Source organism: Chelmon rostratus, chromosome 16 (assembly GCF_017976325.1).
Source record: "Chelmon rostratus isolate fCheRos1 chromosome 16, fCheRos1.pri, whole genome shotgun sequence".
Taxonomy (NCBI): domain Eukaryota; kingdom Metazoa; phylum Chordata; class Actinopteri; order Chaetodontiformes; family Chaetodontidae; genus Chelmon; species Chelmon rostratus.
In genome coordinates, this window is record NC_055673.1 from 9,983,389 (window position 1) to 10,268,191 (window position 284,803).

Consider the following 284,803-nt stretch of genomic DNA (forward strand, 5'->3'; position numbering starts at 1 on the left):
TAATGAGCCTCTCAGTTGTTCCTGCCAGGGTCTAGTTAATTTAATCCAATGGATTTTACTAAATTTCAGAGTTTTATCGGGCTCTCCTCTTCTTTAAGGTGTCAAGTTAAAGACCAAAAAGTTAAAAGTGGCTAAAAGTTAAAAGTCTGTGGGTGGCCGATGTCCACTCAAATGTGAAATGAAGCCCACACACAGTGCTGAGGGTAAAATAAGAGAACGATTTATTACTTTGTTCTGTTCTACAAAACTTTATTACAACATAAAGCTGAAGAACAAAACTGTGTCTGCTGGAAATAAAAGGTTTCCCTCAGAAAAATGCGGACAGCAATCACAAGTGTGAAAACTAATATATGTACAGTATTCACTGACTATTTGTTAAGATTGACTTTGTGCTTTGGAGACATTAAGATTCTTTGAAAAAGTTTTCTCTACTCCTACATCACACAAACAACAAAAAAATCTCTGTTGGATACAAAGGTCTTGAAGATATTAGCACCATTTTATGAAAAAATAACCACAAAGAGAACAGTTCTTAACTGTAATGCAGATCTGTAGCTGAAGAGGTAATTTAGAGTTCACACATTTACTTTATTTCTAAGGACTCATCAGCTAATCACTTTAACTTTTTTCACTCTGCTTGTCACTACATTAAACTCTTAAAATCTCACGGCCGAAGTACAGTGGAAAATATTGTCTGTGCTACTTGGCTGAGGGGAAAACCTTGTGTCTCTATGCCTCTGTGGTTCATTTTGTCCTGTTTGTTCATTGGTAAAAAGCATTTAATTCTTGTCATCTTCTCAAGTTACAACAGCAGAATGTAGAAAAAGGAAGACAAAGAAAGCATGGCTGAGTTTTAAAACTTGATGTCCCAGTACTGCGGTGTCTCTTTAGTGGCTTCAAACTCGTCTTCAATGGCGGCAAAGTTGCTGTTGGTCAGTGACGTCACTTCAGGGTGCTGGGTTGGACCTCCGGCCTCTGAAAGGTCAACGTTAGAGAATAACACCCCTGTCATTCTCTTTCTTTTTGTCAATTAACCCCATGAAAAGAGCAAAACCATAAATGAGCTTCCCATGGTCACTGCATCAGTCAAATCTGACAGGAAGAAGACTGTACTACAAGAATTTCATGAATGTTTTTAAGAAATAAAGCTTCATTTATGAGGGTTTTGATAATCTCTTATCTTACCAGGGATGCACAGGATCTGGGGCCTCTCCCACCTGCCTCCAGACAGACACCTGACCAGAGGATTTAGTCTCTGCTGGAAACCCTGAGCACAGTGATAACGCACCACTGCATTGGTCTCGTATCTCTGTCGAGCTTTTCCAAATATGGAGGCATTTCGGACCTTGGGCGGTGGACCACAGGAGGCTGTCGGAGGAGTGAAGACAAACAGTCACATGAGGGAGTTGAGTGCATTCATGAGGAGCTCTAAATGTCCACTTCCTGTTACTCACAGGTGCCTTTCTTGCAGGTGTATGCAAGGTGATAATTGCAGGGCACGTCACTCCAGCGTCCATCATCATGCCACACCATCACTACACAGTCTTCACCAGATAGAAAGTAGCTGTCTGGCTGTCCTCTGTACCAGTTCTCATACAGCTGTATTCATGGGGAGAAGAGACACAGGTGATTTTTTTTTTAACTATGAGTATTTGAGGAAATAGTAATCATACCATGCAGAATAAACTGTGTCCACATAAGTAGTATTGTTCTTGCCACGTTTCCCTGTTTTTTATGTGGTTGTATCACATAAAGGTAGCACAACTCATCTGGTTTGGATTTAACTATATTTATATAATAATAATATTTTACCTTGTTCGTTTTAATCTATACAAAAACCAAAGCATAAAAACTACAACTACCGCTGGGCGGAGCCAGGCTAGCAATTTCCCCCTGTTTCCAGCCTCTTTGCTAAGCTAAGCTAACAGTCGGCTGGCAGTAGCCTCATGTTTAACCTACAGTCATGGGAGTGGCATCAATCTTCTCAGCTAACTCTCGGCAAGAAAGTAAATAATCCCAAAATGTTTCCTTTAATGTTAGGGGACTAACAAAAGACTCTGGGAACGTATAGAAAACATAATGCAAGTCAAAAATATACAGATGTTTCTCTCCTCTGAAAACCAAAGCTGTGTACATTTGTTTTCTATGAGCTCGGTCACACTTTCCCTCACCAGCGGGTTTCCATCAGACCAGCGGAAGTCATCCTCAATGGTCTTATCATTCAAACCGGTCCACTGGTATTCTTTGTAGTTGCCTGGTGAGGACAGTGAGGCATTATATTCAGTCCTAAAGAGACAAAAAAATCACTCACTCTAAACCAAGACGGACTGAACCTACTGTTGATGTAGCTCTGCTCCTCAGGGGTCATGATGGACACCAGATGAGCTCCCAGCATACGACAGTGCTGCTCTGCGACCTCCCAGCTCAGACGCTGGCCGAAGTGTCGGTAGCAGAAGCCGTGGAACTTATCCCACCCCGGCTCACACTGCTCCACGTCTGAAAACATCACAGAGGAGCACACAGGACCACTAAGAGTCTTTGGATGTCTCGATACATTTTTATGCTAGAGACATAACTGTGTGAATCCCCTTTATTTAGGCCTACTTCTATGAAACAGCTACCAGCTTGTTTGACAGACAGCAATTTCCACTTCAAATAAGACAAGAGAGCTCACCGGTCTGGCAGAAGTCTCCTCCGTATGTTGGCAAACAGAGACATTTAATATGCCCGTCTCGGTCAGTGCAGGTGCCTCCATTGAGACAGGGGTCGCCCACACAGGCATCTGAAACAAAACAGAGGGCCACTTCAGATTATTTTGCAGATGAAGCTACATCAGAGCACAGGCCTCAGTTTGTGTGTTTCATTATTGAAGTATTTCAAGTATAAATATCAGGATAAAAATGGATTTCCTGCATCAAAAAGATTTGTGGGATAAAAATAACAGTTTGAGGATGCACAAATTGCAGTTGTGTGTGTATGCCAGTGAATTATACGCATTTACAGAGGCAGATAAATATGTGCAAAGGTGATGACTGTGGCATACTACAGAGCACATCTTCAGTTTAAAGGACATGTTGAAGCTCCGTGCGAGCCAACAGATGGCAGCAGAGGACAAACTTCAGCGTGTCACATGAGGTCAAACTCCTCAGGTCTGTCTTCTTTGGTGAAACTCGGACACTTCTGAGTTGCTTCCAGACTTTCATTCTTTCTGTCTTCTTCTTGTTACACTATTCACTAATAATATACTTTTCAAATGATGTGTGGCTGGGTCACTCTCCTTCAAAAAGACTGATCTGCTCATCTGAAACACTATAAACTGTATTCTATCCACAGAGTTTCAGTTTGATTTTAATTTGGAGCTCTATACTGAAGTTCACCATAGGACATTACAGTAATGGTATTTTGTTTGTTGGGTTTCATGTGCAAAAACATTACAACAGACCTTTGTTGTGATCTGGTTTGATAACTACCCTCCACCAAAGCATCCTGTCTGTGTAAAGAAGGAAGGAATCATTGACTTCGATCATTAGATATTATTACAGTACGTCAGACATGTTACCAAAGATGCAAGTGCACAATAGTGCATATTGATGAAGACGCTGGCACTCACCCTGTAATTCACACAGGCTACTGCATCACTCAAATAACTCCTGTATATTTGTTTCACACTTGCATCTCTTCCTTCCCTCACAGAGGATTCTCATTCACATTTTTTAAACTAACTTTAAACTTAACTGTATATTGCAGATTTTTGAGGAGTTGTTTTGGTAGAAATTTATGAGAAATCAGCCAGTGAGACAATTAATTGTTGATTTTCCATCACATATTTAGAGTAGATTGAAGGCTCTTGTTGCAGTGACTTTATGCTGTCAAACTCTTGTATGGGTGACAACACTGTACAAGAGATATATCTCTTTGCTGCTGGCTAAGGGTCCCTGTCAAAATGGTAGCCCAGTTGTTTAAAGTCCTGAAGAAAAAGAGCAGTTGGAGTTCCAGTTTAATTTTCTAAATTTGTAAAAGAAGGCAAAATGGAGGCATGTGTGTCCAAACTGAAATTAAACATTTTACAAGTGGATTCGGTTTATTTGCTTCCTTTGACACCCCATAAACAAGAAGTCTGTGGTGTCTGTCATTATGCTGCACACACACACCTCACTTCGCAGAGATTTCTCTGTTGTCAGAGTGTGTGTATGGAAGGTAATAACTGCTTTGCACAAGTCAAATGAGAATCATATGTGCTAAAAGTACAATCATCATTCATTTTGCTACAAAATACACACATGGGACTCATTATAAAAAAAATAAATCTTGTGCTGTGACCCATGTTGGCATCTCCACAAGAATCAAGTTTTTTTTTTCTTTTGTCAAGTTTGCAACAACAAGGACGTCGGTTCAAGTCCCCACACTTCCTGCAAAAAGCCTGTATGATGTCTTGTGTTTGTGTAGTTCTGTTCAGACAACTCATAACAATAAATTGCCTGTAGGTGATAATGTGAAGGCAGTAATTTTAATTACTGAATGAGTGGTGGCTTTCCCACTGTCTCTGTCCAAATTAAGGCTCAGTGGAGGATTGAATGGGAGTGTCAATTATCACCACAAATTTGGTTGTCAAATAAGTTGAGGAGACAGAATGGCCAGTAAAGACAAGTGTGTTTTGTAATGCAGTGCACTGCAGATCATTTGAACGCATGTGTAAATATGAATGGAGCCACATGCAGTGCCTCACCATGCTTCCATAAATATAATTGGCTTGTTTTCTGTTTAAAATATTAACTGTGTAACCACTGTGTTGAAAGGCACTTCCCTGTTGCTGTTTTTCTTCTTTCTTTCTTTTTTTTTTTTTTTACAGTGGCAACAACTTTTAATGATACTCACAATTATGCTAATTGTATAGAAACCAGTTTCTGCAATGAAAACACACAAACAGAAAATGTTTGCATAATAAAACTAAAAATACTCATGTTAAAGCAAAATGAGGTACTTAATCAAAATTATGAGCTAGTGAGTCATCATTTTGAATTTGTTTTAGTTACTTATTCATTTTTGTCATGACTAAGTTTTGTTATTATTGTTAAGTTATGTTTTTTTGTTTTGTTTTGTTTTGTTTTTAACTTTTCTTGGCAGAATTGGGCTTCCATACAATGCACAAGTCTACGCAGATGCCATTTTTAGCAGTCGGACCTAACCGTTGAGGAAACACAATAAAGGCTGAAGGAAAACAGACTTATCAACTGACAGTGAGATGAGAAACAAACAAACAAACAAAAATAGATTAGTGATTTTATCAGTCTTACACCTAATAACACAAAACTGTACACATCTTAGAAGATCATGATTAAACAACAGAACATGACTTGAGTATGAAATCATAATTACCATGAAGAATATCTAAAAATATATTGCTTCATACTACCACTCACAACAAATGGACAGTGAACAATGTTTGTGCTTATAAACATAATGCTTCTGCTACTAGACTGTCTAAAACAGCAATAGAAGTCTAAAAATCTGTGGAAAGAGAACAGTTTTAACACTTGCACCTGACATTAGAGGATCAGATATATAACATTATTGCTGCTGCACTAGATAGAGCAGTTGCACTCAACGTAATCATGGTTACATTCCAGGAAAAGATCAAGTTCCTTTATCAAGTTACTTCCAGATTACTGCAACAGACACTTAGCAAGAAGAGAGTGGTGGTGGAGAGAATAATTTGCACTTGTCCGGTGCAGAGATGTATTATTTGTGAATTAAATCCTCTGATAGTGAGAAAAGGTTTACCAATGCAATAACCATCACTCTTTCAGAAAATCAACCACTAAAACACTCATTCATAAACATACCGGTATATTACAGTACTTCACAGAAGTCAATCTTTGGATGAGGAAGAAAAACATCATGCACAAAAAGACTGGACTGTTGACAAACGTCAAATGGGAGCTGTCCCAGTGTGAGTATCTCGAAGGGGAGGTGGTCACAAGGAGACAAGTGAGGAGCGTTTTAAGGTGAAGCGGGAGGAGTCAGAGGGGTGAGTGGACTGTCTGAGACAAAAGTGAAACAAACGTGGGAAGTCATTTGAAAAGGAGGGGAGGTGTTTTACAGAAAATGGAGTAAAGGCAGGTTGGGGCAGAAGACAGACCAGGGATTTTAGTGCATCATTGCGTCGAGTAGCAAGAGGAGGACGGTTAGACTGATGAGAGTGGCTTTAACATTACCTGAAGCTTTCCCTGTACCGCCTACAGCTGCCCTCTCATTGGGCAAGATAAGCAGGGTGGGCGGCTGGGTGAGACTAAACTCAACATCCACCAGACCTTGATCCACTGGTGGTATGAAGGCTGTCACCTTCTTGGGCTCGGCTGTCTTGTGGAAAACCTTTGGCGCAGAGGTGGTAGGGCTCCAGTTGCGTCTGAACCAGTGGGTGGTGGTGGTGATGGCGGCGGTAGTTGTCTTCATGGTCGCAGCAGTGGGTTTTGTACTCGAGGAGGAATCTGGAGCTGCTGTGGAGGTGATGGAGGAAGTTTTTCTGCTGTACTCTAGATCGTTCAGAGACTCTTGGGGTCCAGTTGTGGTGGTCAGCGGAGCCCAGTTAGATGTTTGTGAATCAAGAGGAGAGACGGTAAAGTCCTCCTCAAAGGTTGGGGCAACATTGGCTTCTTCTTCAATGGTTGGGGCAAGGCTAGCTTGTTCTTTGGGGGCAAGGGTTGGGACAATGTTTGCTTCTTTCTCAAGGGTTGGAACAATGTTTGCTTCTTTCTCAAGGGTTGGGGCAATGTTTGCTTCTTCATCAAAGGTTGGAGTAACATTAGCTTGTTCTTGGAGGGCAAGGGTTGGGGAAACTTTAGTTTCTTTTTCAAAGTATTGGGCAGTATCAGCTTCATCTTCAGAAGCGAGGGTTGGGGCAACATTAACTTCAACAGTTGGGGCAATGCTAGCTTCTTCTTCACGAGCAAGGGTTGGGGTACCATTAACTTCTTCGAGCGTTGGGGCAATGTTAGAGTCCTCTTCAAGGGTTGGAGCAACGTTAACTTCTTCTTCAAGGGTTGGGGCAGCATTAGCTTCTTCCTCAAGAGCAAGGGTGGGGGTGACGCTAACTTCATCCTCCAGTGAAAAAGAAACTTCAGCTTTGTCTTGAAGAGTTGGGGAAACTTTAATTTCTTCTTCAATTGTTGGGGTAACTGCAACTTCCTCTTCAAGAGTTAGGTTAACTTTATTTTCCTCTTCAATGATGTGGCTAACTTTGACATCCTCTTCGATGGTTGGAGCAACTTTAACGTCTTCTCCAAGGGTTTCAGCAGCTGTACCAGGTTCATGTCCACTTGCCTCTTCATACCCAGTGGTTGCAGTGTCCAAATACACTCTGTAACCTGATGTTCGATACCGTGCTGTGGTGGGATCAGTAGGCAACTGAGTGGTGTTCAACCCCTCTGGAGACTCAGTGGTAGCTAATGTTACTCCAGAAACGTGGTCTTCCACAGACTTTGTCGTGTGCAGCTGTCTTTCTTCACTCTCCATGGTGACTGTGTCTTCAATTTCTAAGCTCGTACTCCCCTCCTGTTTAGAAACGGAAGACTCCCACAACTGCGGCGCTGTGGAGAGGATATCCAAGTCCAGTTTGTCCGAGTGCTGTGACGCAGATGAGAGGGTGAGATCGGGGAGTGCAGTCTGAGACTCAGCAGGAGCACTGCTAGCTGAAGCAGAGGGTGATGGGTGAGTGGTGAAGCTGGAAGTGGAAGACTCTGATTTGGAGGTGAAGCCAACTGCTTCGACATCAGGGTCCCTCTCTAGAAAAGAGCAAAAAGTAGTTTTGGAGGTGAAAATACATCTATTAAAGGAACAGTAGGACATTCTGGGAAATACGCTTATTCGCTTCCTTGCTGAGATTTAAATGAGATGATCAACACCACTCTCATATCTGTAAATGTGAAGCTACAAACAGCAGCCGGTTAGCTAATAACACATTATTACACAAGCGCAGGACTTTCACCCTGGAGACTGAGGTTTGTGACCTGTGTGGAGCTTGTTGTTATACTGTTGACTTGTTATTTTTAGACATAGTTCACTTATTATTGTCAGTTTCCAGTTTTCTGTCGCCGTTTGGTTATGTTTCCGTTTGTTTAGGCAACAAAACTACTTGGTCAGGTTTTCATAAGGATGAAACAAACAAGATGTATCTACTTTGTGAGCTTTAGAGTTGCTCGTAGGTGGATTTTGTTTGCTTGAAATAGACAGTTCAGCTGTTTTTCCCTGTTTCTACTTTTGTGGTAAGCTAAGCTAATCAGCAGATGATTGTACCTTAATTTTTACCACACAGACTTGAGAATGGTATCAATCTTCTCATCAACCTCTTTGCAAGAATAAGATTGCTTCTAAAAGTGTCAGATCAAGATATTGATGTCTGTTCTTTTGTAAGACTTAGACATTCAAATTTATGCATGACATACCTTGAGAAATATCCCCAGAGCCGTCCGGAGGCGTCCAGAGGGAGGTTAGCTCCTTGATGGATGATTCCATAGTTTGTGCTGGTTGTGTAATGAGTTCTTCCTCTTTTGAGGCCAGAGTTGGGAGAGACATCTGTACAGGATATTCTCCTGCTGCCTCCTCCAGCTTCACCTGAACCACAGGGTCAAGGGTCATAACGGTCACCTCCCTGAAACTCTCCTCGTGAGTGTGATTGCTGTCTGTCTCGCTGTAATTAGCTTGTGATCTGTCAAAATTCAGGCTGGTCTCTTGTGTTTCTTTGGAATCCATTGGCCTCTCAGATGGGTGTTTATTCTCTTCTGGATTTGTCTCTGTGACTGTCTGGTTATTTGTGTGAGGTTCATATGATGATTGGGGAAACTCTGTGGTGCTTTCAGGCTCTGACCGGTGAAAGGTGGCGTTCAAGATGTGGTGGGAATCTGTCTCATTGTAAACACTGGATGGTAATGATGTGTTTTGTGGGGAATCATAGATTTCTGTAGTGCTGACAGTGCTGTTCATCAATGCTGTTAGATGCTGGGAGTCATAGCTAATTTCTGTAGGGGATGAAGTGTCATCTACTGCCTGGAGGAGGTCCACTGTAGGTGTGGTGTTGAGGGAAGACTCTGTAGTAAGTGTTGGGTGTGTATCAACCAGGGTTTCCTCAGTGGAACGGCTCGAGAGAAGGGGAAAAGATTCAACCACCTGTTGAGCTTTGAGCTCCACCTGTTCTGCATGTTGGTTCAGTTGCAGCTCTTGATCTGTTTCCATAAGAATAACAACATCCCGCCCAATGTCCTCAGGCTCTGTAGCCATGTAGTCCATGGGAGAGTCGGTATGAGTATTTCTATTATCTGTAGAGAACAGACAAGTAATTAAAAATTACACAATATCACAATATCTTATATACTTAATTTTATCCTTACAATCTACATATCTTTTTTACATATATCTGAATGTGCATTTTTTTGTAACATCTGTTGAAAATGTGTTTTAAACATGATGATAAAGAGCACAGTCGAAGCAAGGACTGATTACTGTATGTATCCTGGTCTTTGTCCACATTATTGGTAATAAACAGTTTGCATGCATATCCAAAGTGTCTTGACTTTTATTTCTATTTTATTGCACAAGACCCTACAAAATACTCACCCTTGAAGCAATAAACATCATGAAGGCTGGACGGTTCTGGGAAGCCAGTTTGGTTGATGAAGCGGTAGAGGGTTTTGACGCCTGCCTGAGGCCCGCCGCAGCGCTCTCTAGGGGTTATTATGGGGTAGCGGACACTGCCATCTGACAGCCAGCCAGGGCTGCAACGGTCCAGACCTTCACTCCATGCCAAGTACAGCTGTGCTGTTGTAGCCAGCTGTGCTCCTGCTGCTCTACAGTATGACTGTGCTTCATCAAACGACAATTGCTGTGGGATGGGGTCATGAAACACCTCCCCTATGACATAAAATATTTTCATTAATAATTTAATTCTATCTTATGACCAGTATTCCATTAGTTGAATCATACATTTCTTGTGATAATATGTAGATATAGTCTGAGTGATACACTGGTATGACTGATTTTATTGACTAATTTGATCTGATCAAAGATATTTCAGTATTTGTCATATATGTTGGCTGATAAGAAACAAGACATTGCAGCACAGGAATGCCAGAGAGGTCATTTAGAGAGACTGTTATATAGATGGTCCACTAGAGGGCACCGCATTTCTCAAATTTCTACAATAACTCAATTTAAGGGATCCTAAAGTTTTAAATAAATAATGGCTTATACATTGTTATTGTATTTTTTAAGCTCTCAAATACTGACATCAGAACTGGCCTGAAAAATCTAATATCAGTTGAGCTTTAGGGATAAAAAATAGATATTATAATCCATACCCTCAGTTTCTTCCACATAACAGTAAACATCGAAAAGATCATCTGGATCCATTGTCCCATAGTTTCTCACTCCTGGTTGGCCATCCATGTCTCCATAACAACCTTCACGGGGCACTTGAATCGGGTACCTGCAAGCAAGGAAACAATCCACATTTCTCGAGATTAACTTTGTAAACTTAACTTCAAATTCTAGTGGAGAACCAAACACATGTGGGGCTAAATTTGATAAACATGTGATGTAGAATATTCAAGGCATGAAAATGTTTGAATGCTTCACTGTGAGCACCATGCAGTTTTGATTTAATGTTGGGTGGTGTGATACCTGACTGACTGGTCTGCCAGCCAGCCTGCATCACACTGCTCATAGCCGTCATAATAAGCTGCCAGAAGCTGGTCAGGAGTTGCGATTTGTGCCCCGATGGCTTCACAAGCCCTCTGGGCCTGATGGAAAGAGAATGCATAGCGTCCCAAAGCGTCTCGATAGTGGAATACAACCCCTAAAGACACACGTGCAAATAAACAAACACACATACACACACATTTAATATTCAGATCTTTTACTGGATACTGTTTCAAATAATCCTTTAAATGAGATCATTTGTTCAATTTGTCTCCTCAGTTAGTGGAAGATTTAATTGAGCACGTAGACTTTGCCCATCAAATGAATCTGATATTTTGGAAGAAATATTCATGTATTCATCACCTTTGACCTTGAGTTGTACGAGGTCGCTGGCGTCCTCCAGGCCCTGCTGCACCTCGCAGCGATAGTGACCCGAGTCACTGGAGCGTAAATCTCCCAACCACAGTGACAGATCATCGGGGGAGGAAGTGTAGTTGAGCCAGGCGGCGCGGTCTCTGTATGCTTCGTTCACCTTAACCCTTTCACCACGTGCTACCAGGATCTGCGTCTCCACCCCACGGGACACCACAGTCCACTTGACTCGTGGCGCAACGGGGGAGGAAGAGGAAGAGGTGGGTGCGGAGGACAGAGATACCAGGCAGGGGATGGAAATGGAGCTGCCCAGTGGGGCGAAAACTGGACCTGAGTGGGGGATGTTCACCTGGAGCTGCCGGACGTCATCTGCAGAGGAAAATACGAAAATAAAAGGACACAGAGCGTGAAGAAGAGAGCGCCTCTGTAAAACTGCTGAGAATAGGAAATCAATGCCATTCAAACGCACCTTTGTGTTCTTTGCTTATAACTGAATGTGAATAAATGCTGAAAGTGAGAGATAATGGCAGAATGTAGACGTACCAAATGCAGATGGAGTTTGGGTGGGGAAGGCCAGAGTGAGACGGCAGACTGCAATGAGAAGTGGAAGTATTTGGACATGTCTGGAGATAAAGAGGAAAACATTAAATTAGATAACATGTGACACAAATAAAGATTGATAGACGATTCCTACAGTCAACTTTACCAATTTCCAGCTTCCAATTTCACACATGTTTAACCTTTAATAGGCAGAGCGACTCGGGTGCTGGAAGTCATGTACTGTGTTGGTTCAGCTTGTCAGGAGACATGCTCCATTGACCTCACCAAACTGATTTATTGTAATACACCTGCACACCTTTGTGTTACCTTGGGGGAAGAGACAGACTCAAGGTAGGTCATGTTCTGTTTTTAAGTCATTTATTATGAGCATTTGATATAATACGCTGCTGTTTTGTATATGTAATGCTGTTTAGAGCTGAATTCTACCACTATACATGCTGCAAGAAACAAAGAAAAGCTTTATGTAAGCTTATGCATGCAATAAAAACAAAAAACAGGACTAATAAACACAAAGCATCTGACCGTGCTAGTTGAGCCTGTTGTCATGCTAACAAATGCAAATTATTGGAAACATGAATGTCTGTGCCAAATTTCATGGCAATCTGTCCAATAGTTGTTGAGATTTTTCACTAAAAACCACAAATGTTGACCTCATGGTGGCACTAAAGGAAAGTCAAACAAAAATTCATACTCTGGGGACCAAGAACATCTGCAAAAAAGAAAAAAAAAACATAAATGTTGAGATATTGTGAATATCTGAGTGGTGAAAAATTTAAATAATTATTGTACATGTAATGTACATACTGGGTAAAGACAGAAAATCTGTTTATATTTAGTCTGCTCTCACTTATATGAATGGGGTGGGAAAATGTCATTTATTCTATTGGTATAATTGAAAATGTTCATTGATCAAAAGAAAAAAACAATTTTAAGATGTTAAAAAGGCAACTTTAAAACAGAATAAACTGACACATCTTGCAAATTAATATCAAAAACACCTTTCAGCACAAAAAAAGCAACAAAATTCAACAGACCAGACTAAAGCCTTCAAAATTTATATAACCTCCATAAAGGTATGGTTTACCGCAGGACTGCTGTATTACACTGCATTAGTTATTGTATGTATTGGTAGCTTAGTATATACAGCGTACATTTGGAGAAAAGCATTGTAACCTGCTAATTTTGTTGGAAAGTCCCATCAGTTACTGTAGGACGTATTTCAGTGCTCAACTATGAAGCATAAAAAAGCAACTTCCCTGGTTTTCAAAGGGAAGCTTGGAGCACAGACTCCTGACCACAAGCCATTCATCACCTCCGGGAGCTAATGACACGGCGTCTCAGCCCAGCAGCATCCTGCCAGCTCTCCGTCACCAGTCTGGCCCTGTTATTAACCCAGCAGGCATGGCAGGACGCTCGCAGTGACCTCACACAACCTCCTCAGACGGCCATGATGAAGCTGCAAATGTTCGTTCATTATTAAACAGCAGCGCTCCGGCTCCAAATTACTTTTCAGGGTTGATTGAGTCAAAGGTGCCTTTAGGATTCAGATGTGTGGCACAATCTTAATGCTGATGTTAAAGTGCTTCCTCTTTCTTGGACTTTGCTTACCACCACACTAGTTATAGTATATACAATAACTCTACAACTGCATCTTGACTTGTTCGACCTGAAACAGTGAGATTGCAAGGTTTTACATATAATTTCACAATATGAAATGGACTGACTAGTGCCTATAATCTAAATATAAATTTTCATGGAGATACTTTTAGGCAGTATGGAGCTGAAACGATTAGTCAGTGGATCAATTAGTAGATAGAAAAATATTGACAGCAATTTTTTCTGACCACTTGAAAATTCTTTAAGCAAAAATGCCCAAAATCCACAGGTTCAAACTTTTGAAATATGAATATCCTAGGTTTTTGATGGCAAACTGAATGTTTCTGTATTTTGGACTGTTGTATGGATGAAACAAGTCATACAAAGATGATAACTTGGGCTTTAGGAAATTGTGAGGGGCAGTTTCCACTATTTCATGACATGCATAACCATTTATCAAAAAAATCAGCAGACTAACTAATAACACAGCCCTGTAGGCAGTGGTGGAAGAAGTATAAAGATAATTTCCTTTATTAAAAGAGGAATACCACACTATAAAAGTCTCCCATTATAAGTAACTGCACTGAAAATTTTTACTTTAGTGAAAGTACTACAAAAAGTACTAAAAAATGTTGTAGTATAAGTAGTATATTATAACTCCTTTATGTACGTTTGTTATAAGCCAGTCATGTGTTTGATATGGAAAATCTTAATCTGAAAAGTCAATTGTAGCAACAGCAGTGAAATACATGTAGTAGAGTAAAAAATACTATTTTTTCCTTCTGAAATGTAATGTAAATGTAGAGTAGTACAACTGGAAGCGCCTCAGAATTGTACTTAAGTACAGTCCTGTCACTGCTTAGAGGCAGAAAGAGGGTTTTTTAGGACAGAGAAACTCTTGACTGTCGCAGATGCCACCAAAGCAACAAAATTGTACTGTGTGTGTATGTGTCTGTGTGTTTTTTATATTCATGGGGTCCCAACAGTGGAAGCCCAGTCATGTGTGGGGTCTGACATTGTTGTGGGGACCAAAATGTTAATCATTACATTTCAGGGTGACGATTTGGGTTATCTCTAGATTAAGGAATGACTGTAGTTTAAATGCATATAAGTCTATATAGTGTCCCCACAAGTGATGGAAACAAATGTGTATGTGTGTGCCAGCCTCAGTCATGTCTGTCATGATGAAGCTTTAATCTACAGACTTAAGATGGCAGTATGTGTCACTTCGGCACCATTCAGTCGTGTAAACATCCATCCATCCATTATCTATAACCACTTGTCCTTTGAAGGGTTGCGGCGGACCTGGAGCCGATCCCAGCTGACACTGGGCGGGAGGCGGGGTTCACCCTGAACAGACATACATACAGAATACATGTGCTCAAGATGTTACCGAATCTAGCACACAAAGAGATCTGGAGGTCGGAGCTACAGAAGTGAGCCACAAGTTGAACGAGCATTGATAAAGTCGACTGTCCTGCATCTGTATATCAAACACATCACAGCTGACGGACTTGTGTCAAATTAAATGGGCTTCTTTGACGGCAGGATAATTGTTGTTTGTGTCCTCGCCAGCTGGGTGGACTCCACTGAGCTGGTATCACTATTAGTATTCTTGACAAGAAAACGTCTCACAAAAAGCGAGCAGTGGGCCAGGAGGACAGCTGCACACTGTGCTTTCACTTCATACCGACTCCCTTACAAAAGGCCTCGGGGGAAAATTAAAGGACAGGGCACTGGCACACTTGCTTGCTTTTTCTCTTTCCTTTCGCTTGCTCTTTTTTCAAGGATGGAAAAGGAAGTTTTAAACCACTAAGAATCGCTCTGGAGCAGGCTTGTACAAAAGGGCCGGCCACATTAAGACACTGCACGCTGTCTGAAATGATGGAACTGTTGTGAGAGTGTGCTTATAGATGACTTTTCGCATTTAGATTGATGACAGAGGAGAAAATCCTGGTTGCTGCCGATTAGTTTGTGACTTTTTTAGGCCACATTTCTCTTCGGCCTGACTGCCACCAGGGACTCTGCAGTTCTGCTCTTTAATGATACGAACAATAAAGACAAGTCAAGCTAAAATCAATGGCACCCACTGCATTTACAGGTCTAGAAACTGCAGCCAGTGCATTATCCATAAGCAGAACTAATCCAGCTGCACTGACAGCTAAATCTTGCTCACAACATCTTGTGGGTGGCCTCTGCAGTACTCCGCATCAAGGTCAACTCAGGCAAACACTCTCCACCAACAAGCTGGAAAATGATTGCTGATCCCAGTCTAACCGAGTCCAACATGCAGAGACACTGGTTTGACTGATGTGCAGTGCTGAGCTGGAGCTGGCTTTGGCACCAGTGAGGCTATGATAAAGTAGTCTGCTGCACATCTGAAAACACAGTAAGTGGTTTGTACAAGGTAGAAATCCACACTTGCTAACTAAAATCACTGACGAAGCGTATGGTAGCTTGCTAATATATGACCTTTTTAGAGTGTAGGGTAATGCGGGGATCAGACTCCACAAAAATTGCCCGATTTTGAGACGATTTTGTCGTGGCTGACCAATTACCAGCGTCGCAGCCGATTGTGAAAGACAATCAGGCGTCGATACCCATGTAGCGTGACATGCTACACGACCTGTCGTGGTGTGACACCTGGACGAGAAGACTTGCGTTTTACCAATCAGGTGCTCTCTGTAGAGTGCCGTCAAGTAACCATGGCGAAGAGGAGGAGGGATGCTGAGGTTGCTGCTGTCAGGTGGCACAACAAAAGAAAGGAAAAGTTTGTTAAGCTGTGGCAACAGCACCTATTTGACGTTTCCTCAAGGGAGAACCATGACCGAGTCAAGAAAGACAAACGTTGGTGAGAAATAGCGGAAGCACTTAATCAGCCCGGCGAGTAGCTGGCTGTGCTGCCATAACTATGACCAAATAGCTAACGTTAGGTAAGCATAATCAGATATTTCCCACTCAATCTAAACTACATGAATAAAACTCTAAAACACACATATTCCTCCATGTGTGCACTAATTAAAACAACACAACTAGTACCTACATTTATTACTGTATATTGTTTACCACCCTATAACTGCTACATTGGAAGTTATGCTACAGTTCATGATGCTATAGAGTTACTTCCTGTTTACATACTTTGTTGCATTTGATTGGACAGTGCTCGATGTTTTCCAGCAAACAATTTACACATTACTACTAAAGTCTTTACTAACATTGCTTAAGTTAATTAATCCGATTCAGTAAATAATGGCTTTAAAATTAGCAAGTATTTACTAAGAACTTAACACAGAGACTTAGTGATGGTTTTATGAATCCAGTATTTCTACAGCATCTAAAATTTGGGGCAGTCTTTGCGAGTTTGCAACCAATAGACTGTAAAACTAAGACCAGATCTGAAAAAACAATCTTTGCTGACGACACCAGACTCAACACTCAACACAGAAGCTGCAAAACCTCCAACTGAGTGGAAACTGAAGCCCAGTCTCTGTATAACTGGGAGTGATTCTTCACAGGATGCTGCCTTTTAAGGACGCCAACCTAAACTTCATCTCAGCAAGGTCTGTTAACGTGCAGGCTCCAGATGGTGTGCTGCCACCTCAACAATGTATCTCAGCACCAGCTGTTGTATGCTCCAGAGTCAAGTCAGTTGCCCCTGTTTGACCTAACAAGGACTATTCACTCAACACCACTCCTCTGACTCCCTGCACCATCAAACAGAACACCTCCACAAATCCCAGGAGTTGCATTTTTTCAAAGCACCCCCCACCACCAAAACTACAGCATGCAGATCACCAAAAAAATCCACTGTCTGACTCCCAACAAGATGGCTACTTTGGAAAAGCCACCCACCAGACCATTCACCACCGCATGTGCCTGGGAGGGAGTCAAAGGCCATTTCAAACAAACACCTGATCTCAGACCTGACTCAACAAGTCCCTGGAGCGACCACAGCCCATGCCTGGCAGCCTTTATAGACACTCTTCAAACAGATGAAAAGGGAGCACAAGCTTAAGGACTTTTCATTAACAAAGAAAAAGGTTTGATCTTACATTATTACATCTTGTGTCAACAAGACTGACAGAATGTATTTTCAGAAGTGAACTTAATATTTTTAAGGAAACAAATTACCTAACTCCATCTTTTTTTATGGGATTTTAATATCCACAGCGTACTATGTGTTCATAGCTTCACAAGCTTTTGGTTTATGAATGTCTGTTCTGCTCCAATAAGAAAACAGAAAGGAAACAATCAACCATTTTTCCTAAGGACTAATAAAATGTGTACCTTATTTTGGACACGTCATTTGCATTTGCAGTATTTTATTTTGCAAACATCCTCTCAGACTGTTTTAACATTTTTCTCGTGTTGCCCTGCCTGATATTTTCTAGCCTGGTGGACAGAGTGAGTTCCATTTTGTTTTCACATCATTATTCATCTTGCTCAAGACGTGGGGAACAATGCAGAAGTCTGAAGCCATTTCATCTCAGCTTCAGCCACTCTACCTGCTGCCTCTTCATCACCAGCTCTATTTAAACAGGTTTCCCTGCTCTAACCACTATGCAACATGCAGCACACTATCCCAGCCAACTCATAAAATGCCAGCTGAACTTACTCGATCCAGTGTCAATATTAGGACTAAAGTTAGGACTAAAATGTGGGTTCAATCTGTAGATCTATCTATCTATCTATCTATCTATCTATCTATCTATCTATCTATCTATCTATCTATCTATCTATCTATCTATCTATCTATTTTATTGTTTAATATATTTTATTGCCTTAGTATATTTTCATTCTGGTATATTTTTAATTGCTTTACGAATATTTTTATTGCATGTTTGTTTATTTTATTTTATTGTAGTTATCTTAATTTTATTCTTTCTAATCTTCTTATCTTTCTTATCTGTTCCTAATATGGGGGTTGCAATGAAAATTTAATTGACATGTTCAATGACAATAAAGACTCTTGAATCTTGAATCTTGACTCTTGAATGAATCTATCCATCCATCCATCCATCCATCCATCCATCTATCCATCTATCTATCTATCTATCATGCATCCATTAATGAATTCCACCTGAGCCCTGAGGAGTAGAAAATGAACAGAAGAGGCAAAGTGTGCACTTAAGACAAAAAGGCTGCTTCTTGTGTCTCCTGCAGGGCAAAGGAACAACATTGTATCTTAAATTTAGCTTCCTTTAATGCCAGAAAAAAAATAGCATTTAAATAAAAAAGAAAGAAAAAAAAGTCATCGTTTTTCCATTCAGTTTCATGGAAATCTTCACGCTCACCTGTGTGGAACAAAATCATCACAACGCTCCATAATCAATTAATAATCATGGTGGAAACACATCAACCAGCTACATGCTCTGCCACAACACAGTGGGTGGGTTCATGCTGTGCAAGAAAACCAAAAAGAAAAAAGCACAAAACCTTTTACAAATTAAAAAAAAAAGTTATACTTAACTAAGTGCGTCAGTTCCTCAAAATGACATTTTCTGGAGAGAAAATGAACTAGTGGCCACAATTTCAGGACCTCCTCTGAGGACAGCAACTACTGTAATGCAATTAACTGGCGAAGAGGGTAATTTTCTCAAATGACTCCATAATTTAACATGACATTATAAATTTAAAAGAACTTGGACAAAAACCGCATCAGCTGCGTACCATTGACAGCCCGAAACGCAAAAGAAGAACCTACCGGCTTCTTCCGAGCAGCATTTCAGCTGATGCAGGATGGATCGACTCCGCGGCTGCAGAAAGTATTTTCCGTCAGCTCCTCTCGGCTCGCTGCTGCAGTGCGACTGTCCTGTTCGAGGGGAAAGCGGCTCTGGATGCTCTGCGCAGGTACGAGGGAGCTGGGACCGCCGTCCGACCCACTCCGAGGCTCACAGAGAAAGGAGGGAGTTGAGAGAAAGTGAAGCCAAATATGAAATCCTGAACTGCCCACTTTTTCACCCAACAATCGGGATGGAGATGGCGCATGCCTGTCAAGTGGGATTGGGAGGGATGACATCTAAAATAACCGATGCTATAGGCTATGAAGTGAAGCCTGCACTCAGGAGATGACCTATATGCTTCTTTTTTTATTATTCCTGCAGGGAAACGACAAATGCATTGAGCGTCATTTGGATGAAACAGGGTGAGTTAGTTGAGTCAGCGCAGCAGCAAGACAGAGCGAGCTGCTGATGCTGCTGCTGCAGGTACTGATATTGCAGCACAGTCACCTCCACTGGATGAGGGAGCTGACAGCAACTCCTCCACCACATCATTTAAGTGGACTATTGGTCTCCTCAAATCAACTTCAGGGACTTTGCATGCATCACCACTGGAGCGCTGAGCCGCTTGCAGCATCCTGCAGAGGAACAGTGTGGCAGAGCACAGCTGCAGCTGCTCAGCCATTCACAGCCCCAGTCTGAAGGGTGTGTTTGACACCAGCATTTGATTTGAGACCCATAAAGTCACTGCAGCCTGTCACAGTTAATCAAGTACTCAAATGGAGATAGTTGTACACTTCTTTAATCAAGTATTTCTATTTTATGGCACTTCACACTGCTTCTTCACTACATCTCAGAGGGAAATCTTGAACTTGTTACTCCACTTCATATGTCTGACAGCTGTGCATACCAGTTCCTGATCCTCCTTGTTCAGCGAAAACCACTTATCGCCAAATCTGGTGATTTCAAATTAGAAGTTTTCTGGTAAACAGGAGGATTGAGTGTTCCTTCATGGGATGGGTAAATTCTTCTAAAATTAAATAAACTTGTTTAAAAGCCCTCTTGGATGAGCTGGAGCATTCATCGTCACAAAGCTGAAAACAGGCTGTTTTTCTGAGCTCACGGGAAGTCGACTCTTTATAGAAACGTGGTTCTCTCAGGACAATAATGCTACAAAAATATGATGACCTTATGCAACACGATGCATTGCTGTAGATTAAACTGCCTAACAGTATGTCTACAGCAATAACATGGAACATACACATTGATGCAGCAGTAATATTATATGCAAAACATCATACGTATATAATAGTAAAACACTGACAGGGGCCGTTTTGCTGCTTATGAGCACTTTTTCTTTTATTTTGCTGATAATATTTGCATACTTTTATTTCAGTGTCGTAGTCATTAACTGCAGCTGAGCCAGAAAAAGAAAAAAAAAGGTCACAAAGATATTCATTTACCAGCATGAACGCAACTTCAAAGCAGCATAGAAATAGAAATGGTGCACAGATTATCTTTTCAGCTGTTGTTAATTGCCAGTTTTGACTGTTGGTGAATGAGCAAACAAGCTCACGAAATGCTGCCATCCACGGCCGGATTAACCTCAGAGGCCCTCAGCAAAATGAGCTGTGGCCCCTGCGACCAAACCTCCGCCACTCCTCCAACCCAATTTTTTCCCTGTGCAGTTGCATCCTCTCATCTTCAAGCAAACAAATTGAACACTAGTTAGTAATGTGCACCGTGTAAAAGCTCATCGCTGTTCAAAATGGCTAAAGTTGGATGAAAAGAGTGGTTTCTCAGAGCAGACAAGACTTGATTCTTGTCCATTAGGGGGTAATGATGCTTTTAAGCAGTCTCTCCTGGAGGGAATTAGTGGTGTTGCACTCGTTTGTATACATAAAAAGTGACAGAAGTCGTTGGAAGAATGAAAAAAAGAAAAAAAAATTCAAATCCCGCCTGCTGTCTGGCCTCCACACACCTGGCAAGGTGCTGCAGGAGGTGAGCTGTTCAGACGCCGTACCGACACCCTCACCCTTTCGGTCGGGGCCGTGGAGCAGGTGCCCGCTTCACCCAGTCACACAGAGTGAATGGTGCTTTGTAGTGGTCGTCCTGCAGCTTGGCAGCAGCGGTTGGTGCATCGCGTCTGAGGAATCTGACACCCAGATACCAGCAGGGCTGTCTGGGAAGAAAATGTCAAAGCTCAGAGGGCGGACAAAGACCAGAGGTGTGATTCGGTCCAGCTTCATGTTCCAGGTTTGACGGCCTGTCACGGTGGCCCAGATTGATTTGAGTGCAGTCAGCAGTAATGCTCGCTATAAGACGTCATCCCCTCTGCTGTCATCTGTCTTCAACAGCAGCGCGGTATCATGAAAAGGAAGGCCGTCCTTAAAACTGAAACTTCACTGACAGAGTCAAAAACAGGGGAGGCTTTCTTCAGCAGCCTCCATCAGCACCACTGCGGCTCCTGACATCTGACCTTTGATCCAACTGTACAGTCGGGCAAACAAGAGAATATCCTGGGACCAAAAACTGTGGCTCCTCAAATCTCCACTTATAGCTGGCTCCAAAAGCGAGTCAATCCCCATAGACCCCCACATTAAAATGCCCAACTTTACAGCAGAAAAAACTGCTTTGGTCTCTATAGCTAATATCCTTTTTCATGACAACTGTACAGTGAGTGTGAATCTTTACATAACTCACTTGTTTAAATTATATTAAGGCTTAAAGTCATGTATAATGATATTTGAGTGACAGCTAGCTGCTAGGTTTCAGCAACCAGGCTTCATTCAGCTACCTCAGCTCCATCCACACTCCACCTTTTTGACCATTTTTGGATTAGCCTGGAGTTTGGTGGAGTCAGGCACTGCCAAGATGGCGCTGTCTGCAGAATCCTGTGGGTGACGTCACAGAGACTACGTCTATGGGGAGTTTTATGGATATGGATGCAACAAAGTCATGGTGGTGCAAACATGCGTGTTGCTGCGCTTGTAATTTTTTCTGTGCTGTCAAAGTAATTGTTGTTTGCCCTGATAAAATCAGCAAAGTCACAATTTCTAACAGCAGATTTAGTGGAAGTAAAACCCAGGAAGACATTTCTGGTTTTCACAAAGACAGATCAAAGAAGTTGAGTAAAAGAAGCGAGTAGAAAAAATGCTTGACGCCACGACCTCAGCCTAAACACATTCTTGCTTAGTCTAACGCTTGCAGGGGTTTCTTTGCTACAACTGCACTTGGTCTGAATGACCGGTAGCTAGTGGCTAATGCTAGCAAGCTTTGGATAGACATTTCTGTGTAAATCACATTTCTACGTCAGCTGGCTGTCTGCGGCTCTTCTCTATGTGTGCTTCTATTACACAACATTTTAGATCAGTCAGGTCACCTTCGATAAAAGCAACTGATTGGAGAAAGTTAAGGAAAGGAAAGGAAAGGAAAGGAAAGGAAAGGAAAGGGAATTCAGTGTGTCGTTATCCTGTAATTACCTCTTGTGGCCACACTGGCCACTGCTTTAGCCATAGTTACATAGTTTCACTTTGGGCCAACGTGGAGGAGAAGTCTAAGAAAAAAGATGAAAATCTGCACATGAGAAATTTCACGACAACCGGCGAAACCCCATCCACTGATGAAGATCATGTGATACGGCCGAAAGCGCCACAACAGCTGCTGAATGGACCTCATGGTGAGATAATTTTCTCAAGAGTTCAGTATATCACAGAAGAATAATCAGTGTTATACAGTGACATTTACTCAACACACCTACTTCAGAACAATCCTGAAGTGAACTCCACCAGTATTTCCATTTTATGTTACTTCATGCTTGTACTCCACCGCATTTCTGAGGTTAATATTGTGCCTTTCACTCCACTGAATTCATCTGACATCTTAAATTACCAGCTACTTTTCAAATTAAATCTGTTTGTCATTTATTTTACATACAAAATGTATAATTACTGCATAAAATATGATGCACTGCTACAAATTAAACTTCCCTTCTGTATGTAATTTAGCTTAAATTGGCTCCACCCAAACCAGCTAGTAGAAAAAAATGCATCTATACATCAATAATAAAGATAATATATTATTTTGAAAGGGGTCGTTCCACACAATATTAGTGCATACTTTTACTTTTGCTACTTTACACTCATAAAATATTTTGACCTAAGTCCGATTTTGAATGCATGACTTTTTACTTAAGATAGAGTATTTTTACTTAAGTACAAGATGTAATTACTTTTGTCTTATACCTTACAATACTGTGCTATGCAAAGAGTATTTTTTTTTTCTTCTGTGAACTACATATCTGCAAATGAAGTGAATTAATTAAGTGAACATAAACCCCATAAATCAAGTCTGGACGAGGGGATTTAAGTCCAAAAGGAAAAGTCAGAGCAGTGTTCTAGCTTCCTTTTCGGCTCCTAACCGTAACATATTGAGGTCATATACAAGACTCCACTGAGAGCGACTAAATTAGACCAAACATAGTTAAACATGCATGCAAGCCATGCCTCAGACCTGCATACAAGCTAACGCTACATTTTCCAGCAGCCTTCAAACAACCAGCCTGTAATTAGACACTATCATTATATTGTAGCTGAGCTTAGATCATCAAGTGAGTCAAGAGCAACACTCAGATTTAGATTTAAAGTGTCTTCAGATGTTCTGGGGATGTGCGAGTGATCACGAGTCCCTCTGTTTCTGTAAAGGAGACTATAATGTGACTAGCGGGGGTGAGTTTCTGAAATGTTTATTTCTTTTATAAACAAAATCTGCACAGCAAACTTGCAAGCAGTCCATCATGTGAAGAATGAGATAGCACCCAAGTGACCACAAGCACTCATTTAAGGCATATTAAGCTACATTTAAAGGATGCTACATACTGTAATCTGACTTTTTAGGTTAGCAAGCAACAGCACTTTTGTTAGACTCTGACACGTGCAACCTACACCCCCAGGTGGTATTCATTAGTTTACGTGGCTGAGAAGCAAAATGTGACTCAGCTAAAACAGGGAGCCTGCAGTTTATTTTTATGTATTCTTAATTCTGCTTGAGTCATGTTCAGTGGTTTTATTTAACTGGGTTACCAGAGCTGCTGTCAACTTACCACAGAGCAGAAATTACAAGATGGGCATTCTTAAAACGCATTCAACCCCGCACAGCTTGGGATGGCCGTAAAATGTTGCCTGTGTGAATGGAAAAAAAGGCAGATAAATGAAGCAATACAAAGGTTCCACTTCACCAGCATTACACCTCACCTTGCTGTCATCCCAGACTGAAATACATACAACACTTGTGCAATGACAGGAAAGGCAACCAGCCTTTGAATCATTTTTCCTCCCATAAAAGCAAAACCACAAACCCTGTTTCCGCTGACTGGCTGCTTTTATTCCCTCTTGGATGCAAAGTGGCAAACTGGTTCAGGAGGGACGAGTCTGGGAAAGCTGCTGCGTTCATCCCCTCACCAGCCAAACCAACGACTTGCCATGCTTTCTGCATGATGTTACTGCGCTGACCAGAAATTAGGGTTTAGAGAGCCGCTGTGAAATTTTGACGCAGTTATATTATCTATGACACATCGCTTTTTGTGTCACTGCCTGGCAACAGAGTTAGTTGTTTCTACAGCTGGAGAACTGGCAGCGAGTAAACTTAGTCTTTCGGTAAATCAATACTGGTGGTTAACCAGCGAGGAAAAAAGACTTCATAGGCTTCACAGGCCGCCTCCCTCATATATCACAGATAAATGTACTGTACAGAAGACTGAGCTTCCCTTTGAAAGATATAGATAAAACTGGGTATTCATAGCTACAAAAGGCTATTTAAAGTTCATGCAAAAAACTGAAGCGTTGCTAAAAGTGAAAAACATAATTTAATGAAAGCTGTAGTCAGGATTTTAGAAACACTAAGTCGGGAGTCGGGAACTGTTCACTTACAGTTTCAGTACATTTTATTTCCATACATGAAGATCTCAATGCTGTTTCAAAGCCTTCTCCAAACTCTCAGGATATAATTCTGGTAGAAAAATACTGAACCCATTCATTATATTTCTATATAAGTTAAATTAGTCAGATATATTCTGTAATTAGAGAAAATTGCTTCTCCACAAGTTGTTTGAATCTCCAAACTGCCAGCCTTTTTTCACTCTGACTTGTCACACCAAGTAAAGCTCAGGTGTTAATAAATGAGGGACTGAATTCCATTCATTTTATATTATTCATTGATTTTATCAGCTTCTTATCAGTTTTATGCCATAACAGATAACCAAAAGCATTTTTAACATATCAGTGCTTACTTTGAATAATCTTAAATTTAAGATTAGTTTAAACGTCACAATTCACTTGCGATGTGTATACATGAATTTAATTCTAAAATTATGTAAAAATGACATTATTTACTTAAAAAATAATAAAATAATAATAATTAAAATTAATGGGCTCTATATGTCAATATATGAGATCTGCAGTATGCACCAAGCTAAGTAAGATGTACCTGTAAGTGTAACTGTGTTGAATAAAAGATGGTAATGCTGAGATGAAAAGAAAAAAACACTGCATGCTGCAAAAACTATTAAACTGTCATCTTAAATATGGTGATTTTTCTGTGAACTCTGACAATATGAATGTTTTTCTTGGTTCATTTATATCACACAGATGGACTTACTTGGTCATAAATTCAAGGGTGAGGTCATTATTTGAAACCTGATGCGACCCCCGTCACACATCGCAGGAATAACATGCAGTGCCAGTGTATAAAAAGTCAAGTGAGGTGAGTGAGAACTTTGTTGAAACTATCCAGTCTGTGTAGTCTCCTCCCAAGCCATTACCTTCTCCACACTGTTTCCCCAGACACGCTGGAAAGAGAGACTCATTTGTCTAAAGGCTTTGGAGAGCAGCACGTCTGGGCTTCTGTAAAATAATATGACTATTTTCAGCCTTCAATCCAAACAGGCTGCAACGATTACCATTATTAACCCAGCCAATACCAAGAATAATTTTTCCAATCATGCAGACGCTTCAGTACAGATGAAGCATTCTGCAACACTAAATGTCGAGTGATTTATTATCTCTGGGACAGATGCTGCTGGTTTCTGTGAACTAGCAGCCACTGCTGTTCTCATGTTGGCCCTAATATGAGTTAAGTCATCAGAACTGAAACGCTGCTTTAACGAGTTTCTACCCACTTAAATGTTTCATTTCTGCTCAGTCAGATTATTTTTTTGGCCACTTGTGGGCAGCGCAACAAGCTGTTAACACTGACAGGTTATCGCCTTGAAAAGTGATATAGGAAGCCTGTTATACAGTTGCCTATTCACACATCCAGCAGACACGGAGCAACATTAACAGACATTTGGAGTCGTGTTTGTGGCCACTTTACGTTTCTAAGTGCAATAACAATAAATCACAATAAGAAAAAGAGGTTAAAACACTCTGAACTGAAGTGAACTGCAGATAATAATTCTCTGGGTGTTCGTCACTACAAAGGAGCCCTTTCACATTATATTCAGTCATCTAACCTGACGTTGATATAAAATACTGATGAGAGCAGCTTTAAAGTTTAAGTTCAGTAAATGAAAATGTCTTTGTGGCTCTACAAGAGGCCAAAAGACACTTAATTAAACCAAGAGGCTTGCAGTTTCATATCATAACTCACGGTTTAAGCATTGTCGTCCAATAATATCAAGATGCTCCATAGAAAACACAAAGTTAACCTACAGTAAAATACAAGCCGTGGTTTACATGGGAGATTTATTCACCTTTACAAAGAAAGAAACATAATACAAACTCTGACAGAGAATGACTGAAACTGTACATATTCAGGAGACCTTTACGTTGCAGGTCTGTTTCACCTCATATTTTCACAAAGCCATCATTTCCTTAATCATATGTATGTTGCACCAGTATTTCACAGCCCATTAGCCTTACTCACGTCATCCTCATCCTCAGATCCTCACAGTCTCTTTTTAGCATGTGGTTCTGCTCGACTCCCACAAAAACACGGTGTCTCCTGAGGCCACATGAAAACTGGATAGCACAATGAGGCCTGAGTGTCTCTGATTTCTCTGGTTAGTACCAGTAAGACCTTCGGTGCCTCCTGTTCTCCTGAATACCCATTTTCTCCATGACTTCCTCCTCCAGGGTTTTCAGAGATGGCACATAGGTCTTTTCTAGAGCGTCTTCTGGACTGGTGTCTTTGGGACCATCTGTGAGGGCAGAAATAAAAGCTAGGCTCACGCAAAACTATATACAACTTGAAAAGCATAAGCACAAAAATGCTGGCACGTGTTCTTTTTTTTTTTCCTGTGAGACAATTTAACAATGTCGACAATTTTAACAATGACTATGTAACCGGCAATGGCTTTGTTTGACAGGGAAATATCTGAAGTGTCAACATAAAGGAAAACATTTAACATAAAACAGGAGAGATGTCTTAGGCTGTACAAGCAAACTGTAGGGCTGTTCAGCAGGTCAGTTCAACAGGTTTGTGCCCTTCACATCTCTTTTAGTTTAGAACAAAATGCTTCTTCCACTGTAAAACAATCTAACCAAAACCACTCTGAAACCTATTTTGGACTCCAAGTGTGCAAAGGGTGGAAAAATGAAAGATGTCTAGTCTGAAACTCCTGCAGCCCCAGATAATTTTTGTACATTTTGAAAGAGAACAATTTCTATAAAGACTCCGGTCATGCACAGTGAGTGGGTTTATTTCAGGCCTGCAACAGTCAGAGGACCTGATTTATTGATCGGGATGTTAAGAATTTTAAAATATACAACAAAAAAAATACTTTACCTAATCTTGTTTTAATGCCCAAAACCGGCTAAATTTGTGGAAGTGAGAAAATATGCAGCAATTAAATTCCTACTCAAGCTTTACTTTAATTCTTCAAACAACTATGTCAGCCAGTTTTTGGACTTACAATTGAGTTCAATACCATGAATGACATTTGGAGAAAACACAGTCCAATAGTGTGCACCATTTTCCCTATTTCAGCAATTCATCACATCTCGCCTCTGTCTAAGAGCGTGGCATTTGAAAAACCTATAAACACCTTTGCCTTCAGATGTGGCCGGACGACACGTCGTACAAACAAGTTTGTTTCAAACGTACCACAATTAAGTTGGAGTGTTGCTCAGCACAGGTTAAGGTTTACACTTCTCATGTGTCTGCTAGCTTAGAAAGAAACGTGTTTCTTCCCCCATAAAACAATCAAACTGCATCACTCAGACAGGTATATTTAGGAATTAAGTCTGCACAGGATGGAAAGATAGATGACAGCCAGTTTTCTGTGCTGAATCTGAGCAGCACATGGAATAAACTGGTTACAGAAAAGAATTCACCTCCAGTCAAAACACACACAGACACTCTCACCTTTCCACTGCTCTGGTATGATGCCATCTCGTCGTTCCACAACAGGTTTCGTGATGATTCGGCCCGTCCTGAGAGAAACTCGGACTCTCTCGCCCTCCTCTGTGTATCTCCACTCCACCTCAGTGGGCTTCCTGGAACATCAATATCAGCATACCAAAATTGGTTATGAAACCAAGGATCATTTGCATTTATCTTCAGTGAATAATGCTCAACTATCCTTTTTTAAAATCTGAAGTTAGTTGGATGACTGTTTTTACACACCGTTTTTACTTTGAAGTTTGTGTAAAGGACAATTGGAGGATCAGGAAATGGGGCAGCACAAACTAATTGTACCCCAGACAACAATCATCTATGACCATCTAGAAAAATGCTCTGAACAAATTTTGACTGCTAACCCGTGGTTCAACTTTTGTTAATGTGCTAAGGGGGGTGTGCACATGCATATTAGCCACAATCTTAATCTTGCACTGTAGCCAGGTGCGCTGTACCTGTCTGAGGGGTCAACAAGGGTGACATCACGAAGCAAAAGTGGAGCCTCGCTGGCAATGTAGGTCCCACGGTAATCCTCAGTTTTTCCAACATACCTGTAATGCTGAGACAGAAAACCAATCAAGTATTTGGTGGGCAAATGGCTTTTAATGGTGCATTTTGTCAGCAGTTGCACAATAACCCCAGACACTGGCTCCACCTGGTGGAGCTAAAAAATAAATACATGGTGTTTTACACCACTGGATGTCCTATATAAGCAAAATCTAACATGTCTGTCTAGTTATCTATGAGAGAATATCACTTCCTTACCGTGTTCAGTCCCTCCAGCATAACCCAGTTTCTGTTTCTGATGACTTGGACCACTTTTCCTTGCTTTCCTTTGTCCTTTCCTGCGAGAATCTCAACCTGAGAAACACAGATGCTTTGTCATTTGAATAGATAGATTGATTGATTGATAGATAGATACTTTATTAATCTCCAAAGAGAAATTTACAATGGTCAGCATTCAGAACGACTTGCAATGTGGCTTTAGAGACTTGGGCCTTGAGTTTAGTGAGAGTTACTCACCGTGTCCCCTCTGAACACAGACCAGTCCTCTGCCGCTATCGGCTCCACGAACACCTTCTTCCTCCTCATCCCCGGAGGATTCCGCCTCTTAGCAGCCACCGTCCACGGTCTGCTAGTGCCGTAGCGGTAATTTTTGGGTACAACAACCTTGGCTGCCATCGATAGGACAGTGGTCAGCCTCATTCTGCTGCAGGGACAAAATGAATCAAGGTTTGTAAATAAGCTTAACAGGTACCCAATCTCCCTTGAAAACAGTACTCTGTCTCAACATAAGCTATGCTAACGTTATCTTGAGGAGAAGAAGGATTAACGTTACACCGGGAAAACATGCGCGCTGTCTTTTCAAACATACCAATATCTTAAATAACACCCATGTTTATATTGTTAAATATAAAAGGCGGTGCTATAACAAAAAACGGCTTAGTAAGATAACATTACAAAAAGATCTTACCCTCTGTTGATGTCAATGTCACATGTACTACAGCACGGACAGCAACAGAAGCCTCAGCGGGCAGCGCCTCCTAGTGGAAAGGAGGGTAGAAGCTGGCTGCACGCATGCGCAATGGACACATACATAAATTGGTGGGCCGTAGAGATTTGTGCGCAGGATGCATGCTAACAGACATAAATAAAAGGGAAATTTGAAATTAGATCACATCAAGAGGAAAAGTCTTGAAGATATGGCAGTATTTTACAGTTGTTTAGGCTCAGTTTTCACAAGATTTTATTGTGCAAAACTCTGATTTCGCTAAATTCTTGCCTTTAAAAACACAACACTGTCCTTACATGCCAGTTCCAAACACTGATTTATGTTCAGTACCCACAATACAGCCACCTTACCGTACATAAGCACAAATTCAGTTTCTTATTAGTGAATCAAAGAAGCATGTGTTTACAAGTGTAACATTCAGGTGAGCAGTATTGCAAAATAATTTCCGATTGAATGTCAGCATAATCCAAAACTGATAGGGACGTTGCCTCAAAAACCGCATTTATTCCTATAGAAGAAACCATTTTTATCCTTATATGCTCACCTCTTCAGTCAGATGATATTTAAAAGTCTTGTTCTCATCCATCAAAATTCCGAGGACATGGAGCTAAAAGATCAGCCATCTCATCAAGTCTCATCAGGTCTGTACACACCAACCACAATAGCAGAAACTGAGCCAAAAACATTTTTCTACTGTGATTGCATTAAAACAGTAAAACAAGCTCTTGCATAAGCAGCCACACCTCCAGCTTTTGAATATCTGTCCATTGTCAAACACCAATCATTCCAGGCTCCCTCAGAATCACCTTAGCCAAGTATCAGATAATACCACAGTGTATAGGTGTATAACATTACAGCATATTCAGTTTCAAAAAATCATTCTCACTCTACATCATTTCAAATCCTTCTCAGAAACTGCACATCATTTCTGTTTGTATAATCTGTGATGAACTGACCATGGACCACTTTCTGTTGATGAGCGTTAGTTACTGTTTGACAGTGCAACAGCAATGTGTCATTTGGAGCATTATAGGGACAAAGTGTTGAAGATGTCATAGCATATTTTGAGTGTGAAAATTCAAAAATTTGTTTTATAGCAAACAGTATTTACAAATGTCTTTAAAAAAGAATTCCCATGGTTACTAGATTTTTTGCTGTAAAATTACAGAAAAACCAAAAAGCATCCACACAATTAAACTTCTTTTTTAATAAAATGGGCATCTTTTTTTATCAATAAAATTTGAACAAAAACAGATTTTCATACTCATATGCAATTTAGCTGTGACATCCTGTTTGGATTTAGGATGTTTTTGCTAAGTGGGGAGTGAAACTATTTACAAAACTGTTGTAAATGGTGTTTTTTTCAGCAGAAGCAGAATCGGTGACTTATCACAAGACATACTGTAGTGCTACTGTGACAAGACTGAGAGATTATATATAGAAAATGCATACCTGAAGAGAAAACCTGCAACATGTAAGCAGTCATTAATCTCATGAACCAGATGTACCAGCTGCCACAAGAGAACATTTACAAATGTGCAAAATTTTAAAAGTTGTAGTCCAGCACCTCATGGATATTGTAAAAATGACAAACGAACATGGATTTGAAACATTATGTCTCCGTCCAGACGACGCATTTAAAGAACTCATACTCAACGAAGCCCCATGACAAATTCAAAGCTGTCAGGACATGTTACATAACGCCAAAACTAGTTCAGCTATTGCAGCCTAAAGCTCCAAACTGTGCCGCAAGACTCTCTTGGGAGCAAATTATATGTGACAAATGCGCACACACACACAAAGGTGCCATCGTTAGTTTCATACATTTGTAACAGAGTGAAAAATGAGATGTGAAATGATTTATTAGGTCTGGTAGGTTTGAAAAGAAGCAGTAGACTTTCCCCTGCTTGAAACTTCACTTGCGAGTGAGAGATTGTGCACAACACCTGGTTAAGGAGGTACTGCATGACTCAAGAGGATTATTTAAAAAAGAAAAAAAGAGCAATTGCAGACAATCCTGTTGGTTCAAAAGAACCCAAGACTAAGATCTTTTAGGTTCTTTCCAGACCGAGGAAGTGGATAATCTACAATAAGTAAGTAGGGTTTACTGAATATAAACATGACAGAAACAAGGGTTTTTTGTGTAATCGACATGTTTATTAAATGGACTGGCAACTACAACAGTAACCTAAGCAGCAGATTAAGATGAGTGACAGCTTCCGAAAGTAACAGAGAAAGCTTTGCCAAGAATTACACTTCAATGCCAAACTACTCTTGGATCAGCTCCAGATTTGAGTGGGCAACTTTGACCATTTTATAGACTGAAATCCGTGGTGTGGTGCAGGTGGGTATAGACACAGCAGTCATCACTATTTTCACTTTTAAAAGCTGAGGTTTCTCTTAGGTTCATGATTTGATTAACTGTGGGCTCATGTTGCCAAACACAGGAAAGAACACTGAAGCGATGACAATGACACCCAAGTAACATTGTGAGCAGGTCTAGCATTTGTAAAAAGTCGAACCTTGAAAATCACCTATAGTGGAAAAAAACAACACCACATTTTGAACATGTTGTCCAAACAAATGTTAAAATAAAACACATCTTAAAACATCACAACTTTGTTTCACAGCCAAAATAATAAGACCACTTAAGTAAAACAGACTTGTAATTCCAGTCAAATGGGTTGAGAAAAAAAAAGGTCAGAAACTGAAGTGTTACAGGTAGTTCACGCTGTAGATTCTTCTCATTTCAGTTTTGTGTTGATCATATGTTGGCATTAACAATGTCAGCGATACATTTCAGAGCTGAGTAATAAACATATTTGGTACAACCAATTACTGAATGCAATTCACAATCACATCTCCAGTATCAAGCAATGGCAGCATTAATGTGAGCTAATTAAGAAATGATACTATCATGAAATTGAGAGCTGAGCTGATGGATTTGACAGAGGTTGCCAGATTATATCTCCAGAAAAAAGTGGTGACAATTAACTTCTACACCCTGCCCCCAAACACACCACAGCTCCACCTCGACTTGAAAGCTTCAAGGCCGAGCTCCGACACAAAAACATTCAGGAATGTCTTTCTTCTTTCAATAGTGCACAATCATGAAAAGAAAGCTACAGAGGGGTTTCCAAAGTGACTTGTTTTAATCCTAAAATAGCTCTTCTCAAATGGGCTTTACATATTCAACCTGGAGAATTTTAAGAACATATTTTGGTCACCTGCAATGAAGCATACACGACACCAAAGCAACAAATCCTGTGTTGCATAAAAACGTCATACAGTGAACTAGACAATGGTTAACGGGGTAGGAACTGAAAGTGCAACTCATCATGCTTTACGATGAGGCTGAGAAGCTAGGTGAAACAAATTGAAGTAAAACATTTAATTTATGAACTAAAGCTGAGGGCATGGGTGAAAAATTTGTTCTTATTCCTGTACAATATCTAAGTTTTAAAACCATCAGATGAGAGTATTTATCTTTTTTTGTGATTTAAATGTTCCTTTTTTATTTACTATATATTCAGTGATTCCTTCTACATTGAAAAATGTTTTTGACACCTAGCATTCAGTCTTCATAATTATGTAATTGCACTTAGAAATAAAAAATATATACACACCAAAATTCCATTTATAAACGAGCCTTAAAGTGCTCATTTCAATTGTTTGAAATCAGATTAGCAAACTTTTTGTTTCTGGGATATATGATATCCCAAAAATGGCAAATGAGGATTGGTTTGTCTCTCAATACAAACACTTAGGTTTTTAAAATTCTCCTATTAATTAAACAGCTGAAATCGGGCATCCTGCAGGTAATCATGTTGACGCTTGAATTCCAGAGAAAAGCATCAAAGATTCTTGGTTTTCTTGTGTGAGTTGATGTTAAGCACTGTCTGTCACAGGCTGCAGGCAGAAAAGTGGAGAGCAATTAGATGAATGACCACAGACAATTTCTCTGCAATGCAACATACACATACAATGGTCCTTAAGTATCTCTACGTAACACTACTGCAGAATACTTTACAAATCATATCATTGTGTTTTTGCAGAACCAGAATGGCCCTTTAAGACCATATTAAGTCTTTGTGACCTGATGTTTGCTGGGTCTCACCTTATCTGCTGTTAGTTGGCCTCCTGCCGGAGCGTTTTCCTGGGCCTCTGCTTTTGACTCGCTCTGTGAGGAGGGAGCAGTTGCCTTGGGTCCAGCCACATCATTGAGCTTGGCCTCTGCGTTCGACTTGTTGCCGTCTACTTTAGAGTCACCTTCCGCCTCTGCATCCTTCGGCCGCTTGGGAGATGCCTTTCAAAGGTAGGTTTGACAAGTGTGAGAGAATGCATGACTAGAAACTGCCTATTAAGCTTTTTTCTTTTTTGTTTTGCAGGCTCGATGAGCAATTTTCACCTCCGTGGACTCCTCTGCTTTTCGTTTAGTTCCTCCCCTCTCGTTCTTCTCATCGATGACCAGGGCTCCTTCATCCTCATCACTGCTGCCCTCGGCATCTGCTTTCTCCGAACTACCTGTATCCCCTGCTCCTTCAGACGCATTGTCCTTCTTCGATGACTGTAGGCAGAAATGAAAATATTATTTTAAGACAAGAAAACAAAGTTTGAATGTTCTCTTGTATAACTAAAATAGGTTTCTTGCAATCTTTCAGAATGTGGGATAATATCCAATTAATTTGATGTACTTATGGTAAATGCTCACAAATGAGTGGTGTCAGTTCCTTTGAAACAAGGAATTGTGTTTAAAAAACAGGTTGAAAACTTGAGGGTAAAGTATTAGGTGCAGACATTAATTTCACCAGGTTCAACCAGGTGTTTGTAGAAAGAATGGATTCAAGTTTTTGGGTTTCCACAATGCATAATTAGTCTAAAATCTCACGTGACAAGCTGCGTTGCCTGTGGAAAAGCAGTTCAGCAGCAGAAGCTGAATTAAAAAGACGAGGTTTTCTGCAGCTGCCACTTCTGGCTTCACTTCATTACAGTTATCTCTTACATCTTAATACACCCTTTTTCATATACCTCCGCCAGGAAATCTGTTCGTAACTGTCACATAGCACAAGTATTATGGATTTCTCAAATGACAATAAAACACTATCCTAGAAATACACACACCTCGTAGCCTTCGTGTGTGACAGTGGGGTTGTTCTCGATCTCCCAGAGTCCCTCAGCGAAGCCTTTCCGCTTCTTTGCTTTTCCAAACTTTTCCTTATGTTCATCGTACGGGAACAAATCCTTGGCTGCCAGGAATGCCCTGTGGTGGCCGAACATGAGAGACATTAAAGGAATTCAATGATTTTTCAGAGTAGTTTTGTACATCCATTAACACAATCACATCAATTTAAATTGTTATTGGCTAAGATGGCATTATGCCACACAGGTTGCAGTGTCTATTTTGACATTTGGATAAAAGGCAACACATTCTAGTGATGTAATCATTAGTTAATTATTACTTAAACAGCACAGATTGATCAATGACAATTCTGACAACTCATTGTTCATCAAGGGGATCAAGAATTATTGTTATATATAATTATTGTAATTACATATATTGGAAAAACAACATACTGACAATTTTGCTACTGTTAGAGCTGGAACAACAGCGGGAATATGTGAGTGCACAGTTTGAGTTAAACTTTGATATTTCTTGTGTGTAAACTGAAATATTGGCTTGATAATAGAAAAAATAAAAATAACTAAAACACGATGTGACATGGTGGCCTGAGACAAGAAGTCAAAGGGTCACCCACTGTGGAGTATCATCTGGGGACAATGAGTATTCACTGCAGATTTAATGGGATTTTGGAAATGTAAAAATTAATGGGAATCAGGCCAGTTTGAGAGGACTTGTCTAGGACAAACGTACGGACCAAAGGACAGTGTTATAAAAATGTTCAGGAAAGGTCAAAAGGTCACCAGAATTAATAAAAAATCATCATGAATGAAAACTTCATGACAATCTGTCCAGTAGCCATTAAAACATCTTGTTCGAGACCTTTGCATGTACATTACGTGATTAAACAAAATTACTGCTAATTAAAAAAAAGCTGTTGGCAATAAAAGCACTTTTCTTTGTACAAATGTACAGTTCCCATCAGTAACTGGTATTTCCAAAACTGGCAGAAATTAGTTCACTTAAGACACTTATTTAAACATTCTCAATTTCTCCAAACTTCTGCCATTATTTAGTGCAAAGATTGACAACATTAACACACGTTACTCACGTCTCATGCGTTCCAAAAAAGAACACCTGGTACTTGTTTGAGGGGGACTTAACGGCTCCTTCAGGTAACTCGTCAATCTGTAAATTCAGAAGATACCCTCTTAAGAAAGGATGCTGATGAATCTGAAAATCCATGGAGCTCTAACATTATTTTAATATCTAATATCTAAGTGAAACACATTGTTATGAGTTTATTTATTTATTTTAAAATCAGACCAGGAACATAAATTGGTAGGGATTAAAGTATAATGTGAAGGTTTTCCTAAATATACTCTGATTAATGTATTTTCATTGACTATTGATTATTTTTGAATAAATTAATAAATTTTTTAGTCTATAGACAATACGAAATGCCCGAACAATGTCTCAAGGTAACACTGTCACATTCAGTCAAAAACACAGATATTTCATTTATAATGATGAATTAGAGGACAGCAGCAAATCCTCATGTTTGAGAGGCATGAATAAGAATAGATGTTTTTCCTTGATAAATTATCGAAAATTTTGTCCGTTTTCTGTCAACTGCCTGCTGAATTAACTGCTTCAACAGTAGGGGTCTTAACGCTAAATTACGCTTATAGGACTGGACAGTCATGCAACACAGTTCAGCACTATTCATTGCTAATTGAGAGGTATTTTAAATGTATTGCTCAGCATGATGAGGTACTGCCAGCTACTGTAAAATTCACTTCAATCTGAAGTCCTAATGAGCCCCGAGAACAGAGGTCACTCCACTTTTTGCTTCATTTCTCATGTTTAATATCCTTTCAGTGCACTGTAAGCCTCCACCACTCAGCCAATATTTATTTGTGTTTAATAAAAGAGCACAGCAGGACACCGAAGCACAGGAAAAAGCCATTATGATGGCCGAGCATGGCATCCCTTTTGCCTCTGCCAGACAGGCCTTTTGGTATTCCCAGATAGGGCCACTGTGTCAGGGGATAGGTGGGGCAGGGCCTGTAGCTTGCTGACATGGGGCATGACTGATAAGACTAAGAAAAAGGAGGGAAGAGGCACAGATCAGTACTAACTATTTTGTCAGAATCATAGTTGTTTTACTTAAAGGTACTCTTAATAATACACGGTTGTTGTACGGGTGGAAGCAATATGTTTTACCAATCAACAGCATGTCTGGTTGCTAAATCAAATGCAGAAACACTGGCTCAAACTCTTCTTTTCAACTCTACAGGCCAGTTGTGGTTAGAGGCTACGTGTTGTTTTGTTTCCACATTTTTCCATTTTAGTTTTGGCTCTAGTACAGCCTAAAAAGCCAAACAATTTTGGTCATTTTTATATCATTTTTTCCTATCTTGTACATGCATAATAATGAGGCTGCGTTTCAAACGTAACGTTAATCCAGTTTGACTTAAAAGTTCACATTTTCTCTCATGCTGAATGATTAGGAAACACTGACGGCAATGTGGAACGGGTAGACATTACGTTATGGTCTTATAATACTGTTTTTATTAGCCTGGACCGAATTCTAACGTAATGGAAGTAATTAAATCTTACGAGAAGAATCACTGTTAGCTAACGTTACTTGTTGCAACAAGTGTGGGCGGAGAGGCATGTTTACAAAGCACCAAAGCATATGGCTACACCAGCAGCCATGTGCAGTCTGTAATGCAACAGTTAATAAGGGGGAAAAAAACTTAAAACTTATTCAGCACGTAACTTAGCTAAGTTACAACGTGGCTTAGTGTCTGTCCTCACACAGCCCAACGTTAGCGTTAAGCTAACGTTTGCTACATTACAAACGTGAACGTGGTGAATGACATGACCGTTAATTTGTAGGCGACGTTGTTACCCAACTGCTATTTTTAACGGCTGAGAAAAGATTTATGTTAACATTAGCCTGACGGGCCCCCTGGGAGACGAAAGCGGCACATGACAAGCAGCGTTGGTGGCACAGAGCAGCTAGTAACAACATTCATATTTAACTAGCCGAGCTGGCTACAGAAGGGTCTGTCTACACGATGAATCACTCGAAAGAAATTTACTGTATACAGTTGGCTAGCTGTGTGTGGATACTGGGCTGGGCAAGGTTAGCTAACGCAACCGAGCTAGGCTAACTCATGGTAGCTAACGCTAACTACCGTTAGGCCTCGCAGGTAAACAAGTGATAGGAGCAGACAGCCAAACGGACTGAAATGAATGCCTAACCAAAGACTGGGAACAAGAGATTTAACGTCGGGTGCTTACCCTCGCAGGCCAGTGTGGATACCCCTTCATTTTAGCAAATACAAGATCTCCAGGTGTGTATTCTCTTTGCCTGTTGGACCTCGGCATGTTTCTTGCAGAAATGGCTTTCTATGTCAGATATATGTGTAATTACAACACAGGAGTAGTTTTAATGTGATGCGGTATCCGGATTGGTCAACACCTGCAGCAAACAAGCCAAGCGTCGGTTTGTCATCCAAATTAACCAGGCGCGGAAAACTAAAACGAGGACGCGGCGGGCGACTTTTCTTCGCGGATTCTGTGGACTGTAACCGCGGCCGATGGTAACGACGCCGTCCTGGATTATGTTTAAATAACGTTACGAATGCTGTAACGCTGTAACTAGTTGCTTTAGACGTTATCCCACAAGCCACTGGCACGTCCCCCGGACTGTTTGGGTTTGAAATTGAAACCCGCTTCCCACTTTGCAGACGCGCCCCCAGTAGGCTTCCTGAAGCTGCACAGTGGCGCCCCTGTTGACCAAAGCCTAGTACTGCAGGTATACTCCACGTAAAACTTAACAGCACTAATTTTAGGAAAGCAAGCAATAAATTAATCATTTACTTGGAAATTTTCAGGACAGGTGTTTGGCTCAAATAAAAATTCAGAGTAACAATATATATATATATATAAGGAATTTACCTTTAGTCAGCCACATGACTGCAAGGAGGCCCAGTGCAAAAGGGAGCTGCGTTTCATCCTCTCTGTGCATTATGTACAGTTTTTCAGTGCTGGAATACTACCAGGTCATAGGTAACCTGCGTGGCAATTTGATTAAACACATGAATTTATCAATATGTGGCAAACAAGCACAAAACTGAAATAATAATGGTATTGAAATACTATTTCAACGACCCTCTTCAAGACATCAAGGTGACAAGGTCAGTTATGGGCCACCTTAAGGCCCATATTGTGTCAGTTAATATTGTGTTTTAGTGGTGCATATTTTCAAACGAAATTTCAATACAATTAAGATAATTGTGTAGCTTTTAGTTGTCCACTTTGCCCACTTGGTCATTCACGTTTGTTAAGTAACCAAATATGAATTTTATCTTACAAGTTTTAGAATGGAGAACAGCATCATGTAAAACAACCATAATCTCCCAAAACTGGATAGTAATATTTCAAGGAATGCATGGAAAGTAAGGGTCTTTAAATTTAAGGGGCTTTTCATCTGAGATTCATTTCAAATGTTTCAAAAGATTCCTCTGCACAAGAGCAAGACGGCGCAATCTGTCTGTGGCTAATGCCACAGCACAGGAAGATGCCCATTTGAGTCAAGACTCAGATTAACCAAAAATATGTATACACTTGAATTTAGCTTCTTCATAGACATAGTACAGCTACATTTCAGTCTCTGTGACCGAGGTTGCATAGAACAAGAGACACATCCAACATGTCATCTGATGAAAGTGAGGCACCTTCATCCATTCTCATTTTTCTACCCCACCCATGAAGAAATCTGTAATCTACGGTTTAGAACCACAAACGAATTGTAGAAAGAGACAAATTCTTTCAGCAGTATTATTATCTGACAGTCTCCCAAATACTCCCACACACATCACTCCATTATCAGGTAAGGTTGTCATTACCGCACATCTATCATCTTAAATCCAAATTTTTCTTCATTCCAAATTGGCCAAAAGGATGTGGAAACCCAAAACATTAGTCCATGGGATTATTGGACACCTCAATACAAAACCATGGGCATTAATATTCTGCTTTAACAGGGACAATATTTGGTTGGACCTGGCTGCAGGGTTTGAAATCAGGGCTCGGTCCATTTCTTTATGTACCTCGGTTTGTGTATGGGGGCATTGTCATTTTGAAACAGGAAAAGACCTTACTCAAACTGTTCACACACTTTGTCTAAAGTATTAGTTGTCGATGTAGCTTGATGTATTTTCCTTAATTAGAATTGATGCACTAGCCACAGATGTCCTAATCCACTAGGGGGCCGCAGGGCAAAGATTGTTGGCCCCTATTCAGTCGACACAGTGAACCAGGGGCTTTTTTTTTGGCCTCTGATGCCTAGTCCACACAGAAAATTTTACAAACACTGAGATCAGGAGTTACCCTAACACACCTTAAGAAACCAAAAAATATATATTTTGATCAATGATCAATAATCCTTTCTGTGAATTTTATTTTCTGACATGAAGGTCTCGTCAGACTTCAAAGCCTTTTTCACACAGGCAGGAATAAAATTGTGGGGCACAAATGCTTAAGTTTTTACTCATTTCTGATTTTGCTGGCCTAAAATGAGTCACATTTAAACATATTCAGCCTTAACATACTGGAATCAGCTTATAGTATATGCAAAATGTGGAAGCCTGTAATTGTAGATTGTAAACTCATGTTTGCTGAACCCGAAGATTCAGTGTGAGCTCAGTTCTAAACATCAATGCCTTTCTCTTCTTTTTTTCTGATACTGTACTTGGGTGTCTATACGCTCTACGTCCATTAGGAGCGTGAATGCCCTGAAGTTGTTTGCCACCTAATAACAAACAAGAGAAGAAGAAAGAGCTGCGCAAAAAGCTGCGCAGTTGTCGTATCTTCAATCATGAATGATGGAGGCGAATGTTTTGATGGAGTCTAGAGTCTAAAATAAGGCTCGGCTATTGTATCGTGAAACACAGCTGCGGCATCAACCGGCGTTGTGTTGTGTGCAGTAACAGGCCTGAGACGAGTCTAATTTGACTAAGCGAGAAAGACTCGGTAAGCTAATATCATTTGCTGCGGCGGCCTAGCTAACGTTAGCTAGCGGGTTAAGTTGGGACAGTCCTTCATTTAATGAGCTGACTGCGAGGCCCTCTTTTAACCTGCTTTGTTTTTCACGATACTACAGATTCACCGGCAATTATTTCATTATCTGTGTGGCTATATTGATCCAAGATTATCTTACCTTTAATTGAAGTAAGCTCGTCGGAAAGCGCGAGTACGGCTCCTTGAGACCTAATCAAGAAGTGGTTATCCATGTCCACGAGTTACTGCGGAGTAATCATAATTAATAACATCAGCAAACATGTCTTTAGTGGCCTATGGCAGCAGTGATGACAGTGACTCAGAGGAAGCCCCGACCTCTGCGGCTACGGAGAGCAGAGTCAGCGCAGGGGGGCTCTTCTCAGTCCTGCCCGCTCCTAAAAAGTCAGGATCGGCAGGAGGAAACTATGGACCAAGTAAGGAGACAAAAGCGAACTCTTCAGTGGGCGACCGCACGTCAAACGATGACCTAGATCCTCAGCCATCTAAAGGCGGCTTATTTTCTAGTCTGCCTAAGCCGAAGAAGCGAACAGAACCTGTGAAGATCACTGTACCACAGATCCAGAGACGGGATGTGAGTCGGATCAGCCGTTTGCCTCCACATATTGTAGCTCCTGTGGTATATAATCAGGTTATAATTCATAATCTATGTATTTCTTATCCATAGTCAGACTCTGATGACGACGAACCAGCAAAGAAGAAAGCACAACCTCAGGTAACAATCTCTCACTGTGAGCAACTACATTCACAGTAACCTGAATTGTTCTCACCATAGGCCATTTTATTCAAGACACTCACACCTGTTTTTAGGTGAATTACCATTGAGACAGGACTTGCTCAGCATGGAGACCCAACAGATTACAGACTGCTGCCTCATCTCCCTGATAATACAGGAATAACTCCTCTGTCCTGTGTGACCTTTTCACAGTCACATTATGGAATTGTGTGCATGTGAAAGAAAATTTGTGACAAATAACACTGGTGTTTAACTAGCATCCAGAATGCTTTGCATGTAAACTTGTGGAACCCCTGCCAGCTGAGATTTAACTCTGCCACCTTCATACCTTGTGTCTCCTCTGATGTTCTTCTCAGCATTTCTGTTCTCTCAAAAAGGCTAGAAATTGAAGGAACCAATGGCACAGAATGTATTATTTTATCCCTTTGCTTAAACAGTATCAAACTACAGTGACGTAGCTGCTGTTCCCTTAACTCACTCTGCCCCTTTGCATCGATATCTCTTGCCTCTTCCAGGGTGCAGGTTCAGGCTTGTCTTCCCTTCTACCACAACCCAAAAACCTGACAGTGAAGGAGATCGACAGACCCCTGATTCCTCATGCACTCACCAAGCGGCAAGAACCCAAAGGACCCAAGTCTGGGACTCTGGCTCAGGGTCTGCTCGGTTCCAGCGCATCCCCTTCTGCTATCAAGGCTGCGGCAAAGTCAGCCGCCCTGCAGCTGGCCAGACAAATAGCCACAGACGACCAGGATAACGAGGAGGACATAACCCCTCAGAACTACTTTTCTCTGGGCGAGAGCTCCCAGCCTCTCCCCTCCGTCGTACCAAGCTTCGACCCCGAACCAGGAGCCCCTGCAGAGCTTCTTCCTTTTTCACCTGCAGATGAGCCGGGTCAGTCAGACGCCCCTCTCGACTTTGGAGGGAGCCATGAGGGAGCTGGTGCTTGGGGAGGTCAATATCCTCAGTATCAGCAGCCCGAGGCAGGCCCAGAAGCTTTCCCACCGGTAATAATGACTCACACAGTATCTGAAACCATATGTACATGTTAGACATATGGATAGATTCAGATTACACTGAGTATGTTTAAATTTACTTCAGTAATTTACATGAACTGGTATATGTAACAATAAATTGAGGCCAATCTTGTTCAAAATGCTGTCATGTTGTAAACGCTCGATTGAGTGAGCTCATCAAATCTCAGTGCAATCATGGAAACCTTCAGGAAGCCTCAGTATCATGAATATTTGAGGCATGAATGCACTTGCACATTATCCAGTCAGGCAATACAGATACAGTTAACAGTATAGATGCTAATATGACAAGAAGAAGAAGAAGAATACTTAGACATCCTTAGTAATACAACCACAAATCTACATAGAAGCTACAGAGCCACATCCTGGTCTTAACAGCCTCAGGTCTAGTGTTTGCAGTGGCATCCTTGTCTTGCTATCGAGAAATATTAACCATGCACAATATCCCTTAGTCTCTAGCACACAGAAGGGCTGCTAACATCCCAAGTAAACTAAGTGTGTGAACTATGGCAATTTAGGGAAAACCAGAGGTCTTCCTCAACAAATCAAAAACAACAGACATTAAAAAGATACAAACCAGAAAAAACTGAACATCATTTTAGTGACATCCCAAATATTTTCTCCTTGGACAGGGATACTATAATGAACCATACTACCAGGATCCTAACCCCGGACTGGAAGAGGCTGAAGAGCCTGGCCACTCTGCCATGTTTGATGATGAAGCGGTAAGCAGAGTGCAGCTTCTTCTATCTGTATTGTTTTGCTCTATGACTCCATTCTGAATAAAAAGGTTAATTCTTGATATTTTTCATAGTTGCATCATGCTTTTTACTATTTCATTCCCACAATTTGCATTCAACATAAGCTCCTTATTCAAAAAGTATGAGTCTATGACCTTGAAGCCAGGTTGAAAACGTTGTTTGACTGATGGGAGCATTTTCTTCCTGTATTTCAGTTTATGCGGCTGCAGGGGAAACGGAACAGGGGCAAAGAGGAGGTGAAGTTTCTGGAGATCAAAGGGGACGACCAGCTGAGTGGCAACCAGCAGTGGATGACCAAGAGCATGACGGAAGAGAAGCAGAACCGTCAGTCCTTCAGCAAGGTGACCTGACTCCATCACTGTGGGGTCTTGTATTGGGGGAATTGACAGGGTTGGGTGTAAGGTTGCGATTAGGTGTATGTTCAGGATTTTGCTCAGCTTCTCGAAAGCGGAAGGATGTTTTTGCTATTTTTTGCTCACTGCTGATTGACACTCTGAGACTGAGAAGGCCTAAAGCCCTCCAGCCACAACATGTAAATGTAATATTTCATGGTCTGATTAAACAGGCAGTCTTTCCAACATAAACAGACATGAGCAAGGGAATGGCTTCAGTAATTTGACTCTTGATGTTTCTCCCACACAAAAGATGGGCTTGGTAGTTACAGGGCTGTTATAAAAATTATTTCATGCATGTCAAAAAGCCTAAAAAGTCAGATCACATCCTGATGTGTGAGAGTCGTCGTCAGTTTTGCAAAGAAACAACACATGCATTACATCACATTAAACTTAATGTAATGCCTGCTTTTTCATTCGTGCAGAAAAAAGGAGAACAGCCCACAGGACAACAGCGACGCAAGCATCAGATAACATATCTCATTCACCAGGTGAGTGCCTCCAAAGCACAAATTATAATTATACTAATTAAGCAGTACATTTCATCATCTGCTCATGTCTCTGAGGGCCCTTGGGGGACATCTGTGCAGACGTACATATAGCAGGGCCTTTACAGGATGACACCTAATATTTTCCAACATGGTTTCTCATCTTTATGATCTGTGCAGACATTAACGTGTTGGTACAAAGCCACCCTGTGCCAATGTTCATCTAACGTTATTTATCCAAAAGATTACACAGTTTAATAACCTGGAGTTGTTGGGTTTTCTTCTGCTAAATCTCTGGATCAACAGGGGCTATCTCCCTTAAAGTCAGTGCAGTCCTTCAAACACTACTTTAGAATGATTTTGACACCAAATTAGTGCAGAATTTAAGGAGCAGAGATTCAGATTTCAATCAAAATCATACATGCTGAAACAAAAACAGAAAATACTGAAGCTAAGGCAAGTGTTTCTCGTGCAAGACTAGCATAACAAAGCAAAGTTAATAAACAAAGCTTATTATTCAGTTGGTTTTGATGGTGATAGAAAGCAGGATGGAGGCCAGGGCTTCGAACCTAACATACATGACACACATGGGTTTGAATGCGTTAATGCTCGTAATGAGCAGGTGGCCTAGCTACCATGTGTGACTGGATGAATGCAGCCTTGTGTTGTAAACGGAGGAGGTGTCGGAGAAGAAGAATGGAAGAGACAGTCCATTTACCATTTACCATGTCTGGACACGTTCAGCTCCAGGCTGTTTGTACAGTGCAGACCTCAAGCTTTATACCTATGGTTTATACAGTATACTGCAAGAAAAGTTAATGACAAGCCCACACAAGGCATTCAAACAAGCTAAAAAAAAAAGTACCACCAGATTCCGAGAAAGTTTGGACGCTGTGTTAAAACATAGTTAAAACTGAAAGTGATAACTTGCTAATCCTTTTTGCCATATACTCAATTGAAAGTTCTACCTCATTAACTTCATTGATTTTTGTTTGGATCATTCCACAGGTAAACAGGTTGATTGGTAACAGGTGATAGTATCATGATTTGGTATGAAAGGAGCATCCTGGAAAGGCTCAGTCGTTCACAAGCGAGGATGGAGCGAGGTTCACCACTTTGTGAACATATGATTGTACAAAGGATATGACTGCCTGGGCTCTGGAACGCTTTGTAAAACTGTTGTAAATGATTGCATCTGTTCTTATTTACATTTTACACACAGTCCCAACTTCTTTGGAATCGGGTTGCAAAAATTTGTCTTAACCTTGCTAGCAGTGTCTTGTTTACCTTCCAGAGTAATTGGCTCAGTTCAGTCCTGTTGGATGTTGTCCAATCACACATGTTTTATTTTTACACACCAGGGATGGTATTCAATGTTGAAATTAGCACAGAGGGTGGGGATTTGTTTACTGTTCATTGTTAAGTTGGTTGGTATTCTGAACTCATTTTTGTCCATGTACTCACTCAGGCTTTTAGCCTCTCTAAACTCAGGTTTCCCCCCAGTATCTCTGGTAGTCTGACCTCCATTATTAGACATGCATACTATTATTCTGCAATTTCCCAGCTTGGGATAAATAAAGTATATCTATCTATCTAACTGTTTGGAAAGGTATTATTTGTGTGAGATTTAGTCTTATAAAAGCTTACATGACTTTTCTTGTCCACAGGCAAAGGAACGTGAGTTGGAGCTGAAGAACAACTGGGCAGAAAACAAGCTAACCCGCCGGCAGACCCAGGCCAAATATGGTTTCTAAATGTCGTAGTGTGGACTCTTTGGGGGCATTTGGATACCCTGCATCAGAAAGTAGATTAGAGCTCTCCAGATTTCTTTACTCAAAGACAAAACTTGTGTTGGGGACAAAACTATACACAACTTAATACAGATTTTTTTCCCTCCTGCCCTCCTTCCTGTATTTGTTTTGCACTGTTACTATTCAGTAGTTCCTTTGGTCAACTGTTTTATAAGGTGTCACTGTACCAAAAATCCAGTCATGGTAAATATAGGCGCTATACCTACATAACAGTGTTATAGTGTTCTTAAGGCACCTGCAGCCAGTTGGTGGGAGAGATGATTTAATGTGACCCTGAAGTGGCCATTATAAGTGTTTTCCTTTTGGATGTGTCTGCTTCCTGCTCATACATCGCACTCTGATGTATGACTCCTTTTTTTGTTTGTTTGTATTTTGTGATTGACAGATGATGCTGGTTTGGTTCTCTGGCAGTCATACAAATGTTAGTAAAATGTTGCCGTTGGATAATGAGGAATGAACTGGAGTCATTTGAAAGCTGTGACACTTAACACATTTATATGGAGAATCAACAACTTTGTGATAAAAATAAACATGTTGGGTTACATAGAGTGCGGTTGTTCATAACAACTCATTAAATTAAGGGTGTTGAAGTTTTCCTTGTCTGTGTTGCTATTATTTTATCCCTTATTTTTTAATTTTCTGTTGTGAAAGAGTCTGTTCTCAAGAATTGTGACATAAAGTGCCAGAGAACCAAACACGCGTTTCAGTATCAGCTGGTTCTTCAGGTGCCATCTGGCTAGAGAACCATGTGATTTTCACATGGAACAGGAACTTTACCTCAGTTTAACCTGGCTGCATCCAGCATGCATCTTAAAGATTCTCCTAAATCCCAACTATGTGTCTTTTTACTATCCTGAGTTGATTCCATTGGCAGTGAGGAAACACATTTGGCGTCTTTAAGATGCCTAAAGGGCGAATGCTTTCATGTCAAGTTGATGTTTTATTTTAGGTGGTCGAAAAGAATCAGGAATATCTGCGTACGTGGCTTGTTCGCTGCCAGCGAGCCAGAATGTTTAAAATACACTGAAGACATCTGTTAAGGGAAACTGCTATGAATTGTTCAGTGTGGTGAAACAAAATGCTGCCAGTGTCTCCAGCTTTAGAGAATATTGCAGCTTTATGCTTTTATAACGGCTGTAAAGATTGATCTTGTGTCAGTCTTTCCCAACAAAACAGCCTTTTTAAATGGCTCTACATCAAAGCACTGACATTTATTTACCCTCTTTCTCCTCTTACAAAGCAATGGGAGGTCCACCTTCCAGTATATTTTTGTTTTCCAAGCAGGAAATGGATCATAAACCTGGATTCATGAGCCAGGTTGCTTCTACATGCACTACATTTCATTACACGTGGGATTTTGCAGAGACCTTCATACGTAAACTACGGCAAGGTGTGGTGGGCGGCTCTGTAGTCATCCACCATCACATGCACAACCCAATCTGCCTCAAAACCTAATCTGACTTTTGGCAGAAACATACCAGCAGACCAGAGATATCTTTATATTGCTTCCATACTGTAGAGCTTCTGCCAGCCCAGCACAAGCAGCCGACAGTCTGAATACAGATCCTCACACATATCTTAGTGACAGGAAGTTACGGAGCTTCAACTGATTGAATGTTTCTCGTGTGAGTTCCAGCTCGTTGTTCTTCTTGTACCTTATCTTTGACATCTCTGTTGCAAAGGGTGAGTGGATGAGATAACATTTCTTTAAAATTTACATTCACATTATGCTTGGTTAATTATGCATCTGTGTCTCCGGGGACAAAAACAAGCATGTTTCTTTATAAGATTAAAGCATACACCTGTGTCAGGCACTGATCCTCCACATTCAGTGACAAGCACATCTGACGCCATTGTTAGGAAAGATGTTTTTTTTGTTTACCCTCTACTTTGTTATGCGTGCTTTTCAGTTAAATTTCGTGAATAAATCTTTTGCTTTCTGGCTCTGTACCTTTAAATGCATCTGGGTAGTTTTTTGGTAATGACAGCACAATGATGCAGGTATGGTTACTAAACATACTTTACCCAAATAAAACGTAACGTTCATGTGTAATATTTCCCAACATAAAACTGCATTTCCCTGTAATGTATAACACTTACAGTTTCCTTGAAAGTCTCCCACAGGATCTGTTAAAATTACATTGTGGAAAGTCAACTAGCTGAGAGGCGACCATATGGTTTAACATTCAGCTGTAACATTCATACACATTACTAGATTGTTTTTCAGTGTACATGAGATGGATGCACACGTGAACTGAACCGAAATTAACATTTTAATAATCACACAGACAACTGTTTCCAAGCATGTATAATGTGTATTATAGGTAAACATCCATTTCAGTTCTATGGTCATGATGTCAAGTCCTTCAGTCTTTTTTGGGGCTGTCACTTGGTGGTGCTGTTGTGTCTTGACTCGTCTTTGCACTCCCTGCCGTTTCTTCAGCTTCACTAACTTTACTCATGGAGTCTTTATCAGCTTCCGCTTCCACTGCAGCTTCCTCCACATCAGCAGCTTCTGAAATATCTTCGGCTGCCTGCTGCTGCATTTGTGTTTTCAGCTGCCTCTGATAGCTTGCTGACAGGTCCTCGTACGGCACCACTGACACAGGGACACGAACTGTGCCTATTCCATTAACCTGGTAGATAAAAATATGAAGAATAAGTTGGTCTTTGGTAGAATTCGAGCCTTTAGTGAACTTTTTAATTAATTTTGGGTGTAGGAGACTGATAAGAACAAGAGCTCTTAGTGGAGACATATGAGCAAAAGGCTCAAAGTAATTCTCTTCTGAAAACGTTAGCTTTTTCATATATGTGGCTGCTGGATTAAAAAAAATAAAAGTAAAATGTGTTTTTTTCTTGCACCATATAGCCACATGTAAAAGAAACTTAAACATTTTAAACATTTTTCTAGTTGTTTGGAATCAGTTTCTACAAACTACTTGAGATGCATCAAAAGCACGGAGCTACACTTGCAAATAAAATAAGAAATAATATAACTATGCATGCATGTAATGAATTAAAAAAAGAACATTTCTTACTGTAACTTCACACCAGTAGTCACCCACGTCCTTGACTGACTCAAATGGAACACTCAGTGCATGAGGTGGCACAACAACTCCCAGCTGCGGAAACGTTTTATTTAGGTTGAAACTTTTTTTACTTTTTTTGTTCAGCAGAAGCTTAACTTACTGTTAAATAGGTCATTTCTTAGGGGTTTCAGCAGATAATGTCATGTAGGAGAAAAGAGAAGATGAAGACAAACATACCTTCTTGCGAAACTGTCTGCAGATTACTTCTTTAGTGACCTGGAATTCATCAACTGGCATTTGGTGTATCCTCAACTCGGAGCGTTTAAGGAAATCAATGGTCTGTGGAAAGCACAAGGAAACCTTTGTGACAGCTGTTAGTCTGCTGTTCCTTTCATCTTTTCATCATTGTGGCTCAAGCACAGGACCTACAGCATGTAGTGAAGAAAAATCTGGAAATAAATCCTAAATATCTACAGTTGATGAGAACTCACCATCTGTCCTGTGCGGGTTTGGACTCTTTCCTCCAGCTTCCCCTCACGCAAAACCTGTTGGTAAACAAGGTAACCATGATCAATGGCTACTCGTAGCTATCTGGTATGAGGGGGGGAAATAAATAACAGTATTAAAATGGAATACACACTCGTAACTCCTCAGCAAACATCTGTTTGTTCTCCGGGGAAGGATACACAGCAAGGCCTTGGGGCAGCAGCTTGTTTCTGCCAACGGACTTCTTCACAAACACAGTGTCTCCTCGCCCCCCGAGCTCTGCCAAAACAAACAGTCATTTTTATAACTGCACTATAAATCCTTTTTTTTTTTTTTTTTTTTTACTTCCGGTGACATTGCACAAGTCTTTTTATGTGATCTCTTGAGAGTATTGTCGATACTCACTGGGTACTGTCTGAGTCAGGATGAGCTCCATCTTCTCCTTGGGAAGGTGTTTGGTGTCTTCAACCAGCTTGTAGATTCTGTGTCTCCGAGGGTGAAGCCTCGGCGGACTGCCTACTTTAGATAAGGGCACCTGCCACCAGCGCTCCACCACAACTGTGTTCTGTGGAAACATCAAGCACAAATCTTAACGACTGCTGACCACCGCTGCTTAGTGTACATGTCTTTTATGACAAAACCTCAAGTTGTAGTTTCAAACATGTCCATAGCATTTTTTTTGTTTAAGGGTGTAAAGTGTGGCACAATGAGAGAGAAAAAAAAAACATTTCCAACATCAGCCAAATATCAGCAATGAAACTAGAATATCAATGTTGTTTTTTTGAAGTTAATATAGGGGTATGCTGATAAAAGAGAAAAATAAAAGGATCAATAGATTTGCTGATAAGCAGAAAAACGATCAGTTTAGTAGATTAGTTCATGTTACATTTATTCAAAGCACATATTATTTGGTTACAGGTTGTGGTATTTTAGAAATGTCTCCTGTTTTCTTTCACTTTTAATTGAACATCTTTGGACTGTTGGTCAGACAAAACAACTAACTTAACGACAAAACTTTTGGCTCTGGGAGGAAATGATGGATTTTTTCCCCACAATTGTATTACATTTTATAGAATAAACAATTAATTGTAAAACATGCATACAGTGTATGTGTATATATGCATGTCATTTCTTTCTTGTAAAGTACGTTGAGCTGCAATTCCTGTATAAAAGCTGCCATACAAATAAAGTTTATTATTATCATTATATACATATACATTTATACATACAAACTGCATAGATATTTATATAAATGTATATACACGAACTGACAGTGACATATTTTAATTATTTGTGTTAGTAAGAGCAGACACGAACCTGAGCAGGAGTCAAGAAGAAGCTCCTGACACCAGTCTGGCTGAGCAGATCCTGAAGGACACGGCGGCCGGAGCTCCACATGTTCATTCAACACCGCAGATCACCACCTTCAACAATTTTATTCAACAAATCACTAAAAAGTTCACTGCAGCCTTGGCTTGGGGACCTCCACCATCTATTTAATCCACAACCATAGTAAGCATGTTAGGAACCATAGCAAGCATGTTGGCTAGCGGCTAACTGGCGTTCTGATCATTTTGTGTGACGTAAAAGGACCCGTAGCAGCTCTAATAGTAGTCCTGAAACAAGCCTGAATCAAAAGAAAACGAAAACGTCAACTTTGTTACACAACTAGCCGTGTCTGTTTTTAAGTTCATTTAATATGGATTTCAATATTAAATAAATACATTCTTCTTCTTTTTTGTTTTCTTCATTTGCACCTTCTCATTGCACAAAATTATTAAGGATAAAAACGCAACATACAGTACAGCATAGGATGAGTGTGTGTGTGTATGTGTATGTGTGTGTGGGTGTGTGTGTGTGTGTAATTACTCATGGCTAAATGGCTATGCTATGCTGACCTCAAGAGGTTGACCCCATGGATGTATTATAACCTATATGTATTATCACCTTGCTGTAGTGATGCACAAGTGTACTTCACAGTATGTCTGTACACAGTGACATCACTGTTACGTGTGGTAACTTTTTAAAAACTGTTTATGTGAAAAAAAATCGCCACATTTTATCCTCATTTTGCAGTCAAAGGATAAGACAGTCAAAGGATAAGACAGAGAAAAAAATTAAAGCCATCATATCTTTATTCAAGGCCGTCATCGTCAGGACCATCAAGTTCTTCATCTCATACCATATAGCTATGGGTGATATACTGACAAGATAACCAGACAATCCTCCGATGCTTAATAGTACCCAGGAATCATGCAATCCAATCATGCAAACAACATATCAAACTTTTTATTTCAAACAATATCGAACAATTCATTGTTACATTATCCATCCTATAATATAATATACATCCTAAGAGATACTATCAAGAAAAGTTGGTCCACTGCAGAAACACACACACACAGCAGAGTCGAATATAAAAACACAGTACAATAACAATTCTACATCTCAATACTGAATAAGTATTAGCTGCCACTACATTATCTAACGATTTCTGTTCTCTCAGTTCAAACATGAACTGTTTCAACAGGAAGTTCAGTGACAGTGACAGTGCAGTTGCTTGAAAGTGATATGATGTTTCAGCACATGTTGGATTTGACTAAACTGGCCTGTGGAGGATAATTAATGTTAAATTGCACTGGGCAGAGCTGTCTCAGTGCAGGACCTTGTGTGTTGTAATACAAAACCAATATATCAAAACGTTGCAAAAAAAAAAAACATTACGTAAGTCTCAAGTGAAGTAAGGTACCTTTCTTCAAACGTTTTCAGGAAGATTGCAGAAAGAAAAACCTTGTTGAGAGCTTGTGTGAGAGCTGCTGTTTGAATATTTTTACCTGTAGCTGCCAACAACTTTTATATCTGCTGTTAATGCTGTCACAATACCAGAATGTTAAACTTTGATACTATACTAGCATGAAAAACAATATAATATTAATAGTAATGGGAATTTTCTTCCCCATAGTTTCATCCGTTGAGCTTTGGGTTGAAAATCTGACTGCAGATCTGTTTTTTTATAACTTCAGTGATTTTGATACTACTGAATATATAATTAACAGAGATCAGATTGTTTTATAAATGTGGTATCAATCAAGTAGTGAAGTATCAATGCTTTTGCCAACCTTACCTAGTGTACAACTATAAAAACTACCACAAATAATAAAAATAACCCTGAGTAACAGGAGGAGAATCTGTCAAAATCTGGGTCAAAAGTTTCACTCCTGTCAAAATCACACATCACCAGCAGTGGGTTCCTCGCTTATCGCACCATAGAAAGAATTGCGGCTGGGTATCAATCTGCGTCTTGCAGTTACAGTCTTACAGCAGGTCAGTAGGCCGAAGCAAAAAACGCAGACGAACACCAGACTCAGAGTGACCCACACCAGGGTGGTGACAATGAAGGCAAACTGGTAGGTTGTCCTTTGGCAGTAGCGAGCTACTCCAGGTGTGTAGTTGGGAGGATATACAGGATAAACCCAGGTAGTGCCTATAGGGGAACATTTCAGAACATTTTAGAGTTAAAACTATGCACTAATACTTCATTTAAAGGCCCTGAAAATATATTTTCTCACTCAGCCTTTTGCTACAGAACAGCTAGAGTTGTTTCACGTGAGAGATTTCTGCCTGTGCTGTTTTCACTGGTTTGAAATGGGCGTGACTCGGTGATAAAAAAAACATGATGACACAAACTTCCGTGCACCAGTCAGGATTCAGCAAGATTTGAATCAGGTTGTGATGACAATTGGTGGATCGTTTGGTCACCGTCAACTAAATCTGATCAAACTGCACCCACACAGTCCTGAGTTTTTCAGTTTCAAGCTGTGCAGTGGGTTAGAAGTATAAAGTAGCATGAAAAGTTAAGTATAAGCACCTCAAACTTGTAGATATATACAGTACTTGGGTAAATGTACTTGATTACTTTACACCACTGCCCGATTCCATGCAAGAAGAGTCCAGAGAGATTTCTTTTGCTATAAACACAACATCTCTGACACTTTCTCCCACCTGCAATGAACCAGCTGAGAGTGAAGAGATGTAGAAGGGTGGTGCAGGTCAGGCTCAGGATGGAGATACATCCGTCCTGCCAGATGCTCCTGGTGTAGGTCAGAGACAGAGAGAGGAGGCTGGACGCTCCCAGCACTATCAGGTAGATGGGGATGTTGGGCTGTAATGGACAGTGGCCCAGATTTGTCAACCCTGCGATGCAGGTGACCAGAATTGGAAAATCAATATTAACATGGGAGTATGGGGGAAAAAAGACTCCAAAACATACTGCTTGCAGTGAAAAATCACACAAATAATACACAAAATGTCACAGTTATCCAACAGAAGAAAACCCACCCACACCAATGGCTGCGATCATAACCATCCACCAAATAATATTCACCACAACTACGAGACAGGAAGAGGGAGAGAGTCAGCGATCGTTACAGCAGTAAAATATAAAAAAAGGCAGTCATCAACATGATGGAGGAAAGACTTCTAACCAGTAGTTGAAATCACCACGGCACTCTGAGGCCTGAACTCATCCTGTGGACACGGGTTCATATCTGCAGCAGAGAAAGTCTTGTCAAAAGTGATACACAGACACAAACAGGAAGAGGAGCTGCTGCCGCTGCTGCAGCAGTGTTACACTGTACCTGTCCAGCTCTGAATGGAGACACTTTAAAGCCTTCTTCTTCCACCAGTATTCACTAAGTGAGTGTTGAACCACGCAGGAGTTGGTCCGAGTCACTCCCTAACAAACTTTGCTAACATCCTTTGCTGTTTTGGCAGGATGTTAAGACATATATGCCGTAGCCTTTCAGCAACTGTTTCGCAACACTCTGACGAGGAGGAAATATTCTACAACCCGCTATCTGATATAATCTGCATGAAAAGTGCTTTTCAAGCGACAAACTAGTCACATGTTGTCCTTCTATTTCCCTTGCAAACCACACTTTTCTGACATTTTGTAAACTATTTCCAATTCCTTGGACATAATAGATCTTAATGGGATTGCATGGTGCAGCACAGGGCTCAATGGATGCAGCCCAGCACAGAAAGGCTATGTGCACTACAGATAAGAAAAACTGTACCATCAGCTCTCATCAGTGTGGTAATAAATATACAGGCTGCACTGTCATCACACATTTTCTCAGCTAGTATCATCTGCAAAGCAGGTGGATAGAAAGAACTGAGTGCACCAGCTTACGGATTATTCTTTCTCATTTCAGCACCAAGACTAAAAAACCATAAGTTGAAATACATTTTCTATTTGACTAAATAAAACTAAAAAAAATGTCTCACCACAGATTACATTAACCAGTTTGTTATCTTTAGTTACAATGTGACACTGTTAATAGCTTAGATCTAAACAGTAAAAGCAATGCAATGCAAAGCCAAATCCAGACAAGAAGAGTAATTGATCAATAGCAGTAACTAAGTACATTTACTTAAGTACTGTAAGTACAAATTTGAGGTACTTTACTTGCTTCTTCTTTCTTTTAAAACTTTCTTTCTAAAACAGCATTGTGACAGTTGAAGTGTTTTGAGACACACCTCCATCACCTCACACACCAGCGAGCCAGAACAGGATGATGGTGCCAACACAGCTTCATGGCTCTGCAGCAGCACTGCCACCCTGTGACGACGAACCACGACCGCAAAGCACAATTTTGAGGTACCATTATGTCACTCGAGCATTTGCATTTCATGCTACTTTATACTTTTACCACATTTTGGAGGACAAATGTTATACTTCTTACCCCACTACAGCCACTCATTACTGTGCAGATTCAAATTATTAATATAATATTTAAATCAACTAGTAAATTATCATGTTTTATATGGCCCCACCTTTACCAGCTGCAATGATATTGAACACATTAATGCACAAATCATTATAATCAATTTTATACTATTCTGAAATGGGCCATTCAGCACTTTGACTGTTGGTACTTTAAGTATGTTTCAATACTAATACTTGTCTACTTTTACTGCAGTAAGATTCTGATTCTTCTTCTAGGACTTTGACTTGTAACAGAGTATTTTTACACTGTGGTATTGCTACTTTTACTTACTGTATGTAAAAGACCTGAGTACTTCTCTCACCACTGCTTACATCCGTCCCCATTCAAACACAACTCCAGATTCAAAGAGAAGCGGACTCTGCAAAATCTCTATCAGCAGTTGGCTTGGTGTTCTTGGGTGGAGCAGAACTTTATTGTTATTTATTCAGCTTATTTTGGCTTTGTGACCTGACTGATGATGCATATTCACAAACTGAGTCAAAACAGCAATTGAAATGCACTTTCGCAGTTTCCACAGCAGTTTATTTTCAGTTGTTATTGAAAACAGTCAGTGATTTTCATGTGACGTTTTATTTTGCTGCCACTATCTTTGGTGAGTGACACAATGAGAAGTTTCATCAGAGGTTCATTACAGTAGAGTCGTATGGTTACACTTCACTATTGAATTCGAGCTCTGTTTCTCATTGTGGTGCATTCATTGACCAGTCTGCTGTTCACCCCCTAATGTTTGATTCTCCTCTCCCTCAGTGAAGAAATTACATGTTTCAAACTTGCCTTCCTGGGTACTGGGTTAAAGGCCTGACTTCTCTTTCTGACCTCTCTCAGTTGGAAGTCAATGATCATTTGAATAATTGGAGCAGCAGGGAAGTCCATGCAGATGATTCCAAGGCGCTGGTTCAGGTCCGTCTTGGCCCTCAGGTAGTCGTACAGCTGTGCATTGATGCGCTGAGCGATGACTCTGGGGTACGCAAGCACACCGGCTCCACTGCTGTAGGTGAGGAAAATCTGGGCCTTGTTTCCTGTAGGTGCAGCCTCCAGGTGGTTATAGACGCTCTGCCATTTCTCCTCCACATTCAGAAGTGTGGGTACCTGCAGGGAAAAGCAAATCAGTCAAAAACATTCATTTCAATTCTGAAAATATTTAATGAGTTATTACATTATGTTTTTATGACTTGCTTACAATCCAGTACCCTCAGCCATATGTTTTGTTCCTGTTTGCCAGGTGATTTTAATACCCCTTCAAATGTATGTGTGCTTTTTTTATCCTGACCATTTAACCAAGCTTTAGTTGCGGCCTTTTCTACACTGTTTGCTCAACTCAAATGAAAATAAAACTGCCCCATCAGTTTGTACATGCTGACTGGAGGATGTGATGGTACACCTCAAACTCAACCAGCTAAAGCATACCACTGCTGGTTCAACTGGACTGTTTTATAAGATCTAGCAACCTTTTCTGCATTTTCCCCCTTTGTTGTTGGGTTTGATGTGTGTGTGTGTGTGTGTGTGTTGATTTTTACTGTGAAATTTGTGACATTTTATACCTTCCAGTCATCAGCTATATCCAGGGAACCATAGCGCATTCCCAAGTCTGGCCCAGAAAACTCTTGCAGGACTATGAGTTTCCCTCGGGCCTCTGCCATGGTCGGCACGAGCCGGCTGTGCCACAGCAGGTCCCAGTGAGCATAGCGATGGATGTAGTCTACCACAGCACCGTATATGTTGCCCGTCTCACTGAACTCCTCCTTCAGACGCATCAGCACTGTTTCAGTGGGATACTCTCGGAGGAAGTCAGACACACCCTCCAGCACGTGGCCAAAGTGCGCCCGTTGATACGACACCCCGTGATGGATGGTGAGGTTCCCATTGACGTGACGGACACGGATGTCCAGGAAGCGGACGCCGGCTTGGAGCTGGGAGGCCAGGCTCCAGGTCTGGCACTCAGCGTACACACCGCCGTACACGGCCATGGTGTTGTGCGTCCCAGGCATGGTGACCTCAGACAGCGGCTGATCATCAGGGATGCTGGCCATCCAGGACGGGTTGAGGAACTCTGGGTTGGGTGTGTCGTCATAGTCAGGTCCCTGAATGGCCCCGAGACCCAAACCAATGACTCTAAAAAATAAGTGAGATTTGTCAGAGGCATCGTCTTTGTAGTAAATGCATCTGGTTTTCACAGGAGATTTTTCTTTAGAGAATGTCAGTGGTTGGACTTTTATCCTTAATGATGTGGGAGTTTTAAAGCCCCTTGAGACTGTAACTGCCAATAACGATGATAAAAGTACTGTTTTTTTATATTTTACTTTTGATATATTCCTATATTTTCTATATGTTTGTCCAAGTAAAGATGGAATGTCCAACTTTAAGCAGTTGCATGGTCTGAATTAACAATAGGATATCTTAATCATTACTAACTTCAAATAATAATGTGATATAAAACCGAAAATGGGAATTATGCCTTATTAATCTGAGGAATGCTTTACTGTACTTTATTATTCTGAGTTATTCCTCTGTCATTTTGATCTTGCTTAGTCTGTGTCTTTTAGATGTTTTTGTATGTTTATATATATTTTATATGTATCTATTAATGTATTTCACATGTAGTGTTTAAGCTTAAAGCCTTTCGTGCTAAATTGCCTTTTGGATAAAAAAGTTGCATTCAACTGAAATGGGAATGCAAACAAATACAACATTATTTAGTCTATTAGAATGATAATTTTATCAATATGATGCATTTTCAATTTACTCACCCCACTAGTACCGTCAGGTTAACCAATATCTTCTGCATTTTCATCATGTCTGATCAGCTCTGATGACAGCGTCTATTATCAGCAGAGGAAGAGGCAAAAAACAAAAAAGAACTGAAGACAACATTAAGCTAAATGTAAAGTGAATAACAAACAGGCCAGTAAAATGATCGTTTAATTAGCCAGTGCAGGAACAATATATACTGTACCTGATAATAAACTATCAATAAAGGGGTCAGCAGAACAAAGAGAGCAATAATCAAACATACTTTACATCTGTGCTGGTTGATGATGTGGATCACTCAGAAGATGCAAAAGCCAATTCTACATTTGGATGATATGACTTTCCATCCTCACTCTGCACCTGTTTAGACTGACTGTATAATTCCTTCAAGTATTTTTAAACATTTTGATAATATGGAATATTTTCCCAACTAAGATGTTGATGATGTCCTAAGAAATTATTTCAAAAAGCCAACCTGTTGTAGGGCTACTTCAAATTATGAGAACAAAACAGAATAGATAGTAAAACTACATTTCCTCTCTAATTCTCAACTCTAATTCTCTCCCAGGCTAACATTTATGGGCATATCACTAAAAAAGAAAAAGAAAAACACTTTCTCCTCCCAAAAGTATGTCAACCAATACAAAAATCAAACAAACAGTGGAAACAATTCGATCCTGCTCTGGGCTGAGGTTGACCCCAGCTCACCCCTCTGGGCCATTTCAATGGCAGGCTTAAACCTTTCTAATCCCAGAACTGAACCAAACCATCCACTGCTGCTGTGTCAAACCTGCTGATGTGCTGATGTGCTGCTCTCGTCCGCCCCGGTTCATACCTGAAACCAGAAGGTGTTCGTCCTCAGTCGGCTCCGGGTGACTGTGGACAGAAAGAGGGAGACAGAGAGAGAGAGGAGTGGAGGGGTCAGAGGCAAAATGACAGAGTCACTGAGTCGACCTGGGATGTTATTGTGGGAAATACCATAGAGGAGCAGCTGAGCTCTACGTTACAGAGCAGGGGTGGGAGCAGAGGGGTGTGTTCGTGTGTGTCAGGGGCATTTATTTGATCTCGTCCCTCACTTATTGTGGTTCAGAAACACATGAAAAATCGCAAAATCTGGTCATGGAAGTGGATCAAAAAATCTAATGAGTTTGTGAGGTGAGTGTTGGGCTTCTGGGCGATGTTAAAGTTTTCTTTAGGTCCATCTTGAGGATGTTTGCCTTGTTATAATATGGCCATAGCACCTAACCTTATTTAACAAATCTGTCAAGTGTAACAGGCTAAAACATGTAAAATACATTTAAATCTGGTCGGTAGCATGACTTAATAATCACTCAGAAAGCACTTGTTTTAGTCTATGAACATCAACAGGTGAATGTTTTCCCACAGGGTTTCTTATCAGTGAGTGAAAGCCCCAAAAAGCTCAGAAAAGCTTGGCCTCTCTGTGACAATGTTAAAGTGGTAAGTCTTGACAGACTCAGTTATTTTGGTCATCCAGCAAGGGCATCCTGAATCTGTTGCTTTTCAGACAAAGAACAATAAAGAGAGAGAGGTGTGAAACGAGATCGCAGTGATCAACTTACACTTCAGTTGGACTCAGAAGAAGACACAGCTGCTGTACAGACATGTCTTCTCGCTATCTAGAGGCTGCAAGCTGATCAGTGCGCTCCAGTTTCCCTTCTTTCTCAGGTTAAAATCCTGGAAGTATGGATTGCAACCATGACAGCATAACAGTAGGCCTTATTTCATGACAGTTTTGAAATAAGCTGATGAAACCATGGAGCACCAAATGTTCACTAATTTGTTATATAAACAATAAAATCATAAGTTTTGTATAAGCAGATGAATGATGATGGCAAAAGCAAGGTAACCTCCACATGTGGTGCCAGTGGTAGCTGCTACACTATTCAAAGTTTAATATAGCCTCAAGCTATCGCTAGACCAGGTTCAGACTGCAGCTCCCTCAACTCCTTCCCTCAACATCTACTGGCCTGAAAAAATGAAAAAGAGCTCCTCTACTGTATGAGTGACATCATTACGACAAACATGTTTGAAACTAATTTTTCTGGACAAACATCCCAAAGAAAAATTCATCTCAGCACAGCTCGTCCCGTCAGAGGACGCAGGCTGAAGGGACGTGAGGTCCTCAGCTCTCAGGGGTCAGGGAGTGTGTGTGTGTGTGTGTGTGTATAGTACATGGAAACGTCTGCAGATGTTTTCCAGATTCGTTGCATATCACTATGCGGGAAGTCAAATATTACGAAACACACTTGTCCTTGTCCTGCTGAAAAATATTTGGTTAGCTGTTAATACAGATTATACACCCAGAGTGCAAAGAATAGAAATTCCTGCAGTTTTATCATAATAATCAGGCCAGGTGAATCCAGGTGAATCCAGGTGAACGCTGGAAACCAGTAGTGCTTTCTGTAGCTTATACAATGCAGTGCAATGAAAACATTCAGCATTTTGGTAAAATAAACAGTGAAGTACATGGAAAAATGTGTTTATGTGTGTGCTTAAAGCCAGTGTTACATTATAAAACATGCTGTTGTCAGTGTCTGTATCAACAATAGTGTTAATCAATGTGACATGAATACATTTGATGATCTGTTCATAGAGTCTGGTGAATCTGAAATAAAATGGTATTTAAGGGGCTTGATATGCAGGAAGCTGATGAGGAGGCAGCATGAACTCCTGTGCGTCACAGTGTAATTCTTTACACTACCACCAGATAGCACCAAAGTGATACATTTTCAAATCCTCTACTGGTACAAAATCCATTCAAATTACATAAAGCACTTGAAATTACCTTTGTGTATGAAATGTATTCTGTAAAATTAGCTTACCTTTTCTTGTCAATGCCATAGCCCACAGAGCTGCTACCAACAATGATGATGATGGACAAAATTCCGAAGAAGTGGACCAAGAGTGTCGGGGACATCTAGAAGAAACTGCAGAGCATGGACAGAGAGAGAAAGCCCTGGAGGTTTGATAGAAAATAAAATAGATGTTCACATTGTCAGCATGATTTCTGTAGACTTCGTCTTTCTAAGAACATTTAGTCTGATGGAATTATATTTTATAGTTCTTTTAAAAAATAAGTCTTGTTTCTCTCTTACCCCTGATGGTATATTGCCATTCAGTGGAGCTTTGATTTTATTTGAACTTCTTGTGAACAGCAGTAATTTGTGCTGCAAACAAAAGTCAGCTTTTCTCCACTGTATTTCAAAACTTTGGCAAATAAAACCAAATCCATCTGCTAATCTTGAGACCAACTGACATAAGTGAGAAAATATATCTTGTGTAATTCAGTACAATGACCCTGATCCTCATGCTCTGTGAGTGTAGCTGCTAAAATACTTGTCAATACTTATCAGTCTGGACAAAAAGGATTGATTATTGCCAATATTTATAAGTTCTGTAATTCTAATAACACTCAGTGATACTGCAGTGATGAAACACTGAAAATGATTCTGTTTCCAGATCATAAAGTGTGACAATGTCTTTCACTTCTGTCTACTGGTAACTTCTGTGGTATTTGGTCAGGCATACTGGTTTGGAAGGTGTGCGGACCTGCAATTAAAACAAAAAAAATGAACTCTGTCATTCACACCCTGTGTTGCAGCCTGTGGTCGGAGCTTGCAGCCGCAGTGCATCTGTAAGAACCCCCCTCATCCAATCAGCACAGGGCTCGCATGAGTCACTTCCTCGTGTGTACTTCCATATTTGGCAGGAAGGGGCTGTCCTCATTTGACTAGGGAGGAAAATGGTGGAAAGGAGAGTCAGACGGCTTCAGTAGACAGAAGGATACCAACGCTTTTATCTCTGGTGAGTAAACATCTGTCGTCTCAGTGCTTTGTAATTTGTGATCTGAAGGATGCTTAAACTCTGTGTGATAGCTGAGTCAGCTGGGGCTGATAAAATGCAAATAAAAAATGGTGGAGTCGTGTGTGTGTGTGTGTGGCTGAGAATCAGGAAATGAGAGAAACAGCCTTGAAAACAAATACAGTAACACATCCTGAGTTACAGTTAAAGGTGCCAAATAGCCACTGGATGTTATCTGAAGTGTTAAAGGTGGCATATGGAAGGTCACAGCCTGTAACCATTTGTTTATTTCCAGTTTTTCTTGTGTTGCTACGAAGACACACCCACTGTTGTCCCTGAGTTATTTTTCCAGGAGGACAACATTGACAAGGATGATTAATGCCAAAGCTATGAGAAAGATGTTTTAGTATTGGATTTGGGTCTGTGGTCTGTATATATATATATCTATATATATATATATATATATATATATCTGTAATACTACAGTGCTTTATTAAAAACAGTGTTGGAAAATTACTTCCCGAAACACAATACTTATAATACAATAGCTCATTTTTTAACTAAATGTTTATTCTTGTAATGTTGTGGAAGAAGAAAAACAAGTTTCCTCTTTGGCTGCAACAATTAGTTGATTTACAAAAAAATATTCTGCAAATATTTTGATGATTAATCAATTAATTGTTTGAGTCTTTTTTTTTTTTATAAAAACTGAAATTCCAAAAGTTAACTAATTCCAGCAACTCAGGTGTGAATATTTGTAGTTCTTCTTAGTCTTCTAACATATTTAACTAAATATTTTTGGGTTTCAGACATTTGGTTGGACAAAATGGTCAATTTTAACATGTCAACGTAGGCTTTGGGAAACTGTTTTTTCTTATCAAGAAAATAGTGGTAAGAGTTAAACTACAATTAAAATATTCATTTCTGCCTGTCCTTGTTTCCTCCTCGGCTCACATGGTGAAGCCCTGCAGACAACATGAGCCCTCATTACGACCTGTTGCTAGTAATATTAGAGTGTAAGATGACACCTTCTACAATGTGGCGTATGTGCAGCAGCTGGTGACATGTGTGCTGTAGTACCAGCAACCTGAGAGTTAGCCATGAGCTTAATTTTTAGGGTAATGCAAGAAGAAGCAACACTTGAGACCCTCTTGTGACCAACCCTTTTGTTTAAGCTCTTAGACTGTGGCTAAGCTAACATGGTGCTTTTTTATCTTTAGAGCCACCAGACTCACTGTGTGAAGCTTAAAGTGGCAGAAGAAAAGCAGCGGCGATGGCTGATGCAGAAAAGATCAAGAAAACTGCAGCCAAGGTGCTGTGCTGCGTGGAGAAGGTGTCCTCCTTCGCCTCCTCCATTGACCCCATCTTTGGCATAGTCTCCTCCCTGGTTGGGGTGGCTCGCAAGGGCCTGATTAATGAGGAAGGCCATGCTCTGGACAAGGATTTCCAGGCAATCAACACCAAACTGGAAAGCATCTCCCAAAAGAACCACCAGTGTCTTAAAAAAATCAGAATTGATGAGGTGAATGAAACCTATGGCCGGTACGAGGAGTACATCAAGCACCAGTATGCTGCCTTCAACAGCATGGTGGCACAGGTGAAGAAAGATCCAGACAACACCCAGCGCCATATGGAGACCTTTGAGAGGATTTATGAGAGAGACAAGAGTGATCTGAGCCTGGATGTGTACTACCGTGGTGTGATGGGTACCAATTTGCTGTTTGGAAGAACTCTGCTGAAGGTGTACCTGGACAGCTGCGACGGCAACCGTGAGATCATGGAGCGCCACTGTTCACACATCACCCACCTGTTCCACATGGGCCTCATCGCCCTCATGGCCTACACAGCTGTGACAGAGGATGATGAAGACGAGGTGCGGGACAAGTGGGCCAAGAGGGTGGAGGACATTCAGAAGAAGATGCAGGAGGTGCTCAGCCAGTGCAAAGACAGCTCCTGAACATGGTCCAGCAGAGAGAGGACGTCCTCTGGGTTTGGTGACAAAACTGGGAACAATCTGTACGCTCAGCTGTGGACCAATGAAAAAACACAAATTATGTTCTGATATATATATAGAAATATACATATACATAGACATATACATTGTATAAATAAAGCCAAATTCATGTTTTGTGCACTTGAGCTGTGCTCGATATTCTTATTGCAGCATTTTAGTTATAGCATCAACATTGTGTTATTTTTTGTTGTTTTTCGTTTTGTTCCAAAGAGACCACTATGTGTTTCAGCTGGTTTGTGTTACAGCACATGTCAATATATGCTGAAGGTTCATACAATCTCTTCAATTAAAATGTACAAACTATTAGTTGAACAAGTTGTATATTTGTGAAATCTGTTTCACCGACACTAAGACCAACAATTTATACATTAAAAAGTCATGTTGTGCCAAAGCCGTCTTTAGGAGGCATTGCTATGAATTAAAAATGGATCAATACTTTGTATCTATGTCACACACAAACATATATGAACACACTGCCCTCCGCTAGAAAAAAAACACCAGCTCTTAATACTTGTGCTGAATACACCTAAACCTAAACAAAATAATTCCAGATAAACAGTAAACTTAAACTAACAAAAACTTGACGTCTAACTATTTGAATCCATTCAAATAGTCACATGAACACAAGCAGGAAAGGCAAAGGAAAGAACCACCCCCAGGTGCAATCACTTCTTCTTAATGAGAGACTAAATACATGCTGCCTTCCTCCCTTTGTTCGATCTTTGACTCCAGCTCTGTTGTGTGTGTTCAAGCTTAAACCACACACACATTTTGAACTTCTGCTTCAGTGATAAGTCTCTCAAATACACCCCAGCCTGCCCACCAGCCATTAAGATTCAATTAGTCAACAAAAAGAAGAATGTTCATTACAAAAGAAGAACATTTTGTAGTCATCGATTAATCTTTTCAGTAATTTTTCAGCAAATATTCTCCAGTTCTAGCTTCTCAAATTTAAGGATTATCTTGTTCTCTTTGCTGTTTGTTATAGTAAACTACATTGAGTAAAAACTACAAGTTGTCGTTTTATAAGGGAGTTGTTTCGGAGTAGTAGTGTTAATTCTTGGTTTCAACTTCTCCGCTGGTTTCCCAGTAACTGCTCAGAGCCAAGAAAATAATGTTTATGTTAGTGCATAAGTTCTCTTAAAAAAGCAAATTGTCATTTTTTCCCGTTTATTTCTTGTACAGATAAAAAATAAGATATAATGTGTGTAATAACAACAACAACAACAACAACAACAACAATAATAATAATAATTACTGAGCTTCAAATGTGCTGATGGGCGGATATTGTAACAGCTGTCCACCTGTCTCCCCCATTTTTGGCATTTTTGTGGCATAAATTAGAAGAAAAAAGAAAACAATATTGCCAAAGATCAGTAACTGATAAACTTTGCATATAATGTCTCTGTAATTACCGATATACTATATTGTTGTAGACTTCATTTTAGAAAACAGTTGTTATTTTAACCGAAATTAGCAACTAGTCCAGTCTAACAATGCTGAGACTTGTAGCAGCTAGTAATTTTTTTTATGCTGCTGCAGTGAGTCCCCCTCACCGCCAGAGTCCGCTGTTGTCCAACCGTAGCTGCTGTAATGAAACGTAACGCGACTCCTCTGTTTGTCTCTACAGACCTGTCTTATACGGTCTATGCTTCAGACCTGCCCCAAGTTACAGGCCTGCTAAGTAACTACTTTAGCTTGAATATCTTCGCTGGAAGTTTGCCTGGAGTTGTCTCCTGGCTGTGGACCGTAACATTTAACAAACTGAAAGTCACTGAGAGCTGAGAAAAGCTGCGTTAGGTCCGTTCGAGGAAAAGTCACGTCGGTTGCGGTAAGTTTCAGCTGCCCAAACGAGCGGAAAAGCGGTGATGGGGAGTGTAGCATCCCGGCTACAGCTGCTGATTCGGGTCAAAAAGTTGATCGTATTTTTTGGTAGACCAGAGTAAGTCAGCGCTGCTTAGCTCCAGCAGCACGGGGTGTAGACTATAATATAGTTTATGATATAGTTTCTGTAATAACTGTTTCGATACTAAAGAGTGTTTGGTTTCCGGGGCGGGACCCCTCTGTGATCTCAACAAGTTGATTTCTCTACTGAGAGCTGTTAATGTTTGACAGTTTTATTCGACAGTATTTTGTTTCTTTTCTGTTTTATTGCGTTGATTTGTGTACAACACATGCAGCCAACCTATGTCTTTGAACAGTAGTACAATCCTGAAGCCGTTGTATTTCATCATTATAATATGTTCATAAGGAAGGGTTAAAGATGCTATAAGTCTCCACAATATGATGTTTTATATTCACAGTCGTGAGGCATAACGGTTGTTTTTTGAATGATAAGATAAAAATATATTGTGTTATGCTTGTAAAATAATATAACCATATGTACCACAAACGTAGTGTGGTCTGATTCATTAAACTAATAATAAGTTATTGACCCATCTGAGGTGAGATTTCTATGAGAAATGACCTATTTGGCCACCACTCTGTCTGGTTTAAATCAAGGCTGCCTCTAACAATTCTTTAACCATACTAATTAATGTGATGTGTGTACCTACTATTGTCTCAATTAACAGACAAATATTTCAGTCTACAAAATGTCAAAAAAGCAGCAAAATCCTCCCATTTCAGAAGCTGAAACTAGAGAATGTAAACTTAAACGATAAGTCGGTTATCAAAATAGTTTTAGATAAATTGTGTGCAAAAAAACTAACTGATCAATCTAATTGTATCAAACTATCATCATATGACTAGTATTTTTTTTTTTGTTGGGTACAGTTCGAGTGTTTTTTCTTTAGCCAGAATTTTCCAGCTTTAACCTTGATGTAAACAAGCTGGATGCCTTATCAGTGTTTCTCCTCTGTTTCAGGGATGCCTCTCCACAGCATTTGGCCCACATGCAGAATGTTTTGTCGGGACTGAGAAAAAGTCAGCAGCATGGGCAACGAGGACAGCCTCGAGGATGTGTTTGTCGCTGTCATTCGCCCAAAGAGTCAAGTCAGCCTGAGCTCAAAGGAGTACAGAGCCAAAGCCTATGAGGTAAATGAGTCTGACAATAGGGCAGAAGTTGTGAAAGCACTTCATCTAGTGGGTCGTTTGATGCGGCTGCTAATTACCCCAAAGGATCAAGTGTTTAACTGTGGTGTTTCTATGTGTTGGATTTAGTTTTCCCCATTCTTTCATGGTTTTATGGTTATTGCTTACTTATTATCACTTTATAGTTTTACATGCTTTATGGGTTTTTGCAGTCTATTATGTTGATATGGCAAGAACGTACTGAACCAACAGATCACCTGCTGGTCTCAACAACAGCCAGTGACGTCTAAAGAGATTTAACACTTGACAGCCTTTCAAGTCCAGTTTTTAACTGCATGTTTCCTCTGGTTTCTGTACAGATACTGTTGATTGAGGTGCCTTTGGAGGGGAAGGAAAAGAAAAGAAAGAAAGTTCTCCTGGCGACGAAGATCCAAGCAGGAGGAGACAAATCCAAATCCATATTGGATTACGTTGATGAAACAATCAGACCCATATCCAACAACCAAGGCTTCATAGGTGAGTGTGGGACATTTGTGATATTCACACTCATTATTATTTCTATCTTGTGAATGAATGAGCTCAAGACATCTTCTTTGTTCCACCCTCAAATTTCTGTTGGGGTGTTCCTGAGGTCTCAGATTAGGAATCACTGATCTAAACACAATTTTGGGTTTCAGGAAAGCGTGTGGTGCACATGAAGAAATTCCCCCTTGATGGAGACAATGAAGGGAAAGAGGCCTCACTTTTTGTTGTGCCAGTCAGTGTTAAAGGTGAGCAAAAAAACTAAGAATCCATCGTACTAAATCAATGCTTCAGATATTGTAAAACATAGTTTAAGATGTACATGACATATATTAATAAATCCTTCTGAACAGACAATAGCAAGCCTGTCTACAGCGCTGGGAGCCCCAGCTTCTACTGCTTCCAGGACATCATGCGGGTGTGCAGTGAGACCAGCGTTCACTTCTGCTCCATCACCTCCAAGATGCTTCTGGCCTTAGACAAGTGAGGACTCATTTGAAAACGTGGTCTTCTTGAATGAGGCCTTTGGGGAAAGCGAGCTGTAACTTTGCTCCTTTGACCCCCACAGATGGTTAGCAGAGCAGCACACCGTGCCTCACGCCATCCCCGCGCTGTTCAGACCAGCACCCATGGAGCGGGTGAAGACCAACGTCAGCAACCCGGCCTACAGCAGTGAAGGCAAACTGAGTGACGAGGGTCTGCACATGGGCTACACTGCTCTGGAGATTAAGAGCAAGATGATGTCCCTGGAGAAGGCAGACATGTGCATCCTCAACCCGCTTTATGGTTCTGATCTGCAGTACACCAACCGGGTGAGTCGGCTTTTTACCACCAGGCGATACTTCATAGAAAACTGGGAAAAAACGAGAATGGATGTATTTGTCTAATCTTCCCTCCTACATTCCTGCACACCCTGCCCTTTGTTTGCAGGTGGACAAAGTTATCATCAACCCATACTTTGGGCTAGGAGCGCCCGACTACTCCAAGATCCAGATCCCTAAGAGGGAGAAGTGGCAACACGGTCCGAACTGTGTGACAGAAGACAAGTGAGGGATTATTCTTACACGAACCACATTATTAGTCTTTGAGTCTCGTTTTAATAGCATTTCCTTTGTGTCACAGGCTTGATAACGACCATTTTCCTGACTCCCCTCTCCTCTACTTCTTTTGCTTTCCAACCTATATCATGAAATCTAAAAAGGAAACAATATTTACTATTCTCTGCAGGGAGCGTCAGTGGGTGGACGACTTCCCCCTCCACCGCAGCGCCTGTGAAGGAGACACAGAGCTGCTCTCTAAGCTTCTGGACAGCGGTTTCTCAGTTAAGCAGCTGGACAGCGACCACTGGGCTCCCATTCATTATGCCTGCTGGTGAGTCTGTTGCTCACCTCACAGCCTGAGAACGTATCCAAAGGTTCTTGTTGTCTTGGATTTGGGTTTGTCTTGCTAATGATGAGCTGTTTGGTTCCATCCAGGCATGGTAAGGTCGAGGCAACCAAGCTGTTATTGGAGAAAGGTAATTGTAATCCGAACTTGCTTAACGGCCAGCTCAGCTCTCCTCTGCACTTTGCGGCCAGAGGAGGCCACGCAGAGATCGTGCAACTCTTGCTGCAGCACCCTGAGATCGACCGGGTATGAAACCTGATGTTTTAACATGATATTGGTGTCACTACTGCAGCTACATGCACTATTTTCCATTCAGATACAATGTAGTAACTTTTACATTTGCAAAAGCATCAAAATTAGAGTAAAGCATTGCAGAAGTTAATATAAAACAATCTTCTAATGCAGAGTTAAAGAAAATGTTAGAGGAAAACATTGTGTGATCATGAACTACTTTTTTATCTTATTTGCTAAACTGAATCTAAATGTCCCTTTTTCAGTAATGGACATGCAAAAAACAAACAGGAGGTCTTCTGCCAATGTTGATGCAGTATACATTAATAACACGTTTACAGCTTGCCAATTTTTGTTTATTTTTTCATTGCACTACTCTGGAATGGTGCACATTAATAAATATTGGCCAAGGGGCTAGTTTTCATCTGTAATCCCTGGTCAGGTATGAAATTGGCAGCCTAAAATCAAGTTTGAAATACAAATCATGACGTAAAGCATGTCACTTACAGTAAAAGCAGCACACAGACAGATATATGCAGAACATATACATGGACATCATTTGATGATCATTACTAGACTGTGTGAAACCAGGAAGTTAAAAAGAAATGTTGTAAATTCAACTTGTGTAGTGACTGCTTTAGACAAAGCATTTATGTATTACAATGCACTGTATCACATTTCACACGACAATTATAGTGGTAGACTATGACCATTAAATATTGATATTGACTTTCCCACCACCAGCACATAGAAGACCAGCAGAAGAGATCCCCTCTGCAAGTGTGTGAAGAGAACAAACAGAACGAATGGGAGGAGACAGTGAAGCTTCTGCAGCAAGCCAACAGCAAACCTGTGAGTCACACATCAAACACTAATCTAATTATTGTACTTGTATTGTAAACATGACAATAAATATTTGCGAAATTATTTTTTAGATATTACACCAATCTCACATCAGTTTATACTGGAGAATTCATGCTGATCTCATGATGCTTGCATTTTGCTTTTTTTTTTTTTTTTTTATTTAGGCTCTTTTTGTTGTTCTTATGTATGTAGTATTCTATAGTGTCCCAATTTGTCTAAAGAACTCAGAGTCTGTAAAGGAATTGTAATGAGAGGGAAGTACAAATACAAATCAGTACAAGTGTTGGAGGGAAATGTAAACAAAAACTTATGTATTGATTTTACATTTTTCTGTTGCAGTTAAGTCTGTTGGTCACTAGATGGTGCTATCGCCACAATTATAGTCTAACATGTCCTGTACATTTTTTGTAATGTATTTACTTTTATTAATAAAATGACTAGGCTGCTTCACTTTGTTTATGATATGTATGTATGTTCCACAGTATGAGAAGGTGCGCATCTACCGCATGGACGGCTCATATCGTTCTGTGGAACTGAAGCACGGCAACAACACGACAGTGCAGCAGATTATGGAGGGCATGCGTCTTTCGCAGGAGACCCAGCAGTACTTTACAATCTGGATCTGCTCCGAGAACCTCCGTGAGTTCACTCATAAGACACACATGCTCTCAAATTCATCCTGTGACTGTAGAACCAAATGTGAAACACACACCATGACCTACTCAGTCAACTTCAGAGGAGAGACGTTTTAGCATTGCAGTAACATTTGTGTTGATTTTGTGTGTCAGACCTGCAGCTGAAGCCGTACCACAAGCCCCTGCAGCACCTGCGGATCTGGACAGAGATTGTGACGGACCTGACAGTGCTGGATCCTCAAAGGGAAACACCTCAGCTCTTCCTCCGCAGGGACGTCCGGCTGCCTCTTGAAATTGAGAAAAAGGTAGCTCACTTTGTCTTGTACAAGAAGCTATTTGTTTATAGAACATACTTAGTTAGAAATGTCAGGAACAGTTTGACTGGAAATGTGGGATGGTGATTGATGTGGCTACTCGAAACATGTCAGGTATAAGTCCTCATTTGCTGCTTACTGTTTTGTTCCAGGCAGAGGATCCTCTAGCCATCCTCATTCTGTTCGACGAGGCCCGTCACTGCCTCCTGAAAGGCTTCTTTCCCGCTCCAGACACCAAGCTCATCACCCTGGCTAGCCTCCTCCTGCAGATAATCTATGGCAACTATGAGAGCAAGAAGCATAAACAAGGGTTCCTCAAGTAAAGCACTGTTTCTTATCATATTTACATTAGCATATGGACATCAGATTTAGTTCAAAACTTTGTTTTTTCATTGAATAAAAATCTTGAACAATGCTGGAGTTGGTTTATGAAGCAAAAAGTCGAATTACTCTGTGTTTCATTTTCAACAGTGAGGAAAACCTGAAATCAATTGTGCCGATATCCAAGGTGAAAAGCAAAGCGTACCACTGGACCAACAGGATTCTGCACGAATACAAGGTATGTTCCAAGTTTTCATAGTAAAATTTCCTCTGTCTTTAAATGAAACCCCACCACCCCCTCGGTTGACAGGCTTTTCTCTCCCTCTCTGACAGGCCCTGAGCACCAGCGAGGGGGTCAGTAAAGAGATGCACCACCTGCAGCGACTCTTCCTGCAGAACTGCTGGGACATCCCAACCTACGGAGCGGCCTTCTTCACAGGCCAGGTCTACACCAAGGCCAGCGCCAGCAACCACAAAGTCATACGCGTCTACGTCGGGGTCAACACGAAGGGGCTACACCTTATGAATATGGAGACCAAGGTATTGCCATCAATTATTCTCTGTTCTATATTTCAACTATACACCACATTGTCCCATGTGATCTCCAAATGTAAAGCACTCTGAGTTTTAACATGTATAGACCTCAAATCAGGACACCCCAGCATGATCATTTGTTTTCTTTCTGTGCTCCCAGGTCCTTCTCATCAGTTTAGAGTATGGCACATTCATGTGGCAGCTTGGACATGCTGACCAGTACTTCCAGATACACAGTGGTGACAACAAAATGAACTTCATTGTGCACACTAAACAGGTAAATCTTTGTCCATTTATAAAACTGAACATTTTAGTGTCAACCCTTCTCAAGGATGACAACTTCAATTGAATATTGTAAAGTTAAATTATAAAAATGCTTTTCTGCTCTTTGTTTCCAAACAGGCTGGCCTTATTGTGAAGCTATTGATGAAGCTGAGTGGACAGATGACTCCAAATGATAAAGGCGTAACAGACAAATATGCTTACGGCTGAAAAACTGTTAAGGGGACCACAGCTGCCAAAGACCCCAGTGCAGGTTGTTCTCACTGACTCATTTGACTGCATTAAATGTGGATGAAGAGCAAAGTGGGCCTCTCCACAAACGCCTCATTTTGTACATTAGGCTGACCGATACCTTTCACACCTTCACACAGTGTATTTTGACATGTCACATATTTTGATTGCATGTAAATATGTTTATTTAATGTTTTGTTTTAATAAACTGATTTCTGTATGATTGAAGGTGTAATGGTGGTTTGTCTTGAAATCTTTGAACCACATTATCTTTTCATAACAGAGTTAATAAAAAATGCTATTTTAGAGGGATTGATGGAGGATTGTAACATGGCCTGTTCGGACAAATAGCTTTCAAGAGGGGGAAATGAAATGGTAAGCTCGACATAGGAGTGATGCAGGTTGTTGAGCCTATAAAGAAATCACTTGAAGTCCTCTGAATGACAGAAAACTTTAGAAACACTTTAGGAAAAGCAGAAAGTCATTTTTGGTGACATTGGATGCAGCATGTAAGAAACTGCTAAGTGTCAGAAATAGACTGAGTGCGTTGTGTTTTAATGGTATTAAGATTTTCTAATATTTGAGTAAATAAGATATTTGTGTGCAGTATATACTAGAAATAATGCTTATGTTGTGTGGCTCATAAAGCCATTAATGAATCATTGCTAATTAAAACCAAATTTTTAGTTCCTAAAAAATGAAGTAGCCAGCTTTCTTTAGTAAGTTCCGAAGTCCAACTTATATGAGTGACATCTTTAACCATTAGCCTCAAATACACTACAAACTGCTAGCTAACTTTCTTCTGTGTCTTGGTACTCCGGTATATTTTGGTACCTCTAGGACACTAAAAAAACATTATGAACGCAGACTCTAGCGTGTTTTAAGGGGAAGTAAGGCATTTAAAGCCAAATAAGACGATTTTGTAATAAATGTCCATATAAAACCCTTACAATCGATGGCGCAGACCATGTCCATCCTGACGGGGTGACATCATATAGCAAGACATCGGTTCAGGTACCGACAGCCAATCACAGCTGCGATTGCTTGACGGACACGCCGTCTTCAGCCAATAGAAAGCCTCTGTTGGTCAGGCGGGGGCAGGACCAGTATTGACAGGTAGAGATGCTGGGGAAATATTACCAACGCTACCCCACCGCGAACAGTAGATGGACTGCAGCCACTGGAGCTTCGAATAAGTGTCCACTTATTCACTAATTATTTTAATTTTAGTAATTTACTTTGCCACCAAAAAGGTAATTTCTTCTACGCGGAAGGCAAAATGTCGATGCATTTGTATGAAATGAGCAGCAAACTGCTCGAGGACACCGTCATGAAAGTGAACGACAACCTGACCTCCGTGGCTCTGGCGGTGTCTGTCATAACTCTGTTTGTGGGATACATCTCCAAGTCGATGCTCAAACAGTCAGCTGACAAGGATCTGGTGAGTTAGCTAAGAGCAAAAAACTGAATGCCAGTAAAACGGTTGTTAATGCTTTGTCAGTTTGTATTTAACATCGTGTCTCTATTTGCAGCTATACCCACCTCACATACCCTCCAGCATCCCCTTCCTGGGTCATGCCATTGCATTTGGGAAAAGTCCCATTGAATTTCTTGAAAATGCTTATGAAAAAGTAAGTATTATATGAGCTGTAACAATTAATGTTTCATTAATTGTTAGTTGCAGCCCTGGGCTGCAGTTTGCACTGATGCAAAGACAATGATCACTAAGATGAATTTCTGAAAACGAAATCTTATTTTACCTCACACACACGGTGATTCACACACGCACACACTTGACCTGACCTTTCCACCCTGTTGAGGATTTTTAAGTCTCAAATGGCCTGAAAAGCTGAAATTGGGACAGAAAAAGGAATTTGATTCTTTTTATTTATTATTATCTTTTTCTGTGCACCCACAGTACGGCCCTGTGTTCAGTTTCACCATGGTGGGCAGTACATTCACCTACCTGCTGGGCAGCGAAGCGGCCACGCTGATGTTCAACAGCAAGAACGAAGACCTGAACGCAGAGGACGTCTACTCCAGACTGACCACTCCAGTGTTTGGCAAAGGTGTAGCCTATGATGTCCCGAACCCTGTGAGTCCACCTTAAACTGTGACATCAAACTTATTAACAGATCCACAGGGGTGGGTTAGAAGGGAAACAAATCGATATACCTTGCAGTTGTATGAAATCAGCTATGGTACAGGTTGTCTTTGGTGTGTTGCAGATATTTCTGGAGCAAAAGAAGATGTTGAAGACCGGACTGAACATTGCTCGTTTTAAGGAACACGTGAAAATCATCGAGGCAGAGACCATAGAGTATTTTCAGAGATGGGGAGACAGCGGGGAGAGAAGTAAGATCCTTCGCAAATCACTCGATTAAAACATGAATATTCTGCTCTTCCAGTTTGTTGTGGTCACTTTAACCCAAAGTTATATGGAGTAGGCAGAGCTTGTCACGTAACAGTTGTGCAGCCTTAGATTGAGTCCAAAACGACGCAGGTTCAATGCATGAACTTTGTTCTTGTTTCAGACTTGTTTGAGGCTCTCTCTGAGCTGATCATCCTGACGGCCAGCAGCTGCCTGCACGGGAAGGAGATCCGCAGCATGCTGAATGAGCGAGTGGCCCAGCTGTATGCCGACCTGGACGGAGGATTCAGTCACGCTGCCTGGCTCCTGCCCGGCTGGCTGCCCCTGCCCAGCTTCAGGTACTGCAGGAGGAGCTCAGGGTGCACTGCACACACATCTGCCCCAGGATGAAGCAGCTGAGAGAGTGAACGAGACCAACATTCTTGTAAAGAAGTACAGCATTAGCACAGTCTGATACTTTATGTTTTTTTATGGTAGGAAAAGGGACAACGCTCACAGAGAGATCAAGAACATCTTCTTCAAGGTGATTCAGAAGCGTAGGCAGTCTGGAGAGAAAGTGGACGACATCTTGCAGACCCTCATCGATGCCACCTACAAGTAAGACAGCTCCAGGAAGTGGGCTGAGTCTGGGCTCATGCTGCTGGATCATATGTTTGCTCTGTCATGTTGAAATGGATCATTATGTACATCCAGACACTTTGTAAGCAAATCTTTGGAAAGATGCAGGATGGTTGATTTTCTCATATTTTCAGTCAACATTTCTCACATCATGACAGCAAGTTGTACTTAATTGAATACTTTATTTAAATCTATAAGCAAGGGGAACTGAGTTGAGGACCACTGTACATTGTAATGTAACTAGATATGTGAAGACAGTTTATATCATCAGAACTGGTGAAGTGATATCGAAGTTTAATGTCTGTCTGTCCCAAATTATCATCAGAGAAAATCACCAAAATGTTTGAACAGGCGCTGAAAGGTTAAAGATATGATTCCCTTCACATGTCTAAAAACGACTTTATGTCCCCCCCAGAAACGGACGACCCCTGAACGATAATGAGATTGCGGGCATGCTGATTGGTCTCCTGCTGGCGGGTCAGCACACGTCCTCCACCACCAGCGCCTGGATGGGGTTCTTCCTGGCCAGAGACAAAGCTCTGCAGGAGCGCTGCTACGCCGAGCAGAGGGCTGCGTGCGGAGAAGAGCTGCCCCCACTCGACTTCGATCAGGTAAAGCTCGGTGCAGCGCAGGCTCATATCCGAGTTTGATCGGATTGGCAAGAATTATCACAACGTACGACATTATCAGCAACATTTCTGAAGTGGAATTAAAGCTTCAGATATAACTTTACATCCCCTTTTCAATAACACTGGTAAAACACGACAGGAACAAGCCGTTTCAACAAAATAACACAGCAATTTTGTAACAGCTGTACATCAGACATTGCAGCCTGCTGCCTCCACCTCTTTGTCTGACATGACTGTGAGTGAGAAGACAACAGGAGGGAGCTCCCCCTCCTGGTCGTAGGAATTTATACAAACATTTAAATGTTTGGTGTGCCCTAAATCGAGATACAGTGTACAGGCTACCACAGTTCCATTGATTTTAGTCAGTTAGAACTGTGCAGTCATGCATACAGGTGACATTTCCAGAAGAAAAAACACAGATTTAGCATTACAAGTGAGTGTTTAAAGACAAAGTGATAGTGATGTGATTAGTAGCAGCAAAGCCAGAGGGGTGTAGTAAATGTAAACACTGTGCCCCAGAATAATATGATTAAGTAACAGTTATAATAATATAATAGTATAATATAGTGTCGTTACTGTAAGTAATAGATGTAGTTTCGTACTATGAACTGTGGTTATGATGGATTACAGATGTGCTCCTTATATTTTTTGCTGCTGGTCGAAGTGAAGGTACCTCTCAGCTGCTCTTCGATGTGATCAAAGCAAACTAACTCATATTGTCCTGGTTTTGTCCGCAGCTGAAAGATCTCAGCCTGTTGGAGCGCTGCTTGAAGGAGACCCTGCGTCTCCGCCCGCCCATCATGACCATGATGAGGATGGCTCGCTCTCCTCAGGTAAGCACACCTGGCTGCCCCACTACATTTGTTCCAGTCCTGAATCATCATATATATTCTGCAGTTTGATATTTATTTCTCACCATTAAAAAATGGATTTCTCAGTACTGTGTTGAGACAGTTTTTTTCTCCCTTATTCTTTCAGACTGCGGCAGGATACACCATCCCTGTGGGCCACCAGGTCTGCGTCTCCCCGACTGTCAACCACCGTCTCTGCGACACCTGGAAGGAAAGGATGGAGTTCAACCCTGACCGCTACCTCAACGACAACCCTGCTGCAGGGGAGAAGTTTGCCTATGTCCCGTTTGGAGCTGGTAAGAACAGTAATTTTGTAAAGACATTCTCTTGTATAAGAAGTCAGATTCATGTTAAAGCCAAGAAAAAAACAAACAAACAGATTAAATCAACACCACGCATATAAAGAAATTCTTGCTTTTTCGTCATTTCTGCACATCACTTTCAGTCCATGTGTCATGATAAATGCAGTCAATTATGCATCCATGTGACTCGAAAAATTCAAATCAATTCATGTGCTTTCACACGTCTTTCACAACTTGTGTTTCAGTTTGCAGAATCTTTCCAATATTAGTTTTAGCTTTAAAACTGAGCACGCAAGAAATTGTCTTACTGATACGTACAAAAAAAAGGGTTTACTTACATAAAAATTAAATCCAAACTGAACCTTTGTCGTCTGCTCTTCAGGCCGCCACCGCTGCATCGGGGAGAACTTTGCCTACGTCCAGATCAAAACTATCTGGTCCACTTTACTGCGCATGTACGACTTTGACCTGGTGGACGGGTATTTCCCCACAATCAACTACACCACAATGATCCACACCCCTCACAACCCCGTCATCAGATACAAGAGGAGAAAACAGTGAGAGAGTGACGGGAAACACTGCAGGGAGCAAAGACACGAGGAAACGGTCAAACATCCCGAGTGTTTGGAGTGAAGCTCGGGCTTCCTGGGACTTGAATTTAGGAGCATTTAGATGGACGCACTTTGCTCTGACTCACTTTTTGTGCTTTTGTTTTCCTGAATGACAACGAAAATACATGAATTTTTGAGACTTGTGTTTCCAGAGGTGATTAAGCTGACTGAGTGACTGGAACTCAGACGCTAATGTTCACAATGTGAATTCTTCAGAGTAGATATCGTCAGCAATACAGTGGCTTGATAGCAGGGAAACATTGTTGAGTGCTTCATTCATTCTTTGGGGTGTTTTATTCAGTGGAAAACCAAGCTTAGGGTCTGTCATCATATTCCAGATGGGTGGGAGGAGGGCTAAAGGTTCTCTCACTGATGCCTAAAAAACCCCAAAATGTGGCCTTCAGAGTGAAATTGCAACCTTTTTCCTTAAGACCCTTTTCTATCAATTAGTGAACTGACGACCCTTGACTGCTATACTTTACAGATATTTCATATCATATTCAATGCATAAAAATAACAGTACAGAACAACTGATAAATTATACAATTAACCCGAACAAAGAACACGATATCCGCAGGAAGTTTGTGTAAAATGAGCGGATTATTTCCTGTAAATCATCACAGATGTGTTGTCTCTCTTTGGTATTTTTAGGAACTCTTTAGACAATTCTTTGTATTATGTATTTTTATTAATTTGTAACAATCATACATACTTAATAGGCATCTTTTTTTGGCAAATTCAGTGTTTTCTCCTCTCTGGTCGTTGGCCACTGTTCTAACAGCTCCTTGGTCTTTTTAACTTTTCTAATGCAGGATGAGACAGTGTGGCAGAGTGAAGGGTCTGTGAATGTAGCTTGTGTTCAGGTCTTCACGGTGGCCTCATCCTGTGTTTTTTTTTAATCTTAAATAACAATCTAAACTTTAGAAATAAGAGAAATAGAGAGAAATAGGTGTACTATATATATTTTTTTTTAAATCAAGAAGGCCTTTGGCAGAAGCCCCAGGTTGGAACCAGTGCTTTATTACATTGAACACATTGAATAAATAACAACAACAGTAAAACAGTAAATAGCTGTGATCCCCTGGTGCACAAAGAGTTTACGAAGCAGCTGTTTCCACACTGTCACAGTGGATTTCTCATTCACTTGCTTAGAGAATACGTCCAAAAAATAACCTTAAAAACACTAAATAATAAGGCCATGGCTGCAAATGCTGCCTTTCAGATCATCACCCATGTGAGGAGATGAATAGAGGAGTAAACACTGAATTAAGATGCTTTTTAAAGGTGACCTGCACTAATTACAAACACCTGGACCTCACTGACGAGCACCAGCTGATCTTTTGTTTGAACAGCGAGTTACATCTCATGCACAAGCTGTGTTGTTGTTCATCAGGAGCTCTGTGAAATGTCTTCTCATGACAGAAAATATTGTGCTCATCATATCATATTTTTTTGTTTTGTGTTGTCCTTCATGATGTTTGTTCTTGTGTTGCAGGAAAAAAAACTGTTGACAATGTTAAACATTTCCATTTGTGATTTCTTCTTTCAGTAGAGACACTTTAAAAACTCCCACACACTGTCAACACTGGCAGATCTATTGAATAACTATGATTCAGCAAAGCAACCTCCATCACCTGCCTCTGAGATCGCTTTATCATTGTCTTGGAAGAATAAACTTTCAAAATGTTCTGCCCTCAAAGGTTTTAAGTTTCTTTGTAGAAAAGAAGAAATGTTTAACTTCTAGTCAGTGGGTAAACAAAAAATGAAAAATACACTCTTTCAAATAATGTAGTCCTCTTTATTTCAGTTTTTGACAAAATACCCAGAAAATTCAAAGCTCCTACACTTTACAAAAATACGTTCTCTACAAATGTCCTCTGTAGTCTGTCTGTCCTAAACAAAACACAGTGTAGTGTAGAATATCCCGTAGCAGCCTCCTTAACAATAAACCCAAACATTCTCTACATAACGCTCCACCCATACAACACGAGCATATAAATTAATCACAAGGTCTTAAATTAGCATTAGACAAATATACATGATTGTAGTTCATCCACAAGAAAGAGGCAGATTCAATTACAAACATAGCTGTTTTTCAAGTGCCGGCGACAAAAAGCCTGAATACAACATGTTGTACACTAATAAAAAAATGTGTTTTGGTCCACATGGAAAGATACAGCCCACACCAGACTGATAGAAAACAGCAGAGAGCTCAGCACGAGAAAAGGCAACTGAGTTTCTTCAAGCCAAAGTCAACTTGACGGCATCTATCTTCTCAAGCCAAAGTGCAATTGAGCATATGAAGAAGCACCTGTGCGGAAAATAAAAGTTCAATCAGATTGAAAATGACTTAATGACTTTATACAGTTATAAGTTATGTGTATATATTTATATATATGTAGTGTGTTTTTGAATGTGCTGTTAATGTCGACTATTCTCCGTTCTAAAGTCATGGTATGAATGATGTCAGGTGACGAAATTCTCCTTAATGCTAATTTCTTGTGTACTAACTGCAAAAAAGGAAACTACAAAAGCTAGTAGTTGAGGTGCACAATGAGTATGTAGTACAGAAATGGGACTCAGCGTACTGTGTGTGTTACCTGATGTCACACTCCCCAGCCTCCTCTGCAGCGCCTCCAGTCTGGAGATGTAGTCGGTGAGCGCTCGGTCGGGGTCGTAGCTCTGCAGGTGGGAACAGGTGAGAGCTCCGTGGTCTCCAGCCATTTGAAACCTACACGACAAGAGACATCAACCTTTCACTAACACAAGTGACACAATGGTTCACTATGAGATGTATATTTTCTTATGGTTTTATGATCTTTTTGCATTAAATAGACCGATCCAGGTAGACCACATGGGAAAATGACTGTTCGGTTATTTGCTAATGAGAGTAATCATTGGTTGAGGCCATATTTTATGTTGCACCTGTGGTGTGTTGAGGAGACAGCCGATCTGGGAGATTCACGTCCACTTCGCCCCCTGCTGCTGGAGACTCCCCCTCCTCCGCCTCCTCTGTCCCTGTACATCTCCACGCTGCCCGGGTGGAGATAAAGTGAGTCTCTCGCCTCTGTACCTGAGAGAGATTAATATAACTTTATTGAGCATCACTACTATATGTAGCATCCAAAAAACACACAATATATGTTTTGGTTACCTAATGTCTGTCCTGCTCCATTCTTGTTGACGCTGCAGGAGGTTGTGGAGCTCATCCCTGTCGCCTTGTGCCATCGCTTGACCAGGAAACGCATTCTGAACGGAGCGTGTGTAGGTTTTAGTTTCATATGGTGGCATAAACAGTGCATCTGTTGTTAACGTGGCATTAGCAGAGAGGAAGTATAGCACTGGTCAAAACAACGCAGAGCTCCAGCTGCCTACCTGGAAAGGGCGATAGAGACTCGGACGGCAGAGCGGAAGCGCATCAGCCCCCGGCGGCGCTGGCTGAGGGACTCCAGGCTGGACAGCGACGGTCGGCCGCCCATCCTGGAGAGGAGCGACAGCGTGGCTTCCTCACACTCCTGGAAGCCGCCCAGCAGTAACAGCAGATACTTCTTCTGGTAGATCAGCGCTTTGCGGAAGCTTTCTGACCTCAAGTACTTCCCATACATCCTCTGGAGGCAAAGGAGATGTGTAAAATGAATGAATTGCTAAACAGCACTTGTTGCTATAGTTAGCTGTCTACAAATTCCTCAGATATGAGCTGAATTACAGCGACTTATTGGCTGTTCTCAGCTGACCTTCAGTGCAGCATTGTCAGCCTCAGGTCCGGTGATCTCTCGCAGGGTGTCGTTCCTGATCTCCCCCCTGATTCGGGCCACTTGGGCCTGTGCCAGATGCAACGCTTTCTCCAGGCGGGCCTTCTCTCTTGTCCAAGCCTCCCGCTCCTGGGAAAGCAGCATACCTGACGGGTCCGCCTTGGATACTCCTCTCCTGCTGCTGAACTGCAGGACAAAATGAAAAAATTGAATTTAGTCAAAGTGCCGGAAACAAACAAAGGTTTACATCTGAGCTATCCACATATGAGGCAATTCTAGTGTCTAATGTTATCTTATACTTTTGGCTGCCACTGATTGATTACTTGTCATGTACTCACACTGTCACCTGATCCCAGTCCAGCCTGCCGGTAGCGTCGGAGCTCTTCCTCCAGGCGGAGCGTGTGGTTCCTCAGGTCGTTCTTCTCTTCGGTCAGACGACTGACGAAACCTGTCAGCTCTGCGTTCTGCCTCAGCAGCCGCTCCGTCAGGGACTTGGAGGAGCTGGAGGAGCCTCCTGCCAGCAGGGAGACGCTCTGCGGGAAACAAACAGTCACAGCAGTCACAACCATGTGTGGTTCGTGTGCGGAGCTCAACAGACAGCAGACATTCGGAAAAATAAACAAACAGTTCTGACATGAATTTGGTCCATATTTTGGCTCTTTATATCAACCATTCAAATCAAGTTAAACCATCAAACCAAACCGTTTCTGACCTCAGGGATGGAGGGTAGACCTGGGGACTGCTGCAGCATAGTGATGACCTCATCAACATTGGACTGCACCCAGGATACATCCTCACTGTCGACCTCTGCCGTCAGCCTGCACAAAACATGTACAAATGACAGGCAATCAGTTCGTTCCCAGAAAGCTACTTTAGACGAGTCCTGCATGTCATGAAATGTTTATGCCTTCTGTAGTTATGTGATCCATTGTTAGTATAAAAAGACTGATTACAGTCGCTGTAGTTACCTGCCAGTAGTCTTGCTCGCCATGCCGCGGATCTTGGAGGAAATGAGGTGCAGTTTGCCCAGGATCTTATCAACTGTGCGCCAAGGACCGTGGTGTGGTCCGCTGGTGTGGCCTGTTGGAGAGAACTCCAGGTGGGGTGACGTGCTGGAGCTCCCTGACTGAACATTTCCACTCTTCTGCTGGAGCACCCAGTCTTTGGTGCGGTCTGTGGACTCGCTTTGCCAGGCAGCCTGCAGTTAAGATAAAAACAACACAGCGTTTATGCTTTAGATGAAACAAAATGAAAAAAAAGGCAAAAAAAAGGATGCCAAAATTAAAGATTGACTAAAAACTGAGTAAAAAAGGATTTGTTACAAGTGTGCGACTGGTAGATGTGACTCACAGTGTGGCCATCGGCCTGTAGGAGTCCGCTCCCCTCCCTCCCTCCTCTCTGCTCTTGAAACTGGTTCAACCTCTCCTCCAGTCTCTCCTTCTCTTCCTCTAGCCTCTTTCGACTCTCCACCTCTCTCTCCAGCTGCTCCTGGGCCTCAGACATTTGTGTTTCCAGCCTCTCCAGCTGGGCCCGAGCCTCCAGCAACGCCTCCTGGTCCCTTCTCGACCTCTGACTCCCCAAAGTCAGCTCCTCCTCTTTTCGTACCACCTCGAGCTTCTGGGCCTCCACCTGACTGAGGAGATGCACCACCTGTGGGAGAAAAAATGAGGACAAATACAGACTTAAGATAAGAATTATTTTACTGATGAGGACAGATGTTAAAATAGTTAATAATGATAAATAGTGTTTCACTGAAGGCTTGTTGTTAGTGCACCATCACAGTTTAGAGGAGTTTTGGTTGTAAGAGGGTAAAACAGTAACTAATAAAATCCCACCTGTGCATGCTTGTCATCCAGCTCCCTCTGCAGTCTTTCCAGCAGACTCCCTTCCTCCTCCAGGCTCCTCCTATCCTCCTCAACCCGCTGCTCATTGCAGGGACCGCTGTCTGTGGAGACACCCGTCCGGAGCTCCCTCTCTCTCCCCAGCGCGGTGCTCATCTCCAGGGCCTTGGCTTGCTCGGTCTCCAGCTGCACCTGGAGCTCCTGGAGGCGTCTGTGGAGGCTTAGGTGCTCCTGTTCGGCCTGCTGGGAGAGCTGGGACGAGGCCTGCCGCTCCTGATCCAGGGTCAGGGTCAGCTGGGCCACGCGGCTCTTCTGCTCCTCCAGAGTGAGGTGCAGGTCCTTGGAGGAAAATGGAAATACATTTGTTTTTAGATTGACTGCGACAATTTTGAATGTGTCTAGCACCATCCCAGGTTAGGCTTTTAAATTAAGATTAAAAAACTTAAAACTCTTAAAAAGGCTCTTGTTGTACCTCCAGTTCTTCTCGTTTACTTTCCTCGTTTCTCCCCGTTCGACACCTCTCCTTCTCCATGGCCCACTGAAGATCTCTGCCTCTCTTCCTCTCCTCCGTCAGCTGGTCGGTCAGTGTGTCCACCTCAGAAGCCTTCTGCGATACCTCTGCCCTGTTGACAGAGATAATGTTAATGAGATCAAAGGTAAAGGGTGTGAAAATTGTGAAATACAGAATACTTCAGCCTCCTCAGGGCTTCTAGATTCTACTATACTACTGTTTTCCAACAGATGTAAATGTAGAGGGCAATATTCAGGCCCCATCTCCTCATATTTCCTATCTATATTTTGATTGTAAATGCAAGTAAAAACAATGTTTCTGTGCAACCTAAAAACACAGTTTTTAGAACATTGATCACAGGAATATCAGTCTTAGTTAAGTATTTTTACTCAAGTAGTCACTGAAATGTATCCTGGTGTGTTTGATACATGTCTGTAAACAAACATCATGTCTAACCTGAGTGTGTCCAGCTCTTTCAGGTGTTTGTGCTGAGCCTTGAGCGTCGTCTCCAGCTCCAGTTTAGTCTGGGACAGTTCACCCTTCAGCTCCTCCACCAGCAGCCTGCTGGCCTCCGCTGCCCCATCAGCTCCTCCTCCCTCCCTCCGCTCCTTTGAGCTACATTCACCTCCCAGTGACACAGCAGGCTGGCCAACTAAAGGACAACATAGTAATAATATTAATAATAATGAACACATTACACAAGCAAGCAAATATGAAGATGTTTAAAGAACATCACCAGCAGAGTGGAATTGGGTTTCAAGGGAATTTTTAAATTAGTTCACCTTGATGAATGTGCTCCAGCTGACCACGGAGCTGATGAATCTCAGAGATGAGACTGGACCTGTCGGCAGTGTGGAGCGAACCCATTGCCTCCCTGTGTTGATTGTCCTGCATCAGGATCACAAACAAAACAGGTTATGGACCAGGACAGGTGATGATCAAAGGAGAGGAAAGATAAGAGAAGGTTGTTCAGCTGTTATCTCTGACCTGTTCAGCCAGCCTGCGCTCCAGCTGATTGAGGTGGATGATGGCATCACTGGTGTCCAGCAGGTCTAACTGGCTGTAGAGGGCGCTCTTCAGCACGCTGCGCTCCCTCATAAACACCTGCCGCACTGCATCCAGCAGCTCTGCACGCCAGTCCACACTGCCTGATGTCTGCAGCAAGTCACGAACAAAAAAGATAAAGACACCAGCACATATACAGTGGAGGTCGTCTGACAAACTGTTAGTGTTCGGTGAAGACTCTTCCTCTTTCCTCTACCTGTGTTTGTCTGTGGGTCTGCATCTGGGTGATGAGGGCTTTGAGAGACTCCACGGTTGCCAGTAAGGCGTCTCTTTCCTTCACCCAGCCTTGGACGGTGAACTGGCTGGCCGGCTCGCCTTCAGAGAGAGGGAGCTCTGACAGGGAGAGCACCTGCATGCCCTCCTGGTGCACCTCACGCAGCAACGTCTAACACAAACACCACACAGAAATGTTGCTGGGTTTAGCATCATTCTGCTCTAGTTCAGATAAAAAGGTCTTCAGAGGTGTATTGGAAGTAATGCTTACACGTACAGTGAGCACACCAAAAAAATACTGTATTACTGTAGATATCAACATTTTCATCACTGTAATAGTTAAAATCCTTGGCTCAATGCAGTATAATCATGTACTGCTCTAGGACAGTAGGACAGTAGTTCTAGGACAGTATTTATAATAAGTGGAGGTTGTACCTTGATGCGGTCGGGCAGTGGGTCATCAGTCTCTCTCCTGGCGCCCTCTGGAGTCGTCCTGAACTCCTGCTGCAAGCTCGGGAGGTCAAAACCAGTCCGCTGACTGTAGTCTGAGCTGCTGTCTGCAAGAGGACACACATTTTCTTGAAACAAATCAGTGAAAATGGTGAAGAACAACACAGTATATTAAAGTCTGCCATGGCAAACTACTTTAAGTTTTGGGAAGTGCTATGTCTGGAGGAAAAACGTAAACCCCCCCTGAACTCTACTGATGGAAAAGTAACGGCAGAAACACACAGAGGCAGAACAGCTGTGCAGACTGCCTTCTCAGGACTGTGTTGTTTATAGCACTGAGGTTATGTTTATAAAGCAAAAATCTGAAAAAAACAAGAAGAATAATGCAGAAAAAAACACTTAATCATTGTCAAAAACAATGATTACATAGAGGAGCAGCCCTTGGGTGTGATTGTGCTGTATCAGTGTGTTGTGTCTTACCACTTGTGTAGCCATCTTTGAACTGTGATGTAGGACGGTCTGGTCTTGATGAAGGGGCCTAAAAAAGATAAAACATGGTTCAGATCCTCAGTATGTAATATAGACTGTATAGGATTATATACTGCATATTATTTGTATGTAGCACATACTGTATAGTTTAGTATGTAGTATATACTGTATTGTATTAGCATGCAGTATATGCTGTATAGAATTACCATGTAGTCTATACTGCATAGAATTAGTGTGTGGTATATGCTAGATAGGATCAGCACGTAGTCTATACTGCATTGGATTAGCATGTAGTATGGATTTAGACACAGTTATTGTCCAAAGGCCTCACCTCTGTACAGCGCAGCTTGTCAATGACAGCTTTGAGGGCCTTACACTCGTCCTCCAGAGCCTGCGTGTCCCTTCGAAGGCTCTCGCTCTCTGAAATATGCCGAGCCTCCATGTCCAGGATCTCTGCTGCATGGAGCTCCTGCATCTGTACAATCTTCTCCTGGAACTCTCCGATCACCTCCTCCATCTCGTCTTTGGTTGGGGACCTGCTTTCCGGGCCGATGTCAGACATTTGGAGAGGTTCGGTCTGCGTGAACGAGTGCGTGACAGCCGCGTGTTGCCGCTCAGAGCTGCTGCTCAGCCGAGCGCTGTGAGATTTGTTGGTGGACTGGCTGGAAGTCGCAGAGTTTTTCCTGGAGAGAGATGGTTTATCTTTGGCACTGCTTCCCTTGCCAGCAGGTTGTTTGCCTCCTTTCCTTTTAGGCTGGGTGGTGGTGGAGGAAGAAGCAGAGGATTGAGGCTGAGGAGACGGCGAGGGGGAGGGGGAGGGAGACAGAGATGGAGGACCAGAATCCGCTGTCTTCATCAAGGCTGTTCGTACCTCCTGGAGTTCCTTTTTGAGTTTAGAAATAGAGCCTTCGCGGACTTGGAGATCCTCCTGAAGTTTCTCATTGTGCTGTCTGTAGCTGCTGAGTTCTTCTTTGGTGGTATCCACATTCTGTCTCATCTCCTGGAGCTCCCCTTTGAGTTTAGAAATGGAGACTTCACGGACTTGCAGATCCTCCTGAAGTTTCTCATTCTGCTGCCTGTAGCTATTGAGTTCTTCTTTGGTGGAAGCCGCATCATTTCTGACCTCCTGGAGAAGCTTTGCCATGTTGGCTCTGTCTTCTTCTGTTTTTACCTTGAGGATGATGGGCAGGAGGTCAAATATTATACATACAGCCAGGTATCAAAACAGAATACAGTGTGTCACAAAAACCAACAATCTTATCAGTTTTCAGCATATTTCAATGCAAGTTAAAACAACTTACCTGAAGTTCTCCTTTAAGGTGAGCAATGGTAATTTCCCGCTCCTTTAAAAAAATAATTGTAGGTGATTAAAATGTGTTTAAATAAAAACCTACACAAATATATTTGATTATTGAACTAATATCTAACCTCAGTACAGATGACATTTTGGGAAACATGCTTTTTGCTTTCTTGCCAAGAGTTAGATGAGGAGATTGAAACAGCTTGCTTGGCTCCATCTGAACTAACAAATTCCACCTACCAGCATCTCTGAAGCTCATTAATTAACATGTTATATCTTGTTTGTTTGTTTATCAGTACAAGTGAAAAAATCGAGTTGTGGTTGCAGTTTGAAAATAATGTGTAAATTAGGGAGCTTTAGAGGTGCTGGTAGGTAGATTTAGTTAACTTTGGTCAGAGCCATTTATGCTAAGCTGGCTCCAGCTACATATTTACTGCACAGACAAGACAGCTCTATCAATCTTGTCACAAAACTCTCAGCAAGAAAACGAATATTAAACATATTTCCCAAAGTGTCAAACTACTCCTTTAAATATCTCCTCACACCAAAGGTATCAATTTTAAATGAAGTGTAAAATGACGACTTTTTCATAGAAAAAAGGTAAAAACATAAAGAGATGTATGTTTTGCAGTGCACTCAGCACACAAGACAGGATGTAACTGTAAATGTCTGTACCTGCAGCAGCTCCTGCAGCTTCTCCAAGCTCTCCCTGCAGCTGTTCAGCTCCTCTTTGATGGCAGATGCCTCACTTCGAGCCTCCATTAATTCCTCTTGAAGCTCAGACACTTTGGTCTGCTCACTGCCTCCAGATGACACCTAAAGTGACAAAGTTTATAAACTAAACAAGAAAAGACTCAATTTATAAAAACTGTGAACTGCGTAGGATTAAATTTTTGTTCCCACCTTGTGAAGCTGGTCCTGTAGTTTCTGCATTGTAACTGTTTTTTCCTGGAAAGCAAAGCACGTGTCGGTCACTCACCAAACATTAGAAATACTCTCAGAGGAAGTATGAACACTAAGAGGAAGTCACATACTTGGAGCTCCTCCTGGAGTCTGCTGCAGCTCTCCTTGTAGCTGTCCAGCTGCTCTTTGGTGGCCGAGGCCTCGTCTCTGACCTCCTGCAACTCCTGAAGAACATCTGTCACAGCCGGCTGGTCAACAGCAGAGGAGGCCTGGTGAGAAGGTCACAAAGATTCAAACATACTGTATCACAGCTTTAACGGAGTGTATCTGAGACTTGATTACAATAACTTCACTGGGTTTTACCTCATTAAACTTTGCTAAGGGTGCAGAGAAAATCCAAAAACATGCTTGAATTTGGATTACATTCATTACTCTGTGTATAATAGTGCACACACAGGCAAATATTGCACTCAGCAACAAGTATGACTTATATTTGCTATTTTTAGATAGATGCAATCTTCTAATTTGTTCTGTAAATCTAAGGATTCTATTATTAACACTTAAATGTTAACAACAGATGTTAGTTATGACAGTTTTAAGTTAATTACAAAAAAAGTTGAAACCTTTAAGAGTCCAATCTGGAACTTGAATTCAGTGATAGTGTAGTTGACAGTAGTTTCATCATCTCTGCTATCAGTTGTCCTCAATATATATCTATCCATCCATCCATCCATGCATATATCTATGGCGTAATATTTACAATATGTACAAAAGTGACCTGATGTCCATCTCAGTGAGATCTGAAATTTAGAAAATAATAACCTTTTATCTGTGCATCCTGTTATTTTAGAGTCTCTTTATATTCCTATAAATAATGAACTAACATACCTGGATTGGAATTTTAAAGGAGGTGTCTTTGTGTTCTTAAATGACATAGTGAGATATTTTGGTAAATATATAGTTTACACGGACTGACTGTCTTGCAGAGATGAGAGGATCAATAAAATCTTCATGTCTGGGAACATGAAGCTACAGCCAGCAGCCAGTAAGCTTAGCATAAAGATGGGAAACGGCTGGCCAGGTTCTTTCTGAAGTTTAAAAAAATCTGCCTGCTAGCACCTCTAAACTCATTAAAATTAGTTACATACAAAATTCAAAGTGTATAAACGTCAATTTGTGGTTTTACGAGGGGTTATATGCCGGACTATTGCTTGGCCAGACTCAAAATGCTGAAGACTCCTTCATCACTTTATTGTTCAAACTCTCACCCCCACAGCCGGTGGTGTCCTCTGGTGTGTCCTGGCCTTCATCTGACTGAGCAGATCCATGAGCACAGACAGCCTCTTCTCGTACTCCAGCACCTCCTCCTCAGAGCTGGAGAGCAGCTGCTTCTGGAGCTCCTGGTCTTTCTGCATCCCACTGAGTCCCACCTCCAGCTCCCGAAGCCTCTGGGTCAGATGCACCACCTTCCCTGTGGGAACTTGTCTTGCTTGACTAATTCCACTGAAGTCCATTTGAGGAATCCCAAAGTCACCAAAGTCATAGACGTGTGCCTCGGCATGTCTCTGCTGGTCCTGGTTTTCTTTGGATCCTTGTGACTGCTGTTGCTGGAAGGCTTCCAGTGTCGCCTGATTGACGAGCACTGCAGCCACTTTCTCCCTCAGATTTACCTCCAGATCAGACACCTTCTGTTGGAGACCATCCGCTTTGCTTTGTGTTTGCTCCACAAGGAGGCGACAGTGTCTTAACTCGCCGTCCTTTTCATCGACCACGTCCTCAAGCTCCCGAATGCGGCAGCCCAGCTCTTCCACTCTTGTTGTTGCACTTTGCTCTAAAGCTTGTAGCTGGGCCTGCATGACGACAAGGCCTGCAGTTTTCTCTCTGAGAGCTTCTTCAAATTCTGCATCTGAGCTCTCCACTTTTTCTGTTTCAGCTAAAGCCTCTGCACCCTCTTTCAAGCGCAGATATGTCTGCAACAGCGTACTGTGCTCTGTTTTGAGCGTATCAAGCTCTTTGGTGGCCAGGTCCATTCTCTGCTTCATTTCATCGTATTCCTCTTTACTTGGCCCCCATGAGGAGCTCTCCTGCTCACCCCTGATGTCCTCCTCTTCCTCCGTAGCCTGCTTCTGCTCAATATTGGCCAGTTCCTGCTGCAGTTTTTCTATGACTGCATTCAGCTGGTCAAGCTCCTCCTCATTATTCCTCTTCAGGCGTTCTTGTTCGCTGCGTAGGCACTCCACCTGGGACTCCAGGTCCTTAATCAGCTCGTCCCTCCCATCAATTTCCTATAGATAAACATACAGACATTATTCAACTATAACAATATCAGATTTGAGGAGTTCTTAGCTTTCCCGCTATTTGAATAAACCTCTGAGTCCCGGTTGTGCTTTGAAAGATCCTTTGATGCCAAGATAGTTTCGTTTTCATTGGCATTTGTAATCAACATTTCTGCAGTTGATGAGATTGTAAAAACTCTTTCAAGACTCAGAGGTTTATTAAGCCACCTCAAATGAGCAAAATGATCACCTCACAACTGACGATGGTGCTGTGGAACTACTTACCGAGACAAAACAAGCAAAAGCAACCCAACAAAAAAAAAAAAAAAATGGAGCCGACAAAAATAAAAGTGTACATGAAACAAGAAACCACACACAGTGATGCACTACCACGGAGCTATGCATATTTGAAATAGACTTTTGTTCTATTTCATATATGCATATAGCGTTACCTTGTTATCAGAGGCTGTTTCCATGTGTTGGAGCTTAGTGATCTGTTCATTAAGAAGAGCTATTTCCCTGTCCTTCTCCTCCATCACCTTCAAAAGTCAGAGATTATAATGTGATGGCTATTAATAAACACGTCACGCGAAAAGTCCACTCAGAGTCAGCCTTGTGGCGGACTACTGTCAAAGAAGAAATGTGCCGGCAGTGTCAGGATAATGGACAAAAAATGTGCAAACTGAAATTGGCAACACAGAGCAAATATCTCATTTCAAAAAGAACATTTGAACGAAAGTGCTTGCAGTTTATGAGCAGAAAAAGAAATGTTACATGGACATAACAGTGGTATAAGCATTACGTAACATGTTTTACAACTGATGGGAGCAGTTTTTGATTGTGTGAATACAACAGACTTTGTGTTGTACTTTCGCAGTTAAAATATGAGCTCATCTGGCACCGTCCCACATATCACATTGGTTAACAGTTTTTAAGTCACCAGCAGCCATCTTTTGCTCTTTAGTACAACAGTTTGAAAGCAGAAAACATAAACTAATCGCACAACAACTGAGAATACAAGTGTAAAGTGAAATATAATATGTGGCCAGCATCTGTCTTCACAATATTTGGTAAAGATGCTGTAAAATGTTCTTGCAGCAGGACGGCTGTTTACCTGGAGCATGCTATCCCTGGTTTCTAGGTATTCCTGCTGGCTGCTGATCTCTTTCCTCTGGATCTCCAGCTGCATGTGAAGCTGCTGCACCTCCTCGCTCTTGTTCTCCAGCTCCTCTCTGAACTGCTCCAGCTGCTCTTCCAGGTTACAGATCTGAGGCGGCAGGCAAACGTGACAAAAACATCAGTGGAGACACCACGAGAATGTGTAGAATATGCACCTGACTGATACAGCTGGAAGTCGACCAAGTGAGTTCCTCTGCTTTAGTTGTTAGCTAATACATTTTTACTATTGATACAATTTAACATAAAATGCAAACCTTGATATCAAAGGGTACTACAGCATTATTTTTTTGTGATTAACTTTTTTTCTAAATTTGATTTTAATTGTTTTTTCTCTACATTAATGTAACGCCTGCACACACACTTTCATTCCCAGTTGGATCATCAGATTAAAATACTGTCAGTTTAAATAAATGTGTGGTTTTGAGTGAGCGTGCATTACCCTTTTCATCAATGCTTTGAAAAACCTCAAAGTACAAACTGAGCAGCCAACTACCTCTTTCTCTTTCCGCTCCAGAGCTTCTCTCTCCGTCTGTAACTGAGACTCCAGTGTGGAGTGTTTCGCCTCTGTGATGGATGCATGCTGCCTCTTTTGTTCAACCTACGGCACACACACAGCAACACACACGCACATTGAAAAAAACTATTTAGCGCAGCCGTTATTTACAACATGCGCAGGAAGGCGTGAAGGAGCAAACTCTTGTGATCAAGTGGATTTTGAAGGATGCAAACTACAAATGCATGCTGTCCACACTGTGTCCTTTATCGTTTGCAGCTGAGCAGCAGCACAGCACATATGGGCATTTTCTCCACTGCTCTTTTTGTTCACTCACCACAGCCCTCTACGAACACTGGGGGGCAATCTTGACAGTTGCTAGCCATAGCTCAGAGTCATCACCAGCAGTAAACTGCCGGGGCTGCTGAAGTAGACCCACCCACACATTGTTCTCCCTCTCTGTGAGTCCCAACCCTCCTCCTGTTCCTCCTCTAGCTGTCACCTCATCTACATCCTCTCACACACACCCTCTGCCATACTCCGCAGCTATTGTTCGGACTGCTTTTCCCCCCTCGCTGTCTCTGACTCAGTCTCCTGCACATCCTTCATCTCCCTCCTACCCCCCACCCACCCTCCCCTTCCTAACCTTCTCCAGGGACTCAGCGCTGGCCAGCAGGGCCTGCTCCAGCTCGCGGATGCGGCTCTCCAGCTTGTCAATCTCTTCGTCGCGCTCTCCCAACTCACGACGCAGCTGCTCTGAGCTGAGCAGCAGCTCACTGCACCAATCCGCCTTCTCCTTCAGTTGGGAGGTCAGCTGGTCCACCTGGTAGTGAGAGAGAGAGAGAAGAGAAACGGGGGGAGCGGGAGAGAGAGGCAGAGAAAGAGAGGAGGGGGATCGTTAAATGAGATTCGCTCTCAGACACCACTCGCTACAGCATTGCTGGTACATGAACAGCTAGCTGGGAGGTCAGCTGATCCACCTGAGAAAGGAGGGGGCCGAGAGTGAGAAGAGGTGCAGGGACAGAGGGGAGAGAGAGATTTCATTCAGGGTGACACAAACCACAGAGTAGTACATTAACCAGGAGGACCGCTGGCAGGTAACTGATCCATCTGTGAGACGGGAAAACATCAGCAGATCAATCGGGGGGGGGGGGGGGGGGGGGGTTCCACAGAGGGAGGTTCGTTTGGGATTGGCTCAGAACTGGGAACAAAATGTATATCTACATGGTAAAATGTTCTCCTCGCTTCATTAAACAAGAAAATTATGTTGCTTCGTAAACAACTTTTCTGGATCATGTTATTTAAAAAAACACATTTTTTAGGATGTTATGTCACAGAAAACAGAGTTTATATTCAAAACAAAATAACACTGTAGTAAGGCAGATGAAATACACCCCCTCACTGGCAGCTCTTCATTAAATATTAATGTGACTCAAGTGTAGGATGGACTCTTCATGAAAGTACTTCAGCACTGAACGATCTATTTATATTTTTACAAGCTTCACTTGAAAATTAACCCTTGTGGTTAATTGATGGATGGAATTACAGTTTACTTTACAGAGCTTTTTTTAGGTAGATGCTACTATCACCCAGGTGTCCTTAACCAACAGCATGATGGTTTTATAAACATCCAGTGTAAAACTAAAATAATCCATCACTTCCTTAACCAAACCAAGTAGTTTTGGTGACTAAACCTTACCAAACCAAACTGCGACTGAAAACTGGAAGTAATATGTCATCTCAGTGACTCATCCAGATGCAAATAGATTCATCCAAAATGTTGCTAATGTGGTTAGTTTTACAAACTGTATGTTGTTAACCTACTTTGTTCTTACACAAATTCATACTGATGTAAGAATTTACTTTGCACAGCCTCACACACGAATATGAAAAGCCTTTTTAAATATATAAAAAGTCGGTTTGGTATGATTGTATTGAAAGACAGATACTTTCATAATGCTACCCTGTGCAACCTCCAATTGTTTAATGTTTTGTTTTGTTGAGTTTTACACTGGGACAATAAAGGGGTGAGACACAAGGAAGGAGCAGAGTGAGAGAGGACTAAGTTTGAAGTGAAGACACACTATACAGCAGAGAGGGATCAAACAGGAGAAAGGATGAGAGAGATGGACAGGCCATTAATTGCTAGAGGGTTGGGCAGGATAACTAAAATGCACTAAACGCTCTCTGGGGCAGACTTGATTCTACACGTAGCTAGAAGCAATACCTTAAAGGTTACTCCATCCACCTGTAATGGCCACGGGAGAGAGAAGGCATAAAGGATCAGAGGATGGAGAGTTCAAGGGCAAGAGAAGGGAAGAAAAAGCACTTAGTGATAAAAATGTGGCAGGAGTCTGTGGAAATCATGGAAATAGTAGAGGCATTAGCTTGTGTGAGACTGATGTATAAACTACATGATATAAACACAAAGCTAACGACAGTTTAGCATAAATCAAAGCTACAACTACAAATTATTTTATTAGTGTTGTCAAATGATGTTGCAGATTGGGCCCATAAACCAGTGATTGAAACTCTTAACTGTCTTTATTATAAACAAGAAGCCTTCACAATAAACAGGATGTGATGTTCTGCCGGCAAATAACTTTGTGGTGTGCACAGATTCGATCGATTGGTTTGAGGACATAATTAGCGCTTCAAATGTGCTGCAACAGGATGACAACAGTGTTGATCAAAATTGCATTTCTCCTTGCCCGAAGGGAACCGGAGGCTAGACTGTGAGTGGATGAATAATGACGGTCGGCAACGAAATCCTTGAGAAGCCAAATGTTAATAACACCACAGACAAAACCAATAAACAACATTTATGGTAAAATGATGAATGACACTGATGCACAAAAAGACATGTCATTCTATTTGTTGCTAAGAAAGAGTATTTAAAAAGGCAGGTTAAGACTGTTTACTGTCAAATACTCCTCAGTTTTTCCTATGTATTATGGAATTAAATTGGGCAAATGTGACCATCAAAATTCAGTAATCAATTCAGGACAGGACCAAAAGGACAGGACGTTATACTGAACTGACTTGCAGTAGCTGTAGAAATGAAAGATCACAAGGGAGACTAGCAACAGTATCTGTGGAAACTAACCCTGTAAACAATAAACATCAATGAATTATTTTGGCCACTTGGGGGCAGAGGAACAGGGTGTTAATACAACCTGAATCAATGATAACCTCATCAATTACAACCTTAACAGTTGCCTATTTAAATGTCCAGTAGAGACGGAGCAACATAAGCATTAGTTGAAAGTGGAAATACTTGCTCAAAAGATTAAATGCTTATTATGTTAGTCGCTAACTTTGTCTGCTGTTGAGCAGGTAACGCACAGCAGGTTTGTCTGAGCCTTTAAGATGAAAACAGCGGCTGGAAACAAGCTTGAAGAGACTGAACCAGAACAGTGAAGCTCAGTTACTAAAACACTCTGTAGTGCTGAGGGGAACCGCAGGGTGAGGGGGGTGATAATCCTCTGTGGGTTCATCACTCCAAGCAAAACCTTTCACATTACACATCGTCGCCTGATCCGAAATCATTTAAATTCAGCCTGTAAACTCACAGCAGTTAGTGCTGAGCAACTCAAACAAGTCATGATGTGACATGATGCTGCACCAGAGCAGTAATTAACATTACCAAATCTTATGGAGCCCTCACTCCCACTGAATTGTGTATTTGATGATCATGCAAATAGAACCCACTATTACAGAGCTTACAAAGGATCACAAGGAACAAACATTAATCCCACTCTCACTCCTCCATCTGTGTAACACTCCCTCTATTTGGTGTCATTTTCGAGGCACGACAGGTAATTCTACCAGCTCTATTGTTCTGCTGTGTGACTCTTAGCTCAGTGTTCGTACCCACAACAGTGTTATGTTCAGAAAATGAGCATTAACATCAGGTCCTCTGGCAGAGAACTGAGCTTTCTCCTGTTACCTCTTGGTTTCTTTGCTCAGAGCCAGTCTGCAGCTTCTGTGGGTTCTTCAGCTGTTGTTCCAGTTTCTGGATCTCCTGCTGGAAGAAATCTCTCTCGTGCTCTCGGTCCACAGCTTGTTCCTAAATGTCGACATAAAGCGAGGGTGGAGAGAAATACACAAGTTAAAAAAAGGAATATGAACCTATTAAATCAGATTTCCAATGAAGAGGACTTTGCCCTCTGACATCGATACAGGCTTTGCAAAAACACTTGAATTCACCTGTTGAGAAACTCGTTTGCTTGTCACAGAACTCCTTTATAACAAAGGCTGAGAGCCCACTGATCCAATTAGTCTCCACTTATGTGAGACTAATTATTTTCTCCCACTAACACGTCAGATTTAGACATAGAAAATATATAGATGATCATTTCAGTCCAACTGTAGAGTTTTTAATGTCTTGATTATTAATCACAAACTGAACAGCTGTTTTTATTGTCGCACAATTGGCTGCCAAAATAGAAACGGTTGTCAGAACAGAAAAATAAGTCCATGTCTATGACAAAGGATTGGTCAAATAATATAAACACATGTTTACAAATGTGCTCATTCCATATTTGTGTGTGACCGACATCAACAGGACAGAATAGAAGAAATCTGCCACAACCCACATCTAGACGATTGCATGCCGACTCCAGGCCAAGTGGCCCAATTATGATGATGGGAACACAACTCATTAGAACGTGAGCCAAAAATGACAGGGACCCTGCCCCTCCCCCCACCCCCAAAAAATAAATTGTGAAATCAGTAGAGTAGCTTTTATACAGGTTTCCTACCTATATCAACTAATAACATCAAGCCTTTAAGAACAAACATTCAAATGAGTTTCACTGTCAGCTGTCAGAAACTTGTGTGGTTACATTTGCAAAAACACAAATCAGCACCTCTCTACTCCAATATCAAGGTGTTGCCTTCAATATATCAAGTCGCAAGAAAACTAAAACTAAAATTGATGTCTTCAAATTGCATTTCTTTGTCCAACCAACAGTCTAAAATACAAAGATATTTAATTTACTGTGATTAAAGACAATGAAAGCAGCAACTTTTTTAACCATTATACATCTGGTGTACTGTAAGGGTTGCACATATATAATGCTCTTGTATAGTTTTTATTTTTACTTTTATTCTCATTTTTGTTTATATACCTCTAATTATCCTTTTTTTTGAAAATGTAATATATCAACAAAGGCTTATCTCACCTTATAGATTCACATGAAACACATCTATTTTCTGCATTTTGGCCTAGAAATGACTCAAACAGCTAACAAATTTAAAAAATTCTAGCCCGTTTTCTGCTAATCAGCTCATCATTTGATCTGAAGAGAACTGGTAAAAGAATTTCATTCATGATTTAAGGTTTCACAATAAAAGTAATAAATAGTAATAAAAGAAAAATAAAATACTTTTGTCAGTCAGATCAGAGTACATATATGCATATATATACACACACACACACACACACACACACACACACACACACACACACACACACACACACACACAAAGATATACAACATTTTGAATATTAAAGTAAAACTGGTGAATTTCTTTGCCACTTACATCGAGGAACCTCCTGTTCTTCTCCAGCTGTTTCTCCAGAGCTTGGACCTGCTGCTGGAGGTCTCCGCTCTCCGTCCTCTGAGCGTGCTCCAGCTCGATCACCTTGTTGACCTGCTCCTCCAGCTCCGCCTCCAGCAGCTTCACCTGCTTCAGGAGGTCGGCGTTCTCCTTCTCCGCCTGACGCTGCACCTCTACTTTCTCTTTCATCAGCTTCTCCGTCTCCTCCAGCAGGTCTACAGAATACAGTGGAGGGAGGAGGAGAGGTTAAATATCATTGCCTGTCAACTAATGGGGGCCATCTTAAGTTAATTATTCATTCAGGTTTGATTTCAGTGACGAACAGGATGCTGAGATGATGTTACTGAGTCGGAAGTCTTTAAGCTGTGCAATTAGATCGAATTTTGCTTTTTGCCATGTTCAAAATGTTGCAGTTTTATATGTTGCGTTCACAATTGCAGCTTCATCTGGCTAACTTCAGACTCTTCCAACATCTCAGTCAACTTCCCAACATAATGGCCCGTTGCAGAACATGATTCCCCATCATGATGCCTCTTCGCCCTTCCACTGCCATCAGTGACCAACCCACACCGGTTTACCCAGGATCAAACCCCGCAGGATTAGTGCAAAAGTAACAAAGTGATAGAGTGCAAATGACAGAACAAACATGTGGACAGCCCAGACAGTGCAATATCCATGCCGAATAAGCATTGACAGGCAGGGGAGAGGGACTTCCTGAACAGCCAGTCATCTCACTCACTCACAGAAATGCTGTAAGCGCAGCATCAATGGATCTAAAATACATATAACAATTAAAAAAGATGCCTCAATTCAGAGTGTGGATGACTGACAATTAGGAAATAATGACTACACATAAGTGTCTGAAGATAACTTTAATTTCATCATGCTAAAATGAGTGCTAACACTGACTCCAAGACATTAAAAAATGACGAACCAGGACAAAAATCAGTCAAAATGAAAAGCTGAAGCAAAAGGTTAGTGACTGAACTGAGTGAGTTTGTGAGCCCATAGCAAGCAAGCTCCAAGCTTTGTTGGTGAGTTGCTGGATTAGGGTTAGAGAGATAGACTGTCACTCAGCTACAGTAGACAATTATAAGAACATATAGTAGATATGACTGAGCCATGCTCAAGGTGGACACACCTGCTTCAGGTGCTGCAACCATTGCAGCTTCAACTAGGCCTACAGGAGAATAAGAAAGCACAGGGATGTAACATGCTCTTGTTTTTTGTCATGAACAGGAAAATTCTTAGAAAAAAGAAGAGAGAAGGACGGAGATAGAAAGGCAGTGCTTTCCTGACGGCTTCACAGTCGAAGGTAAAGGCTGCAGAAAGGATGATGAGAAAGGAAAAGGTTTCTGAAGTAGCCTGTTTGGTTTATACCCTGAAATACACATTACTCACCCTTTTATCAGAGAACGTACGCATGGGATTCCTTTTTGATAATACAGGGGTTACAATGCAAAATTAGCAGATACAGTTATCGGGTTTCTGGAGAAGTTCTTGGCAAACACCTGTAAATTTATGATTTGCGGCATAAGTACTGGTAGCAAGTGTTTAAAATATGTAGATAAGCATAAAGAGCTGCCTCAGTGATCCAACAGGCCAACAATCCCCATCACTGGCAATGCAGCCAATTATGGCTCATACATTTTTTATGTCATTTTCATTAGGCCACAGCAAGAACTACAAAAGAAATCAATATGAGGCCTGTGCACCTTTAAATCAGAGCTGTCGCCCTTTCCTGGAAACCAGTATAGATGCAGACCTAGGTGTTGTATACTGTCTATGTACTGTAATAAAACCTACAACATGCAGCTGACACTGACACTGGGTTAATAATTCACACCAAATCTACCTGTCCTGTGTAATTCAAGGAGCAATTTATGTTTTATCTTAGGTAAGTGGCCTTCCATTAATACACACATACCAAACAAACTGTCACTTGAAACCTTCAGACAGTCACAAAAGAGGTGAGATTTTAAATCTCCTCATCTTTTTGCTGTGATGTCTACAATGCAATAAAGTACACAAAATCAACTCTACACTTGTTGAATAAATTAATTTCCTGAGATTTTCCTTTGAACTGTGATAACTTCCAGTGAGGCTCTTAAAATTCTCTCTCTATATATTTCCTTCTTCGGTGAGGGCATTCTGGAATACATACGAAGCTCGCGGGGCCCAGCGTGCTCCCTCATGGCGTCTTGTTGCCGTGACAGCAGCTCCCGCTCCTCCTGCATCTGAAGCCTCTCCTGCTCCAACTCGTGCAGTCGGCTACCTGTCACCTGCATAGATAAACAACAGTTATACAACATTATATATGATGTCAGGTGATATATTTTCCTTATCGTAAAGCTTGACTACACAGAAAATGCTTGCTGTTGGTTTTGGCCTTTAAACAGGATTTGTTGACAATAAGAAATATAGAAAATATTACCACAATAATCCTTTAAGTGCTATTCTTGAATTTCCCCATCTGGGGATTAATAAAGTCTTATCTTACTGTAGCCTGAATATATACATGATGCATAATATGACACTAAAGAGAATCAAAATTACCTAACAGCTCACGTTTTTTTTCCTTTTTTTCTTTGAATTCAATCTCAAGGATTTACACGTGAGTCACTCACTGCTGAACTGCACCACAGGCAAAATACATGAATGTACCTTTCAACACTGTCAAGTCATGTGCCATCTCACAAAAAGGTAATTATTTTTCCTCCTCGCTGCAGCTGGAATGCCTCACCTGCAGCTCTTGCTCGAGGCTCAGCTGGAGCTCTTCCTTCTGACGCAACTGCTCCTCCAACGCAGCCCGTTCACCCGTATAGCCATCGATCAGACCTGAATGTGGACGAAGCAAGAGAAGGACAGTTATAAAGAAAGCACAATACAAAGAGCCCTGATATGGAAAATTTTCATTTAATTTTTGCATTTTTGTGACCCTCCCACTCTGGCAATAACTCAAAAGAAGAATTAAAGAGGAATTACTTTGAGTCTTGAGTCTAGCTGCGGTCTCTCTCTCTCTCACACACACACACACACACAAGGCAGCCATCCAGATGAACGAGCACTTAACAGCAGAATACAAAATCCAAGGTTACCGACAACACAGGCGCTAACAAAAACATACACACATACTCGCAAAGGCACACAAACAAGCACAGAAACGCAGTGGCCAACACAAGTGGGCAAGTCTGACCCATTTTGCTTGACATGAAGTACAACACTGAGCTGTAAACACAATGGATGGCTCCATCATTACTGTACTGCCCTGTCACAGGTCAGCAAGCATGGAGCACAAGGATGGTATTTAGTTCATAGCTACATTTACTGTAGCTGGAGTGAGACCAGTTATAAGGTAAAATGTATACGTCTTCTGCCTTGATTCTTGCTTGTAGCTCATATGTAGCTAATGTGTGTTATTTAAGAGAGGCAGAAGGTAAATATCACCTGTGCTGTCAGGAGATAACTATCATTACAGACACTTAAGTTTGCTTAAGGAGGGATCCCTCAACGATACACAACTATCAGATGCACATGATTACTGGCTGAAAAAACATTGTCCACTGACCAAACACAACTCTATAATCACATTTACTCTCCAACACAGTAATTCCAAATCTTTACATTGTCCAACTTAGCCTTTTTGTCTTGTTGAAACATAACAAAGGCAAACATTTAATCCTGTTTTGTGTTTTCATTGACATATACAGTAGGAAGAGGGACCAAGTGTCGGCACATACCAGCAAAAATACTCAAGATGCAAGACTAAAAATAAATATGACTCCAGGGCACAGAGGAAACTCTAAAACATGTTCTTTCTCCACCAGGCCCCTAAAAGATAATTAAACCATTTATTTTGGGTCTAACAGTGTGCAGACCTTTCTGCTTTGTGCCTTTCATTGACACATAATACATTCCATTAATCAGTGATAGAGGATATTTTTCCAGGTTAAGCAGGTCTCTTGTGTTCATTCAAAACCAGTTTGAAAAGGCCGCACCCTGAGTAGATCCTCCAGACAACAGGAATTATCTCTCTTTTATTTCATTTCAAGTAGATGTCCTCGAGACACAGGCTTAGCAGATATTAAACACTCCCTAAACGTTAATGAAGAAAGCATGCTACATGGCCACATAGGCTCAGCTGCCCTGCAACTCATTTACATGCAATGACAGGTTGGTGTGTAGCATTTAATCTCCATTAGAGCTGCAAGGATTAGCCTATTGGTCAATTAGTGAATCAAAAGAAAAATTTAATTCGCGACTTTTTTGATAATTGACTAATTATTTCAGCCATTTTTCAGGCAAAATCAAAAAATATTCTGTAGTTTCAGTTTCTAAAATGCAATGCCATTGATTTGGAAAACGAAAAAATGGCTGCAGCTTTAGTCAACAAAGAAGAGAATTAATAGTTGCAGCCCTTCTCTCTATAACGTCGTTCCTTCTTTTATTTTCTACAGCCTGCCACATGGTCTCCCTCTGTGATGGTCTGTCCTGTAGAACTATAAAGTTTTTTTACGATGGCAAATATTTGCTGGTCTTCAGCACAGGAATACAGAAAACAAACATCATAGCAGGATACTACTCAAGTAACAGACAATACAAGATTAGAAAAAGCTATAAACTCACCATTGTTTAGTGCGTACACAAAGCCAGAAACAGAGAAATGACTGCTGTACTGTACATTTGTAAATCAGCCCAGTCGACTGCGTTTGGTGTTTGAGAGAGTGGACGTGGTTGCAACAGTTGACCCTCGAGGACCAGCTGTCTCTGACATGGATGGGGAATCTCACTAGCTGCACCCCCGACAAAATCTGTAACAGCACTTAAACTGACTTCCTGATGAATAGAGGTTGATAGATTTCAATGTCTTCCCAGACCAATTCCCCTCACCTCCACACGCAACCCCTCATCATTTAGCAATCAGACATTCAAAGACAAATCAGAGACAGTCTGACAAACAGCAATTACCATTTGTCAATTTCTCACCACAGATGGTCTCACTCTCCTTTACTCTCCCTTTCAAACAGCTGAACCCATCACTCCTTTTAACACCCCCCTCCCCCAGACACATGCACACATGTATTTTCACTCCAGTGCCTTATGCTCTGTTTTCTGTAATCATTCTGACATACAGACCCACATCGTCACACCATAATTAGAGTCCATAGAGAAAAAGTGAGTACTTCATTCATTTCTTCCTTTAAATAAGCTGTTTTTTTGTGTGTAAAAACACATTATCCAGACAAACTCACCCTCAGCACGGTGGAGTTCCAGAGCCAGCTGCTCGCGTGCCCGGGCCTCCTCTGACAACCTCTCCTGCAGCTCCTCCTGCTTCTGCAGCAGCTCGTTCATCTCCTGGTTGTGGCGGAAGGACTCCCGCATCAGCTCAGTCTGGGTCATCCGGGCATGTTCAAGCTGAGGGGGGAAGAGGAAAGAGATGGGTTCACATGAGCAGAAGAGTTAGGAAGGAAGAGCGGTCTTTGTATTAAATAAGGTTAGGAGAAGAGACATTAAAAGTTATCTGTAAACGGACACCCCACCAGTTTTACACATGGAGATCAGTTCACTCGTCATGAGGAGATCTAGATCAAATCAACTTTTTCTGGCTCATGTGTCATCAGGATCTCAGCTTGGAAGAGTTTGATCAAGTATTTTTGTTTGAAACACTAAGAACAAACAAGTTAGCTTATCTCAGCCTTTGCTGTATTGGTTTGGATCAGTCTTATAGATTAATTCAAAATCACTGGATCACCTCTTTAATCTTGGAGTAAAAAATATCTATCATGTAAAAGTAGTCAGGTATGATGCCAAAGGTCAGGGGTGGTACTGAGGTATACAGCTGTAATCTCCACTGTGAACTATCACATGACATGGGAGAAAGTAAAAGGAATTTGGAAAAAGTTTCTCCATAACTTAATCACATAATCGCTTCCAGCTGCATATTGACAGTTGACGGTTTAATTGCACTACAAATCCTGTTGTCCAAATTACTGATGCAGAGTGAGTTATAATTAAAGTTCATGTTTTCAACATATAGAAAGTTTGGTCTCATGTAGTGCATAACGTCCAGCGGGGGACTTTATATACATTTTTCGTTATAAATTATTTTCTTCCTATTTACCATAGAAATGTATAATTTCTAATATATTAGATATTGATTTCAACTACTTCTCAAAGCCAATCTGAAAAACAGATTTGTCTACTTAAAGGTATAGTTTGGGTTTTCTAAAGTGGGGTTTGTATGAGGTACTTATGCATAGTCAGAGTATTGCCTACAGTAGATGGTGGTCAGCATGCCCTCAGTTTGGAGAAGAGTAGTACCCAGGGACGGCTGGTATAAATGGGCTGACAGGGCTCAGCCCTCCCAAGCTAACACACAAAAGATCAGAAAACTTACAACAGATTGTTTTGAGTTTAGGTGAAACCAAAGGTAGCACCAGCACCTATCAGTCAAAAGAAAAACATAGAATGTCTCTAAATGGGCTTTATTTATTTTTTTACAGCCCCAGCACGTACAGTCCGCTTTCATTCTTTTTGTTCTTGTAAGTGATTGACAGGTGTCATGTCACGCCCCTGTGATTTACTGATCATTTGGGCTAACTTCAGTCAGCCCACAAGCTGCTGACTTTTGACCAATAACAGCGACTTAACACAGCGGTGCTGCTATTTGTGACAGAGTTGGGAAGGAGGGAGAAAAAGTTCAGCTATGGTGGGCGTTGGCATGAACGAGGTGGATTATTTGCTTTCTTGTCCATTTTCCTCAATGTCTTTGGAGGAAGGAGCTGGAATTTAAGAGACAGGGATCACATCGGCCAACCGATGAAAGGTGAAATTGAAAGGTGAGCTGATTGTGATGTACAGTAACACAGAGTTCGGGGGTTAAAGTCGGCTTTGTCACTTTGGAGGATGCTGACGGAGAACAACCTTCAAACACTTTTTCTGAGACACTGACATTAACACAAATAGCCATCCCAACTCCAATGACATCGGCAGAGTCAGAGAGGTGTTTCAGTACGCTAAAGAGGAATAAATCGTTTCTCTGAAGTACGCTGGGGCAGGACAGATTGAATGCATTATCCATGCTGTCTATCGAGAGGGACTTCATCCAAAAATTACCAGACTTCAATGACATGGTGATTAACCTGTGAGCATCCCAGAAAGGCCACCAGCCGCCACTGGTAATACCCATACAGAAGCTAAGAAATGTACTGCTGTGGATGGGGTCAGCAAAAAAACATATTTTATCCACCTAAAAGACATCCCATTTAAAATAATCAGAATAAGTTTAAGTCATATTTAGTCTTAGGGTTTCTTCAAATGAAATCCTAAGACATCTTTTTTTCGACATCACTTTCTCCCGAAGTGTCTCTTCTTTTTACCTGATGGTTAGTTGATCTTGTCTTATCCTGTTGTTTTAATTCTTCTTTTTCTATTTCATTTTATTTTTTTTCCCTTGTATTTGTTGTTTTATCACACATTGTTTTTTGCTTTTATGTTAAGCACTTTGTGTTGCATCTTATGCATGAATTGTGCTATATAAAGTTTATTCTTATATTTATTATTAATACAGTGCACACCATGCATAGGAATATGGAAGTTTAACAGTTAAGAAGATAAAATATAGTTTATGGAAATAAAATATTCTAAATATGATGTACACTTAAACTGATACTGATTTTTTTCTTTTCCATGGCTAAAATACTGTATGCTGCTGACCCTGTCTACGGCAATACATTCGGTACTACTCTCTCTCTGCTTCTCAAAACTGGGGCCATGCCAACCAACTTCTACTGCAGGTAATATACTGACTATGGATAAGTACTTCATAGAACCCCTAAATAATCTCAACTATTACTTTAATATACAAGGTAGAATTAAGTCAAATATCATCTGGAAAGCCAATTGATTAATCAAGCTCTTTTCAACTTACTTAGAAAAGCGCTTTTAAGAATGTACTACTATTGTTACTAGTGCTACTAGATCAAAAGTCAATAATAAACGAGGTTATGTATCTGAAATATGCCGAGTTAATGATATAACATTTGTTTTATGACCTTCTAGTCAGGTGACAGGAGGCATATTTTCCTTGCGGCACAGCTATGAAATCATCATAACGCAACAACCTTTCAGCAGGCTCACATTCATCCAACAGTCGCTTTCCACATATTTCCATATCTCTCTGAGCAAAGGTCTTATTGTAACATTATGGGAACCAGGAAGTGGTAACGTGACTCTGCCACATAGAAGTCATATTATCTTTCACCTACGGTTTCAAAAGCAGCACAGATAGAGTTGCTGTGCTCCTATGTGGAATGACATTCAACTTAGACCACATCGGCATGTGCAGACCTGAACTACATAACACACGCTGTGAAACTACACCTATAAAATATTAACAGCACAGCTCTTTCGATCTGACTACAGACTGTTTAAACTCACGCAAACACGAATCTCTGGTTATAATTTTAAAACTGTCCAACACAGTGTGGGTAACCAGGCGTAAACTTACTGTATAAGGAGGAGTGGGCAGGGAGATTTTGGAGATGACCTTAAGAAGGTGCCCATTAGTCCTGTGATTGATATGTGAGATTTGAGTCTGCACCACCACAGCATTTTTCTCATTCAAGGTGCTGCATAGTGGGAAAGGTCGGGGAAGAGGTACACGAGATTCCACCTCGTATACATCCTGGTCCTCCCCTTCCACCCACGTCTTGCTCTGCATGCTCGAGTTCCAGTACGAGCGGTAGGAATCCATGGTAAAGGATGAATGGATGAAGGAGAACTTCCAGCCTCGGGTTGTTATGTCAGAGGTGCTTTTCTGGAGTCATCAAAAGAGGTTTCCATTTGCTATGATCCGTCAGGCTGAGCCTGAGAGAAGAGAATGAAGTCCAGCGGGGAATGAAGCGGTGAGCAACGTTGTGGACAGCTCCAAGCAACAGTTTCTATGCATGCGCCACACACAGAGGAAGAGTAAACAGCATTTGGAGAGGGTGACATTCACGTCATGTCAATCACATTCTGCCTGGTGGAGGTAGAACCAGTTCCAGGTAAACAGTGAGAGAGAAAGTCATCCAGCAACGCAGACAAAAAGTGTCATCCTCAGCAGCAGGTGGAAGTCACATCTTGGTCCAGCAGCTTACAGATCATTCCTGAACGTGACCGCAGGAGGTATGTAAACACAAAGGCAACCATTTCCTCTCTTCACGTCCTCTCTCCAACCCTCTCTCTCTGTTCTCTCTGACCTTCTTTCTTCACAGTAAAACCATATCATGCCGCTCGGTGAAGCTCACACCCCCACGCCTGCTCCGGGCTCGCTCTCGTCTCTCTCTGCTCTCTCTCTCTCTGGAGACTCATTAACAATACTACGTGGCCGTGGCAACTCTGACCTGTGCGGAAGCCTCCCACGGGCCCCTTTTAATTGTTTAGTCCAAGCAGCAGCCAGTCGAGGGTGAAATGATAGTGCTCCGATCTTAAGTCTTTCACTCCTTCCTTTTTACTTCCTTTAAGGATTGCTGTCATTCCTTCTCCACGCATGCTCCCGTGCTCATACCACAATCTTACTCACTGTACCCGGAGCGCACACTTGTCAGGCGAGGTTTACTAACCCCAGGCAGACTGCTGTCACTCTCATACACTCGCTTCACCTCTGTCTACCCACGTGCTTTAAAAAAAAAAAAAGAAAGATTAAATCCCAGACTTCCGGGCAGCTTTCACCACTCAGGACGACAGGATTTTTTCCTCCACTTCCTACATTGATCGCACACAGCAGGGTACTGTTTGGCAGAAGTGGGAGGGAAGCAGGAGTGGCTTCAATCTTTAGAACCAGAGAGCCAGGTAGGTTTGCAAAGAGATCACACACTCGCCCCACACACACACAAATAACCCACAGACAGCACATGCCCTTCCCGCGAAAAGTTGTCAAACTGGATTCCCTCCCTATGTGGCCGCACAAAAAAGCAATTAAGGCGCGCTGCCTCTTGGTCCCACCCACTGTCTGTGTTTGACATGTCAAACATCATACTGACTGCACATGAACAATTTCCATTTCTCACTGAGGCGTCTCACCGGCAGATAATGGCGAAAAGCAAACACATTCCCGATGCAAATGATTTACAGCAGTAGTTCAACACAGACACTTAACATTCCTGATTGGCTTGTTACATCAATCTCTGATCATGACGCTGCTACACAGGCAAGACACGATGATCCAGCACCGCTGACGACAAGACTAATGTAGATCAGATCAATAGCAGCAGCAAAGTCATTGAACAAACCATTAGAGGCGTGGTTGAAAACAAGTTTATTGTGCTATTTATTGTGTGTACTTGGAGCAGATTTAAACTGCGTAACCATGTAATCTGCTTGTAAAAACTAGAGTGGGTCATTTGGGGTTACACCCGCTGATTACTTTCATTTTTGAGTATTTTCTTGACTAATTTATTAAACGTTTGTTCCTATTAAATGTCAGAAAATAGTAAAAATGCCCATACATAATATAATTGCATGTTTTTTCCAACTAGCAGTACAAAAGCTACTATCATAGAAGACGAAGCAAGACATTTTTGAAGCTGGAACCATTGAAATGATTGAAATGCATTAAATGACTGATGATCAAAAATTGTTGCAGATTTATCAAATTAGCATTTCAGCTCTATTCTTTACTATCATACCCAGCCTCTGTTAGTGGGGCAAATCAGACTGTGGTATAAAAAAGTACTACACAGAGAAAATCAAAATAATTTTCTATTCTACAAGACAAAATAAATGAAGTGAAGCAAACCACCAGGAACATGCCTGAGAAAACGACAGAGTGGGTGTACTGTAATCAAAATGTAATGAATGCAGCCTTTAAAACCCCCAAACATGTAAATTATTCAATATATAACATTCATCTAGCATGTACTCTGTGGTTTACAACAGTGATGCTTGGCCTGAAATTTCTTTAAAGCTATTTTTAGATTGCCAAGATAAAACCCATCTCAGCATGAGTAACGCATGAATTTCAGCCAATGGGAAGATGTGCTGTGCAGTCAGTTACAGTAACACATTCAATGGCCTAGTTAAACCGGCCCGCTCTCTGTGTGCCGACACTGGACGCAGGGGGGGCGCACTGCATGGAGAGCCTGGGGGGTGGAGTTGTTCTACCCAACTGGACTATGATTGGCCGATCGACCAGACAAAAGCTCAGTGTAAATACAGCTCGTATCTATAGGCAACCAGTGGGAATGAGGCAGCTCTTTTGTGTGTGAATTCTAGACAGGCCAACTTTGTTGCCGGCCACATTCTGCAGTCTCATCCCCATTATGCCTCCATGGACAGGCGTAGAAACTCACAGAGGGGGTTAACAGTGTCGAGTGTGGGTATTTAAACGTTTTTACAAAGCCCAAATGTGTCACTAGAGCCTTCTGTTCATTGGTCACTTTTAGGCACATACACACGCAGGACCGTTCATGAAGGATTTCACTTGACAAACGACTATAAACCATGGATGGATATTTTAAAGAAGTGTAGCGTACTGAAAAGTGTCATCAAATGTTTGGTCAGATTCTTTGGCTGGTTTGTAAATTAGTCTTTGATTATTTTATCCTAATTTACAGAAATAAGGAAACTTGCTCAGAATCCAACATTTTGGGAAATGTGCTTACTTGCTTTTTTGCGCTTAAATGAGGAGATTGACACCACTGGCTGCCGACAAACAGTCCCAAATTGTTGTTTTTACTTGTTGGCAACATATAATAACTAATGACCTCTACAGGTGCTGCTAGGATGATTTTATTCCAATTGTACAGAGCCAGGCTAGCTGTTTCTCCCAGTTTCCAGTCTTTAGGCTAGATAAGATAATTGGCTGCTGGATTCAGCTTCTTGTTTACCGAACAGATTAAAGGGTGGTGCCGATCTTCTCATCTCACTCTCACCAAGAAAGTGAATAAACCTGTTTCACAAAAATGTCCAACTATTCCTTTAACACTGATGCATTAAGCAGTTTGGCATATTTTTTTTATCACAAATTAGAAAAACATTTAAAAACATGGTTATGTTCTGGAAGATAAACTATTGAGAAAAAGTATTGTTTCTGTACATTTTTGTACTGGCATCAATTTAAACCTTTCAAAAGGCTCCGCAGCCATAATATGAACTGTGAAATTCTTTTGCATCTTACTGAATTAGCACTCTAGCCTGATAATTCAGACTGAACTGACATGTTGTTTCACTTAATTCATTCATTTTAAAATTTAATTTAATTTTTAATTCATATTTTAATGTTATTATACAGAATTTTTATAGTCTATTTGAATCACTGAACACATCTTAGCGTTGTGGTGGTAATTCAGAGGTCAAAACAAGGCTAACTCATACCAAATTTATATGATAACTGTTTGCAAAAATATGGCAGAATACTTCAAAAAAACAGTGGTAAATAGGTACCAACGGTTTGTACCTGGTTGGTGGTGTCGGTGATGGCCATCAACATCTTCTCCAGAGCTGTTTGGAGACGGCTGCTGATGCCCATCAGACATTCCTCGTTCTCTAGCTGTGTCCCCGCTCCCAGCAACAGGCTTTCCATCATCTGCTGGGACACCTCCAGACCCTCGTCAGCCTCTGTCTCCCCGGACCACAAACTCACATCATCTGCTCCAGTCTCGCTACCCTGGAGACTTTCTACAGAGTGACCTGGTGTGACCAGAGGAACAGAGAGCAGGAACATATCACCCACAAACCTCAACGGATTTAACGCTGACTCAGATAGTTTGTGACAAACAGGTCTGTTACAGCTTCCTTGAGAAGCTTGCAGATCTTTTTTTTTAACTGTATGGTCAAACTTTAGATGGATGAACCAAGATACCGTAAGAGAATAATCATTTGAAGCTTGCATGATGAAATAAGTGGAGGTGAGGCTTCGTATAGGACAAGTACAACCTTAACAATGCTAGTCATGTGTAGTTTATATTCAAAACAGAGCAGGATGTAAGGCAGTACTGAATATATAACCATAATAATGGTGTAGACTCATACATCATCAGGATCAAATAAGCACACGATGCTGACATGGCTATGCCTTGAAGCTCGTAGCTAGTTTAGACTTTGTAACCTCACATTCTCACAGGAATATCATGATAGCAGCAGGCAGCAATATGGGTCAAACTTAACAATGAGCTGTGTTTTTCTTTATATGAAAACGTGGACAATGTTGACATGCAGACACACCAGGATTGAGCAGTGGATCTTTTAAAGCATGGAGGTAGGTCAAGTTATTATTATGGCAGCATCATGCAAGTCACTGGTTATAACACAATTTAATTCTTCTCATCTAATTCAACAGATTTAAATTCGCTATAGCCATTCTAATCTACGGTCAAATACAATTAGTCATATGGAACCCAAAAGTGTTGAGTTCTGTACTCTCTGCGTGAGCTGTGCAGTTCTATGGCAGGATTCTAGAAGGAGGCGACATTAGCATCTCTATATTTGGTGCTTTTGTTTTTTACTGGAATATTGCTGTTGTACGTCATTTGAAAGTCATTTACATAAAAACACATGATAAGATTAGAGAAGTGCTAGCGCTGCTGCACTAACACACTGTCATGCAGGGACGTCATTTGATGAGCACCAACCATAATTTGCATGCAAGCATGTGATTACACCAGCAGTGACCTAGCATTCACAAGCGACTCCAATTCAAGACTGATATCTACTGCAATAATGTGCAACACAGCAGGAAAACAGGCTTCTGAGAAAATATGTAATGTAATGCAATGGCTGTTTATTACTTTAAAGGACTCATGTCATTTGTCCCACACAGTGACTGACACTTTTTGATTTAATCTATTTATAGATGCAATACTGCAAAGCATGCAGGCCAGAATGAAACCGGCACAATATTGAATTTCACTGTGGAGATACATTTTGAGACTTTATATTTCACTTTAAAAAAAGGAAAGGGTGAGCCTAATGACAGATTGGTTTATTAATCCATGAGGGGGTAACTCTACCAGTGAGCTATACTGTGATACTGATCAATACGAATAAACTACGGTCTTGGTATAAGGTATTAAGTATCAGGATTAGCTTGTTAATATGAGACTTTGTTGTCTTTAGCGCCCATGGAGTCACCACCTAGAGTTATAATGAACCATTCAGTGGGCACGCAAATCTGATATTTTTCTGACATCTGAGGAGTACCTGTGCATGCTGTTATTTGCGTGTGATCAGGTTGAATTTGCGTGTGACAACGGTGCATGTGCAAACTCCAGAAGAAGAGGATCCACTCTTTGTTTATGTAGTAGCATTCTGCAGTCTTGGTGCAGTATTGCTCCGTCACACTGGACTACATTAGCAGCAGAGGAGATCAGCTTTAATTGTAGTCACTGCTGCCACTCTATATGTGGCGTCAGTGCTATCTCTTTCATTGGGTTGCAGGTTGTCTACAAGTGCAATTAAGAACAGATTTCAAAGCTCCAATAAATTATTTTGTTTTCCAGACTTGACAAATGCGAACTGATTCTAAGCTTTTATTGGATTTTGGGTGCCAGCCTGCCAATGGCCCCAGATGCTAATGCCAGTGCAGCTGCCGTGGTGTAAAACAACAAAGCACAGATTTATTTCTGATGTCTTGTCTTGCTTGCTTGTTAAACTACAAATCTCACCTCCAGCTCACTACCAACATCTGGCCAAACATATTTGGGTGGGTTGTGCTGTCGAATCTGTTGCCCAGACATAGATTTAGCAGCATTTACGCTAAACTGATACTTAGACCTGATGTTACTTGCCTGCAGGTCTGTGGGGCTCTGTGTTAACTCTCTGCCAGGTAGCTCTCTGTGTGGTGGAGTGGGGAGGTGCAGGCTGCTGTGCTCCACTGGAAGCAGACAGACTCTGCATGTGGAGGCCCATCGTTTCCTCTGCTGCCGCTGTAGTCTTCAGGACCTCAACCAGCACTTGACTAAGTTTCTCGTTGGCCTTCCGCAAGACATTTCTGAAAGCAGCAAAAATGTTAATAGCAAGTAAAGAACAGTTTCTTATTCTAAATATCTAAGCCAACAGAAAGGTTTGGCACAATTAATGACATATTTGTCACTCTTTGACAGACCACACACTAAAAATCGAGCATACTTTGGCAAAATTAATCTTTTTCTAATTCACGTACAGTAATAACACAAGCAAACATGCAACAAGCTATCATGAAGGAACAAGTCAATACAAAGCTAAAGTTAAGAATATTCTCCTTCGTAGAACATCTATGTGCACAAACTTGATTTAATTAACACAGATTCTGTCACTACCTTTCAGTGTCCTTATCGGAGGACTCTCCATCATCCTGCAATGATAATTTGCCTCCACGAGCCTGCTTTATTGCCGGCCCCCCTGGATCTTCCTCTTCCTCATCTTCTTCTTGACTGTCTTCTCTCTTCTTTAAGGCCTGCACAGGCAGAAGAGAGAACACAGACAGCAGTCCTGTCATTGCAAAGTTGCAGTTGGATAAACAGATTCCTGAAAACTCTGGACAGCAAACGGCAGAGCGGCTGTGTGTGCGGCCATTAGTAAAAGTGAATTCAAATAAGGCGCACACACACACACACTGCCCTTGTGCACACAGACACAAAGACGCACTTCTAACTCCCATAGAGCCAAGAGAAACACTAGTATCTTTGTGCTGCTATGGCAACAGGTGCACCTGAGGCATAGCGACTCACAGAGGCGATAGCTCCACCTTCTGGAAGAACAGCAGAAGTACAGTCACTTCACTCCCAGACACTACACTGTGCACAGACTGCAGATGAGTGACACTGGTCTGATCACAGTCAAAGAATCCCTTCCTCAGACAGTTTGATAGTTTCCTGAGTAACAAACAACAATCAGTGCTGTTCACTCAGAGATCAGAAAAACAAAAATGTTTTTTGGAATTATTTTTCAATCTTTTGTGCCATATATATATTTTTTAAATTGTTTCACAAAAACTACACACTGTAAACTTAAGACTTCCTGTTTCACATACATAGTATTTCAAGTTTTACACCTCTACTGTCAATGTGTTCCTGTTACTGTTGTGTTACTGTTAATTGCCTAAAATCTACGTTCAAATTAAATAAAAAGGGTGTCATTCTGTTAAGATAATGTTCTTAATTAACACAAATCCTGGTTTTTATACCAGCTCTTCTCCACCTGACTTACAGTGTAAACTTTCCCACCTCACATGATCGTTAAGACACAAGCACAAGTCACATGACACATGAACTGCGTCTGCACAGGATGTACACTTTGCGTGTGCACATGCTCTTTTTAAAGAGACTCACTACCTTTGAGCTTTGTCTAAAATAGAAGCTACATGCAGTCGAGGTCTCAGCAAAACAGCCTTCTGGCTTTTTATGTCACATTTATCAACCAACACACAATCCACACAGTTTATTTTCTACAACACTACAATGAACTCTTGCAGAAATTTCTGCTGGTGGCAGTTTTTGCAGAAATGAGATAATTCAGGAGAATTTAGGAGAGAATAACATCATGCATCTAAACCTTTCAATTGAGTGTTGGCGGAAAAAGTACAGACATTTTTCTCGTCATTAAAACTCACCTCAGCCAATTACAGAAGCTTAAGAACTTTTTTTAACTGAACGATCTTTACTGAATCACTGTGTTGGAGCAATTCATCTCAACAAAACTGAACCTGACAGGCTCTGCTATCACACAGTTAAAGACTAATCATGCAATAAATGGTCAGTGAAAGCCTAGCAAGCCCTGGGGTGAGTTCTTCAAGCCACTAGGAGCGATTTAAAAAAAACTCCAAAATCAACATGAGGCAACCAGTGCATGCACACAAGAAAGTATGCACGAGTAAGAATGTAAAATCTTCTCCTTTGACAGCAGAGGATAAACAAATATGCTTCCTGTAAAATCAGAATTGTTGTGAGAGACTAATTAAAACTATAAAAATACTTTGATGGTAACATTGAGGGGGAATCACTGTGAGCAGGTAAAAAGCAGTGAAAAATAATATCAATATTAGCTCCAGCATACCAATCAATGATGGAGTAATGGATGCAACACCTGCATTGCGACACAGTGCATATAAAAACTAATGACACAGCAGTAATGAATTCTCTCAGATGAAATTAATGAAATTTGGGGAGTGTGGTGAAAGTGATACCGACCTGATCTGTTCTGGATCCAGTTTTCTGCAGCTCCTCTTTTAACTTTCTGATCTCAGCATTCCTCTCCTCCAGCTCCCTCTCCAGTCTCTCCTTCTCCGCCTCCTCCAGCCAGGCGCCCGAGGTGAGAGAAGCTCCTGGAGACCGATCCTCATGCTCCCTCTCCTCCACCTCCTCTTCGTCCGACTGGGTCTGCATGGACGTGCACCTCTGGCAGGCACTCTTGTTGATTCGAGCCAGCTCAGTCTGCTGTGCAAACTCCACAGACATCTGAACTATGGCCTGTCAGAAAACACCAATCCAAAGATAAAGTGTCTTACAACTCTATTTGATACATAAACACAGAGATCTAAGAGTCTTAAAAAGTGTTATTAGCAATTTTACAGAATAACTCTCTTCAATTGGAGTTTCTTTCTTCACACAGATTCAAAGATGGAGGGATGAAACAACAAACTGAATGTTACCAGTTTTATTGATACTGAATAGACCCAAGAGTTGTATGAAAATACAAAATATATGGTCACCTACCTTGGCGACTTCCTCCTCAACTCTCTTCCAGTCTTGTTTCACTTCCAGCTCAACTTGCCCAGCCGCCCCGAGGCTCTCAACGGAGCTTCCAGCACCGTTAATACCGTCGAGATCCCGCTCCTTCTCTCCTCTCTCTCCCTGGTGCTCCTCTATTTTCCACTCCGGTTCCCTTTCTTCTCTCAGTCTCCTCAGCTCCCTGTTGTGCTGCGCCTTGAGCTCGGCTACTTCTTGCACGTACTTGTGGTAGAGAGCTTTCCTCAGCGCCTGCAGCTGTACTGACAGGCCTGCAGACCTGGCCGACCAGCGCAACTCCACGCCTCCCTCTGACAATTCCTCCTCACCCTGGTCCTGTGAAGAGGAGAGGAGAGGAGAGTAAAGAAAGCAGAGAAGAGGGAGAAAGAATGTTACAAAATTAAAACTAGTGTACAAGATAACAGCTGCTGTAGTGTGTTAAAATGAAGCAGATAACTAAATAAGAAGTTACACATAAAAGTTCCTCAAGACTGTTCCTGAAATAAACATGTGCTCTTTACTGTAGCTAGACCCCACCAGGCCTTTAACCATGATTAAATACACTGTTTTGTTCTTTCCACCCTCCCGGGATGATGAAGCGATACAGAGATGTCCTGCATTACATTACAGCTACATTTTTACCCTAACACACTACCACTCTTGTCTTGTAATGAATCCCTGTCTGTTTCACAGCAATTCAGCTTCTTCAGTACCAACAGCCACAAGCTAGAGGCTTGAAGACTTCCAAACCAAACATACAATGTCTTAAAGTGCATCATGCTCAAATTTGTTTCAGTTTCTTTCTTGTTCTCGCTCTTCCCGGCTTCCTGTCAATCTTCCACCCTCCTATCTACCTCTCTGATCTCTGCATGAGTCGCAATCACACGAGCTGTGGCTACTTTGAGGTTTGAGGGAGAGACAAACTAAGACACGATGGAGGTTGGACTGGCGTGAGTGAGATGTGGCTTAAATGGAGGGCAGCTCATTCACGCAACACAGAATCCTCCTTTCACGCAGCCGCCAAGACTAGAGTATGTCCGCTTGGTTCACGAGCAACGCACTAAAACGGCAGGTTATGTAACGTCGATCCCTTTTAATCGTTAAGATATAGGACCCTTCATGACGCTGCTTCTAGAGCAAAGCTGTGGATTCAGGGCAGGTTTTAGCCTAAAGGCTGCAACTGCCCCCTCCCACCCACCCGTACTGTCATAACTTCTTAATGCATGCACACGTTGCAGCTCGTAGTAAGATGTAATGCATGTGACATGGATGATTTAGATGAGGGCAAAATGTAGCAGCCAAACCTTTTGTAGTTCCTCTCTGTGCTCCTCCATCCCCTCAGAGCTGGACTCTGTAACTCTGGACAAGCAGAAAGGAAAAAACGCGATGTCAAAATCAATTGTTCTACAACCTCAAACAAGTTTTAGTGTTTGATACAGGGTTTTTTTTTTTTTCATTTCTCTTTAAAATTTTCTACCTGGTAGCCAGAAAGGCAGTGTTACTTTGCTACAGGCAAGTATAAATTTAAATTCTTAAAATGTACCTTAGGGACCACAAAGCAGCCATGGTTTGTATCATTATTCATGATTGTACGTCAAAACTAAAGCTGAGCTTACATGTTTTTTGTTTGCAAGCATACGAGTCTCCAAGGATAATATTATGATTAGTGAGTGATGGAGTTAATAGATTCAGCTTCAAAACAACAACAAAAAATATGAATGATATTAAAATGCCATATAAGTTCCAAAAGTATTAAAGAAAACACAAACTGCAGTGATTAGATGACGAGGGATGCATCTGATAATTATCTTAATTGTCAATTAATCTACTGATATTTTTTGGACTAATTAATTAATCATATAATTGGTCTAATGTCTATAAAATGTTTGGAACTAGAGAAGAATTTCCCATTAGTATTTCCTTGGCTTCTTCAATTCATAGTTTTTTCTGACCACCACTCCAATAAATTAATGTTTGAAAGTTTGAATGAATGAATGTTTGATATTTTTCCATGAAAATTGTTGCAGTAATCTTCTGTCAACCTATTTATTGATTAATTGTTTCAACTATTAATAAATTCACTGTCCTTTATAGAACATGTTACCTTGCACCACTTCATGAGTTAATGTAACTGGACATAATATAATAATATACTATATCGTATCAGGATATACCAAATGTGACTGTACAGGGAATAATTTTCTTGAACATGGCTGGAGTTAAAAAAAAAAAAGGATTTAAGAAGCTCATTGGTGTTAAAAACCACTTCAGTAATTATATTTACTACAAACAGTGGAGGGCAGCAGCTCCTCAGTTCTCATAGTTACTGCCTCAGTGTCAGTCCAGAGGAAGAGCTCACACATTGTACTACAGTTTGGTTTTGGAACAGTTTGTGATATAAGTTGTTAGAAGTGTATAAACAACCAGTAGACCTTACATACATTATTCAGTAAACACAGTTAATAATACTGTCTTAAATTAAGTGTAATTATGTATTTTTGTTCTGACGGGGCATATACTTGTGTACAGAAGCATGGGTGATAAACAGGTACACGCAGGCTGACACACTTTTTCAGGAACCTCATATAATTCAAAATACTGAGTGGGGCTTGCTTAAAAGGTCACATTCATCTTGTATTCTACATAGCACTTTAGTGCTTCGATGATCACGTCCCTCAGGAAGCCATCTGGAACAGCTGAAAAGGAACTTTTATAGGTTAGTGGGCTAACAAAAGGCATGAATAACGCTTCAGACAACCCAGTGAATATTTCATTAGGGAAGGCCTTATTGTCGTCTGGAACTGGGTCAGGTAGCCTCCACGCGCTACACAGGATGTGCAGCCCAGACCGATTAGAAGCTATCTGGACAAGATCATGTAGATCATGCACTCTCACATGCACTCAGTCAGTCAGGATCACTGTGCTTTTTTTTTAAATCAGTGGAGCTATTTTAAGTATATGTTATCTCCCAAACTCAGAAAATGTGTATCTATGTTTCACCTTACCTAAGTTTCCTGTGTTTAACATATATACACACACACACACACACACACACACACACACACACACACACACACACACACACACACACACACACACATATGTATAACTGTCCTTATCATTGTCTAAGTAAGGAGAGTTTGTTGCACATTTACATTGCCTCGGTCTGAATCCATAAGCACATATTCTATATGTGGACACATTAAGAATCTGCTGTCATCACCTGAAGTGGGTCTGAGTGCCTGTGACCTCCTGCAGTCGCTGCTGCAGCACGAAGAGCTCGGTGAGGTATCGCTCCTCCGTCTCTGTGGCCTGCTGCTGGTAGTGAGCTCTGAGATGCTCCACCTCCTGTCTGTGACTCTCCTCCAGCCGGAGCTGCTTCTCCTGCTCTTCGGCCTTCAGCCTCTGTAATTCCTCGGTGAGGCGGGTAGATGGTGCAACACCCCGCTCCTCCACGTCTAATGATCCAAGAGGTGAGATGTGAAATTTGTTATGCTCAATTGGACAGCATTTAAGTTCAGAGTCAGACTAAATAGTGAAATGAACTACACAGTGAGGGATACAGAGAACAGAAAGAATACTACAGAATACTGAACTTTTATCTGTTTGTCATCTTATGATACGCCTCTGTGTTTTGACTCAGTGACCTGACATCATCTTGCATGCTTTTCATGTTTCGTTCAAGAGGATAATTCCATTTACCTTTGCTTGTCGAGGGGCTTAAGCTGCTGGCAACTTGCACACGCAGGTCAGAGATCTCCTTCTCAGTGCTGCTCTTCAGTTCATCGTACGACATCTGCAGTTCCATCATCTAGGAGACCAACAGAATTATTGGTGTGTTATCCTCTCTGTTCCCAAAAACACACTACCTATGTGTGCCATTTCTATACCATACACTCACTGTGCACAATATGTGTGCAGTTGTATACAAACACTATCTGCAGTATGCATTAAAAAAAACTACATAAAGTTCTGACACATTTCATACTAATAGGAAATGATACAGTTCCACACATGCACCAATGCCTGCTATTTTGGACACTGGGACTGGGACACAGCTCATGCCCACAGGTGTGAAGTTTTTACCTTGTTCCCGTCAGCTCTCAGCAGAGCCTGAAGTTGTGACAGTCGAAAGTGTTCCTGCTCAATCGCCTCCCTCACCTGCTGAAGACCTCTGTAGAGCTCTATCAGAGAGAGCAATGTGTTTTGTAGATTAGGTTAAATTGTAATGGAGACACTGGGTGATTTTATTTGAAAATGTGCAAACATGCTGCTAAGTTTTGATTAGATATTTAATGCATTTATTTAAAAGCTCTTCGTAGGTATAACATTAACTAAATCCTGACCGACAGTGCTACTTATACTGAAAACACCTATTATACTATCTTTGATAGTTGTTTTAAGCTGTGATTTAATTTCTTTAAAAGACAAATTACCTCTGGCCTCCATTACAGTGGAGATGAATTCACTAGTTTCTGGTCTTTCCACTGAAGGGGGCTGCCGGGCCTCTGCATCAACACTCTCCACAAACTCTTCACCAAACATCTTTTGAAAACACTGAACACATAACAGACAGAGACAAGGTCAAATGTTTTTGTAAACTGACAACACACAATATTAAAAATCATCCAGATTAGACTATATGTCTTCAATAATTACCTGAATGATCTCACTACATTCTTTCGACACTGCTTGTAACATGTTGTGGTATTTGAACGTTTTTGGTTCATCTGGGGGGAAAAAAAAGAAGAAAAGTGAAATCAACTGAACAATTCAAATGTTTAACATGTTTCACACAGCCCCTAATAAACACACTATAACCAATAAAATACAGAACAATGCTGGATACATCAGCCAATCAGAATCCTGTTCTGTTTGGCTCCATTACGAATGATACAGCCTCTCTGAGGGGACATGTGCTTTTCCACAAACGCACAGGAAGACAAATGACTACACATCTACTCACCCGGGTCACCGTGATCTTTCAGATTCTGGAGCTTCAGCTCCAGAGAGTGTGTGCGGGCGTCCGTCTCCTCCTGCAGCAGCTCGAGCTGGGCGGCGTGGATCTGAGACAGGCTGATGCGCTGGGCCTCCATCTGCAGCCTGCACTCACCCTGGAACACACAGGAGGAAATATCATGACATTAACACGGATGGAATAAACCACAGGGAAAGGTTTCTCACAAGTATAATTTGATTTTATATCGGAGTGTTTGTCTTAATATTCCAGAAAATCTTCATGAGATGACACTAAATGACACTGAGAGAAAAAAACACTCCATACAGTAGATGCATATCACTAATAATTTATCATAAATTAAATTATGCAGCATGCTACATACATCTGCTAATCAGACGAGCTAAATGATTAAATAACATAATTCCACCAATCCTATTTTTATGACAGCAGCACTAGCTATCTGTGTTCAGGATGAGAGGTCTGCTATTATCACTGCTGTAACAGAGAACAAAAGGCAAATAGTGAGGCCTCTTTCTCTAATTATGCATTATGCATTAGCACAAATTCGTTAGGGTTACACAACTATGAAATTGTGATTCTGTTACCTTTGATGTCAGATGTTTTTAAAGTGCACTCAACATTTTAATTAGGCCGTATTTAAAAGCCTTTGTTATGATACAACCCCCCCATTCGTGCTACATCTGTCAGTACAGTGCAGAGAGTCCTTTCAAACCTGTAACAGCTCAGATGTTGCTGCTTAAAACATGCAGACAAGAGACGTTCAGCGCCTGACAAAGCGCCAACAAGCAACAGGCAGCTGTGTTGTGATGGGCCGCTGCTCCACACACACACCAGCAAGGAAAACAGAATTACTTCTTTGATGATAATTATACAAGTTTGCTAAAAAAAATATAACCTCTGCTAGAGAGGAAATTACTCAAGCCCCTTCCACATTTAGTAGAACATTTATTGCAAGAACCACTTGAACAAACTGATTTTTTTAGAGGCATTTAAGAGAATTCATGGCAATTTTCATGTACCTGGAATTATTTTTCTGTCCTCTTCAAGCCTCTCATACAAGTCATGTAAACTACAGAGTCTTTTTCTACAGTGGGGAAAAAACACTTGTTTGTAATGAATTACAGTATAAAACCCTAATCTGAATGAATTTGGAGTTTAAATACCGTAGGACACCTAAAATGAAAATAAAGTCTACTGATAAAACAAATTACTGAGATGTGTGATTTGAGGATTTTTAGATTTAATTGCCATATTTTTGCAGGGCATGTTTTACAGTTCAGCAGTTGCTAGGAAATTTCTCTCACTCCCACAGCTGCCTCAGGGCTCTGTCGAGGATCATCCTCTGTTGCACTACACAGTCCGACATCAATGACCACTTTGCTTTAGAAAGATGTTTCCCAGTCCCTCTTTACTTCTGTCATGCTACGGCTCTGCTCTGATAACACTTCATAGGCAGCTGTTTTAGTCCTCTAATACCACTACTGACAATGCTAAATTTATTTTATTTTTGGCTGCAGATTTCTGGCTGCAGGACTTTATATTCACAGTTAAGATCTCCTTTTCATGCTCAGGTAACATTTTTGTCAAACAAACAGAGCAGAAGAGGCGGCCTTATACAGCTGTTTGGGGGGGGTTGTTATTCAAATGATCAAATCTCATAAACATGTCTAACAATGAACAGGTGGCGTTCATCAGGTTGAAAGGAGCATTTTACAACACGTCTACAGTTAAGGGGGGTTGGTGAATCTTATGTTTTGCAAACTTCAAAAAGAGATATTTAGGATATCTTGTACTTCAGCTGTATGAGCACCTATCTATCGACCTTTACGCCACACTGTATGATGTGCGAAAGCCTCTACTGACACTGAAAAGCAAAAGGCAGGATGTGCTCTTAAGTGACATTTACATGCTCAGTAGTCTGTCCCTCCTCCTCTGCTCCCTGACACACGACAGGCTCCGTATGGTGGCTCCTCCCATGTCTGCTCACCTAAATAAGCAAGCAGAAGAAAAACGCTGAACTTTTTAAATAACTGTTGCACATATTACCCCAGCACAAATGCATATGACACTGACGGACAAGATGGACCATCACTTCCTGAGGGGGAGCAGAAGGTAACCGTATTCAAAAGATCCACTATAATTTAAGGCAACAGGCTGCCAAATATCTTGCAGTTTACCTTTCAGTTTTGTTTCACCCATGTGGATTGTTTTGATTATACCATATATCTGAAAAGACTCAACAGAACATCAAATATGGATTGAATAAAATATAATTTTCCCATGCTATTAAGCATCAGGAGCAAATTCTACTACTATTTTAAAGACATTTTAGGTTTTTGATCAAATAAAAATGTCTTTTTGGACCATATGTAGCGTTCCAACCCAGGAGGCGACAAAAACAATGTGAAACACATATGAAATGGCAGACACTGTTCACTATCTTTTGCCTGGTGTAACTGAGACACAGCTTTAAGTGACACAGACACAGAAGTGACTGGGGTAAAATGGCTTCTCACCTCAAACCCTTCACTCCCTGCAGGATGGAAAGAAACTAGAATGTACACATTTCTACACAACGTCAATGATTCATTGCTATCAGAAGACTGTGCATGATTGTTTTATTTTCTTTTTTTGTTGGTTTTCAGACCTTTTCCGCATGAAATTCAGTTTGAAGACCAGCAGCATCAAATGAAACCACAATATAAATATTGTATTGTGCCCCTTTAAAAATGGGAATGAGCAGAATATCGATAGAGTCTTGACACTGTTACGTGCAGGCTTTGCTGCGTGTGCATTTTCTATATTACATTATGCTTGCCACAATAATCCCACTTAGTGTCGCTGAACAATCTGCGCTCTGCACGAACTTAAAAACATATTGCTATCTTTGAACACAACAGTGAGACTGTGCTGTTTCAATGCTACCTTTGGGAGCAAGCTTGCAGACACTCAGGCAATTTGCCATCATGACCGTTAGTCACAAGAGAGAAAGCATGTCAGTGCTGAAATGCCTCAGTCATATTCTGTTCAGTGTTAGAGATTGATCCGGCCGCACATGCAAGCCACACATTTTTAATAAAGCTAATAACAATATCAAAGATCACAGTATTAATAGTTAAACGTGATATGTTTGAAGCATGCAATTACAACTACGCTTTCTTTCGACATGCTCAGTTTTTTGAAAAGCCCTTTAATCACTCAATCAAACATGTAATTTAATCTGACTTAAAAAGGCAGCAGAGAAAAAAGGCAGCAGGGTTCATGCTACTAGAGAGTGGTGCAGTAGATGTATGTGAGTGCTTACCTGTTTGTTGATGTAGTCCCTGCCTCCGTCTCCCTGGTACCCGTCAGCAGAGTCCGTCTTACCGGCCGTCTCTTGTGAACATGACATAACCTGGTTCTCCATCTGAGGCTGCATCTCTGGCTCTGCAGCACTTGTAGCTCTCTCTTCCTCAACCGCTGCCTCCTCGTCCTCCTCCCTTTGTTGCTCCTCTCTGCAGTCTGAAAGAGCGGTGCCCAGTTTGCGCTCCTGCTTGGACCTCTGCCGTCTCTTGCGCCTGTTTGACCCTGAGGCTGTGGACTTCTGCGGGGAGGATCGCCCTTCAACAGGTCCCTCCCCCGAGCACTGGGCTGCTGTTGCTGCTGCTGCTGTTGCTGGAGACGGAGTCTGTGAAAGCCTCTGGAGTTCCAGGGTTTGCCGGATGCTGTCTCTCTCTGATTCAGCTGCCTGTAAGAGGGACTGAAGAGCCTTTATCTCCTCTTGCAAAGATTGAATCTGAAGGTGATGATCCTCAAAAGAACAAACCGGCTCAACAGCGAGCTCTTCTTGCTCGAGCTTTCTCTGGGCGTCCTGCCCTCTCGCCTGCTCTCTCATAATCTCTTGCTTCTTTTCCAGTTCTTTCCCTAGGCTTTCATTTCGAGCGATGACCTTTGCATTTTCTTGTCGCACTTTCATCAGCTCTTCTTCCAGCTGTCCCACTTTGCTCTCTGTGAACATCAGTTGCTCTGTAACTTCGGAGAGCCTCCCAGCCAGGCTTTCCTTCTCACTCAATGTAACATTCAGTTTCTCCATTAGCTCAGTAGTATCTTTTTCGATCACAGCTTTTTCTGACCTGTCTGTATTTGTGTCCTCCATTTTGATATCTGTGCTGCTCTCCTCTAGCTCCCGAATCTGCGACTGGAGGCTGGCGATTTTTGCCTCAAACTCAAGTGTCTCCTTCAGCGTCCTCTCTTCTAACTGAGTCTTTGCCTCAATAAGACACGTGTACTCCTCCTTCAGTTCCTGATAGTTTACCTCAAAATTTTTTTCAGCAAAAGAGAAAGTAGTCCTCTGCTTTTCAATTTCCTCACTGAGCCCAACTACTTGTTGCTGTATTTGACTGTTCTCTGATGTGAGTGTCTCAATTTTCTGAATTTGGGATTCCAGCTCTTCTTTCAAAGTATTATTAGATTCCCTCAGTGTCTCCTTTTCCATTTCCTGCTCTTTCCATTTGTTCTCCCAACATTGTTCTTTCTCGTTTGACTGGTGTTCAAGCATCTCTGTTGTTTTTAGTAATGTCTGAATTTTGACTTCCAATCGAGCTCGTTCTTCTCCTCCCTTTCGCAGTTCCTCGAGCTCTACCTGAAGCTCTTGAAGCTGCTGGACAAGCTCGTCTGCTTTGGAGCTGTGCAAGGCAAGCTTTAGATCCTCTTTTAGTCCAACAATTTGGTGCAAAAGCTCATCTCGCTCTGTGGCAAAACTCGCCTTCTCTCTTTGTAACAAATGCAGTTTTTCCTCATAACCGACGCGCAGCGCATCGAACGCTCTCTCGTGTTTGACAGCGGCTTCATTGAGAAGGTTTTCAGTGTTCAGGTAGCTCTCCCTTTGCAATTCTTCCCTCAGACTGATGAGCTCTTCCTCGTGGCTGAACAGAAGCTGAGTCCTCAGTCGTTCCAGCTCTGCTTCCTGTGACTCCGCCATGCGGTCAAGCACAGCATCTTTCTCCCTCTCCAGCATCTCCAACTTGATCTTGTAGTTGGTTATTTCTGACTCGTGTTTTGCTTCTGCCTCTTCTGCAGTTTCCTGAGCAGCAGCCAGCTCCGTCTTCAGATTGTCAATGGTCTCCTGGAGGCGTTGCAGTTCACCTTGTTGGCTTTCCTGAGAGATAAGACTGTGGGAGACCTGCTCCACTTTTTCTTCAGCAGAACGGAGATCCTGGAGAAGATCCTCAACCTTGGCCTGCAGATTGAATTTCTCTTGGGTGACTTGACTAAGCTCATGCCTGACTTTATCGTGCATTTCTTGAGATTGCTCTAACATCTCTTGAAGCTCCCTAATCTTTGCATTGAGAGTGTCCACCTCAACAGTGCTAAGAGTGACACTTTGAGACAGCTGTTGTCCTTTTAGAAGCTCGAGCTCAGCGCGATGTTGCTCGGTCATTTGCTCCACTCTCGCTGCATGCTGTAAATTCAGCTCCTGCTTCATCTGGACTATTTGCTGGCCATACATCTCATCCAGTTCTGCCCTGAGGAGTTCGAGCTTTCTCACAGTCTCATCCTGCATTTGTTGGACAGTGTCACTCTCAGACAGGCTGCCCTGGTGGCAACGCTTCTGCAGGTCCTCGACTGTACCCATGAGCTGCATGATTTCACTGGATGACATTCGCTCTTTCTGTCTGGAGTTTGAAAGTTCAACCTTACAGCTTTCTAACTCCATTCGCTCTTTCTCTAATTCTAATTTACAACTCTCTATTTCGGTTCTACAGCTTTCTAAGTCAGACTTCATGCTTTCCAACTCATCCACGCATCTTTCGAGCTCCGATTCTTTTGCTGCCATTCGCAGGTGGAGGTCACCCTGACGTTTTTCAGAGGACTCCAACTCATCCTCGAGCTGCGTAAGAGAGCAGTCCCTTTCTGAGATGACTCTCTCTTGCTCAGCTATAATCAGGTCTTTTTCATCTGATTGGTGTATAACATTCTTATCTGTAGTCCGTCCCACATGGACAAGTTCCTCTCTGAGCAGGGTCAATGACAGCTCATGTTCTGTGATTATTGCAGTTTGCTCTGAAATAAACTGATTTTTCTCTTTCAGTGTTTGTGTAAAAGAGGCCTCCGCCGTTCTTAACTCCGTCAGCGACTGCTCCTGACTCGAAATAACTTTTTCTTGTTCTGCAATTAGCAGGTCCTTCTCGTTAATCCTTTGTGTGAGTGATTCCTCTGATCTTCTCCCTGACTACAAAGAAAACAAATTATTAGAGATGCAGGGGCAACCTTGAGAACATACTTACTGTTCATTCAACAATGTCCATCTATCGAATGTCTATAAGACATCTGCAGAATCACACTATTGTAGGCAACTTCTTACCATCTCCATCTCACTGAGCTTGTGCTGGAGCTGGTTGATGAGCTCCAGCTGCTCACTGCTCCTCTCCTGGTGCTTTTTGGCATCGACATTCATCTCCTCCAGCTGCTGTTGGTACTGCATTAGCTGCTGCCTGGCCTGCAGAAGATCAGCTGCTGTGCTGCTGTGGCTAGTGTTCCTCAGCGTCTCGCCCGCCTGGAGCTGTGATTTTCCCCACACACAAATTCATTTGTAAAAGCAGAACAAAATTAGAATATTGTAACAACCTATAATGGCAAGGTACTGTAGGATAGAATAACTAATGTAACAGTAGTTTGAGTTCCCACCTGCTGGAACTGAATCTGTAGTTTTTGGCTTTGCTCTGTCAGTTCCAGGAATTCTTTCATGATCTCGTCTTTCTCTTCGCGAGCCTGCTGAAGGTTAGCCGTGAGCTGGGTGATGATGCCATCTCGCTGCTTTAGAGCAGCCTCAAAATCCTGCAGCTAGAGAAGTAAAATAAGTATATCCAACAGTGAGATAGAGCAGAATGACAGAGCTTAAAAACAGCAGTCTAAGAGACATACTTGTAAGGCTAAACCTAGGTGTTAAGAAGAAGGAAGGAATGTGCTGATTGTTAAGGCTTTAAGGGAGGAGGAATAAACAAGTTTCCAGCTTTAGCATCTCAAAATCTTGGCCAAACTAGCTAAATGAGTGTTAATTGTCATTTTAGAGCTACAGGTCTATTTGCAGGATGACAAATGATTTGAAATTGATGTCATTGCTTGAACACAGGTGGTATTATACCCATTTGTAATTTAGAACAAAATTGAAGATGCGTTCATGTATAAATATGTCACAAATTGCAGGTGAAAATCTGACAGCTTTTGTATATTAACACTGACAGCGACGGGTGAAATAAACCAAAAAATAATTCTAAATTTAACCATTTCAAAGGCATTTTAAAATGGTAAAATATTGTGGTGATCAGAAACATTAAAATAATCTCCACCCTGCGTATTCTCTAAAGGCAGTTAGCAGTCGTTAAGTCTGAACTCACAGAAGAAGAAATGGTCAAATTCAGACAGTATAATTAAGTAACAAAACATTTACCTGCTGTACTCCCTCTGTGCCAAAGGCAGCCCTGATTTCTTCAAGCTCTCGACTCAGCTCCTCTACTGCCTGGGTCTTGGCAGCTAATGCATCCTCCATATCCTGCAGTGTACCTCCCTTTGTCACCTGCTGCAGGGGCTCTACCTCCTCCTGAACAGGAAAATAAGCAATTGTATGGCAATTACAGAGTTTCACTAAAACCATCACGATGAAGGTTTTGTGAAAAAGTTTTAAGCATTTAGTCACCACCCAAGAGCGACAGGAGTTAGTTACAAGAGCCAGGAGCCGCATGAAGGAAAGTGCAGTAAATAGATGAATGTTATCAAGTGGATATTCCTTTTTCCCTTTGCTGGATACTTCCCTTGGACTGCAACCTCAGCGCAAGTAAAACTTTGTTCTAAATTGAACATTCTTCAACTATTGCTGTAATTTTGTAACTTAGATTCCCTTTAACTACTAGTAGAATCTGAGAAGCATCTGACCTGAATCTAGCTGCACAATTCAAGAATATTAGAGAGGGGTACAGACATGCTTTCATATCACTGTTATTACGTTACAGCACTAGGCAATGCTATTATACTTACTGATATGTTCAATGTTGTTGAAAGGTGATGATTTGGGAAATAATTACTAGGTTTCATTCCACACAAAGGAATAGACTATTTCATGAATTCTTCAAGTAAAATCTGACCCCCATTAAGTAATGGTATCACTGTTAAATTATAACAAGATCTTTTTTAACATCCCACTGTAATTCGTCCTGCAGTCGACAGTGAATCTGAAGAGAGCAGCTCTTTGTGTAACACCCCCCCATCCTCTCTCCTCCAAGCTCTTCACTGTCCTCTCCCTTCTTGTCCACCATTCAGCCTCTCTCAACAGCTTTCAGAGATAATTTACACCTCTAAAATGTCAAAAAGCCCTGTTCAATCCTAAACTCCTCAGTCTTCAAAACTGTAATTTAGAACAGAAGTCTTTTTTCTCTCCTCTCCACACATATCTAACATGTTCATATGTGGTCACGTAAGTACAGCATAGAACAGGCTTGGTTAGTGGGTTACAGGAAATCTTGCAGATGACTTAAGTATAAGCAAATACAGCGTTACGTCCAGCAGCCAGCGGGTTTGCTAGCAGAGCCAAAAGAAATGCTTGACCGGATTACTGTACCCAGATAAAATCCTTCGAAGACATCATTAGGTTCTCTGTCAGCTCATCGTGGCATCCATTTACCTGTTAATTCACAACGCTGTGAGTGAAACATTAAGATTTGGGAATCCTGACGGAAGAGCCTGCATTCATTTTAGAAGACTGCTCATATCTGGTCTTCTGTATGATTTGTTTTCTTGAAAAATGTTCTTAAACGTTGGTTTTAGTCTGGAGTAAAACCCCAAAAGTTTAAAATTTTTAGACTCACTTACTCTGTTCTGTTCTGTTCATGACGTTTAACATGTATCAAGTATCAATTTCACCATAGGAGCAGAAAGTCAGCAAGAAAAGATTTACAGTTTTACAGATTTTGAGCACATTATTTGACTGGCTCACAGTATAATAATAATAATATTAATAATAATAACTTTATTTGATATATAAAATCCACCACAAAGTGCATTAGGGACACAATTTGAGAATAAAGAAAACAGACAAAACTCAGACTTTCACCTATCTTCCTGCAAATTAGTGGCTAGGTTAGGTCACTTAGTATTAAGTCTAGCAGTCTGACTCAGCAGATGTGTGCTGGCTGACTACAGTGATCTGCTTCCTTCAGTTCTTCTTTTGGCCTGTTGTACCAGGCTACACAGAAATGATGAAAACCTTTTTCAAAAGGTGGGACTGCACAGGGTAATTGCTCAACCACAAGCAAAATCTTGCTAAAAAAATCCACAAAGACATCATCAGTCATTAACCCTCCCATATGAAGTAAGAGACAGGTGTGACCACAAGTTCCCAATTAAACAACCACACCAGCAGCCCCACTCAGAGGGGCTTCAATGTGCAAACTTGGCGTTGTGAAAAACATCTGGAGTTACTTGTCATGTCAGGTGATGATACATATTTTCAGAAAGGTCATCTCACCTCTGAGGAACAATCTTCAGCAGTCGTGGACACTTCGCTCTCCGGCTGCAACAGAGAAGATTAAAACAGTGACTTCAATCATAACACAACACAAGCAAAGCAAGTTAAGTGCATGATAAGACAGCCACAACATCACGTTAAACAAAAAAACACTTACTATAAACTTCAACTGAACAAAATCTAACCCATGTTGACAGTTGAAAGAGTGCAGATACAGTAAAATCTGTGATCTTTTAATGTGAAATGAAAAGGGCTCCCAACATTACAAAGACTACAGTCATTACAGTTCCATGAGTCTTCTGATCTTAAATTCTAAAATGCACATAATAACACATTCAATCATAACAATCTGAAACAATAACTGCCGTATGTCCTACTTTAGGAGGCACTCTGTATTCAGATATGGGCCTAACCTACTTCTGTCACACAGCTCCTTTCTCACTCCCACAGAGTAATGACGGCCATTATTGAAATCTATTTTCGGGTTAATTCCTGGGTCACAGATTGAAACTGCAAGGGGTCCTGAACTAGGGCTGTGCGATATGCCGATACATATCGTGTGATGACAGAAATATGAATCGTGTCATATTATCTTATGTGCTGTATCTTGTTATGTATCGTTACCTGGATATGAAATGATTTAGGCCAGGATATGAGATAGGGTCAAATTGCACACTCCTACCCAGAACGAGAGAGTAATTACAAGGTTTGATTTGGTCAATTTTGGTCAAACCTTGATCATCACCTCAAACCATAACAGCAACATGCAGGAAGAAGAATATTGGCCACTTGGCTTCTAATTAATACAACCTAATTAAAAAGTGAGCTTGATGGAAAGTTTACTTGCGGCTGCTGACGTCAAAGAGGCATCAATGAGTCAACACGCTTGTATTTGCAATTACAATCTCTTTCAGATGCCAGTGAAAGACTTGAGAATGGAGAATTTTGATGCTGTTGTGTTTCCACAGCAACCCCTTCCTGCTACCAGACAGCAGCATCACTACAAGATCTCTGAAGAGAACCAAACCCCATGACCAGTTAGTCTGAGAAAAGAACAATAAACGTTGAGGAAAGAAAAGGAGAAAAACATACTGTGGGGGAGAGTAAAACCATTTAACTTCACACAGTTAAATAATTCCCACATACGGTGCTGTACGGCTCAGTCTCTTATCATTCACGACTTTCATTTGTTAGGGATACATAAGAGCTCCCATCCATGCAGCAGAAAATACAGCCTGTCCCACAGCTTTTTGGAACAGAGAGGACGTGAGCCTCTCCCAAGGTAAAAAAAAATATATACAACTTGCCGTGCTACGAAAACATTCATGCATTCAATCAACCTTAAGCTCTGCTAAAAAGCGGTGCAAGGCCACAGCAACTGGTCACACAGACCGACGGATCTCAACCCGTTTAAAGGCAATTGTCTGTTTCCATGGCAACCGGTAGTTTTTGTGGGCATGTACCGCATCAGATGTACAGTGGGTTCAGGGAAAGAGTGGCTGCACAGCGCCGATAAAAGAGACTGACAGGGCTTGAACGACAAACAAAAAAATGTGTAAGAGCCCGCAGGCATTTTAACAAGTGTTTTAGATTTACTGCAGTGTAAAGCAAGTGTCTGAATATTTATTTATCAGAATCATTATCGAGATGAGTGAATGCTCAGTCTCCAACTTTTCCATTTATCTTAAATTAAAAGAATGCATCACAGGTTTGAAGTTCATGTCAAGCATACAAACCGAACATCAATTATGCTATTATTATCTTCCCTGTGTTTCTGATGTTTCAAATAGCATGGCTGATGAAGGTATCTGTCGGTGATGTACTATGCAAAGGAAGAACCAAGCGGTTGAAAGTTCAACTAAATCCCCCACTCAACCAAAACCTCATAAGTTATGATTTTTTTTATATTAATACCCAAGAATATGAGTATATGCTCTGCTAAATAAAAATGACAATCAAAGCATCACCATGTAAAACCCCTGCTTGAGTCTTGTCATGCAGCACAGTACATGAGTATTAAAGGGAAATCTTTTTCCCTCTTTCACCCAGCTTTATGTTATTGCATTGTGGGTAGTATATGCAAATAACAATGTTAAACTTCCCTCCATGTTGCTTCCACCCACAGCTCACTCATGCTGGATGACGCATTTTTTGTATGCATGCCTATTTCTCACCTCAAGTGTTTTCAGGAACATATTTTAGAGTACTGGCTGTAATACGAGACAGTTTGTCACCAGGCCACCACTGCTTGAAACCAGACAAGCCAAAACCAACTCGCAGTCACACGCCAGTGACAGTACTGTGGTCCAGTGCGGTGCAATGCATTATGGTTGTTGTAGGTTTTCTATCTTCTATATATTCAAAAGGGACCACCACAGCCTCTTTTCTCTGTTTTCTCTGGTCATGTCAACAATTTCTACAATATTTGTGTCTTTGAATCTGAACAGACTGCTCGTTCTTAACTTAAGTTTCCCACTGATCTTTTCCAACACCATCACATAAAAAGTCTGTAGCCACCTCCAAGCAAACTGTCTCAAGATACAAGTTTTTAAAGCAATTTGAAAAGGCCAAACTTTACTCATGATACAAAGTCAAAGATTCATTGCCTTTCTACAAGAAGAAAAAGTCTTACTAATTAGATTTTCAGCAATGTGATTTTGGTCTATCATTTCCTGATCATTTTTGAGAAGGTTCCAGGTTAAAACTCTGCAATTCAGCACCAATTGAAGAAAAAATGGCTTTTCTTTGAAAGAACACTTCTTTTTAAATCAAACAAAATATTCATTTCCTATTACACATTTTATTCTTTACATATGTTGAAATGTATACTTGCTTGCAGACAAATGAAACATTTGCCTTTGACAAGGTGTACAGGTCTCAATAGCTGGATAATGTGTCTTAATGTGCATTTTGGTTCAACTATGTGACTCGATGATGTCATACAAATAAGACTACAATTCATCTCCACCTGGACTCTCTTCATTTAATAAACACTGAATTTTATAATTCTGAAGCAAATTAGGGAACAAAAACATTTTTGTTCATTCTTTCCTGCTGAAAGTCCGTCATCACTGCTCTGTGCTCTCTGTGGGACTGGTTGCCATGACAGCTACTTTGGGCTCATTAAGCTCCGGGAGACAGCAGAAACAAAACTCAGTGAGTTGTGAGAGGACTGTGCTAATTTTCACACAGACAGACAACTATGACTACACCTCTTAGAAGTATATGTCAATAATAAAAAAAAAACTAAAGCCATAAAATGAACCAGCAGCATTAAAGCTGAAAGACTTTCTGTGCGCAGGAGCAACAGACAGCAGCATTAGAGACGCAAGAATAACTTTTCAGAGAAATGCGGATATCAAAAAAGGCATCTACCATGTCCAAAATAACCCTGAATGGCAACAAGTGCTGACAGACTCATGAATAAACATTATATATTTAGTGCAATCTTGTGTCTCTTATGAATCACTGTAAGAAATGTGCTGAATGCTGAAAGAAGAAATGAAGCCATAATTTAACTCCTGCCAATTTCTTATTGTAACACAATGTCTTTTTAACCAGTGTAAAAAGTCCCAAATACAACATGATTAGACATAGAGTATGTAATTTCTGTTGCTAAGGGTCTCTCAATCAAAACAATAAAAACAAAAGATGTAACTTGATGACATGAAGTAGCGTGGGATCATGGGATTGGTTGTTTTCATTCTTAAACAACCACTCAGTTGTTTCAGACTTTTTTCCTCACTCTCTGACGTATCATCAGGTGTTTCCCGTGTTTTTCCAGAAGTTAAATGGGATATGTCGCCACTGACAGGTGACCAAATGAAATGCACAATTACCTTGAATACAATTATGGATTTTTCTGGGTTTGAAGATTGTGGAAACGTTTGGGATAATGTAAGTCCACAATTCAACAAAATATATAACACAGATTCAATCATTTTTAGACATTTTAATGCAGAAATGTTAAATGTTACTTTTAAATGTTATACTTTAATGAATAACATTACAAAACCAACATCAACTTAAATATGGCAACACCCAGAAATCCTTCCTGAATGGCATCGATTCATTTTGAAATTCCACAGCATGCAGCAGATGTGCTTATATTTTTATTAAGTGGAGGCAAATCATCATTTTTCTTACCTGTTAGAGTAGGCTGACAATTTATCTACATTATCTCCATAAAATCAACTAGAATTCTGCTCTCTCTAGGTATTAAAATAAATTAAGATTGCCAGATTTACATTTACAAATTTACATTAATTTTTAATTTGCGTATCCATTTTAGAGATGAAATTAACTAACTAACTATTTTGATTATCATTATATTGTCTTTTTTGAAAGTAAACTGAATATCTCTGGATTTTGGACTACTGGATGGACTCCACTCAGGCTTAATGAAATCTTTATGGCATTTTTCTGTATTTCCTGACAATCTGACTAACATTGAAGTGATTACTACAGAAAATAATCAGAAAATCTACTACTGAAAAGTGAAAGCGAGTTTTAGTGCAACAAATGCATAATTTGTCCCGTTTGCACACTTTCTTTTGCATCAAAATGAATGAATAGACTGATATTCTGTTTGTGGAAATACTTACAGTAACCACTACTACAATAAATTGCTATGAGTAAGTTTAAGCCTCTACCTCTATGGTGTAGGTCTGGTCATGCTTGACAGTCTCGCCGCTCCGCAGTGTCCTGGCGAAGGAAAACTCTGTGGTGGGTGGGTCTTTATTTCCTTCTTGTAAGCCATCTCGTCCCCCACCTGAGCCCTCCTCTCCTCCCGCAGACTGATCCGGCTCGACCTCCACCCTTCCCTGTGAATCCCCCTCCGAGTCCTCAGGTGACTTCTTTTTCTTCTTCTTCTTCTGTTTCTTCTGGGAGTCTGCGTGAGCTTTTCTCTGGCGGTACTCAGCCAACTGGAGAGGGAAGAGGGAAACAGGCAGTGTCAAAGTTAACAGTTCAGTTCAAAACACATTTGCAAACTAAAACTAAATTAGCATCCTTTAAAGTGTTATTCTAATCCACATTTCCAGTTGTAGACTCCATTCTGATCTTTGTTTGTCTGATCCTAATGCTCAGATTTGAGGGCAACAACCACCTGCTTTAGCCTAATTCACAACTTCATTAGTCTACCCAGCAAAGAGTTGATACTTCTAACAAAGATTAAAAAAAAACAAAACATATGAAACCTACTCTGAGTCGACACAGTTTGGTAAAACTCAAACGAAACATTTTGTGCTCCAAAAAGGTGTATTCCCCGCTGCGAGTGAGTCCTCCCTCCCTGTGTCCATATGACCCGCCACATGCCTCTTGCTGTGCCAGGTGTTAATCCTGACTAAAAGGATTAGATTTTTAAACTATGTCAACGATCGTCTGAACAGCCAATTGTGTTATCTTAACCATTTTCAAAATGTTACTGTCTAATTGTCTCTTGTTTCCGGAGAAGTGATTTAAAATTTTAATATAGATGGAAGATTCACGGTAGAAATAACTTTTTGTGGGTCCAATAAACTGAAGTGCTGGTATTAATTTATGTTGGGATTGGACTTCATACAAAACTAATGTCCACAACAGCATCACCCTGATTGGCCTGTCTCTATCACATTCATAAAATGTCTCTCTGAAGAACAACTAAAATTTTAAAATGCAAGCTTAAAAGCCTAAACCTCTTTTTTAATTTGACAAAAAGCACATAAAACTGGCAAACTCCAACTGAAACTCATAACTCTGAGGTGGAGGGCTGAACGATATCAAATACAGATATTTCATTTTTACTGAAAAAAATATAAAAATGATGATGATGTGATTTTTGCTGAGGTCTGTACCAAACAGGCATGTTCCCTTACGTCTGAAGCACAGCACCACAACGCTTCATTTATTGCAGTAATTGTTCAGTCCTGGTTGAAGTCACGCTCGTAGTACAAGTACACATACAAAACAGATCTAATTCCCAAGTATTCATTCTCTGTTACGCACTAACTCCCACTCTCCTTTTTTAATGCACACAAGCCATTTTCATACCACAAACAAAAGCAGCAGGAGTATTTTACATGAATCATCATGATGGTATTAATTACACAGCCTGGACAGTTGGTACTACTGGTTTGCATTATGTATGAGCAAGTGGTGACAGCAAACAGACAGCAGAGGCAGCTGAGCAGGGCAGACAGCAGGGCTACAGGTGTCACACCACAGCTGTTGCATGGACTGCCATAGACATAGACAGACTATTGCCAAGGATACCATGCTAATGCCTGCTCACCTGTCCTGGAAATAACCATGAAAACCATGACAGAAATCAATTATCTAACTGCACATTAAAAAAACAGGCAAAGATAAAATCCTGTATGGCATCCTATGTCATGCTATATTCAGATATTAATCTACATCGCGATAATGCACATTATGTTAAACTACTATTTCCAGGGTCAAGAGCAAACTTTTATGCTTCAACTGAGAAACTCTCTGTGGATCAAATTGCCAAATGGGAATGTCTTATCCACTAATTAAGCACCTGACAAGAGAAGAGGCTTCATGACATGACACAAAATTCATAATAAACTCAAATATTTGATAAAACTCTCCTGCTCATTGACAAACAGAACAGAAACTTTGTTTATAAGAAAACTCCACAGGGCACCTTTCAGTACAGTCAACTAATGTGAATTGACATTAGATTCTAAATGATTATTTTCAATACCAGATGTCAGAAAATGGTAGGAAAACAATTTCCCACAGCCCAAGGTGATTGTTTTATTTGGCGAACAGACCCAAAGATATTCGGTTAATATCAAGTCAAATCCTGACATTTGAGAAGATACAATTAGCAAATATTTCGCTTTTTTCTTGAGGAATTACCCCACTCCTGTAGCAGCAGTGTCTGAATAAAACTAAGCACTTTTTGTCGGGTCTGGTTTGGTGATGCTGTACAAAAGGTTAGAGGCCGACACGACAGAGCTGAGAGTGGGCGTCATGGTCGCGTCCCCCACCCACAACACGCAGCATAAAAGCTCAAAGGGTTTCTGATCTGTGCCTCTGCATGTCCACACACGCCCCACCCCACATCCAAAAATACACCCATCTATCTGAGTTTGCACCACAAGAGCTGTATCCATTAAATACCAGAGCACACAGAAAGAGATATGAATGAATGCCAGTCTTACAGGATGGAGAGTCTGGTGAATACAATTACAGAGAGGCTGTGGACACACGACAGCAAAGCGATCTGTTACTTCTGACTCAATCAGAAACTCTCTGGCAGTAGTGTGCCATATGCAGGGCAACTGCCAGCAGGAATCACCCTGAGTTTTGGAAAAGTCTCGAGAACCCCGGTCTTTCGTTGAGCTGCTTATCGTAGCAGGCTGCCCTATTTGGCCGGGCTGCGCAGAGCATTGGCTGAGCATATGGAGTGCTGGAGCCTTCGTAACTGTATCACCATCTGGGAAAACAGAGACTACGTAGGTGTATCACCATCTGCTGTCTGAAAACATTTACACAGGCATATTTTTTACACAGCCTTTAAAAAAAAAATCAAAAAAAAAATCCATGTCTAATAGTCGCTGACTAACAGCATCAACAACAGCTTCATCCAGTAAACTGTGCTTGATTTTTTCCAGCTGGTGAGATCCATTAAATTGCAATTACAATCTGGTCTTGATGGAAAATGTGGAGCTGCAAAGATACTGTTTTGATGGGATGTAGCCAGGATGTTATTGTTCATTTATTTACTCTATTTACTTTTATTTATGTAGCTTTGTGAAAACACAAAGCTGGATAAGTTTTAGTTAGAGGACATAACACAAACACAACTTCTTGTAGCAGTCCTGTAACAATTTATTTCATAAGATGATGTGAATTTGTCTACCATGTAAGATTTTGATACAATGATTACTGAAGTGGGTGTATTAGCCATTGTGGGCAAAGCTAGAATTAAGGAGTCTGATTGATCTATAAAAAAAACAGATTGGATTTTTACAATATTAGTGTTGATTTTTGTCAGGTATTTAATTTGAAGATTTAGCCAAAAACATACATCACACTCTGAGGATGTCATCCATGAACCAACTGATCAATTGCTTTTCCACAAAATATATTAAATAGAAGTATATCAATATGACAACACACATTACCAAAAAGAATGGTTTATCCATGTTTCCCACTCTTAAATCAACCTTTAACTAAAAGTCACCCCTGCAAATGGTCATTATGGCAATGTTTGCACCTAGAACTGTAAAAATCAATACTTTACCTAAAATAGCTTTAATAGAAACAAAGAAACACGACAACCTTTTGTGGTGCGTGTAATTGAGGTACAAAGCTGACAAGCACAGTTCAACATCAGTAACTCTGTAGCGCATAACAGCATGTGAAAAGTCAATGATCTTGTCAGAAAATCATACATTTTGTGCCAAAGGATAAAGCTGAACGCAGTTGTCTGCGCTTTACACTTTACAACAAACTGAAAAGGTAGCTCACTACATGTGATGCTTAATATACTGTTCACAAGTATTACTTACAAAATGTGTCATTAAATTCGTAACAAGGTGGCTTTCTGTAGTTTGTTTAATGCCTGCAAGAGACACTGCTAAAAACACTGAGGCAACACTGAAACACAGCAGTGCAGTGGAACCTGGTAAAGGGAAGCTCGCAGCCTCCAAGGTCATGTGTCAATGAGACTGCCAGCAACACTGTGTTAGTCAGCGGCAAGCTACTCAAAGGCACAATTCCTGTGCTTTACAGACATGTTCAAGTTGGCAATCAACAATAGCTAACAGCCCTGAAAAGAAAGCATAAGCAACTGAAGCTACCTACACCTGGTTTATGACTGACGCAGCAGGTGGAGCTTCGTCTGCTTTCAGTGTAAAGCAGAGAGTGGTTTCAGTGGTTTATTCTGATTCTCAGCACGCGTACATTGCCAGTGAACGGTGAAATTTGGTTCGGTTTAATCTGCGGACCAACTAATCACCCTTGTTTCCCTCTCAAGCAATACTAATTTTTCCCGACCTTACATGCCTTTGCCTCAACAAATCAAAGCCAAAGTCAAGCAGCCTTAAAACCTCTGCTGAGACTGAGGTGCTCAGACAGCATCCTCCTCCTAATGACAGCTGCCACATTCTCCCTTCCAACCCCGGAAAGAAACAGTGGAGAGCAAACAACAAGTAAATGTCTTAGGGAATGGCTGCTACTTGAATGCTAAATACACAAATGGTAAGCGCACAAAACCAATTCATTACTCCATTACTTTGGAGCAAACCATGGGCACTAAAGCTGTGATGAATGAGCTATTTTGGGCACAGTAGTTCCTGTCCTAAAATATTTTGTCTCATATTGACAGTGAAACCCTAACAGGCTCTTGCATGATATGGTACCTAAACATTAGTTGTCAGTTTTGGTGTGCAACAGCAGCGTCAGATTATATCTACACTTTCCTGCCTCTAGCACTGTTCTGCAGTTATGCTGTCGCCTCAAGTGAAAAACAAGGTTTTGCAAGTACCAAAAGAGGTGAAAGGGCTCCTTCCTGTCATGACAAAAGTTTCTAGAAATGCACAGATATTAAGGTTCAGCCACAATCCAGGTTGTAGCTTATTAAAACTGGACAGCTGTTAGACGATCACATTCAATTAGTCACCTGGCAATCCCTTCTCAAGCACTCCAGATATAACAGGAGCTTCAAAAGTATTCAGTGTTACATATTCAAACATGCATATGATAAAGACTGCAGTACAAAAGTAAAGCTCTCCAGTGTCCATTAAGTCAATCAATACACTGAATGAGCCATGGTGGTCAATGTCTCTCATCACATAGAGCTGTGCAGGGCACATCCATGATTAGCCATCGAAAGGATTAACCATTCAGGCCTAAGCTAAGTAGATCAACTTGTACCTTTGCTGTCCTCAAAACCTCCAATGCTGCCTGACAGTGACACTGACCTTTAGGCTGAATCTGAAAATCTGAACCTGAAAACCTGCAACAGTGGATCCACTACTGAAAGCTGCTGCACTTATTTTGACAAATGGTCTCTCTGATTTGGTCTGAATATATCTTAACTGATATATATATAAACTTTGTTTAAGGCTATAATATATTGCAATTTTGTTTGTAGATAAAGACAATAAAGAATTATTCTAGCACCACAATTAGCTGTCAAAAGCTGATAACAGAAACGGAAGAGAGAAAAACTACAATTCTATGCCATTGTGTGTCGGATATTCACTGGCCTGATCTCTAATTATAAATAAATGCAGAATGATACCAAGCTTTGCATGGGTACAAAGTAAACACATCAACTCAGCAATCAAGCCCATCAATCATAATGGCAGAAGCTGGTAAAGGTAAACTAACTAACTAACTTAGTTAGTTAGTTAGTTTACTAACTACCTTAGTAGTTTAGTTTTAATCAGTGACCAGTAGGTACATCAGATAAGCAGAGTAACGGATAAAGCATCCTCTATGAAAGATGCTTGCATCCCTTGGGTCAAATTAAAAAACACTGCAGTGTCCTCCCCCGGAGCCAATCGGAATAATTCTGAATGTGCTGACACAGCAAATGGGCTGGCACATGTCATTGCCTGATGTTTAATTTAAGATCAATGCTGTTCAACATAACGTGTGTGACGGACTAATAGACAGCTAGAGCAGTATGATCTACACACAACAAGATAAAGCACAAGGGAAAATCAATGGAAAGCAGTGACAGTACAAAAAAACAGAGAATAAAAGAAGCCAACATCTCAACCTTTATTATTGATTCAGATGAAACATCTCTCTTCTATGATTCAGTTGATAAAATGTAACTGCACTGGACCGCACAGGCAATTTACACATTTTCTTATTGTGATTGACACTATGAGGTGACTTTACAGAGGCCTTGTTGAAGCATCTGCAAGGTCTGGATTTAGACAGCGTGTACCAGAAAGAGGTAAGACATTGGTAGAAAGACAGTAGCAAAGACAGAATTTTAACGTAACAGACCTGCACTCTGGTGACTGTAAAAGGTGCTGTATCTGACTCTGTGACTTTCTCTGACCCAACACAAAATCTTTACACCATCTGGAGCTCATCATTGCACTGTCCTAGGTGCTTTTCAACAACAGAGTCTAAAAAATATTAAACTCAAAATCTAATCTTTCATATAACTGGAGAACTGCCTTGCACGAGCAACTCCATTATACCGGTAAAGCACTTCTCAATACGGTCCATTTTGCTACAGAGAAAAGTGGGAGGAACAACACATCTGTAGCTAATGGCTTGGAACAATAGCACTGGCCCAAAATTTACGCCTGCTCATTGTCTGGTATGACTCAATAGTCACTTGTTTGGGATGGAAATCACATCAGGCAGGCTATACAATAGATGATTGACAGTTTCGCTTCACTCAGACAGAACTCCGCCTATACCTGACTGAAGAAACGAATTACCCTGTCACTGTCACTGGTCTTTGCTTCTGATTTTCAAACTCAAATATCACAGCATGTGTCCTGGCAATTTCATACTGCTTCTGAACTATAACCAAAAAACACTTCTCACACAAATTTAAGACAGAAGATAGGCCATACAGACACAGACTCAATCTTTATTTTATATCTAAATAGTTTTTAAAAATGTCTTACGGTTTGGAAGTTGAGAGAGGCAGCGGGTCATATCATCATCTTAACACTCCCCATAGCTTTCTGATTGACTCCGACATATATCAGCTTGGACTCAATCTGAGCTTACAAGCTTCAGTCTAAGGCTGTGAGGCTATTAGAACAAACAATAATGTCCTGGATATCCCTGCTAACCATTACCCATGTGCTATTCAGTGAAATATCTTGTGAAGTTTCTCCCCTGCATGTGAGGGCATGGTGACATGGTGCAGTACAGAGGGGCCTTTTATACACCAAAATACCAAAGCCAAAGCCACGGAGATGGTCTTTCTCATGGTCTCTCCCACTGTGCTAAGCTAAAAGCCAGAGCACCAGCTCCAAGACGAAACCTGGAGTGACCAAAGGACACACTAAACACAGCATATTAGGTGTTTGTCTGCAATGTCAGGACGTAAAGAGCACCTTTTCAAGCCTGCCTGACAGAACTCATTCTTATTCTCAACACCAACCCAGCTGGACAAAAACTGCAATCTTAAGAGTAATGAACAGTTATATAGCGAGCGATGATATGTGAGTGATGCTGATAAACAACTATTTGTGAGTTTTAAGGCTGCACCTTCTTTCATTGTCACTTAATCGGTTAATCATTTTCTTGATTGGTCCAGAAAATGTCAGAAATGGTGAAAAATGTTGGTCACTTTTCCCCCCAAGTCTTTGTCTTGTTTTGTCCACAATCCAAAGATACTAGGTTTATTGCCTGGGAGGACTAAAGAAACCAGAAAATATTCAGATTTGAGAAGCTGAAATCGGAGAATTTGAATATTTTTTCTTTTTTTATATATTCATTCTGTCTTTTTTTATGTGACACACTTGGACACACTAGCTTATTGTTATTATCATTACAACAATGACTCAAACGATTAATTGATTATCAAAATAGTTGCCAAATACTTTAATAGTTGACAACTAATTGATTAATCAACTAATCATTGCAGCTCTTGTGACATTGGTGAGATGAGGCCATGAAAATGAATTCTACAACAACTAAATTTGTTACATTGATTTCAAACATTTTATTTTGTGTAATTCCTCTCTCTCTTGCCCTCTTCAGAGTGTGTTATTATCATACTCTACATGATCTACTTTATGCACAAAGTGGAGGTCGGTCAGTCACGCTGTCCTCTGACCAGCGTTAACTGATAACATGTTATGTTGTTCAGATTTCCTTGCAGGCGTGTTATTGAAAGAATTCATACTCAAGATGTTTGGGTATACAAATATTAATAACAGAGCTGTTGCAAGGTTATACAGCTCCTCACCAGACCAAACTCAGAGTAGTGTAAGAGAAAAAACTGACATGCATCAATCTAGTTTATAAAGCTAAGTCCATCAGTTTTCTTCTTTGTAGCAACACTGTTTTACAGCAGTGCCTGGATGGGTGGGGGGCTGTCCTGACCTAAATGTTGCTGCTGCTGCTTGATAAAGCCAATGTAGCACAAGTGTGGCATGTGGGGTAATGTTTGCTCTAGCTAGTGGGGATGTGTCCTGTAAATCCTGTTACACCAGCCTGTCAGCCTCACTTCAGGTGGCGTTTATAAGCCTTTGATAACGATGCGACGGCTTGACTTGTGGGGGATTAAGTTAACATGGCGTGCACTTTCCAACACGGCAGTTTGAGAAAAATAATATGAAACAGTGGAGTAACGGTTGACATGAAGCATGACAAAGGAGTCTGCGGCTAGCAGTAGTTATGCTAACAGCCCGGCAAGCCACCCCCCGGCTGTCAGAGCAGGGCGCGTGTTTCCTGGGACTGACAGCTGAGAGGGGGATACGGAGGGGAGGGGGGACCAAAAAACAGCTGACAGACCCAGCAGTGAGAAAACAAGTTGTCGACAACATTAAGTTACTACTTTACAGCGCTGATAGCAGCGTTAGTGAGTTATGCTAACGCCAAAAACTGAGAATCCTACCTTTGCTTTGCCGGCCTCCAGCTTCTTTTGCCTCTCCTCGTCTTCCATCACCGCGGTCCCTGTCGCTAAAACAAGAGGGAAACTGCTTCATGCGAGATATCAGCGAGAAGAAATCTACAAACTAACGGTTAAATATATCTAGTCCGGCCTCTCGCTCACTGCCGCACGCTTCCACTTGCATTTACTAGGTGCTGTCTCCTTGTAGACAGTCCGCCGCCATGTTTTCCACGTAAACATGAGACCCAACTATGATGACGTCGTGTAGGTGCCTTCACAACCACGCCCCCTCGCATTCCACTAGTGTTGCCTTCACGAGCTGTCAGAAATGTCGGATGACTCTATTTCCACGTTCGTGTTCATCCAGTGTGTTGCTACCCAGAACTACAGTTTTGATCAGTTGTTATATAGTCAATGGCATATTATACTGAAGTAACAGTAGCTATACCACGGCATAAAAGTATCTCGACTCCACTCCATTACAAGTAAAAGTCCTACATTAAAAATCTTGCTTAAGTAAAAAATTATGCCTATTAAAAACAAGATGTACTTAAAGTATCAACAGTAAAAATATTATTATGTAAAATGGCCATATTCAGGGTGTTATATTTTTCAAATATGAAAGTGGATTGCTTTTAATGCATCAATAATTGTGCACGGTTTATTTTAATATACATATATATAGTCAGCTTTTATTTTGTGTTTTATATTTCTCTATTCTGTTGCTATTTCTTTCTTACTGCTATTGCCTGCTGTCTGTAACACCCAAATTTCCCTGGCTGGGGATTAATAAAGGCTTTATCTTATCTTAAAGCTAATTTGAACCATTTTATACACTGTTGGTAAGTTTAACTTGTAACATTCCAGCATATTTCAAAAGATCATATGTTTTGTACACAAAATTTAATTTTGTAAAGGGAGTAGTAACTACAGCTGACAAATAAATCTAGTGGAGTGAGAAGTACAATTTTTCTCTCTGGAGTACAAGTATAAATTGTCATCAAGTGGAGGTACTGTACATATATCTCAAAATTTTATTGAAGTACAGTACTTGTGCACATTACATTCCGCCACTGTAACCTAATAATCAAACAGTTGGTGACTGTCTAAATATCTGATCATTTTTATAATATCATTCATAAATTTCACTGCATCATTTGCAGTCTGAATCCTACTTAAAACGTCTGCTCAGTTTCCATGGTAACGGGAGGAAAGGTTGCCAGAGCCATCCCATCTGAGAGAGGTTTCTTTTTTAACGCCAAATATTTCATTTTAAAGCAGTGATTTTATTTTTTCCAACAAAGGCTTCAGCCATCACCTCACATGTTACAGCACAGCACTTGACTGTTCTATTGTGGGCACATTTCAAACAACAGTGGTATATACTCCTCTGAAAGGGAAACATTCGAGCTCCGGTCTGAATGGGACAGCAGGTAACATGAGCGACTGGCATCACTTTCTAGGACAGATGGAGGCGATAAAGGACAGGATGGCCAATATTTAGCTCGCAGGCTCCAAGCGGAATAGATCTTTAGTCCACAAATAGCATTTTTATATCATTAGAACAGGTCATTGTCACTTCTTGTGAGCCAAATGCTTGTCCTGTATCTGTTCTGCAGACATTTTTCGGGATAGAGCGTACAGAAGTGACAACCTATCCTGATAGTCATTCTGAATTACCATTTGGGGTCATTTCATTCATGTATTTATTCTTCTAGATGATTCTCTGAACAAACTGGAGAAGTGGGCAGCAGTTCAGAGGTCTTGTCTTGTCTATTGTTTGTTTCACGTAAAGCACAACACTATACAAATACATAAATAATTATACAATTAAAAGTTGTTATTATGTTATTGAGTTGAAATTCCTCCAGCAGCCATAACATTGAAAATTGTTTCATCTTTTGTCATTTTCTTTGTCCATTGAATTATTGTACAATTACATTTTCTGTAAATTTCAACATTGTCATGAATATTATTCTGTTGGAGAAATGCTTGAGATAGGAGAATCTCATATTAGATACTACCTGTTTGATCTATTTTTCCCCTTAAAAACACTCATATTAAATATCACGAGTCTAAAAACATAAACAAGCTTGTGTGAAGTACTGTACTAATGTAATGCTTGTGTATTTGTAGAATGTAAACTCAATCTCAGGCTGATAAAAAAAACCCCCTCCAAATTCACAGAAACAACATCATTCCTGTCCACAGTTTAAGATATAGCCCTAATGGGAACTAAACAAAGGCTAATGTAAGACAATACTTTAAATTAAAGTAATGGTAGACTACAGCTCTATCACTGCTTACATGAGTAAAAGAAATGACTGTCTCATAGAAAACCTGCAGACTCCAGTAAAGTATTTAAGTGTGAGAGTTTCTCCTGTTTCTGGAAACATTCAAAACATACCAGCTGCAGCGGCAGGAGAGGATGCTCTGCGTCTTCGGCTGACAGGAGCTGAACAGCTTATAGTCTGGCAGATTTTGAATTCCACCCATCTTCTTTTGGACATTCTTACTAATTTGATCCCACCCGTGAGCACCCGCTGTCTGTGCAACAGCGTCTACAGGAACCACAGAGCGTTTGAAAGTTTCACCAGCTTCTAAATTATTGATTCACTGAAGGAGTACAGTGTCAGCAGTTACCCGAGCAACTCCACCAAGTAGACCACGGTAAAAGGATCAGGACAGAGTTGTAGTTAATATTAAAAACACAACAAAGACATATACATGCATGAAGAAACAAAATTTTAAAAACACAAATTCACTGAACATTTCCAAGAGGTTCAGAGAGAACAAGAAAATGGGAACAATGAAATTAAAGAGCATGGCTTACAGGAAGGAGAGCTTTATTACCACACTTGAAACTTCATTGAGGTAAATAGGGAGCAGAAAATGATAGACACTCTTCTTTAGCATTTTTGCTATTAATATGTGCCATTGTGCTTGTCTGTGTTACCTGAACATGCACGGGCCAAATGTCTAACATGACCTTTAACTTTAGCCAAGCTGTGGCCTGGAGCCACTGTAAATTGCAAAAGATGTAATACATACAAATTTATCTCATAGGAGAACATTCATTTTCTCTTATTAGTGAACTTTTCTCCTCTCATCTTTTGTCTTCCACTGAAAATCCTTGAAACAGGCAGAAACAGAGACATAACATCATTATGCAAATAGGCAAATTAGGCAAAAGGGCTTTGGACGAGAGTGGGGAAAGAGGAACAGTGTGTGGTAATGAAAAATAAACCGTGTCCTGTTGATGATAGAGACAAAATAAAATTGAGACCCTATCATGGAGGAAGCTGCTTTCACTACAACACCAAAGTCACTTCAATCTAAGAGCAGCCGGCGTGAACGCTCATTTGCATAATGAAGATGTCACTGTGCTCCGTTAAAATATTCATGAGTGGCGGGACTCATCAGTAAAGAGACACAATGGGTCAGTAGGTTTTTCGGTGCTAAGCTGTGAGCCACACCACATGGCGAATGCTTTCAGCACAAGAACATCAGCTGTAGGTCTGACACGAATTAAGTACTAATGCCTGACACAACACAGAGTCTAATATAATCTACAACTATTTATTTTCATGATTATATTGAAAACATTATGCTTGCCAGGTATCATAATGCACATATGCATGGACTAGAAAATCCCATTGCACTCTTTGAAAGTGACTGAATACTTGAGTTTTACCTCTATTTGAATTAATTCACAGTGTGCATTCTGTGCAAAATAGCAATGCAGTTAAGAGCGAACAGAGAGGTACTACACTCAATATTGTTTCTGTGAATTGTGAGGATGTTTCATGACCTAAAGAGGAGGTCAATATCCACTCATAATTGATAAATGGTGACTTTTGAATGCTAATTCTATCTTTCAGCCTTTTTTTTTTTTTTTAAATAACTTTTGGCAAATATTAAACTGAATTAAAGTGACTCAGTGTATCTTCACAAGAACTACAGTACATCCTGGCAGTGTGGAGAAGGTCTTGAACCATTTATTCATCAATTATGGAGATAAAACTGATAAAAAAAGACAACTAAAATGTTAATTGAAATTAATAAGATGAGGGGGGAAATAATCATAACATTAACATAGACAAAACATATGTGGTGGTTAGACTAAAAATGGGGTTGGAGAAATTTGGCCAAATGACCTCAGTATTTCTAAATTCCTGCTTACAGTCCTGTAAACATAGTTGGCTGATACTTCTCAATGTGCTTACTTAATAGAGACTTTAACTATAAATATTATTTTGACCTGTGTGAAAAGAGCCCCATCAATCTAAACAGCATCTATTGCTTTTGATTATATCCTTAATTCATGGTCACCCTGTAGTCTTGTGAGCGTATCCTATAGTGGGTAGAAACTTGCAAACTAAAAAATGAAAACCCTTTGCTTCCATCTAGTGGTTAAAAGTGAACAGGAACTCTATTTTAACTCCAAAACGCTAGATGGCGGTAATTTGCGAGAATTCTCCAATATGGGGGTCAGACAAATCTCGCGAGAGTTGTTCGAGGTTGCCGTTTCCGCTTTGATATGTACAGTGGTCCGACATGCTCATCAGATTAGCGTGTAGGTGATCAACAAACCAAATGTGTGGGGTAAGTTTTTTATTTATTTATGCAAGCAAACTTGGGCCATTGATGCATTGATCACGAACTGTAGGTGCTAAAATCTGTAACAGTTTCATTTGGGACGAATAACCTTCCTCAGCGAATGAATACTGAAAGTAGTGAAACGAGGGCACGAAAATTCTCTGCGACAGATTGCAGACAACAATTACAACTTTCAATTTATGCTTCTTCATTTCTTAAACTGTGAAGTCACATTTATCTCCATACTTTTACTTGACCTGTGTATGAGTTAAAAATAAGTAAAAGAAAAAAAACGATGCATTAGCAGTACTTAAAATCTCTTATCTCCAACTCTACCAGTTTCAACATGATCATGCTGCAGACATGTGTTTATCAATACTTAATAACTTAATTAAGTGTTAAGTACGGTAACAGGTGCTAGTCTGCATAATGAGTACTTCAGCTTTTGATACTATGTGCGTTTTCTTAAGTTAATCAGATCTGTAAAGGTAAAGTATCTGAGTACATATTCCATTGAGTATAGGTTAGTTAAATGATACTGTCCCAGAAATCCTCATTATTACCTACATATTAGATTGCTATGCTTATGCTGGTGCACTGTTTATGACCAAGGTAAACTCTGATAACTCTTGTTTCTTTTTGACAAGATTTCTCTGTTGTTATTTAGCTAATTATGCTATGTTTGTTTTTCTTCTTTGAGGTCCACTAAAACCAACAGTGAGTGTAACAGTGCAGCCTTCCTAATGAAAAATGGCAGCAGTATCTGGAATGAGGGCCCTCCTTGGCCTCCATCGATCAATAATGTTTCAGTGCTGCTCTGGGCTCACCCAAGTACAGTTAAAAGCCACCTACCTTCCCAGAGGGCTTTGCAGTTCTGATACTAAAGGTAATGAGCCAAAGCTGCCAGTGAACACAGAGAATGAATCTCTGTTGGAGAACCTGAATCTCATGGGCGTTGATGTGAAGATGGCACGCCAGCGTCAGCCCGGGGTGCTTCGTAAAACCTTCACTAATGAGCAAGGTCTCGCTCAGTTTCTGAAAAGCAAAGGTGCCAGCAGCAAAGTAGTCGCCAGCATCATATCCCGTTATCCCCGTGCTATCACCCGCTCACTAGAACACTTGGACCAGCGCTGGGAGCTGTGGAGAAACATCTTCAAAACTGATGCAGAAATAGTGACCATCCTGGATCGCTCACCTGAATCTTTCTTCCGCTCCAGTGATAATGCAGAATTAAAGAAGAACATCACTTTTTTGACCTCACTGGAACTAGACACCAAAGTCCTCCATCGGCTGCTGACCACAGCGCCGCGCACATTCTCCAACAGTTTAGAGCTCAACAGGCAGATGGTGGAGTTTCTGGAGGACATCTGTGCTGAACTTGGCGGGAAGAATCCACAACAGTTTCCTAAAGCTGTCATATCCAGAAATGTTTACATTCTCACCCGAAGCACAAAGAGAGTCAAGACAAACATTGAGATCCTGAGAACTTCTCTTAAGTTGGACGATTCAGAGCTGCTTGCTCTTTTTCAAGGCCCAGGGGCAGAAATTCTGGGCCTTTCCAATCAATATCTGAGGAAGAATTTTAACAGTCTTCAGCAGAAGATGGTTTCACTTCGCTGTCAGAAAGCTGATATAAAAAAGCTGATCATTAGCTATCCAATGGTTCTGTATCCTGGGCCGAACACGCTGAGCTCCAAACTGGATTGTCTTTTAAAAGGAGGAATAACAATAACACAGATACTGGAAAAGCCTAAGGTCTTAGACTACAGCACACAGAACATTATAGGGCGGCTAGAGGAGCTGAAGAGAGTGGGATATGACTTCCAGAAGAATGGCATCAGCGTGCTGGACTCCAGCCGAAAGCGATTTGCTGCCAAGATAGAAAGACTTGCTGCCTCACCAGATGATTGAATGTCTGTATTATGATGTTACATAATGTTTGCTACTGCTTGTATTGGTGCGCTAACAATAGTTTCAGTATCCACTCATCTGCCGAATGTGTTTCTTGATGAATCATTAGGTCCCTAAAGTGTTAGAAAATTGTGAAAAATCACACTTATACCCCAGGCCTTTAAATTTCTTGCTTTGTCCAATGAGTGATTCAAAAACCCAAAGAGAAGCTAAATTTACTGTCACATAAGGCAACCAGCAAGTCTTTACAAATGAGAAGCGAAAGTACATTTTTGGCTGATCAATGACTTGAACAATAAAGCAAGTATCAAGACAGTGGCTGCCCAATTTTTGGTTGATTGACTAATCGCTCTAATATCTAGCTATTTATTGACAAAATGCTATTTTTGTAGTGCTGACACACTTCCTCCCCTTTTTGTGCACTTGTGTTGCTCTGAGAATTTTTTCCTGGTCAAAGATATATAAATCACATGTTAGATAGCTGTTGGAATTCATGTGATAATGCAATCTTGAAATAAAGAAAAGTAATTACAGATATGAGTTTTTTTTTTAGCAACATCAAAGATGGATTTTTGTGCCATTTTAAAGATGAAACATGTTCTGTACAATTAACAGAGTTAATCTGGTTCCTTATCTGAGGTTCTATCCCTGAACCACAGACCTCCGTTATATATGTTATTGTATATATTACATATATTTTAAACAGAAGACTGGGAGACGCACATACCCGGAACCAACGTGTGTCGGCAAATACACCACGGATCTTACCAAACTGCTGCACAACCATTTCCTCATGCTGTTGGGATTGTTGCTGTGCATGTTATGGTATGAGACAGAAGTATTATCCAAGTTAACTGTTTTTGTTCAGTTTTTACTCGTGAACCGATTTTTAATCGCTATAAATTAGCGTTAAATGCGTCAGCAAGCCAGTAACTGTTTATGTCAACAGCCGTTACGTAGCTGTTAGCTTGTCAGCAGGATTAGCAATATTCAGCTAAGTATGCTGCACTAACTCTACTTTGGCAACCTTAACTACAACAGGTAAGTCAATTAATTCATACTCAGATTAATCAGAGGTAGTTTATCTCGAAGTTAAAGTCAACGTATGTTAAGTAACGTTACAGTTAACGTTGCAGGAAACAATCGGTGCCTCGTTTATCGAGTTGCAAGTTAGTTGATTCAAAGTGGTCTACTGTTGTATCGACATGTTTCAGAAAAAGGATTGGGTGAGCCTGTGAAGTTGTGATGGAAAAAGCGGCGGATGAAGCCGTTGAAAAGCGGACAGATGTGGCAGTAAAAGGTGAAGCTCTCATCAAACCAGAGTAAGTAACGAGCCGTCTGTGGAACACGTGACAACTCTGGCGGAAATCACTGCAAATACTGTGAAGTGTTGTGTTTTAGTGGCAGAATCTTTAGATCCAGACAGATGTGTCTGAAAAGGTCAAAACTCCAGCAGCACACCTAGTATGTACTGGTATGACAACTTTATTGTCATACTAACTTGTGACCTTAATAAGGATCATCCAGATCAGGATTTTAAGACTTTGTCTCTTGTTCATGCATTTTGTAAGTAGGTGAAGTCCCTTCTCTGCATCACTTCTTTTCTTTCACCTCCCTCTTCACCATGCCAGTCCCTTATAATGTTTGATCTCTCCAAACACTAAACCAAACTGCATCTTGTTCTCATCCTCACATCTTGCAATCTGAATAGAGTAATCCAGCAGAGAACCATGGACCCCTTCCCCCTTAACATTTCACACCACACACTGCTTTGTCTGATTGAAACAACAGCACTACACTGTCAGCAAAAAAAGAAAAAAAGCCTTAGCCTCTATAGTGAATGCACTTGACTCTATATAGGAAATATAGAGTATGGACTTGCTCCAATTTTGTGAGAAGTGGCTAGTCTATATCAATAGTCCCTATTGCAATGTTATCCATTGAGTAATTTATGTGATACTAGAGCAGTGAGCAAAATTCTTACACTTCCTTGTATTGATAAATCATCTTTTCTATTGTATGATGCTGTAAAAATACATATGAAGACTACTACATTAATTGTAATACATGACTTAAAACTGAGGACAAGGCGCCATTTCACACACTGGCTTCAAGTCATATTTTGTATGCCTGGTTGTTCTACCACCAAACTGACAGGTTGGTTTTATGTTTCTTTTGCTTCTTGTTTTTGCAGATTCCTGACAACCAAAGAAAAATTTCATGGGTTTGTAGATTCTGAGTGGCAGGGCCCAAAAGGAGAGAAGGCCAGTGAAAATGATAAGGTTGAGGAGACGTCTGTTGAGGAACCGGATGCTAAAAAGCTAAAACTGGATCCTGAGGAGAGAAATAAAGCAGGAAAACCAGACGGTAAAAGACACCGGGGACAGAATAAGTCAAGGCCTCACATAAAGCCTACCACCTATGATGAGAAACGGCTGTGTCTCTCAGTCATTCAGGTATGAAAATGTCCCTGACTATCCACAAAATCACATGCATTGCTTTTTGATCGCTATGTCAGCTGGTAGTTATTGTCCTGACTTTTTCCATCCATGCAGGACAATAGAGAATGCCCCTTTGGAGACAAATGTTGCTTTTATCATGACGTCGCAGAGTACTTGGCCACTAAGCCCACCGATATCGGAGAAAGCTGCTACCTCTATGACACATTTGGAAAGTGTACCTACGGCCTCTCCTGCCGCTTCGCCAAGGCTCACACTACACCTGACTTCAAAACCATGGAGAACGCCGAGCTAATTAAGGCCTACGAGGGCAGGAGTGTGGTGAAGAATGTCCTGAGCAAAGACCTCCAGAATCGTCTGAGGAAGCATTCAGTGGCCTTCAACAAGTCAGCAGAATACCTCAAAACACTTTCAAACAACAAAGACAAAAGAGAACAGCCGGGAAACGGTAAGACGACCAAGAGGTTTTAGAAAGCACACACTGCTCCTTTTAAGAATTCATTCTGATAATGAGTCCGTTAAGTGGTTTGAAATAATACCGTAGCTGACAGAAGTGCAGTAATCAGCAGCAAAAAGGAAGTGTCTTTGAAGTGAGTCGCTGATTGGAGCTTTCATTTAATCACTTCACCTAATTTAAGTCAGGCAACATGTACGCAATCTCCTAATCATTTGAGTTGAACAGGTGTTGAGTGATACCCTTTATCCTTGATTTAAGAGCTACTTATTTACTTGTTGTTGCTGCTCACTGGAACAGGCGTTATGTTTCCAAATATTCAGCATTTTGAGACATTAATGCAGCTATCTTTTGATAAATTTTGCCATTTAAATAGATGTAAATTTAGTGTTATAACTCAGTCTGTTGATGTACCTAGGTGATGCTTGTGCAGCTGAATTATCTGCGGATCAGACAGGAGGGGAGCAGCACGTGTCTCCTGAAGCAGAAAAACAGGTACAAACCACTATTCAGTGCACTACCTCTGATATATATATATGTATGTGTTTTACAAGTATTTGTACACGTTTGCTTTGTGACCAGCCACAGGCCAGCCAGGATAAACAGCCTCCAGTGAAGACTGTTGGCCCACTGACGGATGTCGATGTCATCAAGTTGCGCCCGTGTGAAAAGAAACCGGTACATCTCAGACCACCATCTTTCCTCCAAAATCATATATATTTTAAGTATAGTTGTGCAGCTGAATAAAAGCCAGCTGATGCTGATAAGTATTTAAGAGGATATTTGCACATATTAAATCTCTGCACTAGTATTGTGGGTTGATGTCTAAGGAATGAGTTTTTTTGTCTCTGTGTTCAAGGTGGATTTTCAAGACAAACTCTACCTTGCTCCTCTAACAACTGTGAGTACAACCAGATGGAATTGAGTGCTAAAGTTTGATGTGTTATTAATGTAGTTATATGTTTAATACTGCCAAACAAGTCAATGTTTGTGTCATCTTAGACAAGAGTTTATTTAAAATTTCATTCTAAATAGCCAATAATGTGCCAAGTTGTATCAAATGCTGGCCCTTAACTAAGATTTTGACCAGGCTAAATGATTCCCTCTCTTTCCTCAGTGTGGAAATCTGCCTTTCCGTCGTGTGTGCAAGCGCTTTGGAGCAGACATCACCTGTGGGGAGATGGCCATGTGCACAAACCTGTTGCAGGGGCAGCAGTCAGAGTGGGCCCTCCTGAAGCGGCATGAAAGTGAAGATGTTTTTGGCGTCCAGGTGATGTCCTCATAGATTGCTGAGACTCTTCAGAACTCCTCAGAGTAGTTGAATGACTCTGTTTGTGTCGCTGTTATTAAACATGGCTCGTGCATGTTTATTTCTTTGTGAGGAGCAGTTTTTTTGTGAGTGTGGAGATTTTCTCAGTAATGACGTCCAAATTGTGTCTGCAGGTGGAGGGCTGCTTCCCCGACACCATGACGAGGTGCGCCGAGCTCATCAACAACAACACTGATGTTGACTTCGTGGACATCAACTCTGGATGTCCCATTGACCTTGTCTACAAAAAGGTAAACCAAAAGAAACTAAGTAGTCTTATTCAGATTCAGGAAAAGTAACACTGTGGTTTTGCTTCTTTACGTTTCCCTCCCTGCTGTGTAAATTGCAGTTTTATACACTCGTGCTGCATTGTGACATTTTTTTTTGAATCAGTAATTGTAAACCTTTCTGTGCCCTCTGTGGTTAAATTAGGACCCACTTAAAGCTTAAAATCAGCATCTTCTCTTTTGTTTGCCCAAAATAAAAGCTTCAAAATATTCCTGTAGAAGTAACATGGTACCATGATGAGTGAGAGCTTCACAGTCAGACAGACTTTTGTGTTTTATGATCGAGTGTATAAAGCATCGATATATCAGTGTGACAATCTCTAACAGATGGTGTTTGTTTGCATTCCTTCTTCAGGGTGGAGGCTGCGGCTTGATGACACGCACCAGAAAGTTCGAACAGATAATCAAGGGAATGAACTACGTAAGTGTGGATCTTCTGACGTAACGTAAAGCATTATTTAATTTTCCAGTGAAGGATATTTTAGATTAGTTTTTTGGCTGTTAAAACATGACTTTTTCCTCCTGAAGGTTCTTGACGTTCCTTTGACAGTCAAGATCCGCACAGGTGTTCAGGAGAAGAGCAACGTAGCACACAAGCTCATCCCTGAGATGAAAAAATGGGGCATCTCAATGGTCACAGTAAGTCTTGTAGTAGAAGAGACATGAATAAATGATGAGAGAGATAAAAAGATAGAGGGGTTTTAACAACCTGAAAAGGTTCTTACCCTAAGATTATATTTATTACTAGTCATCATAGCACACATCTAGAAAATATAAAATCAAAGGGAGTCAAATTCAAGATTTTGCAGGTTAAAGGCATTGTACAAGAAGTCATGTTTGTTTATCTGAAGCTGGGATTTGTTCCCATTATGCTTTTTGTTTTTCTCTATTAAATCCATGTATTGGTCATATGATGTTACATCAATGAGTTTTTTTTCCCCAAGTGTCTTGTTTTTATCAGTTGCATGTGATCTGTTTTCCTCTCTTTTTGTCTGTGTCATCAAATGGGATGTGGTGTCAGCAGGAAAGCGTAATGACACACCACTGATACTGATGTTTTCCTACAGTTGCATGGCCGGTCCAGAGAGCAGCGCTACACAAAGTTAGCTGACTGGGACTACATCAAAACCTGCTCCGAGCTGGCTAGTCCTGTCCCACTTTTTGGTATGTGGATTTGTGAAGATTGCAGCCACATAGGTGCAGAACAGGGCACAGTGATACACACAATAATACAAAACTAACCTCCTCTAATGTGGAAAAAAACTCAATCTATGCATTTTTGAAATGTCTAGGTTGTAAGATCATGCTCAGGTTGTAGAACAATCATTTGTAGCTGGTGATGGGATGAACTAAGGTGACCTGTGTTTATTCCAGGTAATGGAGACATTCTGTCCTATGAAGACGCCATGAAAGCCAGAGACACTGGAGTTTCTGGGATTATGATTGCAAGGTTGGTGCCACATTAGTTACCACGCACAGTACAGACAAAATATTGGAAACACTCACCAACCAACTAAATGTCAAGTTATCCCATGGTTCCAGCTCCATTTTGCAAACACAGTTCTATGATTCATATGCTTATGCTCCATATATTTATATGGAGTTTCTGTGGTGCATAGTCAGCAGTGTATTTCTTGTGCTGTCTTGCTTTTACTGTAACAGAGGATAGAACATCCACATAAAATCCCAACCCAAGCAGTTACTCCACGCTCAGAAGTCCATTAAACTTGAATGATAGCTGAATAAAACGTTAAATCAGTATTGCATGTTTGACTTTTGTCGTGGTTGGCTCTCCTCAGAGGTGCTCTCATTAAGCCCTGGATCTTCACCGAAATAAAGGAGAGCAGGCACTGGGACATCTCGTCCAGTGAGCGACTGGACATCCTCAGGGATTTCACCAACTTTGGTCTGGAGCACTGGGGCTCCGACACGCGAGGTGTAGAGAAGACCCGCAGCTTCATGCTGGAGTGGCTCTCCTTCATGTGCAGGTGGGCAGCAACATGCATTTCAATATATTGTATTTCTTTTACTCTGAACAAGCAGGCACAAAGAGAAACGCCTGCACACTTTTGGGCTTGAAATAAGATAAGTGAGGTCTTCCTCAGGCCAAGATCTTGCAGATTTTGTCTCACTCTAAAAGAGAATTAAATTATTTATTTGGGGCCTAACAGTGTGCAGACCTTTCTCCTTTGTGCCTTTTTTGTCTCACACCTGAATATTATTGCCTGGATGTGTGCACACCTGGTTCCTCTTCTACTATGAACAAGCCATATTCATCACCGTTTGTTATTTGATGTGGTAAAAGTTTGTCAATTCTTGTGGTAGAAAAGTACACATAGCTAACACCATTATTTCATTTGCACTGGCATCTGTTTAATCCCTGTTAGGGAAGATGGGGCGCTCTTCTGTCATAGCCCCACTGAGTGAATTAGGCCATTATTTATCAAAAAAAAGGAGAAGATTAATGATTATATTTCACTTTTCCCCTCCATCACTGTCTCTCAGGTATATTCCAGTGGGCCTGTTGGAGCGAGTGCCTCAGAAAATCAACGAGCGACCTCCGTACTACATGGGCAGAAACTACCTGGAATCACTGATGGCCAGTCAGCACGTTGGGGACTGGGTCAGGATCAGGTGAGCAGAAAACAAAAGCTCAAGATACACTAAGATGAACTGTTAAACTGATGTATGTACTTACCGTAACCTCTTACTTTTCCCCCTCTCCAGTGAAATGCTGCTTGGACCTGTACCGAAGAACTTTAACTTTTTGCCCAAACATAAAGCGAACGCCTACAAGTAAATTTCTTTGTCAGACTACTTAAAAAAAAATGCCTGTGCTTTTTTTTTTTTTTTAAATTGGCCCTGGAGAGTAAGATTTAAGAAAGAAAATCTATTGCATTTAAAATGATAAAGACTATGAAATACTTTATTTGACCTGTGGTGCAGTAGGAGAATACATGGGTGTTTGTGTACTTGAAATATATGCAATAAATTCTTTTGCCACACTAAGAAATGTCTGTGTCTCTGTGTATTTTTCTACTGTTGAAAGAGAAAGGTGTGATTTCTGTTTTATCATTATGGAAAAACATGTTAAAAAAACATGGTGGCATATTTTATTTAATCTATTTAAGTATTTTGTTAAATTATATTTACACACTGCAGGATAACAGAGTATTAGAAAATATAAAGCAGCACCTGAAGGAAAACAGTGTTGATTAAAATGTGTAAACATGGTGTTGTTTTCAAAATGCTAAATTATGATGATGAAAATTTGGAAATGTAGAAAACTGCTTTTTGTTTCATTATTCAAAATTCATACCTGGAAAATATGCCCAAGCTGTACCTGAATGTAGGCCTGTTCAAAGCTTGCATAAATATGCGCAATACTGTATGTAAGTTTTATTTTATGCCGACAAAAATGTGGGACACAATTGATATTGAGTGCTGAACTCTTACATTATAACATTGTGGTCAGTTCGTTTGTTTATGGGGCAGTGTAGCATCTTGGAGACATGAAACGGAACTTCCCTCCAAACAGGCGGTTTTCATTCACACACGCGCGACTTTAATTGATTAGCAGGTGTTAATTAGCAGCTACCAGGTGCGACTAATTAACTTCAAACCTCTACCACGAGCAGGGCCGCAGGCTGCGTCTTTATTCGGTGTTAAGCAGCTGCAGGAAGGCTGTCACTAGGATCCATGGCCGGGGTCAGGGTCGAGCTGCTGCTGCTGGTCGTGACTGGGGCTTCGCTGCTGGTTTCGGTCCGGGGATGGGAGCGGATCAACGAAACTCAGCTTCTTCATTTCTACCAGACAGGGCAGTGGGGCGACGCACAGAGCGCCACAACGCCAGGTGAACGACTGCCGACGACACAGCACTCAGGTAAAGAGTGTAGGTGTGCTGCAAATATCTCCATCCACTTACTGCAGCACGAGCCGCTCCACCAGATGATTAGATGTGTTTGAGCATGACCACTTAAATATCGATCTTAAAGACAAACCGGTAAAAAGTGACCAATTCCTCTGTTAAAGTAAAGATCATGAATACCATGGATTCATACCTAACTATAAATTCACAATCTCTCAGTTAAATACTTGAGTACAGTTTAATTGTGCAACTTCCATTTTTGGCATTTTCAAGTTTAAAGGTCTAAAAACCGATTATGGTTGTTGGTGAAAAGGTGTTTAAAGTTCAGAAGCCAACCCAGAGAGCATTTCCTGTTACAATGTTTAAAAAGCTGCTATAGACAACTGTGAGAAGGCTTTCTTTTCTTTTTTTTTTTGCTCACATTTCTCTGGGATTTGCAACACTGAAAATGTTTACTTGGTTGGTCTGGTATGACCAACACCATTAGCCAGTGGTGGCTAACATAAGATCAATACTGCTGTGTTACTGTTTTTTACTTGTTTTCTGGGTTGGTTTCACTGATTTAATGACACTTATTTACTTGTACTATATTAAAATTTACACTCAAATAAATAAGCCTAAAACATTGACTTTCAGTTACATTTAAACTTAATTTCATTACTTAAGTTTAGTGTAAAGGGTCATGTTTAAATGTTTGTCTATCAAGTTGAATCAGTGTGCATAAATTGAAATGACTGGACTGAATGTAAACAATTTAAGTAAATTTTGATTTACCAGATCCTGTAAGGAGACTGTTTGTGCGTGAGTGAAATGAAACTATTTCAAATTATTTAATTTATTCACATTGACTCAACATGATAGAAAAACACTGACTCAAACGTGACCCTTTACACTGAACGTATGTAATACATTTAGATGGAAAATTCAAATTCTATAGAAATGCTTAAAATCAATGTTTTAGGCTTAATTGTTTTGAGGGCATAAAACTTTAAGGAAATGGCTTATTTTACTGCAGTCACCTGTAATGACTCTCCCCTCCAGATCACAGCAGTGAGTATGACTACGGTGAAGATACACCTCCTGAGGATGTAGTCCCTGAAGTTGAAGCTGCCGCCACCGGTGATGACTTCAACCCTTTCACTGACCACAGATTTGACGAAGTAGACTCTGGTTCAAGAAACTGGGCCAGCAGTACTGAAGGTGGGTTCCAGGTGGAATTTGAAGATGCCCCTCCGAGGAGCTGGACCAGCGGTACAGATGGTGGATTCCAGATGGAATTTGTCGATGTGTCTCCAAGGACCTGGACCGGTGGTGCCAGTTCCACTGAGCTAGATGTGGATTGCAGTCAAGCTGGCTTTGAAATAACTCTGCCGATGGGTCCGTTAAATGAAATGAAAGTTTTGGGTATGAACTTGGACTTTTGTGCTTTTTTTTCTATTTTTTTAAATCAAGTCTTATTTTTATTGAATGCATGTTGTCAGTTTATTTTATTTCCCTTTGCAGGCACGAAAGATTTGCTGTCTGTCGTGGATGCTCCAGCATCTTGTGGTTATAATGTGAACTCTTTCAAGAACACTCTGACTGTACCCTTCACTGGGTGCAATGTGAAGCATGTAGAATACTGTAATGTAAGTATACTGCCACTGTCAAGCAATTGTATTTATCAATGTAGTTTTGCTTATCTGAAATTTAAAGTATGCCTTTCCCCAAATGCTCATTGCAGACTGACAGCTACAGCCTGCAGTTGTTGTATGTCGATGAGTTTGGTCAAATGAGAGTTGCCACTGCGTCTTGTGAAGGAAGTGAAGGAAAGCTTGACCCTGGCCTGTTCCCTCGCTCCAGTGGCCAGCCCAAGTCAAAGTGCAACTACGACTCACCATCAAAGGCACAGAGTGAGTGCAAACTGTATACAGCAAATGTGCTAAATACAACATTAACATCCCTTTCAGGATTGTTTTTTTTGCTAGCTGGTGAATTAATGTCATTTCAGACTGTGCTGTAACTGCCGGGGAACGGGTGACTTGTGGCAATTCAGGAATATCTTCCTCAGACTGTGAGAAGATGGGATGCTGTGTGGATTCTTCTACATCTGCTTGCTACTACCCACTGGATGGTAAGGCTTCTGTTTAGAGAGGTGTGGTATAATATTTGACATTGTTTACAGAAGGCTTCTGTATTTCAAGAGGGTTTTCTTTTTCCCCCTCCCTCCACTTTAGAGTGCACTGGAGATCAACACTTTGTGTTCACCATTCGCTCCAACTCTGCAACCATCCCTGTGGACCCCACCAAACTTGTTATTCCTGGGAGTCCAAACTGTAAACCAGTCATTGCTAATGACAAGGTTGCCATCTTTAAGTTTAAAGTTACAGAATGTGGAGCTCGTGCCTATGTAAGTTGTTTCCTTTGACTGTTTTCACAATGCTCTTTTCTTTGTTTTAGCCACTGACATGGCACTTGGCCTGAAGTGATGTCTGGCTGTAGTTGAGTTGAATGCAACAATTTCACTATCACCTTGCTCCCCAAACGGGATTGAGGATAGTGGCTTGCAGCCTCTCGGTTGACTTTGATCACCACTACTGCTTATTAACCAAGAATCTAATTTTGCAGTACCTTTTTAATTATGGGCATTTTCAACTTTATGCTGCATAGACTGGTTTTATTGTATGGAATTATGGCCATTGATGCAAGACTCCTCAACCTGACCAGCTATTGTAACAAATGGAAGCAGTATGTCTCAAGTAGAGCTCCTGCAGCTAAATTAAATTTTTAATCACTAGCCATATGGGCTTACAAAGCAAAGTTAAATTCTTGTAATTTTGACATCTTCAAATGTAACATGTTAATTCTCGAACCAATCCAAGCTGTTTAGTCTAAAAGATGATTTTTTTTTCATGGGTTTCAAGAGATTTAAGAATACATGTCAAGGAGGCTGTTCCTCAGGAAGTACATCATGCATGATGTGGAAGACCTAAAGCCAAGGGCTGAGAAAAGTTTCAACATTTCTTGACAGGACGTTGGAGAGACGAAGATCTACCTGGCTGAAGTGCAGACTATTGTTCAAGCTCTGAACCTAAAGTATGGCATCATTACACGACGTGATCCACTCAGGTTTGTGGCCTACACAGTACCCTCTTACTCTTGGCACAATTCTACTCCATGTTATTTTTCATAAAAGTGTAATATAATCTGGTCCAGCATTAAACATGCATAATGTGTTGACTGTTTAAGCTTGGCACTACATTTATGAACAGATCAGTAACCTTTTCAAAACCAACACTTTAGTTAACCCATGTCTTTTGTAGGTTCATGGTTGAATGCCGCTACAGTAAAACCGGGGCTGCTCAGCAGTCACTGGCGAGTGTTGCGTACATGGTCAAGACCCCATCTTCCAGCTTGCCATCAGAGGTCGTCTCCAACGGTTTATACGCTGTTGAACTGAGGATTGCTAAAGGTCGGGTGTTTCTGCATCGTTTCTCAAACCAAATGCAAGAAGTAGAATCTTGATCAATTTGATTGTCCAGAAGTAGCTCACAAATTGTAACATTTCAATGCGTTATCCTCCTCGTCTGTCTAATCCCAACAGATCAGACTTATTCAAGCTTCTTGCCCTCTTACCATCAGCCCTTGCGACTGCTTCTTGGCAATCCAGTCTACCTTGAGTTGTACCTGAAATCTCCAAAACCAGATGCAGTGATTCTTGTCAACTACTGTATAGCTTACCCTCGCTCTGCAAAGAATGCTCTGGTGCTTGTTTATGAAGGGTAAGCGAGACTATCTGAGCTCACTTCATGTGTATTAAAACACATCCTTACCCGGTATCCACTAATCCATATGTTTGTCTCTGCAGATGTGCCAACCCTAACGATCAAAATGTGTCCATCCTTCAAGTGAGTGACCTTCCCAAAAATCGCTACCAGAGGCGCTTCACGGTCAAGGCCTTCCAGTTTATGGATCAGAAGACAAACAAATACCTTGATGAAGAAGTGAGCATTTGGGAAGTTATTCTGGGCCTAAATGGTCATCGTATGCAACGGGTCTAGACTGAAATGAACAGCGACAGTCATGTGGTGACTTGTTCATTAAGGGGTCCTTTATGTCAGAACAATTTACCTGACGACTAAAGGAATCTTGAACTACTGTTAGGATTTTAAAAAATTCACTTGCCGTCACATAAGATTTTGTTGTGGCTACTCGTCACTGAAAGGCCATGTTTTCCCCTTTTTTATATGGCGACTTCTTTTTTTTGTAGATCTACTTCATGTGCTCTGCAGAAGTTTGTAGGCCGACAGAAAAGATGTGTGAGGAACGGTGCTTTGATGGAAAGGTGAGTCTCTAAACCTTGCAAATGTGTCCCCACCTCTGTTTCAAAGTCTCATTGAATTCTTTTGTTTCTAGGCACCATAAGGATTAGCAGCTCAAGACTTAAGAGAATAATGAATGAAGAAATAAAACCTTTTTATAATACTGTAACAGGTCTTGGTGGTTTCTGTTAAAGTAGATGTGAGGCATTGCTGGTGTAAATGCAGCGGACATGAACTTTTTTTTAACTATGTGATGCTGAAACGGAAAATGTGTGTTAAATGCAAAACAGTGCAACACCACAAACATCCAAAGTGATGCATAAACTGAGCATTAAAACCTTCATGAGTGTAGACTTCAGTACAGGACTGTTAAGCTAAGTGTACTTAATAAACTGGCCACTGGGTGTATATCAAGTACAATGTACACAACCAGCTCCAGGCTGTGGAAAGAACTGTGGGAAATGTAATTGATTCAACATCACTTCAAAGACTAAAAGTAGCTTTTCATGCTGGAGACTCTGGAGAGAAGAATACAGAGCACACTTGTGTGTTTTGGGACGATTTGTGTTGAGTTGAAACTGAGACTGGGGTTTGAATTGCTAAAGATGATTGCTGTGCTATATTAAGGTAACATGACACAGGAAAATATACAATGTGAGGATTGTTCCAAGACCTTTTTGGTGATCAAAAAGGCAGTGAGGAAATGTTGGAAAGAAGACCCCTCCCACTCAGTGATCCTGTACGATATGAAATCTATGTTCTGAGAATTCAACAACTTGGGTTTTAATGAAACATAAAAGTAGACTGCTCATAAAACTCAACACAAAATCCAAAAAGCTTTTTGTATATAGACATTTTAAGTTTTGCAACTTCCTGATACTAATTTTGGTAATTAAATTTGTTTTCTCTGGAGCATGAATGTGTTTAATGTCATACCCAAGGCCACAGAAACCCCAGAATTAATCGTGTTCATCTTGTCTGCATAATAGGATTTCCACTGCCATCCAGCGTGTACTAAGTACATTATTTCATCTGAGGTGTCACAGAAGAAAACACTCATGTAATGATGAAAAATGGATGACAGTGTTCAGTAAATTGCATTTTTTTTTCAAGTTGTCAAGTTCAGAATGCCCAAGCAGTTCTATTTGGACAGCATAAATTTGCACAGTGTTTAAAAAATAAAAATGCACAGTACATTAAATAAATGTTTCGCAGCCACTCCTACATGCTTGGAATGAGAGGGATGAGGGGAGGGGTATTCAGATGATTGCAATCTGCAACCTCACTTAAAAACAGCCACTCCTTAAGTGGAAAGTTAAATCTAATGGTGGTGCCAGATGAAAGGTCAAGTGTTCACAAAAAACAATGTAACTCATCCTACTGGCATTGTGACTGCATAAATCAAATTTCATAGTTATCCAGGTGGCAGTGAACATCTCCTGTCTAATCACTATTTTTAAAAGGGCTACAGGGCTAAACTGTAAAAGGTATTTTACTGTCAATCTAAACTTTTACCCCAGAATCTGCTCCTTTATAGTTTAAATTCACAGTAGTTGGTTATGTTTTTGTGCAAACTAAAGCTGTTTCGAATCCGGAAATTTGAAGATAATACAGCGTCAGTGGAAGTAGAGTGGAATGCTGTTTGGGCATGTAAGATGAGATGTGATGTGATTAACTTTAGAGCCTCTGTTCCCAATCTTCCATATAATGATCACACTATCTTTTTCAGCTTGGCAAACTTACAGTATCAAATCTCCCTGAAATAAATGACCAACATGTCCCTGCAGAATCCAGCTGTGGGCTTTTACTGTTGATGTGCTATCATGGACGTTTGCCTTAGGATCCATTGCTTCATGGATTCAGATTTACAGTCCAACACACTTCTAAACAGTTTATTTGAACACGTTGCATTTTATACGCTACTGTAAAAGTCTGCCACAAAAGCTTTATTTGATACAGTTAGATGGCTGACTGCTCTATTTTTGAATGGCCCTTCATGCTTTTAGGTTGCAGAAAGTCCTCTTTACAAATAAATGTTATTTGGTATGAAGGGTTTAAAAAAAAGTGTTTTGTACACAGAAAAAAACGCTTTATGACCAGACTGACAATTGCAAGGGCAAAAATAGAGATACCTCTAAGCAACAGTTAAGAATATGAGAAATCAGCAGTCATTGGTAAAATAAATTGGAGGCTCATCAGTATTAAAATCTGCAGATTTAAATAGGAACAGATTCCTGTTTCAGTGTCAAGTGCACAGTAATGCCCATAAAAAAGTGGAATTAATAGGAATGCCTCACAACCATTATTGAAGGAAATAAAATTAACCTATCAACATTTTTAACCTTTTTACACCATCTATCACACAATTTCCTGTTTGTATAATCATTATTTGTTTCAGTTGCCTTGTTATGCTATCATATGCACTAGACTCATTATTTACTGTTAACATTTGTGCTATCTTATCTTATCAACCGCTAATTTGTAGGAAAGGTGCTATGCAAATATAGTTTGATTGCAGTAGCAAAAAATAAACAGTCATTAGTTTCAAAAGACCTGACGGTGAGTTTTCCACAGAGGGTCGCTCTCCTCTGTATACTGTTTCTGGACTACATAGATTACCATGACGAAGCATCTGCTGCTGACCCACAATTCTTTGCGCCGTGAACACAACAGGCTGAAAGCACCACGGCTGAAAAACAAAGACAGCGCGGAAGTGACAAAAACTGCAGTTCCTCCAGTGGCCACTTGAAGCTGGCGAAAATCGAGTCAATACCGAACACAATCAAACTGCCACTTTGCCCTCACCGGTGGTGCTGAAGTGTCCTGTTTGCTTTTTGCGCAGAACATAAACACAAACCGTTGCAACGTTTCAACTACCTGTCATCGTCATTAGGAAACCCAGGAAGTGTGTGTCAGGTGCGAGGAGTCACATGTGGACGTCAGCTGTACGGCAATAAATACAAAGTGAGTAACTTGTGAGTAACTGAACAGGCAGCTAATTGTAATGGTTCTTCATGCGTTTCAGAAATTGGCAGAGCCAACATTGTGTCAGGAACATGCTAGCTCTCATGCAGAGTAACGTTATGTTACCAAGCTGTTGCTAATTTTAGATGTATTTAGGTTAGTTAGCCGAGCAGCTAAAGGCAGTCTGACCTGCCACCGGTCTCCTCCGCATTCACGGCTAGCTAGGTTACAGTTAACTGCTAGAGGTGCCGACTTCAGGGCTGCTGCGTAGTTATACAGCCGAATCAAGACGGTCTAGTTTCACTTTGAAAGCAAGCTCAGCATTACAGTTAAAGTTTATAATTTTGGTCAAAAAGTGTGTTTTAAATCAAATCTTGAACCAGCAATAATTAAAAGAAAACTTCATGTCTACATTTGCGACGTGTCCTCTGTGTCTATTCATTATTTAGATAATTTACAAGAAAAAAATCTCTAATGCAGTTTCCAGTACTTAAGCCAGCATGGCATACTTAGACATGTGTAATGTTCTGTCAACAGAAGTGTGTGTGTATAAACAGATATTTTCTTGCACAAGAGCATGTTTTGGTCCCAGCTGTATATAATCATCTAAGTATACATTATTTTCCTCATGATATTGAGACCTTCTAGCTAATAGTTTCAGCTGCTCATGTCTAAGATTTGTTTAAAAACCCTTTAACACATATGATGACTTATTTAATTTGCACATATCTCCTACACCAACAGAGTCATGCATGAAAGCAATTGTCAGTGCACTTTGTTCTTGCTTTTTTTTCAACATCCCTCAAACATTTAGGGCTTAATTTTTTATTATATTCATACATACAGCTCAAAGGGAAGTGAGCTCTCGCTACATTGGGAGCTTCTTATGATGTAGCTTTCTATTTTGTGCCCGTTTTTCTTCATGTTATTAATAAAAACTACAAGACACACAAATAAACAGACTAGTCAGCTGTGACTGTAGTGTTGCAAAATCAGTTGCAACCAACTCCGCTTCCTGATGTGAAACATGCTCTTCTGGCACTCTGACCACTTGTGTGCATGCATGTCAGAGGACAGCTACAAATACAGCAGCAGTCAGCAGGATTGCAGGAGGGTGCGGTTTTTTGTCCTCCCATAAGACAGCAAGGGACGTGAGATAGACACTCACTCCACTCTGTCTGTTAAACCCTCAGCTCCTGTCGCTGGCAAAGATGGCTCATCTCGCAGCGCTTTTCAAGTATGTGGACGAACACCAGGATCTGTATGTGCAGGTAAGCTCATTCTGGGACAAGCTTTGACATATCAATGTAAGGTTTGACTTCTTGCTATTGTGTTGTAATCATTGCGGTGATTAGATTGCAGCCAAATTTCTGCCTTTACTTGATCAAATGGTGTTGTGTCGATCTTGAATACTAAGCAGCATTGTAGCTCATTCACTCTGAATTAGTGTGTGTGCCAAATGTCATAAATGTTAAGCCATGGGCCACATGAAATCAATTTCAATGATATGTTAACTGTAGCAGACATACAACTTAATGTGCCATAATGTGCTAAGACACATTCACTCTGACTCCACTTTACAGATTTTAATACTTTAATAAAATGCAAGCCTTAAACTTCTCAAATTTAGACACGTTTTATGAAACACCTATCATGTTTTCTTCTACCACATTAAAATTTACGTGAGTTTCTCTTGTTTTCTAGCGCCTCGCAGACTGGGTGGAAGTCCAGAGTGTGTCTGCTTGGCCTGAGAAGCGTGGGGAGATCAAAAGGATGATGGAGATGGCAGCCAAAGACATTGAGAAGCTGGGGGGAACAGTGGAGATGGTGGACATTGGCAAACAGAAGGTCAGATTCCATAAGAGTGTTGTACTGTTGATATTTGGACTAATGGTTCTGTTAATGGTTTTAATATAGCCGAATGGGCGCTCTTTGTAAACCTTCCCCTTTACTAAAATGATGTCTGTTTTTGTTTGTGCATGCAGCTTCCCTCTGGAGAGGAGATCCCCCTGCCGCCTATTGTTCTGGGTCGTTTGGGGTCAGACCCGGGCAAGAAGACAGTGTGTATCTATGGCCACCTTGATGTCCAGCCAGCCAATATAGATGATGGCTGGGACACAGAGCCTTTCACTCTGGTGGAGAAAGATGGTGAGAGCAGAACCGTTTTGGTTTCTGTGTCGTAGAATATTCCCCTGATGCTGTTTTGTTTTTTGTTTGGATATGATCCAGCGAGTTTGTTCATTAAAAACAAAACAGCTCTTCTGGAAGCAAGCTACTGAAGTCGACTGGAATGCTGTTTGGGCATGTCAGACCAGATGTGATATGATTAACTTCAGGCTTTCAGTTCCCAGTCTTCAGTGTCATGATTACACCACTTTCTTTTTTGGCTTGCCAAACTTTTAGTATCAAGTCTCACTGAAATACAGTAAATGACCAACATGTCTTAGGAGACAAGGCTTGATGGCAGAAACAAAGAGGACAGTTAAAGGAAAACATAGTTAAACTAAGCCATGACCAGACTTCAGAATATAATGAAACTGGTAATTTAATATTAGTCCCATTTATTTTAAGGTCTGCACATGTCATTCACACCTCAGTGTCACTTAACAGTGACATCAAACTCCTGCTTCGGTTGTTGTTTTCATCATCATTACTTGATTTGATGTCTTGTTTAAATGCTCTTTGAGCTGTTATCAGCTTTGTACTTGTGATCATATCACAGTTTGCTACATATTTCCAAAGTCCAGCCCAGTTACTTCATGCTTTGCCTCATGCTTAATCATGTCTTATCTGCACAGGTCAACCTTTACAAGTCCTATTGCATTTAACAAGTAACAGTAATGCATTCAGCTTTACAGAAGGAAAAAGGGCCTGAGTGAAGCATTTTGTTTGGTAAATGTATTGCATGATGACAGATGTTGTTCAGTCTGTTCGGATGAACTTACTTTCACAGCATTCCTACATTTGTTACTACGCATCTTTAAAACCTACACTGTGATGTAAATGCTGCACAGTAATGCTTTTGGACTCTGAAAACGTATTCGTCTTCCCTTAAACAACACAGAATGACTTGACTCCGCTGTGTGTGAACTCCTGTGAAACCTGTAACCCTGTGTGATATATCAGCACTAATTAACCTGGACAGCTTCCTCATCTGCTGTTGTACTTGACAGATAAAGAAGCAAAGATTAGATTTGTAATCTATCATCCTACATTATGAAGCCACGTTTATTTGCAGTTTATTTTTGATGACATATGGATTGACAGATATTTGGCCAATTTTTTTTAACCTCCTTTGGGTTTTTTTTTATTTGTTGGATTTTTTTGTGCTACTAATGCCAATTCCCAAATGGTCTTGTGTGTTTTCTGGTGATAGTCAGCTGACAGAAAGAACCACATCCGCTTCCTCCTGTCTCAATCCTGCCTGCTCATCTCTGTTCTTGTTTCCTGTGGTAATATCCAGTTGTTATAAAGAGTTTGACGTAATGTACTGACAGACACTATAGATCTTTCTTTCACATTTCATTATGTGGAGAGGTTCCTTAACTTTGTATGTGCTACTAGGTAGTCACTTGAAATGAATGAATAAATGAATAACACTGTTTTCTCTTTGTAGGTAAGCTCTTTGGAAGAGGGTCTACTGATGACAAGGGTCCCGTGTTGGCCTGGTTTAACTGCATTGAGGCGTATCAGAAGATCCAGCAGGTAAAGTTCCCACCACAGTTTTTGTTGCCTGCTTCAAGTGTTCTAACCTCCCTGTCGGTCCAGCAGCAGCTCCTTTAGTGTCTGCGGTTGTTTGCTTTGCTGCCCACCCACACAAATCAGGCTTTGTTTAGCCTTTTAGCTGAGGCAAACTGCTAAGTACAAATTATCAGTAACAGACCCCCGTAAGACCTGCTGTAATCACAGTCCATGAAATGTGCAGTGAGCCAGTATCACTGATTATGTTGCTACAGAGCTTTTCACCCTGACGATAATAAGAACAAAACTACACTGTTTTCGTTTTGGTTCCTTTATGTTCTGTTCAAAAATAACTCAAATCAAATTGGGTGTGTTGGAACAGTGATGCGGAACATCAACACCAATTAGAATTTTGTTTGAATGACCAAGTGGAAATATGTAGAGGTGTGGTTATTTATGGCAGGACTGGAAACTTTTACATTGTGTGGAATTTATAGACAGTCAGTGGAATGATAATTCTAGGTTCTGCACATCTCTCACACACATTCACAGAGAAACTTTCTTTCATTTTGAAGCTGCTCTTTGAAGACATTGCAATGTTTGGCAAATCAGTTGGGGATTACCGACACAATGTCAAATATCAAAGTGCCTTTAGTCTGGACTCGATCCCATTGATACTCACTCTGGGAAACGTAAAGCAAAATGAAGCAAAGGTAGAGGAGGCAGATTGAAAGTAAGAAAAGTAGATGTAACAAAAACGTTAAAACCTCTTTTCATAGTCGGTGATCTTTTAGCATCAAAACAGCAAAAACTAAATATGTAGAATATGTAAATATCACACAGTGAATTTGAGGGACTTATTTTCCACAATGATTCTGCATCATCCTGAGAAGTGAATTATCTCTGTGTTAAAGTACAGAGCTGATTTATTAATTGTGTGTCTGTTACTTCAGAGCCATCAGCAGGCGAAGAGGTCAAAGGTCTGAAATCTGAAGTCTGTAGTCATGCTGCACATCTTATCCAGCCAACACTTAATGATTAAACCAAGTCACATCACCTGCTTCTTGTTTTGAATCCCTTCTACGTGTCCCTGAAACAGTGATGGACAATTTTATTTTTATTATGTCTCTTCATGTTGCAGGAGCTTCCCATCAACATCAAATTCTGCTTTGAGGGGATGGAGGAGTCTGGATCTGAGGGCCTGGATGAACTGGTGTTTGCTCGAAAAGACACTTTCTTAAAAGACGTGGACTACGTCTGCATCTCTGATAACTATTGGCTGGGCAAGACCAAACCCTGCATCACCTACGGTCTGAGAGGAATCTGCTACTTCTTCATTGAGGTGGAGTTTGTTTGTAGTGCTTTTTAAATTTATAGTGAGCTGTGGCAAAAACAAACAAGAGGTTCAGTATAACACTCAGTATTTTGTGAATTTGTGTTGTGATGCCACTTTAAAATGATTGTTTTTGAATTTAAAGGTGGAGTGTGGGGGCAAAGACCTGCACTCAGGAGTGTTTGGTGGCTCTGTTCATGAAGCCATGACTGACCTGATTGCACTCATGGGCAAGTGAAGCTGATAATTTGAACTATAATCTCATAAAACTCGTTTGACCCAGGTTTAGAGGAAAATATGGCAGTAAAATGTGATTTTGGGGAGTTTAAATCTTGTGTTTGTCTCTTCCTAAACAGGCTCCCTGGTTGACAAAAGAGGGAAGATTTTGATTCCGGGGATGTGCGACGACGTGGCCCCTCTGACAGAAGACGAGACAAAGCTGTATGAGAAAATTGATTTTGACTTGGATGAATACTGCAAAGACGTTGGAGTTGGAAAGTTACTGCATGACACCAAGGCAAGGCACTGATTCCTGTTGCTTACATGAGTCTAGTCTGGAGTACTTCATGGTTATTTATCATTATTTAAGATGTACTGTTCTTCCTGTAGGAGCAAATCCTAATGCACCGATGGAGATATCCATCTCTGTCTCTTCATGGCATTGAGGGAGCATTCTCTGAAGCAGGGGCCAAGACTGTGATCCCCCGCAAGGTCATTGGCAAGTTCTCCATCCGCCTCGTCCCTGACATGGACCCCAAAGTTGTGGAGAAGCAGGTAAACCCTGAAATATCTAAACAGTCACCATAATTATGCTGTCTGTGACTACAGCACTGTGAATATTCTAGTTTCAGAAGTCCATTTTCAGTCTGTTCCAGCATGTTTAATGACCCCTAATGAAAGTGTTGTTTCTCATCAGTAAGAACTGCCATTGACCTCCACTGACAGAAATGTCTCAGTTTAGAAATATCCTCAAAGACTTGTTGGTGCTTTGATTTCACTCACATTTTTGTTTATCGTTATCAAGGTTGTGGATTACCTGCAGAAGAAGTTTGCTGAACTGGGAAGCCCCAACAAACTCAAAGTGTACATGGGCCACGGAGCCAAGGCCTGGGTCTCTGACTTCAACCACCCGCACTACATGGCTGGTCGAAAGGCCATGAAGACAGGTACAGAGGCTGAGTGATGCAAGACTGAGAGAAATACATATGATTAAAGGATCAGGTTACCCAAAACACATACTCCTACTTAACACTTTTTTTTCCCAGGATGGCAGAGGAATGATGCCCCTTGCTCTGCCTCTGATTGGCTAACCGTGATATTCCTACCTTAGCCCCAATCAATTATCAGTCCTCATGCCTAAACCTAACCATCGAAGGCAATGAGTAGTAGCCAGTCTGAGGTAGATTAGAGTTGGGGTCATTCCTTCGTAATCTTTGGAAAAAAGTTGAGCTACCACCACTGTTACATAGCCATGTAGACAGTTTTGGTTTGGTTTCTACAATTCTACAATGGAGGCTTTGTGAATTTTGTTATTGTGCTCAAAGCATTGAAAGAAATACATTTGAGTGACAAGTGTAACGTCTTTGTCCAGTGGTGGAGGAAGTCCTCAGATTCTTGAAGTAAAGTAGAGAAACACTCCATTACAAGTAAAAGTCCTGAATTTAAAATTTTACTTAAGTAGAGGTACAGTACTATCAGCAAAATGTACTAAAAGTATTAAAAGTAAAAGTACTCTTTATCTAGATTAGTACCTTTGAAAGAGTTTTTTATCACAAACAAATACAAGTAAGAGCATTTTAATTTTGTGGTTCTTCAATGCCAATTTTGGATACTCTGTTTACAACGTGGTAGATTAGTAGTATAGGACTGCATCATATCATATCAGCGTATCACATGTTTTTGATGTAAAAAGTATCTAAAGCTGTGAAATAAATGTAGTGGAGTAAAAAGCACAATGTTTCCCTTTGAAATGTAGTGGAGTAGAAATATATAAAGTAGCATAAAACGGAAACACTCAAGTAAAGTATGTCAAAATTGTGCAGCACAAGTACAGCACTTGTAATTGTGCTTAGTTACAGTCCACCACTGGTGTTTGCAGAAACTATGTCCTAGTTACTCGGGGTAATCCACAGACTGTGGAGCAGCGTGAGCAGTTTAAAGGGAGAAACTAGTTCCCATGTACTGTCTAATGTCCCTGTCACCTCAAACCGCAAATATAACTGAGCTTTAGATACCACAGGGGGTACAGTGACAAATGTTTTTATAATTTGGGTAAAAGAAGATAATTTTCAATTTCTTACTTTATTTGATTGTAGTTAAAGAGAAAGTAATTTATAGAGAGGAAAATATATTTTTGTTGCCTTTTTTTGGACCTCCTTCACCTCCTCTTTACTCCTCCTCCTTGCTGTGCCAGTCTTTGGTGTGGAGCCTGACCTGACTCGTGAGGGTGGAAGCATCCCTGTCACCCTGACCTTCCAGGAGGCCACAGGACGTAATGTCATGCTGCTTCCTGTGGGATCCTCTGATGATGGAGCTCACTCCCAGAATGAAAAGATCAACAGGTATGCATAGTGCACAACTTAATTTCCTTTCAATCACTGATTGAGAAGAGAGTGTGTTCATAAAGTTTCTCATTAAGCATCACTGTTAAAGAATTCAGATGTGATACTGAGAGAAAGAAATAATATTGCAGCCAAAGGAATGATGGTGTGAAGGCTGTTAAGTGCTGCTGTTGTGTTTAATTTATTAAGTTGTCAAGTTTTTTCACCCAAATTTTACAATGAAAATGAGATGCAACAGCTTGAATTCTTTATGAATGATTTTCATAATTAGACAGCTTTCCACTGATTAAGCAAGCTCATTGTTTAATTTTCCCATTTTCAGGTCCAACTACATTCAGGGGATTAAGATGCTTGGTGCATACTTTCATGAGGTCTCCCAGCTGGAATGAAGTGATGTCTCATGAAGAACGTAAAATATGTACATCCTCACTATCAGAGCCATAGCAATCTGATTTACCCTCCACGGTTAACAGTTTTTATACACACTGCCTCCTGATAATAAAAGTGTCATTCTTTGTTACCATGTGTTTTCCTGTTTCATTAATAACTCAGTATATTTTGCTGTTGCTTTAATGCACTGCATCAGTTATCCACTTAAAATAATGTCACTGGATTTATTCAGTGTTAGCAGTTTATTTTCTGTTAGTCTGCGTATTGTATCTAGTGAAGAGTGATCCAGCAGGTATTAAATCTGTGTCTCAGTGACTATAGGCTGATGACATAAAACCACCAGTACAATCAGTCCTGTGCAAAGCTAAACTCCAGTTACTGGACTGCAGTCAGCATTACAGATTTTTCTTCCCAGAGCAAAGTGAAAATGTATTTGAACTCCCATAATATAATAAATGCATAGTGTAAAATCTGCATAACGTGATTGATTTAATGGTTGATTTTTAATTTTTGATATGCTGATTCAGATCCTTGAGTAAAAGTACCTGTAAAAATACTCAGTTACAAATACAGTTTTCCATTCATAATCTTAGTGACAGGAAAGCACAAAAATATCACCAGCAAAATGTACTTTAAGCATCAAGTAAGTTGTAAGTAAGTTCTCTTTCTGCAATAAAATGTCCCCTGTCACTGATTTAAAGATTTGTGAAGTTCTGCTTCACAAATTCATATTGTGTTTTTAGGACTTTGATCCAACTTTTGCTGTTTTCTCTGAATTATTATACACTTTTACCTTTTTGAGCCTTGAGCAATTTTTTAACAACATTGAACAATTATAAGATGAAACCATCTGAGAAGCGGGTAGAAGGTAGAAAATGTATCTTTGGTATAAATGATACTAAAGTGAAGTATAAGTAAAGTACTTGTTAAAGTTATTTTCCACCCCTGCACGTATATCTTTGAAATAACATGGCATTAATGCAGGGACGACATGGTGACTAGTTAGAGACCTGATGTCCTGCCAGATGTTATAACTCTATTCATACAGCCCACAGCTGTTCCATCATATTCAAACTGTGGAAAACGTGAGCAGAGAGCTAAGTTTGGGGCTTTTTTTGCCGTTACTGTCCCTTTAAAACCGGGCGGAATCTGTGTGGAGCCTGCAGGAAGTAGTGCCTGAGAGACTCAGCTATCTTGTAATCCTTAAATGAATACATTAGAAATTCGATACATTCACAACTATTGCACAGACTATTGTTTCTGTATCTATCATCTTTATGTTCTCATCGTTCATAAAACTTTTCACCCCATAAACTGAGTCCGTGTAAAAACAGAAAGCTATGTTTTGTGAGACTGGGGGATACAGGAAGGAACCTGGCAACACTAGCTGTCATTTTTCCGGCGCGGGAAAATCGTAAACAGACACACAAATACACACAGCGGAAGAAAGCCCTTTAGTGCAGTTTTCTAATAAGATAGTTACGCACTACACGTGTAAGTTTTTGGTCCACTTAAGTTGCTGTAACTTTTATTAGAATAGAAGAAGCAGGAAGAAGTAGTTCACGGCCAGTCAAAACCATTGTTATCGCTGAAAAATGCCAACAATAACGTTACGTTTATAACATTAGCTAGCTAACGTAAGCTATCGTGTTGCTGTTACGTTAGCTTTCACCTGGCAGATGTTATGCTCTACATTATGTACGCAGTTAATTTAAAGTTAAATAACGTTGTTTAAATCTGTCAGGTAAGGAGTGTGTACCCTGTAGTTAGGGTTAATATGGATCGCTACAACGAGGTGAAGCTTCTGCTAAAACGATGGGAGCAGGGGTTTGTCAAACAGCACCAGAAGAAACCAAACAAGGTATCATTAATTTGAACGCTAACGTGAAGTTACATGTTAGCCGAGAGTTAGCAGGCAGCAAAACAACGACACCGTATTGCTTTGATTTACAGTAACACGATGTATGCATGTCGTAGGTTTTTTTTTTATTGTTGTGGTTTCATTATAGGTCTGATTGTCCATGTCCAATTACTGCAACAAAGAATACTGTCAGTTTGTTCCCATTTTCTCCTAATAGCTGCATATTATAATGCTGTTTAATTTCCAGGAGGACATTGATCAGGCTCCAGACGAGACCAGGAGTGAGTACAATCCGTAACTTGCAATGCAGATGAACAGAAGTAGTTATATATCGCCTATCTCTGAATGAAATACTCTGTTTAGAGCCAGAAACATATCACATTGTGTGTCTTTATTCCAGGCCTGTACAAAGAATATAGAAGTTTGAAGCAAGCCAAAGAAAACGGCAGTGGTGATGCTGCAGGCGGACATGCTGAACAGTCCAGATCTACAGCTGAGGTCAACACAGCCCAGAAGGTGTCTCTTTACATATAATAGTGTGTATTAATACAGTTATGTGCAAGCATAAACAAGGTCGATGGCTAACTTTGTGCTGAATGACACCCCAATATTAATCTCTCTGTCATTCTCTACCACTCTCTCCCATTTGTTCCCTGTGTTTTTCTCTGCCTGTTGATCTATGTAGGAATCAGACTGCTGGGGTGCCCATCTGAACCGCAGTACATTTCCTGCATCCTCTCCCAGACTGACACCCCAGGACAGAGACAGTCTGAAGGCTTCTGCCCAGTACTATGGCCTAAAGCTTAAAAACAACCTGGCTACACTCAGTAAGGTGAGGCACACTTGGACTGACACACACCACATTGTGGTAAGAGAGTAGACTTAAAGACTTGGGCTTCCTTGTTGTTCTAAGATAAAGTGGCAAACTGGTTACAATAACAATAATTTCTCTGGTTTTAGTACTAATGCTGAGCTTTTTCTTTTTTTTGTTCCAGGAGAGACCTGTCTCACTGAAGAAATCGGTCCTTCATGGTCGGGTGCCCCTAAACTCTTTGAGTGATGGACAAACTAGACAGGCAAACAACCCCATAGCTGCCACTGCCAGGAACACTTCCACTGAACCCCAGTCCAGCCTTTTCTCACCAAGGTAATGGCATGAAAGAAACTGTTTTATAGTAATATTAGTTGTATATATTGTCAGTGTATTATTTACCGATCGACGTTTAACCAGATTTTGCAGAATATTGCATTGCACTTGGGGTTACCACTAACAATTGTTTTGTCATTATCAATTAATCTTCTATTTTTTCCTTGATTAATTGTTAAGTCTATTAGCTGTCATAAAATATATTTTCTAGAGTCCAAGGTGACACCTCAAACATCTTGTTTCCCAAAACCCAAAGACATCCAGTTTACAATGATACAGAACAGAGAAAAGCAGAAAATACTCACATTAGACAACTGACATAAGAGAATTTTTGGTATTTTGCCTCATAAATGACTGAAACATTTAATCTGTTGATTGATTAATCAGCTGTACTTGACATAGTATTTGCAATACACTACACAGACAAAGATTTTAGCAACCATTTTCAATACTCAATACTGTTTTAATTTGCTTTGTAGTGACATTTTCATTTGTACAATGTGCACTTATTACATTTTAAACAGCCACCCCAGTGATGAAATAATGGAAACCTTAGCAAAATGGCAGCTCAGCTTTGTACTCTGCTTTTCATGCTTTTTAAACTGCCAATAGTTGTGCTGCTGCCATCTTAAGTTTTCTAAGACAGATAGATATTTAAAAACTTTTGTTTGAACAGAATGATCGGTAATGGCCCTCAAAATGTGAGCATTATCTGCAATTTTGTTCTTGTTTACAGGAGATTTAAGACTTCCCTGGGGTCCTTAGCTGCATCAACACTCAAACCAGTGGAGCCTGAAGAACAATTTGAACCCTTTGAATGTGTCAGAGAGTCTTGCGAAGACCCTGCAAGTGCTGCCAGCAGTTGCAGTAGTAGTGTTATTAGTAGTAAGAGTAACACTAGCAAAATTAAGACATCACAAAATCCAATTGCCTCCAATCTAGCTCCTTCTCCAGCCAGATCTTGTGCTCTGTTGTCGTCATTATCTTCTACAAGTAGTGTTGAAACTTCAGGTCGAGATATGGGAGCCACGGGAAAGTTAAATGAAAGCATAGAAACTTCAGAAGACAAAATAGAAAATGATGAAACTTTAGGAACTCAATATAAGGGTGTTAGTTCTGTAGGTGTTGGAACTTTGATTGGCCTGAGAGGAAGCCCACAGGTTCTTGAAGGTTTCAGAGGAGGAATGGGAGGTAGAGGCACCGGAGGAAGGCCATCTCCTGCCAGCAGACTGTGTTTTGTTGACAGGAAATGGCTAGAGAGATGTCAGGTGTTTGGAGAGATGGGGGCTGAGGTGAAGCCCGGAGCAGGCAACCAGGAGATAGATCTGGAGAAGATAAGGAGAGAAATGGAAGGTAAAATACAAGGAGATGAAAGAGTTGGGAAAGAAGAGATAGATACAGTGGGAGCAAGAAGAGAGGCAATAGACTTGGGAAGAGATGAAGGGTTTGAGAGCATCACTAGTGACAAAATAGTTAGTGATAGTGCACTGAAACCTGCTCTGCAACACACTGGAAAAAGCAGAGGAGGAGGAGGGGAAAAAATAGCAAACAAGAAGGGAGATGAGGAGATAGAAAGAGGACTGACACCACCTCCAGCGCCAGAGGACGACAATGAAACTAGTCACAAATCCAAAGGTGCAAAGAAGAGGGGGAGGAAAAGGCAGAGAGAAGGAGAGAACATGGGGGGAGAAATGACAGAGGAGGGAGGAGAGAAGAAGAGGCGTAGGAATGCCAAAAAGAAAGAGGAGCGCTCTGATGAAAACCCCAGTTCAGCTCAAGAAGGTGGGAAGAAAAGGAGAGCCAAGAAGAAGGGAGATGAAGATGAAGAGCCAGAAGACAAGAAAGAAACAAAGGTGCCAAAAAAGGCAAGTCACTTTATATTCATCACAGCATACTGTGTGTTATTTTTTGTGCAAATTATTTCAGTATAACATTATTCTTGTCAAGGTTCCTCGAGAGAACTTGTTAGGAGAAATCGAGGAGGAATTTGGAACCAAGAGAATGTATCACACTCAGCCAGTCAGAGCCAGGTACAGTAAGCTCATACATGTCCCTGGACTATAAAATGTGTCTACTTGTATTCTGCACATAAAACAATTCTTTATTTGTACAGGAGCATGAAAGGCGCAGAGGGTAACTTTGTGAAGATAAATCTGAAGAAGAAATCTCATGTCAAAGGATATGCACTCAGAGGTGTTGGTTTACGCAAACAGGTAAGTTTTGTGTATATGTGTGTGTTCGTGAGTGCTGCGCTGATGTGTGGGACTGATCCCAAGTGTTTAGAGAAGTTGTCTCATAATCAAAACATAAGATAAGATAAAGCTGTCTGCTCACCAGTACTATGTGTGTCTTTAGTTGTACATGCAGAAGTTCCAGCTGAAAGGTGAACGTTTTGGTGGAGGTGGTGGCTATTTTGGCCGAGGAAGGAGGGGAGGATTCAGAGGGGGGCTCAGTCGCCAGGGTGACACCTGCTACAAGTGTGGAGGGACCGGACACTGGGCCATCGACTGCAAAGGAGCAGGTAATCCACAATGATGCACATTCACTAATGAAACAAATGTTTAATTTGCGTGTTTGCACATATCGCCTCTGACTTGTTTGTAATGACGGATAACAAATACCTCTGAACCCTGCTTTGCAGCCCCTCCCCCTCCTGTTCCTGAGGACCCGCCTGTTGAAGAGGAGCCGTTTGAGCTGCCCACCCTGGAGGAAGTTGCTCGGGCGACAGGGACACTGCGACCTCAGCCACTGAGTATGCCTACAATTTGTCTTTTAATGTTACAGCTAAAAGGTACAATGGAGATTTAGAGAAGGAGCACACAGAGGATTCACTTTTACCATCAGAAATCACACTTGTGTTCATTAGTTGTACTTCTTAATTCTTTCCGCAGTAATTAATACAACTTCACAAATCAGACCACAATGATTGACAGAACTTGCTGCAGTATCACAGGTAGTTTTGTGTCTGTTTGTCATGTATGTTTAAATTTCGATGCGTTTGTGTGTTCCAGTAGCATTTCCCGGTAACAATGAGGAGCAGCCATACCAAGAAAAGGAGGTGGACAGTGACCGTAAAGACGAAGTGTTGCTCAATGTGATTCGTCCTGACTATGAGCGTCCCGCTCCTCCACCACCAATGGAACCACTTTATGATCTCAAAGACGATAGGAAAGTCCGGGGTAAACACTTAAATGTTCCTTTTGTTGAAAACCCTGTATAATTAAATACAGGGTAAAAAAATAGACAGGTACCTTTGTTCAGATGTTTGTTTTGTTAATGGGAATGTGTGTCTGTTTAGCGACACCTGCTGAGGTGTACACAGCTCTGAGAGACCTTGGCTATCAGTCATTTAGACCAGGACAAGAAGAAGCCATCATGAGGATCCTGTCAGGTATGTACAGTACACACATAGAAGAACACACACCACACATACACACATCTATACAACTATAAACTCTGCACTCATGTTTGCCTGATCGTCTCTCACCTTTTCTTTAGGTCTCTCCACCCTCGTAGTGCTGTCAACAGGGATGGGTAAATCGTTATGCTATCAGCTCCCAGCCTACCTTTATGCACAGCGATCACGATGCATCACTTTGGTCATTTCACCTCTAGTCTCACTAATGGATGACCAGGTAATAACCCTCCCTCTCACACACACAAACAAAAAGACTACACATATGAAGCAGCCAACATTTTGCCAATCCAAATTGAAGGGTGCAGAGCAATTGTATTAGTGATTCAGTTAAATTTGTTGTGAATTTGTTTGTTTGTTTGTTTGTTTGTTTCTTTGTGCGTGCGTGTGTGTGTGTGTAGCTGTCTGGTCTGCCAGCCAATCTGAAGGCAGCCTGCATCCACTCCAACATGACGATGAAACAGAGAGAAGCTGCGATAGAAAAGGTAACAAACAGAGTTTTGACAGTAAAAAGCAGCAACACTCTCAAGTTGGATGAAATGATTAAGTTGTAGTTTTTAGGCTGCAACATCTAGCTGCATGTCTCAAAGAGCAAAAAAATAATATCAAATTTCAAATCCGCTGACTTAATCTCACACTTTTAACAACTCCTCGCCCGACATTTGTGTATAGGTTTAATGTAAAAAAAACCTAGTAACCTAATTCAATTTTTTCTGCAAACTGTATAGATACATTTTGATAGCACAGTAATGCAGTTTAAACCAAAGACAACTCTTGAAACTTGAACTAAAACCATCATGTGTTTGGCTCTATTTTCGACCAATAGTGTGTGATCCCTTTACTCTCTTTCTCCAGGTGAAGTCAGGCCAGGTGTGTGTGTTGCTTCTCTCACCAGAGGCTCTGGTTGGTGGAGGTGGTTCAGGTGCAGGGTGTCTGCCCTCCGCTCAGGAGCTTCCTCCTGTGGCCTTCGCCTGTATAGATGAAGCTCACTGTGTCTCAGAGTGGTCACACAACTTTAGACCCTGTTACCTAAGACTCTGTAAGGTGGGTTAATGATTGTGTGTGTGCAGGTTCCATCCATCTTAATCAGAAAACATGTCAGAAAAGTATGTGACGTACGTGTGTTTGTAGGTACTAAGGGAACGTTTGGGTGTGCAGTGCTTGCTGGGACTCACGGCTACAGCCACACTGTCCACTGCTTTGGACATCGCGCACCATCTGGACATCACTGATCAAGAAGGCATCGCAGTCCGATCTGCAGCGGTGCCTCCTAACCTCCATCTGTCGGTGTCCATGGATAGAGAAAAGGATCAGGTGTGATCAGTAACATGTTTCTCTTTTTTTCTGGCCTACATGAGGCAAAGTTGTAATTATTCTGAGTCTAAATGTTCGTTGTCAGTGGAGAAAAGTATTTTTCAGACTTCAATAGTGGAATAATGGGCTGTAAGATTTACAGCAGTTTTCTCCAAATGTGTAGTTGTGTGTATGTGTCTGTCTTGAAACATCTGCAGTTATTTTACTTTTCCCCTCTCTGTCTATCTTCATTTTTAGGCTTTAGTGTCCTTGTTGAAAGGCGATCGTTTTGGTTGTCTGGACTCCATCATTGTCTACTGCACCAGAAGAGAGGAGACCGTTCGTGTGGCGGCGCTGCTCAGGACCTGCCTGCAGGGGGTGCTGGTCAAGGAAAACAAACAAACCAACAGCAGCAGTCAGACACAAAATAACCCTGCATCACAGAGAAAGAAAGAGCTGGGTAAGGATGGATTATATCATATTTTTGATCGATTTTTCACCAAAGTGGAGAGAGAGAGAAACATGTTAATTTAAAATGACTATATCAGACATGCCAGATTTAAAACTAGAACATTTACGATTTTTTATGTTTTTAACTTCTCTCTCGTTGCATCAGTGTCTCTGTTTACTGTTTTCTTGCAACCTCGTGTTTCTACATTTAGCAAGGAAGAAGATCCGTAAACCTCTGAAATGGCAGGCAGAGTCGTACCACGCTGGCTTGTCGGCATCTGAGCGTCGGCGTGTCCAGAACAATTTCATGTGTGGGGAGCTCAGAATCGTGGTGGCCACTGTGGCGTTTGGCATGGGCCTCGACAAGTCTGACGTCCGTGGTATTATCCACTACAACATGCCCAAGGTGGGTAGTGGTCTGATTTTTACCAAAACAAAAGATCTTTGTAATCAGATTGAAATCACAACTAAACCCAAAGGCCTATGTAAAACAAGGTGCCAAGTGTCATCTTTATCAGCATTCGCTAACTGGTAACTGTTTTTCCAGAGCTTTGAGAGCTACGTTCAGGAGATTGGGAGGGCTGGAAGAGATGGAGAACCAGCACACTGTCACCTCTTTCTGGACCCTGAGGTAAGGCTCCATTTATTTTGTATTTCTGGGCTGTCTAGAATACTGGATTTAGTTATTTCGCAGTTTAAGTGAACAATGCAAGGTAAAACAATCACATCCGCCCTTGTTCACACCAGTATTCTTGACTGCCTGTTGGTGTCTTCCTGTGTGGCTCTCTGATCATCTCTTCTTGGTGCTGTCACCTTTACAGCATATTTGAAGTATAAATACATTTTTGTGTATGTAGGGTGGGGACCTCCATGAGCTCCGTCGTCATATATATGCAGACACGGTGGATTACTACACAGTAAAGAAACTGGTGCAAAAAGTTTTCCCTCCGTGCAAATGTAAACAGATACACCAGAAACAACTGGAACTTGAAAAGGTAAGCGTGTGTGTGGTTTAAATATTGTTTCAACAAAAGAGAGGCTGTTGTACTAAAACTAAAAGTGAAAGCTGTGTATGTTAGAAGGAAATTGAAGACTCGGAGCTGCTGGAAATGATGGATGTGTGTGATCAGGAGAGCAGCCTGAACCCTTGCACTCAGCAGGACATAGTGCCTGCAGACATACCTGCACAGGTAAGTAAAATTGGTCTTTTATAACTTTATTTTTCTTTACTCAGTTAACACTGATGCAAATAAGAACACTGAAAGACTGACGTTTTAAACAATGCATGGTTTTAGTTTATTTTAGCGAGGACACAAGTTATCTGTATAGGAAACCAAAATTTTGGATAGAATGAGTTTCCTGATGCGACCGTATTTTCACTTGCAAGGAGACGTCACATCCTGATGCGGTGGAGCGACCCCTTCAAGTAAATGGAGAGGAAGCAGAGGAGACGCAGAGGAAAGAGGAACAGACAGTTGAACAGGATAAAGCTGATTGTTTAAAGAAGCTTGAGGATGTGGAGGTGAAGGGGGCCGGTGATTGGCTGAGCGACCAGGAAGAGGAGGGCAGTGATTGGCCCAGACAGCGAGTGTGTCACACGCATGAGAGAGCAATTCCCATCCAACAAACTGTGGAGGCTCTGGACATCACAGAGGAAGGTAAGCAGAAACGCACACAAGGGCATGTACATGAATCAATAAATCAACATATGAATGTCTATTGATGGATGGATTTGTCAGTGAGAGGGCAGCTACACACAGCAGACACCTGTAGAGTATATAAAAGGAAATAGCCAAAAAATGGGCCAAATCTCATGAAGTGAGAACATGGCGTGTTTAGCTTTAAAGTTCATTCAGATTAAAGTAAAATTTGGTGGCTATGATGCTCCAGTAAAAACTGTAATAGAAGAAACAACAGAAGACAAAACTTCAACCGAAACAACCAAAACTGTTAAAAATTCTGCAGCTCTTTCTTCTTTCTTTCTTTCTTTTCTTTGCGTATGTCAGGTGTGGAAACGCTGCTCTGCTACCTTGAGCTACACCCCCAGCGCTTTGTTGAACTTCTCCACTCCACACTGTCTGTCTGCAAAGTCAGCTGCTATGATGGACCAAGACAGCTCCAGAAAATCACTAAAATGTACGTTATGTCTGTCATTCTGTAGGATCCTCTAATACCGGGCTCTGCAAAAGCTACATGATCGTGAACATCCTGTCAGATCAGATCAGATTTCTCTCATTTTCTTTGTTTTTTCCACAGTTGCCCTCCAGTTGCTGTGGTGCTAGCCAGAAGGCGGATGGCAGGCGAGCAAGTGGAGAAGTGTGATCAAATGGAGTTTGATGTTGTGGAGGTTGCGGACACTATGGGGTGGCAGCTTCCTCTTGTGAAGAGAGGACTCAGACAGCTGCAGTGGAGCACTGGTAGAGGTATGTGTATGCACTAATGATAGTCCTTCAACCCAGCTTGGAGCAGCCCTGACTCTTTTACTGACATATGCCGATAAATCTGTGTGTTAAAAAAGCCAAAAGACAGGGAGTGCTGCCTGGAACTGTTTTTCTTGTTTTCTTTTTTCTTTATTTCTTTTACTTTTTTACGATGGTGCTCTTTGGTTAAGGGCTGTGTCCATGGGAAACAAAAGGAAAAAATACCAAGGCACTCATCTTGATTTTAGAAAAAGTATTAAAAAGCCTTTATTAAATTACATGGCTGAAGAAGTTAAAAATACTCCAACGCGTTTCGGCTGGGAGCCTTCGTCAGGGAGTGTGACCTGAATGGTAAAGAAGCTAACAATTAAAAGGAACCTGTGAGACTGGTACCAGGTGCTGGCACTCAGCTCATCAATGCACAAGAAAATCTGTGTGTTAAATGTGGGTTTGGGTTTGTCAGAGTGTTGAACACTGTTTCTGCTTTCCTTTTTCTTTGGCTGTTTTCTTTCTCTTTTTTTCCCCTCAATGTTGCTTCAATCATCTTTTCATCCCTCTGAGGTAGATCTGGTTTGTGGAATTCAAAAAAACCTCAAGCAAGCATCCACACAGACACAAAACCAAAACACGCAGCATGAAAAAGAAACTAGTGGCCCTCGTGGAGTCTTACTCAAACTCTCAAACTTTACAATATAAACAAACATTAGCACAAGAGAGTGAACTAAGTAAACAATGATGAATGAAGACTCTCAACAATTAACCTTAAACATTTGTGTTTCAGCTGGCGGACGTAGCGGTGTCCACGTTGAATTCTCATCCATGTCCTTCTACTTCCGTTCCTATGGCGACCTCAGTGATGAGGAGATGGACCGAGTTTGTCAGTTCCTCCATAATCGAGTGCAGAACCAAGAGCGAACGCAGCTCTACCAGCTGACCGCCTGCTTCAAGGCCTTCAAAAGGTACACACAGATGCAGTAGTTTTGTTACCTGCTTAATCTTTTCTTTTTATCCACTCAGTCATAAACCCGTCAAATGTGTCTTTCAAAGCCTTTAAATGTTTTTTTTTTTTTTTTTTTTTTTTTTTTTAATTGTTGAAAGATAGATCATTACCCTCCTTCCTCAGAACCTCTGATTGCTCATTGGATTATTTTGCCTGTTGTTTCCAGATTGCGACTCACCCCATCCACAAATCCAGAAGTAAATCGCACTAAAATCTGAATTTGTGATCGACTTTTTTTAAACCCAACTTAATCCATAATGAATTAGTGCTAGACATTATATGTGAATTCACATTTGCCAATAGGTATTACTTGAAACTTTTAAAAAGCTAGCAGTGACAATGGCGAGTTCTGCAAAATGCTTAAAAAATGTATGTATGTGTGTTGGGGTGTGTATTTCACTATTTTTGCCTGTTTTTGTCTGTTTCGGTTTTGTCTTACACGTGCAACTGTGTTGGCATCGTGTGTTGCAGTGTTGCGTTCCACAGCGCGTCGTCCTGTGTCGATGATTTAGACGAGAGTCGCAGCCTCCATCTGAAAAGTCTTCTCTCTGAGTACTTCGACAAGAGGCGAGACCGAAGCCTCACGCTCGCACCAGTGGACCTTGAAGAGCTCGACAAATATAAGGTAAAACACACAGGATGGTCACCGGGAGTTTTAGCTGAGTTCAGTCTTGAATGGTCTGATATATTCATTTACTGGTATGTTTTTGTGCGCTTGTAGTTGTTAGACTGGGAGAATCAGATCAGAGCGGACATCAGAAGTTTTCTCTGCAACCGCAGCGATGAGAAATTCTCTGGGAGAGCTGTTGCCAGAATCTTGCACGGCATCGGTGAGAGCACACATACACATAAATCTGATGATGTTCTTACAAAATATACAAGTATGTACAGTGGTGGTGGAAGTATTCAGGTCCTTCACTTAAAGTACTATTACTACACTGTTAGCATGCTCCACTATACGGAAAGTCCTGTAATGAAAATGTCACTTAAGTGAAAGTATGTGAGTATAATCAGAAAAATATGCTAAAAGTATTAAAAGTAAAAGTACTTCATGAAGATAAATGTCCCCCCTCATTATTTCTCATGCTTTAATACAAATGCAGGATTTTATATGTTCCATTTGGTTGAGGTGGAGCTCATTTTGATTTGCTTTGTGTTGGACTGCAACTAATGATTATTTCCATTGATTATTTGCTGATTATTTCCTTCATTAATTTGATTGTTTGGTTTGTAAAAAAAAAAAAGTAGAAAATAGTGAGAATCCGAACTATTCACTGTCAAGTGCTCGTTTTGTCCAAACAACAGTCCAAACCTCAAAACTGTTCAAAATGAACAGGTTGCAAACAGCATGTAAATCATGTCATTTTAAATTTCTAATGAAACAAGTCCCCTTTAACAATTCAGTGTCCCAGCTTCAAAGCCAAACAGCAGGTTATCCAGCGAAAATGACCAAAAGGACTCTTCACCTCTAGAGGGTGGTGCAGGATCAGTGAATACATTGTGAGCTCAACAGTGTTCAACCCTACTGAGGCTGGCCTCAGATAGTAGGATATTAAAAATCCTAACCAATGTTTAAAATCATATTTTCTCAATTTGAATCCATACATCATCAATATGAAGTCAATGTTATAACTTTAAACTAGGAATATCTTTGAGCCACCTCAGTTTATTTATTCCTCTCTAGCTCCATATGATACACAAAAGTTCACCTGCTGTCTTTGACCTGGTTCAAGCTGCTCCAGCTCTCCTCTGTTTGGAAGTAATGATATCTGAAGCAGGTGTTATTATTTCAAAAGTGTTCTCTCTTCTGCTCTTAGCCTGAATTGTCCAAATTTCTACAAATAAAAACAGGTGTGACGTTACTCCGGTGGCTCCAGTGAGCTTGACTGCAGTTTGCAATTTAATCTGTAATAGGAATTAGAAGATCTTCTCTTTCTGTCAGGGGTCAGTTTATTGTTATATCCCGTATAAATTTCAAGAACCTGAGCCTGGCATCAAGTCCAGTTATCAGATGTGGATCAACATATGTGCTTCATTGAAGGACTTGCATATGCCGGAAGTGAAAACCAGTCTCTGTTTCAGGGAGTCCTTGTTATCCTGCTCAAACCTACGGCAGGGACAGACGCTACTGGAGGAAGTACATCCAGTTTGATTTTAACCAGCTCATCAGACTGGCCACTCAGGAGATCATTCGCTTCAAGTGACAGACCAAATGTGGGCATACATGCACAGGTCTGCACACATGCACCATTCACTGTCTCACTCATACTCTGGAGGCCTGGTTTTGATAGATTTGGTCGGAAACTCATGTTTTTGTTACTCATATAATTTTTACTCCATCATGTTGAATAATTTAATCTGTGTCGTTTTCTAAAGTGTGAAGTTTTCATACACATCCATAGTGTACATTCATGTTTTTCTTTATAGATTGTAATTAAATAAAATCTTTCTATTTTTCTAGCTTGGTTTTTACAGTGAGATTCATTTCAAATATCTGCCTGAAAAAACATGCACATCTTGTGTTAGTGCAGTTGGTTTGTACATGGACTCAAACACTCACTTTTCTGACCTAGAAAAGAACTGATGTGAGGAAGTGAAGAGACGGAGATAAAGAGAAAAAACAAAGTGGGGTTTCTCTTCAGACTGTACTACCACAGCGTAGTGTCACTGTGTTAAATGTAATCATTTAATAAGAATGCAAACATTGACTTGTATTTACCGGAATATCTTGTAACAGGAAAATCTGTGGAATGATTAGTCACCTTCTGAAGTCATGGTGGGAATTTCCTCAATTTCTCCCACCTTTGTTAAATATTTACTCAACTTCAGCATGTTGACATGTGAACTTTTGAGAACATGTGAATTCTAAACATTTTGTGTTCAACTGTGTTGCGGAACAGTGAAGACCAGTGGTGGAATAAATAAGGAAATCGTTTTCCTACAGTTAAATTAAGGTTTAGTGTGCATCTGGGCACATATTCCTTCCTGTGGTGTATAGTTTCAGAAAAGTCACAATGTTCATGCTTATTTGCTTTCAAAACCGTTTTAATGTCTCTCTAGTAAATATGACACTACAGCCAGGAACCGATTAGCTTAGCATACATACTGGAAACAGCAAACCTGGCTCTGTCTAGCGGTAACAAATCGAACTACCAGCCACATCCTTGCTTTATGCCAAGCTTACCATCAGGACTGAGAATGGAATCGACCTTCTCATCTAACTTTCAGCAAGAAAGTCAATAAGAGTATTTCTCAAATGTTTAAAGGGGAGAGAATGTCAAACATACAACCTACTTTGAATTATTATTATTTTCCAGCTAAAAACTAAACATTGTTGGCCATACTAAAATCCAGGATAAGAACCAGCAGTAGTGCTGCATGCATGCTTTCCTCTTTCTTCCTTGTGTTTTAATGGTGGACTCTGGCTTCTACATATCTGCTGGCTCTGACAGCATGTCATAAAATGTGACGAAATCTGCCAAATGAGAAATCATGTGCTGGGGAGTCAGTTCCAAACTCTGACAGTAGACTGAGCTGTGGTGTTGAAAACAAACCTTAACTGCATTTTTTTTTATGGTCATCTTTCCACCATCCCTTAATCTCAGTGGGTGTGTTACTCAAACCTGACCAGTTCCTTTTAACTGTAAGCTGCTTCTCTCAGTGGCCAACATTAGTCTGCTGGTATTAGCTTCTCCTATAGAGCCACTTACTGTGGCTCTGTAGGAGAAACTGGAAAAAGCAAAAGTGGGCCATGAAGTCAGCCTTTTCCAGGAAAGGTTAGGTAGAGGTCAGTGATAATGTTAATCAGCAGCCACTCCTGAGGATCATTTATTATTGAACCAGACTGTCATTTTGTCAGCAGCCGCAGACTGAGACAGACCTCTGTGAAAAAGACCCATGAACAACTCTCACGTGTTAACATGCACAGTCAGGAAGAAGGAACCACAGTTTTCTGTTTAATAGCATAAAGCATTTTAAATAAGTTGGTAAACTATGCAGGGCCCTGTATTTTAAGAGAGAATGAAAAGAAAGTTGCTATAAGAGAAAAACGTGATTAGAAAGTTATATTATTAGAAAACAACATTTAAGCGGGACCAAGAGTCTCCAGCCCTGATAGCAGCTCTGTGAGGTTTGTCTTATGCGTGCTGGCAGGCTAAGATTTCCTAGTTAGCAGCAAAGGTGCCATTAGTTTTGTTCATACACCAAAGCCTCGGACAAATGAAAACTCTGACCTGTTGATGGCACTAGACGAAAAGTCAGAGGTTTAACAAAATCAGCAGGGTTCATCCTCTGCAGACCATGCATATCTGTATCAAATTCAATGGCAATCTATCCAATAGTTGTAGGACTACTTCAGGTTGGACCAAAGTGGTGGACTGACAGACTGACGTTACTGTGCGGGATGACACCAGCATGGCTGGAAAAAAAAAAAAAAAAAAAAGGACGTATGGAGACATTAAACTGCACTTCAACATTGTCATTGGCAGTGAGCTCGCATTCAAGAACACCTTCAGTCAGGTGCTCATGCCTAAACCTAAAGATATGATCAGTATAGCCAAGGTCATAAGCTGCCGTCTTGCTCCCTTCCCTACATGCTGTTACTCAGCTGACCATTCAAACACTTGTAGGAACTGTTGTGACAATGACGTCTACTGCTCGTCACCTCGCCTTAATTAAAGGTATCCACTGAAGTTCTCATCATATTTACTTTAACAAGATGTAACACTCTAGAATTACACTCTAGAATTATAATTTATGATGATCATAGTGGAAATTATTATTTATGAGGATCATGGAGGAAATCTGCCTTTATATAAGAGTGACTGCTCCTTCCTTCTGTCCTCTTTCAAATCTTCCATCTTTCCAAATCACTGCACAGCATGAACGACTGCCTGATAATCCTCTTTACGAAGCTGAAAACTACCGATCCAGCTACCCAGAATTACACGAGTTTCCCCTCTCTTCCTTCGTTTTCTGTCTGCTGGTGTCTATTAGTGCTACTGTAAAAGATGTATTGTGCTGTATAATCTATGAGAAGCTCAAAGGTCCAGTTTTAGAGGTAATTATCAGATGTTTTATTGGGAGAGTAACATGCTTTACTCCTGGGGCTCGTAAAACCTCTGAAAACCTACTGTAGAAGTTCAGAATTCTGAATTTCTTTCGCTGAAAAAGCTGACTTCAGGGGAATCCACTTTTCCTCTGTCAGCAGCAACATATGCTGCAATCTGCAATTTATTTTTACAGCATATGTTTAAAGGATGAGTACGCAACCGACATGTCATCATTAAATGGGTCATGTTGTCTGAGACAAAGTTTGACACTGGTCACGCTTGCGATTATGCGTACAGCATGCTACATATGTATGTACATGTCATGTCTCCGTCTTTTTGAGATGAGTTGTCAGCGGACTCTGTCCCTAATGAAGATGTTCACATAACCTGTAAATCAAGGGGATTAGCGCTGAGAGATAAAGTCAAGTTTCTACTGCGGCTCCAGTTAAACAACGATTACAGATTCAACAGATGTGATCTGTGCTAATAAAAGTCTAAGGCCATTGTTAAAAAGACAGTTTTAGTACCTGCTTTCATCCAAATTGACACTTCAATACAAAGGCAGCCTACTTGTCAAAGTATCCGACGCTGTACATTGGTGTGTGAGTGTTAATGCTCATAATGAGCAGGTGACGTAGCCGCCATTGTGTGAATGGGTGAAAAGCGCTTTGAGTGGTCGTTAGACTAGAAAAGCTCAATATAAATACCATCCATTTACCATCAATAGTTCTATATTTTCAGTTTTTCTGTTGAGAATGTCAAAAATGTCTTTCAAAAAAATTGTCAAATTCTGGTCAAATGTAATAAAAGAAATAAAATATGTGAGTAAAATTAAAAAATATATATATTGTTATTTATTATTATTATTTAATTTGTATGGTCAAATAATATAATAATTTTCCCTTATATAACAGCTGGCAATGCTGTCCATACATTTCTAAAGTGTGTGTTTCACATTTTACGTAAAGAGTGTTAATTGCACCAGACACCAAATCAGTTCAGGAGGAGAAACACGAACAGTTGTGTAAATGGAAAAGTGCATTAAGTGTCAGTTCATGTGCTGGTTGAGTGAAAGAACAAAAAAGAAGAAATGAGCACATAATGCGTTTTGAAAGAGTTTTAATTTTCCAAACAAGGCAGAATACAAAATATACATTTTCATAGCAACCACTATGAACTTAAACTGTATCGCCTTGTCTTTGACAAATTTATCTGTGCGTTACTCATCAACAGACACTTAATAAAAAGCACACACACACACAAAAAACGTGCAAAGCTTCATTACATGTGAAACAACAACACACACGTTCTGAATTTTAGTGTCATTTTCACAAAACAAAGATAACCTGAACTGCCAGAAAAACAGGTCACAGTGCACTTAAAGAGTCCAACACTGATTCACATGTTCGTATTAAATAACTTTAATGTGTCAGTAAAAAGTCAGCTGAGTGAAGATGATGTGTGTGTGCGTGTGTGTGCGAGAGATAAAATGAGTCAAATGAGTGCAAAGGTTTTTGCACTCTTTTTTTTTTTTTTTACCAGAACATTGTTGATACGTTTTTAATTTTCAAAACACTGATCCAGTTTAACACAGCAGCTTCTATTACACACCCATTGCAGCCCACTACAAAATTCCTTCAATAATTTTCGGAGATATTATCTATTCAGACTGTCAGAGGAGTCTTATGTTCATCTCTCCTGCTTGTCGTTTAGGTGTAATTATATTAATATTATTATTGTTGATATTTTGCCTGCCACCATGAGTGTACCTGAGCAACCTGCTGTTCACAGTTCACAGGGAGGCCACAAGATTAGAAACATGGTCAAATAACCAATCTACGTTTGAGGCATTTGAGCAGCACAGAAATTTTAATTTGTAAGACTGGATTAGTTCCACGTCTGACAGTTCACCATTTTCTTAGGGGGAGCAAAGATCATTTTGCTCCTTAAGCCTTTTCACTCTGTCCCTGGGAGCCTCATTGTGGTCATTTATGAGCAGCGCCCATAAACACCCAGTCATAGATTAAACCAGAACCAAAATGAACCCACTGAACCGACCGACGTGTGTCTCAACCGTTTTAAAAGGTGATTCTGTCTTCAAAAAGCGACAGCAGCAACAGAATACCCCATCCGGTCAGAAGGCCGACGTTCTGCAGCGCAAACATCAGCCAGGGTCTCTTGTTGCTGATGTGGACCATGGTGGGGAGCTGGAAGGAGAAACACGCACATCTTATCAGTTTATGCTCGGGCCTATTTGGAGGCTAGCCGCAGTGTGAACTGTGTGTCCTGTAAGCACAAATACTCACCATGTCAGCCATCCCCACGTACAGGAAGAGTCCCGCAGTAATGGCAGCGATCCACTGCTTGGTCGCCAGGTCCGTGGCTACAGACAGAGCGATATACATGCCCACGAACGAGGTCATGGCGCTGCCGACGTTCAAAAGCAGCGCCTTGCGGACAGACAAGCCACTGTGGAGCAAAATGGCAAAATCACCTGGAGAGAAACAAGAGCGACAGGACGATGTTAAAAATGAAAAACAGTCAAACTGGACACTTCTTGCCCTTGTGTGTGTGTTTGTGTGTGTATTTACCCAGTTCATGTGGTATTTCATGGCACAGCACAGCGAGTGACGTAGCCAGACCAGACTTCCACGACAGGGAGAAAGCTGCGCCCATCGCTAAGCCGTCCGCAAAGTTGTGGATCCCGTCACCGATGGTTATCATGTACGGCAGCAGACGCTTCTCTGAACAGGCCAACACAGTGGTGGTTACTGGTGGAGCAGCCACAGGGATTGATAGCGTGTTTGCTCTTTTGTTGGAAACACTCACCTCTGCTTCGCTCTTTGGCCTCTTGGAGTGTTTTCTCATTGTCTTCCTGGTCGACCTGGAACGTGCACATATACATAAAGCATAACTGCATGCAAAACATTCAAGAACAAGCCCTGACGTCGACATAGAATGTTGAGCTTTACAGTTTCATGTTTTTACAAATGGTTAGGTGATCTTTTTATTTCCAGGTGTGATTCGAATCATGCACAGTGTGTTTCTCACCAGGTCTGCTTTTGATGCTGACTGTGACTTGTCTCTTTGTTTCCTCTCCTGCTGATACATCTCTAAAACCCTGCCGTGGTCGCAGTGGTGAGGCTCTGATTCCTCCTAAAGACAGATAAAAAAATTAAGGCTTCACCTGGAGGTTGAGGGCAAAGGAAAGATGTTGAGGACAGAGAAGGATTTGAGGAAGCAAAGAACAGGATTGAAATATTGTGAAGTTCAACTGGATGAGGTACCGAATCATTTCTAATTCAGAGATCTTCGTAAGAACAAAATTTTTGAACACTGCTGCACAATTTGGAAAACAAGATAAATATAGGATTTAAGATTTTGTACTCAGATCTAAGGGAAAATTGCTGGTCCAAATTTACTACTTTTATTTTTGCATGTACATTACATTTAAGTGTGCAAACCTTCTGTGTGTCTACATGTGTCTTAATCAGTTTTATCTGTACTGGTACCGTATTGTCTCTCTTACCCCGTGATGGTGTTGATGATGGTGATGGCTATTTTTGTACGCGATCAGAGAGAAGACCGTTTCCATCAGATAAAAGAAGTAGATCCCGCCGATCACCACCAGCATCTTGTAAATGTAGTCTGGAGTCCCTTCGTGGTCATGTGAATGCGCTTCGCTGCTGCTTTCGTCCCCGTGCACGTGTAAACCCAGAAACTGGACACGCAGACCGCAAGAAGAAGTCAGAATGAGTACATGCTGCAGGAGGGTCAAATTGCTTATAAAGAATGCTAAATGAATGTCCTCAAAAAAAGAGCTGCTATTTAAGTGAATGCTGGACTTTTCGGCTCCCTAGTGGTAAAAGATAGTGTTAAAATCACTCACCATGGGTAGCAGGTGCAGTAATGCATCTCCAGTCAGTGAACCTACAGCCAGGCTGATGCAGAACTGGATACACAACTGGAACAAACCGGTACAGGAGGTGCACAGCAGCACCACAATGCCAAACATGGACGTCAGAGTTATCACTGCGTTGGCAAGGGTTGCATAGAGGTATCCTACAGAAACAGAAGAGACAGACTGTTGTTTACCTGGACTTTATTAATATTGTGCAATAAAATGAAGCACAAGCATGCGTAAGAGGAAAAATAAATGTAAAGTGAGTCTTTATTAATGCAATCTGGTCATTCTGCCACGATAACAAGGTGCAATGAGAACAAAACCAACATCACCATCAGCATCACTTGTTCTTTCATCAACAGGTGAAATCAAGGTCTCTGTCTGTGTTTCAGGACCACACACACTTACTCTCAGTCGTGGTCAGCACGTCTGAGATCTGAGGTTCCGTGACGGCCGCGCAGGCTCCGCTCAGGATCTGCTGGATGAGCGCAGGGCTGAGCCGAGCCAAGCCGGACTGACCCAGGCCTGAGGAGGCAGAGCCGTTGTCTGCCAGGCCGTAGATCAGGACCAGCTCTTCAGCAGAGAAACAGAGCTGGGAGAAAGTAAAGTGAAGCATTTTAACTCAAATTTACCTCAATATTTGACATATATGTAAAATAATGTTTTTTTTGTTTTTGCCTGTGTGTTGGTACCTGATCCCAGGTGGTGTTTCCTTCATGGCCCTCGTGGTATTCATGGCTGCTCCTTTTCCTCTGGCTTAAACCGCGATGATCCTGATAAGCATGTACATGTCCGTCGTGGTTGTGTCCGTGGTCGTGCTCCTCCACGTTAGGCCCAATGTTCAGACTCCCCATGAGAGCCTCCAAATCTACAGAACCCAAAAACAACCTCACTTATTAATTTTAAGTGATTAAAACTAAATGGGTTTTTGCGTGATGAGTCTCTCTGCAGCTCATATCTTTGCATGTAACTGCGTCCGTGTTTTTCTGGGTTTCTGCAGGACATTTACCTGCGACAGTGAAGTTCTCTGACTCCAGATGGTCCATGATGTAGTCCAGGAAGAAGCCCTCCTCAGGCAGCGACCGGCTAATGAAGCAGCGACCCTGCAGGGCGTGATACAGCACGCGGCCGAGAACTGCACCCACTTCCTGTCTCTGGTCTGGTGATGATGCGTTGACCTCTGTCATGATGTCACTGGCTGTTATACAGCTCTGGTTACCATGGTGATAAGAGAGAGGACAAAGAAGAAAAGTGAGTTTTTATTTGTTGATTCGTTGATTATTTGATTGACAAGAAAATGACGGATTATGTTTTCATTTTTCAAACAGCCCCAGTTCAAGTTTCTCAGCTGTGAGGATTTTCTGCTCTTTTAAAGGTCCAGATTTAGGAAAATCTGTAGGCAGAAATGAAATGTAATATTTATAATTATGTTTTTATTAGTGTATAATCAGCTGAAACTAAGAATAGTTATGTTTCGTTAGCTAAGAATGACCTCTTATCTGAAAGTGACAGTAGGTTCTCTGCAACCTCACCACTAGATGCCACTAAATCCCACACACTGGACCTTTAAGTTTTTATGTGAGCTTTAGGGTTTTTTTTTTTTTTTTGACAGTTTTTAGAGTTTAATTAATTGCTTATAAAGATATTAATTTGTTTCAGCCCCATGGAGCTGCCATCTTGGTCAGCTCTCTTCCTGACTGCTTTTTGAATTCACTTCACTGCCTCTTTTCTTGATCAGCTGTTGGTTTTTAAGAGAAATGTTTGCCAGGTAGCTGAACACACCTATGCCATATTTTGGAGATGATTGTAAAACAAAGTTATTTGGTCAACCTGTTAATCCTGGTTCATTAAACACATGTAACTTGAATTGTTGAGGATTCCTTATTGTTTTTTGTCGTTTGCTTCAACTAAAAATTATAACTTTGACAACAGAAAGCAGAACAGAGTTCAACTATTTTTTGTCCGACTTCTAAAATCTCATTTTATGCCTCACAGGACAGAAGGACCAAACACTGAAAGAGAGCGCTTTTCATCTGGATGACGGTTGCTGCGGTGATCTGGCTGAGCGCAGGGCAAAGCCTAGTAGGTCCACTGCTGGCATCACGTAAGTATGATAAGATATGTTGAGTGATAAAGCCATTAACACAGTGAATGAAAAAAACTATGTCAGAGAGCAAAGATTATAAACCTGCTCCCTGGTTACCAAAAAGTTCATTCTCATGCTCATTTTCTTGCTCTTTTTGCTTGTTAATATACTGACTTTTATATATACAGGTTTAGATGTCTGTGACAAGACTAATGTTTCCTTCACAAATAGTTATTTAGGGTATACATTTCAAATATTATTAGAGTATTATTGGGTTATATAGAATCATGTATATAACCCTTATATATTGCAAACCATATGACTTTAATAAATTCCAGTGATGTAAAGATGTATTTGACAGGAAAGAAAGATCTGAGAAAACATAAACAAGTGTTTGTGTAGCAGCAATGTTTTCTATCTCCGTCTTTAATCATGGTAGTCTGTTGCAGGGCTTACCTCACTGTTCAAGGGCTCATAGTGGTGGTGAAGCTCATGAAACACCACCTTTAATCCGTGAACATCTATGTGCTCGTGGTCATGGCTCTGGTGCGACCTGCTCTCTTCATGTTCATGGTGTTCCCCGTGTGTGACTGTATGCAGGAAATGCTCGGTCTCCTCTCTCCATCTCCCCTGCCTCGTGGCGTTGCAGACCAGGCCGGGAGATGAAAGGTACAGGACGCATCCGGCGGCCAGAGCAGGGAACTGAGACACGCTGACGGTCAAGTTTTGTTCTGCTTTTCCAGTTTCGTCCTCGGAGTGATTGCCGATGAGCTGGTGAACGGCGCCTGTTAGATCACACTACGCATGCAGACAGCGAGGCATTCGCACACAGAGAAGAACATACGTACAGATCAGTGGAAGTAAACGTTACTAATGCAGTGATTTTCAGGTGACAACAGCAAACATTACTCACTTCTATAAAACTGCTGCTGCAGGGGTTTTAGATAAATTACATCAAAATTCATCTTTGTTTTGTTCATTTTTCCATTCAACCAAACACAAGGTCAGACTAATTCAGATAAAACATATGCACATTGCATTAAAAGTAACCTGTCATATGATTATCACGAATACCAGCTGCTTTTATTTGCTTTTATTAGGAGCAGCTTCATGTGATAACAAGTGGGAAGGAAAGTAGCTTCAATATAAATGGAGCAGAGCATCATAAAATGGTGACAACGATTGATCCTTACTCAGAGACTCTGGCAGGAGGAAAGAGGAGAATCAGAGTAAGGGTTAAAAAAAATATCCAAATTTTAAATGTTATTCTGTTAGTTTGACAGAGCTGAGAACAGCTAGGTCTCCTTAGAGGCTAGGATCACCCCAAATCACGAAAAAAAAGCCCAAAACCTTCTCTTTTTTGAGCTTCTTCTAGTTGTATTTGCCATTTGTATTTATTTTTATTCGTCCAGTCTTTCACAAATGTGTTCCTGAGGTTTCTGCCTCCACCTTCAATACAATAAAAGATGACTGGAATTTGGTTTGTGGTGAGTTAGAAAAAACTGTGAACACTTTTCATAGGAGCTATACTTTTAACTAAAGAAAAAGGAAACTTTTACATTTAATTCCATTCAGTCACATCGTACTGCTATTGTATTGGAGTAGCAGGAGAAGAGGCTTGGTATCTCAAGAACACAACCAAACAAAACTATCTGCCTTAATACCAGTTGAGGTAAGTGAGAAATAACATTTAGGGTGAAGTGACCCTTTAAACTCTCAGCTCAGGAAACTGTCATTGACATTTTACTTGACATTATAGATGTTAACAGATGTTAATCAGATTAATTTTATTATTTTATTGAGCCTCTTGTTTGTAACACTTGTAACTACAGCTGAGTTATATCACTGCACTTCATTTGATATCAGTTCTTTATTTGCTGAATTAAGCGTGTTACAGTCCAAGCTATCACCTGTAGCAAAGTCATCGTTTTTCATCTCTTTGCCTTTTGTCCATCACTGCCAGCCACAGAGGAGCTGTTTGACAGCAGATACTTATCAATCATGCACTGTCCTTTTGTGCCGATTACAGCTGACATGTTGTAAGTTCAGTGACTTCACTCTCGTTAACACTGATAAAGTGGTTTTGCCTGCAAACAGCACCCTTCATAAAAACAGAGGGGAAAAAAAATCTAATTTTTAGAGCCATAATTTTGTTTAGTAATTAAACAAAAATATTAAATACCTCTAGTCATGCTAAAATGCTAAAATAGGACTTGTTCTTCTATTGAGATGAAATATTTTGTGAAGTGGGTTTTTCATGTGCGCTGCATTAAAAACACAGTAGTACTCTATCTGATGTCTTTATAGGTTCTGAGAGTCCCTTTTGTCAAACAGTTGGCCTGATAAAGTGACTGACAGCTTGACTCTATGATAAAATAGTTGCATTGAAACAGTGTTTGTGGAGCCATCGTGCCTCCACAGACTTAACTATCAAAAAATCTAAATAACTGATACAAAGAGGGGAAAAGATCAAGTTTCGTGTGTAATATTCAGAAAATTACCAACAGATACAAAGACCTGAGACTGAATTTACTGTCAAGCCTTAAATTAATTACCTAGCAAACCTAATAAGAATATTCCTTCAAATAACATGCACCTTAAATGTATTATTTTTTTTATTTTTTACAGGATACAGTAACTACTTATTTTCTTGCCTCTGTGGAATAAGTTCTCATTATTGCGTCTGTGTTTCCAGCTGCACCGCTGTCCAAAGGTCTGGAATCAAAAGCTTGATCTGGTTCAGTCAAATAGCTGAGAGGACAACTCCTTCATGCTTTTAGGTTGTTCAAAGTCCTTTTTACAAATAGATATTACTTTATATGAAGGGTGCAAAAAAGTGATGCTTTGTACACAGAGAACAAAAAGCTGCACAACCAAACAGATGATTGAAACAGCAGAAAGAGACAAAGACACCTCAGAGTTAAATAATGTAAGAAATCAGCAGTCATTGACTATTTAAATCTGTACAGATTTTATTTAAATCTGTACAGATTTAAATAGGAACAGATTCCTGTTTCAGTGACGAGAGCACAGTAATAGCTATGAAAAACTGTAAATTAACAGGCGGGTTTCTTTAGCAAAGATATTCTTAAAACTGACAACTTAAAAACAGAAGTTTGGTCTAGGGTTAGCACTATTGGAATATCAGCTGATCATACTGGACTGACAAATCATAATTTAAACCTGTTCTTTCTAACCACTGATTAGACTACAAAGGACCCAAAGAAACAAAAGGGTTCCCACAATGTGTAGAGCCCAGTTGTACCATTGTGGTTCTGTAATGATCGAGGGTCAATTATACTTTTCTGGACTGGAAATCAAATTCCAAATTGAATCGTATATCAAGGGGGAAAATGGTCTCAACAGTTTTCTTTCTCTACAACACTGTGGAGACATGACTAAATGGAAATTTTAATCATTCAGTTATTAGCTTTTGGGGCCAAAACTATTTCATATGTAAATAGTACATTTGGTGTCTGAATTATACTGTTTTATCCAAGTTTAAAAAGCCATTATTGAAGGAAGAAGAAACAAAAGAACCAGGAAGTCCCTTAAGATAAAAACAATTTCTCATACGGAATTTAATTATTATATACCTTTAACTACCTGAAATATAAATAATACATTTTATTGTTTTTATCTAGCTATGTTTAAAATATCCATTATTGAAGGAAAGAAGAAAAACACTAATGTAACAGGTGATTCCAGTTTCGCACGGTTGTGTATTTTATAGCTCACTCTGGTCAAACTTTCTGCTTAAATTCAGCAGAACATCACAAAGTTACAGTCCGCCCAATGTGTCAGAAACACCTCAGAGGAAACAAAATTCTTACTTATTTCAATTCAGGTTCGCACAGAAAATCAGAAACAACTTTATCACCTGTAGCAAAAAATACCTTTAGAAATAATTAATTGTAGATAGTTTTTTTAACGCAGTCTGACATCATTAAACTTAACTTAAACTAAAAGTCTTCATTTTTCTACACACTAAAAAACGTTGAGTTTAACACTGACCCAGTGTGAGGTCAATGTAGCACCAAGTTAACTTTCCCCAGTTTCACTGCTGTTTTTTGTTTGTTTTTTTTTTTTAACACTGGCCTACTGTTGGGTTACTGGATCTAAACAAACCTTTTGGCCGGTTTTCTATCCATTGGTCCTGGATAAAATGAACCCGGTGTTGTGTCGCTGCTGGCTCAGTTTACACCAAGCGGCCTGTTTTTTTAGTGTGTTGAATGCGGGCAAACATCACATGATGAAATGTAAACTGTTATTATTGTTTTTATTTTTTAGTAAAAAGGCCTTTTTTCATTTAAAATCTGTTTCATTCAGTTAATCAAGGAGAGCGAACAGCCCGTTGATAGCTTTTGGACCTCGACCCCTCCGCGCAGCAGTCAGCCACCTGGCTCACTCACCTGGCTGCGGAGCGAAGCCCAATAAAACTTACCTTTTCACACGACACTTCGCCGCACTGCACACGTTTCTCCAGTGTATTAAAGAGGGAGCGCAGGGATTCCCCGGTCAGACGCTGCTGTCCCGGAGACACGACGCCGACCACCGCCATGTACGCCTCCTCCACGGCGGGAGAAACCGAGACGGAACCGAACACACCGCAACAGGCAAGAACCAGCAGCACGGAGAAAAACATCTTGAAGCTTTGTGTGAAAACTACTTTTACATACAACGGATGGATTAATTTAAAAAGGGAAAATAAACTGGCAGATGGAGGCTGGAACAGTCTCGATGTATTTCTAGAGACTCAGAGAACTGTTCAGAGCTCAGCTCAACGCTGTCATCTGTTTAAAACCAATGCAGTTTCACTGGACCTGGACTCTGGATTGTGATTGGCTTAGAGGTGGCTCGTGCTGTCCTATACCTGATGGTCAAACCCACTGTTACCTGTACAGGTCAGAGTAGGTCTGTACAACACACCTTCATGCTGGCAGTAAGACAAGTCTTCAGGGTTTGTTTTGTATAATTTTACACTACAGCCCTCCAAGTCCATAAAACTGCTACAACAAAAAACGACTTACCTGCGTGAGATAAAAATCTGTTATCTGCGGCTTCATCAAGGTGGAAGGTTATCTCACACAAAGACAGCTTGTATTTTGAAGGCCATAGTAAAGTCTGGTCATATAATTCACTCCTGCACACATTTATTAAAGAGTGGTGCTTTGGGGTCTCATGCCATATGAATCAAAGCGTTCTTCACAGGTGTACAACAGGTGTGCTTGTAGTGTAATGTAAACATCCTGGTCTCAGGATCCCAGATAAGCACTTATCCTGGTTTTCAGAAGTCATATGCCGGCTGGAGTACTCCATTGGAAACCAGGATACTGCACCATGTGAACACTGTTTCCAAGTCCTAGATACTGTTACGATCACGTTCAATGTAAATGTCAACTCCCACATACACTAATGTGCACCCAAACATACTACCAAATCTGACATAGTTGTTTACTAAGAAGCTTTAACGGACCCTTAACTTATTGAATGACTCCCGTTACACACAAGGAAATAGAAAACACATTCAAACTGTACCTTTATGGCTTATTTAGTGCTTTATAATCCCCAGCTTCATCTAAACACTGCATGAAAAGTTACTTGCACTTCAATGAGTCTGTTTTTTTAATGTGTAGTCATATTATAGACTGAAGTTGACCTTAAAATATCTTTTTGTTCTGTTTTTACTGTTGCATGTTATAGTACAGATTTATAGAGAAGCGATAGTAAAAAGCTGAGCTGAGCAGAAAAATGCAGGATTTCATCATGACTCTACCAGCAGACAGGAGCAAAAATGCAGCTATCGGCAAAATGCCATGATATTTTCCATGTTTTTCAATCACAATGTTGTGTGTGCTGTACTGTACCTGCTACAACATGTCTACCACACACGACATACATGCATGACCTCAACAAAACGTCACTTTGGATCCGGCGCTTTAATTTAGAAAAACTTTACATACAGTAGCTTATTTTCATATTCATGTTCTGGAGTGACAAACAACAATAACCTGCCACTAATTACACACTGCCTGTGTGTATCGAAGTGTCACACTGATGCGTGTGTGTGCATGTCACTGTATTAACCAGCAGGTGGTGCAGCTGCTCTGTGTAATCACAGAAATGAATGCACCTGAGCTGCTGAGCCTTTTGAAAGTATGGTACTCTGAGTGACCCTCCAGTCCATTTCTCTGTCTCTATAATGTAGTAAATATCCACATATCCATGTATTCATCAATATGCGATTGTTTTGTGTTTGGTGATCTGGTGTGGTGACATTCAAAGGTTTTGACCTTTTCTGAAGTCTGAAACACAAACTGAAATCGCGTCAACAGTCGCTCGCTGTCAGGCTCCGAAATCACTGACGGGAAGGATATTGAGTTGATTGGCTGCACATCACGTCACATACATGATCAGACAGCCACACATATGCACACACACACACACACACACAAACAAGCTCGCTTATGGCATGGGACCCTGGACATCTGCCCGTACACACACACACACACACACACACACACACAGAGGCATGTTGACCCCCACTCTGTTAATCTTTAAGACAAAACACACACTGTCCAGTGACCTGTTTTTACACCCCCCATAGTCACGTCACTCTTTGTTACGTTGCCTGTCACCCAAACCTGTAGATATTCTCAACACACACATTCATCAAGTCCAACACTGTCACCCTTTCACACACACACACACACACACACACACACAATCTCTGTTAGGTCGCTGTATGAGTATATCAGTGTAGTCATGAAGGATGTTTGATAAACAGTTTCTGCTCCTTTTTCTTTGTTTAATGTATATGTTTAAGACAGAAATACATGACAGAAACAGACAATAATAACCACAACAATAAACTAAACACCTCACCAAACAGAAAAACACACTTATATGTTCTCATATCAACAAACATGTGTACCACCAGGCCCAACAACATAATTACAAGTAAAGCAGATATTTAAAGAGGAAAAACCAAGTCCTGATCCACATGTGCAACCCCAATTCCAAAAACACTATCACGCTGTGTAAAAACAGATAAAACTGAATAATTCTGATAATTAGCGAACCCTTTTTAACGCAGAACTGCAGTTCCTCAAACAACCACTTGAGGCTGCCTACTGTTTACAGCCTGCTACAAAAATTGGTTTTGTTCTGCTAGTTTTTTGCTAGTTTCCCCATTAATGACAACTGTGCGGGTGAGTCTGATTTAAATTACATCAAGGCTTAAATCTATGCATAATTATGGGCATGGCTGCTTCGAGTGACAGCTAGCCTCTAGGTGGCTCTAGGCCCCACCCACGCTCCACCCCTTTGCCCAGTTTTGGATTGGCTGGTGGTATGGTAGAGTCAGGTGCAGCCATGATGGTGACAGTTTATTTACCAAAGGCTGGGAAAGTTGTGGAACGCTCCAAAAACACCTGTTTGGAACATTCCACATACAGACATGATTGGGTATGATAGGAGCATCCTGGAAAGGCTCAGTCAGTCACAAGCGAGAATGAAGTGATATATATTACATTTATGCTTCTTAGATAAAGTTCACATATATTGAAGTTCACACCTCTTACAACTGTTGGCTATAATAAACTTTTCCCATTGCTCCAGAGGTTTGCAACATATCCTTTCTCAAGCCTGTGCTGTGGTGCTCCCATGATTTCCTGTCATCTCTCTATTGTCAACTCTCTAATAAAGATAAAAATCTAATAAAAACATGCTCCAAAAATATTAAAGAAGAAATTTTCTAAATTGACTGATATTCAACAAATTCAGCCCACACCCAAATAAAAGGCCAATCACGTGCCACAGCTTCATTGCAAAACACATCTTTTGCACCTTCCTCCAAAGGACAGAAGCAACATGAAAGCACGAGAAATGATGAACTGTTGACTTAAATTATTTTCTGTTCATTTATTTCATTACTTGTCTGATGCGCAGAAGAGTGTGTGTTGGAAAATACGATTCAAGAGAGGATTCACTTTCCTCCAGCAAGAACAGTTTCACTTTCTGGTGACAAGGCAAACATGAGGCTGAGGAGCATCTTGAACAAGGTGTTTAATCTCACTGTAAATGCCTCACTGTCTCTGTCTCTGTCTCACTGTCTCTGTCTCACTGTCTGTCTCTCCCTCTCTCCCCCACTGTCTCACACACACTCGCTGCCTGGCCTCAGCCCTACTTTCTTTCATGAGGCTGATGTTTCCATTACAGAAATAAAAGCATGACGGCTAATCCAGTTATGTGTTCCCTGGACGACACACACACCCACACGTACACACACGCTCGAATGCACATCATGCATGCATACACACACACACACACATGCATGAACCCACTGAAACAAAAGAAAGCACACACAAACACATGTTGCAAGTGGACAAGCACAGGCTCATATGCAGACACACAAACATAACTGCAGACTCAACACATACACACACACAGGGGCATGTGATTGAAGCAGGACCTCCTGCTGCTAAAAAGTCAAACAGAGCTTTCTGGAGCTCTGGAAATAAATACCAAACATTGGTAATCCACACACATACACATGCAAACAGAAGCACACACATGCACTGATAATCTCCCAAGACAATTTCCCACAGAGCTGCACATGCTTCCCGTAAAGTGAATAGATGGGGCGAAGTGAGGGGAAAGAAAGAAGGATATAAGAGATTCTCCTCCTCCCAGCTTCTCTCGCTTTTCACTTCATAAAGAACATAATTTAGAGTTTGTTTAGTCATTTAGATGTAGGATTTAGAGGTAGGAATAAAAGTCACCGTGTGGATGGATTCAATCCCATCATGACTACATAATCTCTGTCCTGACATGCTGAGCAGCAGGGCGGCCACTTCTCCCTTTTTTAGGTACGTTTTTTTCCCCAAGTATTAAAAGAGTACACCAGTGATTTAATGTTGCGCCTCCATAAAGTTGGGAGACTCACAAGACTGTCCTGACCTATCTTTAAGACTCCACATATCAGCTTGAGGCGCAGGCTCTCCAAATTTGACGACCTGTTCTTAAAGATGTGTAGCCTCCAAGTCAAAGCTGAGATTATTTATGCGATGTCACGAGTATTTTTCTCAGACTTGACAAATCTCCTCCAGAGAGAAGACATTGTACTGACATAAAAAGTGCACCTCATGATGAGTAAATTGACGTTGAAAATTTGCGTCCCTTTGACGTATAAAAACCTGGATATTAGAATAACAAGAATGATGAGAGTCGTGTTTGGAGTGGAGCAAGATGACTTGATTAAACTGAGGATGTTTTCTTTGTGGAATGAGTTACTTCACCTTTTGTTAATATGCTGGCTGTGTATTTTACTGACCCTCTGGTGGGTCAGGTCCTTAAGGTGCTCTGAGGAATGACAGCAGCTTGCCTGAAAGCAGTGTGAAATGTCACTAAGTACTTTCCTTAAGTACAAATTGGAGGTACTAGTACTTTACTTGAATATTTTATGCAATCTTATACTTGTACTCCACTTCATCTTAGAGGCAAAAATGCACTTTTTACTCCAACAGCTTTAATTACTTGTTACTTTTCAGATTACAGTTTTTCATACCCATCCTGTCCAGCAAAATCCAAATATCTCCAAATTTGGAAATGCTATATTCAAATGTTTCTGATAAACTGGGGGATTAAGTCCTCTTTCATGGGAAAAGTCTCCTACCTCTCAAACTAAATAAAGTATTAAAAAACCTCTTGGATTAGCAGGAAAATGCGCCATCACAAAGCTGAAAACAGGCTGTTTTTCTGAGCTCATGAAACTTTTTAGAAATACGTGGTTCTCAAAGGAGAGCAATGCTACAAACCTATGATGCTCTGATGCATTGCTGCAGATTAAACTACCCACACAGTATATAAAGTAGTTAGAATTAGCTGATACTCAAACATATACAGCAGTAAAATGCAACATTCACACGAATAAGGCAGTAATATAACAGCAAATCACAGAGGCAATTTTTCTGCAGAATCAGTACTTTAACTACATTTTGCTAATAATACTTACATACTTTTGCTTAGGTGAGGTTTTGAAGTTGTCTTTGAAAATGCAGCACAAAGGAAGATTATGTGATTTTGCACTGTGCAATGTCAGCTTGGAGCGTTTTGATTTTTGTGTTAAAGTACAGAGGCTGACGTCCGATGAAGCGAGCGGTCGAGGTTGAATTTGCCTCAAATAGCAATCAGAGAAGAGGTGATGTGGGACGGTGAGGGATGAGTGAGTCATTGAGGTGTTTCTGTCGCGAAGAACAATGGAGATGGAGGGAGGAGAGGATGAGAGAGGATGTAGAAACAGTGAGATTTAGAGAAGGAGAGAGTGAAAGAGAGCAGGAATGTCCTACATGCATGGACACTCAGGTCGTTCCAGATAATTATACTACCTATGGCGTTTTCTCTCTCCTCCATACATTTATTAATTCACTGCATTAACCCTCACATGCCTTCCACGAGATTAGAAAAACATCTCTGTCTCTCTCTCTCTCTCTCTCTCCCTCTCTCACACACACACACACACACACACACACACACACACGATCCATTCAGGTACTGTACATACATGTGAGGATTAATTGGTGTTTCGGTGCTCTTTAGCGTTCATTGATTAAGTTAATTATGTCCTTAATGAGGACACTATTTCTTCCTATATCTAATTAAAGGGTAGTTACACCACTTAATTGTCAGTGTCCTGAAAATGACCGTGCAAGTTGAAACCTGCTGTCCTGTGGGATGTGAATGTTTGAGTGTCTGTCCTGACTTTTTCAGTGTCACACACCGTGCTCCAAGTGGGCCGCGACTCGCCGCTATGCAGCACCAGCACTCCGACAGTCCACTCCGTGGCGCACTGTGACTTTTTCTTGCGCCTGTTTCTCACAAGCTGCCCTCTCCAGATCAGGTTCTCTGGGCGATTCATAATGGCCCTAAAATAAACTGCGTTACCAGGGGGCACTGCGTGACGCTCGGCTGTCCCCGTTCTCGCCTGCCTGCCTCTCTCTGTCGCCGCTTGAGGTGCTTCGTTTGTGTGCCACACTAAAAGTAAAGAGAAGAGGAAGTATCGAGGGAATTTGGCGGGAATACAAGGACATCCCGGCCGGATGACTTCACTGCGCCACACGGTACAGCTAGTGTACACAGTCAGCTATTTTTACTCTAATAATTGAAGTGGTTGTCCCCTTTGTTGAATATATTCATGTTGTTAATGTCAGCAATACCTTCCAGTACCAATACACACTGTAGAAATTCAGAATATAATACTTAATGATCTGCTGATACTGACTGACACTCACCCTCAACCCCAACTCCAACACACACAGACCTGGCCCTATGCTACACAGAACATAAACACATACATAATATCTACAGTATTGTAAATATATGTTCGACGTGCAGTAAAATTAACTTTGCAAGCTCACACAAAACAATATACATAAAGGGACATCAAAACATCACCTATCCAGTGCGATCATAGTCAACACCACTGTCATCCACAAGGTTTTATATTAAAAGATTCATCATCAGCCGACTCATCGTGAGCATTTGTAGCAGTTTGATGTCAGGATAGATAATTTAGCGCCCTGGTAGAACTGGCCTTTTGTCCTCCTGAGGAGAGACGCTCAAACTCTCCACACAGAGGACGGAGAGGGCACTTTGAAACTGCTTCTCGTGGAAAATGTGAGGCAGATCAAGCAGTTTAGCAGCTATGATCTTACTGGCAAGCTGACTGTGATTGTGCCTGGTATGGTCACCTGTCAGCAGATTACTAAACCAAGAAATAATAGAAGAGGTTGAAGACGCTGTAATTGATCTATTTTATAATAACAGTACAGAAAACTAACACTGGAATCTGCAGCTGCCCTAAAAACCCCCTGTCCACTACCTGCTCAGCACCAAACAGCAGACGAACAAAGTTATCGCCTTGCTGGTGAACATGGTGGAGCATTTAACAGCTAAAGAGCCAGATATTTCCCCACAGAGTTGGTAGAGACCAAAAACAGAGCCAAAAGAGAGTGAATGTTCAACTAGCATTCACCAGATGGACAGAAACACATCTCCAAACGAATGACAATGCTGCTTCGCAACTGCTGGATGTGTAAATAAGCAACTGTTTGCTAACAAATTTGTGGCGTTTGCATTCACAACTTGTTTCTGCTGCCCCCAAGTGGCCAAGCTCTGTTATTGCAGGTTTAAAATGAATTTGCTGCTATAGTTCAGTTTATCGTGATTGAAAATAAGTTGGTTGCAGCAGTTTGTACTGCTGCATCATTTGTCCAAAACCTGCAGCTGAAGATATCATAAATTATAAATGTTCACTGCTCACTTTAAATGAGCTCTAACCCATGTGTTTCAATCCCTAGATGAGGTGAGTAACTTTGTACAGTCGAAGCATGATTAGCATAATACATGTAGTTTGTGCAAATCTACATGTATTTGGAATTTTTTTTTTTGGAAGCTCTGTTCATTTGGGGTTTCTTCTGTGCCCTCTGAGTGAATACTTCAGTGCATACTTTCCAGTAGATGGTTTCTTAATTCATGGTAAGAAGGCTTTTTTTCTGAGAATCCTCTAAAAGGCACCCATGCGCGTGTACACACACACACACACATATGCACACACACATGCACACAGGCGTTGGTCAAATGTTAATGATTTATTAATTCATGGGTTTAAATCTTACGGTGCTGAAATTTCTCAACCTTGCAGATGGACAGAATACTGATTGAGAGAGAGAGAGAGAATAAAAGAGGTGGAGGATGGGAAGAAGAGGACAAATGGTAATGAGCGAGCAAGAGAGAGGGAATTAAAAAAATCAGAACTTAAAAATAATAACCATGTCATGGCCTGATTGGTTTGGTTTTCCCATATTTAACTCAGTGGACTGGGAAATGAGAGAAAGACAGGGAGGAATGGTGGCAGACTGAAAGAAAAAATTAAACAAAAGGCAGCGAATTAATAGAGTAAAAGAGGGGGACAGGAAATGAAGCAAAGGGGGATGGGAAAAAGAAACTGAAGAAAATGAATGGAAAGAGAATGTGGTCAACATTACATAAATACAGCTTTAGGGTGGTTGTTAGGCATCTTTTTTCACTTTTGACTGAGGCCCCTGTTTCCAGCCTTTATGCTAAGCTAGGCTAACCACATATCAATCTTTTCATCTGACTCTTGGCAAGAAACAGAATAAGCTAATTTCCCATCACAACATTTTGTGTTTTGCCTTCAGTAGCCTACCATCTGGCTAATATACTGAAAATGGCGTTATATTTTTCACAAAACACGTTTTGCTAACTCTGCAGCGATGGACAGCAATTAGGCAGTTATATCTTAGAAATCATATCAAAGCACAGCTTGACGTGACAAAGGATAAAAATCGAACCTCCATCAACTCTTTTTCCTCGTCAAAACTTGGTTGCCTTCATTACCCACAATGCAACTCGACCATCAACAGTCCTGTCTGAGGTTCAGCTGGGTTATTTGAGTCGCGCCTCATGTAGCCTCGATCTGCTAGCCTCAAGCAGAAATTAGAAGTGGGTTACAGCGGTCTGGTAAGATCATTTCTTTCTACCTTCACAGCCCCAGATTCAAACATTTTTAGAGTTTTAGTCCTCAGCTCCAAGTTATCAGACACAACTTTTTCCACATACGCAGGAGTAAAGACAGAGTCAGACAGACTTTGATGCGTAAAATCAATGGAGTTCCTCTTTAACTAGCTACATTAATTTGTGGGGTCACTGGTTACATTACAATTCTGAACACTTTTATTATATGAGCTACAGCTGCAGTGTGCAAAACCTGCCAAGCCAACGGAAATCAAAATACTCTGAATTCTCACTGGTAAACTGCATATGTGGTGCGAGAATGGAAAGTGTAGCAACAGTAACAAAGGGGGCGACAGGGCACATATATTATAAGAACAGGTCAGGAACTCTCGACGAATTTCCCATTATGGTGGTGACAAAGGAGCGCTGACCTTTCGATAAAAGGACGTCCAGCTTACGATGCAGCACTCCTGAAGAAAAACTAATTTGCATTCACATCAGGCGACAGAGAGATGGGATGCCGACAGCTTTCTTAACATCTAACTAAGTGAGTAGAAAATCCCATCTAGCTTGTAGTAAACATCTGGGTAGGCTGAGGTGTGAGCACCACAGAGGCACAGAGAAAAAAAAAACACCAACAGAAAGAAATGGAAGCTCTGGTTTGCCTCATTACACCAGTCTTTAGCCCGACCTCAGACAAGAAGTAATGAGCAGCAGGACAGCCAGTCATTAGCCTAAATAGCTGCAATGGCAAAGGAAAGTCACATTGCTTTGGGATGGCGACGTTTAAACCTCTGTGAGAAAATGTTGAGCCTCCCGATGGGAAAAGTGATTCACAATTATACTTCAAACTCCCCTGAATATAACATAACACTGGCTGCATTCCCAAATAAAATGATTCTCTTCAAGTGATATTACTCCGTATGTCGGTAACAACCTTTAAGGTTTTATTGCGATGAACTTCACAGGTTACAATATAATCTCATCTATTATTCACACTGAAATGATTTCTCTTCTTCTAAGCACCGAGGCTAAAACTGATTCAAAAAGCTGCAGGTCCATAAAGAAAATACTTAAGAGCAGAAAAACCAGACCATGAACTTTGATTTCATGCTTTTGGTGCATGTATATACAGTGTGTGTGTGAGTGTGTGTGAGTGTGTGTGTGAACTCTGATTTCACGCCTCCAGCAGGCTCTGAAGCTTACAATTATCTGCAAAGGGAGAGCAGGAAGAAAGAGGACTTAATGTGTGTTCAGGATTATAAAACTCACAACACCCAGAGGAGAGTTTCAGTCCTGATTGAATGTTTATTGACATGAAGCCTGTGTCACTGCTGACAGCACTGGGAGGCTGAGACACTTTACACAGTGACATTTTCATAATGTAAAACAGCTCTCCTGGCAGTTTTCGTTGTTGACGGAAAAAAAAATCAGAGCAAGGGAATATTTGTTTTAAACGGATTTAAACTTTGAGGTCTCAGGTCCACCATAATCTGCATAGCTTTAGTCTGATTTCATTTCAGAGGTGTGGATTTGAGTCACATGACTTGACATCCTGACTTGGACTTTAACACCAGTGACTCGTGGCTTTATTTGGACTTGAGCAACTTGACTTGAAAACACTTCCCCCAAACCCAAAGATTAAAAAGTACGTTAATTAAAAAGTGAGCCAGGAATCAATGAATTTCCCTGCTTTTCCTGACTTTTACTGATGTTAAAGTTAGCTGTTGGTCCTTCAGTCGGAAACAATGATAGCAAAGATAATTTCGGTATCGTACAAAAACTGATTTGCCGTATGCAAAATGTGCAGGTTGAACATTAGTGATGAAGACACGACAAATTCCAACCTCGGTTGACATTTGAAGCTGCAGAAAGACCAGGAAGTTGAGGCTTTTGAGGTTAAAAAGGCGTTACGTTCGGTGAAGAGTGCATTATGACTTGTTTCTGATTAACCAAGTGATTTAAAACATGTTTCTTTGGGCTTGTTCTTGTTGGGCTGTTACTCTCAGGTTCTGATTTGTGTTGCTGTTCTGTTTTTAAGCCTGATGTTGACATTATTCTCTATTTTTCTTATTGCCAGTAAAGCCCCTGAAAAGACTAAAACCAACAATGTGTTAATCTCTCTGTTTCTTCCTACAGATCCATTTGATCAGTGACACAGATCCATTTGATCCATTTAGGTGTAATGAAGAAATAACACTTAAATCATAAAAGAGGTTTCACATAGCAGCTGAACACTGTCGCTCGTAGCAAATGTTCCTCAAACAGAAGTGAATTGTGCTTTCAGTAGGGACTATTTTCACTCGTGGAATAATACACATCCGATACTCTTGTGATTATTGTCTATTGATGGCAGCAGGTTTGTGGGACTCCTATGAAGGAAATGTGATACAGTTTGTGGGATCGCTGTGTTCACCTCAAGCGTACCTTCTGTAATTTTTATCATTTTTATAAAACTCTTGAGTTTACTGTCCCACATGGCTCTGTTTGCTGTCTTGGCGTCTGTGTCTGTAAACTCAGTAAAGTTGACCCTGATTGTTTTCAGCCTCTCTCTCAGCAGAAATGTGCTGACTCCCTTCCCTCTTTGATGGACAGCAATATTACACATACCTGACTTTTAAGGCAAATCCTGCAGCTATAGCAGTTCACAGCTTTCAGCACATGACTGCACAGTTCGGGCAGAGAGGATTTGTTATGAACTGGACTGAAATATCTGCACCAACATGCCACCAAACATGAAACATGCGTAAATTTACAACTGATACAAAACACACAGGTAATCACCTCATGTTGCACCTGTAAACAGTGTTCAGCTTTTATTGTCTTCTCTTTCTGTTTGTCTTTATTTCTGGGTGATCGTCTGTTCCTCTGCTCCTCCTCCTCGTCTTTACCAAATCTCGAGGGTTAAACAGCTGTAACCAGATTACTGTGTTTTTCCACAAGCTGAATTACCGTAATTGTGTGATCTGTGATCAGTAACTCCCCTGCCTGCTCTCACTTCCCCTCTGACGGCCGCTGTGTCATCCATCCATTTATAAATCAAATAAAAGTCAAATTACGCACCACTGAACACACTGAAAACAATCAGAAAAATAAATATCCTAACAGAACACAATCAGCTTATTCTTTCTCTTGCATGAGTCATATTGGCCAACATTTTAGATGTCGTCACATCCAAACAGAGACTCTGAACCCAAACAAATGGGTTGTTTACTCTTTGTTGGTTTTGTTGATTTTTGCTGTATGTGCTGGTATGAAAAGCCTCTTCTTCATGAGCTGAAAGTCATTTTCTGCTCATCCACAGGTGAGTGTTAGATGACTGAACAATCTGTGGCAAGAACGTCAGATATTTAAATAATATTTTGTTGGTTACTGAAGGAAAGTTCATCATAGTTAGGTTTTTTTTTCTGTCTGTTTGATAAAATAACAGTAAAATGTGACTCCAGAAAGGCGATAAAAGTGGAAATAATTCCATGCACAGCAAAATGATAAGATGATAAGATGCAGAGGTGACACACGTGGAAGCATGTTATTCCTTTTTTGCTTCCAGAGAGTTCGTTAATTCCCTGCCTTTTATCCAGCGGCTGCACTATTGTGAGTTTGTCTTTTTGTTGTGATATTCAGATGTGACGGCGCTTCCAGTCGCGATGAGGAGCTCTGTGGTGTTCTGCCTGGCTGTCAGCTTTGCCATGTTTGGATTTGGTAAGAAAAAAAGGGTTGAAGAGGGAATCAGTTTCACTCTTTCTTTCTTTTTCCTTTTTTTTTTGTTGTTGCTCCTGAAAGGCGCAGCCAAGTGGGGCTAAGTCAGAGAGATTATATGTTTCATAAAGAGGAAACACATGAGCCTGAGGGAACATTTTGGCAGATCAGTGTGTGTGCATTTTACATGTTCTGCTGTTGCATTGTGTGCTTTCAGTTCACACTGTGCAGAGTCACTGATAAATAATTATTCATATTTTCTACGGTGTTTCAGGACATGCGGTTTGCTCTGTGCACAATCGTGGGAGTCTCATATATTTCTGAAATACAACATGCTGAATCAGGACATTTATTTTGTCAGGGATTGGTGCATATAATCCATTGACTGACATTAACCAGCACAGAGAAATCAGTGCACAGACATTCTTGAGTGTGCGACAGTCATTCAACTTCAGGTTTGAATCCATTTAGCCTTTCACTTCCCAGCACTAAGAACACTAAGAACAACAACAAAATCAGCCAAAGCAAAACTATGCATACACTCATAAAACTATTGATTATACAAGCAAACAGCTCCTGTGCCTCTAATGACTTTGAGAAGAAAATAGAACTATAAAATATATTACCAAACAACTGATAAAGGGAAAAAGCAAGGACATTAAAAATAAAGTCACATCCCAAAAGAAAACATCGTTCAGGATGGAAATATCAGTGAATTGAAAAGTAAAACTTAAAAAATAGAGAATACTGTGTGGCAGCTGCTAAGTTAATAGACAATTTGGGAGATACACTTGAAGGCTTTCTTGTAGAAAGAGAGCGTTAGATGAGAAAATCAATATTTCTGTCACGTCTGTAAATATGAGGCCACAGCCAGAGGCTAGTTAGCTTAAGTTAGCATAAATACGCTGCCCAATGTAACACAATCCACACACCAGTGAAACCCTAAATCAAGCGTGCTTTGTTTCTCCAGGCCTCTCTCTGCAGTGTTACTCCTGCCCTGATGGCTCCTCCAGCAGCTGTGAAGTCCAGCAGGAGTGTAACCAGGGTGAAGACAGCTGCCTCAAACTCACCAGTGGTGGTAAGCGCCGTGAAGGAAACAGTGTACAAAATCCAACAATGTTTCAAGTCATTACAATCTGACCTTTTCAGGACATAAAACTGTGCAGTTGAAACATGGTGCAGGACGGCCTGGAAACAGCAGGGTCAGTAATGGAGAGAGCAGAGTGGTAGCTATGGCACTGACAGCAGTAATTATGCTCAAGTACTGATGTGTGCTGAGGCAGAAAATAAAAATGCACCTTTTTCTATTGAGCAAAAGTAATGAGAGTTTAACATGGACTGTTATTAATTGCATTCTGCTGCCATTTAAAGATGCCAATGTTGATTAAGGCTGCAGTGCGGGACATATTAATGTTCACACCACGCTGGTTTAGTCTATCACTGCCAGGTAAATCTCTGGAGTTTTTAAACCTGTGGCGACATTCCAGTGCTGGTACACTGGTAGTGATGCATTTTACTGGCAGCAATGATTGGTTTGCTAGAGTCGAAGCGGGGAGTAACTGCAGTAACAGACTATTATGACATCATAAGCACGTTGATGCATGTTTGTAATTATTGTCAGTAGCAGCAGGGGAAGACAAATGTTCTGCAGGTTTAAAAGTTTGTTGTTAAACACACAACAAAGTCTGAGTATTACATATTGTTAGTAGACTTCTTGCAAATTACGTTCAAACTATTTACAACACTGACAACTTTATAAGACAAAAACATTCCCAGCACAAAGTCCACTTACTGGAGCGTTCCACCTCATCTCATAGGCCCCATCAGTGGACAGTTCGCTCACTTTTCACAGAGATGACCTAATATGCCATTGACCGAAATTCAATACCCATGTCACGTGATGACAACTGAACCATCTCCTTGAGAAGTGAGCAAACCCGATCCACTGATGAAGACCATGAGATGTGGCTGAAATCTGAGGCAATAAAAGCCATACAAGTGGTGTTCATTTGTGAAGATGATTTTGCTGAGCTTTTGTTTGCAAAAGAGCTCATTTTCTGCAAAAATCCACAACGCAATGGAAAAAACCCAAAGGCTTTTCATCGAGAGAACAAGGGCAATGCTAACTTCCGGGTTGGCCAACAAAATGCACCATCACTGCAGCACCCTGTAGTAATGCTCACAAGACTAATGCCGTGTCTCTCACAATGTCTCCCCTCAGAAACAACCTACACTCGCTGCATGAGGTACGCAGACTGTGACTTTCTGACTCTGGCCTCCAGATATGTCGTCCCAAACTTCACCTTCTCCTGCTGCCAGTCAAAACTCTGCAACGGTCAGGAGAAAAGTGCATTTCAGAAATTTAAGGAATTCTTTGGTTAAGAGATGAAAAGAGGTGTGTGGATTCCTCCGTGTAACCACTGCTGAAAAGTGTCAAACAATAAAGTCTTGACAAATATATGTGCTCACCTTGCCATGTCCATGAAACACTTCAGTCTGAGTTCTGGTGAGGTCAACAGAGCAACAGATGCCAGGGACTCATAGAGAAGGAACCTGAAGGCTTTACTGGTTCAGTCATGCTGGTGGAGTTTGCCACACATCATGTGTCCTCCTACATTTATACACACTGCAAAAATCTTCATCTCATCCACCACACTATTATTGTCTATACTTTACTCTAAAAGTCTAATTTTCTTCAAATATTACAATCTATTTTTTTAATCTGGATTCTAGTGTTGCAATTTGTGTCTTAAGTTCCTAAAAAAAGCTGATTTGTGCTAAAACAAGCTGATTTTTGCTTGGAAGAGACTGAAGTTATAGCATCACTTTCTAATCTCACTCAACACATGCCACATGTCACCTGTTCACACACACACACACACACACACACACATACACTCCAGAGCAATTTAAGTTTCAGTATCCTGCTCAAGGATATTTGACATGCAGACTGCAGGGGCCAGGGATCGACCACGAACCTTCTGAACAAGCCACTGTATCTATTCAGCTTCACATTTATTGACGAAAAAACATGTTTGCATGGCATGGATTGCAAACATCTGATCATAACGTCAGAGCAACATAAACTCCTTAAAATGCAGTAGAACATTCTTCAAGAACAAACCTAATTTACAAAAATACGTCTTGGCCCATCTCACTATAATAACAAACTGACTTCATGGTTTATAAATTTATTTACTTATTGATCCGTTATATGACATAAATAAAAAAATCTTTTGTTTGGTTCAGTATACAGATGATGGTGTTCAGCTCACATGATAACTTCTCTGCTTACTTTTGTCTGTCTGGGATCCATTTACTCCAACTCGAGCTCAAATTAGCCCCTCAGACTTGTTCCTTTTTCAGGCCGACCACAACAGCAAAACTTGAACCAGAATGTTAGCCTTTGATGGTGACCCCCAGAGCAAACCTGTGCCTGAAACATGGTCGGCTCATTAGGTTAGCCATTACTATTTTCTTTCACACTGTAAGTTAGAGAGTGACCTCAGCCTGGACACGAGTGCATTTCTCCAGAAACCTTGGCTGATGTTGTCCCTTTCTATTTCCCAATCATGCTATTACAAATATTGTACAAATAATAATAATGATGATGATAATACATGCTAATACACTGTAATAAATGAACAATAAGTTGTTAATGCATTTGTCTGCCTATAGTTTGATCCTCTGCTGCAGTTTCCTGCTATTTTCTGCAAAGTGCTGTAAGTGGTTATGTGGTCCAATCAGTCAAATGTTCTTCTTATTAATGGCTTAAAACAGACCTATGTCCCTATTTTTTTATCCATTAATTAAGCCACTCCTTACAAATGATAAACTCTTAATAAAGGATGCTTTATTAGAAAGTGGCACTGAAATTAGCGTAATGCACGTCTATTTATTTTTTGAAGAAAATAAGACCTTTCTGAGCTCAACAATAGATAAAAATAACTTGATTTCTGCCTTTGTTCTGGACTCACATATTTACTTTCTGGAAACAGCAAAAGCTTATATAGTAATTTGTTGTACATCTTCATGCGCACAACAAATCCAAGGCTGCTGTGAGCTCAAACAATCATGTGGCATTCACCGATATCATTCATTCTTATGCATCTGTAACACTGATTACGGCTGATTTGATCCAAGTTCTTACTGCTGCACTATTAAAATTCAGAGTCAAGTCAGAAAAAAATGTTGTGATGATAAACTAAATCACCTTTCATTCACATTAGACAGTACGTGATGAGGAAAGATGGAGAAACAAAGGGGAAGAGACACTGTAGACAGACGTGTCAGCACCATGATGCTGTTTGTGGCTCAGTGGGCTGAAACACACACCGTGTCCACTCAGCACCATGTGTGATGACTGGATTCAAACCTATGATTTCAAAAGCTCTCAGTAAGAGCCTTAAACCTGCTGAAGCACAACAACAGCTTAAAAACAGTCTGAGGAAGAACATCAAAGTCCATGAATGTCTGCTGCTGCCCTTGAATAATAATTAAGATCGCATTGAGTTTCTAAACAAGCTGCCGTATTCCCCTACAGCCGATTATAGAATAACGTGTGTGTGTGTGTGCGTGTGTGCTAGGACTGTTTCTGCAGCAGTGAGTAAATGTCTTAATTTGTTGACTTTAATTAAAAGAAGGACAACATCTGTTACCTGAAACAATATGTGTGTGTGTGTGTGTGTGATTTTATCCTAATGTTGTCCTCACAAGCCTCCAAATAAGATTGAGTGAGGACATTTATTCTAGGCATAAAACAGATTCTTTAAATTGGAAAGTCAAGATGTAAAAGGAATCATCAAAGCCAGTGACGCTATTTTACAGTATACTTATATATATACGCTGTGTGTGTGTGTGTGTGTGTTTGTGTGTGTGTGTGTGTGTGTGTGTGTGTGTGTGCGTGCGTGTGTCTGCATTCTACAACCCTGTCCAGGTGGCTAGATAATTAAAAACATTTCTCACACTTGATTTTACATCAAAAACTCAATGCAAACATCTGGCTGAGCAAGGGAGGAAAAGATCAGGTGTGTGTGTGTGTTTGTGTGTGTGTGTGTGTGTGTGTGTGTGAGTGAGTGAGTGTAAGCCTGAGAAAGGGAGACTCAAATGGGCTGTGCAGGGTGGAATCTTTAGTTTATGTAATGAGGATACGTATAAACAAAGATTAAAAAACATGATGTGTATAAAAAGTACGGTGGCCTGAGAGCTCAAGTAACCCCTGAAAACAGAAATAAGAAAAAAGCCGCAAAGTTACAAAATTAAAGACGTTTCCAGGCGACGCTAAAAAAAATAACATCCATGTGACCTGTTGTCACGCTTTATGACTGAAGTTCACAGGGTCACATGAGAAGACACGATTACAAGGTAATGAATAGGCAATAAAGAATAGTAAAATAAATAAAAATAAGCAGCACATGCATACATGAGTCTACAATAGAAAGAAGAAAACCTGTCACACAGGAGATTTTGAGCTCTGCCGAGTCAATTTAGATTTATATACAGATTCAGAAAAGGTCCCAGGAAGTAGTCTGTACTCAATGTAATTTATTCAGCATGGACTCACAGGATTTAATCACATCTAACCAGCCTTTCAAATCTAGATCTTAAGCTGTTTTCCAATGGCTCAGAATAATTCTGGAGGCTGTAATCATAACCACCATAATAACAGAAAATGCTGTTATTGCCACATTCTGTCAACACAGTCAACCATTTTGCTCTTTGCTCTAATTCCCACATCGCTCTGCCAGAACAATTTCACATTAGGTGCATCATTTTGTTGCATCTGTCGTCAAATTGGTGAATTTGCTTGTGTTTTATTTCTTTGTGACATTAGTTGTCTAAATGCTGCATATTTAGTTCAAACAAATGAGTTGTTTGAAGTAAGAGGGAAGTCTGGGCATCCCTGCTTAGACTGCTGCCCCCTCGACCCGGCCCCGGATAAATGGAAGAAAATGGATGGATGGATGGAGTTGAACACATTTCCTTCCTCTCATAAGTTTTGCAGAGCAGATTTATTATTCTTTAAAATCAAGTACATTGTTTACATCCATGTTAATCACTTTCATTCATACCAAAAACACAGGACCCACTCATACAAACATTGCTCCATAGCGCTACTAGTGGTCGAAAGCTCCACAGGGCACCTTTAAATTGTTTTGCGTTTAAAAAATATGTCATAATTCAGAAGTAAACAACAATTTGTAATTACTGGTTAGTCACAGGTACATGTGTCTGTATTTAAAGCTTACTGCTTCAGAGTCGAGTGCATTTCACAGACAAACTGTGACGAGTGCGTTTCCTATCAGCTGCTTTCTGAAAGGTAGACGCCTGTTTTTAATTAACAGCAGATGTTTTTTGGGTGTTGACACGAGAAGAAGCCTCAGCGAATGATTGAAGTTTAACTTTTCCGAGAAGCCTCGGGAGCTTTCTGTTTCTCCCCACACCTCCGCTCCCCCCACTGTTCTTGAATTTCAACATAGTTAGACATCAGACTGTTTTTTAACGACTACTAATTTTCAGTTTCATGAGATTGTTAGTGTTTTGTGTGTGTGCACTGGCCTGAGAACAAGAAATGGCAGCGCTGAATGTTTTTGTCATTAATGCAACCAATTAAGCTCGATTGTATGGCAGCACTTCCATTTTGTGTGTGTGTGCTTATTTATTTCACATACCGTCTGAAACTTTCTGTGTGTACGCTCTTATTCAGTATGTCATAATGGGTTTTTCTATTTTTGTGTTTTTTCCCTAATATGTCATAATTCATCTACTTTATAACTTGAATATCATTTACAAGGAAAAGTCAACAGAAACCAGCTCCAGATTTACAAGGAATAAATGCTTTTTGTTTCCTAATGATTTAGTTTACATGTCACAATCAGTGCTTTAACATTTAACATGCAAAAATGTATTGTTAGCAGGCTAAGAGGGCTTATTCACTTTCACACAGATGAGCGCTCTCATGAAATTACAGTGGATATGCAGCTGGAAGCAGGAGGTGATTAACATAAAGACTGGTAGCAACGTTCCACCATATTGTTATGAAGCAGGTGTGCATACAGTGATGAAGGCACAGATCAGACATGAAATGCGATGCAGGCTAGTTCGTGTGACTGATGTGTGGGTTTGAAGGCTTATCAGACACTAAAGCACCCCACAACAGTTTATTGTACCCTGAGACAAGACATGACAATCAGCTACAACAGTTACCTACCAGGAATGAACACTTGCATGTTTTCAACTGACCACTGAAATGCTTTATGTTGCAGCCAGATTCAGCTTTTTTGCAGACGACGCCGTGTTCTGCGTTAGCACCCCTGCTGCGCTAGCTGAGTCAGCTCATTCAAACGCTCGCTTACAACACGCTAAATCTCTTCTCGTTTGACCTGAACAAAAGAAGACGTAAAAACAACAAGTTGAACTGGTTGAACAAGGTGTAGCATGTTAACTAGTGAGCTTTACAGGTGCTAGTTGATGTTTTCCCCCATACAGCCAGTGTTCATGCTAAGCTAAGCTAAGATCCTCCTGGATCTAGCTCCGTTAACTCACAGACATGAAAGTGGGACCGATCTTCCAAACTGTCATAACTATTCAGCTGACATCAGCAACTTCAATCTGATTTGTATCTTGAAAAAGTTTATATTCATCATATTTTATTATCATTATCAAGACAAGCAGCATGAATACACTCTCTTTTGCAGCATTTGCTACAACCACTGCTTATTAAACTACACAATGTGTCTGCCTGATGTTATCAGGCTGTAAAACTGTTACTGGTAATAAAGCAGCTCCACAGGTTCGCTACCTGTACGGATCTTTAATTAGCTTTCCTCGCAGTAGTCTGGTACGACTGGTTTGTAACTGTGTCGTCCTGGTAATCAAGGCAGCAAGTGCTTTTATTTTCTCTCTCTGTTGCTGTTGCACTGTTGCACAGCAGACTATTGCCATGGAAACCAGACCTGTGGAGGGTTTTGTATAATTTTTCAATATTTTTTTTAATATATAATCTCTTCTAATCCTGGACCAATTAGTTTCAGACCAGGACAGAGAGGAGGGGTCTCTCTCTCTCTCTGTCTCTTCTTCCCTTGATGATTTTCTTTTTGTCTCCCTTTCTCGACTCGAAATCTCTCTCTCTCTCTCTCTCTCTCTCTCTCTGTCCATCTGAATCTGTTTCTCCGGCTTGTTTTTGCACAACTGGTGCACATAGACACGCACACATGAACACTCATACAGCAGATCATCCCACATTAATTTTGCTCCCTATTAATCCAATTACTCGTAAGAAATTTGTTGATTTAGCTTTATCCATTCTCTCCTCGTTTTTGTTTTTTTTTTAGCAAAATCTTGGTTTCTGGAAAAGCCCACTTCTTCTTCTTCTTCTTCTTCTTCTTCTTCTTCTTCTTCTTCTCCTTCTTTTTCTACTACTGCTAATAATGAATATATAACACTGAGGAAAAGCTATAGTAATTAATCTGGGTGCATGGCTTTCACCCTCACAAACAGATCGAGTTGCTTGCATTTCTGAAAACTGTTTTTTTCCATCCGTTCATTCGTCTCCATCTCCTGCTTTCCTGCTCTCTTGGGGGCCTTCAGGCATGTGTGTGTCAGAGATCCCATGGGGTGTGTGTCTCCTGGGTATCTGCGACACGCACACGCTGGGAGGACACAACGCACACACGCACACACACACACACACGCTCATTGTCTCGGTCGGGGGTACAGTCTCAGATCTGGGGGATAGAGAAGCACAGCGGGAGCACAAGGGGGAAAGATTATACCTTTGGGGCTGACACACACATTCAGACACAGAGACACACACACACTGAACTCACAAACAGACAAATGCACACAAACACAACAAACCTTGAACTTTGAACAGTGAGGTGAAATCCATGCTCTTTGTACCACATTCTACAAGTAAAACTGAAAAGTTTCATAAATTCGCATTTAGCTGAAACTGACTCGAGGTTCATGCAACAGTCATTTGATATAATGTCAATTATGAGTCTCAGTGGGCGACTTTTTCTTCAAAACCCTCTGCTTTTTATGAGGGGATAGTGGTGGAAGAAGTAATATCACACTGTGAAAATACTCTGTTATGGTAGTCCTGCGAAATTATTAGCAACAAAAAGTAAAAGTACTCATTAGGCAGCAGAACGGCCCCTGTCATATCACATCATATTTCCGTTAATGTCGTGGTGGGTGGATGTGGAGATGATTTTAACTGCCATACTATTACTTTTTGGAAGTTCAACCAATTGCAAAATGTAGGAGTAAAAGTTAAATTTGTAAAGTACTTGAGTAAATATACTTAGTTACTTTCCACCACTCTGGGAGAGTAACCACGTAGGAGGAGTTCTGTTAAGAAACCAGTATTCCTCAAGTAAAAGTTATTTTTGAGAGAAATGGGTGCAGTCGAGCTGTCAGCTCTTGATTGGGCAAGATACTTTTACCACCACCCACAACTGAGCGGCTCCTCCATTTCTTTTGGGCAATGCATTGTGGGAAGAATAGTGTCAACAGCACAGTGAAGATTTGATTGTATTAGTCTTCACGCTCTTTGGTTCGACTTCACTGGAAAATCCAAAACTCGGTGAGTCTGCGTTTCTGTGTCGAGGGACAATAAACGAAGGCGAACATGTGACTTTACAGCAGGAAAAATAGCTGAATGAATCAGCAGCTCAGCCCACCTCCCTCCACTATTAGCCTCACACTGAGTGCTTCTTTTCAATCACTGCGAGTCTCGTTGTGGGTGTCCCTCACATATACGTCTGCAGGCAGTTGAAATAACTCCCCGCCAGTTTGCAGACAGTGAGCGTCATCTGGCTGGCAAATAATGTTTGCTTGCTAAGAAAATGAAAATTGCATGTAATTTTTATTCCATTTTAGTAGTTTTGGGTAACAGCAGGTTCATCAGCTTCATACAGATGTCAGCTTCACGGCACATAAATTGCTCCTGCTCTCTGTCGCTCTCTTTTTGTCTGTCTCTCACACACGATTTCCTCTTTGTCCTGGTTATATGTAATGACCACTCAAGCATGGAGGGCCAATAGAGCTGAGGTCAAGGGTGAAAAGGGGCAGGGGCATGCAGCATTTGTGTGTGTGTGTGTGTGTGTGTGGATCAGTGGCTTTCACTTACTGAGACCAGCTCTTCAGAACGCACACCAGCGTACTTCAGATCCATAGAGGACGTTAGCGTGCTCGCCGACATATCTGACAGCGTTATCAGCGCTGAACTCAGATCAGCTCTCACGTCGGATCGTCGCAGGAGGCAAATCAGATGAGCCGTGAGACGACGTGTCGTGTTTGTTGGTAAAGCTGTAGCCAGATGCTGTCAGCACATGATCACACTCACTGACATTAAACTTCAAAATAAACTGTATGCTGTTCAACAAAAAATATCATCAACATAAGATGATAAAAAAAGGATCTTTATAGTGAATAGTAAGACTTGTGTAACTTGGAAGGAAAACACACCCCTGAAATGACCAATAACCATCCAAAATGCAGGAATCAGTCATATTATTTAAAATATTCTCTGCAAATAAAGTGTGTAACAAACTTCAGAGTTAAGCAATCTGTAGTTAGCTGTTGCAGAATGCATCAAACTTTTCAATCCGTGCAAATTAAGCCTCACATAAAACTCAAAGTAACATATTACTACAAGAAAGTTATCACAAAATCCATAATTAATACCTTCAAAAGCAGTGACACTTACTGACAATGTACTGTTAAATGCTCTGTACAAGAGAAAAACAGAAAAAATGATCACATAATCACACAAATTCAATATTTTTTGTTAATTGACTTTAATATTTCTGCTCAAAAGGAAACAGTAATTGAATTTAGGCATAGAGATGTTTATTCCATGGTGATAATTAAAAGTTTTAATTGCAGGATAAAGGTTTACTGTTAGTTGTTATTTAATTTTCAGAATTTTTACCCTTTTTCTGTGCTGTTTGTTGACATACTGTACAAAACTTTATTGAATTAAAGGTGAAAATGTCATTAAAACTTTCATCCAAGACTAAAATGAGGCAGCTGTGAGTCTCCAAAGACATACAAAAGTCAGGATTTTCTCTTTAAATATAACTGTTTTTAAGTCTTGCATGACAACAAAGGAAAAGACAGAGGTGACGTCCTGGCGTGGCACACACACATACACGCCCACACTCCCACCCGACTCCAGTCCCCATATGGACTCTCTCCTGAGAGAAAAAGCTATCAGGGAGGCGTGTATGTGTGTTTTTTATGACGTGGGTGTGTGTGTGTGAGCCGAAGAGAGGCCAGTGCACCAGTCTGGAAATAGGGGACACATTAATCTTATTTGTCATAACCTGTCCCTTGAGACGCCCGGACCCCCCTGTCCCCTCACCCCCACATGCACACGCATACACACACGCTGACCCCCTCCTGTGTGCTATCGGTATCTGCGACGGACAGAGAGAGTGAGGCTAATTACATGTGAGAGTTAAGACGGTGGAAACAAGACAAAGACCGTACTGCTGCTGCTGTGTGTGTGTGTGTGTGTGTGTGTGTGTGTGTGTGTGTGTGTGTGTGTGTGTGTGTGTGTGTGTGCATGGCCTTTGTTTGGATTATAATATAATTCACTTTGTGTCCTTTGCTGTTACTATATCTCAGAAACACAAATTACTTGTACCTCTCATTAGTCCATGTTGGTGTCCAAACTTTGTGTGTTCATCTCATTATGTGTGTATATGTGTGTGTTTGTATGTATGCATGTGTTTGTGTACATGTGTGTGTGGGCAGGACAAAGGGACATTATGCAGGACTCTCACTCGTTTTTCTCTCTGTTTTGTCACGGTGCTGTTGGCTAAAAAGACCCAGCAGTGAAACCTGCAACAGCCTCGGGAAAAAGAGGAAAATATGGTTGGAATCAGGCAGAAAAAACATTCGTTCAGAGAGAAGGAAGAGCCTGTTTGTGTCTGACAAATCCAATTCAGAAACATCATTAATGTACTGATACAAGTAGGCTACGGCAACAATGAGAAAACTGGAGTTATTGCTCCTCTACCGGATATATTAATTTAAATTTAAATGTTTTGGTTGTCGAGGTTAGGTCTAGAGTTAAAATGTTAGATAAAGCTAACAGCTATTATATACTTGTTGTCCATCCAACGCCATATTTGCAAAATTGAACAAACCTTTTCAATTATAGGTTGCTGAACCAGCTGCATCCACAAAGAACTTTCTTCAAAGAGATTTCTTTAAGACCATATTTTTGCAGAAGTTCTGTAGGACAACACTTTTCATTGTGCTGCTTTCAAATGGCCTGCCTAATATGAGGGATTCACAGGAAAACGATGCATGTGTATAATTCCTGTATCTAATTTCATCTACTTAATGTGAACCATACTTCCTACAGTTCACATGTCTACAGTTGTATCAGAGCTGTATCAAGCTACTAGCTTATGCAAACTTATTGATTGGCTTCTTTTTACAAAAAAAGTCAAGTTTGTTTGGCTGCACTGTAAACAGACACACCTGACAAACTAGCTGCTCCAGAAGGGTCGGCTGTTACCACCAGTAACCACAGGTGTTACTAAGTCAACCAGGACTGAAACAGATATCTTAAAGAACCGTTTATGGAAAACATTCTTCAAATGCTCTGAATCTAAAATGCTCTCTGTGGATCCAGAAGCGGTTCTTCTATAATTGTGGCCTCAATTTTGTTAGCACCTTTATTTTTCTGTGTGTGACCGATCCACCCAGTGACTTACTGTACACAAGCAGTCAGTCACAGCTAAAAATCTGATTACACACCACAAGAGCCAGACGTAAAAACAGTCAATAATATGAGACAAATGTGCAAGGCCAGAGGAAAGTGAGACAGCTGAAGAAACAGTGACGGCTCCGACTGAGTCAGCACTGAACAAACACCGGTGACGACTGCGCCCACCAGGATTTCTGTTTGCACCATGAAAACACTTTTACAACTCGTCTTCAATCAGGGGATAAAGCTTCAAACTGCACAACCTGGATTGTGTCTGGAAAGACACGTCGCTCTTGTCTTGTTTTACAGATGTCATTTTTCAGTGTTTGGAAAACACATTTGAAGCTCTATTAACCTCTGTTATATTGAAGTGGCAGAAGAAATCTCAGCGCACAGGCACAGTTATTGTTGTTATTTGGTTGATCAGACCTTTTAATACAGGTCAGTCTGTATTATGCGCCTTCAGATTTGCTGTATTTATTCTTAGATGTGATGTGATTTTATTGTTGATAACCTGAATATTTTTTTATGACTTTATTGCATCATCCTTGATGTTTGTCAGTACGTATTATTGCATGTCTGCCTTTTCATAATGTTACACAAACTAAACTATAAAAAAAAAAACCTAAACCTCATCCTGATATGGAGCCATACAGAATTTTCCAGGTTTCGAGATATCTACCCGTGAGACTTCTGCCTTCACTTCAGTGCAGAGGAGGCGGATTAAATTTCATCTGGTGCTCACGTCTTTGAAAAGTTACGTTTAAAAATTCAACAGCAACATCTTTTTCCATAAACAGTAGCCGTGTTGCTCTGGATAATCAACAAAAAAACCTGGGAGCATCTTTCATTTGGACTAATTTGTTGGTGTAAGGTGGTGGTGTAAACTAAATTCCATTCACCTCCATTGTATCTTGGTATTAGCAGCCAGCCAACAAACCTTGACAAATGAAAGCAAAGTTGCCAGCTTTAATGTTTGCGAACCAGCTCTTTAAACGCTGCTGTTGGAGATGCACCATCTCTGCGAGATGGCACCAACATCTCATGGAGTAAAGCCTAAAATTGTCCAAAAAAGTGAAAAGAAAAAGGCCGAGCCATCACCTCATGACATCTGCCTTTCACTTAGTCTGTCTTCCCTCCCTTTCCCTCCGTGTCGCTCTCTGTCTCCTCGTCTCACCCCGTCTCTCTCCCGTCTCTGTTGCTCACCTCCCGTTTTTCCGCCCCCCTCAGGCCAAACTGCAGCTATCAGATTTCTCTCTGCTTGGTTCTTTTCAATTAGACTTGCTCGCTTCCTCCAGCCCTCAGTGTGTGTTTGTGAGGATGTGAGTTTCTGGATTCAGTGTGTATGTGTGCGACACCTTAGGAAAAGGCACCATGGTGAATTCTATTAAGAAGCCGCTCATTTTCCAACACTCGAAACGCAGCCAGTGTCCGCCCACTCCTCTCCTCTCCTCTCCTCTCCTCATCTCTCCTCTCCTCTCCTCTCCTCTCCTCTCCTCTCCTCTCCTCTCCTCCTCTCTTCTCTTCTCTTCTCTTCTCTTCTCTTCTCTTCTCTTCTCTTCTCTTCTCTGACTCACTCTATTAGGGAAGATGAGAGCATCGCTGGTGACAGCTGATTGTGTTATTGGTGATATCATCGCATGTGCGCATAAGGACACGTACCTCCTTTCTGTGCCTTTCAAATGCTCGTGCTTGCAGAAATGATTTGGACCAAAAAGAACCAATTAATTGGTGTTTTGTTGCGTTAATGTGATGTATTATACAGCCAGTAAACAGACTGTGTCATGTTAAAAGTTATGCGTGTGTGAACTGGGATGAAAGGGAGGAAGACTGTAGAAGTGTCCGTGTGTTAATTGTGCAGAAAATGTGATGGCTTCAAATAAACTTTTAAGATTTTACATGAGCGTTTCTTCTAACATTTTTCAAAAGAAACATTTAATGCATTCTAGCAAGAGATTTTATTACAGGGATACAAACTTGATACGTGTGTCATACAAATTAACTGTATTTCTTACTTGCTGTGAAGAATTACCACTTCTGGAAAGAATGCTACAAAATCCTCCTCAGGTCGAAGTATTATAACTTGGCCTACGTAGAGCATGCATGTGAAGCTGTGCAAACTTCTGTCAACTGAGGTGGGAGGTAATGCAAATGGACCAGAACCACTTTGTTAGGTTTATGTAAAGATCATGGGTTAAAATAAGTATGTTACAGGCGCACACTTTACGTAACTTAAGTACTAATGAAACTTAAAATGAGTCAATGTTGACTTCTGGTTCCACATGGGACACAAACAGGGGTCTCCTGGATGAAGGTCCTGTGTCTGTTTGAACCATCCATCCACCGCACCTTCCTCCATGCTTGGACTTTCTTGCTTTTTATGCCACGTCACCTTTGACGCTGCACCAGCAAATGCTGGGGAAGGATTGAAACAATGCAATATTAGTATTAGCTTTTCAGTTTCCTCATGAGGAAGATAAGACATTGTTTGTCAGGCCTCAAGATGCACACATTGGGTTATGGGGAGAATGTAAGCAGCATGTGTATCTTCAGAAATCCTATGTAGGTCTTTGTTGTTGTCTGAACAAGAAAAGCTGCAAGAAGAATGGGCAGAGAAAACATCTGGCAGTGAATTAACTAAATAACTCTCTTAAATGAGGCTGACTGGAGTGAAGGTAACTTGGCGTAGATGTCTCCAAGACTTGGGAACCAGGAGTCGGAACAACAAGGCAGTTCACACAAAAGCTCCACACGGCAGCTGTGCGCCGCTGTGACTCATGCATGCACTCAAACGTGAGGACAAAGAAGCCTTTTTAATGACTGTACAGTGGTTACCTCTCATCGCGGACTGTATGATCTGAGGCTTTTCGTCAGTTACAGCCAGTCCTGCAGCCCAACAATAATCTGTCTTTTGGACGTACAGAATGATGCAGGTGGAGGAAACTCATACATCTCCGGTCTGCGTTTCCTGGTGAGCCATCCATCATCGATGTGAGTAAGATGGCCGCCCCCTGTGCACCGTGGGACGGGTAAAGAAGTCAAACTTGGAGGTCAGCATCGTCACACACACTTATCCTTTATGTACAGTAACCAGTTCATATGCACACACACCAGGTTTTTTGCCTTCTTCGCTGGCGTCATTTTAAATGTTTGGAGCAACACAGTATCACTGTTGATGATGTTCAGACCGTATGACACCAGAGCCAATTTATTGCAGACAAGATGAGGTGTGTATGTGTGTGTGAGTGTGTGTGTGTGTAGTCTATAAGACAGCCTGGGGGTTAATTAGAGAATAGTAAACAGAACACATGTGGCAGCTTAATATCCCCTCTGCCTTACAGCTTATTTCACACCCCACCCGCTCTGTTGCTCTCTCCCTGTTGTGTGTGCATGTGCATGTGTGTGTGTGTGTGTTTAGCTGTATGGTCGAGGTCATGGGCGGTCCCCCCGCCACATATCCCAGAGGCTCTGCCCCCGCCTCTGTACCCGCACACCCAACCACCCACACACAGCCGCGCTGGTGCTGGTGCAGGTGTGTGTGTGGTTTGGAGGTAATTTAAACCAGATGAGGTGGTGTCTTTCAGCCTGTGGCCCCGTCACTTCATCAATATCGAAGAGATGGAGGAACGGAGGAATGAGGAGATGGATGGATGGGTGGAGGAGAAGAAAGGGATTGTCTTATAAAAAAGGGCAATTGGAAAAAGACAGGATAGGGGAATCTATCTATCTATCTATCTATCTATCTATCTATCTATCTATCTATCTATCTATCTATCTATCTATCTATCTATCTAAAAATGAAGTTCAATTACACCAATATTTCCCTGCTGCCAGGACAACTTAGCTCTGATTCTGCAGAAGAAATGCTCTGAAGAAAGAAACAATGGCTGTGAGAGAGAGGAGAAAGATTTTGTTTTTACTCAGGGCAACAACAAATTAGGACAAATGAAAAAGAGTCAGAAGTCATCAAACATGTATTGGTTTTGCGCATCCTTTGATGCAGCCACGGTGGTTTGTGCTGCTTTTACGGTCCGCAAACTGAGCGAAATAGAGCCAAATGTCCTTTAAACTGTACTTTGTTCTATCTCTTATCATTAGTGAACACATTCTGGGGGGTAAAACTGCCGCAGCAGCCATAAGCAAACATTTTTGAGACAATTAAAATATGTACATATGGATCATATCCCCAGGTCCATGAGTAGAGTAAAGGTTTTAGCATAATCAGGATATGTTATGTAAAGTTGTAGAGGTTTAGAGGCTGAAGCTGGTCTTATTTTACAGGATATGTTTTTATTGCCAATATATCTATCTAAAATGTACAGCAGTGGGACAAAGTCAAACTGAGAAACAGTCAGGTAGAACGTTTTGAATATAATCTCTATTCTGAATTAATCACTACTAAGAAGGGCAGTGATCGTATCATCAGGGTTAGCATCCTCCATATCCAGTCAGACTTTTAATTTCCATCCACAGAATGAATCTGAAGCATATGGAGTATCCGACCTGTCTTTTGCTTTTCTCACAGGCTACATTTTGTAGGCGCAAACAACCTTTTTTGCTCTAATCCAAACATAAGTTATCTTACTAAGTCTGTAATAAACAGACAACAGACCCATCATGATAAACCAATTCACAGTCATATAACTCAAGTGTGTAATTTACTGTCAGCTAAAACCAACTATGTGTTGGTCCCTTTAAAAATGATTGAATATAGAAATTCATAATAAAGTTTGGTCGTGGTGAAGTAAAAAAAACTTGCCTGAAAATAGAAAGAGTGTGTGAGTCCTTTTTGTCGGCACTGAAGGCAATTACATTCACTCATCCATCACACTTACTCTCCCCTGCGTCTGTTTATTGTCAAACTACTGTCTGTTTATGATGCCTCTTATTTCCTAATTATAACCACAAATTTCATAGGAGGTCTGGTTGCAGCATTTAAGGCATTTACGCTTGACGACAGGGTGCTTTCCCCCCCGAGCGTCGTAGTCTGAACTTCAGCAGTTCTTCCAGCGTGAACCAGCGACCGAGCAACAAAAGACCAATCTGTTAGACCAATAAATGAGCAGTCAGGTGTGTGTGTGTGTGTGTGTGTGTGTGTGTGTGTGTCTCCGAGCAGTAAATGAACACTCTCTATATCTCTCATCTATCAAAGGCTTGACACCAGGAGCAGCTGTGAGAGCGCACGCATGCACACACACACACACACACTCACACACACACACACACACATCCTCTCTACTACTTTAGCAATTTGGGATAATTAGCCTACTATACAATGTCCGCCTGTGGTCCCCAGGGGTCCCGTGGGCTGAGTGTGAGAGTGTGTGTGCGTGTGTGTGTGTGTGAGAGTGTGTGTGGGTGTCTGGTAAGGATCAGCTGTGTTAAGCGTCCCGTGACATCTAAACTACTAATTCATTGCTACATTAACGGCATTGATTAACATACGGCTGTAGACACACTGACACACACACATCCACATCTGGGGAATCCCTTGTGATTCCTTTAGCTTTTCTCCTGACAGCTTGCAACCACATTTTGTGGGTCGGTCTGTTAAAACACAAAAGACAAGACCTGCACATAAACAAACACATGTTTATCATCCAATTTTGTTGCTAAATAACATCTCTACTTTTCAACATTGTGAAGAGCAAGCCATAGTGATGTTCACTACACTGATTTTCCACACAGTTGTGCAGCCTAACTTCAACTAAATTAAACCTTGACCCCAAATATGCTTTACAACACACATCCAGCGACACTCTGGCTTTAACAGGAGCAAGAAGTTATGGCCGCTACAGTTTTGCTATAGAGACGAATGGTGGAAAAGCTAAGTTAAGTTAGCATCTCTGAATTCCAGGAGTTATGTAACTCTGTCTAATTCCTTTGGGAAACTGGGTAGAAAATCTAAAAAATAGAAGAATATATGAGAGAGATACCAAGTTAGAAAATTAACTTTGTAATTATTTACATTAAGGTGTAGTTTGTACACCGGTAGCCATTTAAAATTGCCCACAGGGGCTACATAACACGGCAATACAACACGTTGGGACAAAAAGACACAATGTTTTTACATAAGAAATTACATAATGTATTAAATTCAATGCAGAATTTACAACAAGGCATGAATAAGTAAGAATTTGTGGCAAACAGCATTTCAGAAAGTTTATTTTTCCCCCAAATTTTAAAACAAAAAAAAATGTGCATTTTTTTTAGGGAGTCTGGAGGTATTCTGGTGTTGCAGCTGCACTGACTTCTGTCATCATATTCTGACAAATATATTATTTTTTAATACTAACTTTCATAATGGTGCGAATTACTGTAGTGCACAATACATACTTTATAGTCTGTATATATAAAACATAAAACAGGCCACAACAGTAAAACAGGCCAAATGACCTCAATAATTGAACCTGTTCCTGTCTTAATATTCTTACGTTCAGAATGAAGGTAAAAAATAAATACATTTAACAGGTTATTGTACAGTAGAGGAGAGAAGTATAGAGGCACTCTGTCCTACATGGAGATGTGTAAATGTCCTGAAAACTGAAGGATGTTTTGTTTGTGTGTATATATGTGGAGGTGTTGTGGCCACAGACAAGCAGCCAGCCGTGATTGGAGAGCATAAGAGAGCAAAAAACATCTGTGTGAGTTTCTTCTCGGCGCCAGTGACCAGGGAACAGACACACAGAGAGACTTTGTGTATGTGTGCAAGACGGAAAGATAATGATGTATAACTGTCTGTCTCGCTGCTGCTGCTACTGAGCCTCAGTGTCCTACTGTGACAAGAGCCAGGTGCTGGCTGGTGAGAGAGAGAGAGAGAGAGAGAGAGAGAGAGAGAGAGAGAGAGAGAGAGAGAGAGAGAGGGAGAAATCAAGCAGCAAATCAATAACGTCTTGATTGGAGATGATTATACTCCTCATCTCCTCTCTTCCTGTATATATGTTGAAGTGTGTGCATGTTATTTTTTTGTCATTATGATCTCTTCTCGACTGCTCCTCTCCTTACTATCTGCCTAATCACACACACACACACACACAAACACACACACACACACACACACAAAGCCATACGGTCATATACCTTACGCATCTCCCACTCTTTGGTTTTCCATTGTACAAAGAGGGAAACACACGACTCAATCAGCTTTCTTTGAATCGCTCGTATCGACACATATTGATACAGAAACTCTCTGTTCTGTTTTTTAAAAAAGCCAACTGGTCAAATCTGGCTCAACATCAATTGCTTGTTGTGTTTCTGTGGATGTTAATCGTGCTTATAGTTAGTCAGGGGCCCCACTGTAAAGTAGAATTGGTTCAAAAATAGATTTGAATATTTTTAGCCAGGTTCAGGTTGGTATAGTTACTTTTTAATGGCATTGAAATGATCTTGTCTCTTTTTTGTCCCTTTGATACAATTTCAAAGATGTTTAGTTCTGAGTTTGTTCAGTTCCAGTTACAACCTGTCTGAATTTCCATGGCATTCTCCAGATTCACAGTTGAAGCCCAGGTCTGACAGTGTTTTTGCAGGAGATGCAGGTGCTGCTGTAGTACGTCTTTAGACGGGTCCAGTACGATCGCAAAAGGTTTAAGGATATGTTCACATTTCTCAAATCTGCTTTAAAACAATACTCACATACCCACATGCACATTGAAACAATTTCCGCTTGCTGTAAGGATTCCTCTGGTTATAATGGCCATTCGTAATGCTCTTCCAGTGTAAAGGCATTTAATTTGGCTGCTGCCATGTTTTACACCTGTTTTGAAGGAAGCAACCTCTTCCATGTTTTTGTGCCTCCTCCACGTTTACATGGTGTGTACATTTTTCTATATCCATATGAAAACCAAAAACACTGAAGCGCTGTCATGAGCATGCCAAACCAGCAGGCCATATAATCCTAACCATAAAGCCATGTTAGCCAATCAGAGCTATTACCAGTAGGCTAGGTGTCACAGTCCTGCACTTTGTATACCTCCCTGTGACTCCAGTGTGGTACATAAATCTAGTGTTTCATTCACTCAGACTGGACATAATCCAGGCAGTGATTGATTGATATGAAAGCAATATATGTGTATATAAATGTCATTTCTAGGAGACACTTCAGCCTGGAAGGAGTTTTCCAGAATGTTTGTTTTCAGTGATCTACAACTGCGTTCTTCATAAAAAAAGCTTCATTTTGAAAAAACCCCACCTGTGCATATGTGGACAAGGCATTAGAGAACATCCCATGATTCCCTCTTCAATTAGGTTCAGTAACAGGCCATCTATGCCGGATTGAGTCAAGAGCTTTCTTAAAATCTAGAAAGCAGGAGACACTGTTGTTTGGTGGACATGTCCATACATCAGGGTGTGATCTTTGTCTCTGATGTTCTCTGACCTTACCGCCGTGTCCACAGTCTATTGATAAAAAGAGAAATTGAGAGAGAGGACCATTGTTGCTTTCATTGACCCAGCCATAAAACAACTATTTGCATTCCTTTCTCTTCTGTCTTTCTCCTCTAACTGCCCGTTGTTACTGCAGCTCCATCTCTCTGCTCCTGCTTATCTCTTATCTCTTTGCCTCTCCCCGTCTCTCTCTCAGAGACAAGCTTAGACAGAGAGAAAAACATCAGACGTGATGGAGGTAAAGATGGAGCGAGGGAGGTAAACAGACAGACAGACAGCGCTCCACGTCTGTGATCTCTGTGTGATGTTGATCCCTCCTTGGCCCAATTCTTTACCTTCCTCTATCTCTACACCTCTCTGTCCCTCTCTCGCCTCTGTTTATTTCTTTTATTCCGTCATACATTTCGCTATATGCTGATTATTTTTTTAGTTGCCAATTGCAACTTAAAGACTTTAGTTTTATACTTAAATTTAGGCCATGACCCCTCTGCAGTTTTAGTTTTTTTGCAGAATTTTCTCCACCTTTATCTTTTCTTTGTCATCATCTTCATCCTTTCTGCAGGTAGTGATCCCTCCGCTGACATGTGCTTCAGCACCCCACAATTACTGTCACGTGGCAAAGACTAAAGAGAGAAGGGTGAAACGATCAGCAATTAGGGTGTGCTGTGTTTTTCTGACAATGTCTCAGGTATCTGTTCACTTGATATATATAAGTAGTAACAGTCTGGCTCCAGGTTGCTCTGTGCAAAACCTTTGGCTGCTGTGTGGCTCCACTTAATGCCTGTTTTTAAAACACAGTACACTGTTGCACATGAGCAAACTGTGGCACAAAAGCATGAACAACAACCAGTTGCCTACATTACAATACCCACACTCACATTATTTACAAGCGAGGCAAGCGAGGGAGCTGAGCTATGATGCTATTGGCTGGAAGTTACATTTGGACATTAATCATGCATGTAAGAAACTGCAGAATGCCCAATGACTTTAAGTAACAGGTATACAGTAATTCCATAATGGTCATTCATTCATTCAGAGAAATTTGTGATGAAAGACTCAAACGTCCTAACTAATTTGGAGGTATATGGGCTGCTAACTACACTATATGTCAGGAAATATCTGGCTGTTTCGCTGCTAAAAGCACCACTATGTTCACCAGTCAGTCGCTAACTGTGTTTGCCTGCTGTTTGGTGCTAAGCAGGAGGAGGACAGCTGCTTCTTAGTGCTTTTTTGCTGCATTGTGAGAAAAAGTAACACTATGAGAGAAGTGAGAGTGAACCAAAACATGAAGTTGTGGGTTAGACAGCTAAACAATGACCTGAAACTTGCATTTAAGCTTAAGGGATAAATTTACGGGGGCAAAATTTTAAGTTCAGAATGAGATTTTTTTAAGTGTCTCCATTGCTGTTGTTCTCTTTCTGCCTCTTACCTGAGCTTCTTATTGTGTGTTGCGCAGCATCTCACTACACTCTGCAGGGTTTCACAAACTGCTGATCAAGACTAGACACAAAGAGAAAGAAAACAAAGAGAGAGAATAGACAGAGCTTCTGACATGTTGGATATAGACTTTTCATCAAATGATCTATCAGGCATGTGCATGTGTGTGTGTGTTTGTGTGTGTGGTTGGGTGAAATATCAGTACAAACTCCTTCCTGCCTGTATCACGTCTCCTTCCTCCACCTCTGTGTTTGACCTTGTTGCTGCAGAGCCTAGGGGTGGGGGCGCAAGCTGGGGGGGGCAGTGATTGGGGTTGGTGGTCAAATCTCCTTCTGTTAACGAGCTGTCAGCTGCAGACCGGAGTTCCCACACATCCAAACGGGCCGCGGGTTCATGAGCCGCTGACCTGCTATTCACACTGACCCATTATAATGTGTTCATTCCTAGAAAAACTTATCAAGGTTTGACCATTAAAGTTACCAATCAAAATATTCAGAAGAGCTTTTTGCTGTTGCTTCTGGATCTCTTCATGGATGACACACACAAACATACACACACACACACACTCTCACACACGGAGACAAGCACACAGCTGTCCTTAGGGTCACAATTTCAACCTTTTGACCTTCATGGTCAGAGGTCTCAGCCAATCAAGAGTCTAAATGTGAACAGAAGGGGTAATGGACTCCCTTGACTGTTCATTACAGCTCTCTCTGTCTCTTTGTGTGTGTGTGTGTGTGTGTGTGTGTGTGTGTGTGTCAGCAGGTTAAGAGCCTTTCCATTGGCACCATCGGGACAGAGTGAATAGACTCTAATGACTGATTTTATCCTTTCACCCCCCCTCTCCGTGTGTCTTTCTCTCAACGTCAAAGCCGAAATCAGAGTCATGAGTTGCAGGACATGATTCAAACACACAGAGCGGACTCAGTCTGACCTCTGATGCCTCATGTTGTAAAATACATACGATTCAGGAAAAGCTGTCAAAGAATATGCAAATTTTTATGCTTGTTTTGTAAGAGTTGATCAGGATTTTGCTATTATAAAATGAAAGTGGCGCCACTAAGATTTCACTTTTTTTTGCAATTTTCAGCCTGAAACCAGTTCTGAGACATCCTCTCTGTATTTTTATCATGTGTATGCAAAAGACAGCATGGGGTTGAATAAAAAGATGAGATCTTCTGCTTGATGAAACATTTGTCTTTAGATTTTGCTGCAGAATTTTGTAAAGTGTGGTTGCTTTTGGAGGGAGTGCCATCTTTCCCAGCTCCTTCCCACTCAGTCGCTGCACATCAAGAGGCCAGCGTATCATCAGCTGTTTGTTACTCTAGTTACTGTTCTACCGAGTTGTCATTCGTGCCTGGTAATGATCTTCGCCTTTTATTTTCCAAGCCGAGGTCTATTAGTTCTCTATTTAAAACCCCAATGGGGGAGGAGACCTCTGTGTTTGCAGCTATCAGCAGGGAGCACATCGGAGACTCTGCAGGTCTGACGGTCGCTGATAAGAGCTGCATGATTAACACACACACGCACACACACACATGCAGAGAGGGGCTGGTGGTGGTAGTCTATTGTTGGGGGAACAACAGACGTCTGGGTGCGCGCTGATAATCAACCATCAAACCAGATTTTACAAAGCGTTTTCTAGAAAAGCGTGACAACATGGAAAAGCTTTCACATGCTCTACTTCAGCTTGACACAACTAACAACTGAATAAAAACATCAAATCACACAGTAAAAACACAGTAAAAAGCTTATAGCACATTAAACAAATATAAAGATGTAACACTTTCAACTAACATTTAGTTTTTGTCAAATTAATTGTTGTAAGTTAAGCTTGTATTGAGAAATAGACAGCATTTGGTATGAATGGTGTGTGAAAGTCACTGTTAATGCTGATGTTTCTTATATATAAATGTAAGTCCTTTTGCCCCTGGTGTTGCTCTACATGTTGTGCTTTGCTTCATTGAAGAGGATGACCTGGTTAGGAAGTAGATTTTTCTTGGTCTTTCACATGTTTTACCATTTGCCACTGAGAGAGAACTTCTGCGTTGTTTTGAGAAGAAGATCAGTTTCTTCCTTCTGCTTTTCCTATAAAACAATCCATCATCAGATTTCACATAAAACTGCACCCTGTTCATGTAAGATTCATTGTAGAGACAAAAGTTACAGACTGCGAGTTGTCTTAGAGATGATCTCAGCCTTCAAGTATGTAGCCTAATAATCAGACTGATCTAACATTTTAATGAACCCTGTCCCCTAGAATTTACATGTATATACTACTAATTTGTTTTGTTAGCTGCGTTTTGATGAAATGTTGTGTTTGATGGTAACTTTTTTTTTCCGGGGAAAACACATGGAAGTTGCAGGGAGCATAATCTGCATAATCTCTGATCATAAACTTTTAATCATGCTTTAGTTGCTATGAGGACATTTTGTGTAGTGAAAACAAATGAAATATACTGTCAGTAAACATTGGTTATAGGACGTGTTTTTGCAAATAAGTTATTAAACAACCCGCTGTCATATTAACATAAAGCGTAACTTGGGTGGTAGATCATCTCAAGGCAACAGTTCGAAAAGTGTTGCTGTTTTTACCTTTTGAATTGAATTTGGGCTGAAAGGAACTGGAGCTTCAGACGTCTGGAATCTGGCTGGTATTTATGCTAATGTTTTTAAAATTAATGGAGCAGTGGTTTATTGATACTTCAGATGCTGAATTTATAGTTTGTGGTAAAGGCTTTCAGACAATGTCAAAGAGGGATTGAAATTGCGCAAGGTCGAGATGACTTTGGTCGTTTAAGTTGACTTTTCAAGCCCAAAAATTCGGTTAACTGGTCTACACAGTTTCCCATTAACTGAGCAGACCTGAGCTGACTTAACCAGAGCTTTGTGTGAGAAAGTTCAATGACTCTGAGGCTCAGAAACCGCAAAGAAAAAAAGCCCTCAAAAGTGCTCAATCCTAAAACCATTAAAGCATGTCTTTCTAAAACTTCCCTGTCATTTATTCCTCATTTATCCTCTGATCCCCTCTTCTGTTGTCTCGACTCCTTCAGTGTCTATCCACGGCTCTGCAGGGCAACGTTTTCCTAATTTATCCTCTGCTCACCCCCCCCCTCCTCCCCGGGCCTGTCCTGGGCCCCTTGTGTCATGGAAATCCTTTGTTCCCCCTGCGTCCCACAACACATGCACACACACATGAACACAGATGGAGTGAGTTAGTCTATTTCAGCAGTCTCAACATTTATCTAACAACGATAGCCTTTTGTTGGAGACTTGTCTGACAAATTAGGAAAGTGAGTAGAGACATATCTGCGTAAAAAACCCAAAGATCTTACAAGACTCATTACGGTTGATAAAAAGTAAGTTAATAAAAATAATAGAAACATCTTACTATCTTTTTGGAAAGAAGAGAATTCCTTCTTCTTTTCATGGGCAAAGAAATTAAATTTAATACCCTGATGAAAAAACATTATGATAAAAAATAAAGATAAAAGATTTTCCGATTTAATAATGACATCAAAGCCTTTTATCTCTTATCATTAATTTGGTCTGTTTTTCTTTTTTCTTTTTGAAAAACCTTCAGTGTGGTCGATGTGGTTTCTGGCGATTACACACACAACTTCTGCCTTTCATCTTTGTCTCAGACGAAAGATATGATCCTGTTCTCCTGCACGAGAGTAGATACGGCATAACTCAATGGAATAACTGCATGGCTCTGCAACTCTGTGACACTGGAATCAGCACTATCACAGAGATAGAGAGAGAGAGAGAGAGAGAGAGTGGTTCACTGGCAATGAGGAATAAGTGATGGAGGAGGATGACTGGTGCATGTCTATGTTTTTTTTTGTGCCAAACTTCTATATGATATTCTCCTGTGATCCGTTTACTGTCTTAGCTGACCAAGAAATTCCTGTGCAATTATCTGCCCACTATGGAGCATATAAGATATAAATAAATTGACATTGACAACGACAGAATATAATACGGCTCCATCATCTGCGTCATATCACTGTGTGTGGATGAGTCACTTTTCAAGCACAATGCAAGACCCAGAATTTTATGGTCTTTTCTCTATCTTGTCCATGACGTCCTGTTTTTAAGGTTTTGGCTGTGAAAACTGTGGGAGACATTCAGCTGTTGATATTTCTGCTGCTTATTGTAGCTGTCAGAGAATTGACAGCTTGTACAGGGAGTGCATAGTAATTCTTCCTTTGCTTTACCTTTTCAAGACTTTTGGTTTCTCTCAGGTTTATTTCTGGGATGGACTCATACAAACATTTGACATTTGATGCTCATGCACGAAGCTCCAATTCAGGTTTTGCAAATGAGGAGAAATGCCTAAGACCATTGTGAGCGAGCAGCAGAGGGAAATGTTCAGTTGTTGCATTAGCAGTAACCTCATACAGCTCTGATACAGCTGTAGGAGGGTGAGCAGGAAACAGTAATGCTGTTGCATGCGTGCATTGTGAATCCCTTTGAATCCAGTGCAAGCATGGCAGACTCTACTATGAACAACAAAAAGTATTACACAGATGGATAATCATTATATGTAGGTGCATTGAATATGTATTGGGGAAAAATGCTGACCATAAGGTAGAAAACCCAAAGATCGAGCACAAAGATGGAAAGCGTGATGAAATTAGATGTGCTTTTTGATAGATTTGGTTTTTATCACTGTAAGTTCACACATGACCAGAAAATGGCCAAATCTCCTGTGGCTGTTTGGAGGCCATCAAATAAGCTGTCAGTCCGCTTTCAAATCATCAGGTGCGGGGCTTAGATCTGATCTTTTTGTTGACAGTGCTTTGTGCTGAAAAGGGATGTGCCACATTAGCATGCGAGGAGGTATGTGAGCTGCTGATATGAACTGACCTGATTTGAGCATTTTGTCTGTGATCACAGAGCTCCCCAGAGGGCTACGAAAGACATATTTTCTTTTGTAAAATGGGTGGTATTTGTGTTTACTCTGTAGCAGCACTGCCTTTGTTTGCTGTATGTTTCTTCACTTTGCTCCAGTACAAATTATCTCTATTGAGTGCAAACTATGTAAAACTGGTAGCAGCACAAGCCTGACTGCTTGTTTTGGTCCCAAACAACAGAGATCATCGTGTCTGACCCTCCTCATATGTTGCTGCTGTCAGGTGAAAGTTTTCTATCACCGGACTGCCAATTTTGGTGATGTGTATGTTTTCAGATTAGTAGTGTAGAACTACTATATGCTCATTTGTGGAGTTATGTAGTTCTCCAACCTTAGCTGGATTATAACATCCATTGACCCTTTGAAAAATCCATAGTAATGAAGAAAAGTTTCAAATTCCCTCACTCACTGTGGCCTAAATACAAACACGCAGTCTGCACTCAGTTTTATCAAAACCTCATGCATTCATTTGATAGAGAAGATAGTGATTAATCTAAAAATCTGGGGAGAATAAAAAAAAACCCAAACAGAGCGCATGCCACAGTGTTTTCATTAGGGAGCGCCATGACTGCAAACATACTGTTGCTTGCACAAACACAACAACAGCTTAACAAGATAGCACAGGAGGTTTAACAAGCAGGTTACTTCCCTGCCTCTTGGGCTGATAAAAATGTTTGTTTCCATGGCAACAAAGCATTGTTATTTTACAATCCACTCTTAACTGTCACCCCTTCAACTTTTTCTGTCTCCTATTTCTCTGTTCCTTCCATCACAGCATCCCCTCTTTTTTTCATCCCTCTGTGTTTATCCTTTTATCTTGACCTGCATCTCTGTCTCCTTCTCCTCCTTTATTTCTCTCATCTCTCCATCCTTGCCCTCTTTCTCTACTTCCCTCTTTCACCACGTTTCTCTCTCTGCTTCTCCTTTCCTCTGCCCATCTCTACTTCCTTCATTATAAAGCTAAGAGGATTTGGTGTTGGTGTGTGTGTGTGTGTGTGTGTGTGTCTGGGTGTGTGTGTCTGTGTCCCTAGACCCAATTAACCCCCTGAATCTCTTCTCTCTGCTGAGTTGTTGCACAAAATGAGAGACAATTTAAATGACTAGCTCTTAGGTGTGACGTTTTCGTGTTTGCAAATGGAGGCTTAATTGTCCGAGATCGCAGGAGGAGCATCATCATGTGAACTGTCTTGTTGACACAGCTGAGACCTGAGCTAAAATAGATCTGCATGGGGCTTCAAATCAAAGGTGGATTGGCTTTCAAATATCACAGTTTGATATCCTTTCATCACAGGAACATCACTGCCAATCAAAACTGGCTTTTCTTTGCTTCTTACCTCTCTTATTTTAGCTGATTTCCAGTTAGTCATCTCATTCCCTTTGAATTTTGGGAGGTGACACACTAACTTTGTGGAAAGCATCCTTTGAAGATGTCTTGATTTACACAACAGTAGGGAGGGTAAATGCATCACTGGTGCTCCTGCTGGTTAAACTCATTCCAGTTGCAAAATAGACACACACAACATTCAACAGGAAATGTTATTTAAGTGCATGCATTCAGAAGAACTGAATATAATAAAGGAAATGTGCATTAAATCTACAGTCTCTAATCTCTAGTACAGGAATACTGATTTAAGAGGAAATTAAGTAAGTGTAATTTTCTTTTTTACATAAATGTTCATTTTTCAACCTTTATATTGCATAATGGGGAGGCATGTTTGTGTGTTGCTTTTTTCTCATAGTGGCCACAGTTGGTATTGCAGGACACGTGAGACACTACTGACAATTACTGCAAAAGAACTAACGTAAAATCATGAATTTAGTTTTGGAAGCCTGAACAACTTTTTTCCAGGTTTACATTCATCGAGCAGCTTTCATTAAAATGAGTGAAGCTCCATCTTGAAACATATAATCCTCGTCTCCTTATGCGCCCATTTGTAATATACTGGAAAGCCTGTGTTGTGAAGCATGGATGGGTGTGCATGTTGGTCTCTTTGTGATCATGTTTAGCATTTCATCATGGCCCTCTTGGTTTTTTTTTCTACTTGTGTCTCATTTTGTGCACTCTACCCTCCTGTACTGTATCCATTGTAACACAGTCCTTAATGTAAAATTTAAAATGTGATTATACTTTGATGCTGTAAGCTGTCCTCTAGAGGAGTAAGATGAAGGGCAGGGCACCAGAAAGGAAACAGTAAAAGCATTTCTTATCATTTTATAGCACCACGGGACCATGCACCGACATGCCTGCGCGCGCGCGCGCACACACACACACACACACGCACACACGCACACACACACACAGTTAAAGGAGTCTAGGGGATACTGAAGGTATCAGGTGTAAGCCAGCTGTGGACACAGACTGGTTAATAAGCTGTCTTTGTTTGAATTAATGCCTCATAAACCTGTCTACCTATCTATCTGTCTATCTGTCAGTGAACATGTGTTGTCCCAGACTCGGGTTCATAATGGCATTTTTCATACTCCAAAAGGAATAATAAACATCATGCGTGTTAAAATGATTGTATATATATTATATTAGAAACAGTCAAATGTTTTCACATAACTTTGGTATTTATTAGACTGAAATGTTAAAGCTTGTTGTCATATTCATTTTACAACAGCAAGAAGTTAAAAATAACTTTGTGTCATTACCAGTACATGGCCTCTCTTGACTTTTAGGCTGTCAATGAAAAAAATTGTCTGGCACCCACACTATATTGTAGTGGGAGAGGAATATATCAGTGATGTCTGAAGGTGTTCAGATCATGTGTAATGGCAAATTCAATTAAGAGTAAAGAGACAAAAATGAAACTGCAGAGAGCTGAGAAACACAAAATCCAAGAAATCCTACGTCGTACAGAGATCATTAAAATATGGAGAGATTGTTCAAAATGAATCCTTGCTGCTGTTAGAAAACTTTCATACAGTTTGGAGTGATGTAATTTGTTGCTGCTCATTTGTTACTCTGACAGAAAGCTATGCTTTGCCATCTTTTATTGCCTAGTTTTAAAATAGTAAGTGAAGGACATGGTGGTGGCATTACACTGCCACAGACACCTTTCTTACTTATACAAGCCTCAGATTTTCTTGCACATTATTCAATTGTATGGCCATATAAACAGCGTTGGGTAACTTTATTTTTAAAGAATAAAGATTACTGCCATTAAAAGCTAACTGGGGAAAGTACTTTTGTGCTAAAGAAATGAAAACCCCTTTGTGATTCCTTGCAGATGTTGGTTATATTGTCCAGAGGGTGGACATCTACCTTTGAATATACTGACTCTACAGTCACTGCATAGCCTAGTCTACAGCCCATAATCTGCAACTGTGCAGGTTATCAGCAATGTCAAATGCAGTATCCCCTTTACTCTTTAATGATTATGTACAAGCAAACAAAATCAAGAGGGAACCGCGGGTCAATGCATGCAGCAAGTTCTTACAACATGTCATTTTTTTAAATGCAGCTAAACTGCAATGAAAAAAGTTTAATTATCTGCAGCAGGTGCAATTAAATAGAAACTGAGAGTAACTGAGTGTCATGGAGCTGTGGTTATCTTGACTTGCAGGTGCTTCTCAAATCTGTAGTACAGTTTGTTAGACATTGGCACTGAAGCACAATTTGCATTCTGCTGCGATATTCTTCTTCCCTTCACCTGTACAAATTCAAAATAGTGCAAATACTTGTACTCTTTTTTTCTTGTTGCCATCTCGCACTACAAGTGTGCGCTGACACAACTGTAGTTGAAAAGAAACAGAAGTAGTATGCATTGGTCATGGATTTTCTTCTTCTTCTTCTTCCTCTTTTTTTTTTTTTTGCTTTTTTGTGGCAACAGACACAACAGGAAATTGTAGTAAAATGTTAGCAGTAACGGATTGCTTATTTGAATTTTCTTCTGATTACTTGAACTGCAAAACTAATGTGTTTCAATTCTTTTTCCAACAAGCAAAGTCCCCCGACACTGCATATAAAACACCTATCATCATCAGTCAAATATTTACTGAAAATGTCGGACCGCACTAACATGAGAGTTTGGATTGAATGAATGAACTGAAATCTGCATTGGTCCATCCTGTGAACCTTCACTGAAGTGTTTGGACTGTGGTAAAAAGCGAAGATTTGAAGCACCGATTTGAAGCAGCTTCGGAACACAGCTTTCTGTGCATGTAGTGAAGAGTAAAGAGAGATCACCAACAAGTGAGATCATTGATTATTAGAAAGTTTTCAAGCTGAGCTGGGGATCCATTATGACTAATCTCTTCCCAGTTTAATATCAGTCCTTGCACAATCAAGGCAGAGACACATTTCCGGGGTTTCGATTGGATTGGAGTTTCATTGTCATAGGTAGCAAAATTGCAGTGTTATTGGTTCTGTTAAAAGTGCAATTTCATTGCATTTTTAAGTGTTATAATTGAATCAGCTATTATAAAATATCATAAAAATGTTCAGGGAATGTAACTGTTCTTGATATATATATATATGTCAACATGGTAAAAAATTACTGCAAATGTTCATGTATCATTACGTGTTTGAGGTTGTTGGGTATCAGGTGGCGCCATTTATATGGACCTAATTATCTGCATGACTTCTAGAACATTTATACCGTCTCTGCTCGTCTACATGCCTGACCATCTTAAAGCCTTAAAATTAAGCAAAAGAGACTCAGGCGATGTGGAATGACAAAGTTTACTGCCTCTAAAATCTGGTCATAAGTGCACATGACCAGATTTTAGAGGCATTAAGAAGAGGAAATGCACTGTAAGGTGCACAGAGAGGCATTGGGTTTCAGTGATATAACTCTATAACCCCAGATTCCCCACATGGGTATCAGGTGTCTTATATCAACCTACTATAATGACACACATGTGTCTAGTTTACATGGACCCAACTATCTGTCCTGCTGCTCTCTATCTGCCTCTCTGCTGGTATATATTTTCAGCCAGTTATTGCACATGTGATCAGCTCTTTTATCTACAAATATTTTGTCTCATGTGTTTATTTCCATTACCTATAAAGGTACATTGTCCCTTTTCTAGGGCCCCAAATGTTGCCTGTACATCACCACCGCAGGTCCAGGGTTATGGCCATGATGTGTGATGATGATTCCTTTGGCCGAACCCTGTTTTCGATTTTCTAATGTTCACAAATAGGTCAGAGGTCAGGGTCAGCTACAGGAGACTTGAACGTCTTGCTCCAGGACAGTATCATTCACATTTGAACTTCTCTCTAACTCCTTCTGCCTTTCCTGCCAGCTTTGTGTAGGTTTTTGACTGTCTTCTCCTCTGTTTGTCTGCTTCATTTAATAAAGCAGAAATTACATATAATAATTATTGGGGTGCAGTAGTCATCTTGGGGGTATCAGGTGCTCTGTGTGGCCCTATCCTAATGAGCCACATGTGACCAGTTAAAAAGGACCCATCTGATCTGCCCATTCGCCTCATTACCACCCAATACATATTAATGTCCAGGGTCACATCTTATACATACAACATACATATTCATAGCACACATGCAGGGTCATATATGTGTCTTAATGAGATGGACATAGCTGGTTTACTGGTGATATTTTGGTCTTTTTTTCTCTGATTTTTTTATTATAGCCAGCTGTGTGCTGCCCGTTTTACATTTATTGTGTTTGTTCCGTCACGTTTTGCTCTGTTCACATGTTAATGCACTGGACATGACATTGCTGGCTACTATTTTACTTTGTTATCTTGTTTTGCGTGAGGTTGCACTGAATAACACAACTTTGAATAAAGTTCTTAACCCATTTGACATTTGACCTCTTAAATCAAAGCAGTGTCTGCTTTGTGTGTGGGCATAAGTTCACAATAGTTCAATCACAGAGGTGTTTTTCCTTCTCTGATTGTTTTATTTAAAGGATTTTCAGAGGCCTGAAGTTATAAAAATATGCAGTATTTCATAAGGACGAAAAGAGAAAAAAATCTTTCTTCTGTCTCTGCAGGTGTATGCAGAGAAGGGTGTTATGGGTACCCACAGGTCACAGAGGAGCCAGCGTGCACACCTCCCAAATCCCAGCAAAGTGTTGTATGGACCTGAGGGTCAAGCAAGGTCACAAGCCGAACCAGCTCCTTCGTAGGCAGGTTTGAAGAAGGACAGAAAAGGTATGAAAACATAACTCTACTGATGCTAAAGTTGCCGAAAAAAGTGTGTGCTTGTTTGCCTGCTTGCAGCCTTGAGCATGTTCCTGCCTTTAGACAACGCTAACCACCAACATCAATGTCTTGACAAACCCAGCCAGCTGTGGACAAAGACACCTGAATGGCATCATTGTACAATTCAGACATTAATCTAACAAGTTTCAGACCTGCCTGAGCCACATTAATAGCTGTATTTTGATGGACATTTCAGTAGATAATGTTGCTGAAACGATAGTATGGAAAAGTAGAAGAAGCAAAACATGTGAAAGCTGGTTTGTCATGTTATATGGAAATATGAAATATGGAGAAAAACACAGAGACAGCTCCGCTCACTGTAAAAATAACTTTACTGCTGTTAAACGACACTCTACATTAAGTTCTGCTCTATGACACTAAAATGCCATTTTTGACCAAAAATATGCGGCGCTAGGCTGCGTTGAAAATTTTTTCAACGCAGCGACAGCCTACAGGACCTACGGGACAGACCCAAAGCTTTGGGCTCACAGCTTCCGTGCTCATTGTTGCTGTTGATGAAGGTTTTCTGTGAATGATGCACATCCACTGCATTTGGAATCAGTTTAACTTTTTTTTTTTTTTTTTTAGCTTTTTGGGAGAATCTGATGTTCTGTCAATTACAAATACTGAGGGGACAAATTTCCATGTTTCATATATTGGGGTTGGTGATTACGTGCATGGTCATTTATGGTTTTAAAAGGCTGTTGTAATGGTTTTAGAAGGAGCTGACAAACAAAGTTGTCCTTCCATAGGGCCATCAGATCAGAAAAGGCTCATATTGGTTATTCTGGAGACATATTTGTCACCCGTCCTTAACAGCTTCATGATAAACCGTCGTCAAATTCATATCAACATGAACTGCCTCACTATCAAGTATTGTAAGTACAAGACAAGCAGATAAATAACTAGAATGACAAGTTGTCTTGAGTGTTTCCCCCCCCCAAGAGGTCTCATTTAAAGACACTTTTTGCAACAAACTAAAATAGGAAATTGGAGAATTCAAAGTCAGGGTCATCCATCACTACCTTTATCTATCCACCGTGACAGTTATGTTACTGTGAGCTGCTTCTGTCTCCCTCTCCTTACATTCAATACCCTGTTTGACCTTCCGTTTGTCCTCTATAAGTGGTTTGTCTCTTTATTTTTCTCTGTTTCGCTCCCTCTCTTTGTTTTTCTGTCTGTCTTTCCCCCTCCCTCTGTTCCCTCTCCTCCCTCCTGCTCTGTATCTCTCTCTGTCAGTTTTTGTTTACAAACCCTTTCATCTGGATATTGCTTTTTATGTAAAACCCTTCTATTTGAATGGAGTTTTATTTAAAACCCTGTCATTTAAATAGCTCTTTAAAGACAGACGAATGAAAAGTCAACAAGGACCCTTCGATTGTGTTTCCTGACAGGACACACACACACACACACACACACACACACGCACACACACACTCATACAGACTGCCTGTCCACATGCATCTCAGTCTATTATTATGCTAATGAGTCTCCAGTCTCCACATGTCCCCACAGCCTCTGCACACAATCTAACACACACACACACACACACACACACACACACACACACACACACAGATATATTTCGCTGATCTCAGCAGTATAGCTGCACTCACAGGCTCACAGGAAAAATAACGAGGAGTGGACAATTTCACCATCATAGAAACGGACCAGATAGAATTGGTACTTCCTGGTGTGTCATCGATCGGCACAGAAAGACAATCGGTGAGAGAATCACTCTCAACCCCCACTGACAGACAGCCTTGTTGTTTTTTTGTGCATTTGTCTGTCTGTCTGCAGTCAAGAGACTACATATTCTGAAATGAGTCTGTTCAATTAACTCAACAAGTTTATATAGTATAAAGCGTAGATGTCACATCGGTCAGTCATGCAGTGAAAAACAGCATCTTACATCTATTTTATTAAATTATAGTAATAAGTTATTTTATTGGACTAATTTGAGATTAATTCAAGGTACGCACAAGGCTAATTTATTTATCTACAACATAGGGTTGTGTTATGAAACTAAACAAAAACCCATGATAAATGGATGAATGGATAATAATTCATAAAAATAAGCTATTATTCATGGTTGAGCGTGGAGGATGAATTGTCTCTCAGCCTGCGGAAAGGAGCTGCTTGGTAGTCTGGTGGATACTTCTATATCACTTGCCAGAGGGCAGCAGGGTGAACAGGCTGTGGCTGGGGTGTATATTATTTTTTAGCATCCTTTGGGCTCTGTGTACCTCACCAATATCACTGATGTTAGGTAGATGGGTACCAATGATGCTCTGAACGGTTTTAATCGCCCACTGCAGAGGCCTCCTGGATGCTTTCCATTGCTCCGCTGTTAAGGTTAACAAGAACTTGGCACAGGAATTTTTCCCTTCTATAGTTTTCTTAAGAAATACAGTCATTTCTGAGCTTTGTTCACCTGCTCAACCTCAGCTCCACCAATGTAGACTGGAGAGTGTGTGTCTTTGTCTCCTTATTTCTAAGATCAGCAATCAGCTCCTTGGTTTTGCTGATGTTGAGCAGTAAATTGTTCTCTGTGCACCACTCTGTAAGTTGAGTTTCTCTTTTGAATTCTCTGATGATGGTGGTCATGACAGAGTTCTCTCCATGTCATGGGTGTACAGCATGAAGCCATTGAAATTCATATTTTAAATTCCTTTGGTCAATTCCCATCAGTGCCTTTGAACAAGGCACCAGCTTAGAGCTGGACTTTGTCCCTGACGCCACATAGTGCCTGCCCACTGCTCCTCAGGGATGGCTTTGGAGTCATGTTCTGTCAATGTAAGTCCAATATTCACATTTTAGTTCTGTCTGTAGTCTCCACTAAATCCTGAGCAAAATATCTGGTTCTGTTCTCGTTGAATTCTCCACTATGTTCACCAGCTAGTCTGTAACTAAAACTGTTTGGTGCTTAGCAGGTAGTATGCAGAGGGTTTCTTACAGCTTTTTCTTTGAAAGCTGCCCGCTGCACCAAAGAAAATGACACTAATGAGAGCAGGGAGAGAACCAAAACACTATAGAACCTGGTGATAATTCTGTGATGCCGCCCCATTCACATCTCAATGTTTTTACATTGTAACTTGATACAGTGTTATTATAAAAATATAGATTTTAGCTGCCTTAAAGCAGCATTAGGTTTGTTTGACCACTAGGGGACAAACTGATATAAGGGATTACTGGAAATCTCCTCTATCAGTTTGGACTCATTGATGCTTCCATCACCTTAGCAAAGATTTAGCTGAGTGTAGCAGTGGTCATTCTGCATTTGATCACTAGGGGGCAGAAAGGCTCCTAAACAATCTCACAAAAACAAAGAACATACAGGTCAGTCACCTTTGGTTTAAACCACTATCTGAAGAATCTTACGTGACTATAGCATCTTCCAAATTGTTGTCTGCTACATTTCATCCAATTGATCCACAGTTATATCTGTGGTCATATCATAATAATACTACCACTGTTTAAACAGGCACGTCGATAAGGTTACAGCTTCGTCTTCATTCGTTAAAATAACAACTATGTGTACGTCTAATGTTTCATTGATCCAGCAATCGACCCCAACCCCTTCCCTATGCAAACTTAGTAACTCTGACACTTAACTTCCTCCTTTGCTCCTGGTATAATTACTAAGGCTTTTAGCTTTGTCACTTGAATGTAAACATATGTCATTTCTTTATTTGCTGTTACTGCTGTTCCTCTTGGGGGAACAGTCTCGCCTTTTCACGCTGTGCAGACAGTGTACAATATGCTTGTTGGGGCACATTTGCTTGGAATGTCTGCCAACTGCTCTATGTAGGACTTCATTTCTGGGGTGTAGAAAAAGAGGGTATAGAAGAGGGTAGGTTTAACTAAAAATACAAGTCCAATAGAAATGTGATGTATTGATCCCATTAGGAAAATCCCTTTACTTTTGTAGCCTTTTAAGAGCCTCAAGCACATACTGTTAGCTCCTATATCTAATAATATTATACTTCCTCTGAGAGTGAACAAGCGAGCCCTTCAATACAGTGTATCAACACATAAATAAAGCAGCAAAGGTAAGTATCGACCAAAGAGACAGACAGACTGATAAGTTAAAAAGCAATACTGTACTCTGCAATGCACTTAACTATACACACACGCACACACACATACACAATCCATCACCTCTGGGGAGATTACATAGATTTACATTAATTTCCTGTAGACTTACCCTAACCATAACCACTACTTGCCTAACCATAACCTTTACCCTAACCATAACCCAAGCGTTTACCCTGAAATGTTTAAAATTACCTTATGGGGACGAAACGCAAGTCCCCATAACGAGATGATGAGTCCCCACAATGTGAAATTGTAAACAGATTTATGTTCCCACAACATGCGTAATGCGCATCCACATGGATCTTAAAAGAAGGCACACGCACACACAAACACACACACACACACACAAATATACTCAAAGACAGACTCTCTCTGTCTCTCTCAAACATTTATCAATGAAATATAAAAATAGGTTAACTCCAAGGACCTCAGTGAATAGAACTTACATAAATGCACACGTCACTGAATTACATCACACACCATCATCCTGCCAGCCTGTATGTGTATAAATGGGGGTAGAGCTTTGCATGAGTATGTGTGTGTGTGTGTGTGTGTGTGTGTGTGTTTGTTTGTCACAGTCTACTGGCTGGAGGGAGAAGTCTGTTTGTTTGAGTGTGTAAACAGCTAAACAACGCATCATCACTCTGCTCATATCTCTTTCCTCTGACACACATACATACACAAATGAACATTGTGTAACGTACAATCCTGTGAAGCTCTGACATTGTCTCTCTTCTCTCTCTCTCTCTATTTCTCTCTTCTAGCTCTGTGAGAGACCATTCAGCAAAAACACCTTCACCTCAGTTACATTAACTAAACTCACTGGCTAATGCTGAGTCTGGATTTACGCACAGAAGATCTGATTGGCCCAGGAGGAGAGATTATTTGCATAAGAGGAACTCAATTGGTCCACTGCAGTGTAAAAGCATTGACCTGTGTTCAGTGCCACAAGAAGTTGGTTTTCAGTGGTTGATTTGACGGTTCTCAGTCACTCAGAAAGGCTAGAATCATTAAGAGGTGGGAGGGTGATTTTTCACTCCTGTAAATCAACAGTTAGTACATTACCTTTGCATTCACGGTAGTAAATATGATATAAACAGAATGTTCTGCAATGCTCCGCTTACTGAAATTGCCATGTGAACATCTGTTAATTAACATTAACTGAGGAGGATTGCAAGTTTTGTATAGTTCATTATGAATTTTGCTTTGACAAAATAATTTCATCAATTCATCTGCTTTGTATCTCTTGCTGTGTGGCTTTGCTTAAATATTCAGCTGTCATCCTTCCACGTGGAAATAACATAGATCAAACATGGTCACAGTGAATCATGTTATGCTGTACAATCAAATTTTAATCAGGTCGGAAGCTGTGTTATTGGATGGATATTACCCGTACTATAGGTTTTAAAGTCTAAAAAAATACCTATTTTAACAAAGATCCTGCCAGAAAATCCCAACAATGTGTGTGTGCTAGTGGTCTGACCCATGAACTGTATGACCAATTGATTGCATTTAATCTTGGTATAGACAGAGGCTGTTTACAGCTATATTCACTGTAAGTCAGCCTGAAAATTACTTGTAGAAGTGCCAGAAATATAAATGGAAAATGTAAACAAAACAATTGGGAAAGCACCAAAAATGAAGAATGATAATAAAAAGTAAATGTATGTTTGCTGAGTTTTTGCCAAAGGTCATAGAGGCACTGACAACTCTTTTTTGGCCTCAGTATTACGAAGTTTACATTTTTGTTTTCTTGTTGTACTTGTTTACATCTAATTTATCATTTGCCACGTGCATTCATTCCCACAGGGGTCTATCTGGGAACCAAAAACCCCAGCCTGCCTTTTTAATTTCATCGCCATAAAAATCAGCGTGAGCGCGCACTTAAAACTACCTCATTAAATCCCTGCCCGGCCATCGCCGCGCGCCGCTGCTGGTCCCACAAGACACGATGCTCTTTTTTTCTTCTTCTGATGAATAAAATTAAGCACTTCCATCTCTCTCTCTCTCTCTCTCTCTCTCTCTCTCTCTCGGCCTATAAAGCGGCAACAGCTGATCTCGTGCATCAGAAAGAGCCGCAGCTCCGCACGCGCTGAGCAGGAGAAGAGAGAGACAGAGAGGAGGAGAGGAAGTAGAGAGTGAAGAGAGAGTTAGCGACGGAGAGACGAGCCGTTCTGGTCTTCCAGCGGTAGTTTTAAACGATTTTTGAGCAATATTTTTAAGGAACTGTGGGAACATTTTGGCTGAGCGTTTCTTTAGAAGCTGAAGTGTTGTTCGCGAGACGTTTCCTGGAGTCAGCGGTTGTCTTTTTGAACACCTTCAACCTTCGTTTCTCTCTGACCGTTAGCATACCATTACGACTCGTTACCTTTCCACTTCTTTGCAAGGCGCCGGTGCATTTAACGGTTTGTTTTCGACAAAAAATCCAGATTGGGTTGTCTCACCTGCATGGGAATTTCCACCGGAGTGTGTCTCGCTCCGAGCTGAGCTATCAACAAAGCGGTGGAAACTTCTTATTGCCTCTTTCTCATCTGGTGCTGAACGGACAGCGGCGGTTGGCTGTGGCACTCGGGGAAACGGGAGAGAGCAGGAGTCTCGCGCTGAGGAGAGCTGTCCGGTGCTGAAGCCACGAGACCGGCAAGGGGGCACGCGAGGAGCTGTCCTGGGAGCTGTCCGCGTGCGGAAGAGCAACGGTTTGGAAAGAGAAGAATATAAAGGCGCGTCTTTCTTTATTGAAGCAACGGAATAAAACAAATAAACAAGAACCGGGGCACGTTTTTACTGCGTTTCTCACCGTCCACGTCTTCTGGACAATAGCCAACAGAGGAATTTCTTTATCTTATTTTTGAGCTCCACAGGTCTTCCAGTGGCTACATTTTTTCCCGGGACCTAAAAATCACAGTCTGTATTTGACAAACCTGAGCAAAAATAAATATTAGGTATGCTAAAATAGCAGGAGCAGACGAGAAACGCTTGGTTTGCCTGATCTTTAAAAGCCATGTCCCCTCTCCACTTCCGTGGCTGTTTGATCGGAGGGAGCAAACGCACCTTTAGCAACTGAAACCAGGGAGCACATTACCGTTATAACCAGGCGACTAACAGGTTCACCTATCGGCTCGAAGTGGGTGGAAAGACAGCGGGAGAGCGTGTGTTTATTGTTAAAGAGTAGGAGCAGCTACAGTCCCATCATGCCTCGGTCTTTCTTGGTGAAGAAAGTGAAACTGGACGATTTCTCGGCTGCAGAGCTGGAGAGCTCATATGGTCACAGCAGAAGAGAAGAACTCAGTCTGCGATTCCACCATCATGACAAAGGTTAGTCACCCCCGCACTTACACACACACACACACACACACACACACACACACACACACACACACACACACACACAATATCTGCTATATATCATTCAGGACATTTCTTTATCGCAAGATTTAAAGCATCAAGACTGTTTCAGAAGGATGAGTAAAAAGAATTACATGGTCAAACTCCGGTCATGAGCCAAAAACATGTCAATCACAGGCATTGAAATGTTCCTTTTCTTATAAAGATTATTGCCATGTAACAGCATTTTGTGAGAAACAGATCAGAGAGATGGCAGCAAATGAGAAAATCTACTGAGAAGCACACATGTGCAGGGCTGTGCAAAAGGCAAACTTTAAGTAATTTAATGTAATAAATATGGTGTTCATGTTGACCCTTTCCATAGCTGGGGTCAGAGGTCAGGGCAGAGCACCGAGGTCTTCCTCAAAGGTTCCTCATCAGGGTGGATTCTTGATGACTCAGTGATAAACAAACCTATGTGTGAAAATGTGACATTTTTTTAAAATGAGAAATTACATTTAACATCTGAAAACATGTATAAAATAGATCACTGATTAAAGTGAAGTGTGAATTTTTGAATGAAACTGTGAAATGTGCATTTTTGGCCACGGCAGGATGTCTGGTTCCATGCTGCCAGTATCTTAAAAAAACACCAAAATAAACTCCATTAGTCTTTTAATTTAACTGGAACATTGCACATTTTGGCTTTCCAACACACTTTTCATCCTGAAATCAATTTTGATGCCACATGAGTAGAAAAAGTACTCTTATGCTTGTATTTCCTGCCGCACTACTTAGATATACTACTACTATCTAACTTACTTATAATACAGCAAGCACATATGCCACTCTGCATTTACTGACATTAATCAGCTAAGCTGAGAAAAATTTCTACAGAAATGATGAAGACAGCTGATAAGCAACAGGGAGCCAGAGAGATGAGATTTCTGCAGAAAACCATGCTTAATGATAACGCTGATACATTATGTCACCAGCACACATACAGTGAGATTCTCTGTTGTTCTGTTGCCAAGTAAATTATTGAAATGAGGTTGTTTCTCTCTCCAAGATTTCAACAATATTGCACAGCTACATTGATGCTTAATGGTTCCCACGCATTGTATAATCCTGGATACGCAGGAAATATACAATACAGAGTAGGTGAGAACTGGTCAAACATTTAGTGAATATTTTCAAATATTGATACAATACTTGCCTGGCATTTCTGAACAGAAGCTGAAATTCTAATTGCTCTTAAATGCTGTTTTTTATTCTGTTGAGTTCAGAGCTTTCTGAAAAACACAGCAACAGGAGCTATTCGCACATATGGGTTGGGACTATAACAAAGGTAGTCACCTCTGTTTATGTTAAAGCTGCATTAATATTTAAAAATTAACACCTAGATCAAATGACTGTACGCAGTGTTAAAACGGTTGCTTGCAGTCACAAACCCACAGAGAAAGTCTGTCCCAACTGTGCAGCTTTATGAAGCTTTTTAGCCTTAAAGATCATTGCTTTGGTATTGTTGCACAATGGGTCAGTCAGCCCTGTTTTTTTCAGCAAATTAACTCTGATAAACAGCACTAAACATCAGACAAATTTGGTGAAGGAACTACCATCTAGCAACTGAACTGCCCCATTAGGTTGTATGTTGGCCATACGACCTTTAAAGGCTGTACTTTGCCAGGGTTGTGTCAGTTTGTTTCTGCCCCCTAGTGGTGAAAATGTGATTAATGCAGCTTTAAAGAACTAGAGGAAACTGTGTCTGTCACAACACAGGGAGAAGTGTGTAACACTGTCAGCGCAGCCTGGTGGTTTTCACATTGTACCAAGGTCAAACGTGAGATGAGGAGATCCCAGGTGTTCTGGTGACAGGGAGAACAGAGGAACATGCAGCAGCAGCAGTGCGGCACGCATGTAAAGACTGAGACTGCTATCCCTTGTTATAAATATAACAAGAGTTTGACTGAAGCAACTGCAGCTTGTTGCACAGTGGCACGCAAAGGCACACACACACACACACACACACACGTACACGGACTGCTGTGTTTCTGTCAACTCGGCACATTTCCCAGGCAGCTTGCACAGCTGAGTGCACAGCATTACACACACACACACACACACACAAACACACACACACACACAGAGGAAGCAGTGAGTGACCTACAAGTGTCCAAAGCACACAAGTGTGTGTCAGTTACTGCTGGTTTGGATCAAAAATTAAACTGTAGCTTGCAGCTTTTCTCTCTTGCTTCCTCTTTCTGTCTCTCATTCGCTTTCTAATTTGCTGTATTTCAAAGACACATAAAAGAGGAGTGGCTTTGGTCTGGCAGAGTATCTTAATCTTTAATAAGCATTTAGAACACCTATCAGGTCTAATGCTGCTAAAGTGCTTTGAAATGAATACAGAGTTGACACAGCGAGACAGAGATGGAGACAGTTGGAGAGAGACAAAGACAAACAGAGATAACATGCAGACGTTGAGACGTACAGCAATTATGGTTCACAAAACAGTTTTTTACAGAGGATACTGGGGTCACTGGTCATGTTTAATTGGCAGGGATCAAAGGAAACGCTTCTGTGAGAGAAACCAGCGTTACACACTCTTTATGCATTAAAACGTTGCTTTCTGCAACCAGGGATGGAGTTTGATTTTATTTCTGTGTTAATGCCTGTCAGTCACCAATGCATAACTCAGGCTGGTCCATAGTGCCTTCACAGCAGAGTGAACAAATGCAGCTACACAGCTACAGAAGAGGTGACATGATACACACTGAAGACATTTTCACTGTGAGCCGGTCTCGGGTCAGTCCTTATTGAGTCTGTCCACCCAACACACTGGTTTTGAGCATTATGATATGACAACTACAGGGCAGATATCAGTTATATTTGTTTAGATTGTGGTTGCTAATTCTGGTGACACTTTCCTTTTTACTCCAGCATGAACAGCTGGTCAAAATGTCTTGCACATAATAGACATCAAAATCTAATAGGCAAAATCTGCCAAAATACATTCATGTTTCCCTTTTGCGCAACCTTCAGGACAAAATTTCCGTTTTGCAAGACAAGACATTTTCTTTTAGCTTCCGTCAACAAAATCTGAATGCGAAGACTGCTGATGTAGTGCTGCTATTTTGTGCAAGATTTTGGTATTTATGTGAATTTTCTGTTTTGCTAACTCAACCTCAGTTTTTCTACAGTTGCCAACAGCAGCTGTAGCCAGTGGTGCTAAATAAACTTACTGCTGTTTTTTTGAGACACTTCTACTTTATTTGAGTAGTTTAATTTGCTGTTACTTTATACTTATACTTCATTACATTTCAGAATGGAAATGTGTACTTGTTACTTCACTACATTTGACAGCTTTGATTTAATTTAATTACTTGTCACATGTGTATCTTACATGCAAATCACAAGGATATAATACAGTGCTTTACTAAACTAACCAGTCGTGTAGAAAGAAACAAAAATTGGGTACATATTGACAAATTACATTAAATAATAATATCCAATAATGCAAGATATTCTGATAGTGTGTTTTGCATTTTCCTGAAATAACATTTTGAATGAGGACTTTTAAATGTAATTTAGTTTGCAATATTTTTGGATGAGAGATGATATTTCTGCTTTAATTAAGCAAATTATCTGAATATGTCTTTCACTACTGACTTTAATACAGTAAAAAAAGACATTTCAATGAGTCATTTGAAGCTTTTTTTTCCATGGGAAAATTCCTTGAAGGGAGAGCAAGCAACGTCTGCTGTGAAAGTTTCCTCAAGCAGTGACCCTCCACTGGAGCTGTTAAGTGTCCACCAGAACAAGTCTGTTCTGCTGGGAAGCTGCCAATTTGAGTGATTATGAAGCTCTGCAACATCTCCAAGACTGGAGCTGTTCTTAGTCAACTTAATAAGGGTTAAAAAAGAACACTTGGTCATGTTTCAAAGCATTTACTCATGCTCTATAAAACAAGAGACACATACACACACACACACACACACACACACACACACAAACACACACACACACTATTTTGTTCCAGAGTGCAATGATTGAATATTCATGATTCATGATTTTTTCCTCTCGCTACCTCTTTCCGACTATCTTGCCCCCCTCCTCCCCATTTTCTGTCTCCCTCTGTTGCTCCGTCTTAATTTAATTCGCAACGTTAAATCAGCATGACAGATGTAAACACCATTGCCAAACCACCTAACCACAAACACCAAATTGGACGTAACACCACTTTCACTCATTTTTCCTTCCCCGTTTCTTTTTTTGTTTCCATCTCTCATCTCACTACCCCCCCCCCCCACACAACTATCTCTGTCTCTTGTTCTCATCGTATTATTGATCAGCTTCTGAGCTTTTCTCAGAACTGCATCATGAAATTATATTACCAGCAATAGTATCTCCTCTGCTGCCTGTGTCTAAATGCTCACAGAGTGCTAATTGAAATGGGGAGCTATTGATCGGCATAGATCCACAGGAGTCATGGCTGTGGGGTTTTAGCTACCAGTCTCTCCTTGTGTCTGTTGGAGTTCAGCCTGTTGAGTGTAGAAGCCAATAATAGAAATAATGAACCAGTTGACATCATAACGTGGCAGCAAATACTTCATCAGATTTGTCAGGAGCTGTGCAAAAACATGCAGCTTGCTTTGGAATGTGTGAGTCTCAGGCAAATATACTTACTGTTGAGCTCAAGAGGAAGATTGAAAGACTATGGCCAATACACAGTTAAATTAAATCAGGGTGTCAGGGTGCCCTTGAGCAAAGCACTAGACTCCCAGCTGCTGTAATAGAGTTGCTCCGTGTACAAGAGTTGACATTTTGACAGCTCAGAGGTGTGACTGTGTGCAGCTGTAGACCTGTCAGGTGCAGCTGTTGAGGAGAAAGTGTGCTCACTGAACCCTCTTATAAAAAATAAAGATTTCCCACTGAGGTGAAAGTGTTTCCTCCTTGCTGGCAAAGACATAAAAGCACTTAACTGCCACTATAAATACCACAACTCTCTCCTTCCCCTGTTTTATACCACCTCCAAAAATGGATGTGTTTGAGACTCAGTGTGTGGGTGTATCTTAAGAATGGACTTGTGTCTGCCGTATCGATGGATGCATGTGTTAATAGGAGAACAAGAGTTCGTCTTAAAGCATAACTCACATGTTGTTACTGTGATCCTGGGCGGCCCAAGTGATATTTAGAAAACTAGACATGCCAGGCTGTAATCAGCAATATACCAAGAGACAGCATGTGAAGCAGCTCTCTGAATAATGAATGAACTTTGGTGAATGAGTTTGATTCGTGGCCTTTGTTTTTACAATTACACAATATGAAATATTTTTTAACTGTATTGTTACCCATGAGGATGGTAGTAACACATAGAACTCACTCGGTTGCAAGTTCAAGCCACTTTCTTTCTTATGACTCAGTTTGGTTGATAGCTGCTGTTATGAGTTGGAAGATTTCTGATTATTTTCTGAAAAATACTACACTTGCAGAATCAACACAATTCACTCACAATGAATGAAGTAAAACTCATCATGATTTTGTTGTTTGCAAGCCCTGCAAGCCCTGGATATGCAGAAGCAATATAAGTATAATAAGTAATATCTTGTACAAGTGATAAAAAGTAGAATTTTTCAGTACCATATGTCACTGAAATAGTGGCACCACTCCAGTTCTAGAGCAGCTCCATTTTTTGGTATGGAGACGCTTCATTAATACTCATCGGTTTCCAATTTCCAATCAATCGCTCACGGTCAAATGATCAACCTCTCTCTCTCTCTCTCTTCAGGCTACGTCAGCGATTATCTGAGTCCATCTCCTTATGATGATGTGGTGGGAAGTGACTCATCTGTCATCTCTAAAGTACCCTCCCATAGTCATCCATCAATCATCTATGGCCACATCAACGACACCTATTCTGGTATACATGGCGATATCCACGGTGATTCGGACCAGCCGGACAGCCCGCGGTCAGAGGTGTCATCATCAGCTGGTGGGTACATCAACGGGGACGCGGCTGTGAGTGAGGGGTACACGGTGGATGCGTTTTTCATCATGGATGGACGGTCACGGAGGAAGGCCGCATCAAGCCCCAGAGGAACCACCCAGAGGCACACTTGCAGCGAGTGCGGCAAAACCTACGCCACGTCCTCCAACCTGAGCCGGCACAAGCAGACGCACAGGAGCATAGACAGCAAGATGGCCAAGAAATGCCCCACGTGTGGGAAAGTCTACGTTTCCATGCCTGCGATGGCCATGCACCTGCTGACCCATGACCTCAAGCACAAGTGCGACGTGTGCGGCAAAGCGTTCAGCCGGCCGTGGCTGCTGCAGGGCCACATGCGCTCGCACACGGGCGAGAAGCCGTTCGGGTGCGCGCACTGTGGCAAAGCGTTCGCCGACCGGTCGAACCTGCGCGCTCACATGCAGACGCACTCAGCCTTCAAGCACTACAAGTGTAAACGGTGTGACAAGACGTTTGCACTCAAGAGTTACCTGAACAAGCACTACGAGTCAGCGTGCTTCAAGGGGGCTTTCTCCCCCATGAGCTCCTTGGGGGAATGATGGATTCCGAAAGGCTGACTGGAGTTTTCTTTTGTTTATTTAAATCAGATTTTATTGGCCTCACTCCCTACTTTTTCCTGCTTTCCCCAACAAGAAGCCCAGCAAGCCTGAGCACTGCAAGGGAGGAGTGTTTTCTCTGCAAGGAACATGAGGCAAACGACAAAAATAGATTGAGGACATGTCCATTTTTATCAAGAACCTCCGATCCCACTTTTGTCTCCTCTCTCCTCATCTGGAAGTAGAGTGAAAAGTTCCCAATGCTTGATTTAGATTGTCACCTGCTTCGATAAGATATGTCCCCTACTGAGGCTGTTTTGAATATCTGTGAAGATAAATAAAGCACAGCACATCTAGCTCATCATTTTTGAAGATACCTAGATCTATTTATGACCATATCTATCCTCGTCCCTCTTCTTTTTTTTTTTGCAACCCATGACGAAACGACACCGAAGCACAATTCCTCTCCCGTCTCTGTCTTTCTGTGACATGAATATCACAGGAGTTTAAAGCATGAGTCACATCTTCAGTTTTCTTGCAAAGAGATTCAATAAACTTTCATATTTTTCTTAAAAACAAGAATTCATAATGTGGGGATACATCTGGTTTCCTGCTTTTGCTGAAACTGACCTTGGACTGAGCTTATAAGGAGTTAAAACATCAAAACAAAGAAAGCAGACAACATTTATTCTCTGTTTTTCCTTTACACTAGTCACATGCTTTGCCTACTGACAGACCCACACTGACCTGTGATGGAAATGTACACATTTGTAGTTGGGAAATAATCCTCTTTTTCTCGTGATTTTTCTTTATTTCTGGCATTTGTGCTTTACTCAACAGTAAACAGTGGGAAATGAGAGGGAATTAGGGAGACAACCTGGACTCCCACGAAGCCACCAGGGTATTCCTTAACAAACAGAGTTTTCCTACAATCTAAAACTGATATTATTTATTTTTTCTTGTCAGTGTTGGATGGAGACATTAAAAATGTCCTAACTGTCCTCAAAAGGTCAAACCTTTCTCAAGTGTTGTAAAATAGTGTTTTTGTTGCCACAGGGACATACAGTGTTCAGCTTTGAGGTTTACGTCTTTTTTATGTGTCTATTTATTGCCTAATTTATTTATTTATTATTATGTTTTTGTAGATGTATTGATTTTGCACTTTACTTTATTAAATTACTTTGATATATTTTGCCTTTGTTACAAATATGCCAAAGCATTTGACACTTTCTAATTAATGATTACCTTTTTACTTTTGTCCGCCACTTTGATTATAAAAACTACTGCATGCAAAAAATAACAATAGCCTAATAATGGAATCTATGCCAATTTTATGAATCTTTGGGATATTTTGCCAAACCTCTTAGATAACAGGCAAATTAAGCAAATTTCTGTCTTGGGCAATATTTCATTCATATCCGATAGAGCAATAATGCATGATATTTTTGAAGAGACGTGAGTCATAACTGCTTGTAACATCTTGATTTTTTCAAGTACCACTATTCTATGTAGTTATGAGAAATGAAATTTCAGGGAGTTAGCAAACCAAGTTAGTGTTAAATATGGAGGGTTGGGTTAAGAGCTCTGTAGTTAGAGGAACTGTGACACTGTTGAGTCGTTGAGGCTTTCTCCAGACTGACTTCTGTGACTGTTAAGTGTTTGAACAGATCACATTAGCGAGAGCAGAGAATTTTCCAAACTCTGCTGATTTAGTATGTAATATTATCCAAAACAATTGCCTCCTAGCTATAATTCTATATTGGCATCATTAGTTTGTTGACAGTTATGTATGTATAAGTGTTAGGAGCTGCTGGGGCTTCACACAGCTGGCACAACTCCTTTAGGTGGAGAGCTCTGGGTTGGGTCGGGACGGGTCTTTTTGTACATGGTTTATGCACTGCCTGCCTCGTATTATTATTCTAAAATATTGTAGAAAGTAGAAGGTACTACTGTAGGCCTCTGGTGCTGAAACATGGATGAAAACACAAACCCAGAACGAGAACAACTGAGATTTTTGGTTTCTTCCTGGTTTTGATTGGTGAGTAGGTGAAACACAACTCTACTACAGCTGTGGTGCTGAACGTGGGGCTCTCTGACCCTCACTAGTTCTTGACCAGGTCCCTGCTTGAGGTTTTAGTCAATGATGAGGATGAAAGTTCCTCCTATGAGTTGGTCAAAATCAGTGAGCTCTCTCCTAATTTTGAATCCCATTAAAAGTTCAGTTTTGCTCCTTGGCTTTACATAAGACATTAATGTGGAGCCAACTACAGTCTTTAAACTCTTTAAACACCCCACACATTTTCAGGTTGTTTTCCTTCCATCATCTCTGGCTGTTGTTAGGTTGTTGTGGCGATCCACAATAGAATTATAAGGATTGTTGAGGAGTCAATATTTCAGCACCAGAGCGCATTGACAAACACTTAGATTCTACTATGAACTACTGTAGCCTACTATAGCCACAAGCTAGTTTACCTATTCTTATATAAAAGCACTTCCTCTTACGAATTATATCTTACAACTTTTTCTTTTGTTCAAAGATAGTAGCACAATGAAAGAGCTTAGATTCAGGTAGACAATGCCTTGTATGTAGAAATAACCTCTTTCTCTTTTTTCTACTATGATGAATCAAAGGTAAAAACAACAGCAAATCAACAAAGATGTTAAAATAACACAAGCTGTGTTGTCCTTAAAATAGCACATGAAAATATGCTTAAAAATGATACATGGCATAAATTGACAACTTTATTACACGCTGTGTCATTTTTCAACATATTCATGTGAGAGCATCTTCACCACACCTTTTTTAAGAGCGAATGAAAACTCGACTATTTTGCGGCAAGAGGCCTTGTAAATAAGCACTGATGTGACTTTGGAGTCCGATTATTTCTACAGATCTGTAACGAGTGACAGTGATGATGACAATGATAATGATGAAGGTGATGAATTTTTCTGGAGCTTCCTGCTTTGTTTTGAGTTCTTCCTCTGAGGTTTTTTGGGACCTCCGGTGGTGGTTTGAAACAATGTAAAGCACAAAGACAACACTGGGCATTTTTGTTTCACTTCCTAAATAAAAACTGGTTTAAAAAAAGTCATGTCAAGATGTTTTCTTTTTTCTGTACTGAACATGTTGATGAATCATGATTAATATTTATGCAGTTTTTAGGAGGTAGTGACAATAGTTTCAGCTAAACAATCCCAAAAAGCCGATTCTACAGCTATGCTAGTGGCTCTTTGAGGTTGTACTTGGGCACAGCAGTGCTTTGAGCTAAATGCTAATGCCAGCATATCAATATGCTGTCAGTGATGATATTAACATACTGATGTTTAGCAAGTATAATATTTATTATGCTCACCATCAAAGTTTAGCATGTTAGCATGCTGACATTTGCTAATTAGAAAAAAGGGTTGAGGGGTGGGGGGCTGAATGGCTATGACAATCTATCATAGTTGAGACTTTTCACTCAAAAAGACAAATGTCTATAGGTTTCATCCTCTGGGTACCATGAATATCTGTACCAAATTTTGTACCAATCCATCCAATAGTTGTTGAGACATTTCACTGAAAACCGGTAATGTCAACCTGCTGTTGGCAGTAGAGGAAAAGTCAGGGGCTCACCTAAATCAGTAAGATTCATCATCTGGGAGCACAAATGTCGGTGCAAAATTTCATGCTAATCCATTTGTGGTTGTTGAGATATGTCAGCCTAACTGGCAGGCCGTCCCTGGAGCCACACCGCTAGGCTGGCTAACAAGTTGTAACTTAATATCCAAGCCCAAGCTGATGTGTAACATGAGCACAACATGTTTCTTTTCTTAGACTTGACAAAGCGCATAGACTGAGCACAATTCAAGATGAGTACACTGACTCTCAGTCGAAAATCAGACAGGGGCCTGTGAAAGAAAGCATTTATGACTGTATGTGTCAGCAGCTGCATAGAGTCCTACAGACTGATCCTAACAGCATCCACACCTGACCTGGAGGTAACAAGGACTATTTCAAAAGACCCCTCTGATGCAGCAGGCTCTTTATTATTAACTGGCCATTAGCATACTGATAAGTCTCTGTGTAAAAAATCATGCAGTAATAATGAAATAATTTGTAAAAGTTTATTAAATGCTGTTTTTGGCCCCTGTGCTTTCATTACTCAGTAAATGGTTAGTTAGTGTTTGGTGAAACATTCATTAAGATGATTTGCCTCCAGTAGAAAAAACTGCAACTGATTATTGTTTCCAGTGCTTCTCCCTCCCTCCCTCTCTTGTTTTGCCCCGTGGCGGCTGTGCAGAGGTCAAAATCTCCAAGTGGGTGTGTGTGTGTGTGTGTGTGTGACATTTTAATTGCTTGTGTGGAGTCTCATACATGAGCAGGGAGGCTGATGTCAGGGCAGTGTCTTTAACCTTGACAACACTGTGACACAATATGTGTATGTTCTGAATGCGTGAATGTGAATATTTCGTTTTATTAAATAGATTCATTTTTAAATTACTGTATCATGGACTTAAATGTTTAAATAAAAAAGCAGGTTGTCGATATTGACATTAAAGCCATTTTGGTTACAAGACATTAAACTGAATGTGATAAAGTTTAACAGTAAGCTATTTTAACGCAATGAACATAATGAGTTGTTGATGGACCATTTGTAACGAGCCAATCAGCGATGTGTCATCATTTACATGGCAACCTTTAAAAGTTTATTACAAACCCCCTTTGTAAAACCACTACAGTGAAATAACAAGGCCAAACAAAACAAAATGCTTTTACTGTGTAGCCTGTAAGCACAAGATTACATAGAATTGTAGCCACAGCATAGAAAATGCACTGTAAATGTGTATGAAGCACATGGGTTAAAATGCAGCTGCAAACATGTGCTAACAATTTGATTAAGGAGAACTTTGAATTTAATTGAGTGTGTGCATGTTTTCTTGAAGTTCAAGTCTGGTTTTTATCAATTAGATTGCATAAAAGAAAAAAAACTGCATTCCCAGGCATAGTTTGTGTTGATTCATTGTAATTTACTTTACCCTGAACAGCTTGTTTTACCAAGCAAGACTGGGAATTGTTCAAATACGATGTGAGAAACAATGATATTTTAGATTGAAACCCTGTATTCCCTCTGTTTTCTGCTACACATGCTGTTGCTACATGTTTATATGAGTCTCAGCTGTACATATTTGCTTGTGAAGGTGTATAATTTTGCATGTGCTGTGTGTTTGTGCGTGTGAAAAGAAGCCATTGTATTAGTGTTGGTTTTAAACTCCTGTTGAAGTCGGTCTTTCTGTAGATGTTGTCATAAACCAAGCTCTGCTAGGCGCATTGGTGAACTGAGCTAAATGCTAATGTCAGCATGCTGTCATCACAGTGACAATGCTAACATGCTGTGTGTAGCATGCTTACAGGGTTAACCATCTTAGTTTAGCGTGTTAGCATGCATTAGATTCAAATCCGATCATCTTTTGTTGGATAATTATCTCTAAATCTTAAATCCATTAAACACAGTTTACTAACACCACATTAGCTTTAGCTCCAGAGTAAATCTAGCATGACTAACCAGTACAGGCGCTCACTGAATTATTAGAGAACGTCTCCACAACACAGTAACTTAGATCACTATTGGCTACATGGAGGATTCCATTGATTGTGATTGGCTACCATCTGTCAGTACTTTACCTCTAAAGACAAATGACCTTCTATTAAAAGGTGATTGATTTTCTCCTATTGCTACTAAAGATATTGATTTTCTTATATTGCCTTTGGTCCACTAATGATACTAATTCTAACATTCACTGGACCTGAAAAAAGGCTTCCTCGCTATAATAGCTACTGTGTGTGTGTGTGTGTGTGTGTTCTTGCAAACATCTATGAAATCCATACTAGCATTATTTTACTTTGTGTTGCTCTACATTACATTCAATCAGTCTGAGCCAGTATGCCACTGCTGCAGATGGAGGTTTAATCGAAGGGGAAATACATTAAAGACATAACAAAACTTGCATCTACAAAACCAGTACCTGTGTGAACATGGTAAACATTATACCTTCTTAGAGTTGTAATCCTTACGATTTCAGTCCTGGTTGATTTAGCAGCACTAGTTGCTGGTATTAACAGCCATCCATCCATCCATTCTCACCTCAGCTGGCTCCTCTCGACGTAGAGGAGCAGCGGCTCTACTCTGAGCTCCTCCCGAGTGACAGAGCTCCTCACCCTATCTCTAAGGGAGCGCCCCGCCACCCTGCGGAGGAAGCTCATTTCGGCCGCTTGTATCCGAGATCTCTTTCTTTCGGTCATGACCCAAAGTTCATGACCATAGGTGAGGGCAGGAACGTAGATTGACTGGTAAATTGAGAGCTTTGCCTTTCAGCTCAGCTCCTTCTTCACCACGACGGACCGGTACAACGACCGCATTACTGCTGCTGCCGCACCGATCCGCCTGTCAATCTCACACTCCATCCTTCCTTCACTCGTGAACAAGACCCCAAGATACTTGAACTCCTCCACTTGAGGCAGGAGCTCTCCTCCAACCCAGAGGGGACAAGCCACCCTTTTCCGGTCGAGAACCATGGCCTCGGACTTGGAGGTGCTGATTCTCATCCCAGCCGCTTCGCACTCGGCTGCAAACCGCCCCAACACATGCTGGAGGTCCTGGTTCGAAGAAGCCAACAGGACAACATCATCCGCAAAAAGCAGAGATGAGATCCTGTGGTCCCCAAACCAGACTCCCTCCGGCCCTTGGCTGCGCCTAGAAATTCTGTCCATAAAAATAATGAACAGAACCGGTGACAAAGGTCCAACATGCACTGGGAACAAGTCTGACTTTCTGCCGGCAATGTGAACCAAGCTCCTGCTCCGGTCATACAGAGACCGGACAGCCCGTAGCAAAGGGCCCCGGACTCCATACTCCCGAAGCACCTCCCACAGAATGCCACGAGGGACACGGTCGAATGCCTTCTCCAAGTCCACAAAACACATGTGGACTGGTTGGGCAAACTCCCATGAACCCTCGAGCACCCTGCGGAGGGTGTAGAGCTGGTCCAGTGTTCCACGACCAGGACGAAAACCGCATTGTTCCTCCTGAATCCGAGGTCCGACTATCGGCTGAATTCTCCTCTCCAGTACCCTGGAATTGACTTTACCAGGGAGGCTGAGAAGTGTGATCCCCCTGTAGTTGGAGCACACCCTCCGGTCCCCCTTTTTGAATAGAGGGACCACCACCCCGGTCTGCCAGTCCAGGGGCACTGTCCCCAACTGCCACACGATGTTGCAAAGGCGTGTCAACCAAGACAGCCCGACAACATCCAGAGACTTGAGGTACTCAGGGTGGATCTCATCCACCCCCGGTGCCTTGCCACCGAGGAGCTTCCGAACTACCTCGGTGACCTCAGCCTGAGTGATGGATGAGCCAACCTCTGAGTCCCCAGCCCCTGCTTCCTCTACGGAAGGTGTGGCAATGGGATTGAGGAGATCCTCAAAGTACTCTTTCCAGAGGTGCGAGTTGAAAACCCCTCTGACAGAGGGTTCCGCCAGACGTTCCCAACAGACCCTCACTACCCGTTTGGGCCTGCCAAGTCTGTCTAGCTTTCTCCTCTGCCAGCGGATCCAACTCAACACCAGGTGGTGATCAGTTGACAGCTCAGCCCCTCTCTTCACGAGACATAGGGCCAAGACATACGGCCGAAGGTCAGATGACACGACCACGAAGTTGATCATTGACCTTCGGCCTAGAGTGTCCTGGTGCCACGTGCACTGATGGACACTCTTATGCTTGAACATGGTGTTAGTTATGGACAAACTGTGACTAGCACAGAAGTCCAATAACAGAACACTGCTCGGGTTCAGATCGGGGAGGCCGTTCCTCCTAATCACTCCCCTCCAGGTTACACTGTCGCTGCCCACATGAGCGTTGAAGTCCCCCAGTAGAACGACTCCCCAGTCGGAGCACTTTCCAGCACCCCTCCCACAGACTCCAAGTAGGGTGGGTACTCTACAGTGTTGTCCGAAGTCGTAGGGCAGCAACCCTCTCGTTCACTGGGGAAAACTCCAACACATGCTAAGGTGGGGAGCTATAAGCAAGCCCACACCAGCCCGCCGCCTCTCACAGCAGGCAACTCCAGAGTAGAAGAGAGTCCAGCCTCTCTCAAGGAGTTGGGTTCCAGAACCCAGACTGTGCGTGGATGTGAGCCCAACTATCACTAGCCAGTACCGCTCAACCTCCCGCACTAGCTCGGACTCCTTCCCCCCCAGCGAGGTGACATTCCATGTCCCCATTGCCAGATTCTGAGTCCAGGGATTGGGCCGTCGGGGCCCCCGCCCAAGACTGCTACCCAAATCCCACCGCATCGGCCCCTTCTGATCCCTCCTGCGGGTGATGGGCCTACTGGAGGGCGGGCCCACGTCACACCTTTGGGCTTTGCCACCAGGCGCTCGCCTGCGAGCCCCAACCCCAGGCCTGGCTCCAGGGTGGGGCCCTGGTAACGCCAATCCGGGCGAGGTAATGGTCCTTGTTCTATTTATTTTCAAAGGGGCTGTGGAACCGCTCTTCGTCTGACCCATCACCTAGGACCTGTTTGCCATGGGAGACCCTACCAGGAGCAATAAGCCCCAGACAACATAGCTCCTAGGATCATCTGAGTACTCAAACCCCTCCACCACAATAAGGTGGCGGTTCAAGGAGGGGGGTGTTAACAGCCTATACTATTTAACCACATTGGTGTTAACAGCCAATGTGGTTAAATAGTATAGGTCACAGAGTTCTGGGGGTAACAAAACAAACTAGTTTTAATAAAGAAGTCAGGCAATAATTGGCCTTTTTCCATCAGTCTGTGAACAACCGGCCATCTGATGATATGCTGCACATAGCATGAGTTTGTGGACAGCTGTGAACAAACAAAAAGACAGTATTTCCACCTAAAATGGAATCAGCATGCATAAGACAGAATGAAGAAAGACAAAAACTGTGAAAAATGACAAGCCACATATAGAGAATATTTTATTTATTGCTCCAAAGCATTTAAATATGCTAATTCCTGTTTCCCATGATGTCTGACCTTCTAGCCTTAAGCAGGTGAAGGGTTTTAAATAGTTCATACACTGTCCCTGTGTAGTTTTTACCTTAAATCATTCATAAAGCATAAGGGCTGCAAACCTGCACACTGACCACCATAACTAATAAGACAGTTCTATATTTTGGCTCTATTATAACTAATAATCTGGACTGAGGAGATAGGAAAATGAAGAATTTTGGTTTTGAAAATAAAATGGCACAAACTGAACAGCAGGATTCTGGGTAAGGGTTTATTGAAGACAAATCATTTATTCATTATTTGTCTAGAAAATACAGATGAAGCAAGTAATCAACATGTGAACATTTTCAACATTTTTCCAGTGCAGCTATATTATTGTGCTTTTGGGGTTGTGTTACACAGCTTTTTTGGACATGCAACAACACCTGCAAAGCTACAAAACCCAAAAGTCCAGCCAAAGCTGTTTTCTCTCACAGAAAACACTGCTGCTTGTTAGTAGTCCAGCATTTTCTTCTGTTGCTTGTCTAAGTCACGATGCAACGCAGCACCACCTCCAGCCTTCGTGACCGCTTCGCTGTTTGCCATTGCTATAGGAAGACGAGGAATAATCTTAGGAGCTTCTTTGTTGTTGGCCACAAGAACCAACAAAGTCCCACCTTAGGATAGATGGAGTGGATTAACTTTATTTTTGATGGAAATGTGACAGAAATCTCCTCACAAGGGCTGGAAAAATAATGTGTTTTTTGAACTTTAATTCATTACCTATTCTAGTAGACACCTTGAATAAAAGTAGGAACCTGAAAATGAGCATATTAGGCAATATATAGCTGCATTGGGAATAAGTTAAATGAAAAAAAAAGTTGACTTGTTGAATACTTATTTCCTCCGCTGTGTTCCTCCCTTCATTTGTGTGAGTTAGTATCTAACCCCAAAGCAATCTTTGACTGACTCTGCGTGTGTCTTCACAACTGTGAGTTCCCCTGTGGTTAAAAACTGAAAGCTCATCCCACAGTGAAATTGGTTTCAGATGCTCTCAGGTGATTTATCTCATATTTATTCAAATCTGATATCACACGCTGAGGTGTAAAGGAGTGGGAAAAGGGCACGTCCTGCATGATCTGCCCAGTCTGCCACGATGAGAGGGGACTCTTTGAGTACAGTTCAGAGGGATGCCTTGGAGTCTTAGCTTTGGTTAAAGATGTTGTATTTTTTATCTATATCTAACAAATGAGGATGTCCCAGCAGATCCTGTGGATTCAATTCTGGAGCTGCAAAAACTCTTTCACAGCTCACTGGAATCTAAAAGTAGTTTGTTTAATTATTTAATTTAATTCAATTTGAACCACACTGAATATGTCTCTGCTCATTACACTTTCAGTAGTTACACAAATCCAGTCCTCCATGCTGTCAGACTCACAGAAGTTTGGAAAATCTCAATGATTTGATATACAGAGATGCTGTAAAAACCCTGAAGCAGATGTCGGCTGGCACGAGTTTGCCTCCAGAAACTTTGGCAGTGTGCTCTCTCAAGAAAACCATGCATCAGTTGTTTTAGCAAAGGGCTAAAAATTGACATATGTGCAGGTAACAAAGCCATCTGGAGGCTGTAGGAGCGACCCTTGTCCATCAGGAGCAAAGAGGGAAGTTGGATAATGTTAGTATAGAGCCACGAGGATGGAGGTCTTGGTGGATGGATGGACACAAGGTAAGACACTCTTTACTTGCCCACCCACAGCCACCGCTGGTTCCTTTAGTGCCTAATTCTAACCAAATCTAAGAAGCATCAGATCAGGAAATGGTCAGGCTACGTGAGGCTACACTTTCAGGAAACACATCGAATCTGTTGCAACTACGGAATGCTATGACTGCAGGTATGCATGCACAGCTGCTGCAACACCTGCCAGCCCTGGGACATGTTTACGTCTGGAACCCCCCCAGCATTTTCTAAATATATGGATATTTATGCATGATGATATCACAGTATATTTTTAATAGGGCCTCAGAGGGCAAGTGACTTTCAGTGTCTCTGTGTTTATGTGTGTGTGCAAATGGATGAATATGTACATAAGCTCAGAGTGTAATATCACGGTTCACCAATCTGATAGGGAACATATAGAGGGCTTCTTACACACACACGCACACACACACACATGAACATCTACTGCATATGCAAACAGCTATAGTGCAAAGGCTGTACATAGGTGAATATACATACTCTTATAACCCGACTCATACTCACAAACACACAGATTAAATTGAATTTTAAGCAATGCAGTCACATTCACACAGCAAACACACATTTAGTTAGATTATTGTTTGTCAAATAGCACAAATTCACAGTCGTAAACACATGCTAAATATCTTCAATTACCACAGCAAAAAACTGTTTTAGTAATTGGCCAAAATATTTCAGCTGTTAAGTGAAAACTCATGTAAGCTGCACAATCAAAACTCCACTGACTGGTTTTATTTCTGCTCTATCTAATATACTGCACAATTTAGCCAGGAGGTCGGTGTGTTTTTCAGGTGTAAGTTGGCATCCATCTCCAACTTAAACATTTAGCTCACTACAAATAAAGCAAACCCGCTGATTAACCGGTTAAAGATCATGGTGCGCGACAACCAGATACAGGAGAGGAGAGGAAGAGAAGACAGAGGATGAGAGGAGGAAGGAAGACAGGCAGAGAAAGATAATGAGACAGAGATGGAGAAAAGATGGTGGAAGCCAGAGAGGCAGTGAGGAGGAAAGAGTGTCAGGAGGCACTGGAGAAACTCAACCTGAGCTCTAAATGGCTCCTTAACAAGAGGCTGAGACAGCAAAATGAAATTACACACACACACACACACACACTCACAGAGTCACTTTCACACGGACACATCCAAGCTCTCATTCTTTATTGTAGCCTATGCACGTGGACAAATATGCAAATTCACTTATGTTTATTTTTCACACTCTTGTTTATGTTGCATGGTGTACAGTACTTGTGCTCACATTGTCCTCACGGATGAATTTGATGGCTGCAAACATGCTGTATGCAGTTAGGTACATCCCGACCTTAGCATGGCACTCACACATTTAATTTAACACACTCACAAACACACACACTTTATTGTATCTATGGTCAAAAGGAGTTAATATGCATCGCACACACACACACACATATACGCGTATAACCCCCCAAACACGCATTTAGCCTCACACACAGTGATAGGTCTTTTAAAGGGGTGTTTCACACCTCATCGCATTTCAATTAGTAGGTAAGACAGACACACACTCATTCACACACACACGCATGCACACACACAGAGCTTGACAGTCTGTCCGCTGGGTGAAGAAGATTCATTTGGATTCTCATCTCTTCTCCTACCACTTCCCTTCTGTATGTGCCCTTTCTTTTCACTCTCCCTCTTTCTCTACTTATCTCCCCTCTGTATGTTCGCTTTGCTCTCTCTCTCTCTCAGTCTTTCTCTCCATATCACTGTGAGTGACAGTGGTTTGACCTCCTAGGTTGTCAGGGGAGGCTGTTGCACAGACGGCCTGAATAGAGGAGTCTTTCCCTGGGTACCAGTCTGCTGAGGGCTGGAGAAAGACGCAATCCTGCAGCCACCTCTCCAGGCACACAGTGAACAAGCAACACAAACACCACAGCAAGTGCAGCTTTGCAAGATCGTTTGTCACTAGAGTCGCATAATATTGACTAATTATGAAAGGAACATTTGGTTATTTTAATTTGAAGTCTTTTTTTCTAGATTGGGCCATCATTTTTGTCTGGAGCAAAACAAGTGAAGTCAGTAATTTTTATTTATATCGGCCACAGTCTCAAATGCTCAGGGTTGTAACATCATTTAACTCATTTTCCTTTCAAAAGCATTTCGTGATCCCAGCTTCTCAAATGTGAGGATTTGCTACTTTTTCTTTAAATTTTTTCAGGTTTGGACTTTTACAAACCAAACAATCGATGAACCAGGACAATAATCAGCAGATGAATCCACAATGATACTAATCATTAGTGGTAGTTCTGTGCAGAATAGTTAAAAATTAGCTCCACCTCAGCCAACTACAACAGTAAAATCCTGCTTTTATATTAATACATGAGTAATAATAATCTAAAGACATCATGTATTTTTCTGCGTTGAGTGCTTTTACTCTTAATACTTTAAGTACATTTTCTTGATTATACCTACACATTTTTACTGAAATAACATTTTCAATGTAGGACTTTTACTTGTAACAGAATATTTTTACAGTGTGGGAAAAGTACTTTTATTGAAGTGAAAAAACTTCCTTCACACCGATGATATTATTGAAACTGATGGTAAAAAAAAAAAATGGAAATTGGCCTCAAGTTGTAATAAACTGGAATTTTTAGTTCAGGTTGTGATGTTCATCCTCAGTTTGACTTTATTGGGAAACTCCTCAGTAATCATCTCAGCTCATACTGTAATATTTCCCACAGCACTTGGGGCAGGGGGGAAAACTTATCCTCCAGTGTGACTGATGGATGCTGAACGGGCCGGTGGCTGTGAAGTAAAGCAGAGCAGCATTGTCAGTCTGATGTCACATGACTGACACACAGGTAAGAGGAAACAGACAGAGGTCATACAGAGGTCAAGAGTGTAAGAGCTGCCTAGTGTGTGTGTGTGTGTGTGTGTGTGTGTGTGAGAGAGAGAGAGTGTGTGTTTCGGTGTGTGTGTGTGTGTGAGAAAGAGAGAGAGAGTGAGAGAGAGAAGGAGGCAGTGGATAGATTGGGTATAAATTGAATCCTTTCCAATTGGGGAACTATTGTCTGTTCAGCCCCTCTAAAACACACACAAACACCTGCCTCACACACACTATGAGGGTGAGACAGTTGTTGAGCATGACAGTGGAAATTGATTCCCTCTACTCAATACGTACACACACCACTAACTCTCTCTTTCTCTCTTCCACTATGTCCTCCCTCCCTTATCTTTAAGCCACCATCCTCCTCTCATCCTCCTCTTCTCTCTTTCTTCATCCTCCAGATTCTTCTCGCCAGACTTCCTCTGATCTATTTTTTTCTCTTCTGATGCGACCGGCAGTGTGTCACAGCTCTCACAGGACGCCGATTGGTACACTTGAGGTTGCAAAATGCTTTTTGTTTTTTTTTTCTTTTGCCTCAGTATGTTGCAGCACAACTGAATGTCAAAATTCCTCAAAAATGTACGATGCCCTAAATCTTAGCATTTGCAGGATTTTCAGCGAGATGCATCATGTGAAACTCTGCTCTGTTGCTTCTCACACCCACACAGATTTATTGTTTTTTTTCTGCAAGAGACAAAAAAAAAACACCATTTATGGGTGATAATGTTTTTTCCTGTAATCCCTCTCATTCTCTAATGTGCCTTTTATTGCACCAGTACAGAACAAAGCCCTCAGGCGCTGCACACACTCCCGCTTCCTGCCTCATACACACATGGTACATACTGAAACATAGCATAGTACAGTATGTAGTGGCTTAATATTAACACATCACACAATATGTGGGACACACACACACACACACACACACACACACACACACACACACACACACTCTCAAACACACATCTAGTCACGTGCACAAGCATGAATGCACACACAGGCTCCACGCTGTTCATGTCATGAACTGACTGTGTCAGTGAACCACTAATTCGGCGTCGTTTGTCAGTTTGCTGACAGTTGCTCACACAGAACAATAACTGTGTGTTTTCCACTAGTTTTATGAGTAAGAAGCTGTATTTTAGCCCTTGGCTACATAGCATGCAGACAGACGAAGGAGAAGCAGAGACGGAAAGTGGAGGAGACAGAGAAACCAGACATTGCAAATAAGGGAGGATGAAATGGCTCTGTGTGTGTGTGTGTGTGTGTGTACCCTGTTGCCAGTGCTATTAAAGTTGTATTGCACAGGGCTTTTAGGACATCGACCATCAGCCAAGCAACTTTGGCTAATAATTTTTTAAAAACCTCTGTGCTTTGTGCATGTCAGTGCTCCTCCCCAATGTGTGTGTGGGCGGTGTAACAGTTGGGATTGTCAGCCTGTATTTGTATAAGACCTTTCGTCACATCTCCAGGGGACACAGGCATCCATAGGCTATATGAGCCCCTTTTTCAGACAAGCGCGGCAGTCTGTAAATGCTCTGAAAATTTTGCATTTGCAGTATCATGTTTGAAAATGTTTTTAACTAAAAGTTGTTCTGGTAATCTGCCTACTTAGGACTAAATAAGATTTTATAACTTCTGCTCCAAAAGTTGTCAAACTGCTAATAAAGGCATGTACAAGATTACAACATAGTGTGTTGGATTGCCCTCCACCTCAGGATGAGCTACATGCAGGAGGCTGGAATTTCCATCCTGTCACCAGCAATTCACATTTCACAATCTGTCCCGAGCCCAAACCATAGTTCAGTCAGAGACACTCACAGAACTGACCATTTATAGCAGATGCTTTCACAGTTTTGTGAGGGAGTTCCCAAAGTAACCAAGCAGCAATGAGCATTCAGCTGGGAGAGCTGATTCCCCATTAATGAACCTACAAACCCAGTAAAAGGCTTTGGCAGGAGCAAATCAGCAGAGTTATACTGAGTGCTCTGCCTGAACTAACGCTATGCTTTATTAAAGGCATGCACAAGACTATAACACTCACATCACCCTTGTATTTCTAGTAATTGTGCTCATATTGGACAATTCTGCACGATTTCCATCTTATATCAACATTCAGTGCCAGTGTGGGAAGTGTACAGTGCCTTTTTATGTAACAAAGAATTAGTAAGCGTATGGAGGTCAGGGTGGAGGATGGATGCCAAATGTCCAACTGTCATGCAGGGGACATGTGCAATCAACATCTGCCTTTTTCTTTTCCATACCAGCCACACTGTGGCCACCATGTGCATAATGTAGAGAGTGAAAGTTTTAAAGACATTGTTACTGTACGTAATCCAGGGTTTTGCAGGATCATCCAATATTGATGTTCTTGCCTACAAAAGGGTTGTTCCAGCTCAGCCCATTTCCACAATTTTGGAGGTCAGGACGATTCATTGGCATGTAACATGTGCAGCTTTCATGCAGGAGACTGGAGTTTGCGTCCTGCCACAGACCTGCAATTTTTGCCTCTTCTATTACCTGCAACCATGATCTTTGCCCAACCTTGAAATTGTAGGAACCATTAACTTTAAAGAATAGTGGCAGTAATCCAGGGTTTTGCAGGATCCTATAATATGAACACTGTCCATGTGCACATTAACATAATATTTTAGCAGAAGGGAAACAATCACAGAGACTGTCAAGAACTATGAAGTTATATTTCTTCTGGAAAAATGTCCAGAAATTGTTCCAATCCAAAATCAGTGAAGTTCCCTCCCGCAGGCCAAAGACGAGAAAACAACTTAACTTTCTCATGTCTCATATGCATCATCCTGTTTTGCCTACTCTCACATGCCAGAGGCCAAATATTGCATGAGCACAGTCCATATTTGAGAAACATCATTATCACATAATGTAATATAATCACCATTGTTTTATTTTCCTTTGCCCACCATTTTCCTTTATTTGCTCTGACACAAATGTCTTTATAAATATAGTGCCCAAAAAGCAAACTTTCAATTGATTGACTGTGATTGAAATTTGTTTCAAACTTTTCCATAACTGTGTGAAAGCCAAAAAAGCCATTACTTTAACGGAGAGATAAACCGAGAAATGTTACAGTTTCTGTGTCTGACGGTGCAGCAGGGAGGCACACCAATGCACACAAAGATATTAAACTGAAGAAATGAAGGACACGGTGCTGGGAGGGAGGAGGAGAGGAGTCGACAACGTACACACAGACAGAGAAAGAGTGAGAGTCTATCTGTTGATATGTGTTGAATTTAATATTTCATACTATCGCTCTGTTCCTTGAGAAAGACATTGGTGCATTAAACCTGATAAACATTTTTAAGTCTGTGCCTCTGCCGTCCCTCCGCTTTGCCTGCGAGGCTCATCAGGGTGGATACTGCCGAGTCATGACGACACTCCCTTGCCTTGCCTTCAAGTGTTGAGATGGTTTTAGTGATAACTCACCACAAATGCTGGGCCCATGAATAAACTCATAAAACCCTGAAAAATCGATCATTTGAGACTATCAATAACGCAGCACCTTACAGCAGCAGAAAAACATGTGTAATACTTTGGTTTTCTAAGAAGACGCCAAAGGAACAAATGCATAAATGAGTGACTACCTTCTTTCATTGTGGTCTCTTTAAACTTTAAAGGGTTTCAGAGGCCAGAAATCTGAGCAAAATAAAGAGCCCAGTCATGCTTTAAGTGGGCGAAGAATAAAAATGTTTATTTTTTTATATAAAAATGTCCAAAAAGCGCATATTCATACTATATATCCCTTTGCAGATGTACCCAAACAGACAGACAACTCACAGCCTCAAGGTGACTCTGCCCAACAACGAGCAACCAATGCTTTGTCTGTGAGATGAAGAGGAAGACAAAAAGAGAGGAGGGGAAGAGAGGAAGAGAGAGATTAAGAGAGAGAGACAGAACAGAGAAGGACAGACTGAAGTCATTCAAGCTTTTCTTCCCCCTGAATAATCCCAGTTTTGTCCAAATTTAGTTGGAGGAGATTGTGGAACATCCAGTCCTTGACATCAGCCAGAAAGTCATGCAACAGCACCAACTTGTACTCTGACTGAATCCCCCCGTCATTTTTCTGCCCATGTTCCTCTCTGCAGGCCTCCACCTCCCTCCCTCCCTCTGTCTGTCTCCATCACTCTATTCTTTTCTTTCATTCCTTTTTCTCTTACTCCTCCGCTCTGATTTTGTCTCTCTGTGTCAGTCAGTGATGCAATCTTATCTCTCTCTCTCTCGCTCTCTCTCTCTCTCTCTCCCTCTCTCTCTCTCTATATATATATATAGTAAATGTCAACATTTAACATGGCACTGTGTTGCACATCACAACATTGCACACCTAATGTTTGCTAGGTGTACTGTGTACTGTATTATTTATGTTTAACATTTTGAAATTACACTTTACATCTATGCAAATATCTTGTGCAATATTATTTTACATTTTTTTTACTGTGCTAATGTAGTCTTTTTCTACTGTGTTATATATTGTGTCTGCAATATCTTCCATGAGCAATTCAAATTCTCAAGGCAATGCTATTTTTATAATCATCTTGTATATAATGTACGTATAGTTAATTTTTATTTTGTACCCATTTTATTGTCTATTTGTTCTTTTTCTACATCATCTCCTTATTATTGCTTTTATTCTTGCTATTACTGCTGTCTGTAACATTTAAATTTCCCCCAGTGTGTGATCAATAAAGTTCTATCTTACCTGCTCTTATAAGTCTCAGTGTTTAAGGACTGTCTGGGAGGGGGTGGAATGGTCCCGTTAGTAATGCAATAAACAATACTGAGAAAGCTGTTCACCTGATGACAACTGATATTACAGATTTTGTATTCGACATAACACAAAATTTGTTAAATGATAAAGAAATGATATGTATACATGTTTTCAGAAAATGTTTTTTGAAATTATAAAATCATATGGATGAAAAATACTGTTCATTTCATCAGGACTTTGCACCAAGTAGCAAAACAGACCTACTGACAAAAGACAGTGCTACATTTTATCAGCAGGGCTTTTTTTTAATCTGCGTGTAGAAAACAAGATCAGGTTTACTGTAGTTTGACTACTTATACCTGCTTTGTGCACCTCTCCATTATTTATGTCAACATTCACTAATATCCATCACATCTGTGCAACTTATCTTGTGCAATATTACATATTTTTCACCTGCTTTCTATTTTTTTGCAATAATACAAAGACACTGTATTTTATTATTCATATCTCACTCATGTGCAATTCAAAATCCACTGTAAAACTGATGTCTTGATTCTTCACAGGGCAATATTTTAACACTCTTTTGTGTGTAATGTATATAGCCTCTTTTGTTGATTTCATTTTGCATCTTTTTTATTGCCTATTTGTTCATTTTTCTACCTCTCCTCTTTATTCTTGCTGTTATAACAAGTAAATTTCCCCAGTGTGGGATCAATAAAGTCTTATCATATCTTAATCAGTACATTTAGAAATGCTGTTGTATTTGTAGATGACTGCTACAGTATGTAGTTGTGTAGTAAGGGTAATAATGACAAACCGCATGAGTTAGCTGAAGCTGGCCAATGTTAAAATTTTGCTGACTGTAAGAACAAGGTGCTGCTCAGCTCTGAAGCTTTGGAGATCCCAAGTAAGGCGTTAAATATTAATATTGATAACACAAAACATTAATATCATGTCATGTCAAGTATAACTGAGGGGTTCTGACTACTGTTTGCTATCCGTTTGCTTTAGCAGTGCTCGACTGCTGTGCAGCCTAGCTTTAATGCAGGGGGCTTGAAAAACTTCTTTGACAGAGGGTACAGACAGACGTGATGGCATACACATTCATCAGGTAGCAGCAGACAGTTTCAGTGTTTGGTTACTTCACAAAATCAATAGTAATGCAGCTTAAAAAATCCAAGAATGAGAAGCCTACTAATCGAATTGATCCTACCCTTGGGTGCAAGGCAGGTGCGGGGCATTTCATGTTATGTAGGGGTCATTGTTGCATTGGCGGACTCTGATTAAACCCTGTGTCTGCAGGTTGAACACAACACCTTTCTCAAGTAGCATAAAAGACGTTTTCACACAAACTGAACAGTTGCAGAAAACTCTGAAGTACCAGCAGTTTGATGCTCAATGAATTTTATTTCACTATCTTAAAGTCTTGCCAGGGTGGATGGTGGTACAGAACAGCGCTGTGCTAAAACTGTTCCAACCTACCCTCCAAATAATAAACGCGGCAGGAGGTCACGAGGGACAACATAGTTGGCCAAGTTGGGGAGCCTGGATACCACGCAGCAGCTCAGAGCACTGCGGGAGGTCTCCATGTCACAGGCCTCCGTCCACTCATCAGTTGCTGCGTTGTAGTACTCAACTTTAGAGGTCACGGTGGCGCCGTTGTAGCCCCCGACAACAAAGAGCTTATTCTCAATCACTTCGATGCCAAAATTGCTGCGGGTGGTCCACATAGAGGACACTGCGTGCCAGGTGTTGGTCCGGGGGTTGTAGGCCTCAGCGCTGCTCAGACGGTTGTCGCCATTGAAGCCACCAACCTATGAGAGGAAAAGTAAAATTGAGTGTTTGAAAGGAATAGAGGATAGAACCAGTTTCTCAACACCCTGCTCCCTACGAGTCTCTGACTCAAAAATAAAGCTATTCACACATTACAGGCTACCTGCTAAGCATCACCATGTTGGCACTGGCATTTTGAGCATGTTATCATGCTGATGTTCCCATTTAGCTCAACCAGTTACACAACTGCTGGCAAAGCTCTTCACACTTCACACAGTTTATTCGCTACGTGAACATCAGCAGTGTTTCATGTACTTACTGCATAGATGTGATCTGCATACGCAACAACGCCATTCCCACTGCGTCGATTGTGCATGGGCCTCACCATTGTCCACTCGTTGGTCTCTGGGTTGTAATATTCACAAGTGGTCAGGCACTCGTTTCCATTGAAACCACCACAAATGTAAACCTGGGGAGATTGGGAGAGCCATTGAGTCATTAACCACTTTTCATGATTTCAAAAAAACAATATTGGTTTTCTTCACAATAAGCATTACAGCCTTTTATGACTGCTACTGTGGATGTAGACTCTAACCATTTCAAACAGGTTGAAAATCAAATTCACACCAGACTCTGTTACTCTGAGTGATTCCCAGCTGCTCTTTCACTCCCCCCACCTTGTTGTAGAGGGTTGCGCAGTTGGCGTCGCTCCTCTGCTCGTGCATGTCTGCAATGAAAGTCCACTGGTTGGTCTCGGGACTGTAGCGCTCTGCAGTGCTGAGTCGCACATGCCCATCAAAACCTCCCATTGCATAGATGCACCCGTTCAGCACAGTGACGCTCACATAGCAGCGGCAGCAGTGCATGGGTGCAGCCTCGTGCCAGGTGTGTGTGATCAGGTTGAATCGGCGCACGGTGTTGAAATACCGCAGCCTGTCGAAGCCACCGATGCAGTAGATGTACCCATTGAGGCAGGCAGTGCCGTGATAGGCACGGGGATGCTCAGCAGAGAATACAGTGATCCAGTGGTCGGCGCGGACATCGTACACCTCAACGCAGTTAGTTGCACTGCTGATGCTCCAGCCTCCAATGGCAATCAGGATGGTACCAGGCAGGCGAGGGCAACTGAGACGGTTGTGGACACCGCTGTTTGTCCTGAGGCGATTTATGGCTTCTGTGGTAATGCACAGGCACTGAGTGTTGCTCCTCACTAGCTCATTGGACAGCACATTCTGTATAATGTACTCTGCAGTTGTCAAGGTCAGCCGGACCTACCCAGAGAAAACAGGACAGAATCTTTGAACTGAACATAATGGACTGCGGTACTTGAGTCCAGGCCTCTGTTGCCATCTTATAGTTACTTTAACTGAATGCATTAGTATAATGTATTTTTGGGGGGCTATTTTCAGCTAGAGAGTATTAACAGTAGCAGGATAGTGTTTGTGGGATTGACTGGAAACACTAAATTGCCAGCATTTATGGTAATGAAGGAGCAGTTTGACAGTGTGACTTATTAATGTGTTTTTAACCCTACAAAGCCGTGGGTATCATATTTGATACATGCATTTCTGAAACGTTTTGCATTCCATGTGGTAAAAACTTTGCTCAAAACGATACAAACAAAAAAACATATTTGCTAATTTTTTTTTTTGAAAAAACAAAAAACAGCAACCGCACACTCACAACTCTGTACAATCACCAATTCATAAATCATCATCATAATTTTTTTTTTTTAATTGTTAAAGGGCCAAATAAAGTATTCAAATTCCAAAAAATAGAATTTTCTGTCCATTATTTCTTGGGTGAGGCATTATAGGGTTAATATTTTTTGGACAACAATGGAGGTCTGTGAGGAACAAGAGGAGCGAACTATATCAGGCTTTGGATACACATAGCCTGTATTTATTTATTTACAATCATCTGGTAACCACGGTAACAATATGCTCATCAGCACACATGCAGGGATTTTTTTTTTCCTGATCAACCAAAAGTGACGAGGAGTTCAAACAGAGGTGTTTAGTGTTTGTCCCTCTACTTTTTACTACTTCAACTTTTTAACAATAAAAAATGAGTGAAACTAGTGACCACACAGTAAAAATGTCTCTTTTTTCCTCCTCTTTCTACATTATTCATGAGATAGAAGGTCCAGTGGCGGTCTCAAATTATCCCTGCCTGGGATCTTTCAAAGGCAATAAACCCATAAAAATGCTGCAAAATGTCTCCAGATTTCCCCACATGGGTCTGCATACTGCTGAAGATGCAGGATGTCACCAAAAATATCCAATCAATGAGTTAACTGTCAGTCTGATATGTGTTCAAGCTAACAGCTCTTAGTTTGTTTGTAATAAGTCAGTCTGAACAAGAACCAGAGCAGAACTGAAAACAACAATGTTTTTTCTTTTTTCCTTGGTCCAGATCAAATTATTGGAGCCACAGGTTTGACCACAGTTTTGATTAGCGTTGGCGTCAGGATAACACAGCATGTTGAAGTACCTTAGGGAAGAGCACAGCAAGGTGTGTTTTTCGTTCCTCAAGTTTGTGGGTGATCCAGCGAAGGACGGCCTCGTACACGGTGCTCTCCTGTCTCACATTGAGGTCGTCTCTGTCAAGGATGTCAGCGAGCTCCTGCACGGAGAGGTGCTGAAACTCTTCACAGGCGGCAACCTCCTCAAAGTGATCAGTGATATAGCTGTAGGCCTTGAGCCGCAGTCGGTCGAAGAAGTAGGTGTTGGTGAAGTGCCAGACGCCGATGCAGTTGCTTGGGCTGAGCTGCTCCCCCAGGAAGTTGCAGCAGGCTTTCACAACGTCCATTATATTGAACAGATCGGCTGCCACCAGCAGCTCCTGTACGTTGTCCGTTGTCACAGAAACAGAGTCGGTGTATGCAAACTCAATGATGAGCTGCATCACGGCAGGAGACGCATCCGTGATGTCAAAGACCTTTTTGTCTGGGTCTGACCAGTGTACGAAGAGAGCTCTGTGGGTCAGGATGAAGACACAACAGAGGATTGAAAAGACACAGTATTCAAGGTTTTCACACTGATAACAATAAAAACTTAGATCATTAACTGATCATTAATTTTCTAGGATTTCGTTTTCTGCTCATTTGAAGGACATACAGTCATCAGCTTCCCCCTGATATCAGATAACCAACTCACCGGAAGTATGGGCTGCATTTACAGAGGATGATCTTGTGGATTTGAAATTCGACATCCTGGACTTTGATGACAGCGTCACATAAGGCTCCCTCCAGACGGAGCTCGTTGAATACTGATCCTGACATGTGAGAAGATGTGCTCTGGTCACTCGTCTTGATTTCTCTCAACGAGGGAAGTTTTTCCTAAGTCTTCTGGCTGTTGGTTAGTCTGATGAGATTAGATCAGAACACACAAACAGCAAATGAAACGAACAAATTCACAT

At 40.9% G+C, this 284,803-nt stretch overlaps 20 protein-coding genes across 22 annotated transcripts; 11 read left to right on the top strand and 9 right to left on the bottom strand.

The window, feature by feature from the left end:
* Positions 1-288: 288 nt before the first annotated feature.
* LOC121620016 (brevican core protein-like) lies at positions 289-19,060 on the bottom strand. Its single transcript, XM_041955953.1, has 14 exons — positions 18,923-19,060; positions 11,605-11,684; positions 11,053-11,430; positions 10,672-10,846; positions 10,350-10,477; positions 9,610-9,903; positions 8,442-9,311; positions 6,216-7,781; positions 2,675-2,782; positions 2,338-2,496; positions 2,172-2,254; positions 1,455-1,599; positions 1,186-1,368; positions 289-975 (listed from the first exon to the last, which is right to left on the bottom strand). Exons 1-14 carry the CDS (start codon positions 18,940-18,942, stop codon positions 854-856), a joined length of 4,311 nt encoding a protein of 1,436 aa, XP_041811887.1. The 5' UTR covers positions 18,943-19,060; the 3' UTR covers positions 289-853.
* A 7,600-nt stretch (positions 19,061-26,660) lies between these two features.
* On the bottom strand, positions 26,661-29,943 carry mrpl24 (mitochondrial ribosomal protein L24). Its single transcript, XM_041955793.1, has 6 exons — positions 29,806-29,943; positions 29,355-29,541; positions 29,097-29,192; positions 28,787-28,890; positions 28,299-28,429; positions 26,661-27,132 (listed from the first exon to the last, which is right to left on the bottom strand). Exons 2-6 carry the CDS (start codon positions 29,535-29,537, stop codon positions 26,996-26,998), a joined length of 651 nt encoding a protein of 216 aa, XP_041811727.1. The 5' UTR covers positions 29,538-29,541; positions 29,806-29,943; the 3' UTR covers positions 26,661-26,995.
* A 3,352-nt stretch (positions 29,944-33,295) lies between these two features.
* LOC121619619 (hepatoma-derived growth factor-like) lies at positions 33,296-38,717 on the bottom strand. Its single transcript, XM_041955448.1, has 6 exons — positions 38,276-38,717; positions 36,075-36,151; positions 34,966-35,104; positions 34,253-34,411; positions 33,962-34,150; positions 33,296-33,753 (listed from the first exon to the last, which is right to left on the bottom strand). Exons 1-6 carry the CDS (start codon positions 38,360-38,362, stop codon positions 33,733-33,735), a joined length of 672 nt encoding a protein of 223 aa, XP_041811382.1. The 5' UTR covers positions 38,363-38,717; the 3' UTR covers positions 33,296-33,732.
* A 2,118-nt stretch (positions 38,718-40,835) lies between these two features.
* Positions 40,836-48,225, top strand: prcc (proline rich mitotic checkpoint control factor). The gene is made up of 7 exons (XM_041955922.1): positions 40,836-41,630; positions 41,724-41,771; positions 42,308-42,796; positions 43,456-43,548; positions 43,779-43,925; positions 44,402-44,467; positions 46,132-48,225. Exons 1-7 carry the CDS (start codon positions 41,319-41,321, stop codon positions 46,216-46,218), a joined length of 1,242 nt encoding a protein of 413 aa, XP_041811856.1. The 5' UTR covers positions 40,836-41,318; the 3' UTR covers positions 46,219-48,225.
* Positions 48,226-48,589: 364 nt separating this feature from the next.
* mrpl9 (mitochondrial ribosomal protein L9) lies at positions 48,590-51,356 on the bottom strand. Its single transcript, XM_041955923.1, has 7 exons — positions 51,108-51,356; positions 50,196-50,355; positions 49,945-50,069; positions 49,796-49,849; positions 49,542-49,643; positions 49,314-49,397; positions 48,590-48,911 (listed from the first exon to the last, which is right to left on the bottom strand). The coding sequence occupies exons 1-7, from the start codon at positions 51,192-51,194 to the stop codon at positions 48,642-48,644; spliced, it is 882 nt and encodes a 293-aa protein (XP_041811857.1). The 5' UTR covers positions 51,195-51,356; the 3' UTR covers positions 48,590-48,641.
* Positions 51,357-51,928: 572 nt separating this feature from the next.
* LOC121619883 (transmembrane protein 272-like) lies at positions 51,929-55,253 on the bottom strand. Its single transcript, XM_041955817.1, has 5 exons — positions 54,428-55,253; positions 54,275-54,337; positions 54,129-54,179; positions 53,793-53,984; positions 51,929-53,274 (listed from the first exon to the last, which is right to left on the bottom strand). The coding sequence occupies exons 2-5, from the start codon at positions 54,333-54,335 to the stop codon at positions 53,018-53,020; spliced, it is 561 nt and encodes a 186-aa protein (XP_041811751.1). The 5' UTR covers positions 54,336-54,337; positions 54,428-55,253; the 3' UTR covers positions 51,929-53,017.
* Positions 55,254-56,208: 955 nt separating this feature from the next.
* On the bottom strand, positions 56,209-61,265 carry si:dkey-266f7.9 (uncharacterized protein LOC100006223 homolog). The gene is made up of 3 exons (XM_041955954.1): positions 61,171-61,265; positions 57,121-57,691; positions 56,209-56,668 (listed from the first exon to the last, which is right to left on the bottom strand). The coding sequence occupies exons 1-3, from the start codon at positions 61,263-61,265 to the stop codon at positions 56,300-56,302; spliced, it is 1,035 nt and encodes a 344-aa protein (XP_041811888.1). The 3' UTR covers positions 56,209-56,299.
* Positions 61,266-62,061: 796 nt separating this feature from the next.
* rpz2 (rapunzel 2) lies at positions 62,062-64,475 on the top strand. The gene is made up of 2 exons (XM_041955607.1): positions 62,062-62,152; positions 63,370-64,475. Exon 2 carries the CDS (start codon positions 63,423-63,425, stop codon positions 64,104-64,106), a length of 684 nt encoding a protein of 227 aa, XP_041811541.1. The 5' UTR covers positions 62,062-62,152; positions 63,370-63,422; the 3' UTR covers positions 64,107-64,475.
* A 1,331-nt stretch (positions 64,476-65,806) lies between these two features.
* Positions 65,807-72,739, top strand: krit1 (KRIT1 ankyrin repeat containing). The gene is made up of 17 exons (XM_041955451.1): positions 65,807-65,994; positions 67,030-67,199; positions 67,556-67,712; positions 67,874-67,966; positions 68,072-68,201; positions 68,287-68,530; positions 68,649-68,764; positions 68,946-69,089; positions 69,194-69,350; positions 70,080-70,187; positions 70,682-70,838; positions 70,988-71,139; positions 71,301-71,467; positions 71,620-71,707; positions 71,803-72,009; positions 72,164-72,280; positions 72,406-72,739. The coding sequence occupies exons 2-17, from the start codon at positions 67,098-67,100 to the stop codon at positions 72,493-72,495; spliced, it is 2,229 nt and encodes a 742-aa protein (XP_041811385.1). The 5' UTR covers positions 65,807-65,994; positions 67,030-67,097; the 3' UTR covers positions 72,496-72,739.
* Positions 72,740-73,795: 1,056 nt separating this feature from the next.
* On the top strand, positions 73,796-79,586 carry LOC121620137 (lanosterol 14-alpha demethylase). Its single transcript, XM_041956092.1, has 10 exons — positions 73,796-73,957; positions 74,049-74,147; positions 74,435-74,611; positions 74,745-74,871; positions 75,051-75,225; positions 75,365-75,484; positions 75,921-76,116; positions 76,872-76,967; positions 77,113-77,281; positions 77,670-79,586. The coding sequence occupies exons 1-10, from the start codon at positions 73,796-73,798 to the stop codon at positions 77,846-77,848; spliced, it is 1,500 nt and encodes a 499-aa protein (XP_041812026.1). The 3' UTR covers positions 77,849-79,586.
* Positions 79,587-79,631: 45 nt separating this feature from the next.
* On the bottom strand, positions 79,632-143,836 carry akap9 (A kinase (PRKA) anchor protein 9). Of its 3 annotated transcripts, XM_041956088.1 has the most exons (55): positions 143,664-143,836; positions 134,752-135,024; positions 130,100-130,144; positions 129,194-129,256; positions 128,030-128,179; positions 127,267-127,422; positions 126,944-127,141; positions 123,905-126,811; positions 122,507-122,587; positions 120,586-120,733; positions 120,279-120,349; positions 120,056-120,176; positions 119,706-119,803; positions 119,322-119,430; positions 118,843-119,077; positions 116,924-116,978; positions 115,608-115,955; positions 115,083-115,361; positions 113,214-113,350; positions 112,704-112,906; positions 110,375-110,607; positions 103,188-103,350; positions 100,679-100,773; positions 100,100-100,217; positions 99,077-99,115; positions 97,918-98,150; positions 96,320-96,439; positions 93,017-93,193; positions 92,371-92,475; positions 91,813-91,965; positions 91,151-91,237; positions 89,691-90,707; positions 88,554-88,691; positions 88,423-88,467; positions 88,195-88,335; positions 87,521-87,562; positions 86,551-87,390; positions 86,211-86,268; positions 85,716-85,837; positions 85,264-85,452; positions 84,990-85,157; positions 84,785-84,890; positions 84,459-84,654; positions 83,964-84,114; positions 83,486-83,830; positions 83,001-83,300; positions 82,619-82,848; positions 82,363-82,468; positions 81,989-82,183; positions 81,633-81,836; positions 81,274-81,506; positions 81,053-81,147; positions 80,824-80,971; positions 80,499-80,629; positions 79,632-80,209 (listed from the first exon to the last, which is right to left on the bottom strand). In XM_041956088.1, the coding sequence occupies exons 1-55, from the start codon at positions 143,709-143,711 to the stop codon at positions 80,166-80,168; spliced, it is 12,492 nt and encodes a 4,163-aa protein (XP_041812022.1). In that variant the 5' UTR covers positions 143,712-143,836; the 3' UTR covers positions 79,632-80,165. The 3 variants fall into 3 exon arrangements, with proteins under 3 accessions (XP_041812022.1, XP_041812023.1, XP_041812025.1); XM_041956089.1 differs by lacking the exon at positions 99,077-99,115; XM_041956091.1 differs by lacking the exon at positions 91,151-91,237.
* Positions 143,837-148,193: 4,357 nt separating this feature from the next.
* LOC121620138 (transcription termination factor 1, mitochondrial) lies at positions 148,194-150,693 on the top strand. Its single transcript, XM_041956093.1, has 2 exons — positions 148,194-148,265; positions 148,960-150,693. The coding sequence occupies exon 2, from the start codon at positions 149,010-149,012 to the stop codon at positions 150,168-150,170; it is 1,161 nt and encodes a 386-aa protein (XP_041812027.1). The 5' UTR covers positions 148,194-148,265; positions 148,960-149,009; the 3' UTR covers positions 150,171-150,693.
* Positions 150,694-150,925: 232 nt separating this feature from the next.
* dus3l (dihydrouridine synthase 3-like (S. cerevisiae)) lies at positions 150,926-157,679 on the top strand. Its single transcript, XM_041955608.1, has 16 exons — positions 150,926-151,211; positions 151,385-151,492; positions 152,365-152,626; positions 152,726-153,077; positions 153,502-153,578; positions 153,666-153,761; positions 153,943-153,984; positions 154,201-154,353; positions 154,527-154,643; positions 155,035-155,100; positions 155,208-155,318; positions 155,747-155,843; positions 156,054-156,129; positions 156,479-156,667; positions 157,185-157,313; positions 157,407-157,679. The coding sequence occupies exons 2-16, from the start codon at positions 151,416-151,418 to the stop codon at positions 157,477-157,479; spliced, it is 1,917 nt and encodes a 638-aa protein (XP_041811542.1). The 5' UTR covers positions 150,926-151,211; positions 151,385-151,415; the 3' UTR covers positions 157,480-157,679.
* A 699-nt stretch (positions 157,680-158,378) lies between these two features.
* Positions 158,379-162,951, top strand: LOC121620019 (zona pellucida sperm-binding protein 4-like). Its single transcript, XM_041955955.1, has 12 exons — positions 158,379-158,532; positions 159,589-159,951; positions 160,051-160,160; positions 160,271-160,439; positions 160,538-160,660; positions 160,764-160,936; positions 161,558-161,655; positions 161,850-161,998; positions 162,131-162,308; positions 162,395-162,530; positions 162,797-162,871; positions 162,943-162,951. The coding sequence occupies exons 1-12, from the start codon at positions 158,379-158,381 to the stop codon at positions 162,949-162,951; spliced, it is 1,737 nt and encodes a 578-aa protein (XP_041811889.1).
* A 2,639-nt stretch (positions 162,952-165,590) lies between these two features.
* On the top strand, positions 165,591-173,907 carry cndp2 (carnosine dipeptidase 2). The gene is made up of 12 exons (XM_041954988.1): positions 165,591-165,812; positions 167,006-167,083; positions 167,517-167,660; positions 167,798-167,960; positions 169,429-169,517; positions 170,635-170,835; positions 170,972-171,056; positions 171,183-171,343; positions 171,436-171,600; positions 171,851-171,992; positions 173,240-173,387; positions 173,710-173,907. The coding sequence occupies exons 2-12, from the start codon at positions 167,024-167,026 to the stop codon at positions 173,774-173,776; spliced, it is 1,425 nt and encodes a 474-aa protein (XP_041810922.1). The 5' UTR covers positions 165,591-165,812; positions 167,006-167,023; the 3' UTR covers positions 173,777-173,907.
* A 1,295-nt stretch (positions 173,908-175,202) lies between these two features.
* Positions 175,203-187,735, top strand: recql4 (RecQ helicase-like 4). Its single transcript, XM_041955531.1, has 28 exons — positions 175,203-175,638; positions 175,886-175,919; positions 176,039-176,154; positions 176,324-176,470; positions 176,634-176,785; positions 177,522-178,650; positions 178,733-178,815; positions 178,899-178,998; positions 179,141-179,306; positions 179,427-179,537; positions 179,797-179,964; positions 180,084-180,176; positions 180,284-180,420; positions 180,602-180,685; positions 181,056-181,244; positions 181,332-181,514; positions 181,752-181,953; positions 182,156-182,349; positions 182,491-182,574; positions 182,801-182,938; positions 183,023-183,133; positions 183,331-183,601; positions 183,950-184,079; positions 184,200-184,366; positions 185,145-185,322; positions 185,835-185,988; positions 186,085-186,193; positions 187,446-187,735. Exons 1-28 carry the CDS (start codon positions 175,555-175,557, stop codon positions 187,565-187,567), a joined length of 4,836 nt encoding a protein of 1,611 aa, XP_041811465.1. The 5' UTR covers positions 175,203-175,554; the 3' UTR covers positions 187,568-187,735.
* Positions 187,736-192,492: 4,757 nt separating this feature from the next.
* slc39a4 (solute carrier family 39 member 4) lies at positions 192,493-201,049 on the bottom strand. Its single transcript, XM_041956017.1, has 12 exons — positions 200,849-201,049; positions 196,861-197,202; positions 195,328-195,529; positions 195,011-195,186; positions 194,727-194,910; positions 194,304-194,476; positions 193,944-194,135; positions 193,466-193,570; positions 193,244-193,298; positions 193,006-193,158; positions 192,721-192,908; positions 192,493-192,621 (listed from the first exon to the last, which is right to left on the bottom strand). The coding sequence occupies exons 1-12, from the start codon at positions 201,047-201,049 to the stop codon at positions 192,493-192,495; spliced, it is 2,100 nt and encodes a 699-aa protein (XP_041811951.1).
* Positions 201,050-213,587: 12,538 nt separating this feature from the next.
* Positions 213,588-216,021, top strand: LOC121620021 (CD59 glycoprotein-like). The gene is made up of 3 exons (XM_041955957.1): positions 213,588-213,642; positions 214,610-214,717; positions 215,861-216,021. The coding sequence occupies exons 1-3, from the start codon at positions 213,588-213,590 to the stop codon at positions 216,019-216,021; spliced, it is 324 nt and encodes a 107-aa protein (XP_041811891.1).
* A 38,545-nt stretch (positions 216,022-254,566) lies between these two features.
* Positions 254,567-261,263, top strand: LOC121620027 (transcriptional repressor scratch 1-like). The gene is made up of 2 exons (XM_041955964.1): positions 254,567-254,690; positions 260,488-261,263. The coding sequence occupies exons 1-2, from the start codon at positions 254,567-254,569 to the stop codon at positions 261,261-261,263; spliced, it is 900 nt and encodes a 299-aa protein (XP_041811898.1).
* A 19,825-nt stretch (positions 261,264-281,088) lies between these two features.
* Positions 281,089-284,666, bottom strand: LOC121620022 (kelch-like protein 10). Its single transcript, XM_041955959.1, has 5 exons — positions 284,542-284,666; positions 283,877-284,360; positions 282,061-282,654; positions 281,703-281,852; positions 281,089-281,424 (listed from the first exon to the last, which is right to left on the bottom strand). The coding sequence occupies exons 1-5, from the start codon at positions 284,664-284,666 to the stop codon at positions 281,089-281,091; spliced, it is 1,689 nt and encodes a 562-aa protein (XP_041811893.1).
* Positions 284,667-284,803: the final 137 nt, after the last annotated feature.

Bases quoted from the DNA above. Each gene is read 5' to 3' on its own strand.
- si:dkey-266f7.9 (XM_041955954.1), bottom strand. From the start codon at position 61,265: ATGTCCCCGACACTCTTGGTCCACTTCTTCGGAATTTTGTCCATCATC. The intron at 57,692-61,170 runs GTAAGCTAATTT...CTTATTTTTTAG, and splicing joins TATGGCATTGACAAGAAAAG to AGTCATTGGTTTGGGTCTCG. The intron at 56,669-57,120 runs GTATAAAATGTC...TTTTCCCTGCAG, and splicing joins ATATAGCTGATGACTGGAAG to GTACCCACACTTCTGAATGT.
- LOC121620027 (XM_041955964.1), top strand. From the start codon at position 254,567: ATGCCTCGGTCTTTCTTGGTGAAGAAAGTGAAACTGGACGATTTCTCG. The intron at 254,691-260,487 runs GTTAGTCACCCC...CTCTCTCTTCAG, and splicing joins ATTCCACCATCATGACAAAG to GCTACGTCAGCGATTATCTG.
- mrpl9 (XM_041955923.1), bottom strand. From the start codon at position 51,194: ATGAACATGTGGAGCTCCGGCCGCCGTGTCCTTCAGGATCTGCTCAGC. The intron at 49,850-49,944 runs GTGTGTATTCCA...GTTTACCAACAG, and splicing joins TGTTTGCTGAGGAGTTACGA to GTTTTGCGTGAGGGGAAGCT. The intron at 49,398-49,541 runs GTATGTTTGTCT...ACGTTTCCGCAG, and splicing joins GCAGACAGTTTCGCAAGAAG to CTGGGAGTTGTTGTGCCACC.
- LOC121620138 (XM_041956093.1), top strand. From the start codon at position 149,010: ATGGCAGCAGTATCTGGAATGAGGGCCCTCCTTGGCCTCCATCGATCA.
- LOC121620019 (XM_041955955.1), top strand. From the start codon at position 158,379: ATGGCCGGGGTCAGGGTCGAGCTGCTGCTGCTGGTCGTGACTGGGGCT. The intron at 161,656-161,849 runs GTTTGTGGCCTA...TGTCTTTTGTAG, and splicing joins ACACGACGTGATCCACTCAG to GTTCATGGTTGAATGCCGCT. The intron at 162,531-162,796 runs GTGAGCATTTGG...TTTTTTTTGTAG, and splicing joins ACAAATACCTTGATGAAGAA to ATCTACTTCATGTGCTCTGC.
- LOC121620022 (XM_041955959.1), bottom strand. From the start codon at position 284,666: ATGTCAGGATCAGTATTCAACGAGCTCCGTCTGGAGGGAGCCTTATGT. The intron at 282,655-283,876 runs GTACTTCAACAT...TTCTCTGGGTAG, and splicing joins TTGCTGTGCTCTTCCCTAAG to GTCCGGCTGACCTTGACAAC. The intron at 281,425-281,702 runs GTAAGTACATGA...TTCCTCTCATAG, and splicing joins ATGCAGATCACATCTATGCA to GTTGGTGGCTTCAATGGCGA.
- krit1 (XM_041955451.1), top strand. From the start codon at position 67,098: ATGGGCAACGAGGACAGCCTCGAGGATGTGTTTGTCGCTGTCATTCGC. The intron at 67,967-68,071 runs GTGAGCAAAAAA...CCTTCTGAACAG, and splicing joins TGTGCCAGTCAGTGTTAAAG to ACAATAGCAAGCCTGTCTAC. The intron at 72,281-72,405 runs GTAAATCTTTGT...GTTTCCAAACAG, and splicing joins TCATTGTGCACACTAAACAG to GCTGGCCTTATTGTGAAGCT.
- prcc (XM_041955922.1), top strand. From the start codon at position 41,319: ATGTCTTTAGTGGCCTATGGCAGCAGTGATGACAGTGACTCAGAGGAA. The intron at 41,631-41,723 runs GTGAGTCGGATC...TCTTATCCATAG, and splicing joins CACAGATCCAGAGACGGGAT to TCAGACTCTGATGACGACGA. The intron at 41,772-42,307 runs GTAACAATCTCT...TGCCTCTTCCAG, and splicing joins AGAAGAAAGCACAACCTCAG to GGTGCAGGTTCAGGCTTGTC.
- cndp2 (XM_041954988.1), top strand. From the start codon at position 167,024: ATGGCTCATCTCGCAGCGCTTTTCAAGTATGTGGACGAACACCAGGAT. The intron at 167,961-169,428 runs GTGAGAGCAGAA...TTCTCTTTGTAG, and splicing joins CACTCTGGTGGAGAAAGATG to GTAAGCTCTTTGGAAGAGGG. The intron at 170,836-170,971 runs GTGGAGTTTGTT...TTGAATTTAAAG, and splicing joins TCTGCTACTTCTTCATTGAG to GTGGAGTGTGGGGGCAAAGA.
- LOC121619619 (XM_041955448.1), bottom strand. From the start codon at position 38,362: ATGCCGAGGTCCAACAGGCAAAGAGAATACACACCTGGAGATCTTGTA. The intron at 35,105-36,074 runs GTGAGTAACGTG...CGGCCACCACAG, and splicing joins TTTTTTGGAACGCATGAGAC to GGCATTCCTGGCAGCCAAGG. The intron at 33,754-33,961 runs GTGAGACCCAGC...TTCTGCCTGCAG, and splicing joins GCCAACTAACAGCAGATAAG to CCTGTGACAGACAGTGCTTA.
- recql4 (XM_041955531.1), top strand. From the start codon at position 175,555: ATGGATCGCTACAACGAGGTGAAGCTTCTGCTAAAACGATGGGAGCAG. The intron at 175,920-176,038 runs GTGAGTACAATC...TCTTTATTCCAG, and splicing joins GGCTCCAGACGAGACCAGGA to GCCTGTACAAAGAATATAGA. The intron at 180,686-181,055 runs GTAACAAACAGA...CTCTTTCTCCAG, and splicing joins GAGAAGCTGCGATAGAAAAG to GTGAAGTCAGGCCAGGTGTG.
- LOC121619883 (XM_041955817.1), bottom strand. From the start codon at position 54,335: ATGAACCCGTGTCCACAGGATGAGTTCAGGCCTCAGAGTGCCGTGGTG. The intron at 54,180-54,274 runs GTTAGAAGTCTT...CCTGTCTCGTAG, and splicing joins CGTGGTGATTTCAACTACTG to TTGTGGTGAATATTATTTGG. The intron at 53,275-53,792 runs GTGGGAGAAAGT...GTTCCCCTATAG, and splicing joins TCTCAGCTGGTTCATTGCAG to GCACTACCTGGGTTTATCCT.
- akap9 (XM_041956088.1), bottom strand. From the start codon at position 143,711: ATGGAAGACGAGGAGAGGCAAAAGAAGCTGGAGGCCGGCAAAGCAAAG. The intron at 116,979-118,842 runs GTGATGACAGCA...CTGCTTGTCCAG, and splicing joins GGCACTCAGACCCACTTCAG to AGTTACAGAGTCCAGCTCTG. The intron at 86,269-86,550 runs GTGAGGCCTTTG...TATCTTTTTTAG, and splicing joins ACAAGCTGCGCTGTACAGAG to GCCCCTTCATCAAGACCAGA.
- dus3l (XM_041955608.1), top strand. From the start codon at position 151,416: ATGGAAAAAGCGGCGGATGAAGCCGTTGAAAAGCGGACAGATGTGGCA. The intron at 153,078-153,501 runs GTAAGACGACCA...TGATGTACCTAG, and splicing joins AAGAGAACAGCCGGGAAACG to GTGATGCTTGTGCAGCTGAA. The intron at 155,844-156,053 runs GTATGTGGATTT...TGTTTATTCCAG, and splicing joins TAGTCCTGTCCCACTTTTTG to GTAATGGAGACATTCTGTCC.
- LOC121620021 (XM_041955957.1), top strand. From the start codon at position 213,588: ATGAGGAGCTCTGTGGTGTTCTGCCTGGCTGTCAGCTTTGCCATGTTT. The intron at 213,643-214,609 runs GTAAGAAAAAAA...TTGTTTCTCCAG, and splicing joins CTTTGCCATGTTTGGATTTG to GCCTCTCTCTGCAGTGTTAC. The intron at 214,718-215,860 runs GTAAGCGCCGTG...GTCTCCCCTCAG, and splicing joins CCTCAAACTCACCAGTGGTG to AAACAACCTACACTCGCTGC.
- LOC121620137 (XM_041956092.1), top strand. From the start codon at position 73,796: ATGTCGATGCATTTGTATGAAATGAGCAGCAAACTGCTCGAGGACACC. The intron at 73,958-74,048 runs GTGAGTTAGCTA...CTCTATTTGCAG, and splicing joins AGTCAGCTGACAAGGATCTG to CTATACCCACCTCACATACC. The intron at 74,872-75,050 runs GTAAGATCCTTC...TTCTTGTTTCAG, and splicing joins GGGAGACAGCGGGGAGAGAA to ACTTGTTTGAGGCTCTCTCT.
- LOC121620016 (XM_041955953.1), bottom strand. From the start codon at position 18,942: ATGCTGCTCGGAAGAAGCCG. The intron at 1,600-2,171 runs GTGAGGGAAAGT...CCATGAATACAG, and splicing joins GGTCTGATGGAAACCCGCTG to CTGTATGAGAACTGGTACAG. The intron at 976-1,185 runs GTAAGATAAGAG...TTGACCTTTCAG, and splicing joins CCAGATCCTGTGCATCCCTG to AGGCCGGAGGTCCAACCCAG.
- rpz2 (XM_041955607.1), top strand. From the start codon at position 63,423: ATGGCTGATGCAGAAAAGATCAAGAAAACTGCAGCCAAGGTGCTGTGC.
- mrpl24 (XM_041955793.1), bottom strand. From the start codon at position 29,537: ATGAGGCTGACCACTGTCCTATCGATGGCAGCCAAGGTTGTTGTACCC. The intron at 29,193-29,354 runs GTGAGTAACTCT...TGTGTTTCTCAG, and splicing joins CTGTGTTCAGAGGGGACACG to GTTGAGATTCTCGCAGGAAA. The intron at 28,430-28,786 runs GTACAGCGCACC...TTGATGTTCCAG, and splicing joins CTTGTTGACCCCTCAGACAG to GAAGCCCACTGAGGTGGAGT.
- slc39a4 (XM_041956017.1), bottom strand. From the start codon at position 201,049: ATGTTTTTCTCCGTGCTGCTGGTTCTTGCCTGTTGCGGTGTGTTCGGT. The intron at 195,530-196,860 runs GTAAGCCCTGCA...CATGGTAACCAG, and splicing joins ATGAGCCCTTGAACAGTGAG to AGCTGTATAACAGCCAGTGA. The intron at 193,159-193,243 runs GTGAGTGTTTCC...TGGCCTGTTCAG, and splicing joins GGCCAAAGAGCGAAGCAGAG to AGAAGCGTCTGCTGCCGTAC.